Raw genomic sequence first — 210,979 nt, 5'->3', positions numbered from 1 at the left:
GCGCAGGGGAGCGGGCAGCTGGCGGCCTGCGGAGCGTCCCTGCTCCGGGAAGCCAGCGGTGCCGGGGAGAGGGTCACACGGCCGGAATGGGTTGGAACTCCCACTTGCCCTCTTAACCACCAAGTCAATTTCCGATTGCCGAAAAAAGAGGAAAAACAAATCCTTCCTGAACCTACGTTCTAAGGTTTCAAGCTTCTGCTAACTATATTTCCCAAATGGTGCGGGTGCGGGTTTTCCTCCCCAGCCGGAGGTAGTAGGTGTAATTGCACCTTCTGGTGAATCTATAATATCTGGCTGGACTGTGAAGTAATTGGAGAGAAAGGTCCAAGAGCACAGCTACTCCGGGACCTCTCCGAGCGTCGAAAGAGCAGGATCCGCCTGCAAAGTCAAACAGCCAGCAGGACTCTCTGATGGTCAGCAAGGGCTGGCTTTGTGCCCCGTGAGATGGAGAAATCAGAGCTGTGGCTGTTACTCGTCGTTTCAAATAAACGCTATACAATTACCTTTGAATATGAAGCACTGCTGTAGTTAAATTACATTGTATATAGAAGTATGTGAAATTTCTTTTAACTGCAGTTCTAACAGAACAAGAACAACGTCCTAAATAGCTAGTTACCTTTGTCACCATTCATTCTGAAACAGCACAGTGAACACTTAGTTGAGAGATCCTTTTACCGTCGCCGGGCAAAGTAATGTAACAATAGTTAGGGGAGTAGCAGAATGTATCACTGCATTGAAAACCGGAGCTATAAAATCGATGCTCCTTGGGAATAGGGGCATTCAGAGAGAAACGCTTTATTCTGGAAATGGATCTCCAACCTGCTCCCCCCGGGATAATTGCTCATACCGAGGGCGCCATCCTGCGTCGGCGAGCGGGGGGAGCGCCCGCGGCGTGCAGGGATGCTGGCTGGGGAGACATTTCGCCCTTCTTCCTCTTCATCCTGTACGTGCGTGAACAGTTGCCGCTTTGGTGGGTACGTCTACTTTATTAAAACAGCTATTTCTAAGACTGAGAAGAGCATTTTTTGTTAATATTCCATAGTTCCTGCTCCTGCAGCAAATCATTATATGCGATGTTCGCATGGATAAGCCACCAAGCACGATCTGCTCAAATGCAGCCAGGTGTACCTGAGTCACATCATCTACCTCCATGGACAGGCACTGTGACAGGTTCTACTCAACCTTTTCTGCAAACTCAGTGGTACCTACAGAGAGCTGGGACAGTCTATCCTATTGAAAGGACAGACTGTGAAGAGACTTTTTTTTTTTTACACATTTCTGCATCAGAACCAAATAACCTTTTGAATAGACAGACACACACATCACAGCCAATTGCCTCACGGCTATGGTATCCTCGGGGGATTTGGGAGACCTGCCTTCAAATCAGACCCTGCCTGAATCAGACTCAGGAATGTTCACGTTGCTGTCTGATGGCTGAGATGAGGACTATTCTGGTGTTAAGGACTGGACTCTCCTCCTTGGACCTGCTCCACTGTGTATAGCTGAATAAATACTCATCAAGCTAAAAAGAAAAACAGCTTATCACTGTCTGGTTAGGGCCCTCACATGTATTCAACTCCTTGCTCTAAATCCAGCAAAGTAAAGCAAAGATATATGGACTTTGCAAAGACCAGCTGCTTGCTCAGACCAACAAATTATTTATTCCCCGTTCCAGACAACTACAGTTTATTGCCTAAGCCTACTGGTGTATATATACCAGTCAAAACTGGTCTACTACCAGGAAAAGCTTTGGCTCATCTTTAGAAATTCCGGACTGTCTGTAATTAGAATTTCTGACAGAATTCCCATTACAGTTTGACTTACCTGTTTTGCTTTATTGTATAAAACTATATTTCAGAGTGAACCTCATTCAGATAAAAATAGTGAGCTCATTTGGTGACTTTAATTTTCGTTTTCTCAGCCCAAATATTATCTATATACATATTTATGAACTGCAACTTTCTAGAGAAAAACTTGCACAGGAAGTTGTACACAGATTCTTAGTATAAATGTTTCTTTGCTGCAGTTAGAAGTCTTTCTAGGAGGGATAGTAATTTTACTCAGAATTCTAGTACTAGGTATAAACCATTTGGGCAACCGTGTCTCAGAAGTTTTGGGCAGGATTACAAACTTATTGAGCACAGAGCACCTTAGTCTTATGTCTTAACCTGTTTCTTAGTGTTTGCTCGCCATGGAAGTAAGTAGCTTAAAACAGTCTTGACTTCAGGCCTTTGAATCCTTTAGTATGTTATTCAACAGCTTTTAAGATTGGGAAGCACACTCTTTTGTTTAAATAAATATTAATATTGAACTTGAATTTAGAATTGTTAGATATATTTGGAGGTATTGGGAGTTAATTCCAGAAATCTTACTTTTTACTGAAATAAATATAGAAGAGAAAGCAAGAAGTTAAGAGTGTTTCTGTAAAATGTGGTTATTGTTACCTGTACATTTGGATGTACATGCTTGAAAGTATGTTTGTTTTGGTTTGGGGTTTTTTTCCCAGGTAGTAGTTTTAGCTGGTTAGTGAAGACTTGAAGACTGTAACCTATTTTATTTAGAAATATCCCAGCAGTGTTTGTGGAGAGGATAACCCTTTTTAGGAATTAGATATAAACTGATGTTATAAATTACTTAACTACTGTAAAATTTAAATACAGTAAATAATTAAAATACTTCAATTGACCATAGAGTTGAAAAAGTAGTAATGATAAACTTGCATTTATATGTGCTATACTTTCTGTGCTTCTAAGGGGAAAAGTTTTTGATGTGCATAAGGGTTTATTTTTAATCCCCTGAAATAAAAGTTTTTAGGGGTACTTAAAGGTAATGTTGCTATTGAAATCCAGTATCTTTCACTGACTTTGCCTTGTAAATGATCTGAATTCAGACTGCTTACAAATCTCACCATCCCTTGCAGGAGGAGATCTTACAGCATCTCTAGAAATGGCCCCAGGCTATGTATGTTCAATTGTGCCTGCTACATTGCATTTCAGAGGGAGAATGCATATCAAAGTGTACTTTAAGTTGGAAAATGCATGCCTTTTGAGTTGAGCTGTTCTTGATGGCCGTCTAAAACAAAATTCACGGTGGTGCATTTGGCTTCAAGTATGGCTTTGAGGCTACTTCTGCCCAGCAATGCAGTATCGCCAAGAATGTCTTCATTTAAATAAGAAGAGCCTTGCCAAAGGCAGGATGGTAGGTCTGCCTTTTCCAGGACCCCCACAAGCATCTCTGTGTGTTATGCTGATGTGGGGCGTATCCTCACCCAAGCCCCCTTGTGTCTGCAAGACCCTGTGAACCCTGACTACCCGATTATTTTAGTTTTAGATTTAGAAATAAAACTGGAAAACTTAATGTAAGTTTGGCATCCTCCATAATGTCCATGCCAGTTTCCTCCCCGGTGAACATAGATGAGACAGGGCAGAGAGATCAGAGAATATGAATGCAATGAGAGTAACATTTAAATCTTGCTCAAAACATGGGAGGGTTGGACAGTGAGAAGGGTAAAATTAAGTATCTGTTAAACCTGAGATGAGGAGTCTTAGACTCATCAAACTGATTAGGGAAATCCTATAGCAGAATGGATGTTTGCCTCAAATTTTGCAGGTAAATAAGATGAAAAATGAGATAATCCTATCCTCATTAAGATTGAAGTAGAAAGTAAAGAAAAAAAATTCAATAAAGTTCCACATGAGAACAGGAACAATAGTAAACAGAAAAAAAGTTAGATAAATCAGATGAGGGAGTTGTTTTATTTCAGAGTTTTTCGTGCTTTGTCTATTTCCAGCTTTCCAAGTCAAGAGAGAGATACCAGAAAGATTAGGTCAGTAGGCATGTTTAAAGGGAGCACTTCCCAGCTATATGTATTATAGTTTTTCTGTGTATTCTCATTTTGTTATTTTCCTATTTCCAGAGAAAGTTGTTTGTAAGATCTGAACAATCTGTAAAACTTAGAGAGAGCAAAGCTGAGACAAATTATATGATATGTGGAAAATGTGTATGTGGAAAATCTCTATGAAAAAATTTGGCAAATGGTATTCCTCAAAGATTAGCGTACACAGAAATATATAAAAGCTGTGCAGAAAATCATAGCAAATGCATAAGAATTCAGGTATTTTGGTTTTAGAATGAAAAATCTGGAATTAACTCACAGGAAGACCTGGATATTACCATGCAGAACACTGCAGCATTTTGCAGTCTGGCACTCAGCTCCAGGAATGACACTCCTAGTGCAGAATTAGGCATCTTGGTCTCAGGTGCCTGAGTGACTTGTTTAGTTTCTGAATTGAAGGAGAGTAGTGATGAGCATCACAGACTGCTCATTTAGTATCTTCTGAACCATGTGGTGATTCCCCTTTTCTTGATATGCTTTGTATAAAAATGTAGACACAAACACCAATGTCAGAGATTGTAAAATTGGATCATGAAATGAGCAGAGATTTGTTTTGAATGGAAAAAATTGGACTTTCCATATTCCTGGGCTGCATAGGTGGAAAAGATTTATTAAAGATTCTGGAGCATACTGTGCATACTTACAACTTTGTCCAATTTAGGTGGGTTTCTGGCATTCTTTCTACCACACTGTCTTGCAGTAGTTTATAAATGGAAATAACTTTCATACATGCTGTTAAGAAAATGGTTTGAGGAAGAATTGAAAAAAACTCACCTCTCCCCTTGTAACTTTTCTGTGTCCCTCCAAAATGCAAAAACTTACTAAATGCTGTAAGGTGTTATGTTAATGTGGTTAGTAAATGTGTTTCTTTCCTCTTATCTCACAAGTAACTTCACTGTTCTTTTTTTTTTTTACAGGATTATCACAGTATTAACATCTTGTGTTTATGGAAAACAGTGTTCTGCTTTGAAGGAGTTTATTAACGCCTCTTCAAAAAGTCCAGCATTTCCCTTTTCCAACTTATTTAGGATTGGTTGGTTTTGCATGAAGCTGGTCTGTGCAGCACTAAGTGCTCTGACCCTCTTCTATGTGTCTAACCTGGAAGTGATTAGACACTGCAGATCGGAGAGTAGGAAGGAGAACTGCCATATATGCTTGTCCCATTCTTTGCCCAGTTAACTCAAGTTATCTCCTTGTAGGTGCTCTTGAAGTCAAAATCCAGGGCCAGATGAATCTTTTGGTATGACCCAGCAGTTGGTTTTATGTTAAAAGCAATCCTCAACTCTTTCAATACAAATGTAGGAGGAATAGCTTAAAACCACCTGCTATTCCCACTAGTTCCCACTGCAATCCACTGCCATTCACACACATCCAAAAGAATCCACTGCACTGCTGACTTTCACACTGGGGCAGCTCAGGAACATATATATATTGTATTTAGCTGCTCTGCTGTGAGACCAGTGATCTCCCATGAGAGAACAGTTACAAAAAGAAGTCCTAGAAAAGAACAGTTACTGGTCCTCTAGCAACGACCACAGCTATTTGTCAAATGAACCTCGCAAGGCCCTCTGACATTTATACACAGCTTGGGAGAAAGAGCAAATACCATGATGCTTGAGATCTATATAACACCTTCATAGTAATTAGTGCTATGAATCTTCTGTTATTCTTCTAAATATTCTTGAAATACACTCAGTCTTGAATATATTTCTGTTTGTTATTTGGTAAAAGAATTCAGCTACAGTCTAAAGACAAAACTAAAGTAAAGGACTTGAAATAAAAGATCAATAAGTTTTCCAACATCAAAAGTATCTTTTTCACATCTACTGAAAACTCAACTGTGCATTAAAATCACAAACAAAATTTTGTTTCTAAGGAGTGAAAAGAGTACCTTTCTTAGCTATGGGCCTCTGTACTCTGGGCACAATCTATTGAAATATGAACTGGGTTTGGCATACTTCTGTTCCTGCTGTAGCCATTAGGGGATTATTAACATCAATATGCAAGTTATACTGCAAAAGGATAAGATTCAATTTTTCTCAAAAGCTTTCAAGATGCCTAATATGATTAAAGAGACTTGTACAGTCTATGCTATCACTTTTGCATTCTAACATGAAATAACCATAAAACCATCCAGAGATATGAAGATGATGGTGTGGGACTGTTCACAGATGCTTGAGGACAAAGAATGAGCAACTTGAGCCTATGTTTGTACATACACATATTTAAATGATGACCCCAGAACAAAAGAAGCCTCATCACTGCAAACTCTGATATGGATTCACACTGATTCTTGCATCAACCTTCTGCGTTCTTGGAAGGTAACTTCTCCTGACTTCAGTTTTTCTTTTATTCAAAACAAAACAAAATAAGACAAAACAAACAAACCAACAAACAAAATCCAACACCCCCTCTCTCTATTCTCTCCATGCCTGAAACTCAATTGATGGTAATAACTTCGGTGTATTATTTTTGTAGACTTTTTAATTAATAGTACATCAGGAGATTTGTCAGCCAAAATAAAAGTACTCAAAGCAAATGGAGTAACAGCTAAAGAAATCTACAAGCTTGGAGAAAATTCTGGACATTTATTTTTAGCTCATTTCATCCACAGCTGCATCTACACAATTTCACTCACAGATAAGGTTATCTGGCAATAAATAAACTTCTATATAAGTTATTGCATAAGCAGTTTTCTTCATAGATTTAATTATACACTTAACACAACTCTTCCCATACTGATATTCTGTATAAAGTTTGGCTAATAGCCAACTTAACATTGTATTTATGAGGACAATCAGTGGAACACATAAAGAGCACAAACACGGAGATATCCCACCTGCAACTGTGTATCTATGACTTTTTTTCTGCTGTCTTTAAAAGAAGGTCTTAAAGGTTTGCCTGTTTCCCATGCCAGCTACTGCTCATCCTGAGTAGTGCAGAAGTGAAAGTTTAGTATTGTGCTTTACCAGATATTATTGGTGTTTCCCAGCAGATCAAATGAGACTCCAAGGGAGGTATAATTAGGCATTATTTTTTTCATACTTCAAGGTTCTGCATAACTGAGTTTAAATTAATGCAAGATCCCACCTTCACTACAGCTGGTACAAATTTTAAGGCCAAAGTATCTTTTGATAAATGTACAAAAATATAGTATATTTTGTAAAAATGTATTTTACAGCTACTTCCTCCTCTGCAAGGCTGCTTATTCCCCTAGCCTTGGCTCATACTTCCAAAGTATTAGTTTTAAGCATCACCTGTGGGTATAGCCTGTCCTTTCTATTTAAAGTCTAGACACAGGGCATTTCTATTTCTCATCTTCCAAAAGCTGTCCCTGGGCCATTCTCTTTCTCTGTCCCCGGATAGTCTATCTGACTTTCAGAGGTGAGAACTGGGATTCTCTCTGAATAGGCTTGGGGGAGGGTAGAGGGGTAACCTTTGCTCTTGCTCAGCCCCAGAATCTCGGCTTTGCACATGAATGAATACTTTTCTATTGGGGTCTTTCTTTTGGGGGATGAAACAAATTAACTGCGAAAGAGTACCAGGGATTTCACTTTGTGCATTGTCTCTGCAAAGGTTTTCTCTGAGACTCCATGAAAAAAAGAAATTCAGCAGCTTGAAATGCCCAGTGCAAAACTTTCAGAACAAGCAGGGCAGCCCAGCATTTATCATGCTGCACTCTACAGTAAATCACAAAAATCGCTTACACACAAAAATTACTTACTAGCTACATGGTTTCTTACCAAAGATGGGATGTAAAATGCATTCGTGTAATTCTTCTGAAGTACAACTGTAGCTTTGAAGATTGAAAGTTTTCTGTTTCTTTGATCTCTACTCTCTAAGAAGGACAGGACCAGGTGTTTGTAAATTTTTTCTCTTTTTTAATATAAGAATTTGGGGAATTTGCTGAACTATAATGTGCAGAAAAGGATATTTATTTTTATCTTGAGAACAGGACTCAAATGCAGCAACAAAATGCACACACTCTCTATTAAGTATGATTAGATACTATGAATGTTTTTCTCAAAAAAATCCTCATTGTGCTTGTGCTATAAACATGACATATGTCCAAGTAAATGTGCCTGGATGGATGCATTGCTATTGAAGTGTCTTCTGCCCCTTGCTAATTTAGGCTTCTAAGCCTCTCAGAAGTTCTTCCAGTTTTTTTGTCTATGTATTTTACATGAAACACAGGAATTAATCTTGTGTGACTCAGAATGAAAAAAGCTGTAGAAAAGGATACCATTGCTTGTGTTTTCTTGGCTATAAAGTATTTAATATTACACTTATGATCAGCACTACTGACAATAAACTGCCATCTGCAGTGGGATCGACAAAATATCATGGCCATTCTAATTCTGTCTCCCTCTCTGATCCTGGTCGAGGAGAAAGTGAATTCTTCCCCTGAGACCTCTGAGACACATTAAGAATATTAATGGTAAATATGTGCATTATTAGTGGTGTGTGTATTCAATCCAGTGGTTATTACCTCTTAGCTTATTAAAGAACTTCGCACATATAAGAAACAGCTTGCTGTAGATGAGCTGGCAAGGTCTCATGGGCTTATTGACCTCAATATAAATTCATATTAAAAGAATTATAGTATTTTAATCAGATCTACTTACATAGATTTAAATATAGATTTGTTTCATGAAATGTATGTAAGTAAAAATGTAAACTGTACATATGCTGGTATTAGACAGGCAGAGCTACACTTTAAATTAATTATTTTCTATAAAATAATGCTTTGCTGTACTAAAAAAAACCCCACTAAATCTGATCCTGTCTTATGGCTAAAGTACTGTCTTTCAACTCAGATTCCTAGCTTTTCTCATCTTTGTTTTTGGACAGGCTTTTTCTGAAACATTCAGATGGTTTGATAGTAGTGAACTTACAAGCAGCACATATTTGCAATTGAGAAGTCCTTATAGCTGAGAATGGGGAAGGGGCTCTCCTTTTGCTGATTATGCATTAAGATTCAGCTTTTCTGATAGGTGCACAGGCCTTCAAGATCTAGATTACCCAAATTATTTTTTTAAACACAGTCAAATTTAACTTGGACTAATTAACGGTATAGTTGGAAAGTAATTTGCATGAATGATGAACACTGCTTTTTACCCCTTTGAGAAAAGATAAAAGTAATTAAAAGGAACTCCTGTTTTAAAATTCAGGAGGGGTGTGTCTGATATACTTCTTATCCATCTTTATTCCTGTTATTTTACTAAATTAAACATACCTGATTTTTTTTCACAGTACTGGTAATAAGATCAGAATCTCTGTACAAATATTACAACTTTTTCAGAATAGGTAATTTTTATTTCCCAACTTCACACTTGGTCATCAGGCAATCATCCCACATCAGGCAGCATAATACTTTAAACCTCTGAGCTATAAAGTCATAGACTGGCCAGCTGGAAGCAAAATAGGTTTCCCCTTACCCATTGCCAATGCTTCTGGACTCAACCAATTCCCTGAAGAAAAATGACTATATACTTGGCACAGAGCAACTGCTAAATTTAAATTCCTCCTGCCTCTATATACTAAGCTTTCTATTTGATTCAACACTAAACTCCTATGATTTGGCCAGCTTCTATTCAGAAAGGGATCTTAGCCATCAATAAATTTACTGAAAATTATTCTTTGCTTTTCTTTCCTTAATAGTACTAAAAGGAAGTTTCAGTGAAATAGAAAAAGTGGCAGATGCAGCCAACCTAACATGCCATCAACAAAAATTTTGGCTATTACCTGCACCACTCCTGAACTGCTTCATTTCTCTTATGAATTACAGGTGTCTGTAGAAATGTGTGTATTTAACCAGCAAATCTGAACTGAATGCAAATTTTCTAGAAAGGCTTGGAAGAGGAAAGTAATCTGAATAGTCACTTTTATGAAATGGAACTATTTTATTTAGGGTTCTCAGCTATTTCTGGAACTACATAAGATCCATCAAACATCTTACAGAAGATCATTGTACCCTTCTCTTGTGATTCTTTAAAGTGCTACTAAAATGAAGAAGCATTATCTATGTAATTCAGCAGACATTTATTTAATCTACATATTTAAGAGTTCTCTGATATCCATCCTCTAGAGAAAATTTAGTTGCCAGATTAGTATCTTTATCTTAGATTATAAACTAGCCATATGTATTGCAAGCCTGATGGAAACTGGATAGCAGGTGAATAAGTATCAACAACTTTGGTTTAAGAAATCAATACTAAAATGCAACTGTTACAGAAGCAGAAGCATAATTCTCTGATATTGTGAACAGTGAATTCTTACTCTAAAATTACTGTATGTGCAATACATGGACTGAGATTTTAACATCATAGCAAGCAACATAATTTTTTAAAAGTATTTTTTAGTCTACTAAAAGATATGGCAGTGCTTCTATGTATTGAGTAGTATATAAAAACAGTAGCATGCTATTTGTACTTCATTATATATCACCATGCCAAAAGGAGAAAACAACTTTCTAAAAATGATTACATCCTGTCTTATCCTTTAATTATCAATTTTTATTAAAGGAATAGTGATTATAAACAAAAATAATCTACTTTGATATCTAGCTGTCATATGGAATATTAATAGAGCATTGCAATGATTACTTACTGCTTAAGTTCAGTTGAAACAACCTGTCAATAAAAAATGTAATTTTGAACTCTTTTACTATTGTCAGGAAATCACAGGATTTCCTTAGCTATGCAAAAAGCAGGCATAGATCTTTCAAACAAAACATTTTTGTGGGAAAATATAACACTAATTAATATATTAAAAATATTCTCTTTGGTCTGACTAAGCTGAGTTTTGTCTTACAGACAACTGTGTAGTTTGCTAATAATTTGCCAAACACCCATATCTGAAAATATTTTTTCATATAAGCCTGATCCCTGCTGTACACATGCATGTCTACTGGAAAGCTTCACATTAATATTCATTTTGCTTCTTGAGTTCTGAACTGCCACAAGTCAGTTGTTTGAAAGGGTAACACATCAGCTTGAGTTCAATTATTTCAGTATCTTTTTTTTTCTAGGCACTCTTGCTTTTTAGAATTGGCACTGGGTTTGTGTCCCCTCAAGGAATCATGTGCATGTTGACTACCATCCAGATTGTATTTTTTAATAAAAGCAGCTTGAAAACAACCTTGCTAAAATGTCGCAAAGATAACTTTGTTCAGCAGGTATGATAATGCTTCTTTGATGCTGCAGTAATCCAGTGGCACAGTTTCATCCCTGGTACAGCCCCACAGTCAGTCTTATCTCCAGTGGAAAAGAACTTCAGCAGGAATTAATTTGTCTGAGTAAAATAACTCTCTCTTGATTTAAGGTGAAGGCTTACATCTAACTCCTGGTAGTTCTACATGGAGTTAACTGATTTGGTTTAGGACGTTCCTGGCACAGTACAGGAGACTTCTTGTAAGCACTCTTGCTATTGTACATCATTCTGGGACTCTGTCGTCCCCCGATTTACTTTGGTTTGTGTGACTTGGCTTTCTGAGAAGTGCTGCTTCTCTTGCAGTAACTCACAGTTGATGTAGTGATGTAATATTTCATAAAATGAATATCTCTGTTACATTATAAAATTTGAATGCTGCTTCTTGATGAAGAGCAGACACTGACTAACAGTCAAGACACAGTTGTTATTCTCAGCTTCAGTGTTCTTAAACTGTAACCCATACATGAGAGCTTTCTTTCTGAGTTAACAATCCCTTAAATTAGCAGTCCAGAGACTTGCAAATGTTTTTTAAATTCAGCTTTGTTGTTACTGTCCACATCAGTTCTAGCCATAAAGGGAAATTTACATTCAAATTTGTGTTGTTCTTAGAAGAATTCTGCTGGGACCCTCACATATGCAATTATGATATTATTTTTATACCTTTGTCAGTTCTTCAGTATTTTGTCTTCCCAAATAATAGATTACATGCATGTTGCCAGAATCCTGTCATATACAAGGAACTTTGTTCCAGTTACAGAATTTTTGTCAAGCTTGCACTCAGTCAAAGAATGTATTGACTGCGCAGCCTTAGCCTTCATAAGCAAAGAGCATTAAAATTAAGCTCCTGTTTGCAATCAGGGCTTGTCCTGCAGTTAGAGCCATCTGGCAACTACCCAGTAAAGTCTAGATGAATTTTTAATTTCCAAAACAGGTAGGAGAACTATTCTGAACAGACTAACTTTAAAGTCAGCTAGGCTGAACAGTTTCACCTTCCATTATGAAACACACACTGCTCCCTTTCTATTAAGCAACTTCATTCATATTAACCTCAGTCTTTGGATTCTTTCTTTAAATACAACAAATTAATTACCTTGTTTTCTAGTGTTGCAGTTCATTTTTGTAGGACTATAAATAACATGTTGCTGAATCTAATAAAAATACAATTTCCAGTGCAATGAGTTTGACAAAACAAAACCTTTTAAGAGTGAAATAGACACAAATACAGAAAGAAATTATACTGAAATAAAAGCACGCTGCCCATTCAAATAAAAACTTAGATGCAACTGCAATAGGTTATGCATACAGAGTAGCATTGCAAGCTTGTTCTTTGGCAACATTTAATATAAATTAATAACCATAAGAGTTTTACAGTCAGTGCAAATAGTCATAAAATTAATCAGTCTGTTAAATAAAAACAATAGAAGTAGCAAAGAAGAGCTTTTATAACAGATACCAACTTCAAGCACTGTAATTTGTTTCTGTGGATAAGTTAGTGTTTTAGTAAAGATGTGTCTAGATCATGTCACCAAGAATAATTGATTGCCTCATCCCCAATCCAAATTGCCTAGTGTTCTGTTAAAGGAAATAAAACACAACCACTTTATAATCTTAAGGAAACTTGAGCAAACAATTGTTAAGGAAATGAATGGACTAGTTATTTATCAATTAAACTGCAACACTAATCTAGTTAGTTTTTATTTTAAGTCTTTCTGCCTGAAACTATCTCCAGCAACTCATTTAATGCAACCTAAATTAAAACTAGAACAGGAATACCACCAAAATTACATTTGTCTTGGCTAGCTATAATCAAAAGCTCATTTGCAAGCACCTGCAAGCAGCATCTGTTGCCAAATAGAGAAGGCAAGATTATGTTTCATTTGACACAATAAATTTTCTAAAGTACAGAATTTAAAACGTTTGCAGAACAAAGAACTTCTTGTATCCACGACTGATTATAATTACGAGTAGTTCGGCACTGCTGAGGTACCTTGGAATGCTCATTGTTTAACCTGGAAATAATCTACTAAAACATAGTGTATTACCTGAGAATATGAACAAAATAGAGTCTCATTGCCTTAATCACTAGAATGTCATGCTTGGAAATAAGTAGGAGTATTGTGATCAAAACTTTTTGTGCTAAAACAGTTTGAAGCAAAATAAATAAGCAAATAAAGTACAAATGCAATGAGAACAAAACAAACCAAAAACCCCCCAAACAAAAACCCAACCACCCCAAAATGGCAAACAAAGAAACAAAACCAAAACAGAACAAAACAAACACAAACAAAAGAAAGCCCACAAAAAAACAACCAAACAAAAAGCCCCCACACCAAAATAATACAAAACAACATCAACCAAAAAACCCCCCAAACAACAAAAACCAACACAAAAAACCACCCCAGACCAAATCCAGTAAACGAAACTAAAACACTGAAAAAAAAAAACCTTTCAGAAAATACATGGACTCGCTATCTTTTGTGAATACATAACTATGAAAGATAACTTAAAGATTTAAACAGGTACAATACTGCTTGCTATCATATGCTTTTCCTGCATTTATCACATGCTTTCCTTTTTTAAAAAAACTTCAAATACAATGTAAGACACAGAAAATATAGCATTATTTTACCAAAATACTAACGAACGTTCAAGGATTCAAGATAGGCTTATTTTTCCAAGGTTATATTATATGCCTGTAACTACCTACAGCACTCTTCATTAGCATCACCTCCACTCTCTCAAAACCACAAACAAATCTTGTGTATTTCTGCCAAAACTTTACATCCAGAAACTTTTACGCCAAACTCTCAAAATCACATTTTTTTTAATGTAGCAAAATCCAGATAAATATAGCAGTTGCATTTAATGCCACTATCAAAAGGTGAAAATCTGCAGAATAATTTAGTTATTTCTCTAGGAAATCACATCAGTAAGTTTGTCCCAACACAGTGATTTGCAGAGTTGAGTCTGTGAAGGCAGGCATGGTCTGCTCTTCCTTGTAACCTTGTAATACTGCATGCAAGAAGGCGTACATGTTACTAGATGAATTTCCACTCAATATGAAGTTTGCTGTGCTGATGTATTACAAAAAGCAAGAAGAGTCGAGGGCTCTGCACAATATGCACATTCCAGAAGAATCACTATTGTTTAATGAGTAATTTTTTTCCTCTTCATGTAAATGCCAGTCTGATGTCTAGATCACACCAAATCAGAATGGAAAGTTAATGCTCCCTCGGGGTGAGATTTTCTACTGAAACAGTCACAGGGGAAAGCACCACTCTCCAAGGTTTGGCCTCTGATTCAGCAGGTGACTGCTCATCCATGAATTATGCCCTGGATGGTGACACAGTTGTGACTAACATCTTACTCTTAACCATATAAAAACCACCAGCTCCATACTGGGAGAATATGATATGTGTTAGATGGAGAAGTTGCCTGGTTATTTGGTGCAGAGGCAGAGCTGTGAAAGGTTTTAAGCAGTGCCAATATTCCAGGGATACAGGTCTAATCAAATAGACCCAGCCAAGTACAAAACTTCCTTACTAAGTAATGACTGAAATCAAAGAAATCTGTCTTTTTGCAGCTTGTTATCCTGACATCTGTCTTGATCCGCATGGGTTATAACACGAAGATTTAGGTTTACCAAGGAGCCTGATTGTCCCTAGACAGGTATGGCTGAGTAGGGAACTGCTGGTCAACTAAAAGAAAAGAAACAAAGGCACAGGCAGAGTGGCAGGATGACCTTCTTCAGCCTGCTGGCACTGCTCTTCCTATGGCACCCAATGGGATACCATTGGCCTTCTTGGCCACAAGGACGCACTGCCAGCTCATAGATCAGTTTGTCATCTTACTCACACTTGGTAGTTCTCAATGTTCATTTAACATCCTGGCTTTTTTTGATATTAACCTTTGTAGAGTTAAAAATTGACAGTTAAGCTAAAGATAAACAAATCCTAATTTCACAGAATGCACATAGAGCCCCAATATTAGCATTTAACAGAGGTGTTAATTCCAAACCAACAACTGTTACTCAGACATACACAGAGAGAAAAACTTGAGAAATTACTCTTTCAATGTACTTCCCAACCTTCCTGGTTGTTGAAAGTACTGATGAAAGATCTTACTCCCAGCTTTTTTTCATAAAGAAGATCTGTTCTTCATCACTGCCTTGATTTGCTTCAATTTACTTGTTGGGATTTTTTTTAGGAGCTACAGCTTTCAGCTAGCTCTGTTTCAGCCTGAACCAGCTTCTCTTTAAAAAAACTGGCAATGCATTTTAGGCCATGAGAGAAAATGGATTATCTCCTTCTACAGCTTTTCTTCTGCTGTAGTGATTCAATCAACCCTAAGGAAAAAGCACTGCATTGAACTTTTGGGTTCTGAGCATACCCAGGGCCTATGCAGAAAGGCTTCAGAGAACTCAGGAAGATACTGTGGAGCTGCAGGAAAATCTCAGGGAATATCTATGTGTATGTCCTCAAAGTCCAACAATTAGTAGGATGGAGATTCCTGAAACAGCTGACTACCAATTTTCTTTAATAATCACTCACAAATCTGAACTCGACAAGCTTTTTTTGAAAGTTTTTATGTAATCTTACAACATATTTTATAGCAGTGAGTTTCATAATTTAATGTAAAGCTTTATGTGAGGTAGTTTCATTTAAATCTATTCTGGTATTTTACTTGGATGAGATTTGATTTTGGTATGAAAAACAATTAATATTGCATCTTCTTTAGAGCTCTTGTTTATAGATTATCCTATCTCTTTCTCAGTGCTTTGGTTTGGGCTTGGGTTTGGTTTTCGGAGGCGGGTGATATGTGTTGGTATTTTTCTTCTTTTTAAACACAAGAGGCTACTGAGTGTTTAACATTTTTTCTTCTTCTTATCAATGTCAGGACAGAAGAAGTCATCCAGGGTCAATGAAGTATCTGATCAGTATTAATAATAACGTGAAAGCATAGCAGAATACAAAGCATTTAAACACAAATGAAGAAAAAACCCAAACGAGACAACGCTATAAATCAAAGCCAAAAAATGTAGCTATTTGAATTTTCAATTAAAAACATTGTAAGATAAATGTATGGATTAGTCAGATTCTAGAGCTCATGGGTGAATAAGAGAGGTTAAACCACAACAGGAGGGTAGTTATACAAGTAGTATGAAGCAAAAAGAAGTCAATGTTCATGTACAACATACACTGCAGTCTATACCCATGCCCAATCACTCAAAACTAGACAAGATGAATGATTTTTTTGCTTACTACCTCATTAGTCTAAAAAAGGGCAATTATATTGGAACTTATATTAGATTGGTTGCCCTTTCCTTTCCCATGTGTCCTTGCATCATCTTTACAAGTCATCACATCAAATCACATAAACACCATTCTAAAAACCATCACATGAAAACATTCAATGATTATATACAACACTTTATTTTTCCATCAACTGAAAAATCACTAAAGTTCCTACCTCAATAAAAAACTGCAATCTAGTTAATAACAAAGTTTATTTTCCAAAGCTTTAGTCACTACAGATATGCAAGAGTAGTATTTTTGTACTCAATACAATACAATAACAATGGCTACAGAAAAGACTAAGATTACAAAAAATGCCAGCATTGAGTCAGAAGGTAACTCTCAACTGACATAATTTAGAAGCTGTTGAGAGCAACAGAACAGAGACCCATTAAAAACCTTGATAAAGGTCTGAAAAAGTGAAGACAGATACTGTAAGGCAATATAGCATAACACAGTATGGGCAGTTTTGGAAGCATGCAGTGAAAGGTGCAGACTCACCATCTGCTGCACTTTGCACAGAAAGATGTGTCAGCATTCCTAAGTGTTTATCTTGAAGCCAATAAATTTGTTTGCAAAGGCTCCAAGAAACAAGGCATAACACATTCTTGACAGGATACCTCTCTGTTAGTTCCAAATGTTTGCAAGAACATGTACAGGAGGAGTGGTGTTATTCTGAATTTTGCCTCTACAGAATACAAGAAAATACTAAAGGAAATTGAGAAGACTTCAAGCAATCCAAAAAATCTAAACCATAAAAGCAATGCAGAAAGTATGATTTTTAAAAAGGACTGGTTAACATCTTTGTCTATTACATGAACTGGCATCTTAGAAAAGCATCTTTGAGATTTTTAAGCATCTTTAAAAAATCTTCCACAATGCAAATCTTGATATAAAACCAAAGCACAAGAAATGATGGCTGATACTAAGAAAGCTTATTATGAAACCTAAGTATGTTCCAGCCCCGAAGTATGAGTACTGGTGTTGTTTTGTTTTCAAGCGCATGTGTATGTCACACTACTTGTGAAAAGCTTCAAGGCGCAATCTCTTTGGATCTTCTGGGTGTCTCAGGACTATTCCATATCGCAGCAGCAGCTCAATATAAGGTGGCCAAAATGACTCATTGATTGTTACATAAGGTTCATGTGGTGTGGTCATTAATTTGTTTATCAGAATCTGGAAGACCAAAAGGGTAAGATTTAGGAAATTAACAAAACAGCTAGATTTTTATCTCCTTTAACCAAATTTACACAAATTATTGTAATGTAGGCAATATAAGAAATAAAGGACTACAGAAGAAATATAAGAGCTGTTCAAAGTAGAAGTAAAGGACTTCCAACTAACTTCATAACATCTTTTTTGATGTAAAAAATTAGAACCAGAATCCTCCTTTTATCCAGAATAAATATAGACTAAATTCCTTATCTCAATACAGAATTAGTTAATGGAGTTAAAAACAAAATCAATTTTGTAATTCTTTTTCAGTTCATGGAGACCGTGTTCATGGCCTCATGATATTGCTCATGGGGAATATTGCACACATTACAGATTAAATAATCTTACCCATTCCATGGTGCTCTTTCTATTCATCCTAGATGCTTCATCTTTCTACTCAGAGCTTTTAAATGTTATACTTTCCCAATTTCAGTAAGTACAAAATATTGTCTGCTAAAGACAAACTCAAAATCCTTTTACTACCAGATTTTTCTTTTTGTAACTCACTGCTACTAAAAAAAGACCCAAGTAAACAACTGCTCTTCTTTTTCAGAAAATTCTGCAGAATTGTTCTAGTTAATATCTTCTGTACTTCCAATTATGAGAATTTACTCCAAATGCATTATTTTAGACAAATTTTTACTTGTCTTTTCTGACACCTGATATTCCAAAATAGCCTTTATGGCTGTAACTCTTATGTGTATCTAAGAAAACATTTTCAAATTTAACAGGGACTTGAAGTGAGAAGCACACTACTCAACAAAGAAAAACCTTCCAGATTACAAGAGTAAGGGACATTGACACTTTAGGTCAGGATAGTTAAAATTTGAAATTAGTCTGAATTTTTCAAATAGTGTGTTCTTCCAAATGGAAGTCAGACATTACTTGAATATGTTCACATTTTCAGGAGATTAACAATATCAGAAAAAATATGAAGGGCAATTTCAAACCATTAGAAGAACTTTAAAGTTCTTGTTCCATGAGGGCTGTGGCTATTCTAAATTCTGATCTATTTTCAAGCTCTGCCTGATTTGGCATTAAGGGGTATGCTGAGATATGTGAAGCATGTAAAATGATTTTGATCATGTAAAACCTGGGCTTTAAATTAAAGTACAACAATATCATAGTGATCAGATAATAGCATCTTAGTACCAGAAAGTTTTTATCCGTCAAGTTTTGCCTCAAGAAAAGAATTTTTTCCCCAGGGCCATCTTACATATAGATGTTTAGAACTGTCTAAGGAGGAGGAACAGGAGAATTCACTTCAAATGCTACATTTAAGACAAGAAGGAAAATTATGCTTTGCAATTCAAATTTATAAATTGCACCGCAAATAAAAATTCATACTAAGCAATGCTTGCATACTTATAAAATCAATTAGGAATGCATGAATTGGATTAATTGATTTCTTCATATGAGTTAATAATTCTGTAAATACACAAGACTATTGGTCCTTCTGAGGCTACACATTAATCGGTCCTTCTGTAACTGTTAATGTATATTTCAGAAATATTTTTCTTGAAACAGTACAAAATAGAGCATGAAATGGGCCAGGTTTTTTTGTTAAACATAGTATTTGTCTCTCCTAACATGAGCCACTAAGGCGCATAAAACTTCTTTGAACTAAACATTATAAAATCAAGAAATAAGAGACAACCATTCTCCAGCCTAAACTGAACATTATTGCCACACCTCTTGTAAAAATTGGGGGTTTAATTTGATAGGAATTAAAATAGGAAACTGATTTAGATTCATAGAATGGTTTGGGCTGGAACGTACCTTAAAGATCATCTGGTTCCAACCCCCTGCCATGCGCAGGGACACCTTCCACTAGGTCAGGTTGCTCAAAGGTTGCTCAAAGCCCCATCCAACCTGGCTTTGAACACTGCCAGGGATGGGGCATCCACAGCTTCTCTGGGCAACCTGTTTCTGTGCCTCAGCACCCTCGCAGTAAAGAATTTCTTCTCAACAGCTTATCTAAATCTCTCTTAATTTAAAACTATTCCCCCATGTAAAAAGTTGCTCTTTTTATAGGCCCCCTTTCAGTACTAGAAGGCTGCAATGAGGTGTCTCCCTGCAGTCTTCTTGAAGACACAACATTCATAATCATCCTAGATTAACTATATGAATGCCCTATACTGTTATTTATCTTTAAAATAAACACTTTATTATTATTATTATTATTATTATTACTATGATCATCATCATTGTTACATCTGAGTACTTAAAAATTCCTCAAATCTCTACATAGTAGAAACATCTTACCTCTAAAATTTCTTGCATTGTTATCAGTTTCACAGCTGGCTCTGCAGAAGAGTTCTGGAAAGATAACCAGCCCCCCCCAGTCAAATTAACAAAACCCCAAACCAGTCAGGAAAAATGTTAATTGATGAAGTAAAATAATCACACAATTATTTGATTGCATAGTACTCAATAGATGAAAACTTTTACTTAGATTTAGTCCTGACAGAAATACAAGGTAGCACTTAAATCTACGAGTTCAAAATCCTATGCTTCAAATGTAACATTTTTTGAATTATTAAGTGAGATTAATCTAAAGTGATCATAATGTTTCTGTCTGTTTTAATTTAAATAAAACCAAGTAGATCACATTTATAACGTAGTACAGAAGGTTCTGTGAACAAGATTTGTTGGGGAAAAAATATTTTACATGAGCTTTAAATAAATGTTTAGAATACAAATTTGACACAACTCAAGACTTCATTTCATAGTGCTTTAGAGTATTTTTTCATGACTTGACAATGAATACTCATTTGCTTTGCATTCAACTAAAAAATTTATCTTATCAAGGTTAAGAAACAGAACAGTTAAAGACTTTGGGTGGAAAAAAGAGGCAATGATAAAATATCACTAGAAAATTACTTGTTTTCCTTTGTAGCAAGCAAATCAAGCCATTTGTCTATAAAGTGATAGAAATTCCTTTGGCAGCAAAGGATCTGCTTGTACTGTTGCACGGTAAACCTGATTCTTTAATTTTTTGGTTTTATTCTTTTTTCCTATGCACTTCATTTCAACAAAATAAACGAGATAATATACCACTGGCTTTCTCAGCATTGATGTTGGATATGTCAATTTAGGTCCTAAGATATTAACAGGTGTGCAGCACCTTATACAGGCTCCACTTCTGGAACAGAAGAAGAATACAAGCAAAAAAGAAGAATATGTAAAAGGAAAGTCCTGAATCCTTTTTTCCAATCACAGTTTGTAATATTCTCACCTGCAGAGAGTCAGAAGTTTCAGCTTCCATGGAGAGCCTGCTCCACGGAAACTCTGCAAATCCTGGAGCTACGGCCCAATAACATCTATCTATGTGCCTTTATCTTCGTACTCGGCTGAGGAAATAGAATCTACACTATCTGCAAAAAGTTCCTTAGAGCAAACATGAAGGTACTTCACAGCCTCTACTGATGTGTTTCCCTGGTCAAAATTACTACTAATACACTAAGTACCTCTAATCAATTAATGCTTATTAAGTCACTTTAAGCAGGATGCTCAGCATTTCATTATTTAGCCTGAAAGGCATCTTCTTCACCCTTCCAGTCAGACAATTTGCATAAACAATATTCCTCAACCTCTGACTCTTTATATTATTATCTTGGAAAAAAGAGTATTTTTTAATCCTAGATTTAAAATGCAAGATAATTGTCACTACAGTCACTACCTATACTAAAGGTGTTGGGCCATGACAGTGGAAGCCAACCTGAGCTGCTGTGACCCAGTCTTCACTCCCACTCCCAATCTGACATGCATGTGCCAGGTGACAGGAGGCTGGAACCACACCAGTGAGGCTTGGAGCAGTTCAGACTATGCCGCAGCCATGTCCTACAGACATCAACCCTGTACATTTGCCCTCACACAGAACCACTGTGAACACAAGATGCCTCCACAAAGTGAAGCAAAATTACTGATGTGCAGAGTTAAGAGTTCGGTGCCAGACTGTTGAACCAGCCTCACTGCTGATAATAGAAGTGAATAAGGGATTCTCCTGAATCAACATAGCAGCAAATTTAATTGCCAGTGATTACAACGTGTATTTCCGACACTCAGTAAAACAATGTAGACAAAAATGGCTGGCTGTCCTGCCTTCTCAATTATTCACTTAGATGCAGATTAAGGGGGGATCTGTAGTTAAGCCAAGTGATCCAAGTGAGTCAAAAGATATGTCTCGGTTTTGAAAGACAGGTGTCTGCTAAGGAAGGCAGAGGCCCCCCCTTGAAGTGGCAGATATAATCCCTTTTCCCTCCAAGTTATTATATTTTGAAATCAAGGGCCTTTAGGCAAAGATGTGGGAAATAGGAATAACAGTTCTTTACTCTCTCTCTCTATATATATGTATATAACCAGCCAAACAAACAACAACAACTATGGCAGTAACAGCAATCACAAACCCAGTGCCAGCCTTCTCGGCTGTCGGGCCCTTTCCCCTCGGGTGCAGTTCCGCTCGCAGCCGGCAGGGGCGCTGGCGGCTCCCGGTGAGCAGGGCAGGTGCGATGGTTCCCCCGCGGCTGCAGGGGGCGCTCCAGAGCGAGCTCGGGACACACGCGGCACTGGGGGCCTGGGATCCTGGGAAGGGATGGGACAAAGGCTTCACAAACCCCTGGGCAGCTGATCCCGGACTCTCAGGAACAGCAGGCTGGACGGCAGGCTAGAACGGCAGGCTGGAGCGGCAGGACAACGCAAATCCCGGGTGGCAGACGAGATGTATCCAGATGGGAGAACCCCACGGAGGCCCAGGCAGGCAGGGCGAGCAGGGCTACAGCGTAGCGAAAGCTCGAAGCAGCAGCGGAACAGGGCAGCCACAGCTCGGTCTCCAGCAGGGCAGGGAAAGCGGCTTTTGGGGTCCCGGCGTTGTTTCCAGCAGGAAGAAAGAACGGCCAAAAAGAAAGAAGCAGCAGCTCCTTTCTCTGCAGCTTCTCTCTCCGGACGCTCAGAGCGAACTGACCCCACACCCAGGTGTAGACAAAGGAGTAGCCAGGCCCGCCCCACTCCCCTTTTTGTCTTTCTTAAGTACAGCTATTTGTCCCCTAGCAACATGCATATGGGAGAAAATTCCTTTAACAGGAAAAAACTAAGACTAAACTAAAACCCCAACATTATCCACCCGAATTTTTTCCCATACTAACATGTTACATGAAACTTAACTTTTTTAACCATATAAATCTATGCATTACCCAAATTATATACAAATATACATGCTGATACTGATACAAGTACAGAGCCATGGGTAGTTCACCCTAAAACAAGGTCCCCTTGAGGTAAGCATCGGGTCTCTCCATCCTTTTGCATCACCCACCAGGTGCAACAACAACAACCCCACGGATGGGTTTGTCTTTGCTCAAGGCAGACTTTACCCAAACAGTTTTTCCAAGCATACCTCTTATGTGCACCACTGGAACCTTATCTCCATCTGTTGTTTGTAGGGGTTCGGATTGGGCAGGGCCTGCTCGGCTGGTGGAACCTCGGGTGTTAACTAACCAGGTGGCTCTTGCTAAATGCATCTCCCAGTTTTTGAAAGTCCCCCCACCCAGTGCCTTCAAGGTGGTTTTAAGCAATCCATTACACCGCTCAACCTTCCCAGCTGCTGGTGCATGGTAAGGGATGTGGTACACCCACTCAATGCCATGTGCTCTAGCCCAGGTGTTTATAAGGCTGTTCTTGAAATGAGTCCCATTGTCAGACTCGATTCTCTCAGGGGTGCCATGCCTCCAAAGGACTTGCTTTTCCAGGCCCAGGATGGTGTTCCGGGCAGTAGCATGAGGCACAGGGTAGGTCTCCAGCCACCCAGTGGTGGCTTCTACCATTGTGAGCACATAGCGCTTGCCTTGGCGGGTTTGAGGCAGTGTGATGTAATCAATCTGCCAGGCCTCCCCATACTTGTATTTGGACCACTGCCCACACTACCACAGGGGCTTCACCCGCTTGGCCTGCTTGATCGCAGCGCATGTCTCACAATCATGGATAACCTGGGAGATACTGTCCATGGTTAGATCCACCCCTCCGTCTCGTGCCCACTTATAGGTGGCATCTCTGCCCTGATGGCCTGAGGCATCATGGGCCCATCGAGCTAGGAACAGTTCTCCTTTATGTTGCCAATCCAAGTCTATCTGGGACACCTCTATTTTCGCAGCCTGATCTACCTGTTTGTTGTTATGATGTTCTTCATTAGCCCGGCTCTTGGGGATGTGAGCATCTACATGACGGACCTTCACGGATAGCTTCTCTACCCGAGTGGCAATGTCTTTCCACTCTTCAGCAGCCCAGATTGGTTTTCCTCTGCGCTGCCAGTTTGCCTTATTCCACCTTTCCAGCCAACCCCACAGAGCATTGGCTACCATCCATGAATCAGTGTAGAGGTAGAGCTTTGGCCACTTCTCTCTTTCAGCTATGTCCAGAGCTAATTGGACAGCTTTGAGCTCAGCAAATTGGCTCGATCCACCTTCTCCTTCAGCAGCCTGTGCAACTTGTCGTGTGGGGCTCCATACAGCGGCTTTCCATTTCCGGCTAGCGCCTACAATTCTGCAGGAACCATCAGTGAAGAGGGCGTATTGTCTTTCACTCTCTGGTAGCTCATTATATGGTGGGGCTTCTTCGGCACGTGTCACCTGCTCCTCTTCTTCTTCAGAAGATAACCCAAAAGTCTCACCTTCCGATCCCAGGGAGACTTGGGTTTCCAATTCAGGCGCGCTGCATGATGAGGGCGATCCATTTGCTCCAAGTAGCGTCGGTGGCGTGATGCGTGGAAGGAACCTTTCCTTTGAACATCCACCCCAGCACCGGTAGTCGGGGTGCCAGGAGGAGTTGTGCCTCTGTGCCGATTACTTCTGAGGCAGCCTGGACTCCTTCATAAGCTGCCAGGATTTCCTTCTCTGTGGGAGTGTAGTTGGCTTCAGATCCTCTGTAGCTTCGGCTCCAGAATCCCAGTGGTCGGCCCCGAGTCTCACCAGGCACCTTCTGCCAGAGGCTCCAGGACAGACCATTGCTCCCGGCTGCAGAGGAGAGCACGTTCTTCACCTCTGGTCCTGTCCTGACTGGGCCAAGGGCTACGGCGTGAGCAATTTCCTGAAGGCTTGCTGCTGTTCAGGGCCCCAGTGGAAATCGTTCTTCTTGCGGGTAACCAGGTAGAGAGGGCTCACGATCTGGCTGTACTCGGGAATGTGCATCCTCCAGAAACCTATAGCGCCTAGGAAAGCTTGTGTTTCCTTCTTGTTGGTCGGTGGAGACATTGCTGTGATCTTATTGATGACCTCGGTGGGAATCTGACGTTGTCCATCTTGCCACTTTACTCCCAGGAACTGGATCTCTCGGGCAGGTCCCTTGACCTTGCTCTTCTTGATGGCAAAACCAGCTTGCAGGAGAATTTGAATTATTCTCTCTCCTTTCTCAAACACTCCCCCACACAATGATGTCATCAATGTACTGCAGATGTTCTGGAGCCTCACCCTTTTCTAGTGCAGTCTGGATCAGTCCATGACAGATGGTGGGACTGTGCTTCCACCCCTGGGGCAGTCGGTTCCAGGTGTACTGCACGCCCCTCCAGGTGAAGGCAAACTGAGGCCTGCACTCTGCTGCCAGAGGAATGGAGAAGAATGCATTGGCAATGTCAATAGTGGCGTACCACTTTGCTGCTTTGGACTCCAGCTCGTACTGGAGCTCCAACATGTCTGGCACGGCAGCGCTCAACGGTGGAGTCACTTCATTCAGGGCACGATAGTCCACAGTCAATCTCCATTCCCCGTCAGACTTGCGCACAGGCCAGATGGGGCTGTTGAAGGGTGAGTGGGTCTTGCTGACCACCCCTTGACTCTCCAGCTCGCGGATCATCTTGTGGATGGGGATCACAGCATCTCGATTTGTCCGATACTGCCGGCGGTGCACTGTCGAGGTGGCAATTGGTACTCGTTGCTCTTCCACTTTCAGGAGCCCAACTGCAGAAGGATTCTCAGATAGTCCAGGCAGGGTGTTCAATTGCCTAATGCCCTCTGCCTCCACAGCAGCAATCCCAAATGCCCACCTGAGTCCTTTTGGGTCTTTGTAATAGCCATTCCGGAGGAAGTCTATGCCCAGAATACACGGGGCCTCTGGACCAGTCACAATCGGATGCTTTTGCCACTCCTTCCCAGTCAGGCTCACCTCAGCTTCCAAAAGGGTCAACTGCTGTGATCCCCCGGTCATCCCAGCGATGGATACAGGTTCTGCCCCCACATGTCCCGATGGCATTAAAGTACACTGTGCCCCAGTATCAACCAATGCATCATATTTTTGTGGCTCTGATGTGCCAGGCCATCGGATCCACACCGTCCAGAAAACTCGGTTCTCCCGTGCCTCTTCCTGGCTAGAGGCAGGGCCCCTCTAGCCCTGGTTATCATTCTTTCCCTGGGCGTACATGCTCGAGGTACCTTCAAGGGGATCCGACATATCATCCTCCCTTCTGTAATACCTGGCAGCTCGGTCACGGGAGGCTGAGGCTACCTTCACCTTAGCGGAACCCCCTCGGTTAGTGCCTCCCTCCTTGAGTTCACGCACCCGCGCTGCCAGGGCAGAGGTGGGTTTCCCATCCCACCTTCTCATGTCTTCCCCATGCTCACACAGGAAAAACCACAGCTCAGCTCGTGGGGTGTACCCTCTCTCTCTAGCAGGGGGACGACGGGCTCTGACTTGGGGGCCTGTGACTCGCACTGGTGCCACACTGACCCTCCTCATCTCCTCCCTCATCTCCTCCCTCATCTCCTCCCTCATTTCCTTCCTCATCTCCTTCATCTCCTCTTTGAGGTCCTGGACCACAGCAGACATGAGCTTTCAGCGGGCCATTGATCATGCTGTCGTAATGCCTGAGCTTGTTGGCAACAGAGCCCACTGTTTCTCGGGTATTGTCAGCATCAATCGTTGCAATGAAGGTGGTGTATTGCGATGGTCCTAGCCTTGCCAGGTTCCACATCATCTGTCCTGTGCACCTGACCTTATCGGGGTCATTATCATGCTGTCCATCCTTCCCAAAGAGTACCTCTAATATTGCCACCTCTCTTAGCTGTTGGATCCCTTGCTCGAGTGTCTTCCACTGCATTCTATGATGATACTCCTGCATTCTTTCTTTGTGAATGAACCTTTCTCTTACACTCGTTAAGAGCCGCTCCCAGAGAGAGAGAGGCCCTGGCTCCCTCACAAATATCTGGTCCACACCTGGGTCCTGGGTCAACGATCCCAGATACCTTGCCTCACCACTATCCAGTTGCACACTTGTGCCCATAAGGTCCCAAACCCGAAGCAGCCAGGTGGTATAAGGCTCACGCCCCCCTCGCACAATGTCGTTTCGAATAGCACGGAGACTGTCGTGCGACAGGGACTCAGTGATGATTTCTGGCTCTGGCTCTCCTGCTGGTTTTGAGGGCCCTGGTTGCCCATCATCATTAACTGGTCGTACTGATTGGTCTTACACTTCCTCCTTTGCACAGGGGCGACTGCTGCTGGCTGTGGTTGTCCTTGTGGTTCAGCTGAAGCCTGGACGGTTGTAACATCCGTGGGTTCCACTGCTGCACCATCAGACTCACCCTCTTTGGGGCAGGGAGAGGGTTTTTCACTAGCTGAGGAGGTGTATTCCCTTAGCAATTGGCATATCTCCTGGCGCACCTGGCCCATCTCCTTGCGCACCTGGCCCATCTCTTGGCACATCTCCTTGCGCACCTGGCCCATCTCCTGGCATATCTCCTGGCGCACCTGGCCCATCTCCTGGCATATCCCCTGGCACACCTGACCCATCTCTTGGCACATCTCCTGCATCCCTTTTGCCAGTACCCCCACCCAATTTGGGTAGTCCATTTCTGAGGTGGACTGTTGGGCGGTATCAGTCTGTGGGGCAGGATCTCTAGTGTCTGGGGCTGTGGCAGGCTCTGGCTCTGGGGTAGGATCTCTAGTGTCTGGGGCCGTGTCAGGTTCTGGGGCAGGATCAGGCTCTGGGGTAGGAACTCTACTCTCTGGGGCCATGTCAGGTTCTGGGGCAGGATCTCTAGTCTCTGGGGCAGGTGTCCGGGGAGATATCCAAGCCAATCTCAACTTATCCTTGAGTGCTAAATAGAGTAGGCCTATCAGCAGCAGATGGTTAGTACTCAGAGGGAATTTAAACCCTTCGAAAATTGATGGGGTGGGCCCAAACAACTGGTTGAAGGGTTGGGAGAAAACTTCCCCTGGTGTCATTTCCTCACAGAAGGCACCATTTTTAACATAACCCCAAAAACATGCACTCAGTGTGTGATAGCCCTTTATCCACGTGCCCACATTCCGGAGGAAGTTAAAAACCCATGAATTCCTCACCTTCTCGACCCATAACGCAAGCTGGATAACAGCAATGGTAGCCTTAGTCAGAGGACCCATATTCAAGTAAGGAGCTGCAAAGGGGAAGAATATAGCCATGGCCACATGCCACCCGAACCAGGGTAAACTAGACCACACAGTGCTGCCTAACAAGGTTCCTATATCTGGCACACAAAATAAAGTTATCCAGGAACTGTTATTCCTTTTTCACCTCTCTCTCTTAATGCCCTCAGGCCTCACGTTGGGCGCCAAGATCTGTCTCGGTTTTGAAAGACAGGTGTCTGCTAAGGAAGGCAGAGGCCCCCCTTGAAGTGGCAGATATAACCCCTTTTCCCTCCAAGTTATTATATTTTGAAATCAAGGACCTTTAGGCAAAGATGTGGGAAATAGGAATAACAGTTCTTTACTCTCTCTCTCTCTATATATGTATATAACCAGTCAAACAAAACAACAACTATGGCAGTAACAGCAAACACAAACCCAGTCCCAGCCTTCTCGGCTGTCGGGCCCTTTCCCCTCGGGTGCAGTTCCGCTCGCAGCCGGCAGGGGCGCTGGCGGCTCCCGGTGAGCAGGGCAGGTGCGATGGTTCCCCCGCGGCTGCAGGGGGCGCTCCGGAGCGAGCTCGGGGAGCACGCGGCACCAGTGCCCTGGGATCCCGGGGAAGGGATGGAACAAAGGCTTCACAAACCGCTGGGCAGCCGATCCCGGACTCTCAGGAACAGCAGGCTGGAACGGCAGGCTGGAACGGCAGGCTGGAGCGGCAGGCTGGAACGGCAGGCTAGAGCGGCAGGCTAGAACGGCAGGCTGGAGCGGCAGGGACAAACGCAAATCCCGGGTGGCAGACGAGATGTATCCAGATGGGAGAACCCCACGGAGGCCCAGGCAGGCAGGGCGAGCAGGGCTACAGCGTAGCGAAAGCTCGAAGCAGCAGCGGAACAGGGCAGCCACAGCTCGGCCTCCAGCAGGGCAGGGAAAGCGGCTTTTGGGGTCCCGGCGTTGCTTCCAGCAGGAAGAAAGAACGGCCAAAAAGAAAGAAGCAGCAGCTCCTTTCTCTGCAGCTTCTCTCTCCGGACGCTCAGAGCGAACTGACCCCACATCCAGGTGTAGACAAAGGAGTAGCCAGGCCCGCCCCACTCCCCTTTTTGTCTTTCTTAAGTACAGCTATTTGTCCCCTAGCAACATGTATATGGGAGAAAATTCCTTTAACAGGAAAAAACTAAGACTAAACTAAAACCCCAACAAGATATAGAAAAGCTATGAGTTCACAAAGCATGAAAAGAAAGAAAAAAACTGGTCAGAAAACAAACTGTGTTTAAGAGTTCAGGAAATGCATAAATAAAATTTAGGCTAAGGGAAGATAAAACCTTGTGTTGAAATTAATCAGTCTTTTTTTGTTTAAGTGATTGGCGACAGCCAACATGGCGTCATTAAAGACCAACTGCACCCAACAAATTTAGTGGCCTTCTTCAACAGAGTTACAGTGTTTGTGGAAAAGGGAAACTGATATCATCTACTCGGACTTGTGCAAAGCATTTGACACTGTCCCACATGAGATCCTCGTTTCTAAACTGGAGAGACTGAGAGCAAAATGTCATATTTACTAACAGCAGGAAACAAACGCATGGGTATGCAGAAAAAACTAAGATTCAACAAAATAAGATGTTTAAATACTTTGAAAATGGACATCATGTCTTGACATCTCCATTTGATCTTGACATCTCTTTGGTGATGGGTATGAGCTAGTAGTTTTGTTTATAATATTGTTTCTTAGCACGTTGCAAAAAAGATGAATCCAAGTGAAAACAAACATAGAAAATGGGTATTACTACGATACACTAGGGAATTGAAAAATACTATCTTACAGGAGAACAAAAAGGCACTGCTAGTTCAATTAGCAAAACAAAGAAAGAGGGTATGAGATTGCTGCCTATAAATATATCAAGGCCAATAAACACAAGAAAGAAACTGAGCTATTCTAAGGAAAATTCTGGTGTAAGAATACCAGTGGATCTGTGTTAGACATGGATAAATTTAGACTGGAAGCTATGAGACAGTTTCTAACCATAGTACTGACGTACTAGAAGAAAAGACACAGTAGAAACAGTAGTAGAAAAAATTATTTGTTCTAAAATGGAGCTCAACAATAATATTGAAGAAATTATATTATGTAGTTATCTGAAATAACAGGGAACTGGATTAAAGAAATCGTTTCTACTTCTGTAATGTTAAGTGTGCCTGAAATCAAAATCAAGCTCTGCCTTTTTTCATAGCTTTTTTGTATCTATCAAATAGTAATGGTAATAGTTTTATTTTTACTGCACACTTTGAATTTATTATGCAAAATACTCCCTGCCTGCCTATTTTCCCTGAAGTTTTAAGATAATTTTTGACCCAGTTTTCCTGAACAAAATCTGATGGTTAACATTCCAAACTACGCTATAATTATAAACACTTTTCCTTATTGTTCCAAAAACATTTTTAGACAATTAAAATTTGCTTGCCAAGGAAAATAGGAATCTACTTGCCCAGTCAAGTAAAAAAGAAAATTAGTCAATTTGGACTGAACCCCACACCATTTCCAAATTTGGCATAGCTTGCAGTTCAGTAAGAAATACAATACATTGCTATGCATCTCATTGGGTAAAGGATATATGCATTAAGGAAAGAAAATACCCAGCTGGAAACAGCCTTAAATAATATAAAACAACCTAAAAACCAGAAGTGAAACCTAGAGGATCAACTGTAAGAACTATGCTTATTTCAAAATACAACTGCAGATTCAATGGTAGTGACTTTAAACAGATATTGCATCTAATTAAACATAAATTGAACATTTCAAATTTAGTAAGTAAAGAAAAGCCTTACCTTGTTCTTAGTATTTTCACCTGTCTCTGGACAGGGAAAATGTTCATCCAGGAATTCACCCAAAGCACTCAAAAGTTCTTTCTTATAGGTCTTTAATGTCATTATTTTATTTTTCAGTTCATCAAATCCTCTGACTTTCAAACTAATAGTAAAAACATAGCAATAGAACATGGGATCAAATGAAGTAATTAAAAAGTCCTCTATATGTAAAAAAAATCCCCACTTATTATCTCTTATTATAAATTCAACATTTTTAATCACAGGATATAGCAGCATTACTTCCATGTTTCAAATATAGACTACTGAGCAATTATTTGATCTATTAAACAAAACAAGGAATACATATTAAGAGTTTTGTTGCTCATTTGCTCAATATTTAAATTCTTCAATTTATAACTCAAAAATGTAGAAATACCTTTCTGTGGAAGATTGTTCAACTTGGGTATTTTTCTCTTCTTCAGCTTTATTAAGAGTATCTAGCACCTGTTCCTGTTCCTCACACCACTGCTGTTCTCTTTGAAACATGAAAAGTAGGAAATGGCACAAAAGATAAATAGTTTCCCTGGACAGTCAAAAAAAATTGAAAAAAAGCTTACAGCATTCCTAAATCCAAATTATTGTATTACCTTTCCAGATCTTCTTCCAGCTTTTTATTCTTTAACTGAACTGTTAACAGCAGCATTTCAAGATCACTTTTTATTTTCTGCAACTATAAAAAAAGAGAAATTAAACTACTTTTTGCAGGTAGCCCAGTATTTGCTCTGTGTAAGGCTACATCTGTAAATCTGATAAAGAGGGACAAAATCATCTGCAATTTCTTAATAAACATTAAAATCCAGTTTAAAATGCAGGAGCTATTCAAAATGTCACTGTAACCAGTTGCTCATTAGTGTCTTCTTGAAGCTTACAGAGCTTGAAGCAGATTGTGGAGCACACATATGAACTGCTCAGCTGATGAACAACTGATGAGAAAACGTCTACAGCACCAGGGCTCTATTTTCTAAATTACTGCAGCTGCTGGCAAGAAGGAATCCTTACTAACTGTACCAACATAAAATGTGTAGAAAATGAAGATGCTGCAAAGGAAGACAAACTGCATCCATGAACTACATGATCATCAGTGCTAAGGACATATCTGGGACAGGAAATACGTACAAATTAAACTACTGTAGTCATAAGCTATAGGCATTGCTGAATCTAGGGAACAGTGGACTCTCAGTGGGCTGGGTCTTTCATTACAGAATCACAGAATGGGTAAGGCTGTGTTGAGGAACACATTGAGCAGGTAGCTCAGGGTGCAGCTGCAGTGGGAGCTGCAGGTTGAGCTCTGGCAAGAGCCCCTGGAAAGAGGCCATGAACTGCCTACTCTTTGCAGAACAAGGGGCCCGGGGACCTGTGGCCCTGCCAGGTGAGGGGACACTGAGACATGGTTGATGACACCTGGACTTTTCCATGTTTACACTGTGAGGGTATAAAAGCCTTTTGGGTTTGAGGGTATAAAATTCCTTTGTTCTGGGTCCCTCCTCAGAGGCATCCAGCTCAAGCTGTTATTTTGTTATTATGCCATAATTAAATTATTTTAAGGATCAGGATGTGTGAGCCTAAGGGAAGAAGGAGACCTGGAGTTGAGCTGGTAAGGAAACCTGATCCGACTGTGTGAGTGTGGGGTGTGTATCTGCAAATGGGCTTAGTGCCTGACACAGTGGCTCCTGGATTGTTGGACAGGGAAATTTCCTCAACCATTGTGTGGGACCACTGTGGGTCATCTGGTCCAACCTCCCTACTCAAGCAGGGTCACCCAAGAGCACAGGGCACAGGTTGCATCCAGACAGTTCTTGAGAAACTCCACTGAGGGAGACTCCACAACCTCTCTGGGCAACCTGTTCCAGTGCACAGTGAAGAAGCTCTTCCTGATGTTCTTGTGCATCCCATTGACTCTTGTCCTATTGCTTGGCATCACCAAGAAGAGCTTGGATCTATCCTCTTCAGATACTCATTTCAGTTGATGAGGCCCCTGTTAGAGCACTATGTTCTTCTACATAATAAAGTTTCTAACAGTTTCCGCTTTTTCTATTATAAGCCTATGACTTGGATGTATTTTTTCTGCTTCCATACAAAATAGGAGCACTTGAGAATTTAGCTCAAAGAAATAAAAATTCTGAAAATATGCTACAGAAGCAAATATGCTCCATATATACAACATCTGAAAAAAACTGGAATCCTCAAACATCAGACCAACATGCCATATCTATACAGGCAAATCAAAGTGTGTAATCTAACAACTTTTTGATAGTGACTCTTAACAGCAGTTGAGTTTGCTGTTGTGAGTGATACTAGAAAGCATTACACATAGGAATATTCTCAAGTCACATAGCATTCCTGTGTCCCATCAATATAGTGTAATGTTACCTACAAGACATTCTTGATTTGCTCTTTCTTCCAATGGAGGAATTCAACAAACTACTTGAAGTTATTGCCACAGAACTCAATGTCTAAGATAACTGACTTTTCCCTGTAGCACATATTACATAATTTTTTATTATGAAATGCAATATATTATAACTTCTTGTTAAAAAAAATACACACGAGTATCTTAAAGGCAGGTGTCAGAGGATAGGGTCAGGCTCTTCTCAGTGGTGCCAACTGATAGGACAAGGGGCAACAGGCACAAACTAAAATACAGGAAGTTCCGTCTGAAAATTAGGAAAAACTGTTTTACTGGAGGGTGACTGAGCACTGTAACAAGCTGCCCAGAGAGGCTGTGGAGTCTCCTTCTTAGAAGATATTCAAAAGCCACCTCGACACAATCCTGTGAGGCACTCAGGGACAGGGTTTGGATTTGGATGGTTGGACTTGAGGATCTTAGAGGTCTTTTCCAACCTAAACTATTCTATGATTTTGTCTCCAGAGGTCCGTTCCAACTCCAGACATTCTGTGACAGAGTCCACTTAGCAATTAAAATTCAGCCATGGATCATCTTGAAACAATTCTGAGTGGATCTTCTTGCCCAAGCACTTGTGCAATGTTAAATGAAGGTAATCTTGAAAAGTACAGTGTGTAGGCTTCAGCCCTGGAAATGGGCCCTGTTGCATGATGTTAAAGATGATGGCTAAATCTTTGCAAGGCATGGTAATCACTCTCCTTGGCACGAGACTTCTGTCTCCTGGTGGCACCCAGAACAATGGGACTCCAATCCTGAGTGAGGCCTTGGAGCATTAATGTAGCAGGGATGTTGATTATCACACCATTTTTGTTGCGTGCAGATGAGTTTGTGGAGCTACTGTGATTAGATGGCATATCCAGAGGCAAAATACTGTTTTATTGTGCATTACCCACTGACTTGTGCAGTAAGTCAATTTAAACCTCATTCATCACAACTAGGAAATTTTACTAGTTATACTACAGGAAAAAAAAAGCATTAGAACAACAAAAATGGCTGAAGGAAAATACACAGTATTTTAGCAGTAGTCCACCCTAGGAACAGTCACAGGAAAATGCAGTAATTGTATATACTGATTTTCTTTTTTCCCAAAAAAAATTTTATTATCTCTTACAAACAAAAATACTTACCTCTTCTTTTCCTAATTCTAACAGTACATCCGGATTGGTAGAAATTACTGAAAAATAAAATGAATAGGTTATTTTTTGCACTGGATGATAAAGGTTTATTGATACTGAAAAGCAGCCTGGCTAGAGAGAAATCTGTGTACCTTCTAAAAAACATTTTGGCTGTCAGCAGCAGTTTAACCACATGCTGTGGTATCCTGCTGGGTTAACCTACTAACGCTATTCAGCAAGTTAAATTAGACTGAAAAAAGTGCAATGTTAATGCTTGTGTGTCATTTTTTATACTGAACTACCTCCAAGTACACTGGTGTAGGTACATAATGAATGAACACCACATTTCCATATACTTCAAGACAACTGAGCCTGATTTTTTCAGCAGAAGGCATTCAAACAACATTACCAATGTGGGCAATCAAATTATTCCAGTCTTCCAATTCCTTGTTAAACAGCCTCCCAAATGCTTGATCAGGACTACAGAACCTAGTTTTAATAACTTCAGAAGCAAGTCACCATTCTTATTGTTCACAAGAACAGCTATATACAGGGAGATGAAAGGTCCGGCAAGGCCAATACCCTAACTCCAACCCTGAGCAACAGCAATATCTAAGGGAAAGCAAAGCACAATTCAGGAACATAGAAATGTTTCCCCAGAATGCTTCTACAAAATGCAGTGATTTATGACTCATGCATTTTCAGAATAAAAATTGAATTATTGTATTTTACAGCATTCAACAGACTCCAGTCAATTCTCGGATCCATGTCAACTTGCAGCTTCTGCATAAACATGACTTCTTTAAACTATTTCAATACACTAACAGGAGATATATGAAAGCTATTCTAACAGATTTAAATCTTTTTAAGACAGATTTTTTTGTGCAAGTTTGGGCTTGAAATCGCTAATCTTACAAGTAATTATTTAAATAAAAGAATGCCTTTAACAAAAAGAAAACCCTTAACCCTCTCATGACAGCATTAAACATCTCCTAAATACATACAGTTGATTTAATAAATTCAGAAAAGTACTTTCTTTGGTAATGTTATATTACTTAACCTCAACAAATTTTAAGAAGCTTTAGATTAGTAGTTTTAAAAGCACTGTTTGTTTTCAGATGAAAATCAGAAAAACTACTGACTTAAAAATGCACTATATTAAATGCTTCAATAAAATTCCTTTTACTTAGAGAATTACCGTTTCTCCATCTTGACACAAAACTTGAGCTCCCAAATTAAGCTCAAGAGCTGTGGGAGATAGTGGTCTGTGCTTTATTAGAGTAAGCTTTGTTTATTTACATGAATATCCTATCTACATGTGATAAAATTCATTGGTGCACTTTTATTCACATTCATTGGCATATTTGAAAAAACCCATACAATTCTTCCCCCCGCCCCTTCCTCCTGACATGATCTTTATAAGCCCTCCCTTACCAATTATTATCAATTTCTACAATTGCTGTATAATACTTCTTTATTTCTAGATACCTAATCCTGAGCTCATACTTCCCATTCAATGTTCACATTGCGTGAGTATCAGAATAGAAGGCCCTGTCTTCCTGGAAAAGGAATCATTCACCATAATTTAGTGAAGGAACAATGCAGATCTAAAACCTTGGGACAACACACTTATGACAGCTGCTGCTGTAAATTCATGGGTTGCTCATGGGTTGCTCAATCCACTATCAGTTAAATCTTTTTCAGTTGTTTTCACAATCACTACACTCTCAAAAGTCAAACATCAGACAGAATTGCCTAGCGATACACAGTACAATTACTAAGCAAAATACTACCAGATGCTAGGAATGTAAAAGCAACACTATGCACATGTTTATACAGAAACTCATACTAAAATAAAACAAGGTATTTGGCAGAATACTGCTATTTTGCAAAGAAAAACAGAAATTGTGCAGAGACCACAACTGCTTTAAATGGTTTAAAATATGGTTGCTTTCACTTCCTTATTTTGCAAAGGTAAAAGTTAAATTCTATTTTTATAAGCCAAATGCCTTTTAAAAAGTTTTAATTCAGCTGATTTAGCAGACCTAGAGCTACTTAAATAATACCAGAAAGTGGGAGTGAAAAAGAGACTAAAGTAAAAGCTTCACAAAAATAAAATCTGCATCGTGAATTCAAGTCTGTTTGCCAATATTGTGCTCAAAAAAATGTAGAACTACCAAGTTATAACCTCCGAAAATAAGGTTTAAGATTGAAATGCTGACAGGCCCCCATTTACAGGAAATGAACTGGCCACTACTAAAAGCAGAAACCAAAGTAACAAGACAGCCTGACATTCATGCTCCATTAGTAAATTGTATTAAATCAGTATTTCTGCTATTTCTAGTTAGATAAAATCAGACAGTGTTTTCAATTAAGTAATTCCTCCTTCAAAACAAATAGTAGGTAGAAAGAAGCCAAGACAGAGAAATAAGCAAAGTGGACTCCTTCTTTTCATACAAGCACCATAACTATATTCTAATTCTTAGCAGCAACTTTTTTTTCTTCCACTGGAAAGGGAGCCAAAAAAGGCAAAAATTTGGCTGCAACATATTAATTATAAATAGATAATTTCTCTATTACAAAATTAAGATTCTAATAAGAAATATTATCATCTGGGAATAAGTAAAAATGGTTGAACAAAGCAAGTCATCAAGCCAAAAAAATAGGCCAAGGATATTTTTAAGCCAATAGCTTGAAGTTAAATATACATATTTTACTAAGGAAATCTAATAGCCAGGTATTTTACCCAGATAAAAACTAGGTGCTTTCAATTAATTTGCTTTAAACCAGCAGCTTATTCATGAACAGCAGCCAGGAACCAGAATGTCCCAAATTCATTCAATGACATGCCTTTGGTCTACATACCTCAGCAGCATTGGAGGTTGACAGTTCTTGGAGTGAGGCTTACAACACTGAACTATGAATTTATTCTAATAGAGCAAAAATATCTATTTATAAGAAAGAAAAATATTTTTTTTCCCAGCGTCTCTTATTCGATGGTGATATGCAGCAAGTATACAGACTTTGAAAGAATTTGGAGAACTGCCTCTAATGTTGATCTGAAAAGGTACTTCCATTTGGCTAAATGACAAAACATTGGAAATTATCATGTGCTGTCTAAAACACATTCCTCTAATTTTGCAAATACTATAAAACCAAGCCTCTACTGGCATAAAAATACTCAAATGAGTCGATATATTAATTTAAAGATTAACTAGAAGTTGTACTGGACTGACAGGTGCTAACAGGTCCTTGACAGGAGACATAACCGGGAGTACTACCAGAATATTAATGATAGTGTAGTGTGAACCGTTTTAGGAATCACCATATGGGACATCTGAAAACAAAGATTACTTTACTCACACTTAGATCCTGAATACTTTTATTTCCAGTGTCTGGCCACATCAGCCTTGCAAGAGAGTGAAATCAGTCAGCACTGATGCTTATGTACAAAGAGAATTTTGAAGAACTGAGGAATTCATACCTTTTGACTGATAATGCCTAACAAATGTAAGAACTACCACTAGTCTCAGTGGTTTGTGCTTCTCAGGATCAGCAAGCATTCTGGACTCCTGTTGTTCAAAAATTCTAGTGTCTCTTACCACTTTATCTTGACCTGAAATCTCCAATCCCTGTTAATTCAAAATACGTATTTTTCTACAGTATAGTGGGCTTAGCACTAAAAGTCTAAGTTTCAACTAGCACATCATAAAACAACATACCTTTGTAAAATATTAATTTAAAAAAATCAGAGGATGTATGGTTAAAAATACATCTAGGCCAATTACTGTTAGCTTATTAGCAATACTTGCAAAGATGAAAAATGTATCAGTTTCTTAAAAGATAAAATGAAGACAACATTATTTGCCAAAGTAGCTCTGTTCTAAAAAGGAAATACAAATGAAAGATGGAGAAAAAACAATTACACAGAAAAGAATATGAAGGTGGGTAACAATACAATGAACTTCTCTTATTTGGTTAGGAGATCTGCTAATAGTTGCTTTTCCATTCAGCTGACTGATGAATGGTGGTATTAATCATGCATTTCTTTGTGCAGAATCATACAATTAAGTTACAGTGGAATTCACTTTTAATTTCAAGTCGACTTAGAACTGAAGTACAAAAATAATGAAGAAATGAACCATACATGCTGCTTTTTTTAGTAGCATTAAATTTATTTCAATTTTTAAGTAGTTATAAAATGAACGTACAATCAGCAGACATTCAGTATACCCATGGCCTAGATGAAAGAAACTCTGCAGAAGTTTATATAAGCACGCTTTACAGGGAAACAGTTACTTACCTTCAGGATTTCTCGATTGCCACCAAAGATAATCTACTGTTAAAGTCTTCCATCGCAGCATTAACAAGGAAAGCTGTGTAACAAGAAAAGAAACATCTCTTGAAGTGTGTTGAGTTGCATTGGCATAAACTGAGGTAGGACGGGACAGAAATTGAGTTATTAAGTTGATATAGTAGAAAGCAAAAGAGCATCTATTACAACAGAACACTAATTCCTTAAAATATTTTACAGTCATTCGCAGGGATCAAGAAATGTTTCTATTACTTTTTCAAAGGGGAAAATGAGAAAGAGTCAGAGTTGTGAAGGTCCTTCAGAGGAAGGTTCATATAAGTAAAGAAATGCTTTCTAACGTCATCTCTGAACCTCCCCTCGTGTATTTTTGAACCATTCCCACACATAATATCACTGGGTATCAGAGATAAGATACCCCTGAGGAAGCAGGTCACCCCTCAGCTCCTTCCCTACAAAATAGAGACACCCAAAGTCCTCAGCAGTTCCTCATAGGACATGGCCTTCCAGCCCTCTCAACAGCTTTGTTGACCTCCTCTGGATGCACTCAAGGACCTTCACAACCTTCTTAAATTGTGGGGTGCAGAACTGCCCTGAGCACTCCAGGTGAGGCTGCACAGCACTGAATACAGTGGGATAATCCCTCTCTTGTCACTGGCAGTGCCATGCTCAAGCTCCCGGAATGCTGTTTGCCCTCGGAGCTGCCAGGGCACACTGAGGGCTCCCACCGAGCTGCTGTCAACCAGCACCCTCAGATCCCTTCCTGCAGGGCTGCCCAACAGCCACTCCTTTCCTGCTTTATCCTTGTGCCCAGCATCGCTCTCAAGTCCTAGATGCAGAATCCATCATTCATTGTTATTAAATGTCATGCCAATGATGACTGCCCAATGTTCTAAGCCAGCTGGATCCCTCTGCAAGGCTTCTTGTCCCTCAAGAGTGTCAACAGCACTGTCCAGTTTGGAGTCATCAGCCAGCTTGCCCATGGTGGATTCCAGTCCTTCATCCAGATCACTGATAAACCCATGGAACAGAACTGGCCCTAGAACTGCACCCTGAGGAACACCGCTGGTGGCTGGTCACCAGCCAGATGCAGCCCCAGTCACTGCATCCTTCTGAGCTCTGCCCTTCAGCCAGGTCTTCACCCAGCACACTGTGAACCTGCTCATCCCACAGCTGGGCAGATGTCCAGAAGGATGCTGTGAGAGGCAGCGTAACAATGACGTTTAACAAGAAGAAATTATATATGTACTGTTTAGGAAATAGTCCAAATAAGTATTGAAGTTACACCCCCTCCCCTCCCATTTTGCTGCCTATGTTAGTCATTTATTAGTTGCATTTTTCAAAGTTACTAAGAGAAAATCTGTCCTTATCTCGATCCATGTGGCTTCAGTTATATTTCCTCTCCCCTGTCCAGATGAGGAGGGGAGTGTTGAACAGCTAAGGTGGGCACCTGGTGGGCAGATAAGATCAAACCCACCACAGATGCACCTGCGGGAACTGGTAGGTGAAGTGGCAAAGCCACTATCCATCATATTTGAAAAGTCATGGCAGTCTGGTGAAGATCCCACTGACTGGAAAAGGAGACATACAACTGTATTATTAAAAAGAGATAAAGAAAGATCCAGGAACTACAGAGTGGTCATTCTCACATCTGTGCCCAGCAAGATCATGGAGCAGATCCTCCTCAAATTATATTAAGGCAAGTGGAAAATTAAGAGGCAATTGGTGTTAAGCAACAGGACTTGAAGGGCAAACCATGCCTGACAAATTTGGTGGCCTCCTATAACAGGATTACAGCATTGGTGGATAAGGGAAGAGCTACTGATGTCATCTATTTGGGAGTTGTGCAAAGCATTTGACACTGTCTGGAACAACATCCTTGTCACTAAACTGGAGAGACACAAATTTCATGGACAGACCACTCAGTGGGTAAGGAACTGGCTGGATGGTCACACTCAGAGGTGCAGTCAACAGTTCAGCATCCAGGTGGAGATCACTGATGAGTTGCCGTTCCTTAGGCCTTGTTTCTGAGACAGGCACTGTGTAACATCTTTGTCAGGGACATGGACAGAGGGATCAAGGGCACCCTCAGCAAGTTCACTGACAGCACCAGGCTGAGTGGGGCAGTGACACGCTGCAGGGAAGGGATGGCATCCAGAGGGACCTGGACAGGCTTGAGAGCTGGGCTAGTATGAAACTCATGAAGTTCAACAAGACCAAGCACAAGGTTCTGTACCTGGGTCAGGGCAATCCCCAGCATCATTACAGGCTGAGAGCAGCCCTGACAAGAAAGACTTCAGGATCCTGGTGGATGAGAAGTTGGACACGTGCACTTGCAGACCAGAAAGCCAATCATAATCTCTGCATCAAAAGCAGCGTGGCCAGCAGGTCAAGGGAGGGGATTCTGCCCCTCTACTCTAGTAAGACCCCACCTGGAGTGCTGCATCCAGTTCTGGGGTCCCCAACATAAGAAGGATGTGAACTTCCTCAAGTAAGTCTGAAGGAGAACCACAAAGATGACTGCAGGGCTGGAACACCTCTCCTATTAAGACAGGTGAGGAAAATTGAGGTTGTTCAGCTTGGAGAAGGCTCCAGGGAGACCTTATAGAACCTTCCAGTACCTGAATGGAGCCTAAAAGAAAGGAGAGGGACTGTTTACAAGCACATGTAGTGATAGGACAAGGGAAAATGGCCTTAAACTGACAGAGGGCAGGTTTAGATTAGCTATTAGGAAGAAACTCTTTATTGTATAAGCACAGAGACACTGGAACAGATTGCCCAGAGAAGCTGCAGATGCCCCATCCCTAGAAGGGTTCAAAGCCAGGTTGGATGGGGCTTTGAGCAACCTGATCTAGAGGAAGGTGTCCTGCCTATGCCAGAGGGGTTAGAACTAGGAGATGTTTAAGGTCCTTTCTAACTCAAGCCATTCTGTGATTCTATGGTCTTAACAGAAAATTAAGTACTTTTTAAAAAACCACTGTCTTACCTTGGCATCTGATTGTAGCAGTGTGTCTGTTCCTAGAAGCATTAGCTTGCTCTGACACTTGATAGAAAACAAAACACAAAGAAAGTTTGTTTACTCTTCTCTTTTGTAAGAAAAAGCACAAGTCTTAGAAATTTCAACATAACTTTTAAAATATAGGAATAAAAGAATTTTAACTTAGATCCTACCACATCCCTTATACCCTAACCCAGAAGAGCAAATTAAGAAATATTTTGAAATCATAGCACAGTAAAGTAGAACTTAATTAACCAAGAAGTAGAAAAGCAGCAGCTAAAGAAAAATGCATCATTTGAGTAAAAAGGCAAGTTATGAGGGAGAAGTTCATATGGGGAAAGGCATTGAACAGATGAAGAAAGAACATGAGAAACTGGGAAGAAAAAGGGAAACAGGGAAGCTACTGAGAAGTTAACACACTTTCTGCTACTCTTCTGGATCTCCGAGAAGAGCAATCACATTATAGTACACATTTTTAGTTTTAAGTAATTTAGGGCAGTATACTGTAAAATTCAGAAGCAGTCTTATTTTTGGGAGTACACTATATCAGCTCCCATGACTGCAACGGGGTATATATACAGTCTGAAATTCAGGCCACCACGAATATCCAAAGCATAAACAGGAGACACTTGCTAAACTCTCGTTTTTTCCCGTCACCAATTTAACCTGCCTCATGACAAGGCAGGATGTATTCTACTAAACAGCAGAACTACTAAGCAGTACTTTGGAAACCTTGCTGTTAACGTTTGGATACCAGAACACTATACAGGATTTCTCCCACAAAAACTGCTCATGATGACATACAATTATTGGAACATTACATGTAACCATATAACCTAAGAGCTAATTAAAAGACTATTAGTTTAAACCTTTTGCTGAAACATCAGTGCATCCAGGATGGAAAATCAAAGTAATAAAAATCCTACTGTTTTTATCAACTTCCAAAACTAACACATCACTTCCTGTATTATTTTGGGCATGGTGGGAATGAGATACAAGACATCAAATATTTTCAATTAAATTCAAAATAGTAAACATTCAAATTTACCTTCTAATTTGAAAATTTGAAAGAAAGTTCAGGTCCTCTAAAACGGTGCCAAACAAAAGTTCAGAAACTTAAACACAGACTTGCCCGCTACTTGTTACATGCAAACTTACCCGAATACTCAACAAGAAATAAAGTCATGTTAGTCTTTTTGAATCAAATTCTGTAAAATTACTGCACTGTGAGTTGTCTGTACTCTGTTCTACTCTAAATTTGGAAGTACTTTTACTTCAGTTTCTGATATTTTAATACTTTGAACCTACAACTCAGAACTCCAGCAAATAGCATGCAAGTACCGTACAAAATTGAGTGAAGCGATTAAGACCCTGAAATTAAAATTTAGAACATGACTTTTCATCAAACTCAGCAGAATCTTAAAAGAAATAACAGTATTCCCACAGAACTGATAGAAGTTCATGTTTTCTGGGAATGCTGTAAATAAAAATAACCAGCCCTAAAGTGTTATTGTTAGCATACTGCACCATGTATCAGAGAGAAATATTAACCATGACAATGTAACTGTCAGTTTACATAAGCCTATGCAAACATCATTGTCCTCCTCTGCCTCTCTCTCTTCCCTATTCTCTCTCTCCTTTAAGAGCCAAAGTACATGTGAACTGGAATCCCATCTTTTGTGAGACTAAAGACAGAAGGGTCTCAGCATGCTGGTACTACCACAACAGAAGTAAATTGTTTAATTTTCCAAACTTTTAACATATGCTCCAATGCTAACTAACTCATAACATCAGCACATTGACACTACAAGGCATTCTTCACCCCTGCCAGCACTTCTACCTTTGAACTTTCTGAAGATCTTTTTTCTTTTTTTTTTTTTGTTGTTTTTCTTTTGTTTGTTTGGGTTTTTTTTGGTTGGTTTGTTTTCTATTGGTGGGGGTTTTTTTGGGGGGGGGTTGTTTGTTGGTTTGGTTTTATTGAAATGGTTTCTTTGGAGGGATTGGGGCAAGCATCTGGTGAATAAAATAATTCTGTGAAAGGTTTATAATAAATCTGGTCTATCAATTACATTTACATACCTCTTCCATCTGCTTCCAAATACTCTCACATTCCTCCACGAGTTCTTCCTTGTAATTTACAGGACCACCTGCGTTAGCGATTTCTGGTAAACAGACAGCCTATTAACAAGCAAATAGAACAGTTACCATATAGATCTACAATAACTGATATTGGTTACCAAATCGTATCTGCCACTTCAGATCAACTATGTAACAGAATAAACTCCCTTAATCCAAAGCTTTTAGCTAACTCCCCTGTAGCTCTAGAAAGCACCCAGTCATTAAGTAAAATCAGCTAACTATACAACTAAGTAAAATTAGAAGACACTAATAATTTACTTTTAAAACTCAATGACAAGTGCTAAATTTTCTTAACTGCTTTGATTATCTGCAAAGGCTTTTTTTATTTTTCAAGAACTTTAATATAGAAACAATAAGAGACTCTCATATCTACAAAGACACACTCTACCTCCATATATCTGCAGACTTTTTAAGCAGTTACTTCTGCTCTGTCAGTAAATGTACTAATCTATTTCTCCTTCATTTGAATTCAGAATATTTATATTAAGCATCCTCAAAGTTACTAGAAAAACAAACAAAAGAACCTGAAAGATAGGGCATCTGGACAGCCAAAGAAAAATCAACCCAAGTTAAATTAAAAACTTTGAGAAACTGTTGGGTCAGAAACAAACACATACAAATTCAGAAATTGAATCCTAATTATCTCAATTAAGAGATACCTTGTAGGAACCCAGAGTGCCGAGAATATTTCTCTGCCTGTTTTTAAGGGTTTTTACCCCCCTGGACAACACTGGTATAGCTTTAAACCTTGGAAAAAATTACCAACAGTCAGACAACAACTAGAAAATACAGTGGTGTGAATTAGGTGATAGACTACTATGTAAGATTGTCACAGGGTGAAAAATTTAGAGCTTTTAGGCTTCTCTTTACAGTAAATAGATAAGAGTAAAAAATATCAAAATGGAGGATTGTTGTTGTTCTCTAGACCTTCTTCTCCTTCTTCTAATACTCCATATTCTGCAGTAAAAGTAGTTTGGAATGATTGGATAGAAAATTCCACAGTTCCTGTCCGTGTTACTGAATAATTGGTAAGAAAGTGAAAATAATGTATGTTTTTAGTGACTATTAGTTAAAATATCTTTAAAAGGCTGTGTAAATCTTGATAATTGCTCTCTCTCACTCCTACTTTTCCTCCTTCCATGCTGTATCTGGGTCACGCTAGTGGCTCAGTTCCTCTGATAAGACTTAATAAACAACTATCTGGAAGCACTGAAACTACAGAAGACGTCTCGCTTTATCTTTTAAACTCCTTGCAAGGACTTTCAGCAAATTCTCTCCCATCAGGAGAGACTCAATTTATGGCACGGTAAAGTGTCATACCTGAATGACATCAGCAATTAACAGGGGAAAAATAAGAAGGGCCAAAATTTTTTTTTCAAGGGACAACAACAAACAGGCTAGATGTACCAGATGCAGGAAGCCTTTAAAAGTACCTTAGTGGATCACTAAGACCACCAAACAGATTGAGATTAAATTGAAACATTAAAAATAGATAAAGATCTAAAGAAGAATTACACCTCTCCACCTTCTTATTGATGCACAAATTACTAACTCAATCTTTTGTTCTTTTTCAGAACAAAAACACAGAGAAAATTATGTCAAAAACCCAATTTAAAAGGAGTAAAATATTCAGCTAGTACTTCCAAAGTTCAAGTACCTCATAGTAAAGTGGATGAGGAAAGAAAATCAGAATATCTCAGTGAATGCTGGAATTACACAAGAGAACTCAGAGGTAGCCAATACTTCTACTAAGCCTTTCTGGAAAATTAGTTGCATCCATAATTAAAAACGGAACACTACAAAATGTAGGTTACCATAATCTTTTAAGAACTAATGAGCATAGTTTTTGCAAAGGAAAATCATTATCTTCTAAAGAGCCTTGGAATGTCTCCATAATATAAAACAGAAACAGCTCACATAATTTATTAAGACTTCTGAAATGCCTCCAGCAAACACTGCCCAGAAGAAACTAAGAAAGAAACCAAGCATTCTTAGTTTTTCCTCAGACAGAAAACTGTTAAAAGGAGGCAAACAAAGAGGGACTGGGGGGATAGTGGGGAGGCAGAAGAAAAAAAAGGAGGGGGAGAAAAAGAACCCCAGGCTGTGGAAATCTGGAAGGGGTCTTGGAGTGGGATAAAAAACTATTCCCCCTGTGTCCCCTGCAATAATACAGTTCATCACCATGAAAGCATTGTATGAAATAAAACTCTGAAGAGAAAGCCAGAAAAAACTCCATCACACAAAACTGATTACAACAACAACTATTGTTGTTGACTTTAAATTTCCAGATGGATTTCACACATTTTGAAATGTACATATTGTGAGACATGACAGGGCTCTCACAAGCCAAACTAACAGTTTGTAGTCCTTAATGCTGTGCTCTTAACTACCTTACAGAGTATACACGCTCAAGTGTCACTTTCAGATGCTATTTTCTTGTAGCTTGCAGTTTTCCCTATTTCAGTATGGTTAAACTACATTTCTATTTTCATGCCATACATGACAACTGAAGGCTGTTTTAGCATTAATACTAATATCTTCCAGACTACATAATTAGGTAAAAAATACACACAGTCCCAAGTGCAGGCTCTACACTAAGCAAGGCTTTATGAAAAAATCACAGCATCAGTCAGGTTGGAAGGGACCACAGAGGGTCATTTTGTCCAACCTCCCTGCTCAAGCAGAGTCATCCCACAGGACATGGCACAGGATTGTGTACAGATGGTGCTTGAATATCTCCAGTGAGGGAGACTCCACACCTTCTCTGGGCAACCTATTCCAGTGCTCAGTCACTCATTAAAGAAGTTCTTCCTCACGTTCAGGTGGAACTTCTTGTGCATCAGTTTCTGCCCATTGCTTCTCGTCCTATTGCTCAGAAACACCGAAAAGAGCCTGAATCCATCCATTCTCTTGGCACTGTCCCCTCATATACTTATAAACATTAAGAAACCGAAACGCGTCATGCGACCAAGCATAAAACGACCAATTGCGGGACCAAGACGGGAGAGGAGAGGAGACTGACAGCGGGTCTGTGAAAGAGACACGAAGGCACCATGGGAAGCAAAACATAGACAGGGTACAAATAAGATCGCGAAAGCGGTGAGACAGAGAGCTCCCGCGCCCCCGACACGAACCCCTGCAACACAACAGCGGCGGGAGGCCGTGAGGCGGGCAACCCCCGCTCACAGGCGAGGGGTGAACATCGCCCCTTCCCAGCCGGGAAGCCAGAGCCCTCCCTACAAAGGAGCTCCGCGGCCCCAGAGGCCGAGAGCCCCCCCAGGCCCGGGGTATCGAAACGCCAGGATCCCCCCAAGCGCCGGGATCCATCCGGGATTCTCCCGCCGCCCATTCCCGCCCGTTACTACCATGGCCGTTTCCCGCCGTCTGCTCCGCGGCGCCTACGTCACTCGCAGAGCGCCTGGCGCGGCGCGGGGCTGTGACGTCGGCATCATGGCGTCCGCCGAGCCCGAGCGCAAGCGAAAGCAGCAGGAGGTGGTGGCGGGCGGTGGGGACACGGCGATAGCGGAGGAGGAGGATGAGGAGGAACGCTGGGTTGGGCCGCTCCCGGGGGAGGCCGCGCAGGCGAAGAAGAGGAGAGGTAAGGGGAGGAGCGGAGCGCTGCCCCGAATGGGGTCCGGGGCGGTGAGATCGCCTCCAGGCCCCGCCGGGCGGGAGTGGCCACGGGGTGAGAGCAGACCGTATCCTGAATCGGTGTTTCGCATGTAAAATGACCGCGCTGTGAGGGATCCCCTCGGGTGCGGAATTACAGGGCGAGGGTCTCAAGTGCTGAGAAAGTTGTGGCCGTTCAGCCTAGAGAAGAGAAGGTTACTCGGAGAACTCATAGCAACCTTCCAGTGTCTATAGGAGCTTACAAGGAAGCCGGAGAGGGACTCTTCGGCAGGCACTGTAGTGACAGCACAAGGAGTAATGGGTGCAGACAGAGAGGGGAAATTGACGTTAGCTATAGGGAAAATAATACTTTACTGGAAGAGTGGTGAGGTACTGGCGCAGGTTGCTCAGCGATATTTTGGGTGCCCCAACCCTGGCAGTGTTCAAAGCCACGTTGAATAAGGCTTTGAGCAATTTGATCTAGTAGGAGGCGGCTTGGGACTAGATGGTATTTAAGGCTTATTCTAGCTCCTTAACATTCTATGATTCTGTGGCTTTTGCTTCCTCTGGAGGAAACTTTCAGGCTAAGAGCCCTGCTGTGCAGGCTGAAGCTGTGCTGTTTACGGCTGTGGAATTAATCCGTCTTTCAGATCACTGCCCTAAGCTGGATGAGCAGTAGAAGCCTCTAGGCTGTATTTTGGCATGTGGTATTGCTCTGTGCAGCAACTCTTAGCTGTCTGGGTATCACTGTAAAGTAAATATGACTTTGACAACGTTCAGCAGATGTAAACCTGCAGGTTCAGTAAAAAATGCCATTGCCCAGCTGTTAATGAGTAGGATCTAAAAATCAGAGACAAAGCTCAAAATCAGATTATTTTAGGTCAGCCAGTTAAACAATTAAGTAGGTGGGTACCAGCATGGGTACCAGCAGTTAGAATTTAGACTACAAGACTTGTGTGGGACCACAAATCTTGTAAAAACAACAGGGGTACCTGTGGGTTTAGAATGAAATGAGGTTCAGGTGGTCTTCTGTTTTCTGGCAGTAACTTAAAAACTGTTGACTTTGTTTTTTGGGGTTTTTTTACCATTAAGACAATTAAGGTGACAGTTGCTTTAAAAGGAGAGAACTATATGAGTTAAAGCAGCATTTGAGTGGCTTTAGTCCATGGAAAATGTGTAAGTCTCAGTGGAAAGCTAGAGTTAAAAGCCCTTTAATTATGTTTGCACAAAATCCCGCATATTTTTGACTAAAATATGAGTAAGCAATACCAGGATAAGTAAAAGAGAACAGAAACTAGATGTACCTTTATGAAAAAAAATTTCAGATTTTTCTTTTTATTCTGTGTAGTTCTTGAATTTGAACACGTTTATCTTGAAAATCTACCATCAGCTTCGATGTATGAACGCAGTTACATGCACAGAGATGTTATTACACACGTAGCATGTACTAAGTAAGTATTTTTGTTTTCCATTGTATTTCTTCGTCAGGGATGTATTTTTGTATATGCTAACAAGTTTTCATTGTAGACACTTTATAATGGAAAGTTACAATGTGCTGAGGTGGTATGATAAGGGTGGTGGGGGGTTTTTTAAAAGCTATGTGGCTTACCTAGAAGCAAGATAAAAATTGTTTGTATAGACTAAAGGAGGGTCTTAAAATCCTTGTTAAAATGTGCATTTTAAGAATAAGATCGACTGACTGCCTCTGAAAAAGTACCATTCACCAGAACTGCTGAGATCACACACACACAATTAAAATAGGAGTTACATATACATATTCAAAAAGGATAGAGTTATATGTTTTCTTAGTTTAGGCGGTGATTTTTCATAAATTAATCCAAATGCACCAAAATACCTGTTTTTTTCCAGGAGTTATAGTACCTATTCAGACAAACTGTCACAGTAATTTCTTGAGATTTCATTTTCTGTACAGTGTTAATCATAGTGCAAATTAGTGCCCAGTGGGAAAGCGCATAATGTATGTATCTGTTTACTTGTTTTTATTTTTCTGTTATAATTTTAGGACAGATTTTATCATAACAGCCAGTCACGATGGACATGTAAAATTCTGGAAGAAAATAGAAGAAGGGATTGAGTTTGTTAAACACTTCCGAAGTCACCTGGGTGAGAAGTTGCTCTTGCCTCTCTAAAAGACCTCCCTTTTTCCTCCCCCTTGCTCTTTGTTGTTTGAAGAGAGTGCAAATAGAGAGATTTTGGGATTCCTTTAGTGCAGTCAAAGATTAAATGATGTTTACCTATCTTCCATTTATTCCTCTGTCCTGTTATATTTTGCACCTAAGCTCCAGCAGGGATAGGATGAGAATGAAGCATGTGGGACTCTGCTTGTGCGGATCCACTACACCCTTATGCCCTGCCTGTGGGGAGAATATCTGGGACATAAGTGAACAAAGTGCATAACATGGTTCATAAAATCCAGAGAAGTTTAAAAATATGTTGCTTTAAATAAGGGTACCTCAATGCCTTACTTTTTTTTTTTCCCCTGGCAGTATGGAAAAAAAGTGATTATTTTCATCTAGAGTTATTGTAACTGTAGAGTAAATTCTGCATTATTGTTGTAATTATCAGCTGAATTGCAATTAGGAAAAACTTTTTTTTTTAACCCAATTTCCTGAACTAATAAGTACACAAAGCTCTTCAACACTACTAAGGATTAAATAGGCTGGACAGAAAATGAGGTTCTCAATGGTATTAGATATTATGATATGCCTGAAGGAAAAAAGTCCAGTTTGATATGCCACAATGTTACAATAAGGAAAATATTTAATAATAGGTAGAAAAAGTATATTCCTTTTAGAGTTACAAGACATACTAAAGTAGGTTGTTGATCTTAGCTATCAGGTTCTTATTATATACAGAAGCAAAATGTGAGAACAAAATCTACCATGTGAAAATCAGCATTGTGAGAAATTTATGGAAGGCTCAATTGCAGAGTAATTTTCAGTATCATGGGTATAATAGTCTACAGAGTTCTGCTGCTTTTACCCTGTTGAGAGATGCAAGCTGAGGAGCACATGGTGTTTACCCCATCATAGTGTTCTCAGTTTTCTAAAATCAACATTTTGAACTGAACTAATTGCTACTGTAATCTTTTACTTATGTTTATGGTAAATTGTTCATTATCACATACCTGCGTCTAAATACTGATAGGGTATAAAGTATTGTTTTGTGAACTTTTTTTTTTTAAATAATTTTTTATTGAAGTCAGGTTTTAACTGAAAAAGGTGACAAAACAGTTGGGAAACAGGTTTAAACCTCTGTGGGTTCTCCCTGTGTAATACTGAAATTAAGGATGTCCTTTCCCATTTCTTAATAGTATCTCAACTTAATTCACAGGTGTTATTGAGAGTATTGCTGTTAGTTCAGAGGGGGCATTATTCTGTTCCGTTGGAGATGACAAAGCAATGAAGGTGTTTGATGTAGTCAACTTTGACATGATCAACATGCTGAAACTTGGGTAAGTTACTTGCTTCTTGGAAGTGTTCGAGATTTTAAGTGGGGGTTGTTTTGCTAAGAGGTAAGTCAATAACATGAGGTTCTTGAGTTATTCCCCTTCCCCCATGCCCCAGTCAGATGAAGCTGAGTAAATTGCATTGTCTGAAATGATTTCAATGGCTAGGGACCACCTGACTAATAGGAAAAATTACGACTGCAGCAGTAGAAGAGATGAGTAGGAAAGGCGCTTCCCTGCTGTTAATAAATATTATGCAGAAAGATGTGGTGTTTCTTCAAATATTTAGGCATAATTTCTTTCTGTTGTTTGGTACTGAATTTAAAAATTACAGTACACTCATAGTTCCATTAGAGAAGGGATTTGGCCTGTTGTATTGTCTTATTTGTTTTCATGAACACAATTTCCTTCTGCTAGAAGCAATTTTGTTGCTTTCTTCAATCTTGTAGCATTTCTGTCCTTACTCAGTATGTAGCTAAAGGATCTGGGAGAAATAGGAATGGATGTTACTGGAATTGTAACAATACCAGGGAAAAACAATCCCCACACTGTTAAAAGAGCGGATTTGAAAGGCTGGAGGATCAATGAATGCTGCATCATGAACAGTAGAAATACTGATTTCTCCATAAGCCTTTTAGAATTGGAAAACATCTTCTTCATAGTCTACTGTGTACTGGTTAATTTTGAAGCTGAATAGAAGTATAAAGGTAGGGAAAATAGCTTTTACATAGGAACATCTAATAAAAGCTTATGCTATCTGCTTTGCTAGTTGTAGTTTTAGTATCATCCTCCAGATAATGTACTTCACCTATAGAAATTTTTTCCCTCTTGGCTGTCTGTTCTGGAAAAATTCCATTTAGGCTTAATCTTTCGGTTTTGCTGGTATTTTTGACTTAGCAGCCCTGTACTGTTACTACCTAATTGGTAAAATCATAGAAAAAATAAAATAATACTCAAAAAAACAGCCCTGATCGGCAGAGGTTTCCAGTTCTAACTAATCTGTACAGTGTGTTTCTTTTCAAATCCCCGTGCTTTATGGTTCCACCAGTGATCTGGAGAAGTTTGGCTATTCCTGCAGAGATTTCATATTTATTTATTTGATCGTATTCTTTCTAATGAACCAGAGACTGTTTGTTTCTCTTTGCCGACAGACACTGAAAATCCAAATTATTAGTGTCTGTCATAATGTCAGAATATCATCAGTCCTTCAGCATCTGTTAGTTTGATTTGCGAAAGGAGCTAAACCTGAGTTTCCTATGGAGACTGTATAAATATTTTCTTGATGTTTCCTGTTTCATTTGAGTTCTGTTTTTCAGAATCTTTGCTTACAGGCTTTAAAACAGACATAACTTACATTATTGACTGTATCTCTGGCTTGTTTTGTTTGTAGAGTACACTTTTGCAAGTAGCAAATTAGTTCTTTATTAAATGCATTCACAACCCTTATTGAGTATAGGGGGATTGTCTTAATTTTCTTTATATCAGTTCTTGGGGTTTTTGTTGTTTTGTGGGTTTTTTTCTGGCAAGATCTAGTTGAACTTTCCCATAAATGTATGGCAGAGATGCAGTTGTTTTCATTTCTACTGAGTCATTACTCACTTAACAGATGGAAGAGAAATGGTATTGACTCATATAAGTTGAGTACTATTAATGCCACTTGGGCTTTTTGTCTGGATTTCCAGCCTTATTCCTCCTTTTTACCTGCTTGCTACTTTGGCTATCACAGCCTCTTTATAAAACAATATGGAAGCAACAGAAATTGGTAGTTATCCACTGAGTGGTAATGCTTGGTAAAGCTTGTCTATAATATGCTGAATATTAGCAAGATATGTATTAGCAAAACTAGTAAATAAAGTTTAAAATTTACTTCTGATGTTTGATTTCAAGTTTACCGCATAACTTGACTCTTGCCTAATTAAAATCATTCCTTATGTTAATTTTTTTTTTTCTTTCAACTCTTTGTTGCAGCTACCACCCTGGCCAGTGTGAATGGGTATATTGCCCTGGAGATGCCATATCTTCTGTTGCAACATCTGAGAAAAGCACAGGAAAAATATTCATATATGATGGACGAGGAAATAACCAGCCACTTCATGTTTTTGATAAACTCCATATGTCCCCGCTTACTCAGATACGCTTGAACCCTGTCTACAAAGTCGTTGTGTCTTCTGACAAGTCTGGAATGATTGAGTACTGGACTGGTACTCCTCATGAATATAAATTTCCCAAGAATGTGAACTGGGAGTACAAAACAGATACTGATCTATATGAATTTGCTAAATGCAAGGCTTACCCATCCAGTATAAGTTTTTCACCTGATGGCAAGAAAATGGCCACTCTTGGGTCTGACAGAAAAGTTAGAATTTTTCGTTTTCTGACAGGAAAGCTCATGAGAGTCTTTGATGAATCTCTGAGTGTGAGTTTTGTCTTGTTTGTCTTCCTTTGAAATGTTTTCTCTACTTACTTGAATTTGTTTGCCAGCACATTCACCTAAGCTATCATTTATTTCTAAAGGCAAGCTTCCTTCCTATATTTTTCTTGCAAAAAAGGCCTTCTGTGTTCTCTTGCTTGTCTCTTAGATTGCTTTGCCCCAAAACGAATACTTACTGATGTTTGTTACCTACATAGTGAAACAGAGTTGTTGATTTTCATCTGTATTTTCATGCTGCTAGATTACCTGAAAGCAATTATGGAAAATGCCCATTTCAAGTAACATAATACTAATGAATTAAATTTGTCATCTTCTAAGGAATTTGTTAGACAACTATGCACTTTCATATGCCTAAGCATAGTCTTACAACATGCCTATTGTGTCATTAAAATAAAGAGAGTATTACTTGTATTTATTTAAATCCTTCAGTTAAGTTTGAGTGGAGTAATCTCACTTGAATTCGGTGTTTTCTAATCATGTGAATCAGTGTTTTACAGGATAAAAAGTTTAAAATATGTTAATATAGTAGTGCTGGGGTTTTTTTTTGTAGATGTTTACTGAACTTCAGCAGATGAGACAACAACTGCCTGACATGGAGTTTGGCCGACGTATGGCAGTTGAGCGTGAGCTGGAGAAAGTGGATGCAGTAAGACTAATTAATATAATTTTTGATGAAACTGGACACTTCGTTCTCTATGGAACAATGTTGGGCATTAAGGTCATAAATGTAGAAACTAACAGGTAAGTTCCAGTGACACATACTGAGATAAGTTTCTGTTTTAAAGTCTTTATTCAGTCAAATTTGTAGCATATTTAAAGCTTGATATACCTGTGGAGGTGTCTAATCTTTTTGTGTTGTTATTTGAGAGCCTTACATTAGACTGTAGAGAAGGTACTCCCATTCTTTGTAAAGAGTCATTGCAGATTAAAGCTTAGTCAGATGAGGAGAAAACATGGGCAAGCATGTATGTATTAAAAATGTGTAATTAATTAATTAGCCTCTGGCTAACTGGATGAGATAACATTAAGTAAAAGTGGATCATTTAGTTGGGATTTTATTACGTAAAGAGGCTGACTGGTATATTAAGGTAACAATTTTGAATAGAGAAACATCATAAATAATGATTCTAAGTAATCATAAGTAATGATTTTGAGAGGATTTTGGAATTTTGCTTTGGGTCTAACAGAAATGAGACATTCTCTGTGAGCAGCTGACAGTTACACCTCTTTACATCTTGTACTTCAGGTGTATTCGTATCTTGGGAAAACAAGAGAACATCAGAATGATGCAACTGGCTTTGTTCCAAGGAGTAGCAAAGAAACATCGTGCTGCGATCACTATAGAGATGAAGGCATCTGAAAATCCTGTTCTCCAGAATGTTCAGGCAGATCCAACAGTAATCTGCACAGCTTTTAAAAAAAATAGGTTTTACATGGTGTGTGCCGTTTCTATTTAAATAGCTCCATTCTTGTATTGATGTTTTCTCTACATCATTTTTTTTTCTCTCCTTGCGCCTTTCTAGTACTTTTTGTCTTGAGCGGTTGCAAATGCAGCTTATGTAAAGGAGTTCCTTTATATTGCAAGTATATTCTAGAATTTTTATCTTGAACTATCTATACATTACCAAGAAACAGTTGTAATTTTTTCATAAATTTTTATTCCCCTAAGAAGATTATATCCTTTTGTTCTAGTTGAAAAAAAAATTAAGTAAGAACATTTAAAAAACTAACCAGATCTTATAAAGAAACAATAATTAACTGTATGCATAAAAAATACAGTAGAAAAAAATTTCAGACCAGTGTCAGGACTTAAAAACCCTAAGGACATTATAGGCAACAAGAAACGACAGGAGTCATCTTCCTGTTCACAGTTTGGTTTTTAGGTGAGAGAACCAAACAGACAAGCCATATCAGAGTGGTTAGTAACTGATTTGAGAGGTCATAGCCATAGAGGTTAGAGATTGGCCTGTCTGTTATGCCTTAAATTTGCTGGGTTTCTGTAGTCTTATATTAATGCAGTATTGGAATAAGAGGATTTATTTTAAGTATGTAGCACAACTAAATCTTTTGGCATAAAACCTGCCAATTTTGTCTGAGTATAGCAGAATAACCTGGTATACTCCTCCTCTTTTTAAAGAAAAGATGCTGAACGAGTGCGAACTCCTGTTGTAAAGGGGAGAATTTAAAGATAACAGATAATAAAAAATTACTTGGATTTGCATGTAGTTTTACTGGAATTTATGACTGTGGAAATGCTGGTAATACAACATGGAAATGCAAGGATAGACTATGAATTGTCCTTGTACATTTCAAATTGAATTGCGTGTTCAGCGGGTTGAATAATGACATTGATGTGTCGGGTGTATATTTTAAGAGGAAAAAAGAAAAAAGCAGTTAACCTTCTGTTCTTTTGTGCTTCAGTTTACTAAACGTGAACCAGAAGACACGAAGAGTGCAGATTCTGACAGAGATGTATTTAATGAGAAACCTTCTAAAGAAGAGGTCATGGCAGCCACTCAGGCAGAAGGTCCCAAAAGAGTGTCAGACAGTGCCATCATCCACACAAGCATGGGAGATATTCATATCAAGCTTTTTCCTGTTGAGTATGTATTTGCTATTTTTTCTGTTGATTCAGTGTTGTTGCTTTCTTCTGTCCCTTGTGGTTGCAGTATCCAAGACTTACCTTATGCTAGAAATAATTATTTTCTTCCCCTTTTTCTACTGTCTTTATTTCCTGACAGTTTCTTAATACACCAAGGTAGGAATGTGACTCTTGACAAACACAAATAAAGTAGGGTAAAAATAGGACTAAATAATAGTCTGGGGTACAGGAGTTTTTGAAATTGTATTTGGGTTTATTTAGTTATTGGTTCAGGGAGGCTTTTCCTTTCTTAGCTTTTGTTCTTGGACAGGTCACGATAATCTTCTGTATGAGCTCTGTATTTTAAGGCAATGCTGTTTGCATCAATCTTGAAAAAGAATGATAATGTTGGCAGCTGCAGTAGATTTGGCAGCAGATCTGTGCAAGCCAGAAGAATAGTAGTTGCAACTTCCAAATGTGGCCAGTGTACTACAGTTTGTTATTGCAGCTCCTTTAAAAGCAATACAACATCTATACCAGCATATAATACTAGTGTTGTGTATGTCCAAAACCAGACATAGACTTGAAAAGTTTTATGCATGACAATTGCTGAAATCAGTGTGTCATCATCTCTTTGTGATGCAAAAATTGCAAATATTCTGTCATTTAACACCAAATTTATATAATATATTGCTATACATAGAAACCTAAGTCATGCAGATGTACTCCATGCTTCTCCAAAAACAAATTCATGTTTGGTCCTAAGCACAGGTAAAGCAACCTCAGTTCTACTCTGTAGGGCTACCAGACTTTTACTGCAGTCTTCATCAGTGTCTCCAGGCTCTAGTTTCTGGAATTAATAATTATAACATACAAGTTGCAGTAATGGTACAGCTCTTGCCAGCGAGTGACAGGCCAAGCTACATTATTTCTTTTCTTTTTTTTTTTTTAATTGTCATGCTAGTGTGTCATATCTGCACGCACAGTATTGCAAGGTGCTTCACTGCAATGTTTTGTATGCAATTTTAAATTAAATACAGTATTACCAGGGTTGGTTATTGTTAGGTTTGTCCTTGTTGTAGTATTTTTCTCCCAGCTGGGCTTTAACTTAAAATCTCTTTAATGTGATTGAAACTTTAAAGAAGAGCATGTAGGATATGGCTCTGTATGCCCTTAATTCTTTGGTCATTTTATTGTGAAATAAGGTTGTGAATGACTACATACTGCTCAGCAAGAACTGGGACTATAATCTTGTTTATTCCATTAGTTATGCCACTGGTGCCCTTTTTCACAAGGTAGCTTAGAGTGTTACTAAAACCCAAGCTAATGTTCCTTTTCACAGTTAGAGTAGAGTAACTCAAGAGCTGTGGACTCAACTAGGCCATTTTCTCCTTACTGGGAAAATGTGTGTGTGAACCTGTGAGTGTAGATCTTCTCTGGCTACTAATTGTTTTTATAATAGCAGAAGAGCCATTGTAAAAAAATTTCACTTTGGTAATAACTTATCAGAAGTAAAAAATCAAATCACAAAAGTGAAATGATTCGGCCTTTTTATTCATCAACAATAAGATTCCATCTCTTCACCAAACAATGCTGATGAGTAGTTTCAGACAAGGATAACTGATCCTACTGACTGCAAGTTCTATAGTAATAAAACTTTTATTTTTACATTTTTACTTCTTGCATGCAACACTTGATACCTTTGCATGTATATCCCAAAAGAAGTGTAGAGGTAGAAGAATGAACAACTTTCTGCTTATGGAGCAAATACAGTTTACCTACGAAACGAGTAATGCAGGTAGAAAGCTGGGGTCAGTGGTGCCTTGAACCAGGCCTTGGGGAGACAGATTTGGTTTCTGGTTCCCATGGTTTAACCCTAGCCAGCAACTAAGCCCCCCAGAACCACTTGCTCACATCCTCCTTGGTGGAATGGGGGAGCACTGGAAGAGTAAGAGTGAGAATATTTGTGAGTTGAGGTACAGAAAGTTTAAGAGGGAAAGCAAAAGCCATGCACCCAAACAAAGCAAAACAAGGAACATGGACAGGCAGATGTTGTACTATCTCCAAGAAAACAGGGCTCTATCACGTGTAGTGGGTACTTGGGAGGGCAAATCAGCATTACTGTGCATGTCCCCTGCTTTTTCCCTCGGCTTTTATGTGCTGAACAGGATCCTGTATGTGGAATGGAGCATCCCTGTGGTCAGCTGGGTTCAGCTGTCTCAGCCAGGTCCCCTCTCAACCCCTTCTACAGCCCCAGCCTTCTCACTGCTGGGGTGGGATGAAGTACAGAAAAGGCCTCAACAGTGTGTAAGCCCTGCTCAGCTACAGCTAGAACATCCCTGTATAATCAACACTACTGCTGCCTCTGTGTTTAATCACACAGCTTTGTACTGCTCAAGCTTTTTCCTTTCAGCTCTGGGTTTAAGGACATGGAGATTTGTTTTTACCTTATTTGGTGAAATCCCTTCCTACAGAGTGCTGAAACACTGCACAGCACAACAGGGTCTTAGTCCCAGATGAAATCCTTATGGCCTTTTCACCAGACAAATACCATAGCCTGTGTTTTCTGTTACATGATTTTAGGTGCCCCAAAACAGTGGAGAACTTCTGTGTGCACAGCAGGAATGGTTACTACAATGGACACATAATTCACCGTATCATCAAGGTAACTTGCAACATGTTAATCTTGTGTTAATTTAGGTAATGTTTTCTGATGGTCAGTCCTCTGTTAACAGTTCCATTTCCCTTTTGCACACAGGATTGTTGGAGTGGCTTTAGAGTTCCCTGTAAAGTCTGAACAACTCTAAGCAGCTTTAGTACTTACTGAAGTGGTAGTAGTTGTTCTGCAGTTGATAAGGTGGCAGAAAACTGAAAATTGAAAGATCAGTTCAGCTATTCTGCTTGTGAATTAAAACTTTGCTTCATGTCAGAAGGCCTTTCTTGTAAGGCTTCTTATTTCTGTTGCACCAGAATCAAGTGATAGAGCCTAAGAATTTGCAAAAGGTAGAGTTAGTCAGGTTTCTGTCCTTCACTTGCAGGAGTAGTGAGTAAACTTGATTTTTCACAAGTACTTGATAGACACTTAAAAAAGCCTTAAATGTTTTCTTTCTTACACACCACTTTTAACACATTTTGTTGTAAGGTTTGCGGTAAGTTTGAAAAAATGGCATCTAGCATATAAAACTTCTGGTTATTTATTCTGTGCAATGATGTGATAATGTATCATTTCTGTGCAGGGTTTCATGATTCAGACTGGTGACCCAACTGGTACAGGAATGGGAGGTGAAAGTATTTGGGGAGGAGAATTCGAAGATGAGTTTCATTCAACTTTACGACATGACAGACCATACACACTCAGCATGGCTAATGCAGGGCCAAATACCAATGGATCCCAGTTTTTTATAACAGTAGTGCCAACCGTAAGTAATATTAAAAGCTCAATTTAAGGCCTGAGAGGCTACCTAGATATTAAAAAATCAAGTTTTTTTCTCATGGAAAAAGGAACACATTAGTACTTATTTTGCAAATAAATGATGCACAAAATGTGTACTGTGTAGGCTTCACTGAGCCTGTCTGTTAAGAGACAGAAATACTTCTTTATCACTTGTGATCAAGAGGCCTTATGCCTTTAAATGGAGTGAGGGTGGTATAAAATTCCTAGGCATGTTTGCAGTTATGTATTATTAGAGTATCTTATATTAATAATAGTGGTTTAAACTTGATGGAAACCTAGGTATTGCTTAGATTGATTGGGGTTTGGATATGGTGCCAGCATGTCTCCCTAATATTGCCTAATTGTAGTTATACAAAGCCAGTGTTCAGGTTTGAAAATTTCATTTGATCTGTGTGTAATTTCAGAACCAACAATGGAAATTTTGGTATGTGAATCTAAGAGATAAAAACCAAATCCTTAAAGGTAACACTTAAAACCACTGAATTCTTATAGCACGTCAAAGCCATGTGTCCTTTTTCTAAAAAAACACCATAGTTCTGAGGTTTATTAAGTTGTATCAGGGCCTGTATTCAAATTGGGCATACTATATGAATATTGAATTAGGTGTTATTCTGTACTGGCGCTTAAAATTGCTCTGTGAAAATACCATGAAATAAGACTGAAAATAACATTTCTGTGAACTGAGAATACACTTTAAAATAAACTATACCATGCAACTGCACTGGTAGAATGTGATCTCTGTAGTACTTTAAGAAAGCAGTTGAAAAAGTAAGTTCAAATGCATTTGAGTATGTGTTAGCTGCATTCTAATATTTACTTGCATGCTAATATTTACACGGTGTTACCTTCCATAGTCTGGACATATGAAATATATCCATCTACAGTACTCTCTTTTGTTTTGGTACCTAATCTACATGCTGCTTTCTATTTTAATATGCTTTTTTCTCCTTCTGTGCTCTCAAACAGCCATGGCTTGACAACAAGCACAGTGTGTTTGGACGGGTGACTAAAGGAATGGAAGTTGTTCAGAGAATCTCAAATGTCAAAGTCAATCCCAAAACCGACAAACCCTATGAGGATATCAGCATCATTAATATAACAGTGAAGTAAGGCAGGCATTGAAGGTTCCAGCTCAAGCAGAAAAAACCTGAGCATGTTGGACCCAGAAATGGACTTAGGAAACATTTTTGATAGCTCCTAGATACAGTAAGTACCAGGACAGAGCGATCACCAGTTCTACTATTTTTAATGTACCTAAAGTGCCCTAATTCTGTATTTCTGGTAACTTTGTATTTTAAAGTAAAAACATCTGCATGTTTCTTAGAAAGTGTACTGTCTTTCTTGCATCTCTTCTTTGCAAAATTAAAGATAAAAACCCCCACGATGTCCCATGATAGTGTTTGTAACGTTTTCACATTTACTTGCATCTTCCATATTTGATTAATGTTTCACAATACTGAAATCTTTGACAAAGGAAAAGGTCAGAAATACTAAGTTGAGTAAACTTCTCAATCCTTTGTACATATATCAAAAATTAGATTAAGTTTTGATACTGTTTGCTATGAAAAGCAAACAGTGTAATCTACCTCTGTTCTTTAAAAATTGTTGTGTAGATGTTTTCTATGTCCAAGAGCAACGATCAGCTCTTAAAATGCCAATGTATAAAGTCCTCTGCAATTTGTTTGGTATTTCCAGTGATTTCTTTCTTTCAGTGTTTGCTTTCTTTTTATTTTAGCCTAGTGAGTCTTTTTTTCTGGCTTAATTTTTTAGCCAAAGTCCTACAAACATTACTGCTTCTACTGAAATACTTAATTTATTTTAAACTGTGATAATCATCTGAGCTAAGCTTTGTGTCAGCTGTTCCTGACAGAGTTACAGAACAGAATCATAGCATCATTAAGGGTGAAGAAACCTGATAAGGTCGGTAAGTCCAGGCATTGACCCAGCACCACCACCATCTTCACCATTAAACCATGTCTCCACATATCCATATGTTTTTTGAACACTTCCAGAGATGGTGACTCCACCACTTCTCTGGGCACTCTCTTCCAATACCTGACCCCATTTCAGTGAAGAAGGTTTTCCTAATGTCCAGTGGTAATCTGAGGCCATTTCCTCTTGTCCTGTCATTAGTTAGCTGGGAGACCAACCCCCACCTGGCTACTGCCTCCTTTCAGGCAGTTGTAGAGAGTAAAAGGTCTCCCCTGAGCCTCCTTTTCTCCTCAGCTGCTCCTCTCAGGACTTGTGCTCCAGACCCTTCCCCAGCGCCCTTCTCTGAACTTGCTCCAGCACCTCAGTGTCCTTCTTGAATTGAGAGGCCCAGAACTGGACACAGCACTCGAGGTGTGGCCTCACCAGTGCCCAGTACAGGGGCACAGTCCCTGCCCTGGTCCTGCTGGCCACACCATTGCTGATCCAGGCCAGGATGCCATTTGCCCTCTTGGCCACCTGGGCACACCCTGGCTCATGTTCAGTTGCTGTCACCAGCACGCCCAGGCCCCTTTCCACTGGGAAATGTCCAACCACTCTGCCCCATCCTGTGGTGCTGTCTGGGGTTGTTGTGACCCAAGAGCAGGACCCGGCACTGGGCCTTGTTGAACCTCACACCATCGGCCTCAGCCCATGATCCAGCCTGTCCAGATCCCTCTGCAGAGCCTTCCTGCCCTCCAGCAGATCAGCACTCCCACCCAGCTTGGTGCTGTGCACAAACTTAACTGAGGGTGCACCTGATCATCAATAAAGGTATTAAACAGTGCTGGTTCCAATACTGAGCCCTGCAAAACACCACCTGTGAGCAGCCACCAGCTGGATGTAACTCCATTCACCACCACTCTCAGGGCCCAGCCATTCAGAGTTTTTAAGCCATGAACTGTGCACCCAGCCAAGCCATGAGTGGCCAGTTTCTCTGCGTGAATTCTGTGGGAGAGAGTGTCAAAGGCTTTAGTAAAGTCCAAGCAGACAACATCCACAGGCTTTTCTCATCCACTAAGAGTGGCACACTGCCATAGAAAGAGATCAGGTTGGTGTCATGCTTTAGCTCCATCAAGGTCAAGCAGGACCTGCATTTCACAAAACCATGCTGGCTTAGGCCCCAAACCCTGATTATTTTGCACATGATGGCACTTAGGATGAACTGCTCCATGACCTTCCCTGGCACCAAGGTTAGGCTGACCTGTAGTTTCCTAGATTCATCTTCAGACCCGTCCTGTAGATAGGTGTTACAGTTGCCAACTTGTAGTCACCTCCCCAGTCAGCCAGGACTGTTGGTAAATGATTTAGTAGTGTCTTGGTGTCTTAAAATGAAGGCATTCAGTACTCAGCCTTTTTTAAACCTTTGTCACTGTTTCCCCCTGCATGCAATAAAGGATGGAGATTCCCACTGGCCCTCAGTTTGTTGCTGAGGTATTTGCAAAAACATTTTTTATTGTCTTTTTCACCAGTAGTCAGACCAAGTTCTAGCTGGGCTTTGGCCCTTCTGATTTTCCTCCTGCATAACCTCACAGCATCCTTTTAGTCCTGCTGAGTTTTGCCTGCCCCTTCTTCCAGAGGTTATAAAATCTCTCTCCACCTGTTCCAACAAAAGCTCTCTCTTGAGCCAGGCTGACCTCCTTGCCCTCATTTTTCAACACCTGGGGAGACACTGCTCCTGCACCTCTGGGATTTCCTTCTGCCTTCCTGGACTCCATTGCCCTTAAGGACTACCTCCTAAAGGACTCTCTCAACTAGTTTCCTAAACAGGCCCTACTCTGCCCTCTGAAAGTCCAAGGTGGCAGAGCTGCTGACCCCTGTCCTTACTTCTCCAAGAAGGAAAATCTCATTTTGTGATCACTTTGCCCAAGACAGCCTCCAAACATCACATCACTCACCCATCCTTCTCTGTTTACAAACAGCACGTTCTCACTGAAAGCTCCAACAACTCCTGAAGCTGTTGTGAATCTGGCTTGAAAGGGTCCTGTTACTATGCTAAACTATGTTTACTCTACAAACACTAACACTGATCATGCCTGCTTTATGTTCACATAACACCACTGCACTCATAGAAGACTTGGGAGTTTACCATTCTGGTAACTTCATTTATGAATTGAGATATGATGCATGATAATCAAATTCATTCCCTCTGAAGTTGCTGCTACCACAAGGAAGTTTATCTTTAGTGAGATAAAGGATCAGTTAGAAAAATTCTGTAGGATGTTAAATGTAGCACACCTCTATTCTGAGATGACCTTAAAAAAAATGAAAACAAAAAGACAAGATAATTAAAATTAGTTCTCAAGCTTTTACATACTTTTATTGAAAAGAAATTATTTTCTGGGCAATGCAAATTGCAGCAGCTCACAAATTGTTTCTACTAAAAGAGCCCTTTCTTTAAAGGAATCTTTACGTAACATCCACATCTACTCAACACTCTTGGAACTAGACCCTCATGGTCCACAATTTTGAAGGTAGAATACAGAATCAGTGATAAAACATGACTTTTCAGTTAGCCTAGACATACTATTTTTGAGATGAAGTTCTATAAAGAAAGCCACAACACAGTCACCGGATGTTGCATTTACTCAATTTCAAAATTACGTCAAAATCCTTTGAAAAGTTATTCAGTCTTTCCAAACGGTTAGCAATGCTTTAGTGAGTTCTAGTTGAGGAAATATTCCAATTACATATTGCATAAGTCAGTACACTAAAAACTAAAGTTCAGTAAAACCAATGAAACAAGCTCAAATTTATAATTGAAGCAGTTTATATGTTGTATTAATGTATAATATCAATAAACCTCTTCGTGTACTCTTTACACTGGAAAGTTCACAGACGAATGCAACACTTCCACATTTACTTCAAGTCATCTTAAATAAATTCAATTTTAAAACACTTTCATGGTAGCATTCCATGTGTCACAAGCAATCACTTGTACTCAAAAATATGCGTAAGTGAGAATTGTTCCTCTGCCCTCAAATTTAATGTTACATAAAATACAAACTAGTCACCTTGAACATTTTGAAGTAGAACCATACTGAGCAGCATATGTAACTGAAGCCTAAGCCAGCTAAAATAAAACTAGATCGGGATTTTTCTAAAGAATGCATGTCGTCTGTTAAAAATATTACAGGAAAAGGTATCTACCATACTTAGCAGAACTTGTTCATATTTCAAAAAGAGCTGTGAAGGGACAGTCAGCCCTAACTAGGTGAGGGGTTGCTCTGCAGAACAGGCTAAGGAGATGCTCAAGTCACAGCCACCAACAGTGTATTGCGCAAGAAGTTACAGCCTGGGAAGGATGAACAATTTTAAGTTTGGTACATGCAAAAACCCCACCTTTCGCTCTATTATAAACAATTTCCAAATTTATCAGGTTATCTAAAGAAAGAGTATACCCTGTACCTCAGTACCTATATACATGTGTAGGCATTAAAGACCACTTCACAAACACTGAACGACTTTAAAGCTTAGTGTTCCTTCAGGTATTATTCAAGTTTTCAGACTTGCTGAATCTGAAGCTGCATTTAACATAACTTAATGAAATTTAGGTTATAAGAATACTACAAATGTCATTATGAGGAAGTAGTTACATTAACTGCTTCCTCTAGAAGAAAAGTGCAAATGTACTAAATTATTTGTTTATACATTCTTGGCTTTACCTAAGGTATGTAGTAGGAAAACAGCATAAAATTCCTAATAATACAATGAAAGCAAAGCCACAGATAAAGGGGTACACTTTCTTTGCTAGGTGAGGTTCAGAGCTCTCACAGGTAAACACTTTTCAGTGTGGCAAAAACATCTCCACATCTGTGAAACAACACTGTTCACTTGCACTATCTAGTTCTTCTGATTCACCTCTACTCCAATAAGAACAGTCATGATACAGAGTTCTGATCTACTGCTCACACTTGTTGTAGGTCCTCTACCAACACGAAGAGGATCCATGGCACAGCTTCTTCAATTGGCAGTGGCCATGGACTTAAAGAGAAGGGCAGAAGATTCTGGTGTGCATACCAGACACATAAAATTGTTCGCAGAGTTGCATGTCCAGTAGAAAAAGAGATCACTAAGTCATTGCAACCTTCTCTAAATTTAAACAGCACTACACCCGTATTTCATGGGTTTGTGAACGAGTAATCTTCAAAAATAGAGGCATTGTTGACAGTTTCATGTAGAAGATAAAGTAAAAATTGAGAATCTAATTATGGAAGGTTTGTATCACATTTTACCATCTACCCTTCTAAAGTAAGACTTATAATTAGTGTACACTGGTTTTACATTGCGTTATTGAATACTTTAAGGCCATTACCTTAATCTGGAAGCAGGACTTCTACATAAAAGCACATAGCTGGATATTATACCACACTACTTCTTTAAGAAGTTTTTTTTTTAAATTTAATTTGACTTCTTGAGGAGTAAACTTAATCTCTAAAGGCAGATTTTGTCCCCAAGTATGCACAAAACACTTTCTCCTCAGTATCACTGTAGTATGTCCATAAATAATTCAGCATGAAAAACCCAACTAACCCCTGCCCCCAAAACATAAAACAAGTTGCTAAACAATGACACAGCCCCTTCACTCTGCAACACTTTTCTCCATTCTGAGTTTTCTTTGTGCAGTTATGCTGTGTTCCTGTAACAAACAAGGAGGGTAATAAATAATAAGGGAAGCATTTTCTTTACATGGTGTAGCTGCATTTAAGTTTCAATGTCATCTTTAGATCTATGGATTCTTTAGATATTAAAGAGTAGCACCATTTATTTCTAATAGAGCTGACTATTACTAATAAACTTGAGATGGATTTTGAAACAGCTTAATGGGAAAGTATTTCTAAACCATTCAGAATTTTTGTAACACCAATTAACTACTGTAACCTCATTATAATTATTATATGAAATCCAATGCATATTTTATCAGGGAAAAAATTTAAATTGTAACAATATCACCAAAAGGAATTTCAAGGCATCCTTGTAACACTCTTCCATTCCCACTACATGTAAATGTATCAAGTTTCAAAAACACTATAATGACACAAGTATAGTGAACCAATTATACTATCTAGGACAAAGGTTTGTATTTTTCTGTAACCACCAACTTAATATTTAAGTCCCCTTCTCAGAGGGAAGACCTGGTGACAACACCCTAAATCGTGCAAACAAAACAAAACCATGAACTACAACATTAAATTCCAGCTGACGCAAAGTTAAGCCACATCCAGGACACCAGCAGCCACTAGCTGCCTTGAAAGCCAGTCCAATCCATCATAAAGTCCTGTACCACTTCGGGCATCACAACCTTGAATATACCAGCTACGGCCACAGCAGAGTTTGTGGAGACTCAACAGCTCTGTGATTTCTTCCACTGACAGAGCACCTGCTACATCCTGCAACAGAATCAAATACAAAGACTCAATTATTCTTCTGTATGTTTGAAGCCATTTTATTGGCTTAGACTGAAACTACAGATCACATAAAGGCTCTTCAAACACAAAAGAGAAATCAAACGGCTAAGCATTTACTACTTGTTACCATAAAAAACCCCTGGTTGTTCAGTCTACTAAGCACTCTTAGCACCAACATTTGATCAGCATTACACATAAGGAAAACATCTACATTTCATGCTTTCCACATTAGCACTCCCTACCAACAACAGTGGGTTCAGAAGGTTGGAATTTGATAGACAAGCTGAGGAAAAGAGTAAAACCAAATCACAAGTACCTGTTTATTAGCAAAGATCAAGAGCAAGGCATCCCGCAATTCCTTCTCTGTTAACAATTTTGCAAGTTCACTGTATGCTTCACTGACCCTGTCTCTGTGACTGCTATCAACAACAAACACCACCGCTATGAAAGAAGAAGAGAAATGTTTTACCCACATTCAAATACAAACTCTGAAAAATTAGCTTTCAACTTACACAATTCCTTTTTTCTAGAAGCTTCTTAAGTGAAGTTTCTCAGCAGTATGCAACTTCAATTTTAAATCCAGGATGACTGAGAAATTCCTTACATACTTTTATATTTTAAATAGAAATCTAGAATTCATCCTAAAATAGGGAAAAAAATATCTGATTTTTTTTCCTAGTCTAATATAAAGGCCATGACATTTTAACTACTTTGGTCTAAAACCAGATTTACTATGTGTGGATTAAGCATCTCAGTTTAAACCATTTCTTGATCCATTTATACTCCATTAACTCCCATATGACTGTTTCAGTTCCCCTTAATGGGCTGTAATACTCACAGGTTCAGCCAAATCAGCATAGCTTGCTTCAACTACAGACTACACAATCCAGAGAAGATGGCCATGGACCCAACACAGCAGCATTAGATTTTACTATCCACTAGAGAGAGTTAATAAGATGCCAGAAAGACTGGAAAGTCAAGGGGGCAGAGCCAGAGGACAGAATTTAAAATCAAGGATTTTGCAATGAAAAAACCCCAACACCAAAACTAAATAAAACCGACTACAGTTATTTACCAGGGTAACTGTCTAGCTTTCTGTCCAACATAAAATCCCTCAAGGCAGGCATGATTCCACACTACTTTACACAGTATGTTTTAAGCGGATAACAGAAATCCCAAAATACAATTTTTAGGAGTTTGAAAAGATGAATAATTTAAGATGTTAAAGTTTGCATTTAAGGCTGAAATAATGTACAAAGAGCACATGAGCTGGTCTTTGTAATTCCTAAGTATTTCAAGTAATTGTCAATTAATTAATCAAGAGGAACTTCTTTCTGAACTGGAAAAAACCTATGGAGGATTTAAAAAAGGACAACATGAATTTTTAAGTTGGCACTATATATATCAATGTTTTCAGAATCAGTAATCTAGTCTATAATCAGATACTACACTGCAATACCAAGTCAAAAGTTACAGAACTTTGTAGAATTTTTTAAGTTGCTACCTAAAGGCTCCTAAAAGCTGAGTATTTTCAAGTGCTATTTGTATTTCATACCTGGCAAGTACCGCTTCTCACTATGCAGACTTTGGAACACTGTACCTTGTCTGTTGTCAGCTAGAACCAATTTAACAGAGGTTCTAATTTTGTTTGGCTCCATGAACTGTCTGATGGATTTATGGAGAATGCATCTTTATCATGCAGTAGACACTATGACCAACTGGATTAAAATTTATTAGCTCATGAACCTAACAGCTGTACTTTGCATTAGATGAACAACTTTCTACTGTCATAAATTATTTCTATTAATAATCTTTCTGGCTCTGAAACACAAGCTAGAAGACAAAATGCAGTTGAAGAGTTGTATCAGTATTACCTTGCGTATTGAGATAATAATGTTTCCACAAAGGCCTCAATTTGTGTTTTCCTCCTACATCCCAAATAGTAAACTTTAAATTCTTGTATTCTACTGTTTCAACGTTAAAACCTGGAATAAAAATATTTAAGTTTTACAGTCCTACTCTGTATGAACATAAAATAACCAAAATCAGTAGATAAATCATACATTCGGGAAAGTCATTACATTTAAATTGTAGCTACTAACCTATTGTTGGAATTGGCTGCATGAATTCATCTTGCTTTAACTTAAACAAAATAGTTGTTTTGCCAGCTCCATCTAATCCTAAAGTAACAACCCGAATTTCCATTTTTGGTCCAATATGTACCCTGTTGTCCTGGAAGAAACAGCATACATAAAACAACAGCAAATCTAGGAAATTCAATCTAGAAAACCCTTATGTTTAAAACACATATTTTATCACCATTTCTAAAATGATTAAATGGATGATCTCCAAAAGTACAAGGCACAATCATCAATCACTTCCAGCAATAAAAGAAACAAAAAATATCCAATACGCTGTAGTTCATGAACCTGTAACTTCTACCTGAGTCTTCTACATGTCTTTTAGAAAGTCAGCCAGTTTCATTATAGTATGTCTGTATTTGATAAAATTTCAATTCTTTCATCGTTCTTGGCTGAAACCATGTGAGGAATTGTTTGTGGCAATTAATTAGAATTCTCTGTAATTACTGCTTCACGGAATAATGAGCATTTGCAAAAGAGGTTTCCCTGGCCCTAGCAGCTCTGGTCTCTGGTGAATGGGAAAGAGACTGGCAGAAGTGAAAATTTTGTATTTCCATGTTAATGCAACTATACTGAAGTTACAAAATAAATTATTTTGAAGATTTAATTTCTTAAGTCAACAAGAACTGACATAGAATCCCCATGGAAGCATTCATTTCCTTACAGTAAATGCTTCAACAACTACCGTTGAGTCCTCATTTTTGTCTCAGCAGCAATAGATCCTCTTCCTCTTTCACCCATTCAGAACCACAAAAAATCATATATCAAAGTACTTCTTGTTCCTTGAGTTTCAAACTTATTTACTTGCCTATGAGAAACTATCTTCAATAATAAATACCATATATATACACAACAAATAGAAGTACCGTTATCAAACTTTGAATAATTTCATTCCTTTCAAAGAAAGTGGTACTGAAATTATATTGAAGCAATAAAACTCAAACCTACTTAGAAGATGAACCACGTCTAAGCTAAGCTCTCAGTGAATATGAAGCAACTGCAAAACAACTGACCGTTTAATGAACTGAAAGAAATATTTAACATTATAAACTGAAAGTTATAATAGTAGTATTACATTTAAAATAGGTGAGGAATTGTCAGGAAATAATCAGGTATGTTTCCAAAGAAAGGTGTTTCTAGAACTCACAAATGCTATCCAACATATTAAAAAGCAAAAAGTTACTGATGTGGTCAATGTCAAATGAACATTTCTCGCCCTAATTATAACAGCACAGTGGTTTGTTGCTCTAATACCACATTGCACTCATGCTGTGATAAGACACTGTGGCTCAAACTGATACTGAATTGCTTCAACTTGTTGCAACAGATACAGCATCATAATGTACATACGTTATTCCTGCTTTATTTTAAATTAGATTTGGGACATCATAAAGTCAATAGCTGTACTTCCATGAGATTAAGAATACCTTTGTAAAAGTCACAGGTATGCTAGCATCCAGCTGTACATGATCTGCAAGTTCTGTAAACTGTTGCTGCTGTTTCTGTAATGTCTCTAGCAATCTTGTAATTTCCTGTTTGGCCAACACTACTCTGCAGTCATCCTAAACAGACAAAAAAAACCAGAAGTATGCCTTTCCTTTAGCAATTTACTTTAAAAAACCCCAAATAAAATATAGATATGTTTGCTAGAAAGAAGACATTTTAAACAGATACTCTACTTCAATAAACTAACATTTACAAAATAGATTTATTTTAAATTGCAATACAAATATGAGTATCTTAACATTTTTCCTTAACACTAATAGAAACTAAACAGTTCTGCAGGTTAAAGATAAAAAACAACAAACTTTCTTTACAAGCCATACAAATTATGAGAAATTATGAGAAACAATAACAATGTAACACAAAGAATATTTATCTTTTTCCTATATGATTCCAACAGATGGAATAGAGCAAGTACTTTGCAGTATACAGCAACACACTTAAGAGGAAAATATTAGTATCCACCCATTCATAATCAGAACATTTGTATAGCTAAATCTGACTAAGCAACAAAACACAAGCTCTAAACAAATCTGGAAAGAAGAAGTACAAAGAACACATTCATGAAGTAGCTTCTCACACTTGGTTTACTATTTGCTACACATACTATTTACTTTTTCCTATAATTAAACTGAATGAATAAGGGATCAGTCAGATACTCTCGCACAGCCACTTTCTTCATACATTTAAGATGTTGAATTACCCATGTTACAAGCGCTACTAGAAGAGATTTAATCCCAAAACATTTTCTCCTACCAGCCATGTATGACTACCAGCTTCAAACATCTATACTTGTAATTGCAACTGCAAAATCCTTCCGATAAATTCTGTAGGGTTTTTTTTTTGCTTCAGTCTTGTCTTGTCCTTCCACTAAACTCACAAATACCAGAACTTACTCCAGAAAAGTCATGCCACAGGGTTTCCAGCAACTGGAGGAGTCTACACTTTTGTACTGATTATCTTTGTCTAACACTCCCTTGCAATGAATACTTAAATCTCATGTTATATCATGATTGTTTTAATCTTTTAAGAAAATAATGCAGAGTACCATCTACCCTGGTTTTTTGTAGTCTAAACTTAATTTGTAGCTCCATGTATATTGCCATACACTGCAGCTCATTTGCCAGCCTACCTGTTGTAAAGTCTTTTCACAGTGAAGGCAAGCCGTTGAAACCTGTGACAGGAGAATGGTCATGTCTTCTTGCTGTTGCCTTAGCCAAATCAACTTCTCTCTCACGTGAGCATCAACAACACTTAGAGCCATTTCCTCCTGACGACAAAGGGTTTCATGAAGATCAGAAAAATAGGCTCGGACACATGAGCGAGCATTCTCTGCAGTTCCTGGTACCTAGAGTGTTGCAGCAAGAAGATCCAAGAGATTAAGGACACCAGTTGACTCCAGAATCACATCTTAGATTTTATTCCAGATTCTAATTTATTTTCGCATCTGCTTGGCTACATCACAGTTCAAGTCCCAGCTAGGGCTGGTAAGACTTTCTGTATAATACCAAGACCATTCAAGAAGTTACTCCTATAATCAAGTAGCTCGTTTGCATGTATAGACACCTTACTAAAAAAGACCAGGGAAAACAGTAGTACCATACCACCTGAGAGCATACACAATCTGTACACTAGCAGTTATACAACTTTTCCCACTGCCGCCATATTTTCATGTAGCCTAAAAACACTGTAACACACAAGTTCCCACCTATCTGCTGAACTAAGCCACAATACTGACTTGCTAGATAAAAGAACTTTAAGTCTTGTTCTAGAAAACCTGTGCATAATTTTCAAAGAAATTCCTTATCCTAGTTATTACCAAAAAGCAAATAATCTATGCACGTGAGGGAAATAAAAATTTTTAAAAAGCATACATGTTCAGTATGGGCCATTCCAACTCCATCTTCAACTATTTGTTCTCCTCCTTCTATATGCTGAACAATTCCAACTAGTTTTCTGGAATAATCTGAGATTTCTTCTGTGAAAGTTCTTATACAGTGAGCCATGTCTAAAATGGATGCACGAATCTGGTTTGCTTCTGGTTCTAAGATGGAGTGCTATTAATTAAAAGCAACATATTAAATATCAATCATAACTATCTTCCTTAATAATCTTTTCTATTTTACTACATATTTAATATACATGTGCAAGTATATGGGCATATATTCACATATATATATACAGGAAAGCCAAATAAGAACTTAAAACCATCTTGCAATTTAAATATACAATCAGGACTTAGAAATTATGCTGAAACCAACTCAGACATCTAGCAATTACACAAGTAAACAAAAACTTGCCTGTTTATCATAATTTATTATAAAAAAAGAAGGATGGTTAGATTGCACCAGTGATGTGATGTGTACATAGTGTCTGCATTATGAAAACAGCTTTTAAAACTGATGGCTCAATATTATGAGAAGTTCAGAAAAGCAGCAGATAAAGGGACTGTCCTTCATATATATACACACATTAGTAACTCACTGAGTTCTAAGTTTTTTTGTTCATCTTACCATGGCAACTATCTGACATGAAGGGAAAATGAAAGAATGGGATGAAGACACATCAAGAGTCTACCCTCCTTTCTTGACAACCTTTTGTACTTTAATTGGATAAATAATTATGCAAGCCACCCCACGGCATGACTAGAAATTAATTACTAGCAGTACCTTATGACCTTGATGCTTCCCATACTCTTTGCAGACACAACACATGAGAGGACTCGCCTGACAGCCCTCTTCTAAACAAACAAACTCAATGGCATGCACTTGGTGTTGGGAGCACATCGTCTTCTCATGAGGCTTATCAGCAAGAGGTACACGCCTGTGCTTCGCTAGAGTCTTAGTAGAATGAGTAAGCTGGGAACAGTCTGCACACAGGTGAGTGGCACAAACAGTGCAATACACAGATGCAACATGGGCTTCATCTTCATCGCAACGAATGATACTCTAACAACAAAAAACAGGCAAAACTGAAGTAGTTAACACATAATCCAAATAACGGAGGAAAAATCAGAAGACTTGTCAACAATGTAAGATTTCTTTAAAAGTTATACACTAATAAATATTTGGACTACTCTGAAACTTCATTTCAAGTTTTCAATAAACTTATAAAAAACAAAAGGTTATAGTGTTCAGTGATTTTATAAATCCAAGCTTCAGTGCAAGTTGTAAAGTTTTGGAGGAGAAAATAAATCTGGCTCCAGGAATTTCCTCCAAAGCAGTCATTACAGAACAGAGAAGTGGTTACAGAAAACCAGAATACCAATGGTCAAATAAACACTTAGGAAAGTTATCTACATCTAGAATGGTACTGCAAGATATTTTGCACACCAGCTGTTAATACTGAGATGATAAAAGCAGCTAGTTTTGGTAATGAAGTACTACATGATATAATAAAATGACTAAAAGGCAACTACTGACAAGAAGAGCTGAAGTCTTTAGGATGAATTCCTAAAGAGTTTTAGAAAACTGTGCTTATACCACTGTAACTAAAATATCAAAATGAGTAACCTTTTCTAAAAATCCTAAAGGCATTAAAAAAAAAGGGGGAAATAGTATGCATACTTACTAATACCTGTTTATTTTCTGCTTAAATTAGCATTTAATTATGAAGCAATTAACTGAAGCCTTAGTACTAGATACTAGAAGAAATGAATAGTATTATTGGTGAAATTACATTTGGCAAAGAACTGATTTTCATTTTTTTTCCTTTTTAGAGATACCTTCTAGCAAACATAACAATTTTTTTTGTCTTTTGTTTAAAACTCAGTACCTCTCCAGAGAGACCAATGCCTTCTTCAGCTGTCCCATACTGCCCAGCAGGTCCATTCTGCAACCGTTCCAAGAGTTCCAACAAAGCAAAGTTCTTTTTCAATCCCCAGACACCAGAATCTCCTATTTTTGACAAAGAGTTAAACAAAGTGGAGGAGAGGAACACAAATCTCAACATATAATTTTGAGAAATTATACAAACTACAGTTGAGGTTCTGACAAACATTAAGACCACATCAACTACATTAATATTAACAAAGTGAGATACAACTAACATTTTTTCTGCAAGCTCACTCCATCCTCTTCCTTCCTTTGATCATTGAGCTATTTAATACTTATGCACATTTTCCCTACTTAAAAGATGCCAAGATTATTAAAAATTTAGAGAAACTCAGTAAAAATAGTTGTAAATTAATTTGCAATAGCTAACAACTAAAGAATACATGGAACACACAAACACTGTGTACCATAATAATTATTATTTTCAGAGGTACAGTGAACATTTCTACTGTACTAATGGAAGCCATGAAGAATTCCCTACTGACAAACCTTATTCCCTGAATCACAAAATGCAACACCTATTGCAGCATTCCAGCAAAACCTGAGTTAAAACAATATTCATAAAGAAAACCCAATGTACTACACTATTTGATAAAAAGGAAGATCACTCATACTCCATAGAGCAAAGCAGAAATCCATGTCTACTCCTCTATGATCCTGATTTTGTAGAAGTTAACATGAAGCAATGACATGAGAACCAAAATCAGAACTGCATCCCAATAACTGCTGCTAAAGGTATCTGTATAGGCCACATGGCATATGAGAGAATCTTAGTGGTTGCTTCTTCAAGGAATTATCATCCCTTGACTTTTTTTCAGCATAATTGTCATAAACTTAATGACATTTTCTCTCTTGCAAGGAAAAGGTGGCTCAAGAGATCAAGCATCATCTCTGAGCACTGAATCATTACTTTTTAGCCATAGCAAAATCACGAAATTGTTGCAGTTGGGAGGGTCCTCTTGACATCACTTTGCCAAAGTCACCTAGAGCTGGTAGCCCAGGACCACTCCCAGGCATCTTTTGAAGATCTCTAAGGACAGAGATGCTATCACCTCTCTGGGCAACCTGTGGCATAGCTTTCTTACTCTTACAGTCAAAATTGTTTCCTTATATGCAGACAAAATTTCTGTGTTTCAGTTTGTGCACACTACACACCAGCTATCTATATGAACGAATGAAAACAGTACTCCCACATGTTTTCCCAGAGAGCCCAGACTACTTGAATTGTAGAGTTGTCCCATGTTGTTTTCCTGAATTATGCTGCCCTGTGGCAGTCTGGTAGGAGTATGTACCCTTCATCCTTCTGGAATTCAGTGTCATCTCGCTGATCCTTTACAGACAGTAAGTCTTCTGTCTTCAATATGGAGATTTATCAAACACTCCATAGATTTTGATTTATCGTTTAGAGTGAAAGTGCAGTTCTAAATGACCAGACAGACAACATCTACGTAGCTACGGGAAATATCCAGTTAGTAACCACAATGGATACCTCACTGCTTTATGTAGCTTCCAGTTTAACTTCATTAAACTTTCTTCCATAGTCCATCTTCCTCACAGTTTAAATTATAGCCCATAATACTCTATTTTGAATTTGGCCACTGAGAAGTTATGTGCCTGAAAGATTACAGGCAATAAATGGATGCTACTGTTTTCCTCTAGCTATAAATGGGAGCATTTTTTAACTATCTTCCAACATCCTCAACAGGTATAAAACAACACTGATAACCTGTTTAAAAAAATGTGCTTACAGTAAAGACCATGCATTTGCTGCTTTCATAAATGGGCCTATGAAAGCACTGGTTAGTAACTCTGAAGTTAGGTATAAAGCAAGGAGTCAGCACTTTTAAAATCAGTGACCTCTGCAGTTATCAGTTCCACGGTGGAAGCCTTCTCTGCTACAGAGAAGCATTACGTTGCCAACACCCAATCTAAGATCAGTGCACTTCACAATATAAGTTGAAAACAAACTAACAAAATATTTTAACTTTTATTTACCACAGATCTTGAAGGAGTTTACAGAAGGTATGTTTTGTCCCTCCACAATTACACTAAGCATCAGCAAGTCATCTGCCTTGATATTTTCTAACTTCAGAGCTTAGTAATTTTTTAGCTTGAGCACCCCTAGCAAGATCACTGTTTAACACAGAGCAAAGAAGAGTCACCTCTTATTACAAGCTGAAGAAATACAGAGCACTATATCCACTTCTAGAATATAATTTACATCAAAACAGTTGGTAACAGAATCTGGATTTGCTCAATATGTATCTAGACAGACTAACTCTCAGAAAACAAAGCACTGAAAAGTGGCTATGTGGTTCCCTTCTACAGCGTTTAGCGCTTTCCCACAGCAATCTGACTGTGCACAACCTTCAGGTTCTACAGCATACAAATACATTAACAACACACCAATGTAATGACTGCTGATACTAACACGGACCTCCTATTTTCAGATTATGCACTAATCCAGATAGCCATTTATAGCCCAGTATAAATGGATGCACACGCACCAAAAGGGTAAACCTACTTAAGGAAGAGACTATAGCTCCTAGTCTTTAAGCAATCATTGTCTAAGCCTTTAAGGCAAATACTGGGTAAGGCTGAGAGAGAAAGAAGCTACTCAATCACTACAGAGTTTCTTATAGAAGTCTTTTCTTTCACATGTTTTAATATTTATTTAAAAAACCCTGGACACCTTGTATCTGATTTTAATCACGTTAGCTCTGTTCCATGTCTAGCAGTGAAGGGAAAGTCAAAACAGAGCTAATTTACTGAATTGTAAGCAACAAGATCAGAAAAGATAAGTCTGTAGCTATCTGAATTTATTTTCTGGTTCATAACTCTACGCTGTCATGAGAAACAAATTTATGCTTCTCTTACATTCTTTCTATTATGTATCATGACACTTGCTCATACAAGCACTAGCAATTGTATAACATGCCCATCTTGGTCACAGATAAAAAACAAGCAAAGCTTACATGCTAATTTTAATCTAGTAAAACAGAATTTATAACCAGCAAGCATCCTGTAAAACATAGAATCACGACATAATCCTGAGTTGGAAGGGACCCACAAGGATCACTGAGTCCAACTCCTAGCCCTGCACAAGCCATTCCCAATAACCACATTGTACGCCCCAGAGCATACTCCAAATACTTCTTGAACCCTGGCAGATTTGGTGCTGTGACCACTTCCCTGGGGAGCCTCTTCGAGTGCCCAACATTGGGTGAAGAAACTTTTCCTGATGTCCAACCTAAATCTTCCCTGACACAAGTTCAGGCCATTCCCTCAGTCCTGTCACCGCTCACCAGAGATAAGAGATCAATGTTTGTCCCTCCTCTTCCCCTCACGAAGCAGTTGTAACTGCAGTGAGGTCTGCCCTCAGTCTCCTCCAGGCTGAACAGACCAAGTGACCTCAGCTGCTCCTCATAAGGCTTCCCCTCAAGGCCCTTCACCATCTTCATGCCCCCCCCTTGGACACTCTCTAGTACTGTCCTTCTTATCCTGTGGCACCCAAAGCTGCCCCCAGCACTGGAGGTGAGGCTGCCCCAGTGCAGAGCAGAGCAGGACAATCCCCTCCCTTGCCCGGCTGGCGATGCTGTGCCTGATGCCCCCAGGCCCTCCTGCCTGCCAGGGCACTGCTGACTTGCATTCAACTTGCCATCCACCAGGACCCCCAGCTTCCTTTCCATGGCACTGCTCTCCAGTCTCTCATTCCCCAGTTTGTCTGTACATCCAGGGTTGCTCCATCCCAGGTGCAGAATCTGGCACTTTACCCTGTGGAATGTCACATGGTTGGTGATTGCCCAGTCCTCTAATTTGCCAAGGTCTCTCTGCAGGACTTCTCTGCCCTCGAGGGAGTCAACAGCTCCTCCCAGTTTTGCATCATCTGGGAACTTCATATAGCTCCCAATCAGGCACCCAAGTCACCTATGAAGATGTTGAAGAGCACAGGGCCAAGGATGGAGCCCTAGGGAACCCCTCCAGTGACAGGTCCCTGTTGCAGTGGGGATACTGCACCACGCATATATCAAACCAGGAGTCCCGTGGAAAGGAAATATATATGGACAGACAGATTCTTGATAGCTGTTTCAGAGATGTTTATTTCTCCAGCCGCATGGCCGGAGCTCTGCTCAGGAACTGTTCCAGTCACGGGACCAAGGGTCCTTCTGCCCGCGCAGGGAACACAAACCAACCCATGGGAACGAGGCTGAGCAGGGGCAGGGAAACCCCGTGTCTGTGCCCTCAGGGCCCCTCTCCCAGGGCTACACGGCGGGGGAGGGACCCCAACACCTCACCCGTTTTATTTTAATAAAAGGAGAATGAAAACAACTGGATAAACATAACAAGAACAGTTTTAAGACAAAACAAGCCACCCTCCTGAGTCTTTAAATGTCCAATCAGATTCTGTGGAACATCTTAGGGCTGACAGAAGGGAGACAGGACTCTCTGAGCATGCTTTGTGGGGAAACTGAGGCAGGAGAGGGTTTAACTTCTTCCCTCCCCCTTTTCATCCCCCACTCGGCATTGGAAAGGGATTTTGGGGGAAACAATTGGCAAAAGCATGGTTTTGTGAGGGAAACCATGGGTGAAAAAACGGATTGGGAATACACTGGGGGTAACAGGACATAGGGTAAAAGGGAAAGGTGGGATTAGGAAAGGGAAACTGTAGGGGGGGCTTACAATGGAGATATTGTCTAACATGACTACGATTTTTTGCATATATACTGCCTTTTACAGGAACACCATCAGGCCCAGTGACCTGCGATGCTTGTAACCCTTTTCTCCCTAGAACAATTTTGAATTCCACGACTTCTCCATCTCCCAAGCTTGGGATGCATTTTTCAGGGTTATTCTTTTTAATAGCAGTTCTATGCACGAATATGTCTTGCTGGTTGTCACACCTTGTTATAAAACCATAATTTTGCTTAACATTATACCATTTTACTATCCCTAAGGTCTTAGTTACTATGATCTTCTCCTTTTTCCGAGTGGCTGCTGTTTTCTGTCTCGCTGCGTCTTTGCTCTCTCTTTCGGTCGCTCCCGTGTTGGAATTGTCGGGGCTGCTGGTGCCTGCGCGCTCTTCCCGGGGTCGCGTTCGGGGCCGCGCGGGCCGGGCCGGGCCGCGCCGCTCAGTTCTCCGTGCGTCGCCTCCTCTGGTCGCAGCTTCGCTGCCGATGCCGGGCGCTGCACCCACGTCTCGGCCGGGCCCCCGAGCGACGACTCCCCCGTGCCCTGCTCCAGCGCGTGTTTCGGCTGGGCGCGGCTCCGCTCCACCGCCACTGCCGCCCGCCGCCGCCCGCGCGCCGCCCCTCTCGGCCGGGCGTTCACGGGGCTCGCTCCACCACGCGCTGCGCGGGACCGGGCAGGCACCGCCGGGCCCCGCCGCTCCCGCCGCGCCTCGCTCCGCCACCGACACTGCGGCTCGCGTGGCTCCGCCCGCGCGCGGGAACTGCCTCGCTGCTGCTCGGAGGGCGCTCGGTGCACGTGGCCTGGGCCGCACGGTCCCTGCACCAGGCTTCCCTTCGCCAGGACACAGCTGACATTGTTCAACAGTCTCGGTAACTAAATAATATTCACGAAAATATTCTTCCATCGGCATATATTTTGACTCCAGTATTAACTGTGTCCAAACGGTTTTCCAAAAGCCCTTGGTAAGAATTAAATCCCAAGAAACATAGAAAAAGTTCTTAAACAACCATGCCAGGAAGTGTTTCAGTTCTTTCTGAGCTTGAATCAAGCTAAAATTTACAAATCGTTGTTCAAGAATCATTTTAAGTTTAAGATAAATGTCCATATGCGGCTCTGAGAGCCAAGAGTCTTCCCACCGTTCCTCCATAGTTTAGATACGGAATAGCAAAGCAAAACCAAGAAGAGGAATCCAAAGTTTCCAGGGTTTACTCACACAAATCAGTCGCTTAGGGATCGGGGATCGTTCTGCTCTCCATTCTCCACCATTTGTTGCAGTGGGGATACTGCAACACGCATATATCAAACCAGGAGTCCCGTGGAAAGGAAATATATATGGACAGACAGATTCTTGATAGCTGTTTCAGAGATGTTTATTTCTCCAGCCGCATGGCCGGAGCTCTGCTCAGGAACTGTTCCAGTCACGGGACCAAGGGTCCTTCTGCCCGCGCAGGGAACACAAACCAACCCATGGGAACGAGGCTGAGCAGGGGCAGGGAAACCCCGTGTCTGTGCCCTCAGGGCCCCTCTCCCAGGGCTACACGGCGGGGGAGGGACCCCAACAGGTCCCCAGTCTGATGCCACCCCATTCACTGTAACCCTTTGTGCCTCACCCATGAGGCTGTTGCTCACCCAACATATTATGTGTTTATCCAGCTGTGAGCTGGACATTTTGTTCAGCAGGACACTGTAAAAGACAGTATTGAAAGTTTTATTGAAATCCAAAAAGATCACATCAACTGGCTTCCCTTGATCAGCTAGGTGGGCTACCTTGTCATAAGCATGCATTCTCATAAAAAAGTCATGTCTCATTTCACTGGTATTTATCATGAAGTTTACATATTTGCAAAAAGGGGACTTTGCTCCTTTTTACTCTAAATTTACCTATAAGATTTTTATGTACTTGACCTACACATTTTCAACACATCTGACCAAGTGTTTATCTTGTATTTAAAATCACTAAAACATGAGTTGTATAAATACATCAATTTAATCATTTGGACTTTACCTCAAATTCTGCTTCAATCACAAATGTAAAAAAGAGTCTAGTGATCTCATCCTTGTGCCTACAAAGCATGTTTGTGCCCATTACAAAAATCATTACACATTCTGATTGTCATCTCAAAAGAAGAGTAAGACATGAATAGCAGGAAACGTGTCAGCCAGGAGCAAGATAGTGACAGAGTGAAGATATTAAGACTGACTCCAGCAAACAATATAAGTATCAATTTCAAAGCATGAATCTTGACTGCAGAAGTATTATAAATAATGAAAGGGATAAAGGAACAACTTTTGTCTAAATGTATAAACAGATTTGAGAGAATGGTTAACTGGATTTTCTTGCACAGTATTTTTAAGTTTCATCTTGGCACTCAGACACTAGCAAAGGCATGTGTAAATGTAAGCAACACCAATCAGCATGAAGAATGCTATCACCTGCAAATCTATGTGAAAAAGTCTTAATCATAGAAAATAATTTCAGCTCTGTAGTAAGAGAGAAACTCCAAAGCTGCAACATAAGCACATTTTTCCTAAAAATTCCCTGGCCCGCATATTTATTTAAAAAAAAAAAACCCAGAACCCAACAGAAACAAACAGACACACCAACCCCAAAAACAAACAAACAAAACCAACCAAAAAACCAAAACCAACCAACCAACCAAAAAACCCCAAACAAAAACAAACAAAAAACCCAAAAAAACCCCCTAGTAATCCAACATAGGAAAAGAGAAAGCAGTTTGCAAGAAATTATTTGTCTTTTCTTCCAAACCAAACATACTCTGAGGAAAAGCTTTAAGAGCAGCCTCTTTTTCTACAGACACCATTTATTGGATTTTTCCCCATATAAACTGTCTGAATCAACAATCTCCAGAACCTACGATTTAAAAATTTTGAAAATCAAATGAACTTTTCCACTGCACCTTTTTGGTTAAAGAACGTTAATCCAATTGAAGACAACACTTCACATACCTTCAACATGTACATTTAAAATTCTCCATTAGAAGATTAATCACAGGCAAATTCATCAAAGAATTCTTAAATACCCAACAAAAATCAATGTTTTGTCTATTCTGCAATGCAGAATGATTTGGCAAGCTTTAGTCCTATCTGTTCACTACAAAATATTTTCTCTTGTAATAAGATTTTATGAACTATTAGAAAATTTTGCTAAGCATGTAAACAACGTTTCAATTTTCAGTTGTAGAACACGTATTTCCAAAAATCCTGATTCACAAAGTACTTCTAACCCAGCCCTCACATACAGTTACATACAGAAAGAAGAGACAGCCTTGTAAATTTAAACCAAGAATTCAGTTCCAAAAAATACAGCTACATCTATCCATATACAGATCCCAAAGTATTTATTTCAGAAAGTTCCCAAGATTACTTAGGAAACTTGGAAGAATATAATATTAAGTGCTTTACTAATAAGAGCAAAGGAAAAAAAGTAACCATAGGTTAAATAACCAACTAAAAGTCTCCATAAAATCCATAGTTACTGACTAAGAAACTGTGTTCAGCACAGGTAGCTTTATGTCCTAATTTTACAGCTTTTCTTTCAATAGAATTTCCTCTTGGCAGTGGTCCTATAATCAAAATTTAGGTACTAAACAGCTCTCTGATACTAGAGAGGATTATTTCATTAAATTAATTATAAGGTAGAATGGCAATAGGGTGAACATGGAGCTTGCTTTCTCATATCTTCAAATGGAGGGGAGAGAAGTATGAAAAGTTCCCCTGGGCCCCATGTTGTCCCTCCCAGCTCCTAAGCTCTAGAAAAAAATAGAACTACAAGTGCAGCAAATTTAACCAATAGCAGCAACTACTAGGTGATTAGAGCAAGGTCACAAATGTACAGATGTCTCAAAGAGGAGCCATGACGAGCTTCACTCCACAAAACATCCTGGTTTTATATCCTAGAAGCAATATTATTTCTCAAGGCTGTTGGATATGGAAAGATTAAAAGTAGCTATGACCTCCCCCTGCCTCAGATCACCAGGCAGAACATTTTTATTCACAGAAGTACTTTTACTTTCAAGCTGTTTTGCTAAGATTTTCTACCTATTACTTTTGTGAGCAACTGTTGATCACAGTGCATTCCTCTTTCTAGTGTTAGCCAGCAGGATGTAAGTCTATTATACTCAATATAAAAAGAACCTGAAGCTTTTTATCCCTCTTCCTAACTGCAGGAGACTTGGAGGTTTAATAACATTTCACTGCATTCAGAAAGCTCCTCAGAAAGATGAAAAAAAAAAATCTGTACATGTTTTTGTAAAGCTTCATTTTCACCAAACATGAAACACACCAAAAAATATGATAGGATGCTTTCAGATGCCTGGGAAAAATTGCACAATAAAAACTAAGAAGCAACAAGTATCCTATCACAATAAAAAAAAGCAGTGCTCTTAGACAAAAATGTTTCGTAACAACAGGACTGAGCATTGTGCTCTAACATTCTCTCTCCAAAAGCATAGTTTAAGAAATCTTGTGCAGCTGTGCAGTCATAGGTAAGAAGTCAAAAAAACCATTACTCTTTTAACCGCTCTCCTAGATCGGCAATCATTCATGATGCTCATACTTTACCACCTCCCTCTTTCAAATGAGATTGATATTTCTTTTCCTGATTCCTATCTCCACAAAAACATCCTGCAGAGTGCCTTAATATTCCTTGCAGCTTGGTCTACAATTTAGGAGATTCTTGTACTGCAAAATCAAGTGAATTTGATACTTAAACTTTTTTTTTATGGTTTACCAGATTAGAGATTTCCTTTTCTAAAGATTCTCCTTTCAACAGTTTTTCTTTTTTTCCTCCAGTGCTATTCAAAGCTGCTGGAGCCAGTTCTATTAACAAGTTCTTTTTGTTACAGGTTCCTCTGATAACTTGTCTTCTCTGTATCCCCATGTTGACTAGGTAATTCTTATTCTGAAGAAATTATGTGCCTGTGCCATCTTTTGCCTAAAAAAAAACTTCCACTGAAAGAAAAAAAGCTGCATCTTATTCTTTCAAATACCATGTGCAGACACTCTTAGAGTAGGGAAATTCCTGTTAATAGCCTGCTGCTACCAATTATTGCATGTATAGAAGTAACTAACATAGTAAAAACCAGGTTTGCTATCACTGATCCTTCCCCCTAGGTCACTTCATCATGAATTCAGACAAATATGTCTGTCAAAAAAGCTATTTAATTGCATAGGTTTAGTGTTTAGGACAATAGGAAACTAATACTCATTCAGGAGCCCTTAGAAACATTAGAGTTGTCCCTTTGTAAATATAAGTGTACAAAAAGACTTCAAGGTATAAAGTGCACAAGCCAAGACTCAAGAACATAGAGGCAAAATATTTCCTTTCTTTTCCTAAGATAACTACTTTACTAGTGTTTAACACTGGTATGAACTTCTATAAATGAAAAGGAACACTGCACATTCATTACTTGGAAATACTACCACTAAGTGCAGCACTAAAAATCTATGTCTAGCATTATCTTCTAGATATCCTTGACTGAGAGGTTTCAAGAATGTCAAACTTGTATTTTCTTACCTAGTTCAGTAACTTGTCGATCAAAAGGACAACGAACTGCTCTGCCGTGAAGGGGAAGCCGGGTAAGACAGTCATGGCAGACAGTATGGCCGCACAAAAGCAGCCGGGGAACTTTGTCCCCTTGCAAAGAAAATACATCTTCACAGACTCCACACTCAAGAACCTGTAAGTCAAAAAAGACCACATTTGGTTTTGAGCTAAATAAAAAGCAGACTTCATGCAGTAAGCCATATGACAGTTTATTTTACAGAAATTCATGCAATCACAGCACATAAGCTGAGTCAGTAATTCTGCTTTATGCACACAACTAACGATCATGCTACCGATTTTTTTAAAAGGAAATAAATAATTAGACACAAACAGAATATTTTAATTCCTCAGCATCGTGCCTGATCACCACTAGTTCCTGCCCACTTCATTTAACACACCGCCACAAGACAAGCCTACTGGTCAAGAGGCACAACCAGCAGAAACATCCTCGCAGGAAAAGAGGCGAGCAAGACCCTGCCAGAGCAGAGTGTTGGCTCCTGCAGTTTCCCCTCGCAGCTGATGCTCATAAACACGTCAGTCATACCAAGTGAGCCACTTAGCAAGCTACAAACGCAGCACCAAGCTAGTGGGAGCAAACAGCTGCGGACCGGAACATCTCAAGCTATTACCGAAAAGCAAAACTGATGGTCATTCAGAAAGAAAAAAATCCCCAAACCAATCCATAAGCCAGGACCCCAGGGGATACTTCCTGTACTACAGGCCTCCCACGCCCCGTCCTCGGTCGGCACCACTCGCCCCGCCACAGGGGCTGGGCCGAGCCGCTACCTCACCTTCACCGTAGCGCCCGCCGGGCCGCGACCGCCAGCCCCAGGCCCGCGGCCACCCTCCGGCCCGGCCCCGGCCTTGTTTATAGCCAGGGCCGCCATCTCGGGGAGGGCGGAGCAGCGTGGCTCCGCAGGAAGGAGAGGGGAACCGCCGCCGCCTCAGGCACCACCCCGGCGGGTGCAGGCGCCGCTCCGCAGGACTGCAAAACTACAGAACCGCAGAACTACGACTTCCATCGTGCTCCGCCGCGGCGCTGGCAGGTGGAGGAGGCGGTGCTGCGCCCGAGCCGCCCGCGGAGCCCTGGGGGCTGTAGTCCCGCCCGCCGCGTTGCAGTCTGGGACGGCCGTGCCCGTTGCCGCCGCACTCTGCGTGGCTCCTCCCGCTGCGCCGGCCATCCCGCGCGGTAACGGCCATGGATGTCAACCAGCCCAAGCAGGAGCATTTGCTGGCTCTGAAAGGTACCGACAGCGCGGCCCCGCCGGTTCCCGCCCGCCCGGCCCTGATCCGGTGGGGAAACAGGGTGTCTGATCGGCAGCCGAGGGTGTTTCTTCCCCCAGTTTAGGACGTGAAGCAGGGAGCGGCCCAGCGCTCGGGGCCCGCGGCGAGAGGTGCCGGAGGGCTAAGGGAGCGGTGGGGGCTGTTCTACCATGCCCCACACACCGCAGGATGTGCACCTGGCGTGAGGGGCTCAAGCGCGGCTGCCCGGCTGTGTCGGTGCTTTGCACAAGGCTTCAGTTACAAGAAAATGTTTAGCTAAAATTCCTTTGCTGCCTCTTTTGTTTGTTTGTTTTTCAGGGCGAGAGGACACAGTCTTAAACTGCGTCAGGGGAGGTTTAGGTTGTGCGCTAGGAGGGATTCCTTCACAGGAAGGGTGATTAGACATTGGCATGGGCTGCCCAGGGGGGTGGTGGAGTCACCGTCCTGGAAAGTGTTTGAGGAAAGACTGGACGTGGCACTTGATGCCATGGTCTATTTGACAAGGTGGTGTTCGGTCTTACGTTGGATTCCATGATCTCAGACGTCTTTCCCAACCAAATTCATTCCGTGATTTCCTTTTGGATGGTTTTTGCCCTTTTCACCTCATGCTAAATGTGCAACTACGAGGCTTACCTCTTTGATTCAGGGATCGCAAATAGTGAAAATACAGCTGTGTACAATTGTGCATACAGTTGCATGCCTCCAAAATTAATGTAGAAATCAAGAGAGCCCTGTGAAGAAACGTTATCATTTCTGAATCATAAATGCTGCTAGTTATGTACACGTAATGAGGAGCTGGTTAGAATCTCAGCTCTGCAAGCATTCTAGATCAGTGAGGCCGCCCAGATGGATAAAATACTTCAGGTATGAGTAATTTCAGAGACCATCTTCTCATTTTAAAACTCTCCTGGACAAAGTTTTTAATGGTGTCTGCATGTGATAGTAAAATCTGTTAACCATAATTCAAAGCTCAACAAGCTCTTTTCAAATACATAAACATAAAGTCAAAAGCCTGAGAACATGAAACATCGTCAGCTGACAAGTGCATTTTGATAGTAATTAATTCGAAGCAAAAAGCTTTATGGTGGATCGTTTTGCTTTTATAAGAAACCAGTGCAATCCTTGGGTTTGTTTTGAATTTGATGCAGTGTCCAGGCCATAGATTTTGCCGAAGTGGGGAAGGTGTGAGGATTTATTTGCATTGTGACTGTATTAAACAAAATCTTGACAGTGGCAATTCTAGATTTTACTATTTTAATATCATTGTATGTTACTGCTCTCCATCAGGGAGCCTTAAATGATTGCAAATTTCTTGCAGAGGCAAGGGAAGGGGGAGAAGGGTAGGAAATAGGAGAGCAACACTGTGCCTAACATTTCATAACAGTGTTTGTAGTTCTTCCTTCACCATGCCCATGTCTTTTAATATAATCTTTGAAAGTATAAAGCATTTGAGGACTTAATAAGTTGTTTAGTTATTCCAAAAGTCTAATAAATTAAGAAGTTATCAGTTCCTTAAGGATTAAAGCATAGTTGCGTGTTGTGCTTGGAGGCTTTGAGGCTAAAACTGGATGTGTAGTTCTGATACAAAATGGAAACAGGCAGCTTTAATTTGCCTAGAGCACTTCCCTTTTAACTTTTTACTTTAAAAACTACTGTATTAGTCAGTACTATTTCAGGAAGGGTTTCTGTAACACGTGTGTTTTTTAGTTTTCTAGTAGAATGTGCCCTGGCTTAAAATACTGATACGTAGGAGGAGAACTTAAAAAAAAATTGTCTGCTAAATTTGAGAAAATAGGCAGTAGTAGTTGTGGGTCTTTAAATATGCATCACAACAATATAACAAGAATAGTGATGGATGGCAGGTATGAGATGGTGACAGTAAAAGCATTCTCTTGGAAAGGGACTCTTTTGAGTAAACAGTGTGCATGTGGATAATGTTCAGTGTACTGAAGTTACACTGGTAATGATGGAATACAGCCACTAATGTTCAGCCTAGATAAAATAGAACGTTCTGATATATATCTCACGTATTTTTATTCCCTGTTTCTTTCTTGAAAAATATCCTAGCAATGTTTGTCTTAATATGGTAGTATCTTATTATTTTATAATACTTCTGCTTTAGGTCCTGTTTTCCACTGATCTTTGCGTCATGGGGCAAGGAAATTCTTGTAAAAAAGGTGTTTCAGTCTAGATATGAGAATCCTAATCAAGAGACTGTTTTCCTAAGAGTCACTGGATTCCTACTGTTGAAGCATGGAAGTGGTCTTGCACTATCGACCACATCAGAGGGATCTAATAAAACTGCAGAAATTTGCAGAAGCAGCAGTGAAGGAGTTTCCCATTCGCCAATTACCAAGATTTGCACCCTGGTTTCCAAGTGATTTACACAGACTTCCCCTCAAACCAAAAAAGCAAGCACCTGTTATTTCTTGTGAGGAAGTGGAAGAATTGAAACAACTTTCTACACCTTCAGAATATGTTACAGGATCTCCTGATTATGACTGCACAAAAAATCTCCTTGAGTTTCACTCTAGCATGAAACATGGTCCAACTTTAATCCAAGCACAGGCTGTTCACAGAGCAATTAACTTGGACTATCAAGGAGAACCACCACCTAATGGAAAACAAAAATTGAAAAGGTCTTGGAGTGTCTCTCTCCCTAGTGCTAAACTCAAAGAAAAGATTCGTCCTTTATCTCAAGAACTGCAAAATAATTTGGAAAGACTAAAGCTGCATGCATTTTGTAGAGCAAAGTGGACAATTGAACAGTCTATTTGTAAAAACCAGAATTTGGAGGACATATGGATAAAATTGAATAGACTCATTAAACAGAATGAATTGCCATCTTGCAATGCTACTATCCAAAGATCTGTGGGACAGATATGGATTTTCTGTGATATATTATACTGTGAATATGTTAGAAATATTCTTAGGGAAAAGCTAAGCCTTACAGATAAAATGAATTTGCTTGTACATAAATATGGAATTATATTTAGTTTATAACTTTAGATATAGTTTAATAATAAAATTACTGTCTGAAATAGTAGAGTTTTTAAGCAGTTAAGTATATATAGACTTTAGAACAGCTGATAAATTAACGGTAAGAAAACTATTTGTATTACTTTGCTACAGTCTTCTAACCATAATGATATATTTTAATTTTGTTTTGCCTCAAGACTTATGGTTCTGTTAAGATTAGTAAGTTTCTGTTTGGCTTAGTACTGCATTTTATGGCTTTTCTCTACCTTGCTGGTCTAAAGGAAAATATTTAAGTGAAAATTCCAGACTATTCCAGATAATAAAATTTATGCTTTCAATTAAGCAAAGTATGTCCTCTCTGCTTCTTTGGAATTAGGAGAAGGAAAAATGTTTTTAAGTGTGTTGTAATAATTGTTATCATAGTTGTAATTGACGTTAAGACTTTCAAGATCTGATTATTTCCTGAAAGTAGTGTTTGAATTTTTTTAGTGAAGGCATATCCCTCCCATGAAATACAAACTTACTTTATGTGGCATATATCCACTGTCTTAGCAATGATAGCTATATTTTCACAGAAATATTAATGATAGCTTCAGTGGAAGCTGTGGGGTGAAAAATAATGAACAACTTAATAATTGCTCGTTTACACCTTGATAATAAGATTTTTTTTTTCCTGGTGTTTCTGTTCTTTTGTCTCTATATTTAAGAACAAGAAAACACTAGCTTCCAGCTAAAAGTGAGGAAAATAAGAAGTGAGACTTGTATCTGAAACCTCTTGTTTGTTGTCTTTGAGAATTTGAATGCCTTTTATGGTCATAAAAGGCTGAGTTCAGCATGACTTTTTTTCTCTTGAAAGAATGAAGTGTTCCAAGGTCATGCTGTCCCTGCTCAATTGAGTGTTTGGAGGGTCAGTAGAGAAGTTAAACTGGGATCAATATAATTGCAAGGGTATGCATTTGCACTCCTACTAATTCTAGATCTGCTGTAGCTGGTGGTCAGGGTCTGTAGCATCTGGAAAAAGGGGAAAACAAGTGTTTAATATTTGTAGATTGATGTAACTGGCATTAATGACAATCTAACAAAGTGCACATAAGCATAACAGAGATCCCTCCATGTAAAAACAAAGTAAATGCCCATTAGACTTATATTTTTATGACATCCTTGTGTTGAATAATTATATTTTATTATAGGCATTACATTTTCTTTTTTTTTTTTTAGATTAAAATTGCTCCATTTGAGTCATTGACATGTATTTTTAAGCTTTGACTGAATTTTGAGACATTCATAAATGTCTTACGTTGATGTTTGGGGTGTATGTGACATTTAATGTGACCGCTTAGCAAAACTGATGCAAAATGCTTTCTAGAGCAACTGAGGGTTGTTATTAGTTTTAAAGCCAACTTTTCACTGACATGATATTTCTGAGCTTAACATTAATAGTAATAAAATTTATTTGTGCATGAGCATTTTGGAAGATAAGATGAAGTAAAATGCAGTGTGATTTGAATTCTATTTAATGTATTTTTTGTCTAGGATCTTAGAAGAGATGATATCTTTTCTAACGTGTTAGTAGTCGTAATAAATATGATAACATAGCTAACATCGTTTGTTTTGACTTCATTCTGTGATGTATTTATTTTCTGAGACATGACGTAACTCTTTCTTTAGAAACAGTCAGCAAATACTAGTTTGTACAGGCTTAATGTAAATTTGGATAAAATTAGGTAATGCCAATAATACACTGTATTAATTTGATATACTGACAAAAGAGCTAAACAAATATTTTACTAAAAAGAGCAATTATTGTCACTGTAGCTGCCAGCTTTCTGCTACTTTGGGTTGGCTTATATGTGAATAATGGTAGGTGCACTGCTAGCTGTGGGCACCTCAGCTGGTAACTGTCTTGTTATAATGAGTGAACACCACTTTTGGTTGCTCTACAGGATTACTGCAGTCTTGGTTAGCACCAGTGTAGAAGCTGAAATCCGGGCTTTCATTTTGTTCTGTTCGAGGAATGCTTAATTCATAAGCACGTATAATTCAGTATATTTTCTTCTTCATTTTCAATGTTGAATGTGGTTCACTATTCACTCTATTTTGCTTATCTTGGGTTTTGTGTAATATACCTCATGGTTCTAAGTCTTCAAAGGTCCTGGTTTTTCAACTTTTCACTGTAACAAAGGGAATATATTGTCTTTTTTTCTTGTGAAAAGTGAGAATTGTTTGTGTCAATGCTTATTTGCATAGGTCTGCTGTATGGTAGTGTAAGTTCTTGTGAACCAATACAGCCCACTGTACCGAAATATATATTAAAGTAATTGAATACTTTACACCAGTGGAAACAGTGAGTGCTGTCTGGACATATTAGCTGTACAAAAGTACAATAAAAATAAACCCACCATACATGTGTCCGTGTAAGGGTGTTGGTTAACTTGTTGCAATCAAGAGAAATCCTTTCAGTTTATTTTTTAGTTTTAGTTGGTTTTATGTTTGTTAAGTTTCAAAGAAAAAAAACGGTTTTTACATATTCATATTAACACCTAAGATTACAAATGCTCAATTTTGTTTCATATGAATCCTTCATGATAAGCTATATACAAGTTTAGGGCCTTTGGTTAATTTGAAGAGGGAGAAATTCTTTGAAGAAGTAGCATTTAAGTCTGTCATATAAGTAAAAATAATGTAATTTTGTGTGTGAGTTAAAATAGCCTTTGAAAGTACCACTTACTTAGAGATTTTTTAATAGCAAAATCTCAATGATTTTGATTTTGTCAGTATGAGTAAAATAGTTTTGTTGTAAGTATATTCGAGAGGTTTTTGTGATGGTTTTGCTGGTTTGAGTTTAAAGTTTGTGACTTACAGAAAAAGCAGTGGTATAAATAATGTAGGCTTTTAGTCTTGTAACTCTACCTTGTGTATGTGTTATAGGTTAAGGTGTTAATGCAATTTCTTTTAGGCTGGTGTTTGACTGAAAGGGTCTGTGTGAGTCATCATATCCCATTCTAGATCAAAACGGATCACAGGACAGGCACTTAACCTGGAGAAGTCCACAAATAGATGAAACTGGTACACTCCTGGAGATCACAAAGCACTTAATGCTGTAGCAGGTGTAAGACCTTTAGCACATCAAGTTGAAAGCAGTAGATTAGTAGGTTAGTTCACCAGAGGTAGAAAGTAAGAGGGAGCAATGGCATTACCAGTGTTCTTGGATCTCAGAATAGCAGGGAGTTTTTCTTATATTGTAAAAGGCCATGTGATCCTTTTTCAGGCTAAGATTTAATTGGTGGTTGTGGTTTGTTGGGGCTTTTTTTTTTGTGGAAGAAGAGCAAGGCAAAATTATACTTGGAACAAACAATTTAAAATGCTTGTTTGATTGACCTATGGTTTGTTTTTTGATTTTTGCAGTGATGAGGCTAACCAAACCTACCTTATTCACTAATATTCCGGTGACTTGTGAAGAAAGAGATTTGCCAGGTAAGTCTTTTCTACTGACTGATTATTATGTATGTATTACCACATTTAAGCATTGTGGCCATCTAACACTTAGGTGTTAGAGGAGTCATGACCTCCAATAGACTCTAATCTGAAAAAACAGTGTATTTTAGATTTGGCAATAACTGAAAGAAAGTAGCAAGGTGCACTCTATAGCTCTTGACCTATATCTTTGAAAGATTGGTGATAATACTCAAGCACGTGACCTCAAAGTCTGAGCCATTGACATACACAGTGAGAGGCAGTTCTGTGAGAGAAATGTGTAAGTGGAGAAAGATTAGCATTATTGTGGTTTTTTTATCTGGAGAAATGGCTCTGGTAATTAGAACCAGCACATAAATAAATGTTCTATAGAAAAACAATATTGCAAGAATCACCGGTTTTGAGTTATGTTATGCTTGGTATGCCATCATAAATTGGAAATCCCTGGGTCGTCTCCCAGAAATAGTTGAAGTCTAGAAGTCAAACATAAGAGAGTCAAAGGAAAGACTCAACAAGAAGGGTTGTAGTTGTATGGAAATACAAAGCAAGCAGGGGAAGAAAGTAAGTGAGGTTGATTAGTTCTGTTGTGTAATGTGGTTTAGATGGATAGAATTTCTCTTAAAATTCAATGTTAATTTGGGAAATGCCTTTGGGATTGTGCCCTTCAGTATGTATATACTGAATAAATTATTGGACACAAGTGCCTGTAAGTTAAGTTATATCTTATAGGCAGGCCTATGGATGTATATTTCATCCCTAAACAAGTTTATTGTAAAAGAAATATATCTAAAATAAAATACATCCGAGTCAGTGATTAAATGTCTAACTTAAATGTAGACAAACCTTTAGACCTAGCAAATATTTAATTAATAGCACCTTGATATTTTTACAGGTAATCTATTTAACCAGCTCATGAAAGATGATCCTTCTACTGTAAAGGGTGCAGAAACTTTGATGTTAGGAGAAATGCTGACTTTGCCTCAAAATTTTGGGTAAGAATGAATGATTGTAACTGTAATATGCGAGGTTTAGGATTCATTTGGTTTAGGATTCATACTTCTCTTTCTATTTGAATACCATTGTTCTGCAATGAGATGTTCAGTCATTTTAAAAATAATATCTGGCTTGATTTAGAAATACATATATGTATGCTTCCTGATGTTTCTTGTCTGTAGCCTGATTGAACCTAATAAGGATTGAAAGTTGAAAGAGATTTGCAGCTGTGGGTGAATTTCTAAGGTAATACACTACTATAAACCACATCTTACACTAGTAGAGTTTACTACTGTGATTTTTGTGCGTACTGAAAGCCATCTTCTTACTCCTCTCAGATTTTTACCTAAAAGAAATTCTGATTTGTTTATTTTCTTTTAAAGCTGTTTGTCTTAGAAGGATGACTTTAGAAGTATGGGTGAGCAGATTCCAGTTTTCTTCTAGGATTTGATCTGGCAACTGTGTGTGTGTGTGAACTTAGAAGTGTTTCAGTGAAATGTTCTGGTTTTTTAATAACAGTTACTGAAACTATTTTGTTTTCTTTTTTTTTTTTTTTTTCTGAAATACAGAAATATATTTCTGGGAGAGACTTTTTCCAGTTATATTAGTGTGCACAACGATAGCAATCAAGTTGTCAAGGACATACTGGTGAAGGTATGTGAGTAGAAATCCACTTACAAAAGATTTATAAAAAAATACAATATGTAGATTCTATTTTCTGACAATATACTGTATCTTTGATGCTAATACATAGACTTTAGGAAATACATGTCACTTTTTCCAATCCAGAAAATATACCTGGAAATTGGAAGGAGTAAGACATGAAAATAGAAATGATTATAGAAATCTTCAAAGATTAAAATGAAAAACTAGGATTGTATCAAAAAATGGACTTACTACAGAATCATGGAGTTTATGTTGGAAAAGACCTCTAAGATCAACAGGTGCAATTATTAACCCAACACTGCGAAGTCCACTGCTAAACTGTGTCCCTAAGTTCCACATCTACACAGTCCCCTGCAGGGATGGTGGCTCAACCACTTCCCTAGGCAGCCTGTTCAATGCTTGACAGCCCTTTTGGTAAAGAAATTGTTCCTGCTGTCCAATTGAAACCTCCCCATGTGCAACTTTAGGCCATTTCCTCTTGTTCGTATTGTTACTTGTGAGAAAAGACCGACTCACACCTGGCTACAGCCTCCTTTCAGGTAATTGCAGAAAGCTATGAAGTCCCTCTTTGCTGCAATGGGGAAACTGCAACACGCGTATCAATCAACAAGGCCCGTGTCAAGAAATATATATGGATCGATTCTTGATAGATGTTTCAGAGATGTTTATTTCTCCAGCCGCATGGCCGGGGCTCTGCCGAGGAACTGCTCAATCACGGGACCCGAGGGTCCTTCTGCCCGCGCAGGGAAACACAAACCAACCAGTGGGGAACGAGGCTGAGCAGGGCCAGGGAAACCCCGTGTCTGTGCCCTCAGGGCCCCTCTCCCAGGACCACATGGCAGGGGGGAAGGGACCCCAACACCTCTTCCGAGCCTTTTTTTCCTGGCTAAACACCCCCACCTCCATTGACCTTCTCTGGACATGCACCCTTGTATTTAAAGTTTCTCTGAAGAACTGGTGTAGCAAAACTTCCACAGCTAAAAAAATGGAGTTATATTGACTTACCTTCACTTTCAATGAGGTCTTCAAAGCAGTTTCCTGTAAAGTGTACACTGATCTGTATATTGTATGAGTTATTTTCTAGTGAACTGGCTTTTTGCGTTTACTGCTGAACAAAGAAAACACTGAGCGTAGAAATTTCAGAAGTCATTGTGGAACTCAATGTGAAAAGTAAATAGAGATTTTGTAAGCTGTATGGTGAAGGACTGGACTATTTATATGTTTTAGAACTTGTCTTTAGATTTGTAAGTCATCTCAATATATGTCACAGAAGGTGTCTGAGTCAAGAATATCACAGAATATTCTGAATTGGAAGGGACCCACAAGGATCAGTGAGTCTAACTCTTAAGTCAGTAGCCCATGTGGGGATCGGACCCGTGGCCTTGGTGTTGTGACCCCTGTGTTCTGACCAGCTAAGCTCTTACAGTATGTATGAAAGCATGTAGAGTACAAAATGCTCAGTGAAACCTAGAACTTTATAGCATAAGTTACTTTTCCTTAGATTGTGTTGAACAGCTGTAGTTCGAATCAATGCTTTGTTTTTCTGTGTCCAGGCTGATCTTCAGACAAGTTCTCAGCGTTTGAACCTTTCAGCTTCTAGTGCTGCAGTGGCAGAGCTTAAACCTGACTGTTGCATTGATGATGTGATCCATCATGAAGTAAAGGAGATAGGAACACACATGTAAAATTTTAAATTTTTCTACTATTAAATGAGCTTAAATGAAACTGCAGTACATGCATGCTATTCTGCTTTTGATACAGTACGAGATTTAAAGTAACACAACTTTTTTTTTTCCCCCCAATTGTTTCTTTTTCAGCTTAGTTTGTGCAGTAAGTTATACTACACAGACTGGAGAGAAGATGTACTTCAGAAAGTTCTTCAAATTTCAGGTATTTCATGAAGTATTTTACTCTGCTTTTAGTAAGTGTGTGAGTCTGGAAAACCCATTTTAAAACATTTGATACTTCAAAAGCATTTTTACATACCAAAAATCTGTTCATTTTTAAAAGTGAACCATTAAAAGCCACTGCTTCAAACTTCACACAAACTGGTGGTTTCTAATAACCACACAGTTAAACATCTCAGAACTAATAAATATTGCATCTAATAATTTCTATTAATTTATTGAGAAAATAAATCTACTCTTAAAAAGTCCCTTTTTATAGCAGACAGCTCTATGACTATTTTTAAACACAACAAGTATTGGTCATTCTAGCTTCGATACATCTAACCATTATATTGTAACCATTATATTCTAAAAATCTGATTTTTCTTTTAGTGTGTGTAACCTTATTAAACTGGAATTAAGTAGTTTGGTTTTTAAGGAATTTAAGTAAAGAAGTCTAATGTATTGTGTGTAATACCCACAGAAGTAATTGACAGAATAAACCTTTTGTTCCATCGCACAATTCAAGACTTGCAATAAGAGTGACTGAGGAAAGCAGGAAGCAGCTCTGATTTGCGGACTGATTCTGGCAAGAAAGAGTCTGTTTACTCTGTATTTCATGGATGTTTAATTTTTTAGAGAAATATATTGGGACTTGGATATTGGTGGACTAATCCTCATGGAATGGAGGATTACATGACACTCTTTACTGAATACATTTTTAGATACTCTGAGTGTCTGGTAATACCCGGAGCGTTATGTAGTTTCGTCCTAAAGCTGTGTCAGGGAGATTTAGGTTGGATATCAGGAAAAAGTTCCTCACCCAGAGGGTGGTTGGACAGGCTCCCCAGGGAAGTGGTCACAGCACCAAGCCTGACAGAGTTCATGAAGCATTTGGATAATGCTCTTAGGCACATACTCCTGGGGGTTGGACTTGATGGTCCTTGTGGTCATCTTCCTACTCAGGATATTCTGTAATACTATGGGGTGATTGCATTTTGCTGTTTTCTAGTATTCTGTCTAGATACTTCAGAAAAAAGAATTTCAGTCTTTAGAAGGTTAAATTTCCATGCATTACAAAGAACACTTGAGTGCTGTTAGTACTTGCGGGCCTTGAAATACCAGGTATTGATTAGTCAAGGGTGTTTACTGACAATCCTGGGGAAAATGGTTCCATATAAGTTTTTGTGTTACCCTCTCTCTGAAACTAGCATCTCTGTAGAGTTTCTTCATCTTTAGTGAAGCTAATTTTTATCTTTGTGTGCTTTGTCTTGCGCTCCTTGTGAAACTGCTTCCCTTTCCATTTCTCCATTGTTTTCCTCTTTTCAGTGTTCTGTTTCTCTGTCCCCTCTAGGCTTTCTCTGATTGCTTACACATGCATGTGCAAGCTTCAGATCTCATCTTCTCTCTGTTCCCTAATGTTGTTCTTGTCAGAGCTTTGTACAAAATGCTGGTTTGTCTTCTTTAGATTTTGTATGCAAACTTATTTGTGCACTTTTTTCAGGGTTCTGCATGCATGGCGTAATTGCCATGCTTTTTAACTGAACCCAGCACAAGCAACTGAATTGTGAAAATAGTTGAAGCCAGCTATCTCTGAAATGTGAAGCCCTTCATTCAAAGAAGGAAGCATAAGAACTTCTCAGAAAGCATCTATACACTTCCACACCTATAAATACTCTCTGATTCATTATGAGAAAAGAACTGCACTGAGAATTTTGGCTGTTAGTTTTTAAATTTGATGTGGAGACACCAGTAGAAAATCTGAGAACAAACAAAAAGAAGTGTTACAGAAAACTGAACTATGTCTTTACAGTGAGAATTGATGGCTCCTAGTGATTGAGATGTCACCAACAATTTTATAACAAAAAAAACCTACTCTTGCAGATTCTCAGATTTTTCAGTTACATTTTCTAGAATCTTTTAAGTTGAACTGCTGTTTTAATCAGCTTCTTTTTTAAATCATTATATGTAGTTTTATACTGATTGATAGTGTCTTTCTGTTCCAAAACTTTCTCTAAGTAATTAACAGCATTATGTTTAAATGGAGAAGGAATGTCTTCCTAGGGTTTGGTGGTTGTTTGGTTTTGAGGGGTGGTTTGTGAATATCACAATAATTTTTTGTATTTTACTGGAATGCCAGTTGAGGTTTACTGCAATGAATGGAAAGACTTTGTTTATCAGAAGAGAGAGAAAAAATTCAGCATGTAGGAAAATTTATAAGAAGCTCACTGAAGAAAAATATTTGGCAGAAAAAATCCTCTCTCAACCAACAAAGGCTTAAATTAAAATTTTTAATTCTTTTTTTTGACTAGAGAGAGAGAGATAGTTATGAATACTTGAAAGAATTGAACTTTATGTCTGTTAAAATGCAGAAATCTCCGTGAGGACAACTTTTTGATGTTGAAGTCTTTGGTGCTAAAAAATTTGTTGACAACTTGGAACATTAGCGATCTCTCAGGATGCAGTGTACTTATAGGCAATCAAAAAAAGTTTCCCTGTGTAATTGGAAACAAGTGTCTTCAGAAACAGAATTTAAATTTGTTTCCCTACAAGTATGATAAAATATTTCATTCAGTTACATTACTTTATATACGTTTCATATTTGAAGATGTTAACTGCAGTGGCTTTATGCACAAAATTCAAGCACTTACGAACCAACACTTTGTAGTTTATCGTATAACACTTCATATTTTACAACATTGAGTTGGGTTTTTTTGCTGATTGAATATCAAGATTAATGTATTTATTTATTTATTTATTTTGTGTATTATGATTTTTCTTAATTTCTTGAAACCAGCTGCATTTTCAAGAAGGAAGTGAAGGCTAATAAAGCTAAACACATGGACAGTTCTCTGTTTCATTTATGTTTAGAGAAGCCCTCAGTAACTTTTGCTGCAGAGCTCTGAAAGACTTGTAAATGTTAGAAATGTTACATGTTGCTCACAGTTGAAAGCAAATGCAGACCGCTGCAGGACCCAGTATGGATATATTATTTATTTAAAGGCACAGATCTACCTAGAGCACCGGATTTGGGCAGTTTCATAAGAGGCCACTGCTTAGGTGGAGAGCTACTTGTTTTCAATATGAGGAAACTGCTTAGTAGGGAAGCATTCAAGTGTGCACAAGTAAGAAGCAGCACGGATATGTTCTTGAGTTGATTCTGTCATATATTCTGTCATGCACCTGCTATGTCTAAGATCAAAAAGAAAACCAATACTTTTTAGTAAAAGACCCTAGCAGTCTTTCCTGAAGTTGTCTGGTAAACCAGTTGTCAATCTGTCTTTTTTCCCATTTCATTCAGGTTCTTAAACCACTAGATGTGAAAACCAAATTCTACAATGCGGAGGTGAGAACTGTGTGTATTCAGGTTTGTTTTGGTGTGCTGGGTTTGTTACTTAGATTAAATTCAAAGTGCTTTGTAAGTGCACCTTTCTGAGAAAGGTGATCTGTTCTAAAGGGGAAAATGGTAGTAGATATATATGGTTTAGTTTAAAAATAGATAGGCAATTTTGATGAAAGGGAAAAAGAGATGTCAGGGCCTTCATGTAATTGACTAACAATTTTGCATATATTCCAATTTCTCATTAACTCAAATACTTTCAGTTATTGCTTGTATATTTTGGCTGATAGAGTACTTACTGTAAAGGAGATTAATTGTTCATAAAGGAGATGACAATTTATCAGAGTGGGGAAAATTTAAATTTAGATTGCTTAAATTTAAATTTCCCTTATTTAACTATGACCCTTCAGTTCAGTAATTTAAGTTTTACATTTGTGACAGTTATACACAGTGCTTCTAAACTTAATGACCTTATATATGCCCTGCATATTTATTTGGACAAAATTACATGTCAGCCTTTGCTATTTATGGGAAGAATTTGGTACACATCTGTAGGCCACAGGCTTCAAACCATACATTGACCAGGTGTGAGATACCTGAGCAGGATTGGAGCATAAACGCATAGCACTGGTTGAGTCCTTTATAGAACTGCTGTTATCTATAAGTGGGAATGTCTGGAAATGTCTGCTGCTGTAATTTAAAAATGAAAATAACTCTAAGAAATGAGGTAATCTCTCTGGAAGCAAAATAAATATCTTATTTAGCATGTGGATTATGTTATTGTTTCAGATATAAAGTATGTGATAGGGAAAAGAGGGACAGATATCTTAAATGTTGCGGTCTCTTTGTACTTCATGTGTAAATTTCGTGATTAATTATCAAACACTTGATAATTAATGGAAATTGAAACCTCTCTAAGGGAATTCCGGGCAAACTTTTTACATGGATAAAATATACTCTTTTTTTTTTTTTCCCAAAATTGTTATACTGACCAGTCTTGATACGGGTCTTAATTAACTCAGTTAGCCACCAAACTGATATAGTAGCACTCCTATCTGATTTCTGAAAGTACGTAAAGTGTTACTATGTCTTGTGACCATAGAATTCAAGTAACTTTTAAAAACCTAGAAACAAGTCTCTGGTTAGATGTTGTGTGTGATACTACATTGCTGTGAAAGCACCAAGAAATTAATCCTGACTATTATCCTTGAGAGCAGGGGAGAAAAGAATGGTATGTGTCAGTTATTAGTTAACTAAAGATCTCTAAAGGTTGACTAACCAGTTAAACTGTTATCATTAATATTATGGATGTGATGTTGTCTGTTCATAATGCCTGTTACTAAAATTATTTTCTATTAATATTCTAATGCTAATCAATAATTTAATTTCTTCTAAGACAAGGAATGATGCTGAATCTTTATCTTCTTGCTTATTGCTTATATTGCAGTATGGCGTTGATGGAGTTGATCACTGAAATTTATGCATAGAACACATGCTCTGTTGCCCTAGCCTGCTGCAATCCTGGGATTGAATTACTCTCTCACTGACTTTAATGTGCCTTGAAAAAGGCTCTGTAAAAGGTTCTGTTCCTGCACGCATGCACAGGGAGGCAGACAACAAAGTTTGCAATTAAAGTTGGGTCTTTGGATTGATGGATATTGAAAAAAGAGCTTTTCTTGATGATATTATGCCAAATTTTCTTACACCTTGCAACATGGTAGCTTTGCTAGAACACATTACCACATTATTTTTGAGACATTATATATGCAGAGACCTCAAATTATCTGTAAGGTGACAAGGACTGTTTTTCCATTTCATATACAACCCATTGCATGGATTTAAATTCAGGACAAACTTTAAACTTGCTCAAAAACTAATTACCTTTTTTTTTTTTTTTGAGTCAGTTTGTTCTACCATATCTTGTCTGTGACTTGTGTGCCTTAAGCTCTACTTTGGATTGGTTCTGAAGCAAAGCTAGTAAATCATGTAACCATACTAGCTATAAGTTATTAGAAATGTAGTTGTCATCTTTGTTTGCATCCATTTTTTATTTATGTTTCTGTCTTACTAATGCTATCTTGTTTAAATGGTGCAAAAAAATGCAGAAATGCATTTTGTTTGGAAGTTAGCCTCCTTTTTCTTTAACATTTAACCCTAATTTCTCTAATGTGTTCTTTTTTTTATTTTCCCATTAGAGTGACCTCAGTTCTGTGGTAATTTTTATTTATTTTTTTATAAATATGTATGCTTTTTTAATTGCTTAACTGTCTCTGTGCTTGTTATTGACATTCTTTACAAACATAATGGAAAAGCAATGTTTGTTCTGCATATCATAAACTGATGTTTTCTCATCTCTATATGTGCAGCTAATCATTAAATGGTTAGCTCTTTCTTTAATACCCATTGTTGAAACTAGAACTTGATAGTTACAGATTCTTGCTTCCAATAGAATACCTCACCAAAATTTTATTAGATCTATTATTTGAAAAGAGAAGTTACTTCTTTCTAAAATTTTTCTCTTCTGACCCATGGAAATGTAGGTTTCACTACAGCACTGTTTGTGTAAGCTGTGACAGAACTTTTCACAGCTGGTTGGTGGAGACAGTGGGTTTGAGGAGAGAGCAGCAGTTGGATGTTCTTCCTTCCTTTGGCTAGCTGGAACTGCACTTCACAATTTTAACTGCATGTAACAGTTGATTGAGTTACTACGTTTCTTCTGCAGTCTGATTTCACTTTAAGGCGTGTCTTGTATTAAAATAAACTGCATATTTTGGAAAGGTTTTTTTTTTGAAACCATGTAATATTAAACCAAATTAGAAATAACACAAAACTAACTTGCTTTTTCATTATGCTGCTTGTTTTTACTTTTTCCTTTCAAATTAGCATTTTAAAACTTCTGCCTATGGTTGCCGCTTTGAAAACTACTAAAATTTGGGTAAATGGACACTTTGAGCAATGGATTTATGGGATATAAATGGTATCAAATTAAGTGACAGTTAGGTAGTATGATTACTGAGAACCATGTTTTAGTTGGGGTTATTTCCAGTTCCTGCAAGCCTGAGATGTCTCTGTAACCCATTGAGGTTGCACAGTTTTCATTACTATATATATGGTGCTTTGTATTTAATGTGTTTATAAGACAATACAAAAAGTTACACAACCATTCTTTATTTCTCCTTCTAACAATTTTTTGAGACTAAACATGTTTTGGCTATTTTGTCCCACTTTTATTTTGTAATTTACAAGCAGGACTTCATTTGTATAAAGAATCATTTATTTACACTGATCAAAAAGAAGCTGTAAGTTTTGTTCCACCTTCCTCACAAAAGTACTTTCTTAAAATTTATCATATCAAAATACTCAAACTGCTTCAATCTGAATCTGTAGAATAGACTATTTCAGTTGGAAGGGACCTACAAGAATTATTTAGTCCAATGGTCTGAATCAGTAACTCTTTTGTAAATGCAAATGTGGTATCCCCCTTTTTTTAATTGGCACTCCTTTAATTGTGGTTTTCACTTTTCTGGGAGCTCATATCTCTAATAGACTGAGTCTTCCATAATTTTTCTATCCTGAGATTATTCTAGAGAGGCAAAGTGACTTCACTGGTCTGCAATTCCACAAAAAAAGTGAGTCAAAAACATCTCTAGTTTCATGGTTTTTCATCTTCTGGAGTTTAACAGTCTATAGCTTTCATTTCTGTACTAGAATTGGTCCTTCAATACCATCTTCACGCATTAGCTTGAGATGTTCTGAAGGTAGAGCACAGTTAAATTGTTGGACACGTACAATATTGGTAACCTTTGGCATGGTGGAGCTGAGTGAGAGAAGGGGCTGGATTTTACATTTTAACTAGAATGCTAGTATTTAATAATAAAATCTCAGAGCATGTACCCGAACTATTTTACTTCAGTTAAAGAAAAACACACACATTTAATTTTTTTATACAGCTTGATGCGCTAGTAATCTGGCATGGCATGTTGTTGTGCACTGCAATTCCTTACCATTTATTCCATTTTTTAAATAATTTGGATAAAAGATTGATGCTATTAAGTTGATTAAAGTCTTGGGAAGTGGTGATTTGATACATTACAAATAAACAGTAGCTAGAACATAGCAAAATTATCCCACATCCATTGTTTGGCAAGATACCTGTTGACTAACACTTTTGCTCCTATTGTTACTGGGATTAAGGTTTTTTCTTGCATTAATTAATTTGATTTGCAGGCATGAACTAAACATGTGTGACTTTTTTTTAACAATAGGACTGCCTAGTCTTTTTAATAACACTAATCATATTTTCATGAACTTGCACTTTCCATTTTTTTCAGACAGATGAAGTGTTTCTGGAAGCTCAAATTCAGAATATCACTACCTCTCCAATGTTTATGGAGAAGGTTTCATTAGAACCATCTATGATGTACAATGTTGCAGAACTGAACACAGTTGACACAGCAGGGGAAAGGTATGTTCAGATTCAGAACATTTGACTTTGAAACTCTTTGTATTAATATTTCATGAGATACAAGTATTAGTCAGCTGTCTGTAATGGGAGGATCGTACGTCTTCGCTTGAATAAAAAGATCAAATTCCTATTATGTATTCAACTGGAAAATTTGTTTGTTTTCTTTTCATAGAAACTATTCTTAAAAATCTATAATTCTACCTAATAAAGAAATATCCAGCTTAATCCTCAAATAATTTGTAACAATGAGGACATGGTAACATGAAAGCATACTATTTTTTCAGTATCTCCTATATAAAATTTAACCCAGATCTGGTTTTGGCCTGATCTCTGTGTACATACTTAGCCTTACAGAACCCATCTGACTAATCCTTGCTTCCTATCAGTAAAGTAACTGTTTTCAGTTCTTCTGATAATGATCTAGCAAGGCACCAGTCAAGGTGAATCAGTGGTACACCCTTATGGGGTCTTAGAATATAAAAATTTTTCATGCTGAAATAAATTAAATTTCATTTAGTTAAACACCTAATACCAGAATAATTTACTCCTGTGGATACAAGAGCTTGTGAAGTCAACTTTGGCTGTTTGTGCTATGTAGTTGCTTGGGTTTTTGGAGGTGACGTTTGAGTGCTTCAGCAGTAAGGGCTGAAGTGAAAATTCTGTCTTCTCCTTGCCTGTTGAAGGATTCACCTGCAGCATAATGAAGCCTTGTTCTTACCAAAGTGTTTGCATCCACTGTAATAGTTTTCCTGCTGAACAGGAATCTTAGTTTCATGACATTGAGATTTACTCTGAGGGAAGAACAATAGCAGAAGAAAAATTACCAGCATTTTTGTTTAAATACTAAGATGCCAGATAATAAATTATAATGTAGGAGAGTGGACTTCTATCTTATTTCTGTCTGGCTGAGAAGAACAGGTTTTTTTATTTCTCCATGGTTTCCATGTTGCTACATAAATTCTAGAGTTGTTTCCTGTTGTGAAAACAGAAAAATACTCTGTGTGTTTTACCATTAACATACTATGCATACACATGCAGTGAGAGTGGTGGGGGATGGGGAAAAAAGGTTGGGTTCTTAAGTCTTCTTCATAATAACTGTTTAAATTAAGACCCAGTGTTTTTTCCTTTCAGTGAGTCTACTTTTGGCGCAAGAACTTATTTACAACCTATGGATACACGTCAATACTTATACTGTCTGAAACCAAAGCAAGAATTTGCAGAGAAAGCTGGAGTAATAAAAGGCGTAACAGTGATTGGTAAACTAGACATTGTATGGAAAACTAATCTGGGTGAACGAGGAAGGCTGCAAACTAGCCAGCTCCAAAGAATGGTAAGTTTAACTTGTGTGTTAACTTGGCATTAATTTTTAAGGAAACTCAATGAACAATTTCATAATGACTTGAAAAAGTGTGAGCTGCTTACTTTTGAGCCTCATTTTTTATTCACACTTTTCTGTATGTATTAGAGAGTTATTTCCTATATTTCTTCAGTGAAGTGTGGATAAGTTAATGGACTGAGCACTTTAATTGTCAGTATCCAGTAACCCATGTTGCAAAATACATTAACTGCTTGAATACCATTTGGCAACAAACCGACAAAAGAACCTCTTTAAATATGCCAACTCTTGACACAGAAATTGCTCCCAAGTTCATACAGACATTTTAGCTTGGAGTGACATTTTTTTATGCATAAAATTATTTATCTTTCACGTCCACAGTTTTGATTGAGTCTGTCTGTTCTGGTTGATTCATAAATTGTTCTTGAATTTTAAGTTGTAATTACTGTCTTGCTTAAGTCAGCTCCACAGCCATCTATACTAATGCCTAAACCTGACTTGCATCTTCTCACTTGAGGATGGTGAGAGAGATATGGAAGAGTAGTTAAAAAAAACTTTGACAATTGAATCTCAATCGAAGTTTACAGAGCTTATGATTGAGTCTCTGCCTCTGTCTTTCCCCCAGTCCCATCTTCTAGAACATTGAGCAGTTCTGTAGGGAAATCACATTGACTTGGAACTAGGCAAGCAAAGTTAGATCCTGGAAATTCACAGAAAAGTCACTAAAAAGTCACCAAGTCACTGAAATATCTCTTGATTTTTAATTGAGGTGTTGAGAATGTGCATAACCCCATCAAATTAGAAACTGCCCTTTTCTAAACTTAGTTACTCCTGTTATTTTGAAACCTGTTGCTTACTTTTAACAATAAACTGTTTCATTTTCAACTGACCTTTCCTATAATTTCTCTTTAGAGACATTTCTTTTCCTTCCCTAAATCAATATTGTCTCACTCTGCATCCCTTGTTGAACCTCTGAGAATTGCATGTGAAGCACGCATTTCAACGCTCCAAGACAGTTTTGGTCATGCATCATTTTGTGCCTTGTGATTAACAGAAAAACATTAACTATTTTGTGTAGTTTGAGCAACATCTGTCCTTAGAAAAGCAGTTGGGGTTTTTTCCTCTCTGCATTGCAGTGCAACTCCCTCTTTTCTTCTCCTTATCTTTTAAGTGCTATCAGATTATTTAGTTTCTAGATGTCACCCTTAATCATTTTCCTCCTAATCCATTTGCCATCACTGATGTTGTTGATCATAACCATTGTTTCCCACCCCGTCCCAGAATTTTACCTGTACTGAGTCCCTCAGTCATTGTTTCAGTTTAGATCAGAAATGCACCTTTGAAATGAGTACCCACATAGCATAATTTGTGGTTTTAGTTGGTTTTTTGGTTGGATTTTGTTTGGCTTGGGTTTTTGGGGTTTTCTTTTTTAATGTGGCTTGGTCTTGGGATTCACAACTACAGTCTCTACAGTCTACAGGGAGGCAATAAATCAGGCAGGTGCATGTCTACAGTATGCCAAAGGTCCTCCACCTGCTCACAGGCATTCAGCACAGGACCAGAATAGAACCAATTCGAAGTTAAAGAACATTATTCTTGAGTAGCACAAGTGGGAAATTGTCTAGTTGATTCCATAATCTGAGCAATTACCTCAGTTATGGATAAAACCTATGTTACTCCTCTTGGTGTTACTTTAGCACCTTTACCTCTAACCATCAGTTCTTGGAGGTATCCCATTTTTGAGTTCAACAGGTATGGTGCAATATAGGCCTCATCTGCTCTGATCCTGTTTTGATTTGGCCAGTTGATGCTAAGTTTATTTTCTAAAATACTGGTTTTATTGTGGGTTTGTGTTTGTTGGGTTTTTTTTCTTAATGTATCTCTGGTAAAAGAAGAGCCTAATGTTAATTAACCCTGTTGTTTAGGGATGTGAGTGTAATTTTTACAGTAAATTCCTCCTTGTCACCAAAAACAGCTGAATATATTTGCATTTTTCCAGTGCTGAATAGTTAATTCTCTTTCTTGCAAGGTTCTAAATGTATGTTGTTTGATTAATCTAAGCCTGCATTGGTTTGACATCCCTTTGCTTACTCTTAATGTCCAATTTAATATGCTTTCTAAAATGTCATCTGTCATTAGTCTATAGCAAAAACTCTGTGTGACTAAAACCTGTTCCCAGCCTGTCAGTCATTGACTTTCTGGACCTCTTTGGGAAATCTTTCAATCATGCTGTAAATACAACTTTCAGTACATCATCCGCAGAATTGGAACATGTACAATAACTGAGCCTTGGCAGGCAGGACAAATTTTTCCCTGTTTTTCCCTCATGATCTATCACTTGTGGGGATTGCAAATCTAAACATGCTTTTTCATCTGCAAGTTCCTATTTTGAATCAGCCCTGCTTGGTAGTAACTAAGATATTTATTATAAGTTTATTACTAGAGCATATGAAATGTATTTGGCTCATGGATAATTGCCAAGTATTCCTATCATGTGACTTTATAACTGATGACAATTAATTATTTTGCCAGAGGCATAGAGGACTGAAATGGCAGTTTCTGTTGTTTCTTAGGATGTGGAATAGTGGTGGGTTTATCAGGGAAGTTTTACTGATGTTGTCCACACAGATCTGTTATCTGTCTAACAGAGGTCTTAGATTAAAGCTGATCTTCTCAGGAACTGTATATGGCTATTCAAACCTTAAGGGTGTAAACTATCTTGAAAAAATGTAATAATAAAGATCATCCTTATCTGATGAACTGTTAAACCTATAAAGAAGGTGGTCATCAGCTGAAGATGGAGAACTGCTGTGATTTCCATACTAATCAAAAGCACAGTCTGTCGTCTTTCTTCAGATTTCTCTTATTCCAAGCTTCTTCCAGGAAATTAAAACTTTAGCAAAAACTTCAACTTCCTTATCCGACATCTAAGAATATACATTCTTGCTCCTTTCCAGGCTCCTGGTTATGGCGATGTAAGGCTTTCACTGGAGACAATACCAGACACTGTAAATTTGGAAGAACCTTTTGACATTACATGTAAAATAACAAATTGCAGGTAACAATGTCATGTGATTCATGTACTTTTTCCTGAGTGGGTGAGTTGTGGCTGGTTTTGTTTCATGTTTCAGTACTTCCTCCTGAAACTACTTAAACCTGGTCTTTACTATGATTTGTAGCAACATAAAACTACTTGAAATGCCAAGATTAAAAAAAAAACCCCACAAAGAAACAACTACGACTTAAAAACTTCTATCATGATCTGTTAGGAGATACCCATAAATCTGTAGAGGAATTCCATGGATCTGTCTGCAGTATTATTTAAGATTGCACCTCATATCACAACTCATCTTAGGGTTGCAAGAGTGACTTCATTAAATGAAGTAATTCTAAATAGAAGTTGAGGCCAGGGACTAAAGCATGTATCTGGCCTGCAGATACTTCTCATGAAAAGCTCATAGTCCACCCAAAATGTAAGTACTATTATGTTATCCAGTGTTGCTAAACCCATGACAGGATGCTTGGGTCAAATAGCTCTCTGCAGCTGAATTATCACAATAAATACTGCTTGCCGCCTTATAATTATTTATGAGTCTTGATTAATAGTAACATGAATAATAATCAAGCTTTTACATGTCTGCAATTTTGAATGCTTAAAAAAGCCCACAGGTTTATTCTTGGTTTTCGATTTCCTCTAGCAGTGAAAGGACTATGGATCTGGTTTTAGAAATGTGCAATACTAATTCCATCCACTGGTGTGGAGTTTCAGGAAGGCAACTTGGGAAGCTGCACCCAAGCTCATCCCTCCATCTTGCACTTACATTGTTGTCATCAGTGCAGGGATTGCAGGTAAGTTATTAGCACAGTTTTGTTGTTATGTAGCTGTTTGATAACAGTAACTGTTCTTTCTAATAACAACTTTTATAAATATTTTCTCCTTCTAGAGTGTCTCTGGCCTAAGACTTACAGACACGTTTTTGAAGAGAACATACGAGTATGATGATATTGCACAAGTCTGTGTAGTTTCTTCAGAAGTCAAGCAAAGCTGAAGAAAAAAATTCTGTAGTTCTGGTGGGCTCGTTTTTTTTTTTTGACCAACTTCTTGATGATTTTGCCGTCCAATTGTATTGAGTACAAACAAAACTAAATCCCTATATAGCTGTAAATGTAATAATGATTATTTAATTTCTCTGAGCATTTCTTGAATGTTTTAAAATCTTTTAAAAGATGCATATGCATTTTATCTACTAAAAATAAAACCTTTGAAAAAAGTGTAGTTCTAGCAAATTATATTGCATTTACATCAACTCAGGACAGGGGAATGAGATTGATAAGAAATAGTAGCATTTTTTACTTATTTTTCTTAATTTTTTTAAAGTATTTAAACCCTTTTAAAATCATGGTTCTGACAAAACTGCTTCAGTTTAAAGGAACTGACCTTTTACAGACAAGTTCCTGGAACTGAAATCCCTAAAAGAGATAATGTGGGATACCTGCCATGGCAGTGTATTTGCATGGTACATGTATAGCCATAGGAAACAAAACCGGCCAAAGGCATGAGGTGAAAGAGTGTTGGCACTGTTGAGGCATGAGGAGCTAGGAAGTGCAGTATAAGCCAAAGACTGTGTTGGTTGTGGCTCACTATTTGAAGAGGAAGCAATATAGCAAATGTGTCCCAATTATCTGTAGTCAAGCGTTGTGCATCCCTGCACTACACGGCGTGCTGTTAGCAGGCATGTTATTTCCCAATCAGTAGGAAATTGAAAACTAAAACAGCAGAACTCAGGTAGTTTTTTATTGTTAAAATAAAATTATTCTTTCCATCCCACAGGCATTTAAATAGATGTTTAAGAAAAAGAAGGAAAAAAAAACCCCTGCGTTGCTGCCTTAGATCAAGTTCTCTAAAGCATATACAGAAAGAAGTTTAGATCTGGTCAAGCACTACAATGTGCTTTTCCCTAGCTTTGTTTTGACAAAAACTGGAAACATTTTTGGCAGAAATATCTGTGATCACCCAGAGGCAGCCATTTAATAAATAAAATGGTGACTGTCTTTCCAAGTTTAACACTAGGTAAACTAGTGTTAAAGACTCTAATCAGCAGCTTGTATTTCTCAGCTACCATGTTGGCAACTTCAGTTAGTTTTGACAGTATTTTACTTAAGGCTTTCCTATGTATAAGATCTTAAAGTGTAGAATTCAACATTAAAATACTGGATAAATTTAGGACCAGCTTTGTATATTGAGGGACTATGTCCATACAGGAAACAATAAATTGGAAATGTATCCTGCCTAAGTGATAAAATTCAACCAGCATGAACAGGTATTTTAAAGAATGCAGTTTACCTGTTCCCTGAGATACCTAAAAAATTAAACCAGAAAACCACAACTATACAGACAAAAAAGTATGTAACTTTATTTATAATATATCTTCAAGTTAAACTACACAAATTGAAGGAGATGTAACCACATGGCAATAAGAGGTAGGAGAGATACAGAAATAGTAGACAGGTTGCATTATGCCAGTATAACTTGCTCTAGCCATGAAACAGTCTACTCAAAGTTACAGAGCTAGTTCTATCTCAGTATGCATGAGTGATTTTACTTTGCACTTGTTACAAAACCAAGAGTGCAACTGAAGGGATTTCTAAGCTGAATAATTCATTAGGTGTCTTTATGATCATAGAAGAATATACTCCCATGCAAACAGGTTACAGGAGTTTACAATTGATTGCAAAATATTTTCTTACCTAACAAATTATCATACTTACACACTGATGGAACAGTAATGATACAAAACCAATTAGGTGTAAATGCGGATTTGCTCAGTTGAACAATAAACTGCAATTGATCTTAAATTAAAGCAATATTTACAGGGATTGTGGTTTACCACTTTATCTAGCAGAATGCAAAACTTTAGCGCAAGATACAGTGCAGTTACTACGCAGGGAAAGATTCCTTCCACACCCTGTGATTAAGACATACTGCATGACTGAAACAATCTAGGCAATTCAAGGAAAAACAGAATTTAGCATAAATGATCTCTCTGTTCCTGGTTTCAGTGGAAAAGCATGTAATGACAGCTCCTGTTACTGGTTTCACTGTTTTTTGTTTAGGCTATAAAGCCCTTTCTGTTAATACACAAGAAACAGAGAATGTTTACTAGTAAAGTATTGTGCCAGTCAGTTGTAGGACATTCCTGAAGGCTTAGCTAATGCTGTTAATGTTTTAATATATACTCTGTATTATCTGAAGTAAAACCTAAACACAAAAATATTGTAGCATGTGAAATGAAAGTTAGAACTCTATGAAGATGATGTCAAGAGTAGTTTTCAGATAACTAACCGATGCTTTGTTTCATTTAACCTTGGAGATTGTTCTCCCATAAATCCAGTAAGCTATGGAGCTTGTACTTGACAATACAACTTCTTCTGCCCTCTTTGGATATTAATATATTTTGTAGTTCTTAAGGAACTCTCATGAAATTCTTGACACTCTGTCTTACAGCAGAAAAGTAACTGACTGCATGAGGATTGCTGTTGCAAAGTGAGAATAATTTGAGTTTGTAGAGAGATATTGGCAGAGCTGTCCAGTCCACCATGGATTTTTTAGTTCCCCCTATAAAAGTTAGTGAAAAACACTTTGAGCAGTTAAAGATATGAAAGAGAGAATTAAAAGGAACTGTGAAGTTTAATAGGATACGTACTAGGTGCAATGCTTCTCTCCCAACACAACACACTATTCCAAGTAATACCTGTACACTTTTGGTAGCCCACCCACAGCCTCCATAAATCTTTCTTCTAAACGGCATTCCTGTCCTACTCAACAATGTAATTGAACTTAAGTAACAGTTTTCTTGAATGGATTAGATTCAGGATCTGAGCTACCTCTGAAAAAGGATCCCTTTAGGGATTCTCTTTCTTGTCATCAGATGTTGAGTCAGAAGCTGTTACTTCAAAATATATTTAATGTCAAGCTTAAGTATCTCTACAGCCTCAAGAAAGCAACTACACCAACTTAAAGAGAGAGTTTTAAAAAGCATTTTAACGCTGTACAAAGGCAAGCTATTCAATAAAGTATGAAATATCTTTAAATTGTTTATCTATTAAGCTTTACCTCTTTATTCAATAGAGGGTAATATGGATTTCCTAGATTTGTGTATTCTCCAATTCCTTTCATTTCTCGTTGGATCCAACTGCATTTTTCTCTCTGGTTTAGTAGGGTAAGGTTCATACCATAGATGCACAACTATAATTTATTATTATCATTATTTAACCCCAAATTTTGCATTTGCTGGAAAAGCTCTTTTATGAGCACAAGCTCTGTTGGATATAAAGTCTGAGTTTCAGGAGTTCCTGGGTATTTCTCCATTTGGGAAACTATCATTACTCTTCCACATACCTCCTTCAGACCAACTGGCCATTGTCTAAGAAATCAAAGCCAGTTCCTCAAATTTATTTAGATATACCAAGAGGAAAGTGTGTTGTGAACCTCCCTGGGCTAAGAACAAGTGTACTTTGTATCAGAAAGCAGTGTGCAACAGTAAGCAGAGTAAAAAAAGTTAACATACTAGACATAGAGAAGAGCAGCAGTCTTGAAAGAGTAATATTAACTGAGCAAGAAACAAATACTATAGAGTGGAAAAATCTTTAACTTGACTATATAACCATCATATTAGATAGATATGTGTAATTAAACTTTAAAAAAAATCCCCAATTGTTTAAGCCAGTGATTTATCACACAAGAATAGAAAAAGAATCCTTCTAAGGCAGTTCTTTTTTAAAATTTTCAGTACTAGTTATTTGTACAGTCACAGGCTCAGTTTTAGCTTATTACAGTTAAGAATTTTAAGTTTATATTAAATACTGCATACATACGGAATGTAATACAGCTTGCCATGCCTAGGAACATAGTGCCATAATTCTGACCTCCAGGGCTACCATCATGATGTGAGGGTATACATGGCAGTAGAAAAGCCTAGAACTTCTTTCCTTTCCCAAGCCAAATTCCATTTTGATTTCTTTGCATTATCCTACACAGGCTTATTGTCTTCTTTTTCTCTACAATCTGTGGTACTCCTTCATATGCAATCATTTCCCTCTCTCCTGCCCAATGAAGTTGAAAAATATTTCCTGTTACTCATGAAGGCCCCTCCCCAGGCTTAAAGAAACAGACTTCTCAAGCATGAGTTTTTAGTACACTATACTCCAACACTACTTAATGCTCATTATAAAAGGGCACATCAGATGGGCCTATTGGTTCAATATTTCAGTATTTCAATACTGTTTAAGGGAGTACAGCCATCATGACTCTCACCATATGAGTAACATGTCTTTTACACTTGCATTTTAGAAGTAGCTGTTAGGCAAGATCAGCACACTCCCCACCCAGTAGCCCCGGAGGTCAATCTGATGCACATACTGAAATGACTTGGACTTGGGGATTTTAATAAACCACCTATTCAGTGTATTAATTTTCAGAGGAGTAACTATACATAAACGCTATGTTCCAAGTTATGTGCAAGAGATCTGTTTACCAGATTTATTCTTGTTTGCAAACACACACAAAGAATTGTCTGTCTTCTATTCAAGCAGAAGAGTTACAATGGTGCTTTTGCTACTAACTATGGTATGCATTTTGGGGTTATACATCATTCCAATTCATATGACTCCGTGAAGTCAGGAATGTTCTTCAGTGCTGCCACTCAAATATCTGCTCCGGATATGATTTCTCAGTTGCTCTATGAGCTCAGGATTCTGCTGCTGTATCTGCTGTGCAAACTGCTGCCCCCTGTGTTGAACAGTTTTAAGTGAAATCAGCAAATGAAAGTAGCATTTGTAAGAAAACAGGATATGCCAACACAGCTGAAAGGTGCATTACATTAAAATTAAGATTAAAGATATCTTGATTTACCATTTTAAGGTTTTTGCAGTATTATGACTTTATCTGGTTAAGGTGTCTCCAAACAGGATCATCATCATAAATTTATTTTCATTCTTTAGTACTATTACTTCTACTTGGTAACATGGAGGAGAAAAGTATCACCTTACAAAATATGTTACCTTTTATGGTAAAATAACACATCTGCTCCAGTGATTTATTCCCTTCTTTTTGAGAGGATCCACTCTAACTGTTTAAAGTAACTACTCTTAAGAGTTTATGTGCAACCTTATGTTAATGGCTCGAGAAATACAGTGTGCAGCTGCCAACTTGTACTTGTGAACAAGATGTCATTAGTAGAAGGCAAGCATACTATCAAATTTTTAGATCTTGCGTGATTGAAGTAATAAACAGATCCATCTCTGTAACAGCTGTAGCTTAAGAGTTAAATTAATAGGTGAGACTAATTCCATGTAAAAGATAAGTGTAACACTTGTTTACTAATAAAAAACAAGTAAGTAAAAAATATGACTTCACAAGAAGCCTAGCTTGTCCTCTCTGTTACTTCTACATCTTGTGCAAATAGCAAACTATCAAGACTCCTTCAATCCCCAGTGCAGACTGAAGGAAAGCCACATTGTCATAGATGTCTGTGTAGTAAACTTTTTTTGTGAAAACAGCCCTAGATTTTTGCAGTGATACATTTCTGTCTGTTATGTAAATTATAAATTACTTTTGCCCTGAAGAGGTGAAACTTAAAAAATAGTTTGAGATTTGCTAGAATGCTGAAATAAAGTAAAATTGTATGCCCTTTAAGAGATCTTGGCATATAAGCAAATGGCATGTTTTTATGCAGACCCTTCCAGATGGATATCATCATTATACAATAAAAGCCTTGCGTCCTGGTTTTTGTAAAGGTATTCTTCATTATACTGAGTTCCCTGAAACATTCCTCATCTAAATGGAGGGATGCCAGAGCAGAAATTGGTTTGACCTGTGCTAAGTAAATCTGTAGCTTTCCTAACAATTTCTGAGATATCTGGTAGTAAATTTATCCACACAGTTTGAAAACACATGTAGGAGTACTTAAAGATTTAAAGGAATGTGTTTAGTAAGTGGCATTAGAAAATAACAACGTATGAGAACCAGGAAGTGAAGCTGAGCACATGGCAGTTCAATCAATCCAATTGATGGAAATGTATGGAGCAAACAAACAAGGTCCTGGAAAATAAGTCTTCGAGTTCTCGGTTTTAGTAACAAACAGTGGGAATAGGCCACAGTATAATTCACTTGACACTGTACCCTTTTAAATAGATATTGCACAGTTATCCTACTACAAATGTGACAGTTATAACTATTACTTACGCATGGATCAGACTGGACAAATCTGATAGGCCACCAACCCCAGCAGCAGGGCCACCAATGGCATTTGACATCATCCCTGACATCCTGGAACAGTTAGCACAGTGTTGGTATTGGGTGTCTAGGGACCTTTACTGTAAGCAATAAACCCCAGTTCTTTTTTGAATTGCTGAGAGGAACTAGAGTTGCAGGGAGAAGAAACTACACTTTTACAGTAAGCAAAACTAAAATTACATTTTCAGTAATATATCTACATTTCAAAAATATAGGTATAAGTACTATACATCTTATTAACTCAAACTTCTAAAGATACTTGTTTTAATGGTACCCCATTTTAATACTTACAGTTGTTGAATTTGAGGATTTTGCATTAAGCTTGCTGCCTAGAATAAACAACATACAGCTGAAGTTATAAAACATTTACTACTTGGGTATCACTGAGAAAAACTAGGGAGAAAACCCCCACATGCTGTATTCTGTTTTATTACAAAATTAAGTTTACATGCACAGCAAAAAGAATACAGCAATGTATTTAATGGAAATGAAGCTGATAAAGTTTATTATGTGTTAAAGAAAAAATAATGGTTACAGATTCAGACATGAAAAATATGATGAGCCATTGAACATAAAAAACCCAGTACCAGAAAACAAAACAAACAAAACATTCAAGAATTGCAAGGACAAATGTTTTCTACTGGACTTTTTGGACAAAAGTCTGTATTTTGTTGCTTCTCAGCCTGGATGAATTAGTTTTGCAACTGTTATTAGTACCAGGCATTAACAGTTAAGATTATGGCCACAAAATATTTCGGAGTAAACCGGAATGTGGACTTACTTTGTAGAATGGTTTTGTGGTAACGCATATCTTCTCTGGTAACTGCATATCTTCTTATTTTGTAGTAAGCATGAGGCTATTTAAATTTCTCATTCATTAAGATACCTCTAAAATTACATTGAATTTACCATAGTGTGAGGGTGTCTATGGACTGATACTATAGAAAAAACCATGTGATTTTTCAACATTAGTAATGTAATTCCTACAGAAATCAGTGTCTGTATGAATACACCACCAGTAGACAAAACACAGTATGTGGTTCTTAACTCCCTTATTAAAGGTATTACAAAAATCAGATATATCCAATATTCATTCTATTGATCAATATATCACCATATATAGATAACTCAAAGGTAAATCAACTTTTTTCTCTAGTTAATAGTTAGTTATAAAATGTCACATGGACGTCAGTTCTGTCTTTAATACAGAGTTAGTTTCTTCCATCAGTAATAAGCCTTATTTAGTTTAGGGGCCCAAAATGGAGGCTACAAGCAATTTTCTCAAGGTCAGCCAGTGAGGCAATTTTTTCACTTTAACAACAAAACAAGTAACTACACCTTGGGAAAATAACTCATTTATTCCTGGATAAATGCCCTCTGTTCTATCTACTTGACCAGGCATCTTCTGGAAACAATGCAAAACGATCCTTTCCCAAAAGGCAGGTCCATACATCATTGATTCTGAACAGACACAGGTTGTCTTGAGTACGTCATGTGGCCAGTGAAGTGGTACACAGTTCCAGTGCTATTTAATCATGAGTGCCATCAGAGAACTTGCTCCCTCTTTCCTAGCCTACTGTCTCTATTATTTGGACCATGTTATCAAACCAGATGTATGGATCTCTTTTGACTGCAGCGCACTTCCACACAAAAGCACTGGCTGAAATGTGCTATTGCAATACCAAAAGGCATGTACAGTTTTAACTGCTTTCTTAAAGAAAATAAGTTTGGGGTTTGTTTTTATGGTTTTTTTTTTTCATTTCTTTTTCTCCAAATTCCATTCTACAAAGTTAATTAATTCCATTTAGCTGAGAAAGCCATGCAGGAAAAAAAAGAATACTGAGGGAGAAATACACAATTTGTTATTGTATTGAACATAAAAGAATGCACTATAATAATGCACTATTTATATTAATTTTTGAACTCTTAAGGTTATTGGGGATAATTTGAAAGAGTAAGAATAGAAAGGTCTCTTGGGTAGTTCTCCCAAAGGAGAGTTACTTTAGTCCTTGTATCATTGTTAACTGCTCTGTGGAGAATTGAAGAAATTTTCATCATGCTGTTGACAAGACCTTTACTGTCATACCATACATAAAAACAGCATAGCTAATCTATGTGTGTTGTTTTCTATAAGTAACAGAGAATCAACTGGAAATAAGACAGGCATTATTGGAGATACATGCTTCACTTCTTGTTTTGAGTGTAAAATGATGTAGGAAAGTTGCAATTCAGTGTAATAAAACCATTGCTATAATAATAATAATAATAATAATAATTAAAATTGCTCATGTTATTGAACAACAGTTGTTCTTAAAAGTTCAGTTTTTAAAACCTTGAAATATACTCACCATACTAATGAAGGCAGGATTGTTTATCAAGCTTGCCATGTCAAAACTCAGTCCAGTTCCAGTCTACAAACAAATTGCAATTGAAGCTAAGTTTCCTACAAAATCCCAGTTAAAACTATCGTAAAGAAATAGATACAGAGCAAACTTACAGGACTGGACACATCTCTTAGTTTCTGTTCTGCTATTTTCAAATTTGACTTGTAAGAGTCATTCTCTGGATCAAGATCCAGTGCTTTTTGATAACTGGTAACCGCTTCTTTGTATTTATTCACTGAGGTCAGAGCCAACCTAATGCGAAATAAAGAAATCCTGGTTAGAACATAAATGATCATCAAAAGCTAATGATACATCTTCTGTTCTAAGTAAAACAGTATCTCACAACTGATTTTTAGCTTGACCTTAATTAAAACAGGTTTTGCTATTGTGGTACTACTGCTTAGTGTAAGCACTTGTTTTTGCAGAAAAGGGGATGCCTCAAGAACTCATCTTGCATCATCTGTCTCACATATATGCAAGTTTAATTAAAAACTCCTTGGTATCATCAAGTGAGACTTTGTATTTTAAGAGCACAAGCTGGATTCAGCATGTGTAACTTTTTGCATAAGCTCTAAGTGTTTTTTTCCAGTTCTTTTGACCCAAGACATTATTTAGAAACTTACATGGCTAAGTAGGGCAAAGGTACTCTTAATATGAATAATGCAATGTTAAGAAATTGGACCTACAAATACATTATTTATTTTTATAAATTAAAAACCATGTACTTTTATATATAATAATTATTGTATTAAAATTTGAACATAGAAGATCTTTGGTAATTATATTGTTGTCTTTACACATTTTTATATAAAATATTACTAATAATAATAAAATATTTAACTAATAATTTAATATTACTATAATAATAATGTACAAGTTTCAGCATAATGGATTTTTATCTCAGGATCAATACAAAGGTTCTCCTTTCAGAGACAGGGTCATCTTCAGAAAATTCCTACACTTTCAGAACAAGAATATCAGCTGAATAAAACAAGCTGGCTCCACATATTTCAGAAAATCTATGGTGATGTACACATGGGTCTTCAGTGTTTACTCAGATTTCTATTAGCTTACCCCATTCTTCCATATGCTTTGCTGTACTTTGGATCTATTGCTATGGCACTCTCACAGTCCTTTATTGCTTCCCTGAAGTTGTTGAGCTTACTTTGAGCAGCAGCCCTAAGAGAAAGATGGTAAGGAAATGAGAGCTTTGTCAAAAAACCCAACCAACCAACCCACAAACCAAACCAAAGAAAACCCCAAAACAAAACCAAAAAAACCAACCAAACCCCAAGCTTAGATATTCACATGTTTGTGACTTATTTAATCTTGGTGACTTTTCATTCGCTATTTAGGCAATGCTTCACTTTCTTTAATGAAGTAGGACAAGCAAATGTTATGGGTTAAGTACGTGCATAGGTGCATTGCTGGGCTTCGGTTTTGGAGAACATGCACATCTCTGAGGACACAAAGGACAAATAATTCTAAGGAACTGTCTAAGATCTAGCATATGACTGTGCACAAAATAAATCATAAAACCTATTACAAGAAGTGAAACCGTCAAGTAGTAGTTTATATAAAATCATTGTTAATGGGGAAATATTTTATACAATTGGTGTTTCCCAGCAAGAAGTATCGTTGCACAGCCATTCAGAGGAATGCTGTGATTCTCCCTGCTCAGTTTTTTAAAAGTCAACTCATGCTTGTATGTAAAGCATGAGAACATTTCTCAATAACCTCTGAATTACTAAATTACAATTGCATCTCTATATTGGAGAAATATTAAATGTTGCAGATATTAATACAATAAGAGTAAAGACTTAGCCAAATTAAAAAGGACATTGAAACACAGTAAATCAAAACTTCACCAGTTTGAAACGTCTCAAACCACTCTAACTTATTCTTCCTTGGTTAAAAGAAATAGTAGACATTACAATGTTTTCATTGCATAAAGCATTTCTCTTTTTTATTAAGAATCCTTTCTCCTGTGATTACCTCCAAATTGCCTGAGTTTTTCTGACTTTGATTAAAATGTCTTCTGAATGGGACTACTTATGTATTTTAGGCTGTTTAACAGTTGTCCAACTCCACAGATGCCAGTGAAGATTTATACATAAAAGCTGGGGGCAATGCTTGTTCTCGCATGTGTTTGAACAGAAAATGTTTTTCCATGTTCACAAGAAGATTTATATGACCAGTTAAAATTCTGAGAGCATATCAGACCTCTCTTTTTTGCACTGCTGTGAATACAAAACAATCCGACTGAACGCAGTATGTCCCCGTGGCTCCTAAACAAGCTTAAGATAAGAATAAGGTGTACTTATTCAAACACCCTATCATCCACAAAACTCCAAACAACTCCTGTTTTCTTTTAAATAATTACATACAATACTGTACTAACTGACATCAAGACATTTGGTTCTCACAAATGTGGTATGTGATGATGCAACACAAAAATTATTTCTGCTCTTGCTAATTACACCTTTGACATTTAAGCCCCTTCTACTGAGGAAACTTCCAGTGATTTTGGGAAGCTTTTGAATCTGTCTGATATTTCCACTTTATACCTAAAGTTACTCATGTGATCAGTTTTCACAAGGAATATAGATGATTTACACTTTGAACTGCCATCTTAAATATGTAAAATGTTAGCAAAGTGCATATTTCCTTTATACTTGGCTTTAAACACTGAATCTTTCATTTGTATTTATCACAAACTAGACTCTAAAGCAATGGATGCAGAGCTCCAAAAATAGCATAATCCAGTGGGTACAGTGCCACAAGGCCAGATTGACAGCAATTAATATATCCTATATCCTTAAATTAATAATGGAGGCACTCTAGAGGCAGGCTCATTCCAGTAGGGCCCACAGTCAAGACTGCCTTTGCTCTTGGGCTGGTCATCCAGGCAGTGTTCCACAAGAGCGGACAACTGTGACTAGGTTAACATGCCCTTCCAAGCTTATCTGATGCCAAATCACTATGTCTTCATGATGGTAAAGAACAGATTAGATAACAAAATTGTAACAGCAGCACTGTTATTTTTCAACAGGTCACACATAAAAATACTGAGTATTTACAAAACGCTTGAAATCTCCAAAATGGTATTCCCACATTGATGATTTTTTTTTTGCCAGAGATAGTTAGTACTACGGGAGATAGAGAGAGCAGCTGAGTCACTGGAACACCAGAGAAAAAGGCTTTTACTACTCTCAGCAGGCTGGAAATCACAGCCTATGTTATGATTTCATATAGACAACCTGACACACAGTACCCGGTCTGAAGAGTTGTAAGTAATTTTAAAGCCCATGTCACACCTTTAACTCATACAGATATGCTGAATGAGCTCACTTTCACTCAAATTTTACAAATCTAACAATAGATTTCTGAATAGTGGGGTTTCTAGCCTTGTGTTACTTCGACCTGCAACACAATTTATCTTTAAAATACTGTTAAAGTCCAGGAATGAAAGGTGTGTATCATTTTGGTTTTACCTGTTGCAATAATAGACTGCATTGTTTGGATCCAGTTCTATAGCCTTAGTGTAACAATCCACTGCAGCACCATAATTTTCTTCCTTCATATGATTATTACCTGAAATAAATAATAAAAAGCTCTTAAGTAGTTAGATGACACAGTATGTAGTTAGATGAGAGCTCTTTATGAAAGAAATAGAGCAGCTACCTTACAGTATCTATATAAGTGACTTATGACTGCACTTTCTTGAGATACATTCTTTTAAACAGAAATGTCATGGAATAATGCAAATAAAAATATCTACTATGTCTCTGAAGTTTATTATGTACATTGCAGTACATCATAGAAACCTTCCTCTTCTCATCTTGGTATTTCAGACTTTCCAGCTAGTTTCTGCTGTTAAGCAAAGATCACTTCACTGAGAAGTGTCATTGTAATTGCAGTTCCACTCTAGTATGGATTCATCAGTCTTAACTATCTTTGCAAGCCCAGTATGTTAATTTTTTTATCTCATTTTCTTATATGTCCCAACAACTTCCTTGTAACTATCTACATAACACAAAAAAATCAAACAGAAGTAAAAGTAAGCACATAAGCTGCATTTTTGTGATACTACATAATTAATTCATTAAGATAATGAAATGTATAGCATAAGCAATCTAAAAGGATTCAGAGGTAAAATTTCTCACCAAGGAAGCTTAGAACTTCTACTCTCTAACAAATTTTAACATTTCATATGTTTTACATCCAGTGGAAAAAACCCCAGAAACATTTATGTAACTTCTCTATGGACAGAAAATTCTGGACTAAGATCTTTCAAAGCAAAAGACACCTTACACATTCTTTTGTCCCCAACACAAGGCAATCCTGGTAGTTCTGATGACACAGTAGTAAAAAACCCTAGTTCAGAGTGCCCAAACTTGTCTGTGGCCCTGATACTATCAATTTTTGGCCAGCCAGATCCTACAGAAGCCTTGACTTCCTAGAAACACTAAGAAATTGTCAGGAAAATTATAGACTTCCACTGACTTCTTGTACTTTGGCCAAATATTTTAACCTTCTCCTAAAATAAACAAGTCAAGGGATAGGTCAATAAGTTATTACTGATGTAGGTAACTGCGTAAGCAAAGGCTAGAAAAGTTCAGTCAGCACAACAGTTTGACAGAAAGCAAGACTGTGGAGCAAGTCCTCTGTGCTTACACTAAATGAAACAACTATACTTGCATTTATTTGTGAGCACGGAGAGCTTAATGAACAAAACCAGATTTAAGTAACAAAATATCATCAAAGTAGTACAAAATCACATCGTCTTAATAGTGCTATACTAGACTGCAATTACAGTCAGCAATCCTTTCCAGTGAGAAGTCAAGCAAACTGTACTTGCATGTATACCTTCAAAATACACAGAGAACGTAACTATCTTTCTTGTTTCTAGAGGCCCACTGTCTATGCAGCTTTCCTTTGTTCTAAGGTAAAGATCTGTACACTGAATTATGTTGTCAGACAAAATAGCCTTGCAAGTTAGCTGCACTCAGCAAGATTGCAGCAGTCAGTGTTCCTTTAAAACAAAAATTCCATCAATGACTGTCAATGTTAGAATTTCTGATACTGGTCTGAAGATGATCCAGGGTGCAAGGCTAAGTTGGAGATAGTATCAGTGCATACCCTTCTTGTTATCTCTCTCTCCAGCTGCAACCTTGCTAAAGGAAAACAGAAAAATAGCTAGATCTACTAATTTTGCTGAGATATGGAAAAGCAACTATTCTTAGTATCATAAAAAATCCTTAAGACAAAAAAAATTACACAAATTGTTATACTTTTGAATGTGTGTCCTCTATACTGAGAATACTACCTATTGTTATAATTATACTGTGGTAATAAAAGACAGATCTTTTTAGGCCACCATTACACTATAGAAACCTGCACATAATCTGTGCTCTTATACTAAGCCAAAGTGTCAAGTGATATACAAGGTTAGGCAAGTAAATTCAAGTATTTAGTAGTCTGAAGGGTATATTACTTCCTGGTTCTATAAGGACCAAGAAATAAAATTCAGCTCCTTGATTTTGTTTTGCCATTCATTAGCCAATTTCTACAAATATTAGCGCTGGTTTGAGACCATAGGAGGAGCAGGCTGGTGGCCACAAAGGTGACGGATGTTATTCCATTGGTAAGGACATACAGACAGAAATGAGGAAATCACAGTTACAGAATTTATAGAATAGATATTAAAGAAGATACAGTTCAAGTAGACTTCCCCAAGTTACCCAATTTATTTCCTAACTTGGGCTAGTAAATACTCATAACTGAAAAGCATGATAGTGGTGATGGATTATATGTGTGTGAGTATGTGAAGGATCAAAACAACAGAGAAAGCAGGACACTAGGTTTTAATTTTATTATAGGAAATTACCAGAGGCATCTCAAGCAGTTCAAAACTGCTTACTAATGCCCCTGACAGCTGACATTTGAAATGGTCCTTTGTTAAAGTTTAGACCCTTTCAATTTTTTTCAGTAGAGCTGTGGAATTACTTTGGTAAAACCACATGAAGACTAACACATAGACTGAGAAAATGAAATTAGTGTGTGCTATTTCACAAACTCTTGTGGGATAAAAGATAGCAAGACTGAAGTCACAGATTTAAAACAGCTGTGACCCCACACCTGCAAAGTGCTGGCTATTCCTACAGTTCAATAACCATACTGAGACCTAGAGGTATTCTTCACTTTCCATGAGTTGGCAGTAACAGCAAAATGAAAAGCCAGCATGCACAGCAGGTAGGTTACAACTGACTAACAAATTTTCACCTGTGACCTAACCATGTTTGAGCTCTCATCCTCAGAATTAAAGAGCTAATGAGCAACTCCAACAATTAGGAAAGCTTACTTTCAGAGCCAGTAGTGGGCTGCATTTATGATTACAGATGATCAATTTTAAGACAAGCGAGACATGGAACTCATTTTGAAAAACAGTAGGACTTTTTCCACATTATTATGGAAATTTTAAGATGATTACATTTGCCTTGCAAGTAGAAGTTTACTTATTTTTCCTATAAAACTCAACTACCTGAAAATCTAACAGGTCATAAACAATGTAATTCATAAGGCATCAATCCATAACAATTCGTAACAGTCATCAGTGCTACATGCTTTTTTCTATTCCCCTCCCCTTCTTTTTGAGGGGAAATATATGGCTTGCTTGTTAGGAAGCATTAGTGACTTCTATGGTACAGCTGCTTTTCCTTACAGAACAGCAATAACAGCTGCCAAAGGGAAAATAAACAACTGGCTTGTCTGCAATTTTTATAAAGCACACAAATAATTTCACATATGTGAAATATTAACCCCAGTAAGTTCACAAGAATTTTTCCATTGGCTTCCGCTGGGTCAGTTTTTTACAAATGTTTGACATCATATAACCATTTCAATAAAAGTTGAAACTTGTATAACAATTCCATGTACAAACAGCCAAACAACAGCTGTTTGTTCTTTAAAGCTTCTGCTACTTAGGAATGTTTCCACCTTTACATGTTATCCCTTAGATTTTAAGCAACCTCTAGAGACAGGAAGAGAATAAACATTTTTTTCTTTGCTCCTGGATGGAACAAATCACCTAGCCCTCTTATGACATAGCAGTCACCAGAGAATGTATAAACTGAAGTTTTTTGTGGGGTGCTTGGTACCCAGCTGCTATACTATCACTACCCACAATAATGCAAAAATGTAATAAGAGCGTAAGACAAGTTATTTTTACTTTTATTACAAACCTTCATCCTTCAGTTGGTCAGCCTTTACAACACCCTCTGGTAAAGAACGTGAGAGAGGCAGCATGTCATTCTGTATGGAAAAAAACCCCAAGATTTTTTCCTTTAATATATAAGCCCTGATTTTATCAAAAACTTTCAGAAAGAACTGAGAAGCATCAGCAAACTATGAATGACCTCAGGCACATCAGGCATTTAACTCTGGGAATTGCAAAATGCTTAAATGAAGAATAAAAAACTTAAAGTGAGAATGAGGCATCCACTCTTCAGTAATTTTCTATATAGAATTTTCCTTGTCTAGCTGAAATTAATTCCTCCCACTGCCCCCAAAGATTCTCATTATGCTAGCTTTTATGGAAATTTAGCTTTTTTCATATTTTCCTTAAGTTTTCACATCATTTTGACCTACACAGCTCTTTAATATTGTGTATACAATAGGAAACCTTAGCACATATTGGCAGAGTAACTCTAGAATCTAAAGTAAATTCTTACCTTTTGAATAGAATTAGTGAACATTTCTATCAAATGCTGTGAGGATGCAAGATGAGTATCTTCCAGGGTAATCTTAAACACAGTCTCCAGACACTGAATTGCAACTTACAGGAAAAAAAATTAACCATATAAGTCACCAGTTTCTCAATAGAAGCATAACTTCACTGATTTATTTATAAAGCTGTGACTCACTTCCTTATTCAGCTAGTAAAAGCAGCTCTTTGGAACATACCAAAAAATAAAGAGAGGCTACCTGATCCCCACAGAATTAGCTTGCTGAAGAAGATCTAAGATATACACAATCCACATATAGTTTAACCATTATATTTAAAACTTAGTTTCAATTCTTTCAGCCTTTTATTCTTAATATAAAACTATAGTGATTTAACAAAAGCACCACACCTCATAGTACAACTATGCACGTCCATATGTCACATACCCCACCTCAAAGCACACAACTGGCATATATTTGTGTGCCACAACAGCTGGAAGAAAATGGCTCATCTTTACTGTACAGAATAAAGGCAAGATACTTATTACACTTATCTTTTCTTTGGAACCAAATATATTTATTTGAAGATACTTTATTAACAAAATCCTGCATTAATCACAAAAGTTTATCCTATAAAACAAATATCTGCAGTATCCCTTCACATGTTCTGTGCGTAAGGATTAAATGGCCCTCCAAAACCTGCAATAATGCAAATACACTCACAGTAAGCCTAAAAACGTAGAGCTGTATCCCCAGCTGAAGTTCTAAATATGCTCATATTTTTAGACAAAAGAAGATCAGTAGCCATTACTATATACAATTCTGTATATATACATACCTATACATACACACAGTTACACTACTGCAAATGATATAATTATTTTCCTTATAATCTTAAGAACCTAGTACAATGTTTATATTAACATGTATCATCTAAATATTTTAGACTGAAAACTGAGGAGGAACAAAGAAGGATCATTGTAAACCCTAGTTTGAACAGAAAAATGGCTGTTTTAACTTAAACTATAGACAACCAGCAGTATCTGAATTCAAATTAAGTATTAGTAAAAGCAGATTCTTAGTATTTAAACTTACCTTCAATCCAATGTTAACCTAATCAATATAATTTGAATTACTTGCATTGCAATGAAACTGAACACTGATCCAAAATTAGAAAAATAAAATTACTGAAGGTTAGCAACAGTAAGGCCAGTTTTTATCTTCTATGTCACAGCAGGCAGGAAAGGGGGGGAAATAGATTTGTAAAATAGTAAAACCTAGAAAATGTAATTAAAAAAAAATTTATAACATACAATAGAAATTTCTTACAAACAGTATAGCATGACACAAAGTAAAAGTTGATAACATGTAACAATTGGATACACTGCTAAATATGCAGACAAGTTGCTCCTATAATCTATAAATCAATTTACCAGGTTCTAAATGACCCAGTAAGAGCACTGAAGGATTGGGGCTAAACTCTTTTGTCCCCTGCTATGTGAAAAACTTAATTCTTGTAAACACAGATTACACTGAATTTTGAATTATATATATTAATAGTACTTATTACCAAGCTGATTATAAAATCAGTGGAATTACACATCTTTTTTCCTTATATGACTTAACAGGAAGCCACTTGCAATAGTTTACATACTAATGTTCCCTGCCAGTTTAACTAAAGACATTCCCTTTTCTGAATGCCTCACCTCATTTGTAGTTTTGCATAAATTTAAAATACAGCCCCATCCCTTATCTTTCTCAAGGCATCAAATCTATGACACCGATGATATAGAAGAGTTTTGCAAAATGCAGCAGTGCACATTATGTGTACACAAAGTAATTCTGACTAGAACATTGTTACTACTCAGCATTTTCATCAAATAATTAGTTGGTGCAGTGAATTCCCATATTTCTCCTTTAAATGGAAAATGGAATATATAATCCTTCTATCTATCACAGATAAAATTAGGACCTTTTATAGGATCAATGAATAGGTTAAAATAACCACTGGCTAAATGCAAGCCAACAACAGAAACCCACATAGAAATAAACACTGACAAAACAGAAACATTTTCAAATCAGAAGATGTAATAAGTTGTGACAAGATCAGCAACTACCCTGTTTTAATGCTACATGAAAACCTGACTCCAGTAAACTCAAAGGGGTGGAAACTTGTTTTTTGCCTGAAAAATTTTGCAGAAGGCCAGACTGCCAGCACCTTGCTATCCCATTTATCAAAGTGAGGCACTGTCAAATGCTGCAAGCTCAGTATTATTGGGGAGAGACTTGATGCACCATGTCAGCTATTCATCTAAGATTTTTCCTATGTCTGATTTCAAAGGCCAAAGTTATCTCTTCTCCCAATTAGCTCTACCATGATCCACCTAGGTGGTGGCTGAACCTTCAAGTGACCACCTTGCAAACCAGTACAGATGCCCACCTCCCTGTTGGAACAGCTGGGGCTCACACAAACACCCACTGTCTGACAATACCGGCACCTGGGCTATGCTGGAGCACAGCTCTGTATCCCCAGTGCCACATAGCTCCATGATTTTTTGCTCTCCAAACACAAGTTTGCATCACCAAGCAACACAAAAGCATCACAGCCAACACGCAGACTATGGATCACTGAATAATGAGCATTAATTGGGCTGCTGAGGCCTCCTTAGTACTTGCTATCATCTTGCTTCATGTTACACATAACCTTACCCAAGTCAAGTATTACATGCATCCACTGCCTTCCTGTTTTGGAAACACTGCCTTAGAGAAATTAGTTGTGGTACATCAATCATAGAAGTAAGAAGAAAATCACAGCCTTGTGCATGTTGTAGAGAGTTTTTCCTTTAATCCCACAGAAACAGGTGCTAGAGAAAAGAAGATAGAAAGAGAGCGACAGAGAGAAAAAAACCCCACCCTGTAAACAGGAAAGAGAAGTAACTGCAATTTAAACACAGTCTAAAATACAACTTGGAAGAAGGGATCTTCTCTTTTGTATGTAGTTCATACAAAAGAGTTGAGCACTAACCACTGGGGACCTGTAACACTGCTCTGGAAGCTAAGGGAATATATTTCTCTGGTATACCTTCCAATTACTCTTCTTTCTCAAAATAAGGCATTTTTATTCATCAAGCAAGTACAAAATTCCTAAAGGAAATTTACACTCTCATTGACATTACTATATAATTCAAACATGCAGAATGCAGGTTATCATCAAGTATGAATACATCCTAGACTTGCATTTTATAAAGGCTCAATTTTTTTTGTAATGTTCTATGTCTTTTGTTATTTTATGGGAAAAGGGAACTGTTTGAATTACTTCTTGGCACAGTCAATCATACAGTGTTTTATCTTTTCACAGATACCAAATAGGCACATAAGGTACCAACAAAAACTACCAGTCAATTCTTTTCATCCTTTATGTCTCCACCTAACATTAAACACTTCAGTGAGTAAGACTTGGGCTATTGCTACTCTACATGCACCAAAGATATTTTGCACAACTAAAATGAGGCTATTTTTCAGAATGCCCGCCTCTTATCCTCTAACACATAGCATATGGTCCCATGCTTGTGGCAGAGCAGAGATCTAAAATTAGGATTTCAGATCTGTATTAAAATGGTAAATTTTGCATTAGCATTTAAGCACAACTGAGGTTTTGTAATATTTTTTATTTGGAAAACTGAACCTTAAAATTCATTCTTTCCTATACACATTGGCTAAGGCTGCTCCAAGACATGTTACCAGGTAAATTTTCAACCATTACCCAATGTTTATCAGTTTCATTACAAAACCAAAAGTAAATCTCTTCATCTCTCATTATATATGATTTCCAAAAGCATTGTTTTCTTTCATCAGATGAACATCATCATAATCTGACACAGGTTAAATTTGTTGGTGGCTGCCGCTTTTCAAATGTACAAAATGCTCCAGATTCTGACGTAAAACCAAATATTTTGGCTTTTATTCATTTGGGACTATCCTTTGAATATAATGACACAAAGCTTTCTTTCTTGTTTACTTTGGTGAGTAACTACACTGGATAACCAACAGATAATAGAAGGAAGCACACTCCAAATTTATCTTTTCATTTATGCCTCTGAGAAACAGGACTTGCTTTGCATCTCAGCAAAGTCTCTCCATGCTTAAGATTTCACAGAACTCAGTGATCAACTGCACTGCTGGTCCTAGACTTCTCCCTCCAAATTCCTCCTCTGGCAGATGGTCAGAATCAAAGACTGCTTGAAACAGTAGAAAGATCTTTTTAAAAGATGCTATGAAAAACTTACTGCAGTATTAAAACTTTATTCTTCTCTCAATTCCACATTCTGATACCACCTGGCATGAAGTCTCCAGGAATGAGGGAAAAGGAATAGGAGCAGTATGAAGGAAAACATCAAATACTACGAGGTTACAAAGACAATCTATTTATCTGTCTGTAGCTATGTCTACAGACAGATGAACTTGGATGTATAATAGAAGCTATACCATACTGAAAATATTCACTACCACATACTCTTTGGAGCCAGTACTGAAGTGAAAAAGAAATGCAAAGCATTTATCTTATTTTCCGTATTCTTAGGATGTCTTTTCCCTCACAAGTAACATAGAATCCTTGCAAGTAGGAAACAGTTCTTCTCATAAACGAAAACCAATATAGTAACTGTTTTACTTCCTCTGTAACCAGCAGAGCTAGTAACAGATATGAAATGCAGAAAGAAACCAAACATAAAAGAGAGAAAGAAGCAGCAGAAATTTGTGGGACACATACACAAGTCATTACCAGTGTCTGCATTATAGCACTGCTTAACTTAGAATCATAGGTTCAGGCTGGGGAAGAACTCTGCCACTGATGTGATTTAAAGTACCTGTTGCTCAAATTAAGGCACTACACATTTGTAGCTTTATAATACTTTTTAAATGACAGACGTCTCTAAATTAATAATCTCAGAAACATTAAGATCATGATCTTATTTGCAGATAATATTTGGTGGCAGTTTCATTTACGTCACTCCAGTTACCTTCTGTCATATTATACATAAAGAATTTAACACCTGTGTAGGTATTATATACATATACACATACAAACACACATATATATGTATATATACATATAAATAAATATATATGAAAGCACCTTTGTTGCTTACCTTCCAAGCTTTCTTGTTCATCTGGAGTGAAAGTATCCATCTGACTCTGCTCTCTCAAGAAATGGATGACTGCATAAACCAAGCGCTTGACTGATGACATGTTGAAATTGATTTTCTGTTATGTCTTAAAAACAACAGAATCTCTTACTTCAGAAAAATTAATTCCTACAGTATTGCAACTTCCTAGTAACCTCAGTAAGAAGTATACATAATACATAAAACCTTATCATTCACCAGAAAGCCCAGTAGCACGATACCTTGAAAAAAGTGGTGAAATTGCATGGATTAGGGGAAACTGCTACAATCATCTCTTCTAACTATCAAAAAACCCACATATTTGCTCCAATTCATTCCTGGAGGAAAGTTCACCAAGGCTGAAATAATTAGCAACTTATTTGTCATTTATAGGGCTTTTTTAATGGTTTGCACTTTATTTCTAAGACATATTGCAAGGAGCACATGCTTAAGTCAAAATCAATTAAAAAGCTACTGTATAACTGTAATGACATAAAGAAACACACTTCAGTACAAGTTGTTTTATGATATGACATGGTGTTATCCTTTGATAGAAGATGTTCTATGGTCTGATACGGTGTTATCCTTTGATAAAAGATGTTCTGTGGCGTTATCCTTCAATAGATGTTCTATGGTGTGACACACACAGTGTTATCCTTTGATAAAAGATGTTCTACGGTGTGACACACATGGTGTTATCCCTCAATAAAAGATGGTCTGTGGTGTTATCCTTCAATGGATGTTCCATGGTGTGACACATACAGTGTTATCCTTTGATAAAAGATGTTCTACGGTGTGACATACATGGTGTTATCCTTTCATAAAAGATGTTCTCTGGTGTAACACTTTATTATCCTTTAATAAAAGGTGTTCTATGGTGTGACACGGTGTTACCATTTCATAAAAGGTGTTCTATGGTGGGACACACTGTTATCCTTTCATAAAAGGTGTTCTATGGTGTGACAGGCTGCTCTGAGCAGTTTATTGTCACTTTGGACAAAGAAATGGAACACTGTGACCTCAGTGCATACTTGTGATTAGTGACACTACTGGCTCAGTCTGATTTCCATTCAGCATCAACTGGAAGTTACATAACTTGGAGGACAATTTTAGTTACAACTTTCTAAGTTGTTTTTCGTTAAACCATTTTGATTTAAAAGGGCACAACCTTATCCAGTTCTCCAAGCAAAGCAGGTTTAAAATATAGCATGAGTGGCAAGATCAGGACCAGCTCTCGCTACGTTATTTTCTCTCCAAAACCCTCGAGCAAACCGGTGTGCGGCCAAACCCACACCAGGCAAATCCAATCGCGGAGACGGGGAAAGCCGGGAACGCCACCGGCCGGGGATGCACAGCCGGGGACACCGGGGTGCTCTATCCGCCCCCCACGAGGGACGGAGCGGGTCCCACCGGCCGGGGATGCACAGCCGGGGACACCGGGGTCCTCTATCCGCCCCCCAGGAGGGACGGAGCGGGTCCCACCGGCCGGGGATGCACAGCCGGGGACACCGGGGTGCTCTATCCGCCCCCCAGGAGGGACGGAGCGGGTCCCACTGGCGGGGGATGCACAGACGCGAGCACTGGGGTCCCCTATCCGCCTCTCATGAGGAACAGCGTGGGACCCACCGGCCGGGCCGCCCTCCCTCCCCACGCCCACCTGCCGGTCCCTCCCAGGCCCGGGTCCACTCGCTCGGGCCCCAAGGACAACTCTGCACCACCCGCGGCGCGGGCCCCTCCCGGCACCGCACGGACCGCGGCCACACCGCCCGGGGCCCGATCCGCCCCACCGCCCCCGAGCTCCGCGGACCGGGGACTGCGGGGAGGCAGCGCGCAGCCTCCCCATCATCCCCGCAGAGCTGCGCTCGCCCAGGGGAGGGGGCATCGCCCTTACCGTGCGAGATGCGGCGAGTCCGCGCTGCCACCAGCGACGCGGGGGCGTGAGGAGGCGGCGGAAGCGGATGCGCAGGACCGCGGCGGAGCGGGGCTGAGCGCTGCGCCCGCGGGCGGCGAGAGAGCGACGCGGGAGCAAAGCCAGTTCTCCCTCCTCTCCTGCCTCCTCCTCTTCTCTGCCGCCTGTCCTTCCTCCTCCGGTCTTTTCTCCTCCTTTTCTCCTCCTCCTCCTCCTCCCCCTCCTTCGCCACCGCCCCCCGTGCCGCCCCTATGCTGTCGCTGTGCGCGGGCGCGGTTCGCAGGTAGGCGCGCAGGGCAGGTGGTGGCGCAGCAGGGCCCGGGACGGGGGCGGTCTCCGGTGTGGGGGTGGGTGAGGGCGAGGGCGGGGGCCGCCCGTCCGGACGGGAAGCCGGGGGAGCCCGGAGCCGCCCGCGGCTGACGGGAGGTTTTCGTCCCTCGCTCGAGGAGCCGGGCCTGACCCCCCTGGCCGAGGGGGAGCTGCCGCAGGGGTACGGGGCGCGCTCCGAGGGGCCAGGCAGAGAGTGGGGCCGGAAATCTGACTGCCTGTGGGGTTTATTGCCTCAGTTCCTGGCGCGTTTCCCGCAGCCTGCCCTCCCTGCCGTAAGCTCCGTTATGTACGGCTTCCAGGTGGGCAGGGTGGGCGAGGCGAGGTCTCCTTTTGGTACTCTTTACACTGGGTGTCAGACTCACTGCAGGGGAAATGGGCAGGAACACAATGGATTGAGGGATACGGCTGTAGCCGCGGGGCTCTGCAGCAGGGGGTATGTGAAGCGAGACCGGCAGCGTGCTTATAGCACCCTTCTAAAAAGGTGTGTCACTACTACACGTTGTAGGACAGGTGAGACAGGTACCCGTATACTGTCGAAAGGTTTTAAAATAGGGGATTACTTCTTTTCTCCGTAATGAACACTAGGTATAAATGGACCTCAGAGAACGGGTGTAAGAGATGGCTGGTAGTCAATTCTAGGTGGACTAGACAAATGAGCATAATTGCTTTTATTTTGGCCTCTTAATTTTTCTGAAGGGCTACATTTGATAGGAAGCACTGAAGTAGTAGGAGGGTCGCGTTGTGGTAAAGAGAATGGAGCTGAATTGCAGCACGAAATGAAAAAGATGGTTGCCTCACATGGTCTTTTGAGAAATGATAGTCGTGTGCTTGGTGCACAAAGTGTACAGTTTTTGTCCTATTTCACAGCCTTTGTTCATGTCAAATTAGGATTGAGGGGTATTAGCATATAAAAAATAAGAATCAGAATATTTTTTTTCCTAAGGCTCATGCTGCTGTTGAAAATTAAGTAATTTATTTTCTGGTGCTAAATAAAGTGCACATCTATTTTCTTTTCCTAATTGACAGTTGCATTCCTTTTTTTTGGTTGACTGTCTGTCTTACAGATTTTTCTATTAAAAAGAAGGAAAGCATGGAAAGGATTTTTTGTTTTTTCTTTAGATAAAAGGTTTATCTTTGATTGCAGTTTGCATTTGGACAATGAAGATACCTCCTTCTTAAGTAAAAATTAGTAGAATGGGGAATGGTCACTGCACTTCATTAACTGTGATTTTTTTTTTCCAAGTCATCATTTCAGTGTGCCCAAATAACTGTTTCATAAAAGAGAGTATTCTTGAACATGTCATAGTGACCTCTTAACTTTCAAAAGTTAATGAGTTGGTCACAGAAATCTTGAATAGGTTCCGTCCCAGCTTCTATTTTTCCTGAGGGCATCTTAACATGAGATAAAAATGACAGTTCTTAGCAAGTGTCAAGTATTACACCTTACATTATATAAAATGATGTTAAGGTTTGATTCTTTTGGTTAAAGTAGGCAGCTTTGCAGAAGGAGGCTTTTTCCAATTAATTTTTTTTCCCCATTCAGTTTCAAAAGATTCAGATATTTAGATTTAATTCAATAAAATACACGGAAAATAAGCCAGCTAGATTAATTCAGTAAGCACGGAAGTCTGTTTACTTTATGAGGATATTCTTTTATATGAAAAAAATAAAAGAAGACACACTGATTTAAATAATTGCAGTGTCCTAAAATAATTTTCTTGGATTCATGAATTCTGGGGTGTTTCTTTGAAAATCTTCAAAATTAGGTTTTGAATACGAAAATCAATGTACATGAGTGAGACAGGTACCAACATACTGTATACAAGTATCAATATAATGAAAGAAAGTGGAAAGAAACTCTGAGCACTGGCATTTGTCTTGCTGAGGAAGAAAACCAGCAAGAAACTGAGGTTGGGAAGAGGCAGAAGGAATGACACTGGGGGGCAAAGAATGGGAAGAACTTTTATAGTAATTTTCTTATTTCATGCTAATAACAGTAGTGTGTGTGTTTGCTTTCATTGAAGTATCAGGTCAGGTCCAACACCTCAGAAATGGCAAAGGCCAGACAAGACATTTGGGACACTTTTGCCTTTTCCTATGATCTGTAGACTGCATATTCTGTGTATTCCCTCTGTGTATTGCAGTTTCCTGTGGTCAAAAGCAAGAGCTACCACCTTTCTAACCACAGCAGGGTCCTGAAGAGCAGTTTATCTATTAGACAGAGTTTGCAGAACAAAATTATTTCCTGGGCTGAGTGAGACAAAGCTGTTGAACTGGGAAGCATTTTGTGGACTTTATTTTACCCATGGAGCACTAGTTAGACCACACTAAGCAGTGCAGTTAATGTATTTTGAGGACATACATATTCTGTCGTTCTCGCTATAAAGTAGGAAATGCCTGGCTTAGAAAGATTTTTTAAAAATAGTTTGGGTTAGTTCAAAAGTCTAACCTCTGTTCAGCAGGAGTTGGGATGAGGTACCTCAGAAGTTATGTAAGATAATATGTACATTCAGTACTATCTTTTCAGAACAGTCTAGGAATTAGGACTTACTAACACAAAACCATTTTTTTCATATCATCTTGTATAAAAATCTGCCCAGTGATACCTTTTTATATTGAAACTGTCTCCTAAAACTCTCTTGCTTTTTATGTTGAAAGTTACAGGTTAAAAATTGATCCTTGTTTGTTCTCTCCATCCTTTTCGTGATCATTTAGATCTCTGAAGTACTTCCTTGCTTGTGCTTTTTTCTGGGCTTTTTTTTTTTTTGTCCACTCCAAAGAATCCCAGTCTAGTTGGTATTTGTACTTTGAATGGAGTCCATTGCTTGATGCAGCTGGCTGTTTCTAAGTCATCATTATTTCTAAGTCATCATGACTTGGTAGAACACAAAAAGGTTTTGGCAAGTGGGAGAAGACGACAGAGTTCAACTGTTGGGAGGATCAGAAATCCATGTAGCATGCATGTGCTTCATACATGCGGTATTATGAATCTCTGTGTTTTGTTCTATTCCAACTCTACTAAATCCTGTTATTTCCTTCTTTGCAGTTGCTTCTTGGTTGATGTTTCTGTTGAACTGTTTTGTCTCCAGAAGGATTAAATGTCTCACGGCTCGTCCTGTGTATGTAAAGTCAGAAGTGTGTGTCATTTATTAAGACTGAAATTCACTTTGTTAGTGGTTTTAAACTTTCCTGTGTTGTGACATCCTTTTTCATCTTTTTGTGGCTGCCTTTAGTACACTGCATTATCACGAGTAAATAATCATAAGTAAATTTTGTCACTTCATTAATCCCAGCTTTTTGTAGATGATGTATAAAGACATGAAAGAATGTGGAGCCCTGCAGGATTCCACAAGTTGCATAGCTTCATTCAGAAAAATAAGCAGCCATTTTTAACAGCCTAGTTTTAAAAACCATTTACCTGCAAGAGGATCTACCTTCTCATCTCATAGGCATGGTTTCTTTAGGATCTTTTGGTCAATAGTCTGTGGAAATAAAATATTAACTGAACTGTAGATTTGTGAGTCTGAATTTTTGTCTGAGGAGGACACTTTTTCAGTAAATGTTAATCTGTGTTTAGATTAGGGAAGGTTAGGGGAGGGTGGTGGTAATTACACTTATTTCTGCGCAAAGTATTGCTAGGCACATGTGTTTTTCATACCATCTCTAAGAGAAGTTCTGTCTTTAACATACACTTTTTATTTCTACAGTGGAATGTTAAATAAGCAAAGTTCTTTGCTGTATTAATTGTGGTGGAACAGTATTTCACATAACCTGTAACCAGTGTGCGAAGCACAGTGTGACTAAATCACTTTTCACTCAAAAGCCAGAGAGGAAAGCAGTCTTCATTTCCTTTTCTAATCTGTGGTGTTGAGCAGGCTGTTTGAGATTTTGCAAGCACTGAAATGAACATGGTTATGTTCATAATGCGCTGTCTTCCCAAGAAGAACACTGATTTAAAATGGTAAGCAAGTGAGTAAGGTAGAATAGGTCATCATCTGCTATGAAGACAGAGAGTTTTGCAATTAACTAGTGATGCCAAGACAACATTTCTCATTGCTTTGACTGTATGAGACAAGATTAGCAAGAAATCAAAGCATATGTCCATGGAAGAGGCTGAACTGATTAGCACTGGGTGTAAATCTGAGAAAGTTTGCGAACTCCCAGTATTTTTCTTTGTCCTGCAGTACCAGTTCTTTTTCAGATAGAGTCAACAAGTTGTTTCTCATGCATTGGCCAATTGCATTCAAGTACTGAGCTATCCTGGGAGTGTGTTGTTTGCACTAAACAGCCTGCGCTTCACCTGCTGTTTATTGCTGGCGTGATGGAAATACGATATATGCTTATGCAGCAGCACCTGAGAGAGCTGTAGGACCTTAAAAACAATTTTTTTCCCACTGTGTTTCCAGAGTTCACTTGACAATAGAACAAAACAATAAGACAACCTCAATGAATGCCTTGTGCCTCTGACTCTGTATAGTAAAATTACCGTCTGCATGCAAGTGTTGATAAGCATTTCCTAAAATCCTGCAAGCAAGTTACTGTGATGGAGTTTTGCTGTGACACACAATGGATACAGTTCACAGAATGCTGTGAAACCTAAATTAGTAGTACTAGTAATTTGTGATTTGGGGTTTTTGGGTATGTTGTGGTTTTGGTTGGTTGGTTGGTTGGTTGGTTTTGTGCTGGTTTTTTCCCCTAGAACTGTGGATACCATAATTTTAGAGATCAGACACTCCACAGAAGCCATACCCTAGCATTTCTGTGTGTTCCATTGCAGACTACTGTGTGAAAATCACTTCCTTATATGAAAGTTAATCAGACCAGTTTCCAAATTCCTTTTGTTTAAAGACTGTTGGAGGGAACTGGGGGGAAGGGGAGAAGAAATAGGTAAGTTGTATCATGTTTGAGCACACTGGTTTGGGTTCATACTTAAGGTCTGGGCTTTTTGTTAGCTGCCACGGAGCACCTTTTCAGTTAGTTTTCTGATGTTAATTCTATTGGAAAACCATTAAACATTTGTTGTCAGATAGTAAGGTCATGAGCACTGAGGGTAATGAATGTATCAATAAATATTTTTAAATGTTTGCATGACTCGTAGGTTTTTTTTTACTTGCTCATTTAAATTGGAAGAGCTAAAAGTATAGTTAATGTGGACAGTACAGTAAACTAAGTTTCAATAAATTTTCTTTTCTGAAAGGTGTAGTGACAAAATTAAGGTTTAATGTCAAAATCTGCTAGATTTTCTGTTTCTTCAAATGCAGCTTAAAAAATCAGTTTCTAATGGCAGTTATGGAGCTTTAAATTGGGAAGTACTAAATATGCTATCCTTTTGCTACAGTAAGATATGCCTGTGCCAAACACAGTTATGGCACAGAGCCAAATACTTTTCCAAGGAAAATGGCCCAGGAATTCAAGGCATGTTCCATATACTGTTAAGAGCCAAACAGATGAGAGGACTGAGAAGTGAAATGGAAAAAGGACTTCAGATGTGTTTGTCTGGCAGGAAAAAGTTATGATTTGTATTGAAGGGTTATAGTTTCATTCCTTTGGCTCAGCTGAAATAATATTGCCCTGTGATTATCTTTGATCCATTTAACTCTGGTGGTTCTGTCTTGGATTTTTTTTCCATTCTTGCTTTTATCTTGTGCTACTCAGTTCTCTTTTGGTTGATATTGTCCTTGCTTTACTGTAAGATACACAGTTACTTCTTGTCTGAAGTTGTGAGTCAAAACTGAAAGCAGTATGAAAGTATATTTAAAATTCAAGCAAAAACTAAGGATTTCTAAATAATACAAATATTTTAGCCCATTATATTCTTCTTAAAGCCTATCCTGTGAAACAGACCAACTGTAATGTGCATTTAATTAGATGGTGCTGAATACTCATTGTGATTTGGTTTTGAAATCCTTTTTATATTTGCTTTAATGTTTTAAAAAACTCCATTTCATGTGAGGCTTGACTGTTAAAAACTTTGCTTAAACAATGCCTGTCTGCTGTCATTTGCACGTTTGGTAGCACTTGCGTCTGACTTCCAGGGAACTGCTGATGTATGGCATATTACTCGGGTACCAAATAGCTTGTCCTGTCAGTTTTGTCATTAAGCATATCATTTAAATGCTGTCCGTTTTTATATTGCCTTAATAGGGTGTGTCTAGTTTTTTGTTTTGTTTTTCGTTTTGGTGAGGCCGCTAGATGGAGTCAAAACATTGAGCCCCTGTAGATATTGATTGCAGGTAACCAGTGGGTATGGTCTTCACGTACACAGTGCTGCTTTCCAGCATGCAGCACTGCTTCTCCTGCATCCTGGAAGACCAGGAAGTGTTGTTTAGCTAAGATATGCTGTTTCAAAAAATAGACCAAAATGTTGCTCTTGAATTTAAACTCTAGCATTTTTAATACTGTATGTTACTGATTGAAAGAGTTGTTGATGGCATTAGAGTGATTTGGAAATCTGCTCTTACTTATATCCATAAGAATGTTCTCTGAAGGTATACATAAAGCCCAGCAAGAAAAACTTAATTGTATTTATTTGAATGACAGTGTTTAAAAACTCAATAACTAAATTATCTGAATCTGCACACACACACCCCCACACACAGACCCCTCTGTCTTTCTTTTTAAAATCTTGGCTCTCACTTCATTTCTGAAGCTGTTATCTCAGGTCTTTTGTCAGGAGAGAATATAGTTTTCCATCCTGCATGAATCCAATATACCCTGATTCTTGTGTGGCTACAACTGTCAAATCTGTTTGCAAGTACAATAAATTGGTCTGTATATATTTTTCCCAGAAATATATTAGTTCATTTACTCTACTCTGTAAAATTGTACTTGTTGTTGTGACTAATACTGTTTAGGTGAAGTTTAATTTGAAAACTGAAAGTGCCGTTAAAGAGTTTTGGGTGGAATTACAACTATCAAGTTGTAATCAGACTTAAATGAGACAGCAGGCTTAAATCTTGACTGTATTATATAGTGCCTGTCAGTAGCAGGAATGTGTTGTGGACAAGCTTGCAGGTTTTTGTCTGTATTTTCTAAAGCTGGTGCTATGCCTCCCTGCTGCTTCTTCACAGATTGTGGCTTTCTTGTTTTATTTTAATAGTGTTAATGGAACATGCCAACAAAAGACTGCTTGGCACATATTTCAGTCACAGAAAATGTTTCTAAGCAAAACCAGATTTACACAAATGTTTAATATGTTTAAGATACTGCACAAGTTAGAAATCAAGTCTGTAAGTTCAGTTGCACTGTTTGTCTTTGCAGCAGTTATGTTGGCCACTGATTGGTGTAATAGAGTATTATAAAGGTTCTTCCCTCTTCTAAAATCGAATCAAATTTATATTTTCCAGAAGCAGCAAGTAATCAAATTGTAGATTTGCTGGTAAAAGAAATTACTTGGCCTTCTGCAATTATTGCAATCTGCAACTTAGAAGCTTTGCTTTATTCTTTAAAATCTTCTTTTAGAAGTAGCTACTAAGCTTTGAAGTGTTATCAACTTACACTGCTTTGGTAGAAAAGACCATTCTTACTGCTTTTGGGATTGGCAGATTAATACCATAGTTTGTGAAAACAGCTGTGTGTCTAATAATCTCTGTTATAGCTGGAAGTCCAAATGAAACCTTGCGTGCCTTTCCTCCTGATGTTCTCCTAAATGGACAAAGCACTGCAAAAATGCATAAAATATTTCAGTCTGCCCTGTATGTCATTCCACTGACATTATTAGGTGCCATAGGACTCACCCCAGAAAAAGGCCAGTGCAAGTTGCCAACAGAGGCCAGTTAGATATTTATTGTAAAAATGCAATATAAGTAAAGGTATGTTAATTTTGAAGGATCTCACAGAAACACAGGGACTGGAAGGGCATTTGGGGTGATCAAATCTAGTCCCATGCTACCTTAGGTAACCAAGTAACTTAATACCTTTTACAAGCTGGTCAAGCACCATGTTATAAATAGGGTGTTTTCACTTGCTGGGATTTATTGGGCGTCTCTTTCAGAATCTCACTGCCCTGATGCTTGCAAATGTCTGTTGCAATTCTAGCTTTCATGTATTCCTGACCAATTTATTCTGATTTGTTCTTAGGCCTGTATTGCCTCTTAGCATCAATAGCTCTTTTTACTTTAGGGCATTTAAATGACATGCTTAATGACAGAAATCATCTTGAGACTCTTTTTGCTAGACTAAATTCATGCATTTCATATGTGTTTCTAGCAGTAGTGCAAGTTTATGTTGCTATTGACACTCTTTATCCTTTGTTTAGGCCAACACAGCTGTTTTGAAGTCACTTATCAGATGGGTGATGGAACTGGTCTGTTGGTAAAAAGCTGTCCCCCCTGGATGTTTTTGGTCCACTTTATTTTTCACCTGTATGCTGTCCTGCATCTTTTCTAAGTATGACCCTAGCAACAGTTGTGCTGATGCCATTGATGGAGTGGGGTACAGGGCAGAAAGAAGCAACCGATGGAGGAACACTGACAGAGGTGTCTTAAGGCAATACTGTTGCTGGACGAACCTTATACTTAACCCAGGCTTGTTTAGATCCCTCTAGTGTTCTACACTGCACCAGAGAAAACTGAGAGTGATAGCTGAAACAGTTTAGGCATTAGCAACATCCTGCTTCAAACAGAATCAAATTCTGATTGCTCAGTCCAAGCAGTAGTTGGCTGTTCTGTAATGTTGCTGCTGTTACCAAAAGCAAGCCTAAAATATAATTGTGCCTGCTTAGTTCAGTGTTTGAAGAAAACTCTTTGCTGTTCTTTTGGTTCCTAGCATTATTAATAGAACTTATATTCCAGTTATATATCTGGGAAGTTAAAGCTTCCCTCGGTGATACAATTTAATATTTTCTCTCTAATAGCGTGACAAATGTAACTGCAGAGTATTTTTGAACTTCATGCTATTTTAGCTACATGCTTCTTTCTTGTTTCTTTGTGGTCTGTTTATGACCTTGGCGTTGTTTCTTTGTTTTCTTTTTGAACAAAGTTACTGAATTACCATTTTTATTGCAGTCTGATACATAGAGTTTTGGGAATATATTTATTTATAGTTTTATGTAGATGAATAATTCAAAACATTAGGCCATGAAAGAAATGGCCAGGATTTCACCTGTGCAAATATATTTACTTGCACAGTTTTTTATTAAGCTGATGTCAGTTAATTTGGCTCTTAGTACAGTCTGAGTGACTGGTAGGAAGGTAGCAATACATGTCTGTAAATGATTATATGAAGAATTATGTGTAGCAACTGATTTTACATTAAATGTTATGTTACAGTTTTTGAAGGCCCACCATCTCATTTGGTCAGTTAGAAAAACTTTCTAATATGTACTGCCTTTTTTAATCTACATAAATGAGTGCATCTTCCTATCAGGAGAAGCAACCAAGGTATCAGCATTTCAAAACTGGGGAGTTCTGTTTTCCTGTTTCTAACAGGTAGACAACAACTTGTTGGCATTTATGGCAATAATTTATACAGCTCTCAAATTCATAGGTATGTATTTTAATTAAACTAGCCAATATACTAAGAAAATCAGATGGCATCTTTTTTTAGTATTTAAAAGTAGTGTTCTGCAGTAATCTGAGACCCTACATCCCAATTCATGAACTCAGTCCAACTTTAGTTATTAATAGATCTTGTTGGACAGTCTGAAATTGATGTAATATGTTGCTGCTGTGACTGTTTCAGTGTTTGTTTTGGATGATATGTAGTTGGTCGGTGGTAGGGCTGTATTGTCTACATTTCTAGGTGAAGATACTGAATGACCAGAAGCTATAGGTTCCCTTTTAAAAAGAGTAGCTACTTTGTATCCTTCACTTTAGCATACTTTTATGTTGTTCAGGCTGTTGTTTTCTTTTGACTCCCCTTTACTTTTATTTTGACTTTAATTTGAAACGTTGTGTAGTCTTTCTGATGTTCTGGGGTGTGGGTGGTGTGGGGTAGAGTTCAGAACCTTGAACAAATTTCTGGAGAGCTTCCCCTTTAGCTCCCAAGAGGTTGTATCAGACCTGTACTAGCAGTGTGTGAAAAACTAGACACAGGGCAGTCCACCGAGAATCTGTTCATGACTTACTGAAGTACTGTTCTTTAATGGATTTGTAGATTCAGGGTGGAGTTCAGTAGATTTTGGGGATGAGAAACTGATGCATTCTGAAAATGTTAATATTTAAGCTTTTGCTGTCATGAGAGCAGCTTCATTTATCCTAAATTTCTATTTGGAATTCAAAATTTCAGTAGTCCAGTGGAGAAGTTACTAAAGCATTGGTGCCAGAACTCAGTTGGTATCAGAGAAAGAGACCAGAGGTGGAACAAATGTTTTTTATTCACACTTCCTTTTCAAAGTGAAATTACCGATATTCTGGAGATTGATGTGTCTGTATGCTACTAAAGAGAAAAGTAAACAACTTGCCTACGCTGGAATGGGAAGATTTGATGAATCTGTGGTAACAAGGAAAATAAAGTTTCAACATAAAGCGTAGATAGAAATGTTGTCTTTTGGTTTTGTCTTGCATCAAGTAATTTTGGTTAGGCTATTTCTAGAGAAATTATATTATAGAATTGGAAGACTTTTGACAAAAAGTCTTGCCTTCCTTGAAACAGAAGCCGTGCATGCAGCCCTTCTCAGTTTGTTGACATTTCACTCTTCTGCTTTGTTATTCCTTCAGGCTAAAACTGCCTGTCCTTTATGCATTCTCCATGCCCTGCATTGTATGCCAAAACCTCTCTGTGCACTTACACATACCAGACAGGTTTTACAATAAAATCAATACAGGTACAGTGGCTAGTGTTAAGGGAAAATGTTACTTAATGTAAAGTAGTGTTAAGTAAACATCCTTTATTAGCAAGATCTCTATGTATTTCTTTAGTTATGGTTGAAAATTTTAAGTGGTCATTATTACCATAACATCATGTGCTTTTTTAAATTTATAATTTTTTTTTTTAATTATGTGGCTGAAATAGGAAGACAGATAGGAAGTCCCTGGCAGCCAGGGTTCCTCCTGTGGTAGTAAACCCTGCAGCAGGTTTTACTACTTAAATGCTAGCTGTCTTTTAATTACCATCAAGTTACTATTTTCCTCAAGAAAGGACTTCATATGTAACTGAGCTATTAATATAGTCACTGGTTGGACATCTTGTTGGCTGTGTAGGTTTCTATTAGTCCCACTTCAGTCAGTTGCCTGATTCTGTATTCTTCTCCTTCATACAATCAAGTTGAATGTTGGTTTGACAGGGTGGAAAGGTAGAAACCCATATTTCTGAAGCCAGTTTCAGTCTTAATATATTTGTACTCATTTCTCCAAGCCACTTTTTTTCTGAATGCTGCCAAGAAAATTAGGAAAAGGCAACCATTGATTGCTCAGCACGCTAAGATCAGTGTGAATGTAAGCTTTTTTGCTAGCTGAAAGAAGCTGAAATACAGTTGGTTAGAACTACAGTTGATAGATTATTAATACATAAATCATAGTAAAGGAACGTACCTCTTCAGGTAAAAGAGTGAAACTATCTATTTAAAATCTACAACAATTAAAGGAATAAATTTGCAAGTGAGTAACAACTAGGAGGTTTCCTCCCATGCTGATTATCCTGTAGAAATATAAAATTATTTGCTATAATGAATATGATCAAGTGGTATTTTTTATATGTCTTATTTTGTGCAAGTTTGCAGTTCTTTTCTTTGTCATCTGCAAATCATGATGTGGGTTTTATTCCTCGCTTCAAAAATGTTAATACTGTCTACTTCTGTAGAGTTCCAGTAAGTGCAATGCTGTTTTCCTTAGAGGGTTGAGTCGTAATTTAATTTGCATGGTTTTGTCAATACAAAAGTTTCTGGCCCTATTTGCTCTTATTCATACTCTAAATGGAAAAGGTAGAAGGCAGATTTTTTTTTAAAATTAGATTTAATTGATAAAGATAACATCTCTAAAAAGCACTTTGTTCTTCCTTCTAAAAATATTTCTGATGCTGGATTTTTGATGTTTACTATAAACTGTCTCTTGAACTGGAATCTTGTTATGCAGAGATCATTTTTGTTCTTTCAGGTCCATTGGGCCACAGCTTGTGTTGAGAATGACATTAGGAGCAGAAATTACGAGCCAGCTCAAGGCTTCTTCATACATAGCATCAGGACGAAACCTTTTGAGATGGGACCTGTCACCAGAGGAAATTAGAACAAGAACAGAAGAACTAATCAGGAAAACAAAGCATGTATATGACAGTGTCGGGATGCTTGAAACTGAAGAGGTAACACATGAAAATACCATACGGCCTTTGGCAGATATAGAAGTGGAATATGCAGGTTAGTGTGTGTTCTCTGTAATTCTTTGCATAAACCATTCCATTTGCACGTAAGGAAACATTGAGAAAAGGTAGTAGTTGCTTACAATTTTGATCCCTGCTGTTCAGGTGTCGAATGTGTAGAGGCCTCTCAAGAGTTCTGATAATCTTTCAGGTCCTCTCAGAGAACTGCATTAGTCACCTGTTTCAGTTTTGCATGTGATCCTTCACCCAGGTACATTTCCAACTGTGTGCAGCTGCCAGGGGACACTGCAGGAGTGTAGACTGCAGTGTCTGTGGTATGTGTAGAGCATTAAACGTGGTAAGCAGTATTTTTTTCGGACACTGCGGAATCTGACACAAGCAAGTTGAATGGAGTAATGGAAAGGTTGATAAACTGGTAGTGGAGAAAATGTGATGGTTGAGAATGAGGAATTTTTGAATGTGTTATTGAAAGAAGACTTTTTTACTTGCTCACTTTTAAACTGTGGCCTCTGAGGCCTTGAAGAATCCAGGGAGAGGTTGGTCATGCAGTCACATCTAGATTGTTCTGAATGAATTGTCATGCCATACCAATATGTGGGTGGGGTTTAATGGTCAAACACAGGTAATTCAGTTAATTTGTTAATAATTGTCAGAGGAGATGGGTAAAATACAAACTGCATATTGGGCATCTTTGTTTAGAAAAACCTTTCAGATGGTGGCTGCATTGCTTATAAAACAGTGAGTGTAACAGATGTCAAGTTCTTTTACATGCTTTAAAAAAATCTACTGTAGCCACAGATGTGCTAGAAACAGCCACCTTGGCTTGGAGCAAAATCTTTGCCTAGCAGAAAAGAGCAGCCTGCAGCTCAAATGATTGTACTGTAATATTCGTGTGGATTTCACATTACTTGAAATTGCAGTTTAGGCTCATCCAGTGAATTGGCTGGAATTTATGCTGCCATACTCAGAAAGACAGTAATCTTCATTCAAAAAGCTTGCTGCCAGATTCAGTTTTAATTCTACTGATGTTCCAATATACCATATTTTCACCAAGGCACAGAACTCTCTTCCTTACATTAAAATAGAATGAAAATCTATGTTTGACTCAGAAAATAGTGGCCATCAGCTTCTCAGCATAGCCACAAAGACTTCATGAAAGATGTACTTTTTTCACTACATCCTATGCAGTAGTGGGTCACATTTAAGCTTTTAACGCTGATCTTCAAAGCTGTGAAATTATTATGACCTGCTGTGAAACAGCCCATGGCACAGGGATGCATTACCACAGCAAGACTACCATTAGGACCTTGGAATTTAAGGCCTGTGTATCCTTTTCACATAAAAGACCTACCCCGGTAACTGGAACTTATTATCCAAAAAGACAGAGATGACAACAGACCTTAAATTTCACTTGGAAGCTGCCAAAACTCACTTTATCATTTTGAAACATCTTGGCAGAAGGTCAGGAGGTGAAGGGGAAAGTTTCCTATGGGCTTAAAGAAGAACCACATGCCCATGTTTGCATTTCTGAAACTGTCTTGGAGCTTGATAAAATGACTGCACATCACTTAAAATTACAAAGCTTTAAATCAGGCTAATATGTTGTTACTCTAAGATCTGCTTCTGGAAAGGTGGATGGTAGAGACATTATAATTTGATTTTTAATTAAGCAAATTCATTTCTATTTTAGGATTTCTATTAAATGTCATTGTAAAATGTGATATACCTTTAATAGGCAAGGATTTACTTAATCTCAAAAGTATGTTCTAAAAAATTAATATTACTCAGCTTCCAATCTCTTAGAAGTTCAGAATGCGTGGACAGCAGCTTCTCTCTTTGCCATGTTGTTTCTCCTTAAATACAGAAGAGTACAGTACATGGGGATTTGACACTGTGCTCATAACAATGTAAAAATAACTTCAGGACAGATGGGCATGTTTGAAAGATTCAGAGCTTCTGACTTTAAATGCTAACATGGAAGCATCTGTGCCAGCTACAAAACGTCAGTCTTCACTTACATGACTTTTGGAAGATGAACCATTTCTAATGTATTTATATACTTATCAGCTGATTTTGTAGAAGATGATGAGATAATTAGGCTTGGGGTTTAGAAATCTTCTGTAAAATGTTTGTTACAATGGTATGTGGTTTTGTCCTTTCACCTATTCAGTTTTACATTACCTGTAATTGCTTCATTTGCTGTATGTGTCAGGTTGCTTTGAATACTTTTTTCTTATGTCTTCTATAAATGTCAGAAGAGGGAAGTTCTTTATCCTTAAAGCGTGTCTATCCTTCTGTATTCATTGCCTTTTATGTAAACAGTGGAAAGAAGCATGTTGGATTTTCCCCAGCATGTCTCCCCTGACAAAGAGATACGCTTAGCAAGTACAGAAGCTGACAAAAAACTGTCAAATTTTGATGTGGAGATGAGCATGAGAGAAGATGTGTTTCAGAAGATTGTTTATTTACAGGTAAATAACATTATGTCAGCATAACTTGTGAAATGCATCTACATGTATCTAAAATTAATTGGTATACACAATGCTTTTTAAGATGACTTTGTGTTTCTTCTATGTCTGTGCCACTCAAATCTTTCCAGTGGGACACGGCTGTACAACACAGAACAGTGTGTCATGCTGTTCGTACTCTTTGCCTCTCATATCTAGATCTCTGTATCCTTCTCTCTCCATTGCAATAGCTTTGACTTTTGTCTAGTCTTCCAATGAACTGGTACAGGGAAGCTAAACTAACAGAAGGAAAGCTATTAGGAAAAGAGTTTTTTGGTTTCTACTGGCTGAGCTACCTGACTTTGTTGCAAGAGGGAACGAAGAAAAGAGGCAATATAGCACTCTACTTATTTTGGCTTATACTGCTTTTGAATTTGTGTCCAAAGTTATCCTTTATTGAAAAAGTTGAGAATTTTAAGTTTAAAAGTTGTTTTAAGCTATGAAGATTAATGAGAACGTATGAATGGGTTTGACCTCCAAAATTACTGCTTTTGACCTGCTAGTTATAGACAACTACAGTGTATCCTCTTCTTCAGCCTCAAAATAAAACTAAGTTAAAAGATGCATTTACTGTTGAACTAGTTTCTATCCCTTTTGTGTTCCTGTTTAGCTTCTCTTGTAATTGAGCACCTATATGTATCTCCTAGTCTTCATTTGTACTGTTTATTTTGTAGCACAAATAGAAAGAATATTTGGTTTTGTTCAAATATGTCTAGTGACATTTAGTAATAATTTTCTAAAAAGTGCAATATAAGGGTAATGCAAGGAAGCTATCTAATGTGATAACCAAAAAATATATATTTTTCTGTGCTTTAGCTGTGAATTTTTCCTCTCAACCCCACTGATTTTTAATCTTCTTGTAATTCTCATAAGGTATTTGAGCCCTGTTTCCTGGAGTCATCATTTGTGCTTTTTGCAGGCTTGACTGGGAATTAAAATAATGCTTGCAGAACCTTACTAAAGTGCCTTCCATTACCATTGTCTTCTTTTGCTGTGTTTTCCAGGGAAATTTTCAAGTGTTCTCCTGTAGCTGGGTATTCTTGTTACATGTTTGTGGAAGTATGTAATAGCCCCATTTTGAGTACATTGTGTTGTGTGTTGGGCAGATAGTGCCTTGTGTTGGTATTTTCCCCCATGTACTTTATGTTGATTTTTTTTCTTTTTCCCCTGCTCTATTGCTAGTAATTAAATGGCTTGATTTGTATATATTACCTACTGTCATTTTCCCCACCTTCCACTATAGAATACACTGATACACTGAGGACTAATCTAACATATCTCTGTATCTATTTTTAATTTACAGGAGTATCTGACAGTAGGTAGTGAAAATTGATTGCTGTTATTCACTACTATTATTTCTTTAAATTTTTTTTTTTCCTTTGGTGTTTTCCTACTTCATTTTCCCTTGCAGCAATCTTTGACCTTTGTAACAGTTAGAATTTTTGCTTAAGTCTCCATTTAATTTTTTTAGAGATTTTTCTTAACTGCAGCATGCAAGCATATTTTAGTATTAGTTTGCAGAGATGCAACCTCTGAGCATATATCAACTTCATAATAACTGTAAAGTAGTAAGAGTTCTGCTCTAGAACAAATGTGAAATTTCCAGTAGTCCCAGACTGGTCAAATATTGCTATTTCCATATCATTAAGTTCTTATTAATTTTTGCTAAATTTCTAATGCCTTCTCCTCTTAGAAACCCTCAGTTAAAAAGTTGGGCTCCAGGAACACATGAAGAAAGAACTTCCCACAAACAGAATTCAGATTTCTGCTGAAATTATTTTGTCAGTTCAAATGAAGTGGTAAACAGTTGGATTAAATCAGGTTTTTCATGGCCTCACTGGGGATTTAATAATTCAAGTAGATTAATTCAGTTTCATGATCCTGCATGGGGCCAGATTAAAATGGAGTGAGGAGGATGAGATCCCTCACACTTCATGTTATTTATAACACAGTCTGCTAAGAGATGAGCAAATTTGCTTGACCTCAGTGACATGCTGAATGCTTTAGCTCTTTAACTTTTCTAACTTAACAATAGTACTCTTTCTAAATTATGCTTAATTTAAGAGCTGTTGGTGAAGGAAAATAATTGAGGTTTTTATATTTAATTTAAGAAAATATTAGAATAATGGAGTCACTTCCTTTTCCCCATTAGGGGGAAAAAAATTCTGCATAAAATTAGGTTGTTGAATATGCTCCAGATCTTATTCTTTGAAAAACTTGTATTTTGAGGTCTGAAACTTGGAATAAAGGTGAATTTGGTAGTGAAACTATCATTTTAAATTTTGTTACTCCTAACATCTGCACATGCTGACTAGTAGAGGCATGCTTAAGAATGTTGCCAGTCTTCTCCACCCACGGGCCCTCAGGAAACAGCCTGATGTAAACAGCTGCTGCAGGTTTTGTTCATGGAATTCTAAGTAGGTTTTGTTTCTTACTCTGTCTTCCAAAAAAAGTATGAAATGGTATATAAAATCATCAACTATGATGATTCTAAAAGTTCTGGAAAGTTCCAAAGCTTCATGTGTGTAGTATGTTCAAGATGATGGTCCCTGTGGGTGCCTTCCAACTCAAAATACTCTGTGATCCTGTTTTATTTGTTGTCACTGGTAGCTTGGTTCTGAAGAAGACATATATGCCCAAATTTCATGCCATCTGATAATCTTAAGTGACACTTCTAATCTTTTGGGGTGTTTTTTTCAATTCCTCTGACTTTTACGGTATAGTGTTACCTTATAGCACTGATTTTCTTCAACTATGTAAAAGAAAGTTATCTCTACAGAAGAAGCTTAAGTGCACTGTACTGTAAACTGAAAGGGCTTGCCATTATGACAGCGTGCAAATGTGCTGAGACACTTGGTAAAAGAAAATGATTTTTAAAACATTCTACATGAATGTAAGAATACTATTGTGTAAGGTACCTGTTTTTGGGAAGTTCTTCACACTAAAATCCAGGATGTTTCCTTTTTTAATATGACAGTGTTCTAAGGAACAGCTCTGTTCAAACCCTTCTAATGCTTGGTATGTTTCTTACAATGTGTTATAAATTCAATTATTCTATACTGTCATTTCAGCAAACCTGTGATCTTGAAAATGTAAAGCCTGAAACAAAGCGATATCTAGAGAAATCTGTTCAAGTGGGGAGAAGAAATGGACTCCATCTTCCTAAAGAAGTGCAGAAAGTAAATATGGACTATTTGTTTATAAAGCAAAGGTTACAAACTGTTGAAGGGATAAATTTATGGTTGGTTAGCTGTACTAAGCATATATTTGAACTTCATGCTTTTGGACCTGCTGAATTACTGCTCTCAACTGTTCTTACTTCCAGATCCATCCTTTAAAAACCTTCAATTTGAAGGTTTTTAAACTAATCTGATAAGACACCTATGGTACACAGTGGATAGAGGTGGTATGCATCACCTCATAACCTTGAGAGTAAAAGAAGCCTAGCTGAAAAAGTTTTGTTATATATTATGATTATAGAGAATGCCTAAATTAGATTTCTGGGGAAGAGACCTCTCAAAAAAATGTTACTAGTGAGCCTGCACTTTTATTCAAAAGTATGTATAACTGTTGCAAAAACACAGCTAGTTTCAGTTAACTGATGTTGTTAAATCTACCCAAGATTTTAGCCTTTAGCCTGAAAAAAAAAATCACAGTAGGTTAAAGGAGAAAACAAGCTGCTCTGAGAATTTTTCTTCGTTAAGGGAGAACTGACTTAGAAAGCAATTGTCACTTCAGGAAAACAGGAAGTAAAATTGTCAGCATCTGAGATGCTGTGGCATCGCACCCTTAAGAGGAAGGGAGCAGCCAAGATTCATATAGGTGCTTATGGTTGAAACGAACAACAAAATCAGAGGGTCTGCAAAAAACTTTTATTAGTAAATTATGTACTTGGTGTGGGAATTGGTACATTAGTCCCTGACCTAGTATAAGCACATGGGAGTGGGTTTTGGATAAAAGGGTGTGAATCTTTTTGGATAAAAAGAGTGAAAGGGAAAAGACATATAAATGAATTAAAGAGGGGAAGAGAGAAAGAAGAAACGGAGAAAGAGAGATCAGCATTCATGCCTCCAGCATCAATCCAGCTGACTAGGTGTCCAGAGTCCTGGAGGTGCTGCCTGGGCTTGGGTGGGGATACTGTTTTATAGACAAGCTTTCCTTGCCCTGGAGAAAAGTTTTGCATGTTCTGCGTAAATTAGTCATCATGCACAGTCTGTTGTTTAGACTCTTCTAGAAATGGGTCAGAGGGCTGTGGGGGCCTTTGGTGGTCTTATTCCCCCTCTCTGCATTCCAGGCCTGTTGCTCCACCTCATTCCTGTGTTTGTGCTGTACTGAGTTGTGCTTATCTCCAGGAGGTAGATCAAGGACGTTTGTCCCAGAAAAGTGCTGTCCTACCTCCTTATGGCCCCTTGTCCAGTCACATCTTGTTCTTTCTCACAGCGTGTTACTGCCAACAGTCCTTGGCTGTTGTTACCTGCAGTCCTTGGTTGGTGCCACAGCTATCCTGCTGGTGGTGTTTGAGACAAACACATTAGCCTCTTATCTTCTGGGATTCTGCAGATGCCAACATAGTTATCCTCAAATTCTGAGTGATATTTCTGACTTTATTGTGACCTTTATTTCTGACTGTTGAATAGACTTAATCCTTTGTAGAAAACAATCATTCTTCATCCACATCCTTCAGCTAGTGAGAACAGTTTGATGTGCATTTTCATAGCTTAGGAGTTACTGATGCCTCTAAAGGTATTTTGAAATTCCTTGGGAGACAATAGTTGAATTATATTTAGGTTAAAAATTGGCTAATGGTAGTCTTTGCCAAGTTTTATATTTGGTGTGCATTCTGTTACTGAGAACTACTATGTTTACGTGTTACTGTCAAGTTCAAATAGAAACTTGCCATGAGATATATTAGAAAATGTTTCAGAAATGTGAATATCAGGGTTTTAAAAAAGGTTTTGGAACGGCCTTGTGTTGTGAGAGCAGCCTCTTCTTTCTGTACAATTCCAAAGCGGTGTTTTTGAGTAGGTTACATGTTTTTTTACTCCCTTCATTCTCATTGATTTTAGTGGATATTTTTACACTTAAAATTGTAATTTAGCTTTTCAAATAAAAGAAAATAATTGAATGTTAGCACATGAAACTATTTAGTGAATGCGTTCAATCTGTTCAGTCCCCTCTAATCTGAGTTTAAAATGTTCAAGTGACAGCCCTTTGCAACAATATTGCTCTGGACCAAAAGAAACATAAAAGGAAGACTGACAGGCTGTGAAGTATGATGCTACCTGCAGTGTGTTATTTGCTCAGTCCTGGTATTTACTGTTGGTTAGTAGAGAGCCTATCTGAAAAAAATGAAATGTTACTCATGTGGAGGATAAAAATTGCCAACTTTGATGTTTGTTTTTCCACTAAGTTCAGTTTATACCTGATACAGGAAATAAAGACAATGAAGAAAAAATTGAATGAGCTGTGTATAGACTTTAACAAAAACTTGAATGAGGAAAACACATTTCTTGTATTTTCTAAGGAAGAACTTGGTGAGTAGGATGCTTTCTGTTTCTGTTTTTTCAACCTTCCAGTTTTATTGGAGTAACTGACTTTTGCCCAATGAGTGATGGTTAGATCAAGTGAAATTCTGACTGTTTCACAGTCTTTTCTGTTTCCTTTTTAGTCCTTCTCCAGAACCAATTTCGGGTTATCTTTTGCAGGTGTTCATGATGTCTTCATGTATTTGTGCTTCCTGAGCTGTTTGCCTTGCATCAAGTTAGCATGTTGGTCCTACTTTCTTTAGCATAACTTTATTCTGTACCTTTTTTCAGTTATCATCAAGCAATCCCCTGTGTAATTACTGGAAAAGCTTTTTTAGTCCTGCAGTAAAGTTTAACTAATTCAGTAATTTAAACCAAGCTAGGGAAATCATGTGACAGAGAATTTGGGGATTCATTATCTGAAGGGCATCACATAAAATGTGCTCTAATAACAGAGATTTATAGATGTAATTTAGTTTTTATCTGGTAGTCATACATGTATTTCTCTTTTGCTCTCAGGTGTTTCCAAATTTTGTTTTGCTTGGTGGAATTTGTAAAAGTTTTAGCAAATTGTTGTAAAAAAGGAGGTGTATTTCTGTGGAGATGTCTGATGTCAAAGTGGACTGCAGCAAAACAAATGCAGCAGTCTCACAAAAACAGGGGGGAGTAGATAATTTTGGTAAACATTGTTTATTAAATTGTATTCTATAGATGGCCTTCCTGATGACTTTATTAACAGTTTAGAGAAGACTGAGAAAGACAAATATAAAGTTACTTTAAAATATCCCCACTATTTTCCTATTATGAAGAAGTGCTGCATTTCAGAAACCAGGAGAAAAATGGAATCTGCCTTTAACTCGAGATGCAAAGAGGTATGTTGAGTATTGACTGTTCTACAGTGCTGTGACAGAGTTGAAAAAGGGAGGTAAACATTCAAATGTTATATTTGAGTTTTGCACGTTGTAGAGTATTTTGGAATCAAAACTTATCAGTGTGATTTTTGACAGTGCCTTGCTCCAATTTGTTATGATGTCCTGAGACCTTAGAAATTGATGATCTGCCTCTGTGTATGTGTAATTGTATGTATCTTAATATTCAAGGGGTTCTGTTAATACAAGTGGGATTTCAATCTTTTGTGAAGTTTCCCTACAGTGTTCTGCAGATGCTTACTGACACTTTCCTCACAGAAAAGGATGTCTGATTGTGGCTTCTGTATACACGCACAACTAGACAGGTACAAAATAAAAAAAGCATTGAAAGGATAGAGGATATGTCATTCAGACAATTGTACCAGCCATGCATTAGAGAACAATAGTAGAGTTGAGCTTTTGTGCTTGAAATGCTTGGAAATGTGATGAGTACAAGATAAGATAAAATGGCACCAGGTACTGAACACTTTGCAAGTCAACACACATAAAGAGATTTAATGATAAAACTGTGTGACAATCTTCAAATCTAGTGTTTGATTTTTTTTTTCCCCTGACAAATCTCACTTTTCCAGAACTAGAGATTTACACAATTACATTTTCAGCTTCTCGAGGATTCCTAAACATATTTAGGTGAAGGTTTGGGGTTTTCTGTTTCAGATCTTTCTCTGACTGCTGTTATCAGAGTGGCAAAAGAGGGAAATTTGCAAACAAACTTTGGCGCAATAGATTAGCAATCTGTCTTCACCACTTACAAGCAATTAAGCCTGCTCTCAGCAATTTCCTTATTATCTTTCACATGTAAGTGATTGATAAAGGAAATAAACTCTTCACAACCTAAAAGAAAATGCTGTATATTTTGATTAATTTAGAAAGATAAGTTATAATAAGGAGCTACCTGCAGTCAAATGCTGAGAAAAAAACTGTTCCAAGAATCTAGCTAAACTTAGGTTATTTTATATTTTAACCTTTAAGTGTTTAATTTGAAATGTTTTCTTTTCATAGGATTACAGATATTACTGAGATAATTGTTTTGATAAAATGTGTTTTCTGGTTTCATTTTACAAATTTGCCTGCTTTCTTTTTTAGGAGAACACAAAAATTCTGCAGCAATTGCTCCCACTAAGGGCAAAAGTAGCAGAGCTTCTTGGTTATAATACACATGCCAACTTTGTCCTGGAAGTAAACACTGCGAAGAGCACAGATAACGTAACAACCTTCTTAGGTTTGTTCATATTTATAAGTAATACTTGTATATTTAATGTAGTAACATGTCTCTTCAGCCAAGATGAATTTAAATACATAACTAGGTCATAGTGTCCATGAGGTTTAGCTGGAAAAGGAACTCTGATGTCTCTGTTCTGGCATATATATATTTTAGGGCAAAGGTATACTAATGCAGTTGTTCCAAATCAGGAAGCACAAGGTAAATTCTGAGAAAAACTGCTTTGTGAAAGCCAGTATAAGCAAGTGGTTAAGTCTTTCTCTGCCCCAAAATGCAGTTACCCTAATTTAGAACCAGAGTAACATGTGCAGCTTAAGCAATTTTATCAGTTCAAGAGGCTGCATCAGAATTGCAGCTTTTTGTTCCCAATTTCTTGTGCATCTGTAGCCTTGGTGTCTTCTTCTGATACAGTATAATGAAATGCATTAAGTATAATGAAAGATTACTGTATGTGATGATGCAATTTCCATGAGCTGAATAAAAAAATTTTTTCTGGAGTGATGGATTAAATCTGGAATTCAAAATCCCTGAAATGGAATTTGATCTGAAAACAGAGGTATCTTGAAAATTTTAAACATAGTAGTTTATGAATTAATTTAGAGTCATCTTGTTCATGTCAGCGGACTCTTGGACATGGAGTTAACCTCTACTTTCTGAAATTATGTAGCTCCACAGAATAGTATGTCTTCCTTCATTACTGTGTCCTAACACCACTCAGGACATGTATGATGTGTCATACAAATAACCCACCTAAATAAATTAATGCAAAAATAAGGTATGTTTATTGGTAGTGGATTTTTGTGTTTATGCTTCAGTAAAAGATTCAAATGCCCCCCTTTCTGAACATATAATTCTGTTGCATTTCTCTTGAAATGCTCCTTCATGAGATCAGATCCATATTTGGCAATAATAATTATCAGTATACTTGAAAATTACCTAATACTTTTGATTTATTATTAAATGTTAGATATTTTAAGTGTACTTGAAGTATTTTAGACTTTCTTTATCCATTATATTTTTGTAATACTGTGGGGTTTTTGTTTATTTTGAAGCTGACACACATAATTTAGCATCGACTTTTACAGCTTGAGATCAGATACTTTTCATAAATATCATGCTTCGTAGTAATTCTCACAGAGGGAGAATGTACTTTAGATTAATTGTCACTTTTAATTTAGTTCTTTTGATATATCCTCAGCTACAAGCATGACAGTATATTTTGCTCTACTTTGTTCCTATCTATTAATGTTTTAAATCAAATGTGCATAAGGTGATCTTACGTCTAGGAAGAAGAGCATTCTCTCCTGTGATATATTCTGAATTTAGCACAGTACAAGCTGCAAACAGTACTTAAATCATGTAAATGCATTTAACGCCTTACAGCCTTCCTAGAAACAGGAGTGGCAATTCCTAAATTTTACACTCTAGGTATCAACAATGATCATTAATGTGAATTCTTAATGAAGAAAAAAGTTTCTGATAAACCAGAAATAGTTACAAGAGAAAAAGTACAGTATGTTTCAGTAAGCCTAAATATTTTAATTCAATATGTCTGCTTCATGAAGGCTATATTGGAAAAATTTTGAATCATAATATCCAAGGGCTAGTCTGGAAGCCAGCCATCCTACAGGCAAGAATTCTTGAGTCTCTTGGTTTTTTTTGGAGGACTTTAGCTAGAAGTATTGAATTCTGTGTTGTACTTCCTTCCACTAACTAATAGTAGTTGTAGTCTGGCTGTTGCTGAAGAAATGTATGAGGAATACTGAGATTACATGAGGTAAAATTAAAGGATTCAAGTGTAAGTGTCTAGTGTTACTTTTTATTTATGATGTCTTGGAAAAAGTCTTAATTTACCAAAACCCTTCACACCACTCCTAGACCTACATGGAATACTGTATCATTTACAGCATGCCTGCAACTAAGACTTCTTAGGACAAGAAAACAGATGTTCCTTGGTGTTGGTCAATGAATGGAAAACATCCAGTACTGGAGTATGTGCTTGAAGTGTTGAGTGTATTTCATAGGAATACACATTATAGTAAGGAACATGAAAGTTGACTCCAAGGCAATCTTTCTTTCAGATGATTTGAGTAAAAAGCTAAAGCCATTGGTTGAGGAAGAAACACGATTCATTCTAGATCTGAAGAAAAAGGAATGTAAAGAAAGAAACTTTGATTATGATGGAAGAATCAATGCATGGGATCTTCATTATTATATGAACAAAACTGAAGAGCTGAAGTACTCCATAGATCAAGAAAAACTGAAGGAATACTTCCCAATTGAGGCTGTTACAGAAGGCTTACTGAATATTTACCAGAAGCTGCTGGGGCTTGAATTTGAGCAAATAGAAGGTGCTCATGTCTGGCACGGTAGTGTTACTCTTTATACAGTAAAGGATAAATCAACAGGAGAAATGCTAGGGCAGTTCTATTTGGATCTTTACCCCAGGTAACTATGACTTAGTGTTTTGCTTACATGTTTAAAATGGAATTTGTCTTAATAGGTTGCTGCTTGTTTGGTTAAAATTAAATGCATTTGGAAGTAAATATTTGTTCCACTGACAAGATTATTAGTGTGTTTCATTAAGTTGTCCTCTGGACTGTGTTCAGATATTTTTCTGCTTTTTTTTTTTTAAGTACTTCCATATTTCTTGCTTATATTCATTTTATGAAGCATTGCTACTTCACTCATATTTTTGGTAGTACTGCTCTCTAGTCAATTGTCCATAATATTTTGCATCTACACGCTTTTCTTCCTAACCTACTACGGCGTTTTAAGTTTCATTTCTGCTGAACTGTTACTCCAGCTTGCTCAGATCAATTCTATTTCTGTCTGCCAAGAGTTCCTAGTTTCTCCCAGTTCCTCTTTACTCTTGATGTGTATTTTCTACCCTGTTGTCCAGACTGCTGAATCAAATAGATCAATACGAAAAATTGATTCCTGTTGAGCACACATTCAGATTTACTTCCTTGTTGATCTCTGTAGCTCTCCATCTCTCTTTGTAGCTGTTTACAGCATCATCTGTGTTTTGTCAAAGATTAGGAGACTGGACTGGTTTCACAGGATTTATTCTAAGCTAGTCCTTTTTGGCTATTTGTTGCTGGCTTTTTGTTTGCTTCGGTGTAGGGTTTTTTACGTTAGTATTTAGCGTTTTATAAATTTGCTGATATTCTTTTTTAATATAAGTTGATTGAAGGTTTTCTGGCCTAAGAAAATTAGGTTACTCAATATATGTAGTAGTACAGAAACTGTTCTTTTTACTCTATCTATTCATACAATATCTAACATAACTATCTCCTTCATCTGTTCACCTGCTTCCACCTTTATATGTATCAGTTGAATTGCTGAAGGTATGTGTTAGTAAGACTTCTCTGACTTAATCTGAGTAGTTAACTGAATAGTTTAGGGCAAAAATGTCAAAATAATTTTCCTTTAAACTCTTGTATCACAGTGAAAATGCAGTGTACTGTATTCTTTTGTCTCCTGCAGTAAAAAAAAAAATTGCAACAGAGAACAGAACCTAGTCCTTCCTGTTGCAGTAGCAGTTTAAAACAATTGACATTGAAATACATATACTTTCAGCATTTCAGTAAAAAACAGATTCTTGTAAATGCTGCTGGGAATCTTGAACTTGTGATTTCAGTATGAGAGTAGAAGGGCCTTTTTTTCCCCTTATGCTCTTAACTTACTGAGTCTTAGAAGCCATGAAAAGATGTACATTTTTTGTGTAGAGACACTGACTGACTGTCCCTGTTCTTGAATAGGCTTTGCCATTCTGGTGAGCAGGGCTGTGGTTTGAAGGTAGTGTCTGATATATTTTCTTATACAGAGAGGGAAAGTATGGGCATGCAGCCTGCTTTGGTCTACAACCTGGCTGTCTCCTCTCCGATGGCAGCAGATTGATGTCTGTAGCTGCTCTGGTAACCAACTTCACAAAGCCAGCATCGGATCGGCCATCGCTGCTGCGGCATGATGAAGTAAAGACTTACTTCCATGAATTTGGTCATGTAATGCATCAGATATGTGCACAGGTTAGTGATGTTTCTATTCCAGTGTAAGACTTACTTCTTTCTCCGCTGTCTCAAAGCAAGGTATAGGTCTGTTTTGGTGGTTTCTAATTTTAGTAAAGCGCATATTCAGAGTTCTGGTTATTTTTTAAAGCATCAGGTTGTTTTTTGTTTTAATATTGATTTAAAACTGAAGCAATAAATACATCTTCTTATGAAAAACATTTTTGTAGGAACATGTACTTTTGCATTTGCATCATGCAGGAGTCTATTCACTCATCACAGGTAAGGTGAAGAAGATGCTCAGTCATGGCTTTGTTCAGAGGACTTTTTATTACTTCTTGTTTCATACTATGTATTAGAAACAAAAACAGGTTGCTGTGCCTAGGAATGAAAATAATTTCTGAGGCTAGATGACCTCCAGCATTTTGGCATTTAGTACATTGAGACCTATCCGTCTTGACACCACAAGCATAAAACAGGTCTTGCCTGAGCTGTTTTGTTTTCTCCTATCTAACAGGTTAGGTTTATTGCAGTGACCAGAAAGAACTGAAGGTAGTTTCAGATTTTCCATCAGGATACTAAAAAAGTTGTAAACTTGCTGTTTTCATTTTTACTTACATGTAAAATTGATACTGCCAAATGATACATTTATTATTAGCCTAATGAAAATTTTATATTTCAGAAAGACATGAGTGTCAGTATTCACACACCAAAAAATTCACATAGTTATCTACAAATTCAGATTTTGTGTAGCACTTCCTTTATCTTCTGTATAAGCAAATACAAAATAATAAAATCAAGGAAGAAGTGACCCACATTAGATTTTTTGACCATGATCCTAGAGACTGGGACTGCAGAATAAAGAAACAACATAATCACAGAAATCCATATATTAAATACAGAGTTAATAAATAGGTAGACTTGCTTAGATACTTTTTAATCATCTTAAAGGTAAAAATATAGTTATTATTTATCATCTTCACCCTGTAATAGGTGTTTCTGATATCAAAAATTGAAGAATAAAACCTAGACAGTATAGAAGCTATATATAAATGAAGCACAATTGGCATTGTTATAAAATGGTACAAAACTGACTGCAACATTTGGACAACCAGTGAGGATGTGCCTGGGTGTTTTGGAGTCCCTTCAGGGCAGCTGAAGCCAGCAATTCCAATGCATATGTACTTCAGTTGCTATGGAATTGCACACAGATCAGAGAGGCCTGCTTTCCAGTTGTTTCTTGCACTGCTCTGGTGTTTTCTGTGTGCCCAGCTGCCATGCTGACTTCTTCTGTATTGTATGTAAATAGTTATTTGCATGTGTGGAAACTCACTAGTCCCACATAAGAACATCCTGTCCTCTGGAATTTGTGTGTACAAAGCACTGTCTTGTTTCATATGATGATTTGTTTAAGCATGTTAAGACTTGACAATTAAATGCTGTGCAAGGATGAGACTGGGAGGGAATTTGTGAGCTGCTGGTAAAGGTCTGATTAAGTAATGTACTGGAAAAGTGACATATACTGTTGGAGAGTGAGATCAGGGCAGGGAGGGAATTTGTTTAAGTTGTTCAGGAAGGAGAGCTCTTGAAGTAACTTCAAACCAAATTGTCTTGATGTTTTTTGTTAGTGTGGTGCACTTGGATATGGGTAAATGAAGGTATCTGAAGGTCACTTGCTTTTTGCTCTAGCCACTTCTATCACCATTTCTTCCCTGAAGCTGATGCTTCCTAGCTGTTCTTCAGAGCTGCTATTCAGCAAGGATAGTAAGAAGGGCCAGCCTGTTACAACTGTGGATTTGGGCAGCCTGCAGGAATAAACAAAAACCAAAGTTTTACTCCTTTTGTGTTGTTCTTCTGAAGACGTGAGAGGAAGACACATGCATGTTGACACAGATGTCAGTTCAAGGTTATGTCCTGTATTATACCTGCTTTTTTTGGTAACCCTGCAAGAAAGTAAGTTCAAAAGTGTGTAATCCTGTGAGCATCTATTTTCCACTGGAGGGTGGACTGTAAGAATATCAACATCTCGTAGAGAGGACAACAGAGAATTCTTTTTCTTTTAGCACATAAATGTTTTGTTAGTATGTTGATGAGAAGGAAAAGAAAATAAAATTGACCTGGCAAGAGGAGGAGGACTTACTACATGACAAGGGTGGAGTGATGATAGGAAGGCTCTACAGAGGGATCTGAGCAGACCAGTTGCATAAGGTTCAACAAGGCCCAGTGCTGGCTCCTGCCCTTGGGTCACAACAACCCCAGGCAGCTCCACAGGCTGGGGCAGAGTGGCTGGAAAGGGCCCAGTGGAAAAGGACCTGGGAATGCTGGTCAGCAGCAGCTGAACATCAGCCAGGGTGTGCCCAGGTGGCCAAGAGGGCAAATGGCATCCTGGCCTGGATCAGCAATGGTGTGGCCAGCCGGACCAGGGCAGGGACTGTGCCCCTGTACTGGGCACTGGTGAGGCCACACCTCAAGTGCTGTGTTCAGTTCTGGGCCCTCAGTTCAGGAAGGACATTGAGGTGCTGGAGCGAGTCCAGAGAAAGGGAACAGAGGTGGGAAGGGATTTGGAGGACAAGTCCTGTGAGGAGCAGCTGAGGGAGCTGGGGGTGTTTATCCTGGAGAAAAGGAGGCTCAGGGGGGACTTTATCGCTCTTTACAACTGCCTGAAAGGAAGCTGTAGCCAGATGGGGGCCAGCTTCTTCTCCCAGGCAATCAATGACAGGAAATGGCTTAAGTTGCACCTGGGGAGGTTTAGATTGGATATTAGTCAAAATTTTTTTCACTGAAAGAGTTGTAAAGCTTTGAAATCATCTACCCAGGGAAATGGTGGAGTCAGCAGCCCTGGGAGCATTCAAAAACTGTGTGGATATGGTACTTGAGGACATAGGTTAATAGCTTAATTGTAGGAACCCAGAGTGCAGAGAATATTTCTCTGCCTGTTTTTAAGGGTTCTTACCCCCCTGAACAACACTGTTTCAACTGCCAACCTTGGAAAAAATTACCAACGATCAGACAAGAACTAGAAAATACAGTGGTGTGAATCAGATGATAGACTACTATGTAAGATTGCCACAGGGTAAGAAATTTTAGAGGTTTTGGGCTTCTCTTTGTAGTAAATAGATAAGAGTAAAAAATATCAAAATGGAGGATTGTTGTTGTTCTCTAAACCTTCTTCTCCTTCTTCTACTACTCCATGTTCTGCAGTAAAAGTAGTTCGGAATGATTGGATAGAAAATTCCGCAGTTCCTAGTTGTGTTACTGAATAATTGGTAGGAAAGTGAAAATAATGTACGTTTTTTGTAACCATTGGTTAAATTATCTTTAAAAGGCCGTGTAAATCTTGATAATTTGACTTCTCTCCTGCTTTCTGTGCTCTATGCTGTACCTGGGTCACGCTAGTGGCTCTGTTCCTCTGATAAGACTTAATAAACAACTATCTGGTGGCATTGAAACTCCAGGAAAAGTGTCCGTTTATCTTTGAAACTCCTTGCAAGGACTTTTAGAAAATTCTCTCCCATCACGAGGGATTTGACTTATGGCATGGTTCAGTGACTTAATGGTGAATGTGGTTGTGATGCTGGGTTGGTGGTTGTACTTGATAATCTTAAAAGTATTTTCTGACCTTTATGATGCTATGATTCTATGAGACCAAATAATTTCTGTGTATTTGAACAACATTTGAACAATTTCAGAGGTGACTTCTTAGAAATATTTGGATTTGGAGTATATTTTAGTGAGGATTCTTAACTGTACAAACTTTTCTTCAAAATTAATATTGGCGGAGCTTTTAAAGCATGAAGTTATTGCCGATACTGAAATAAAAAAAAAGTTCTAATGTGCTTGGCTTTCAGAAAAAATATTCTTTTATCAAAGTGTCAGATTTGAAACTTTTAATGAATAAGGTTGCTAGGATTTATTTATTTAAGTCCATCTATTACTGGCTAAAAAAATTGTGCTGTATGTTAACCACATATATTACAAATGATGACAAATAGGGCAAAGCTTAATAGAATAAGTTTGTTAAGTAAAGTCTATGTATCAGGTGTGGTAGACTGCAATGCAATAAACTTTTTAAGTGCATAGTTAGAGTTTATTATTTTACTTTGGTGTAATACAACAAAAATCTATAATAATTTCCAAATTATATCATTGTCACAAGACAGCATAAAAACATTTGTATTGCTGTCATAACCTAAAAGGTAAAAATCAATAATACTAAAAAAATGGAAGTACTGTTCTACACCAGTAGATAATGTAGTATTTAACTACTGAGTAGTCTACTTTATTCCTTTATAATAGTGTTATGTCTGCTTTTTTTCCTCCTTTCTTTAAATTTCATTTTTAAATTATTGCTATTATTATTATTGGTCCGTTCAAATTATTCCTTTTGCTGTGATTTAAACTGAAATGTTGAAATTGGAAGTGTTATATTCTGCTAAAAATCTTGGCTTCTATTTTAGCTTTATTCAATGGCTTCTTTTTTCTTCTAGACTGATTTTGCGAGGTTTAGTGGAACCAATGTGGAAACAGACTTTGTAGAGGTACCTTCACAAATGTTTGAGAATTGGGTGTGGGAAAAAGAGCCACTACAACAAATGTCAAGACATTATAAAGATGCAACCCATGTTGGAGACATACTCCTTGAGAAACTTGCTGCCTCTAGACTTGCTAACACAGGTATCTCTCTGCCTTTTTTTCCCCACAGTATATGTATAAAAGTATATAGTTTTAAAAGCTGACAAACGTAACAAGCCTATTAAATTTCTTCTGTGTGTACACTTACCACTGTCTTTCTGGGTTTATTTGCATGGGTACCCCCACTAATAAAGGCTATGATGACAGAACTCTTTGCAGAAACAGTAGCAGCTCTGATTTTCCAGGCCACCTACATGACTAAAATACCTTTCCTCTCCATGTAAATTTTTTTACCTACCAGCTTTGCTCGTTTAAAATTGGTGGTGTTTCTGGGGGGTGGAGGAGGGTAGTCTGTTGTGGTCTGGTGTGGTTTTTGTGGGGTTCTTTATCTTATTTATACTCCAGAATAGGCACTCTGCTTGAATACAGTGTATCTATATGTATCGTCTACATTTGATTTGCATGCGACACTTGACAGATATGAAAGTTATTTGCAAATTTACTGAACAGACGTAACATATCCCAGACAGGACTGTTGTAGACCTTCTACGTATCTCCATTAACATTGTAATCTCACGTCATTACCTATCATGTCATTATTATTCTATCACTCCCACCTCTTTATTCTTATAATCAGAGCTTCCTATTTATGGTACAAATTCATCATTAAGCTACTCCTGCTTATTTCATACTCCTTTCCTATCCTGAACAAGAAGTCTTTGTGCTTGTGGTTTGTACAGACTCTAGCTGCATAAGAATTTTGTCTGAGTAAAGGTTCATATCTTGTAGCCCCTTAAAAAAAGCTTACAGCAGCTGCAGCAGCAGTTCTTGGTGTAAACTTCTTCGAAGTGTCTTAGAGTAGATAACTGAGTAGGCCCTGAATAAAATGGTATATGGTAAATGAAGATAGCTGAAAACATTTTAAATACTAAAATTTGCTTTTAAAATATCTGCTTTATTTTAGTTTTGATCTATGAGGAAAGTAATATTCAAAAAGACGGAGCTTAGCATGATAATTCCTTTATTAAAGCTATGCCTCTCAACTCTTTGTAGGCGGAGTAAATCAGATGGAAGTGATGTAACTCCAGAGTTCTAATAATTTAGTATGCATGTTGAGATCTTTGAAGGAAAGATGCAAATAAAACTCCAGCTATTTTGATGCTGGTTAATTGTAGGTTACGGGCGGGTTCGGTCAGGACGGACGGTGACGGGAGATCTCTATAGGCAGGTCTTGGGACACAGTCGGTTTATTGCAAAAGACGTGGGTATAGGGGCACTGCTCAGAGCTGCCAGACTCAGCTCTGAGCAGGCCCAAGAGAGCAAGAGAGTAAGTGGGTGAGAGAGAGAGAGAGAGAGTGTAAGAGCAAGAGTAGAAGTGGAAGTAGAAGTAAGGAAAGGAATGTCTGAAGTCCTGGTTACAATACAATAAATCATCTTCTGTACTGAATATTCTAATTGTCACTAACCAATCTAATACAAGATACAAATCCTATAGTATTTACATACAGCCTATAAGAGTTCTTATATTACCATAGAGTGTTACATCTTAACTTCTAAAAACTACTCTTTGGACCCCTTCTGCTGAGCTAGTAGGGTCTGCTCTGACCCTTGGACCTGCCTGCAAGCAGAGGGTATTGTTCCATCAAGAGGGGATTATCTTCAGTCGGCCATACCATTGTTTTCCAGTTGTTCAGTAACTAAGACTTGGTATTTCAAAAGTGGCTTTCATTTCGATGTTGCCTGTAGTTTTCATATTCACAAAATCTTTTGTCAGGCAATCATATTTATAAGGCTTTCCTGTTTCATCTTCCCCAACAGTTAATTAAATGTTTTTACCCAATTAGGCCTTCTAACCCTCCGTCAGATTGTTTTGAGCAAAGTTGACCAGGCACTGCATACAAAGCTGTCTGTTGACCCATCAGATGAATATGCAAAATACTGTATGGAGATTCTAGGAATTCCTGCCACCCCAGGTATGTCAGTATAAAGCTTTTGTACAGCATGTCCAGATGGTTCAATTTAACATGCTTTTCTTTCTCAGTAATGCTTGGCATACAAAAAACTGAGTTGTTTGTGGAATAATCTACTTTATGAAGCTGAAATAATTATTTTGAAACTTAGGATGATCTTAATGATCTCTTCTGAAGGAAGATTAAGGTAAATATAAAACCTAGCCTTTTGCAGGATATATTTTAGAGTGATATGACATGAATTCCACTTTAGATGTTCTGTCACATCTGTGTTGGATGTACAAGTAGCCTAAAATGGCAAATTGAATTTCCTTTGTTTTCAACAGAGTATGTTCAATACTTTGAGACATACTCAGACCCTTTATGTTAAAAGTTTCAAAGTAGTTGATATAAATTCCTTATTAATTTATTGTTGAACTGCTGTATACATCAACGAAATAATGGATTTCAGTAACTTGATGTTAATCTGCTTTTCAAGGAACAAACATGCCGGCTACTTTTGGACATTTGGCAGGTGGTTATGATGGTCAATATTACGGATACCTGTGGAGTGAAGTGTTTTCCATGGATATCTTTTATAGCTGCTTTAAGCAAGAAGGAATAATGAATCCAAAGGTAGGTGATGAATACTTTTTGATAAACACTTCTGTTGCACTTTGTCTCTGAAACTACATTTACTGCCATCGTGATCCATAAGTATAATGTCTCAAGTACTACTTCTGTACCTGTCAAGTTCAGATCAACAACAAAAAAAGGTGTAAAGGTAACTTTAAGAAAATCATCTTAAAATTTCCAAGAGCACTTGGATTTTAATACAGTGTCTTGGTATGAAAGACAGGTGTCTGCCAAGGAAGGCAGGAGCCTCCCTTGGAATGGAAGGAAAAAAATTGCAACCCCCTTCCCTCCGAATTATTATAATTTTGAAATTAAGGGGCTTTCAGGCAAAGATATGAGGAACAGGAATAACAGTTCTTTACTATTATATATCTATATGTGTATAACAAGGCAAACAAACAACAATAACTCTGGCAGTAACAGCGAACAATCACAAACCCAGTCCCAGCCTTCTCGGCTGTCAGACCCTTTCCCCTCGGGTGCAGTTCCGCTCGCAGCCGGCAGGGGCGCTGGCGGCTCCCGGTGAGCAGGGCAGGTGCGATGGTTCCCCCGCGGCTGCAGGGGGCGCTCCGGAGCGAGCTCGGGGAGCACGCGGCACTGGCGGCCTGGGATCCCGGGAAGGGATGGAACAAAGGCTTCACAAACCCCTGGGCAGCCGATCCCAGTGTCCGGCCGGACCCTCGGGAACAGCAGGCTGGAACAGCAGGGACAAGCACAAATCCTGGGTGGCAGACGAGATGTATCCAAACTCAGGAGCTGTGGTGGGAACCCCCGGAGGTCTGGGCAGGCAGGGCGCGGTGGGGGCTACCGAGTAGCAAAGGCTCGAAGCAATGGCGGGGACAGGGCAGCCGCAGCCTGGCTCCCAGGGGGGCAGGGAAAAACGGACTTGGGAATTCCGGGGTCTCTCCGGTAGGAGGAAGGCAGCCGAAGAAGCAGCCTCTCTCTCTGTCCAAACTCTGGGAACTGACTGCCCACAAACCCAAGTGAAAAAGAGTAGTCAGATGCACCCCACCGCTGTGGCCAGGTCTTTTGTTTTTCCTAAGCACCTAGTAATTCATCCTCCTGGCAACATGTATGGGGAAAATTCCTTTAAGAGAAAAAGAAAGCTGGAGGATAACTAAAACCCCAACATACAGTTATTAAATCATCATATATTTAATACTGTAGTACTTTTAAGATACTGTGTTGCCTTGTCTAATGCCTTCTGCTGTAATTTTAGACTGACAAAACATTCCTCCGTTGCAAAAGCAGATGCATATTCATTATGCTGTGAAACCTGTATGATAGTAGTGATCTGTTTCTTTTACATTTCCATTACATTTTAGGTATGTCAACTCTGTGGTCCTTTTATGTAGTTACTATTTAGAAAATTGGATTTATTTTGAGCTTTCTGTCACAGCATAGAATAATGTGAAAATTGTTTCATCTTCAGTTTAAATCCCAAGTCCCTTTTGAAGTCCAAATCATTAAGAGGTTCTAGATTTACTGGGTCTTTTTTCCCTAGAGTAATTCTCCAGCCTCTTCTGCCTCCAGCAGAAAAAAAGGTTAAATAGTAATGTGGTTAGTAGTCCTGCCAATTCTGGCAACGTTTCTCAGAGATTATAGGATTATAGTATTAGTTGAGGTGCTGCAGATGAGATAGGTGAGTTCTATCATAGGAAAGACCTTTTGGTTTTCCTGATCCTCTTAACTCTGTTCTTGATTCAGCTGCCAGCAGTAGTTCTTCCTTTAGATAGAAGTATAAGAGAGAAATAAAGGAGAGAGTAGAAAATGCATGACTGTCCTTTTCCTCACCTGGAATTTGCCTTCTTTCCTCCCTGTACTTACTACAGCAACCAGAACTTCTAGAACTGTCCATCCCTCTAGAGGATGGAGATAGTAAACACCTCTCTGGACAAAGAGAGGAGTCCAAAGAATACATGTGGTAGGACTGTGAAACTAAGGCAGTGGTTAGGCCAACAACACCCAAAAGGGGTTTTATGGAGAAAGCAGCCAACTTCACCGTTTGAGAGAAGAAGTGACATAGGGTTTGGAGGTAAAGATTAATTGTGAAGGGATAGGGATTCATTACAGGTACATATGAGAATAAGCATACCTGCTTTTTCACTGGGAATCTCATCACTCATAAATAAGAGCAGTAGAGAAGAAGTGTCAAGTTAAATGAGTAAATAAAATAACTTTTAATGAAATGTTGTTCACGGATCTTAAAAATGGTATTTCAGGAGGGGTGAGACATGCTGTCTTTTATAACTTTGGGGAAGATGTTTAATGATGCTGGTGCCAAAACTGGGGAACTTCGTGTCAGGTTTTTGTTCTGACATGCCCACATCCCTCCAGTGCTATCACACTTTTGTTCTGTCAGTTTTACTCTTTTTTCTCAAAACTCTATTTTGAGTGACTGTATGGTCAAAGCCCTAAGCTATAGTTTGGCAGAATTGGTCTGTTACCTTTACTTCTCCTGAGGGATGCCTTGTATTCTAATTTTTTGTGAGAATTTTTGTTTTCTTTGCCTGTGTATGGGAGGCTTTGAAAAGAAATTAATTATGGTAAAAGTGAATATTTTTGTGGAACAGCTGGAAGACAACTAATGCCTCTTTTATTGTGAGGCCTGTTATCCAGGCCAAAAAATGAAGAAGAAAAGTGATTATTTATGCGTGTCACTTACTCTCTGGCATATGTGCACACAAACACTTTGTGTGAATGCTGATATAATTTCAGGGGTAGCTGTGGAGATTTTTTCCCCTCCCTCTTCAATGCTATCTTTTCAAATTAGTTCTCTTTTAACCCAAATAATTGTGATAGCATCCCACAGGATGGGACAAACCATTTTTTATAAATGAATACTAGATAGCAGTATGTTTTTTGTAGTTACTCGTACTTCATTATATCTAGACTTAGACTAGTCTTCAGAACAGCAGAAAAGGGAAATGGTTAAGGTATTATGACTAGGGCTTATAGAAATTTGGCTTACTTTTTCCTGTTTGAATAAAAGCTCTCCTTCTGTTTTGAGCAACTATTATACAGCCTAATTTCAGAGACTGGATCTATAAAATTCTTCAACAAACAATTAACTCTAACTTAATTGGTAGACAGACACTCCTCAATTCTTGCACTTTATCTGAAATAAGATCAGGTCTCCCTAGAACTGAGCAGTATTCTGACTCTGAAAGGACAACAGCAAAGACTCAAATCTACTCAAATAATACTTTTAAGCTAGAAGGAACAATATATTAATTTGCTGATGATGCTCAGGAAACTAACAAAAATAGTGAAGTGTGATCAGTGCTTCAGTGATTTTAAAAAAAATTATTATTTATTTTTATTTTATTTTAGATTTTTCCAGCTGTAATTCAGACAATGGAAATGGTAGTTCAATTAAGTCATGGAAGTCCATCACTTAAAAACACCTTTCCTTGTTTTTACAGTACAGTCATGAGGAAGCAATGTGGTCCTGTTGAGTTGTGGGGGAAGTGTGTATGTGTATATACGCTGACTAAAAGGAAGAACATTGTCTTCAATATCAGAAGCATTTGGGACATCTACATGCAAAATAACATTTTCTCATTTGTAGTCATGTCTCAGAATCCCAGAGTTTTTCATATATATATGTTCCTTAAAATACAACTTCTTTTTAAGAAACTCCTCATTACTTGTTTTCTCAGAAACTTCATTCATTTTTTAAAAGAAATCCATTCTTTCTGGAGCAATAATGTTTCTTCCTGAAATTAAAACCTGAGTTAAGTCTCATCTTCTTTAAGATACTTTAATAGGTGAGTTAGATGTGTTTGTATGTATGATATATACAACTATGTATATTATATAGGTGTATGTGCCATGCCATTCCACAATGCTATACCTGTCTTATCTCTGACGTATCATGTCTGTTATCTAAACAGAGATTAAAGAAAGAGAAATCATCAGTTAGAGAAAGGATGTTGGGTTCCCTCTTCCTGCCTGTCAGACGCAAGGGCAGTCCTTCACTGAGGATTTTGAGGAGGTTGTGTGCTTGTTATACTTTATAGACAAGTTGTGATTGTACCTTGAAAACCAGTGTAAAACCACAAGAAAAATAATTTCTTTACAATTGGTCGAATTTCTGCTCGTCTGAGTTCTTCCAGCAGATCTAAATTATACTTGTCATATATCCTGGTATATCATAATTTGGTATTAGGAAAATCTGGAAGGAGAAACGTTGTTTTATCATGAGTATATTTTTCAATATGCAACAAATACAGAAAAAGAGGCAGTTGGCAAGATAAGAAGTACTAACATTCTGCTTTACCTTCTATCAGGCTGGGATGAAATACAGAAACCTCATTTTGAAACCTGGAGGATCTTTGGATGGAATGGATATGCTACAAAATTTCTTGGAGCGTAAACCAAGCCAGAGAGCTTTCCTGTTGAGTAAGGGATTATGTGTTCCATAAAGTTATGATTCCTTTGTAATGGCATATAAGCATGGAACAAGCTGGAAATGTCAGTGTATTTCACATTTTAACTATGTATCACTCTAGGGAAACTGGGTCATTTTTTGATGATTTTTTAAATTGTATAAATAAAAATGTGACTTTTACAAAAAGATTTCGTAGGACTACAAAATTCAAAATATCAGGGAAATAATTCTGAGATGTGCAGAAGCTGAGGAATTTGGATGGTAATTTTTTTTAATTGTTATGAAATAATACTAATTAATACTAATCAGTATGAGGAGTTAATGCCATGTTTCTCTTTTTAGAGATGCACTTGAATTATGTCTTGTGAATGAATTTTAAAACTGAAGGGGATAAAAAGAACACTGCCAGCAATAAAGGAAACAGATTAATTCTTATTCTCTATTCTCTATTCTCTATTGTATTGATGGCTCACCAGGGTCTCTGATGAACAGGAAGTGTGTTTGATTATGTCATTGTCTGAGTTCAGTCCACTACCTGACAAATTTCAAGACTGAGAACCTGCCCCAGATAGCTTTACAGCAGAGATGTTTGTGTGATACTTTAAAACTTAATTCTGATGCATGTTAAATTTTTGTACCATTTATATACCTTTAAAGTATAACTAAAAATCAGCCAAAACCTATGACTTTTTCAGTTATTCCACCACTCTTTCTGTTGATGATCACAAATCAGTTCTTTGTTTTCCAAATTACATCTACCCTGGCATTGAAATACTGTACTTGAGCAATAATAGTGGCTTCAGTTGGTGTTAAGTATTTTGAGGTACAAATAGGGAAGGAAGGAAGGAAATAAGATATCCCTGGTGGGAATGATAAAAGTCAATTAAAAGTTTTCCTGTTCCTTTCCAGTGTGGCATGGAGAGATGGTACAAATAAGTGCAATAGACTTAATGATTTCAGCTGTGGGAGTGTGAAAGTAATCGAGGAATTATTCTGCAGTTTTTCTGCAAGATCAGGAAAAATTAGTCCTACAAGCCAACTCTACACCATCCAAATAAAGCTGCTAATCCAAGTGCACTTTTCTTGTCTTAGGTATCATATCTTACTGTGGTTTTACTATTACAGCATGTATATGAACAACTTTTTAATTTTTTTACTAGCCAATACATTTTAGACATTTGAACCACAGTTGTAAACGTGGTAGGGGTTTATATTTTTTTGTTCAACAGTGAGATAAGAAAATGTGCCTGGTCAACTCAAAAGACTTTTTTCAGCGAAAGAGAACTGATGTCATTCACTTTGGGTCAAATCTGTCAATTTGTTTTAGGGGAAGAAATCTGACAATTGGGAGTATTCTCACAATTTGTGAGTATTTCTCAAAGTGAGAAGTTTTATTTTTTTCCTTTTTTTTCTTGTAGAGCATTGAAACTAGGGAGTTAAAAATGAGCTTAATTAGTTTCTGAAATGGAAAATTTGAACGGACTTATCTTTGAACTGCACCAGTTAGATGTGAGGATTCATAACTATTTGTAGCCAAAACAGATAAACTCTGCAGTCTGCCAGACCACACAATTAAGTCAAATCTGACTCTTATAGTCAGTCACAATTTTAGGCCACAGTTCTGCTGCATCATGAAAAGGCAATAGATGGAAATCACATATATGCAAACATCTTGAACAGTATTCAGCATGGCCAGACAAGATTATCCCAAAACCTGTGAATTTTGCCTAGATTGATTTCCCTCACATTCTTTTGCTTACAGTATTTCACTGTCTTTTTATATGTTTAAAATTCTTGTGATTCTGTCTTAGCAACATGTTTTTTTTTTTCACATTGTAATAATAGCTCCTAAGAATGAAAACACTGTAAAAAATATACTAAGTGATACTTTCTCCAAATGAATCTGCAAATCTAAGCAATGGAATCTTTATTGAGAAGCAAAATGCAGTTTTTATTTTACAGTTGGTAGGCAGATTTCCACATGAGGGAGACCTTTCTCTGCATAAATCTGCAGTCTTGGATCAAGGTAGATAGTTGTAAGTACAGTAATTATAGACAAAAAATATGTGATGATAAAAACTCGTGGTGATTTAAAAGCTAGATTTAGGACAGTACTGATGGTATGACAATTTAATTGAATTTTTAATTTTCTTACTCTTTAGCGTGTGTGCTTGTGTGTTGTACAATGTAGACTAGGCAAGATACTGAAGTGCAGGAGAATGTCTGCTGTTACGTGTGTGTGAAAATGCCTGCGTGATTGTACATTATGTTAGCAGCAAATGGATATCCATGTGTGTGGGGAGAAAAAAACTAAACCATGTTGTAACCACAAATGAAAGTGTTATGTTCTACATCTGTTCCAAAAGAATAGGATTTGCTGTTCCTTCATCAGGCAATAATTAAGTCAGATCAGCCTATGGCTAAAACTACACTCAACACAGAAGACTAATGGGTATGTTCTGAAGTGCTTATGAAAATCTTAATGTGGTAACATATCAAACTTATCTGCTAAGTTTTGTATTGGCTTCTTGGAGCCTTCTGAATTAAATCAGGATTGGATTAAATGACTTTTTTTCTTCCAACTAAAAATTATTCTATGATTCTATGAAATTGATGTTCACATTTTTTATTGTAAATACCTGATCTTGGAATGGAAAAGTAACCTGGGGAAAGACATCTTTTCTGTTTCTGCACCTGCCTATAATAGGCATGAAACTTCATATAGGACACTATACACGAAACTTTTTCTGACACTGTTCTAAGGCTGTGACATGGAGTCCCCCAATAAAACAATGAATACTTCTTCTGCTTTGGAAACATGAGTTGATGACCTTGACACCACCAGAAACCTTCACGTATATGAAACCATGGCAAAACATAGGTATCTGACAAGCCCAGCCTATTCTAGAGTTGCTAGACCCAGGCTTCCACTGAAAATTTCAGAACTATAAAAGCCTGAGTTTATTCCAATCCAACTTTAAGTACTCACTGTAATAAACAAGAAAGTAATTTGTAGTTTTTGTCCGTAACCAGCTGCCTTTTAAAGTTAATGTTGTATCTTCTTAGAATTTCACTGTGTTTAGGGTTATTATTTTCTTGTATTGAAATTCAGATTGGACTTTGGCTTCACAACAAAAGCTTCAAAGGAAAGGGAGAGGGTAAAATCAGAGACTCAGGAGACAGTGCCTATTGTCCACTGAGCAAGTGGATGACAAGCAATGGCTTTCTCTTTCTGTTCCTTCACTGTAAAGGGTAGAATGGTTTGAGCATGTGGCTGGGTCACGAGATGGCTAGGTGATGGCCTTAGCAGCCCCTGCTGCCTAGTTGTCTGACATAGGTCCAACATGTAGGCTCTTTCTGGATTGTCTGCAAGTCATGTGGTCAAACCTGAGTGGTAAAAACTGTCTGAATAAGAGGTTTAAACTTTGCTCTGTGAGATATGGTGGCTATTGGTTGTTACTCTTCCCTCTGAAAAAGTGAAATTAAATCCAAATACCTTTGGAGGTAATGCAAGATAGTTGAGTTAAATGGAGATTCCTGGAGGGGTTTTCTGGAAGCATAAGAGCTGTTTGCATGATAAGCGATTACTCATAGGGATTAGAGAGGCTAAATATCAGGTGGTTAGAGGAAAAGGAAGGAAAGCAGGTAGGTAGAAGGATGAAGTTGGAGAAGGGTATTTTGACAATAGTTGTAGAAGGGTTGAAATGGATGTCAGAGGCAGATAGCAGGAAAAGACTAACTTGATGTATAGTGATTTGTGAAAGGCTATTTAAATGCTTCTCATCATTATATGAATTAGAAACAAGACATGCTTTTCTATGAATAAATTTCTGTTCTTGCAGGCCAGAGAACGTGAGACTACGCACTGGCTTGTTACTTGAGAACTTGACTTCTTCCTGACATCTGGAGATTAATTTTTTGTTTCACCACTATCTTCTTCATTAATATATTTTAAGTAATAGATTCTCATAGTGGAAGGAAAGAAATTTTTGGGGAAGTTCAGTTTGTGGGGCGTGTGCTGGAAATCCTATATAACTAATCATCACTGGCCTGTTTAAAAAGTGTAGATGATATTAAAGATGTGGTCCCAAACAGCAGTCAATCTATTTTAGACCTATTAGGATAGATAAAGACAAATTAAGTAAATTAACTGGAAGTAAGTGGTTGCCTAGAAACCAAGAATCGTGACCTAATTTTATTCAGTATTGATTAACAGAGAATAAACTCAACCAATACTTGCTTGCTCTATACTCCTGATGAATTGAAAAGGTTAAAAATATCAGTGTTAAGAGAATCAAGAAATAAAATTATTGGAAAAAAAAATTTAATTGTGATTGAAAAGTTGTATGTCTTTGAGATTCAATTGGCCAAAATCCCAAAATTTCACAACTTAAAAATCTTTGTGAAAAATTCTGACTAAGAACCACTCTGCTCACCAGTAAAAACAGCAATTAAAAATAAACAAAACAGAAGCGTGTGGTCAGAAGTAGGAAATAGTTATAAAATGAGGAATTGTAAAGTGTTAAAAATTATAAAGAAGGTTAAGACTGTCAAGGCAAAGAAAAATGGATGAAAGTATTACAGCAAATAATATGTGTAACTTAATATGTTAAGAACAAATAAATAACACTTGTGTTACAGACCCTTCAGTGGATGGAAATGCTCATATGGCAGATGATAACCAAGACAATTTTTAATTCAGTTCTTCTTCTGCATTTACAAAGAAGCAATGTGATGTAAGCATGTCATATGAGAACAATGGGGTACTTTCCAGTCTATTGAGGAGCATATTAAGCAATACCTACTAAGAATAGTCACTGTGGCATGAGTAGGGTTGGATAACTTGTACCCTACAAACAAACAACAATTAGTGGTGAGGGGGTTTTTCCCAGTGCTGTTAATTTTGGGCATGTGTCATTGTGCCAGAACACTGCTAATGAGTTTTAGTCTTCAAAAACCAAATAGGTGACTATTGATCACATAGCTTGAAATCCAGCTTCAGCAAAACAACAGGAAGGCATAAATATGGTTTTGTTGCTGAAGAATTAACAGTGAATATAATTTATAGAGTGCAAATGATTTTATGAAAAACAAGTTTTTTCAGACAAGCCTGATGTAATCATTTACAGCCATTACAAGCCTGTTGAGGGTGATTGCAGAGAGATTTATGTAAGGAGTATTTGATTTAGCTGCATATTTTCATTTAAAATAACGCTTTATGATATCAATAGAGGATATATAAGATGGATTAAGAACAGCTAACTGTTGAGAGTATTTGTTGGCGTAGAATTACCACTGAACAGGATACAGTGATCCAAGTGCTTCAGGCATCACACAGGACTATAAAAATGTAAAATAATAATATAAAATCAGTGGTGATAGAATTTGTAAGGAATTGACAAAAAAAGAAATCACAATGAATTCTTTAGATTGAAAGCTTTTGGAATTCAGATGTACCATGGGCAAAGGAACATGTAGTATGCCTGTAGCAACTAGAATGTAGGTTAAAACTAAAGCTTGGAAGACTGTATTCTGTAAATTCCTGACTTCTGGAAGTATCTAGAGGCTAGTTACAGTAGCCAGTTCAATCAGAATTGTTTGGAGACTGTAGCAAGAAATGGTTAGGCAGTCTCATGATGGATGAGCTCAAAAATATAAGAGCAAGTTACTAATGCTAGTTCTGTATACCATAGGAGTCAAATGGGCACAGCAATTGCACAGAATTTTGGTGTCCTGATTTTTAACTGGGGCTAGTAGGGATTGTTATTCCAAATAAACACAGGTGGTTTTATTTCTAGAGTAAAGTTAAGCTGTGGAACTCCTTACCAAGGATATTGTAGAGGTGATAGTTCTGTGTGAGTTCAAAATAAAACAGCACAATTCAGTCTTAGAAGAGAAGCCAGTGGAGGGTATTTAAAAACATTAAACCCTTTTCATCCTTAGGAAAGACCCTGCAAAGTAGGGGGTCTTTCCTAGTAAGAAGAGTATCCAAGATATTAACATGTATTGCAGCTCTATTAACATTTCTTTTAGGCATCTGCTTTTAGCCGCTGCTAGAGATAGGATACTGTACCAAATCAATGTGCTGCTTTATCTAGTATAGAAACTGGAGAAAGAGCAGAAGATTACTTACACTCTAGGTATTGCCGTCAGATACTAAAGACTCTTTAGTAGGAGAATGTCAGCCAGAAGCTGAGGCCAATCATTTCAAAGAGAAAATAACCATGTTTTTAACACTGAAGACGAATCCCTACTTTGTGAGCAGTTTATCCCAATAGTTAGTCCGTTCTTAATGTCTTCAAATCAAGACAAATGAAACCTCTTCTAGGAGATACATGTTCACCAAACACGTTTTAGATTTCATTCACAGTGACTGGATGAAACAAAATGGCTGGTAATACACAAATCAGATTGATTTAATATTTCCTTTTAAAACTCTACAATTCCATAAACCATATCTTAGCAAAAACATTTGTTGCATGTTTATGCAGGGAGGAGGTGTAAAACTACCGAATGTAATTCAATGCCAGAAACTTCTTGCCTTCTAAACCACTAATGGAAAGTTAAGCAAACATTTTAACCTGAAATAATTTTCTTTAACTGCATAATTGTAGGATATACAAACTTTACAAGAAAAATGAGCAGACAGATGATTTTCTACATGATAGAAGATAAACTCATCCTTCGATTTCTTGTTAAAGAAGGCAGTGTTTTTCTTTGTAGAAACTGAGTATTACTCCAAAGTTATTGTTACCAATAGGATTTTTGAGTAGCCAAAGTTATTTTTTCTTCTGTTATCCCCTTTGAATGTCCACACTTCAGTTAGGCTGATTTCTTGAAATGACTTCTTTTTTACAGAGCTGGTATCTTCTGATTGGTCTCACTGTCAGGCCCAAAACTTATCCTCTCCCTCTCCCTTTCCTCTCCACTGAAGTATTACTGTCTTCAGGAATTTAGTCAACACATTAGCTGAGATGTATAGCCTAAACTCGGGAGTAGCACTTAGCAAAGAACTGAGCAATTTGTATTTCTCCTTTTATTAAATTCTTTATTTGATAAGAACTAGTCATGGTTCAGCATCCAAGACAAGTTACTACCAAAATCTGGCAAAAGATCAGAAATCTAGTCAGAGTTTTATGGCCATGTAATGTATAGCATGTTACAAATATAGTTAGTCACAGAAAGCTTTTATAAGGACTTATTGATTCTATAAACATGAGAAAGTTTTGGCCTAAAGCATTAATGAGAAATGTCTCAAAGCACACATTATGTTTTGAGAGGTTACATCAAGAGGAATACATTTTATTCACCTTGGTAAATTTTTAAAAGTGTGGGTTTGTATTTTAAGATTAGTCAAGAAGTAAGACTTTAATCCTATTGAAAATTCAGAATTAAGGCCCATAAACATGACAGGGCTTAAATCAGCTATCTGTAAAATATTAGTTAATATAGTGCAATTAATAGCCTCTTATGTTGAAGTTTAATTTTTATAAAAAAACCCACACATTCTCCATGATAAGACGTATCGTAGAGATGATAAGAAAAATCGTCAGAAGTTGAGAGGTGTTATAGGTAAGCTATCTGTATACATATTCACATTATGATTATGTTTTTGCCCAAGTGTGTTTATGCCTTATCTATTTCTACAGGAGCAGAGTAATTCTCTTTCCTGTCAAACATGGTAAACCCTGGATAAGCCCAGCCATAGGCTTCTTCACCATTTCTAATGGAACTTAGTGCACAAGGGAAAGATTGAGTAAGCATGGATCTGCATAAAGACAAAAACCTGAAGATATCTGACTTACTGGCAAATCAGCTTCTTTTTTCCTTCATTTTGTTTTCTTTATGCACTTTGTTCTGCTGGAGACATGCAGCAGTACCCCTTAACCTGAAGAAGGAACTTCTGGTCTAGGATGGCTTTTTAGAACTTAACCACATTAGTTGTTGGTAAAAGTGTGGGTTAAGTCTGATGTGGCTGGCTTTCTTTTCTCTCTCATTCCTTAGGAATAACATTGGGTTTGCTTGACTTCTTACAGAAATTGATTAAATCACAAATTAGTTTCATTTTAGCCCTTCTCTCATGTCATCAGGTATCCAGTGTGATCAATTCTCAGTAGAGCTGCACCTAGAAACCTGCATGCCTTGAAGACAAGAGAAGTAAGATAGAAATAGATTCTGTTTACTCTGAATAGAAAAAAACCATGCTATCTTTCTATTCAGACTAAAAGAAAAAACTTAAGGGGAGGGGTGTGATACTCACATGGTAACACATAAATTTAGTGTACAAGAGTAAATTTAATGTGGTTAAGAAATGATATGTTAGAAAAGTGGTTGTTCCCCCAAATATGTGTGAAAATGAAATTCAGGACCCCTTATGAGAGGTATGATCTGTAAAGAAGAAACAAAGAAACAGACAACAAAACCCCACCTTCAGCCTTTACAGAAGACTGGTAGTGATCACTGAGACAACACAGAGAGCTGTCTAATGAATTCCAAGACTTATCTAGGATCACAGGAAAAGAGGTTTTCACTACAGGGAAAAATTTATCTGCATATCAGAGAAAAATGTAGTTAGTTCAGTCATGTAACTGTGTCTCATGGTCTTTCTCCTGGACAGAAGGAGATATACTATGAAACCATTCATAGATTTCAAGGCAGAAAAGTTAGTCTCAAGTGGAAGATCCTACCTGGGTTCTTCAAAAGCATGTCTAAAGCCTGAGCATTATAAATTCTCAAATTCTAGTAATTTCCCAGGTTGGAATGGCAGGAATTACATTTGCTAATCATATATTATCTTCTTAATGGGTGAATACCCACTGAGAACTACAAGGGCATTGTTGGGATGTGCAGAGGGTTTGGTTTGAATAGCAAAAGCTCAGCTTTAATTGAAATTGGCCAGAGATGTTAAAAACCATAAGTAAGCCTTCTTCAGGTACATAAACAGCAAGCAGAAACAGAAGGAAGATACTGGCCTGCTATTAAACAAGAGAGATGAATCACTCACCAACAGGTCTGAAAAGGTAGAGGTTCTCAACAGTTTCCTCACCAGCACTGCTGGGCCACAGGTGTCGGGAACAAAAATCCAGGCTGATGCAAACACAGGCCTGCTGTCAGTAAAGGCAGAGTTGATGTGTGAGCTGTTACTGGAGCTTGACCCCTATGACTCAATGGGAAGATACCCCCCCGAGGGGTCAAGAGAGCTGGATCATGTCATTGTGAGGACACTCCATAATCTTTGGGAAGTTGTAGACATCAAGGAATGTCCCAGAAGACTAGAAGAAGACTCATGTCACCCCCCATCTACAAGAACAGCTTAAAGGAGGATCCAGGAAGATATGGACTCATCCATCTTACTTCAGCCCCTGGGAAAATTAAGGAACGAATCCTCCTGGGGTCTTATCATGTGTTAGATGAAGCACATGACTGGGAAAAGCCAGCATAGATTCACCCAGGGCAAATTGTGCTTGACAGACCTGGTTGCCCTCTATAACACAGTTGATGTTGGGTGAGTGGTGGATGTTGCTTGCCTGGATTTCTCCAAGGCTCTCAGTCTTGCTTCCCACAGCCTCCTCCTGGAGAAGCTGCTGTGTTATGGCCTAGACAAGGGGTCCGTATGGTGGGTGGGGACCTGGCTGACCCACAGCACCCAGGGGAGTGGTCAATCACTCCTCTTCAAACCTGTCACAAGTGGGGTCCCCAGGGATTGATATTGGGCCCACCAATGTTTACTTTCCAAAGTGATCTAGAAGATGGGATCAAGTGTATCCTGGTGAAATTCTGAGGAAGTGGATACTTGGGAATGGAGAGCCACCCTGCAGAAAGACCTGGATAAGCCGGAATAGTGGGCTAATGAGAACATTGTGAAGTTCAGCAGGAAAAGAGTAAGGTTTTGCACCCAGGAAAGCATGATCCAGGAGCACAGCACAGGCTGGGATCTACCCAGCTTGGGAGCAGCTCTTTTGGAAAGGGTCTGGGGCACCTGGTGGACTCAGCTCCATCTGAGGGACCAGTGTGCTCCTGCAGCACACAAAGGGAGCAAGATCCTGGTGGCTCCAACAAGGGCTTCACCAGCAGAGATGAATTCCTTATCCCACCCCACACAGCGCATGTCAGGCCACACCTGGAATACTGTGTTCAGTTTTGGCCCCTGGTGTACAAAACAGATGTGGACAGGCTGGAGAGGATCCAGAGAAGAGCCACAAAGAAAATCACAGGACTGGGAAGTCTGGCATGTGAGGAATGGCTGAGGGAATGGGGTTTGTTCACCCTTGAGGGCCTTGAAGGTTTAGGGGAGACCTTATCCCCTTGTTCCAGTATTTAAAGGGTGGCTACAGAGAAGATGGAGATTTATGAGGAATCACATGGGGAAGAGGAGGAATAATGTGTACAAATTATTGCTGGAGGCATTCCAACTGGACACAACAGGAAAATTTTTCTCAATGATAACAACTGCAGTTGGAATATCTCCTCGGGGAAGTGTGGATTCTGCAAATTTGGCCATTTTTAAGATCCAGCTGGACACGGTGCTGGGTTGCCTTGTCTAGATCATGCTTTTGCAAAGAAATGTTGGACCAGATGATCCTTGATGTCCCCTTCCAGTCTGGTATTCTATGATTCTTAAGTATACTGAGATTAGAAGATAACTGACAAGGCTCCAAGTCACAGATTGTTTCTGCAGCAGAAGGGGTGCCCTTTCTTCTTGGTTTGGAGTAGGTGACAGGGTAGCTTTGTGTTTTTGATTTTTTTTGCTTTTGACATTCCACACCCAAAAGCGGAGACTGCTACTAACTGTCTCAAAACAAAAAGAGAAAAAGAGACAGTTCAAGCTGCTTTGCGTGCTTTCTGGGCTGGAAAAACCTCAGAGAGTAGAAATTCTGCTTGCCTGATAACATGTATTTGATTAATTTGGGCTCAGTTCTCTTACTCAGCACATTGGGAAGCTGCACAGATGTGATTCCTTAGGCCACTGTAGAATGCTTTTCCAAATAAAACCCTAATATGTATGTTAGAGTAGCATTTGTTTAGTTATCAACAAAGTTCCTGAAATAGTAAAAATTATTATTGAAACATTTTTATTAGTGTTGCTGGCCCACACCTGTAGCAAAAATGGTGCTTCTCTAGATTATTTGCTTATGATAATGAAGATGTTTATGTTGCTAATACAATTTTTCTGTGCAACATTACTTAAAATAGAAAGTGGCATCAAAAGTATAAAAATACTGCTGACTTCATTAAAAAGAAGGAACTTTCAGTTTGTGCAGAAGTGCTATGTTAGGAAGATAGAATTTAACATAAAAATAAAAGATAAATTTAGGTGTCAGCAGAATTGGAAATTTCAGAAGCAAAATTTTAGATGCAAGAGAATAAATCTCTCAATCATTTCCACTGCTGAATGTCTCACTAAGAATTTTATCTCAGAGCCTAGCAGCTAACTTGTATGATGTTACCTAATTATGAGGCATTACATATTTTATATTGGCTTTTTGTTTTCTGATATGTGCTAGATATCCTCAGAAGAGAAATTATAGCTAAGGAAGGTTCTTCCATTTTTTTTATAAAACAAGATATTACTTTATTTATGAAATATTGCTGTATGTCATAAAATTAAAAATCAACAACGTATCTAAGACAATAAGATACTTAATTTTCTTTCATAGACTTAATGAAGAAGAACTACCTTAGTTTTAAAGGAAGGACAAGAGAATATAATTTTCTTCTTGATATTTAATTAGATTTGGCTGTTGCACAGTTTTATCAATAATTGGATAGTACTATGAGTTCAGGCTAGTGATTTCTGAAACAGATCTGAAAGTGTTTGAAAACTTTCTGTACGTGACTTGAAAATTGATACTTCAGTGTAAGCAACAGCACCCCTTGGAATAGTGCATGATTTTTTGATATATCTTTAGTGCATAATAACATTTCTGTGCTCACTTTTAATCAGATTGTCATGAGAGAACCTTAACCAATCCTACATTGCAAATACAGGTTGAGCGTGAAGGTTACAAGTCCCCTCCCCTCTTTTCCTATGTCCTGGTTATGCTTTGTGGTCTGGTAGCAGTTTCAACCTCTGTAAGCCCTCTGTACCTGTGTTGTGGCCACTTTCACCTTGAAATGTTCTGTGTTTGTAAGTGCTTCTTTTATTCTGCTAGCAGAAAAGGAAGGAGTGAATCTAAAAAACCACTTGATTTTTCCCCAAGCACAAAGTGTAAGTCCTATATGTATAATCTGTGTTTATTAACAGCATTTTATAGCTATAATTTTACATGTTAAAATACAGAGTCCAGGGTTAGTTATTTAAAATTATTTAGTTATTTAAGTTGATTTTTCTGAGACTGAGGAGCTATTGAGCTCAATGAGAGCCATTGTTGAAGGAGCTGAAAAATCTATGGTACTATGGTAACCTGCCTAACAGCTGAAAATTTTTGTCCTCCTCTTACTGACCATTTTTCGTCTAAAGCATTTTACAGAATAACAGATACAGATTTACAGGATAACAAGGATAAGAATATCTCTCTCTACATATAAAAAAGTGAGATCTAGAGAAGGTGAGTATTTTGGCAACTATTAAACAGTCTTAGAGGTTTGAAAAAGTAAGCATGGATTCCTTATGCTGTAGTTATTGCAGATTATATTATCTCTGTTTAGAGAATCAATATTCAAGTGCAGTAAATAATTTAAGGGGGGGGGGGGGAGGGAGGTGGGAGGGAATAATATTCAGCCAGAAAAGTAGAAGATCTTTGGAATGATTACAGGATATTTGAATATGAACAGGGAGAGATCAGTAAAGTGATGATAAAATTTCCCTTCAGTGGAAGAACTTTATAGCTATAACTTTTCACCAGAAAACACAAATTTGAATACATTGTTTATTATATGCACAAAAATATAAAATTAAAGTTATTATATCAAAACTATCGTACAAAGAAGCATATAAAGTACTAGAGCAATTTTCATATGCCAAAAGCAATGATATTCAAGGGGTTTTTTTGCTGACCTGTGCAATTTAAGTGACCAAAATGCACAAAAGGAATTACTATGAAAATAATTTTGCATGCTCTCTCAACACACATACCAACCGTCAATCCGTACTTGAACAAATGCTCTGATGATTAAAGATTAAAGGTAAATAAATTCTAACTCTTTTTTGGCACTGAATTTTCTTATAACACAAAAGGTGATGAGCTTGGGTAAAGACAGCTGTGGCCCTGTATGCTGAGCATTTCAGTCAGTAATGCCATTAGTTTGACTGATCTTAGGTGCTGGTGCTGTTGTGGTTGCCAGTGAGGGACTATATTGTCAGTCTTGGGGGAAAAAGAAAGAAGTCCCTGACAAGGAGAGAAATATTATCTGTTTTAAATATATTTCACAAGGACAGAATTAGTAACCTACACTAGGAAACAAAGGGCACAAAGTACATTTTGGTTTTAATTATACATTCACAGTCCGCTGAGACTTTATTTCCACTAAAGGAAGTAATGGGATACTATCTACATAATCTTTTCTCCAGCACAGATTTACGTGCTACAACTTACTGTAACTCACAATCTACAGTTTGTGTCTTAGGTTTAAGATCTAGAAAAATTGTTCAGTCAGTTCCATTGCGGACTGTTCCTTCTTAATTAATAACAGAGAGCTCCCTCCAACTTCCTTATTTGCTTACAGGAAATTCACCACTGAGGGCACAAGAGGGATGAGCTGCACTTCCACCGTTCTGGTTTATCTTGCTGTGGCCTGAGTGGGTTAGCTGCTGTTATTATAGTCTGCCCAACTTCACTTCTGTGTTTGTGGCCGGAAGAGAACTCTTGCTTGGGATAAAATGGCTTGTTTGCAGTTGAGCCTACCCTAAGCCGTGGCAGGTTCAAGCATTTCAGGGGGATTTCAGAGATTTTCAGCTGTACAGCTGCAGCAAGTTTTTACTGAACTGCATGTTCTTAGAGGTATATAATCAGGGTAAATATAAGTGTATCTTCATGAGAAGAGCTGAAAGGATATTTCAAAACAAAATGTTTCTCTGCCATGTTTCAATCTTACTCTGAAGCATGGCTATCAGAGGTTTTTAATTATTGATATAATATGTATAATACTTAGCTTTGTTTTCAGAGCCAGCCAAAATAATTCAGCTGAAATTTTCCTCACCAGAATCAGCCTGGGGAATATATTCAGCATGGAGAGCTTCAGCTCAAACTGTTAGAGTTTGGCAAATTTAAAAGAAATTGCAACAGGTTATTATAATAGGAATTTTTTGGCAACCTAAATTGCAGACAGGTCTACAAGCCCAAACTACAGTTTACCACATGTAGAAAGTAACCTCTAAGTATAAGATGAGAGTTCATAAAAGTAGGTGAGAGTTTCTTGGAATGGTTTATCAAACTTGGTACTGGTTAAAATGTTTTAGTATTTTTAATTAGAGTTTTGGACTTCAACAGCATGATTTTTTTTCTTCAACATTTATTTCATCAGATGTCTTTGTGTAATTTAGATCATGGGCTGTCCTTAAGACTTGACTGAAATATTAATGGAGAAAATTATTTTTTCCTTCATTGAGATTCTTACAGACATATTCCGTTCCATAAAAATAACCTATTTTCTTACAGAATGGTCAGATTTAGAGTTCAGTTTTACTCTAACATGCATAAGATGTGTTTTCAGATGGCTTTTGGACGGAAATGAATCTTTAGCAGGGATTCCCTGATACAGGTTTACTAAAAGCCGGTGGAGCTTTGTTAAGTGAGCTGTCTAGGTCAGCTTGCATTAACAGAATAAGTGAACTCTGGGGTTCACCAGGTATTTAAATGTCTGCTATTGTAACTTTTTGTATAACTTTAAAAAGAGAAAATATCCATGTGGAAGGGATAGATTTATTTCTGCCATCCTATTATTTAATCAGTATGTGTTGTACTACCTCTGTGTTCTCATTTAGACCTGAAATCTCATACTGTGGGAAGTAAGGGAAAAGCAAGGCAGTTATTTCAAACAATGGTATATTCAAAGATTGGCATCAAAGCCAGAACTGTGAGTTCTGGTGAGAACTACTGACAAGGCTGTTGATGCCAATGGAATAGGCTAGATATCCATGTGGCTGCTTCTCTGTGCCTAACACTTGGAGATGTGGATAAAAGGGATGTCAGGCTGACATGCAAATGTAGATGTCACAGACTAAGAAGGGAGCAAAGGGCAGGAGAGTAACTTGCCAATTGACAACAACGTGTATGTGCTTCACTGGAAAATGTGTTGAAACTAAAAGCAAGATTGTGTGGGTAGTAATTGTAGGAGTAAATGAGAAGGTGACTGTAATCTTCAGCTTCAGCATTAATTCTTCCTTGATAGTGAAATCTGACATCCTCGTATTTTAACTTTTGAGAGGGAACATGGAAAGATATCACCAAGAGAATGAACTAGAGTAAATGAGGTTTTGGTAAGAAAACTGTGTGTTTATAAACAGGATGTAACTAACAGATTGAAGTTCGAAAAAGTTATTGCTGTGGGACGATGGAGGTAGGGAATACAACTTGATTGAAACACTTGTTTTATTTTCAGATATATAAAAAGATCTTTAATCTTATTTATCTTGGTGTAATATAATACATGAAAAAATCTTCTCCAGTTGTTCCAGGGACACTGAACCATAACAGCTCTGGGTTGTCCAGTGTGATTAAAGTAAGGTAGAAATAGTTCTATTCCTGCTGCCAAAAATCTTACTGAGATTTATTGATGGAATTTGTGGTGCCAAGAATGCCATGCCAAGTGCTCTGCTGGAGGAAAGCAAGAAGCCTCACTTGAGTTGTTTCATAGAATGGTTTCCCAGGTTGGCCACAGCACATAAAAAATAAATTAATTCTGAAATTTTTTCTTTTTTTTTTTTTACTCCCTCACTAAGTTTGTACCTCTTTACATATTTTTCTGATAGATGCATATTTTTAATTTCTTCTGCAGTTCTTCCTATTTCATACGATACATAGTTATACTGTTAATTAAAGCAAAGTCTTTGTATGCTTTCCTTGGTGCATGTAATCATGAATTTTCAAGTACACTTTTATTCTAGAGCAAGCTCCATGACTTAGTTGTCTAGTTTTACATGATAAGGAGATCTATAGTTTAATGGTATATTTTCAAAAATCAGATTTTGGTTAGCCTGTCATTTGCAACTGTATTTTAGTACCACCAGTATAGTTGCTATATAGATTATTTATTTCAGACAGAGACCCTAAAATTATGAATAGTTACACATCTGTATTGCCATTGCATTAGTTATTCCCAAAGTATCACTGAAACTATGATTCTACCATGCTTCAGAAATACGGAGATGTTAATAAGCCACAATTATGAAAGATTGCTATTAGCTGCTCACAGTATAAATATTTCTTCATGATGCTGACATGTGGGTGCCTGTAAAAGATGAGTGCTCCACTCTGCTTTTCAGCATGCACACACAAAGATTTCCCAGATATATCTGAAGAGCCAGCTCATTTTTTCAGTGTAAGCAATAGTAATAGCCTTCCAGTCTGTCACACTATGTACAAATATTTGTGCTGTGACTTGAGAAATTACTCTTGCAGCTTTTCCTGTTGGTTTGGCTGAACTGAACAATGCATTTTTGGGAGTGAGGCAGGATAGCAGGTGCCAGAGGCATGATCCCACTCCCATCTTAGTCAGTAAGAATTTTACTACAGAAACTGAGGCTGGGTAAGGCCTTTTGTGTGAAAAAAGTTCAGTCCTGGTAAGTAGCTTCTTATCTTATAGTTAAGAAAGCAGCTCATAAAGATGCTGCATATCAGAAGTTATTTATAAATACAGGTTAATAATATGAAAGCCAGACATGCAAATCTGGATTTTTTTTTCAAATCTTCAAGAGAACATTTCAATCTGTGAGCTCAGACTTCCTATGCCTCAAACATCTCTATTGCAAAAGAAGGTAGCGCATCCTGAACAGAATGCAATGCAAATGCTACTGCACTTCCCAGTGAGCTAAATGGAATGTTTAATGGCAATTTGGGCAATCCTGCAGCACTGTGCTATGTAGACAGTCCTGACAGAGCCGCAGATCCCATAGGGAAAAGAAGAAAGGAGGTGGTCATGTAATTGAAGACTATATCATAAAGCACAGTCACCAGTGGGTGTAATTATGGTTGAACATAATTATGCACCTCCTAACCTTATGTACCTTAATTATAGCACCTCCTAACTCTTTGCATGCTTGCCTTGAAACTCAGTCTGGTGTAACTGTGCTGACCCATGAAACACACCATGGTTGTATCAACTGTGACCCTCTTACAGCTAAAGACAGTCAGTTGACTAATACAAGCATCAGTGGGTTTTCTCTATCTATTTAACTTTTTTAAGCTAGTTAGTGAAGAAATTTGGCAGTAGACTGTGAAGAAAGTAAAGCTGTTACTGAGGGCTTTGGCTGCTTTATTTTCCTGGGGAGTGAGAGCTGTTTGAGAGGCCTCTTGGTAGCAGCTGGGGAGCCTAGGAATCTTGGAAGCATCTTGGAGCATCTGGAAGAGACAGCATCATTTTGGAAATTGTCCAAACTGTGTGTTGGAGCAAAACACAGTGCCTAGCAGCTACAGTACCTCCTGACAGAGTCACATGGAGTGACAGTTTTCTCCACACCGGTGATCTTCATCACTCTTGCACCTACCTACCTCTCTTTCTGGGAAAAAGCCTCAGACTTCTCTGAAATGAGCCATGATTAAATGTGTGTCTTTCACATGCACAAATGTCTCAAGGGTGCTCTATTGTAGGAAAGCTGTCCAGCCAGTTAGGTCTATGTAGTCTTAGGGAAAGCAGAGAAGGGTTCCACCCACAGCAATATTTTGCCCTTAATGGAAGAACTTGGCCTAACTTCACACTCATTCGAAAGCGTTTAACAGCAGTAGGCAGGGAGACAGACTATGACAAATGCATCTGGGTGATAGAATCTTTTGTCTCAATGGTATTTTGTTGAAGAATAACAGTAACTGTGGATCTCAGTGTCTTTAAAAAAACTCCTGCACTGAATAAGTAGGAGAAAATTACTTGATGTCTTAAAGGGTCCTGAAAACCCATATGCATGAGAAATAGCTGTACAACACATAGCCTAAAGCAACACACTTCCCTCTCCACCCCGTACCCCCCTATATTTAGCTAACAAAGTGAAAGTTCACTGTGCTACCTTACATCACTGTTGATGGGGATGGGAGGGACAAAGACACTTTATTTGCTCTGCTGTGCAGTGACTAGGCTGTGCGATAACACTTAAGTAACAGGACACTCCAAAGGGAAGAGATTGGAGTGTATGAACACACTAACAAATAGGACTTGCACAAAAGACATCCCCAGGGACACAGCTTCATTTCACAGGTTCTGCCTGGAGCTTGGCTCTGCTGCCCAGCCCTGACCAAAGGCAGCCTGAAAGAACAGTATGGGATGAACAGAGGTAATCAGTATATATTTTTTTTTAATTACAAATATGTGTTTAGGGACTGTCAAGATCCACTAGTAAGCCAATAAATCTACAAAAATATACTTACTATCTTGCCCTAACTTTCTTCAGGGTGTTCATCAGCTCCTTCTGAAAGCGCATCTTTTTCTGCTAAATAACCACAGCCAAAACCTTTCAGGCCAAATGTTAATGTTGTTAGAAGCAGTGATTATTATGCAAGGAGTCGCTTCACTGGTCACTGAAGGTGAGTTCTGTATTCAACCTGAATACAAGCAGACTATTGTGGAAGAAGTGAAGAAGCATAAAACTGTACCAAATTCCAAAATTCCATTCTGACCCTCCGTAGTTAAAAATGTTGCTGGAAAAACTGAGGGACCTTCGAAGGCTCTTGCCATGTTGTAGAAACCAGTGCAGATCACGGTATACTAACTGATGCACTCACTTCCTGGGTGAAAGATTCGTGCATGGGGACTGGGTAGCACTGCTCTGACGAGCATTTCTTTGTCTGTATTTCATTCAGACAGTGGTACTTAGATTTCCCCATGAGTTTTCTTTCTATGACCTCAAATTTTGTTCCTATAATGTCTTCTTTCCCCTCCCCCTCTTCTGCAAATTTCATTGAGCCATCTCTGGGAGCTTCTCTTCATGATAGTGCCCTTTCTCTTGATGCTGAATTAATTAAGGATGAAACTGGAACAGTGACTCATAGCAAAGAAGCAGAGTTCCTTATTAGTAATAAGCAAAGAAGGCCACAGGAACCCACTGCTTCCCGGCTCCAACAATGCCTTCCTTTTATGTGTCATTCCCACAATGATCATGTTAACTGATGCCTCTTTAGACACTAATTGTTATATTGATGAGTCTGAATTGGATGGTTTCACTATTTGGTAGCTTTTGAGGAGGCGATCTCCAAAAAGGTTAAAGTGCTAATTATATTGGTAATTACTTTAAAGCTCTTACTCTACTTTTGCCAGTGTCCATTCCCATGGTAACAGGAGCAGGTACAGCAGCATTCAGCCAAGCAGCACTCAGAGCTCTTGGCTATGTCAGCAGTGGCTGAGGTTGGAAGTGTACTATACAAATTGTGCATACAGATTTTCCAAGATTCCATAGATTTCTTTGCCACAGACCTAACCTAAAATACCAAAAAAGCTATTCCAAAATTTGGTTTCTTTTTTTATGAGCTTTGTCCTTTTTTTAAAGCTTTGATTTTACCCTTAGGTGAGCTGGCAGGTCTTCTAGAGGCTGGTCTGCAGCCAGAGTCCTCAAGGGAAATTCTGTCTGACTCAGCAACTGTCTTTTCCTGCAGCCTCCTGGGCTGAGAACAACAGCTTTGCCACTTCCTGACTCTTGGGCCTAGTCTACTAGGCAAATTTTGAGAAGGAAATTCCCACCAGTGCTTTGAGCGTGTCTGAAATTGTAAATGGACTGCCTTTAGAATGGTTTATGTCACTGACTTAACAGTCAGTATTAAACTTGTTTAGGCTGCCATCAGCTGCAGGAACTTCCTAGATACTGAGACTCTTAGTGTGTAATTGCAGCATTTTCCTGAATGTTGTAAATGCAAATTATTAACATTTTCTTTATGAAGCAGCAGAGATTCCAGGGAATTCATTGTGCTCAGCAAAGCCAAGTATGACATTTCTGTCCCCTGGAGTGAAAGTTCTAAAGCGATCTGAGTGGAGTTGTGAGCAAGAGAAAATCATAAGGTATCCTGCTTTTTGTCTCAGTGAGCTTCTGAGCTCAAAACCACCTCCAACAAAAGCACTTCAACAGTGCTCTTCAACAAGTCACTTCAAGAGAGAGTGTTTGGCTTTACAGACAGGCTCCTCCACAGGATGTTTTAAATTACATCATAATTCAATAAGGATCATAAAGATTCTGTAGTATAAATTCCTTTCCTGTGGAATATTTTGGAAATATTAACAGCCAGAAATATTTTTTTCTGGTATTAGCACTGATATATTTTAAAAGAAAATTCTTTGTTAGCTAATATATTTATTTTGGCTAAATAAAGTTTATTCTGCATTTCACAGTAAATTTCACTTCTAAGCAAATCTGCTGTTTACAGTGAGAGTATACCTATCCTGCTTACTTAAATAAGAACAATAGGGAAATCAGAGATAAATAATATATGGTGCCTTAAGATTTAAGGACAAACTGGATGATCATCAATTTTGAAAATCAGGGCACTTTATTTATTTATATCCAAATATAGTATGTTAAATATTTGCATTTGTTTTAGTTATTTCCTTTTATTCTTGGTGTAGCTGTGAAGACACAGGATCAGTTCTCTAATTTTACATACCTGAAGTAAGTGAGAGTTAATATTTGGGCATGTTTTATCTTCCCTAATTTCAAGCAAGGAGAGACTAATTTTAGTTCATAGGACTTTTCCATGCTAAGAGATACCTTGTAAGTTATACTTTTCTCTACTTGGCAAGGGTCTTAATGTGCTAGCTAATTTTAGTTCATAGGACTTTTCCATGCTAAGAGATACCTTGTAAGTTATACTTTTCTCTACTTGGCACGGGTCTTAATGTGCTAGCAAACAAAAAAATTCCAATTGATGGGTCTGCCTGAAGAAGGGAAAGGGAAAGGAAAAGGAAATGGAAAAGGAAAAGGAAAGGAAAGGTTTTTTTGAGAAAAAAGGTTGTTTTATGGCTAGCAAACTTGAGAGCAGGGGAACAAAAAGGATTGTTGATAATGACATTCATATAATGCTGCTGTTATTTTACTGACAAGTGACATAGTTACTAACCACAATTAGTCCCTGTATTGGGGTGGTGAACATGGTGGTGCTGGGTTCACAGTTGGACTCTATGAGCCTTAGAGATTCTGTGTTTTCCTTGAACCTACTTACTTACACAAACAAACCATGTTATTGAGTATCAGAGTTTGATAGAGTGTTTACACAAAGGCAACAGTGTGAGACTTCTTGTGTTGTCCTCTTGTCCTCATTTGGCTTATGATTATTTTAGATGTCCTCATACCTGGGGTCAAAGGCCCAACATGTTTCTCCTGTGTTTCTTGTGTGGTTGCACATTAGCTACAAATTACTTTGTCATGTGCAACATGTCTATCAGACAAATATTCCAACCCCATAGGAGTTGGAATGAAGCAGAGGAGGTATCTCATTCACTTGTCTCTGTCATAATGCTTTAAAAACAACTGGGAAGAGAACCATGGGAAAACTGATTCTTTATAATCTCCTCTGCCTCTGAGCAGCCAGCTACAGAGCCTGATGTCCCATCTCCCAAAAAACTCAGAGTCCTCTGCAGCTGGAAAACAAACAGGCTAAATGAGAGCATATGATGTTGTTTTGCATCCTGCCAAAGAGATGGCTATCACACTAATTTTCCTCGTGGAGAAATTTAGTAGGTGAACCAGGGATAGAATACTCATAAATGTCTACAAATGAAATAGCAGAGTTAAGGATATTTACTCAAATTGTTTTACACAGAAGTAACAATGATCTGAAACTGAAAAACTGAACGAAAAGCTGTTCTGAATATCCAATTGCATACTCCGCTCATCTCCAATTGTGTTCTGCAAAGCAGGCAAACAACTGGCATTTGGAAATGGGGAATCTAGCACAGCAAGCCTGCAGACTGCTGGGTCAGAGAAAAGGATGGTTGATCTGGTTTGTTGGACACTTAAAATTTACATGCAGAATATCTAATGATTTGACTACTTCATTCCAAGTGCCATTTGTATTTGAAAGTAAAACTCTTGTGAAGCAGAACTAGAGGAGACAGAAGGGAAAAAGCAGGAGGGAGAGTAAAGAGAATTGTGTGAACAGCGAATCTGGGTGTGCTTTAGTGAAGAGGAAAACCTGGAGAGGGTGGGAGAAGTACCATTTGCACATGATGCAAATGGCTCAGACTGGTGCTTTGGAGAACCATTTCTATAAGCTGGCACTCATGTTTAAGTCCACTTTGCAGAAGCGAAGTGATAAATTCTCTCTATTAGAGAGAGAATCCTGCTCTAGTCACACTGCAGCTTGTTTCCCACTGAAACGTGCTTCCCATGTTTGGATTTGTCTTCATTCGTACCTTCAGTAATGGGGCCTTGGGCTGTGCTGTGCTGACAACAAAACCATTCACCTGGGCTGCTCCTGACCTTGAGTTTGTCCCCATATACTTTTATTTATTCCCTTGACGTGTCCTTGGCTATGTGGCTTTTTGCACTTTTTAGTGGAAGCTGTGCAAGCACCTGTTCTTATTGGCAGGCTGAATTGGCAAAATGTTTCTCATAGGCATGAGGGTGACTTACAGGGAAGAAAACAACAAAACACAAGCATATTGTGCCCTTCGCTACCCCTGAGCAATGAAGCGCAGCATCAGAAGCTTTTGTAAGGCAGGTGGCATGCCAAAGTCCACACAGGGGCCGTGCCAACCCTGGGAGTTTTGAATGGCTAAAGAAAACATGTATGATCACTTTTGCTGTTCTTCTGGTAAGCTATTACCATAGTGTTTAGATGTCACAAGCCTTCAAGAGTAGAAACTTATCCGGTTTATCAAGCTGAACTGCCTTTTAAATTGATTTATCTCCTCTTGTTCCCCTGCCAGGTGTAAGCAGTTTGTGGTTTCCCTGGGGCCCTCAGCAGCAAGGAGAGGAGCAGCATGGCAACTCCGCTGCTGGCCAGCAGTTGTGGGGGACTCGCTCCTCAGATCCCAGAAGCAGAAGGTTCAGTTTAGTCCCCATGCTGCCAGTCACGCTCCGCTGGTCACTGACACCAGAGAGCCCCGCAGACCGAGCACCGCTGTAGTCCTGTGCTGGGTGACCCAGCTGCATTTGTTAGCCACATTTCCTGCGGCGGCTTAGCAGATATTGACACACAACTAACAACAGCTCAGTGACTTTGACAGGTTTCCTCCCACACTGCAGCACCTATGATTTGTATTAAAATGGTGTACCAAGTGCGTCAAATACTAAATAAGGGAGGTTCCCTCTCCCAGGTTGTGTACCATCCAAAGCTGGAGGGATTGCTGCAGTCCTGCCGCCCGTGGTCTGTGGCAGACCAGGATAGAGTTCAGAGCTTCTAAATCCTAGATTAGCAAATTAACAAGATTATCCTTTCACTCTGAAAACGGGATTGAGAGAGATTTTGATAACACCCAAAAACTATTTACATTAAATTGCCTGGAACTGTAATACATTTACATTTCATGCTTAAGAAAAAAAAAAAACCAACCTACCCAAAACTCTGGTGGTAAAGTGTAAAAGTGCAATCTTGATCATACAGATACAGGCACTTGTCAGTTGCAAGGCTGTTTGAAAGTTATGCTACTGATATGTCTTTTATTTTTAATAGCTCCCGTGACATTATGAATGCTTTCATAGTGAAAATAAGTTGTTCCATGAAAGAGCAGATGTCCTAGTACTTAAACACATGCTGCTGCCATGCCTTAGTCTTCTGCTTAATGGCATTAGAAGCAGCAGTTTGTCCTGATCGACAGCTCTGCTGATATCCTAGATGCCATGGAGAGCCAGAACAGGTGGGTCTCCCATAAAAAAGAGTTTTTATGGGCCAGGTTTTGTACAAAGTGCTGGGTGTATGCAGTTCCGCAGAGCAACTTCCTGCATTGGGTACATAGGCTTCTCTCCACATTTGTATTATAAACCCTTTTCTGACATTTATGATATGTCTATATGAAGAATTGTGTTACACCCAAGCAATATAGCTGTAGCCAAGAAAAAGTGATGAGTTGTCTAAGGGAAAGAAAAAGTCACAGACAAATCTTAAATTTAAAATATATTTTTGGTACAGAAGCCTGTAAATCCAAAGGTGCCTTCAGCTGATCTCTTACAAAAATTCAACTACACACTTTCCCTAGATTCTCTTGCAGCAGAGGCAGACCTCTTCTATTCCTTCCTCTTCACACCTTTTCCAACACACAAATTCCCTTCTTCTTTACAATATTGCCACCTGCAGCCTCCGTGTTTTCTGGGGTCTTTTGAGGATGAAAACACAGAGTGCCCCTCTGTGACCAGGTTCTTGCAGGTGTAACAACATTGCAGCAGATACAGCCTGTGCATGTCTGTGAGTGGTGTGAGGGTGCCCACAGGCCAGGTGGGATGGGGCCTTGAGCAACCTGATCCAGTGGGTGGTATCTCTACCCACAGCAGGGGAGTTGAAACTAGATAATCTTTAAGATTGCTTCCAACCCAAGCCATTCTATGATACTAGGGCCTGGCCTGCATTGGGCTCCTTCGCACACACCTCGGCCAAACCATGGCAGCACTTCAGTGCAATGACAGAGGTGTCAGGGCACCCAGACTGCTCCTCTCCTCACCGCAGAACGTGGTGGGTGGTCACTGTTAGCATCACACAGCAGCGTACCCTTCTGTGTGTGTGTGTGTGTGACTCATATACCCACCAAGAGGCTACTTACGTACCCTCTGTGGAGGCAAAAACTATGTCCAGCCATGTCCCCTGTCACGGGGCTGGATGTGCACTCTGCATTTTGTGGGAGTTATGAAGGGTTTCATCATGTCAGCTTTAAATTCAGTACATATCATGGAAGGAGCTCTGTCCCTGTGTCCCTTCAGTGTCCCCCTTAAAAGGCTTCCATTGTTCTGAGCTGGTGCCAGAGTGCTTCATCTCAGCTCCAGACACCAGTTTCTGAGTACAATTGTGGCTGTGCCCAGAAGTTGCCAGGACTGCCTAGTGTGGCCTCGAGGAGAGAGGGGAGAAAAGATCACCTAATTGTAGATGTGTTTGCTTGAAACTTGTGTGTTAAGAACACGAGCAGTGGAAAAACTACCATTAACGTGCTTCCAGAACTGAATCTGTGTCCTCCCATCAGTATGTGTCACAATGAGAAAGAAAATCCATGCTATCCAGTAAAATAATAATAATAACAACAACAGCAAAAATAACAGTAATACATCTTAGCCCAATTCCATGGGATTTTATTGTTTTATCATTTAGTTTATTGTTATGATCTGCATTTCCAGCAAAACTCAGGCAGGCCGTGATAATGAGGGAAAGCAGAGCTGTACTGATGGCAAATGGCCAACTCCCAGTGTTGCCATATTCCCAAAGCAAGGAACTTCCACTTTCCCACTGAAATCAATTTTTAGTTGTTTAAATACACATTTTTATTGTATTATTCCTTTAATTTTTCCTGAGGTTTATAATTTGTATGAAATCCACTGAAGTCGGAAATATGCAATACCCAGACTGTCTTAGGAATGTCCATGCTCCAGGAAGGGATTTTACAGATTTAGAAATCAGCACATTGCTGCACACATTGCATGGTCTGGCTGCAGCCAAGCAGCTGTGGAACATCAGCCTTCCCCTCGGGCTGTTCCACGCCTCTGCCACTGTCTGTTGGCCAACAAGAATAAATGTCACTTGTGTGCTGTGCTGCAGCCCACGCCTTAGTCAGGGCCAAAGTGCAAACCTGGGTCAGGAACAGGCAGCATATGCCTGTTGCTTTCCTTATCCTGTGAGGCTGGAGGCCCTGACTGTGGCATCACTGGGTCCGTCCTGCTGGGACCCTGCTCCCACTCCATCACAGGAGCACAGCTTACCCAGGGTACCACAGCTGTCTTCCTCCAGGTCTGGGGTCGAGAGGCTCCTCTTGCCACTATAGTGCTCTCTATCTGAACTGTGTCTGCACTGGATAGTTGAAAAGTTTCTTTTTTTCCCCCCCACAGGCTGTTTTAGCTTTGAAAACTGAATTTACAGAGAAAAGAGTATGCAGATTCTGCTACTGTAGCCAAGTCTTCATGCCAAATTTTGTGATATAGCATACATACTTTCAAAGTCTTGCCTTATTTTTCCTCATTATAAATTATTTGCGGGGGGAGGCTTTGATTCTGCATGACTGGATAAACTGTTGGCATGAAATTTCTTTCCTTCTTTTCCAAACTACTGTTGTACATGGAGTTGACACTGAATCTTAAATCACCCTACACACTCCTCTGACAATTTTGTATTGTGTTTTGGTCTAAACATGCCTTAATGTCACTCTTTTTCTGCTTTCATTTCAGTTGTTAAATTCTTTTGCCTGGAAAATGCCACATGAACACTGGGGAGAAACACCTGAGTTATTTGAAAGATAAAAGTGGTTTGAAATGGAAGATTTTTAGAGCTGAACACATATGCCAGGACCAAAGTTCAGTGGGAATTTAATAAGATACTATTTTTAACTATCAAACTGAAATTAGTTAATATATATTTCTGAAAATACTAGTACATGGATATACCATCAGTTTTCCCAATAAAGATTGTCTAGAAACTGTGGTTAACAAACAATACTGTAGGATTGTTACAAATAAGCAGAACCCTAAAAATACATATTTACCAGCTTAACTTTGAAAGATTTGCATCCTCCTGAGTATTTTAGAAAAACAAAACATCAGTGGGCCTAAGAGTTCTGTGAACTTAACAAAATCTTACAGCCACTTCAGTTCAGACCATTTAAATTGAATATTTAGACTACTCTGTTTATTTGATTTGCTGTTTGCTTATTGAATGCTCATTTTTAGTGCACCCCTTCCATAAGGTTTTTTTCTCCTCAAAAGCAACAAAATACACTAGTGACATGTATAATATGGTTAGAACAGGGTTAGTGATCCTGAGTGTTCATCATTTTCTTTTGCTGGATCTCTTGGCCTCTGCAAAAGTCTGCAATTTTTTCTATGAGGTTAAGTGTAGCATCATTGGTGGAGGTAATGGTGGAAGCAATACAATCCCACTTAGCAGTTAATCAAGCAGAAGAATGGTTTTGGAAGAAAAACAATTACCAGTGTTCAAAGACAGAGGAGTAATAAAAGTAATGGTGATCTACCTTAGTGCTGCAGTCCTTCCTGAACTGAAGCCAGGAGAAGTAGTAAACCACTGATACGTATTTTTCCAGCAAAAAAATACTTGAGTTTATTTGTAGGCGAGCTTTCAGATTTCTAATGAAGCTGATTGACCAAGAAAAAGACTATTGTATCTCTTTTAAATCTGCAATAATGCCACAGTGTAAAAATGCTATTCCTTAAAGCATTTTCTAAAAGCAATGCATGAATGAATACTGCACAGGCATCACAGATTTGGAACAGAACTGGGGCTGTTTATTGTAATCATAAAACCTGGTTTCCTGTGTCCTAAACAATTTTTAAAAATCAAGATATCAAATTCCTTATTATTACAAAAAAACCCCAACCAAACAAAAAGCCCTAAAACCCAACCAAACAAAAAAAAGCCCTTACTTGTTCTGGTTGCTTTCTTCAGCTGACCAAAAAATGAATTTCTGTTCTTAACATATTACCTAAGTTGCATTAGGATAGATGCTGTAGAACTGTATTTTAGCCAATGTGAAAGAATTATCTTTTCATTTCTTCAAGTAAAACATTGCTTAAATGGTAGGTGCATCCAGAAAAATATTCTACTGGAGAAAATAGTACTGGATCTTGGGTAAAAAAAATTAAAACCAATTTGAATGGAATTACATAATTAATTGCCTCCACTTCTTTTAGTATATCAATTAGCACCCCTAACATCTGAATGATTAGCCTGTTTCACAGTCAAAATCCATGGCATGAAAGAACTCTAAGCAAATGTAATTATACTTTCACTGTATTACACTTGGCTTTATTATACTAAAAAAGCACATTCCTCCGTTCCAGTCTTGTGATCTAAATGTCCATTTTCAGTGAGAGATCTAAACAAGTATACCTCTTTTCAACTGTTAATAGAGTTTAGAGATTCTTATTCTTTATTGCATACATGCCTATTACTATCATTCTTAATTTAGTTTGAGGTCTAAGTCAGCAGGAAATTCCCAGCCCTAACAGGTGCTGCTCAGAGTCTCAGGATTCTCAGAAGCACAGTTTAAATGAGAAAACCCAACATACTGTTACTGAAAAAAACCTTAATGCTGGAAAATATGAGATCAAAGAATTTAAATTTCATGCTGCATATATAAAACTTCAGTTAATGTTACTTTAAGGCATGCTGATTTTGAGTTTTCTGGTTGAAGACTAATGTAATGTTCATAACAGAACATTTATTTTGCAACTGAAAACATTTTTAACTGAGATCTTGGAAAATATGAGCATCTTCTAATGATTTTACACTGGTCAGAGAGAAGGCTACTCTATCACTTTTCCCATATGAAGCTATATACATTGGCAAGTTAGTTCTTTCTTAATGAATCTGCCATTTTTAGAACTTCTTTCGGGAACATTTTTATGAGAAAGAAATGTAGACTTACATGGAAAGTCTGTCTTCAATCTTTGGTCTATTGTATTTACTGGAATTGGTAGCTTTTAAACTTCTGCCTTTGCCTCTCTTCCCCTGTGCTGTCAAACTGCTGCAGGGCACTAACAATTTTCTATGATCACTTGACATATGTAAAACTGTCTTTCACTTTTTGTTAAGTGACAGCCTGTGCTGTAGATAAACAGAACATTGACCTCACACAACAGTGTCATTAGAAATGCTGTGTTTGTACTCAAACTAATTTTGTTCATTCTGTATATAGATACAAGGTCCGTCTTGTGTTTCTTTAGTATGGGACATCCCATCTGGAAAATAATGGTATGTATTGTAGAAAACAAAAAGGGGACAGGTTATATTTAAGTGTGGTTAAATCAAGCTCATTTTATCACTGCTGGGTTTACTTTATCCTTTCGTAGCTGTGTGACTTGTCCGCTCTTTTAATATTTTTATCAGCAAAGTTTAATAAGTAGTGGTGAATGTCGAAGCAGAGTATTCATAGAAGATGGATATATGTTGGCTATATAGCAGCCTTCTTCAGAAAGATACTGTTCTTTAAAAATGGTCAGCTTCAATATATATGAAAATGTTTCTTAAAAAACAAAACACAAAAGAAACTACAAACAAACAAAAATCATCAACAAAAAAAGGGTATTTGCACAGTATTTTTTTGTTTAAAATGCCTAGTGAATAAATGCCACTAAAACGCCTAGTGAATAAATGCCACTCTCTATATATAATACTTTCTCTGTTTAAAATGTGTGTAATCTAGATAGCAAAGATCACATGACCTGAAACTCCATTTTTTATTATTCAGTAAAGAAAATTGAAAAAAGTGTGTAAAACATTCAAAATTACAAATATGTACATATACTGACATAATGTTTAGTACTTCAGTTATATAAAAGGCTGCAAGTTACATAAAAAAACAGTTGTGTGCAATATGATTCATTTGGATGCCTCAACATATTTCACACGTGACTAATTAATTTCAAGCATTAGAGAACAACTAAAATATATCCCACTTTAATTTTTTAACCTGGGCACTGGGTGAATATTATATCTGAGTATATCTTATTAAGTACAAGCAAAATATCCTTAATTTAGATGGGTCATGTTCACTGTTTGTACTGCCACAGTGGATTTTTCCTGTATCTGTGATGAGAATTCTCAAGTGGGATCAATTAAGAGAGTCCTAGGGCCTCCATTGTAACTGTACTTTCTGTGAGTAACACATCCAGCTCATGGCAGAGGAAGTATTTAGGAATCTTACTTCCCCTAAAATAAATGGAATTAAATGCCAAAATACGTTTATTGGCTCTAGGTTCTAGCCTTTTATTCAAAAGTCTCTAATTCATTTCAGTCTTTAATCCTCAAGTGGCTGTAAACAACCACAAGGCTCTGGTAGAGCATTGTAAGGCTGAAAACAGAAAAGTACTGAAATCCAGTTTAAATATTTGCCTGAAGTTCCAAAGACCTGATGTTATGTATTTATTGATTTCATTAAGTGGAGTATGATATTTGTGTAGGTTTGCAGTTTTCTTTTTGGAATGGCATGCTGGGCCAAAAGGAGGTATTTTACTGCCTACATCTTCTGTCCTCTCCTTACCCTTCCCTCCTCTCTATCCCTCCACTTACTAGTCTCCCTCTCCTTTGTAGTGATCTTCACCACAGACTTAATGACTTCTTCCTTTTCCCAATCCTTTGGTTTTCTTCACCTCATTTTCCATCAGACTTCATCACTCTTCAGTAAAGTCCTAGGAGAAAAAAGCAAGTTACCCTGAAGAGAGAGATGGATGATGAAGGAGTTGATGAAGGGGTGATGTGACTATTGCACTGTGATAAGAAAACATGGACATGGCAGCTTTATGCCTAACATGGTGCTCACCCCAGCTGCATTTCCCTGCTTATACTGCTGAATGAGAATGCCCATGTTTTCCCAGACATATATGACTATACTAATTTTGAAAATTAGTTCACCTCCTTCAGCTTCCCTGTTCTCCCAAGACTAAGACCACTGAATATCCTTCTGTTCTATTTGATAATATTTATTTTCATTTATATCCTTCATTTCTTCACAGTTGTACATTAACTTGAGAGTACATAGTAACTGCTCACATCCCTTTTCTCTGTAGTGACCAACGGGTATTACTTTTTAAGTATTATTCCTCACGTTTCTCAATGTCAGCAGCTTCTCCCTACACTGTAGCCTTCTTAGTCAAATCTGTGCTTATATTTCTTTCCTAAAGGATCACTCCTACAGTTTTCAGAGTGCTGATTCTTCCATTACAAGAAAACTAACATTTGCATTTCCGGAAGCCTGTATGTACAGGTAGCATGACTGGAATTTGCCAGGACTTTTATCTACTTCACACACAAGAAAATAAAACAACTGTTGGGACACCTGCATGATATTTCGATGTGGTAAAACTGGCCTCTTCTCCACTCACTCCACAGTGGGACTGGACTTACCTATTCCCAAGGCAGCACTCTTCTTCACGGGAGACCAAAATACCTCTGTTTATCACTCTGCTTTTCACCCGTCAAAGGCTGGTCATTCTCTGAATGACAGCTGAACTACTTCATTCAGCTCCAGGAAGGTCTTCAGTATTCTTTAGCAGCTAAACAGTCTCCTTTTATTGCAGTCCCATAAATAGGAGAGAGAAGGTAGCACTGGCTCTGGGTGATTTCCCTCTTTATGCAATCATTATAGAAAGAAAGGATTCATAGGACATTGTCTATATGTAGTGAAACCGAAGCAGTCTAACCTTTTCTAGAAGCATAGTCACTGCTTTCAATGTTGAAATAAGGAACAAGACAGCTGTGAAATAATAATTTTGGCATCTTAAATTCAGTTTTTATTCCCCTAAGAAATGCTTTCTTTCCAGTGAAGTTTGGTTATTCAAAATTTCAGTAGCTAACAGTGGTTCATGCCTCTTCTTCTAGTGGTAAGGGATGATGGCAGAGAACTTTCACACATTTGCTGCCACTTTTTCCTTCTAAGCTCAAGTGGTTGAGAGGGAGAGGAGGAAGGAGAAGATGTGTAGGGTGGGGGAGGAGAGCAAGGAAAAGAAAGGAATGTTTTCCACTGAACATCGGAAAGTGACTAAACTATTGCATTTGCTGAGACATCATTATTTTTAACTAGCTCTTGAAACTTCTAGCATGGTCATACAAATGAAGGTAAATGAACTGAGCATTTAGGGAAAGAAGAGATCTGCAGAGTGCAGCTGGTTATTAGCAGCATAGGAGTTTTAAATGCCTACAAGTAACACTGCAAGTCATACTCCCTCACCTGAGAACTGCAAGACTGCTACCTCTTCCGTAACTTTTCACATTAATGGCATATTAACCAGGAAAAACAAGGAGATTTACTGGCTGATGTTTCCTTCTCAGGATTGCCAGCACAAGTAGTCCATAAGATGGGCAAATTGAACACCTGTCCTGCTCCCCCTTGCATGTATCCAGTCAAGACACTCAGCCACTCAGGCAAAATGGTCCTGGCTTTTATGTGAGCCTTGTTGACAACATCATGTATCAGCCTCAGAGTCCTCACTGTGTTCCCTGGTATCAGCACTGCCTACAGCAAACTGACATTGGTATGTCTTTCCTTGATAAAACCCAGTCAGGCTTCTCCTAATGTAAGCAGCTAAAAGGAGAATTGCTGGTAATCTGTTTTTGATCTCTGGAAGTGCATTATGATATTTTATTTGGCATGGCAATAGAGCAGCACAGGACATGTGCCCTGAGCTGCCTATGGCAGCCAGAGATGGTGGTCTTCATTTCAACAACATCTAAGCTCCTTCCACTGTATGAGGAGGGTGTTGTGAGGGTCTGTAAGTGCCCTCTGAAGCTCTGGATTTGATTTCTGCAGAACAAGGAGGTGAAAAGGAGTTGCTGCGCTGTGTTGGGAGCCTGCAATGTTGTAATGAGGAAGTGAAGTTCAGGGGCAAGTAGGGCCTTTCTTACCTTCCTAATCATTCCAGCATATTCTCAGCTCTGGAAAGGCAGGAAGGCAGTAGCTCAGTAAAACATTATGTGTACCTCATATAATAAGCTTCAGATGGGTATGTAGGCTTTACCTTATCTCAACAGTGAGTACATACTAAAACTGTATCACATGGAATTCAAGTGTTTCAGTGTACACAGAGTTGGTGTACTTTTCTGATTCAGTGTAAACAAGCCCTTAGGCAATGGATCTAGAGACAGGTGTGTAGCATCTTATTTCAATTAGCAATATCAGTGAAGGCAATAAGCTTACTCCTATGAAAAGTATCTCTGCATTTGAAAAGGCAGATCCTTATAGTTTAGATCTCTGTGACAGCAGCACATTACCTGACCTTCTGGCACATCACTTACTTTTTCTAGACATATGTGTGGTTTACATTGCTTTTGTGTCTGTATATTTTTATTGACATTTATCTGTCTTAAAATGAAAGAGAAATCTATGCCATAAGAATTTTACACTGTAAGGGTGAATGCTTTCACTTCAATATTTGTGCACATACATATACATTAACATACATATATATATATACACACACATACATAAATATATGTAAATGCCACATATTGATTTATATACATATACATCTCGTAATATTTCAGATTTAGGCCTTTGTGGATCAATTATATGTGTGTGTGTTTGTATATATACACACAGAGAACTCTATTTGTTTTATGATCCTATTAACACATAAAGACATGGCTGAACTACAGACAAAATAGCTTATATAGTAGAAATAGATATGTGATGGAAAAGAACACAACCACACCCTGGAAATTTCCCATTTCTTCAGAGTATGCATAAGAAAATATCCGCATAGTTCTAAAATGCTGAACAGCCTGACAAGAACAGTGCCATTTACATTTGAGTGTCTTAAAAAGCAGTTTATGAATATTCACATATTAGAGGATTTCTCTCCCAAAGGTCTCTTGGTTGTGCAGGGGCTTAATCCAAGATGGTTTCTATCAAAGATAAAGAAAGAACTTCAAACCAAAACAATTGTTTCTCTCATTTAATATAATGTTGATACACCTAAATTGGTAGTTTTCAGATGAAGGTGCCTACTAATCATAAAGAACTGTGGAAATCAGTAGGGGAGAGCAACCAAAGCTTGAAAATATTTTAAAATGTGTCCTTCATACCAGTAATGGCAGCATGTTCATGAACTACTCATGGGAAAGTGTTTTAAAGAACTGTGCCACTAAACCTCACCTGAACTTCTCCACAGATTTCCACTGCTAAATTAAGAATTTATTGTCTTTCCTGTACTAGAAGATAAACATCACCTTTCTAGATAACATGGGTGGCAAAAAGTGACAATGCAAAATACTTTGTAGAGGAATCCACAAATCAACAAACTCTTCAGAAAATTAGCCACTATAAGAGGCACACTAGAAAAAAAGTCTCTGAACTGCCTTGCAAGGAGCAGGCCTTGCATTCGAATTAACCTCCCAAATACCACCTATCAATCTAATGCAAAATGGAAGCCCTCATTGATAAAATGTTCCTGTCTATTGCATAATACTCAATGCCGGTATATATACAAAAAATTGTTAGATAATTAGCATTTACTAAAACACGTCCTTGAAGACTTCTTCTTTCCCATATCTCTTTTTAAACAATGGTTCCAGTATTAAACTCACAATCCAAAGCAGACTTGTACTGACAAACACTTGTAAGAATGAAACCTTGCTGGCACAGCCAAGCAATACTGACGTATTTAACATAATTGATACCAGTGCCCAAAAGAACCATTCATTTCCATGGGTTTTCTTCACACACTCTTTAAAATTGTGATATATTACACTAAGTATCACACATCCTCATGAGAATTACATGCATGAAACTAATCAACCATTATTCACTACAATGAACTGACACAGATAACAGATCATACACAAAACACAGCAAAGGGTAGGAGAATATTTATTTCATTTAAAAAATAGTCCATCTCTTGCAGAGAGCAGGGGCTAACAGGGGACCTACAAGTCAGGTTTAAAAAATAATCCTGGCAACTACATTCTTAATGGAGACAGTAGCAATATTATTTTTAAATCTGACAGTTTTCTTGCTGATTCATCCTCCGTACATCCATGTTAGCAGCACCAGTGGTTTAACTGAAATAATTTTATTATACTAAAACAAATACATCCCACTTGTATTTAGTTTGGGTTTTCCTCCTTCTCAGTTCTCTTTAATGATGTCAGTCAAGTCAAAAACTTTGTTTTCTCCATTTCTATCAGTTGATCTAATTAAAGGTATCACCTCTTCTACAGACCTTGTCTAATTTATATCCCACAGTGTCAAATTCATTTAAGGTCTCTGTCACCTGAACTGTGTGTCTGTTTAATCTGAATGTCTGCTGTTTAATCACAACACTTAGAAATATGTTTGTGGAAATTGGTTGAGTTGATGCTGTCATGATGCTCAGATGTAACCTCTGCTACATTAATAATGGCATGGTTAATCAGAAGCTACAAATTTTCACCTCAGTTTAACAAAGTAAAATATTTAAAATATTTTTTTCTAGAAATAGAAATAATTATGCCTCTAAAGTGCACTTCTCAAAGTACTTGGTAAAGCCAAGTTCTCTTTAGCATTTTTGCTTGTTTGCAGGAATAGAAATGAGTTAATAGACAACTTTTTCACTTTTGTGGCCTGAAAAGTCACTATTTCCTTATTGATGTAGAATAATACTGTAAAATATACATGTCATATAAAGATGCAAAAAAATACCCTTTGATGGAGGAAAACAGTAAATGAAACCTGTGAATTAAAAATACATTAAAATTTTATTGTTTGCATCTACCATGGCTTGGAGCATAGGACAGATATAAGTGAAAAAATACCTATTTTAGATTTTAAAAAGATACTTTGATACCATTCTTGTCAAAGGAAAATTAAAAATATCTATAATGTTTCAATAAGGTTTTCAGTTATACTAGTGATACAACTGCAATTTTTGATATTTTGTGTGTTCAAAGGGGAAGGGATAAAATACTTGAAAAAGGAGAACATTTTAGCACTTAGAACTATGTCATTTACATCTATTGTGTGAGGAGAAAAAGGGCAAAAAAAAAGTAAAAAAGGAGAACTGAAGACTTCATAAAGGAAAGAAATGGGGAAGACAAAATCATTCTTTTTTAATTGAACTTAGAATTGAATTTCAGATGTAATGAAAGAAATCTGCAATTGCTCAAACACATTCTGAAAAAAGTAATTATTTTCCCCAAAATGAAATAATCTTTTATCATGAAGCATATTTTGCAGATGGAGAACAATCAAAAGGATTTTTTTTAAACGCTCCTAAAAATGTTCCATGGTGGCTTTTCTAGAAATCAAAAACTCTTTTCTTAAGGTACAATCTGTGAGTTTAACCTGCCTAGAGACAGGGTAGTTCATCTCACTGGAGTTTCAATCTCCTTGCTTCAAAACGATTTACCGTGTGATTCCAAACATGGTAGTTCATATGAAATTCAATTTGAAATATCATTGAACCAATACTGAAGCCAAGAATTCACACATTGTTAGCATTTATTTTTACATGACTGACATTATTCACAGAAAAGGACAAGTGAAAGGTAAAAAATTTATGTGTCCATACACACAACAGTGCTGCTAAAGACTACTAAGAGATTTGTATTGTCAGCATTAGCACCTTCTAAGAAAAATTAATTGTCAAAATAGAGGTAAGCCATAAAATGTGAAATAAATGCAGTTCATCCTACAATTAGAGAAATCTGGTTTTATTTAATGGTTGTTTGATGATGGGTCCTATAGAGCTAGCATAACTGATTTGCTGTAGGAAAGTATTCCAGATCTGACTAGAAGTTGGTACAGCACTCTTTTAGGATTTCTATTTGGACACAAACATCCTCAACAGCATTAATTTTTACCCTTCTAGGATCCAAGAACTTAGCAAAGGCAGTCCAAAACTACCATCACTGCATAGGCAACATACTGAGCACGTGGCTTATTTTAGGTAACTTTAGAGTTGGCTCTTTCTGCCAACTTCATGTGTAACTCTTTGTCGTAACCTTGTAAGCAAAGGATTTGTGGTTATGATCCAGAGATGTCAGTGTCCTTACACAGTATGGCTTCATTTTCATTCCTTTCTCTTTGTTTTCACTAGCACAGGATTTATGTTGTGGCATCAGCTGTCAAAACAGACCCTTAGGCTAAGAGGCTGCAGCATAGCTTAAAATCAGTGTTAAGGGGCCTGTCCAGGAGCACAGCAGTCCAAATCAGGCAAGAGTAAAAGTACCTTAACACCACCTTTTTGTCTTTTCTCCTCCATGCAAAATGCTCCTCCATGTCCCAAGTGTTCCTCAGAATTCACCAGCTCTCCCATGGTAACTAAGGAAGACAAATACAAACAAAAAGTCACAATAAAATGTTTAAAAATAACTCTAAAACATTCCTAACCATTTCTAGAACACAGCATATACAAAATAGGTTGTGGTGTTACCAAGGTTTTCTATTGGTACTTGCATAATATTACAAAACTTAGTCACACAAGGCATTTACATTCATCACTTTGATTTTACTATTTGAGAAACAAAGCACCCAAATAGAGAGAAAACTTAGCTGTACGGTGTATTTAGCCAGTGTAAATTTGGGATTGTATTGAAGTTAGACTGAACAGAGGTTGTTTACTTAGCTTCTCTTTAAATATAGCAGATATGCATTGTGCATTTAGAAGTTATAGCAACACACTTCTAAGACTTAATTGCTACTGAATTATACCAGTTTTGTGTTAATTTCACCAAGATAAATGTGGTGTTGTCCACTTGTGAACCACATAAATTCAGAAAATGTTACAGTAAGACATTTTGGCAAATTTAAATTATGGAATATTTAAAATAAACTTCAATATGTACTTGTTAAAGTAAAGATTACTTATTGCCTCTCTGTCTTTCAGGCGGTCATTACTACCACTAATTATTATTTAATATTTATATTGCAATCATGCCCAGAAGTCCCACTTCAAATCAATTTGAAATCCACCATTCAAGTCAATACCTGAGCATTTAATAAGCAGAAGCTCTTACCCCAGAGGCCTTTCAATCTATTTCCTGGAAAAGTGGAAACATGCGATCATAATGAACAACAGTAGTAAGAATAGGGAAAAGGAGCAATTAAACCCTGTTACTCAGAAGAAACTATGTAGTAATTGTTGAGGCCACTTAACTCCGGAAAGACACAAGCATACTGGTGGCTGTTTCACCAAATGTTCTTTTGATTTAGCTGCATGTTGCCGCAGTATTTACTAGTGCTCCTGTTCAAATATAAAAATAGAAATTAAAATGAGGGGAGTTTGGGCTTGATGTCCAGCATGAAAGTGTGTATAAAGGATTTGTTTAAATGTTCAGTGGGATCAGATGCATAGTCTCACTTGAAAGACTCATTATGTAACTCTGTATTTTGTACTTTGTGCGCTTAATCTGTAATTATCTGGTAACTGGGATACCAACTCTGGGAATTAATGTTGCTGGGGACTCTGTTGGAGCTGTAATCTAAATACTGTCTTGATATTTATAGCACTTTTAGATCCCTGGGATAACTCCTGCTATTTTCTTAATTTGTATAGATAGTTGTATCTTGTCTGTGCAAAATGTAGTTGTGATCCAGCTAGTTGTAGTTTCAGCAGACATTGGCTACGCTTTTATTTTTGATGGCTAAAACTGTAAGTGAAACAACATCATACATTGCAACTAACATTAACAACTATGGGAGATTCACCATCAGAGCAACAGCTACTATAAGTTCTCACACCCATCTATTACTCTGCTGCATTAATAAATGCATTAGGCAATTTGCTGTAAACATTTCCAAAGAATATTTTCACATTAAAAAAGTTATGATAATTTACTTTAAAAAGTGCCCTGAAGAGTTCATGATGGAGGGCATCAGTTACAGAGAGCTAGTCGCATTAATTATGGTAAGGACATTATTTGGACAGGAATGATCAATCATTTGCAAGAGATTAAAAAAAATTAGTAATTTTATTATAGCACCAGTGTAGGGCACCAGAGTAGGGCACTGTAGTGAGAAATTCTAAATCTGTTGCCAGCGGGGGTTAAGTTCTCTTGCTTGGCCTTAGACCAAACCTGACTCTTAAAGAAAATCGCTTTTCTGAACAAGAAGAAATAGAAGTGATTTAATGTTTTGGGAAATATCTATATATACACATTTAAATCTCTTTTCTATAAACTCTGACGACTACATTTTATTTAATTTAATTATTTAAATTTAGGCATAGATGCAATCCCCAAGGTAGGGTTGTATGTTCTTTGAAGATGGAGAAAAGTAAAGAAACAGTAAGTGAATATTATTATCCTAGTAGGAATGCATGGTTATTTTCTGTACCTAGATACAAACTAGATACATGAACATACAATTCCCACATATGGGCAAGAAGTTTAAAATAAATAACAGGATTGTTAAACACAGTGGACTTTTATAAAAATGGGATCATCTGTATGTTTTGTTGCTAAAGATTAAACCCTTCATGCAAAGCCCTACAAGAAACTGGATGAAGCAAACAATAATGCTGAACAGGAAATATCAATTGGAGTCACTTTCAAGGACTGGTAGGGGTATAAAGGACTTTTCACGTCTAGTCGTATGTTAAAATCAGGGGCAGGTCAATACTAACATGACATACCATTTTCCTCTGTTGTTCAATATCATGGCATTTTTTAGCATTTTGCCAATTTCTCAGTAAACAGATTATCATAATAAAACACTATTCCGTCTTGGTTGGTGGCAGTCCTAGTAAGAGTAGCCAGGGATTAAATGAGCGTGAAAACAAAACTACCTCTGTCCTTAGATTTGGTCTCTGCTGAGCACAATTAAGGAGCATAAGGTGAGCAGCGTGTACAAATCCACCCTGCTGTCAACTTCATGTGCTGTGTTGTGGCTGAGCAGAACTCCAGGCTCCAGGACTGTTAAAATGGCATATTGCATACACAATAGGTTATCAAATAGCCATTTCAAACAATCCAGGAAATTAAACAGAAACTCACTGTTTCTGTTTGGATCACAACTGTACTTCTGCAATCCAAACCCAACCGATAGCAAAGCCGTGTGACCTGTGCACTGCCTGCTTTTCAAACCTGTATTTGTACATGACTCTGTCAGTCAACACACATTTTCAGTACCTTTGTATTGTATTGACAGTGTTGAAATAGTTGGAAGAGAAACTACAGCAGTGTTCCAGGGTTTGCGTGAAACAGTGTGACAATATGTGCAGCATTATTTTAATTGTTGTTGTTTGCATCCAAGTTTAATGTAGCATACCCAAACACCAAAGCGTGGGTGGAGGCTGTCAGTTTTTCCCCTTGGGTGTGTTCCTTCCCTCAGACCCTGGTAACTCCGAGTCAGGTAGCACAAGGTGCGATGGAGCAGGGATGGGATGGCCACGAAGGCGCAACGGCCAGCGCCTGATGGCGTGAGCCGGCGCCTCAGCGCTTTTCTACAGAGGGTGTGCAACCATTAAATTAGGAAGCTCAGTTGCTAACGAGGAAACTTCTGTCATTCAGGACTGAATTTGCCTGTGCGAGTGACGCTCCCCTCCAGACGACAAACTAGGACA

The 210,979-nt window shown here is 38.1% G+C and overlaps 8 protein-coding genes across 16 annotated transcripts; 4 read left to right on the top strand and 4 right to left on the bottom strand.

Moving 5' to 3' along the window:
- Positions 1 to 16,515: 16,515 nt before the first annotated feature.
- On the bottom strand, positions 16,516 to 47,276 carry CENPK (centromere protein K). Its single transcript, XM_039566998.1, has 10 exons — positions 47,180 to 47,276; positions 43,755 to 43,853; positions 41,664 to 41,720; positions 38,669 to 38,741; positions 34,378 to 34,424; positions 31,434 to 31,516; positions 31,223 to 31,321; positions 30,808 to 30,949; positions 19,882 to 19,935; positions 16,516 to 17,577 (listed from the first exon to the last, which is right to left on the bottom strand). The coding sequence occupies exons 1-10, from the start codon at positions 47,180 to 47,182 to the stop codon at positions 17,419 to 17,421; spliced, it is 816 nt and encodes a 271-aa protein (XP_039422932.1). The 5' UTR covers positions 47,183 to 47,276; the 3' UTR covers positions 16,516 to 17,418.
- Positions 25,633 to 28,272, bottom strand: LOC120411499 (coiled-coil domain-containing protein 86-like). Of its 2 annotated transcripts, none has more exons than XM_039566996.1 (2): positions 27,316 to 28,272; positions 25,633 to 27,261 (listed from the first exon to the last, which is right to left on the bottom strand). In XM_039566996.1, exons 1-2 carry the CDS (start codon positions 28,039 to 28,041, stop codon positions 26,827 to 26,829), a joined length of 1,161 nt encoding a protein of 386 aa, XP_039422930.1. In that variant the 5' UTR covers positions 28,042 to 28,272; the 3' UTR covers positions 25,633 to 26,826. The 2 variants fall into 2 exon arrangements, with proteins under 2 accessions (XP_039422930.1, XP_039422931.1); XM_039566997.1 differs by having other exon boundaries at positions 27,349 to 28,272.
- On the top strand, positions 47,246 to 61,039 carry PPWD1 (peptidylprolyl isomerase domain and WD repeat containing 1). The gene is made up of 11 exons (XM_039566995.1): positions 47,246 to 47,412; positions 48,772 to 48,874; positions 49,447 to 49,547; positions 50,778 to 50,898; positions 52,861 to 53,308; positions 53,874 to 54,064; positions 54,570 to 54,759; positions 55,745 to 55,926; positions 58,488 to 58,569; positions 59,141 to 59,323; positions 60,325 to 61,039. Exons 1-11 carry the CDS (start codon positions 47,265 to 47,267, stop codon positions 60,466 to 60,468), a joined length of 1,893 nt encoding a protein of 630 aa, XP_039422929.1. The 5' UTR covers positions 47,246 to 47,264; the 3' UTR covers positions 60,469 to 61,039.
- Positions 61,040 to 63,614: 2,575 nt separating this feature from the next.
- On the bottom strand, positions 63,615 to 85,455 carry TRIM23 (tripartite motif containing 23). 2 transcript variants are annotated; one of them, XM_010395329.3, is made up of 11 exons: positions 85,258 to 85,455; positions 84,437 to 84,599; positions 74,153 to 74,274; positions 73,048 to 73,326; positions 72,253 to 72,435; positions 71,511 to 71,726; positions 70,303 to 70,437; positions 68,837 to 68,966; positions 68,609 to 68,719; positions 67,051 to 67,175; positions 63,615 to 66,716 (listed from the first exon to the last, which is right to left on the bottom strand). In XM_010395329.3, the coding sequence occupies exons 1-11, from the start codon at positions 85,351 to 85,353 to the stop codon at positions 66,537 to 66,539; spliced, it is 1,740 nt and encodes a 579-aa protein (XP_010393631.1). In that variant the 5' UTR covers positions 85,354 to 85,455; the 3' UTR covers positions 63,615 to 66,536. The 2 variants fall into 2 exon arrangements, with proteins under 2 accessions (XP_010393631.1, XP_010393632.1); XM_010395330.3 differs by lacking the exon at positions 73,048 to 73,326.
- A 128-nt stretch (positions 85,456 to 85,583) lies between these two features.
- On the top strand, positions 85,584 to 111,965 carry TRAPPC13 (trafficking protein particle complex subunit 13). Of its 4 annotated transcripts, none has more exons than XM_010395335.4 (13): positions 85,584 to 85,710; positions 92,114 to 92,182; positions 93,075 to 93,174; positions 93,745 to 93,829; positions 95,395 to 95,522; positions 95,659 to 95,731; positions 99,029 to 99,073; positions 101,263 to 101,280; positions 103,399 to 103,532; positions 104,664 to 104,862; positions 107,826 to 107,926; positions 108,570 to 108,717; positions 108,813 to 111,965. In XM_010395335.4, the coding sequence occupies exons 1-13, from the start codon at positions 85,665 to 85,667 to the stop codon at positions 108,915 to 108,917; spliced, it is 1,251 nt and encodes a 416-aa protein (XP_010393637.1). In that variant the 5' UTR covers positions 85,584 to 85,664; the 3' UTR covers positions 108,918 to 111,965. The 4 variants fall into 4 exon arrangements, with proteins under 4 accessions (XP_010393637.1, XP_010393636.1, XP_010393640.1 ...); XM_010395334.4 differs by having other exon boundaries at positions 108,567 to 108,717; XM_010395338.4 differs by lacking the exon at positions 101,263 to 101,280 and having other exon boundaries at positions 85,585 to 85,710; positions 108,813 to 109,139.
- SHLD3 (shieldin complex subunit 3) lies at positions 85,615 to 90,308 on the top strand. Its single transcript, XM_039566637.1, has 2 exons — positions 85,615 to 85,710; positions 87,852 to 90,308. Exon 2 carries the CDS (start codon positions 87,983 to 87,985, stop codon positions 88,730 to 88,732), a length of 750 nt encoding a protein of 249 aa, XP_039422571.1. The 5' UTR covers positions 85,615 to 85,710; positions 87,852 to 87,982; the 3' UTR covers positions 88,733 to 90,308.
- Positions 110,259 to 132,456, bottom strand: SGTB (small glutamine rich tetratricopeptide repeat co-chaperone beta). Of its 2 annotated transcripts, XM_039566635.1 has the most exons (11): positions 132,325 to 132,456; positions 130,419 to 130,542; positions 125,280 to 125,383; positions 124,791 to 124,860; positions 121,041 to 121,140; positions 118,621 to 118,725; positions 117,660 to 117,798; positions 117,511 to 117,573; positions 115,454 to 115,491; positions 115,112 to 115,195; positions 110,259 to 113,656 (listed from the first exon to the last, which is right to left on the bottom strand). In XM_039566635.1, the coding sequence occupies exons 2-11, from the start codon at positions 130,516 to 130,518 to the stop codon at positions 113,545 to 113,547; spliced, it is 915 nt and encodes a 304-aa protein (XP_039422569.1). In that variant the 5' UTR covers positions 130,519 to 130,542; positions 132,325 to 132,456; the 3' UTR covers positions 110,259 to 113,544. The 2 variants fall into 2 exon arrangements, with proteins under 2 accessions (XP_039422569.1, XP_039422570.1); XM_039566636.1 differs by lacking the exon at positions 117,511 to 117,573 and having other exon boundaries at positions 132,325 to 132,431.
- Positions 132,454 to 171,410, top strand: NLN (neurolysin). Of its 3 annotated transcripts, XR_005603791.1 has the most exons (14): positions 133,775 to 135,791; positions 144,705 to 144,961; positions 147,247 to 147,395; positions 150,503 to 150,610; positions 152,863 to 152,965; positions 153,668 to 153,828; positions 154,972 to 155,107; positions 157,189 to 157,555; positions 158,937 to 159,138; positions 163,605 to 163,791; positions 165,594 to 165,722; positions 166,198 to 166,334; positions 169,997 to 170,104; positions 170,627 to 170,696. XR_005603791.1 is itself a non-coding variant. In XM_039566633.1 (13 exons), the coding sequence occupies exons 1-13, from the start codon at positions 132,594 to 132,596 to the stop codon at positions 170,759 to 170,761; spliced, it is 2,103 nt and encodes a 700-aa protein (XP_039422567.1). In that variant the 5' UTR covers positions 132,454 to 132,593; the 3' UTR covers positions 170,762 to 170,907. The 3 variants fall into 3 exon arrangements, 2 of the variants coding, with proteins under 2 accessions (XP_039422567.1, XP_010393641.1); XM_039566633.1 differs by lacking the exons at positions 133,775 to 135,791; positions 169,997 to 170,104 and adding an exon at positions 132,454 to 132,625 and having other exon boundaries at positions 170,627 to 170,907; XM_010395339.4 differs by lacking the exon at positions 169,997 to 170,104 and having other exon boundaries at positions 133,776 to 135,791; positions 170,627 to 171,410.
- Positions 171,411 to 210,979: the final 39,569 nt, after the last annotated feature.

This window comes from Corvus cornix, chromosome Z (assembly GCF_000738735.6).
Source record: "Corvus cornix cornix isolate S_Up_H32 chromosome Z, ASM73873v5, whole genome shotgun sequence".
NCBI lineage: Eukaryota > Metazoa > Chordata > Aves > Passeriformes > Corvidae > Corvus > Corvus cornix.
Note: the sequence above shows the minus strand (reverse complement) of the source record. Positions and strands in the feature narration are given on the sequence as shown.

What these genes read in the sequence shown, in the direction of transcription:
- TRAPPC13 (XM_010395334.4), top strand. Translation starts at nt 85,665, where the DNA reads ATGGATGTCAACCAGCCCAAGCAGGAGCATTTGCTGGCTCTGAAAG. An exon ending in TCAAGGACATACTGGTGAAG is followed by an intron (nt 93,830 to 95,394) that starts GTATGTGAGTAG and finishes TTCTGTGTCCAG; the next exon opens with GCTGATCTTCAGACAAGTTC. An exon ending in AAGGAGATAGGAACACACAT is followed by an intron (nt 95,523 to 95,658) that starts GTAAAATTTTAA and finishes TTTCTTTTTCAG; the next exon opens with CTTAGTTTGTGCAGTAAGTT.
- TRIM23 (XM_010395329.3), bottom strand. Translation starts at nt 85,353, where the DNA reads ATGGCGGCCCTGGCTATAAACAAGGCCGGGGCCGGGCCGGAGGGTGGC. An exon ending in GCATTGGTCTCTCTGGAGAG is followed by an intron (nt 73,327 to 74,152) that starts GTACTGAGTTTT and finishes TTTTGTTGTTAG; the next exon opens with AGTATCATTCGTTGCGATGA. An exon ending in TTATTATCTCAATACGCAAG is followed by an intron (nt 67,176 to 68,608) that starts GTAATACTGATA and finishes CTTCTTTCATAG; the next exon opens with CGGTGGTGTTTGTTGTTGAT.
- SHLD3 (XM_039566637.1), top strand. Translation starts at nt 87,983, where the DNA reads ATGGAAGTGGTCTTGCACTATCGACCACATCAGAGGGATCTAATAAAA.
- SGTB (XM_039566635.1), bottom strand. Translation starts at nt 130,518, where the DNA reads ATGTCATCAGTCAAGCGCTTGGTTTATGCAGTCATCCATTTCTTGAGA. An exon ending in TAAGAGATGTGTCCAGTCCT is followed by an intron (nt 117,574 to 117,659) that starts GTAAGTTTGCTC and finishes ATTTGTTTGTAG; the next exon opens with ACTGGAACTGGACTGAGTTT. An exon ending in AATCCTCAAATTCAACAACT is followed by an intron (nt 115,196 to 115,453) that starts GTAAGTATTAAA and finishes TAACTGTTCCAG; the next exon opens with GATGTCAGGGATGATGTCAA.
- LOC120411499 (XM_039566996.1), bottom strand. Translation starts at nt 28,041, where the DNA reads ATGGCTATATTCTTCCCCTTTGCAGCTCCTTACTTGAATATGGGTCCT. An exon ending in TATGCCAGGAGATGGGCCAG is followed by an intron (nt 27,262 to 27,315) that starts GTGCGCAAGGAG and finishes GAGATGGGCCAG; the next exon opens with GTGCGCCAGGAGATATGCCA.
- NLN (XM_010395339.4), top strand. Translation starts at nt 135,733, where the DNA reads ATGTTTCTGTTGAACTGTTTTGTCTCCAGAAGGATTAAATGTCTCACG. An exon ending in TGTCTCACGGCTCGTCCTGT is followed by an intron (nt 135,792 to 144,704) that starts GTATGTAAAGTC and finishes TTGTTCTTTCAG; the next exon opens with GTCCATTGGGCCACAGCTTG. An exon ending in CTCTAGACTTGCTAACACAG is followed by an intron (nt 163,792 to 165,593) that starts GTATCTCTCTGC and finishes TTACCCAATTAG; the next exon opens with GCCTTCTAACCCTCCGTCAG.
- PPWD1 (XM_039566995.1), top strand. Translation starts at nt 47,265, where the DNA reads ATGGCGTCCGCCGAGCCCGAGCGCAAGCGAAAGCAGCAGGAGGTGGTG. An exon ending in ATAAATGTAGAAACTAACAG is followed by an intron (nt 54,065 to 54,569) that starts GTAAGTTCCAGT and finishes CTTGTACTTCAG; the next exon opens with GTGTATTCGTATCTTGGGAA. An exon ending in TAATTCACCGTATCATCAAG is followed by an intron (nt 58,570 to 59,140) that starts GTAACTTGCAAC and finishes ATTTCTGTGCAG; the next exon opens with GGTTTCATGATTCAGACTGG.
- CENPK (XM_039566998.1), bottom strand. An exon ending in TGCTACAATCAGATGCCAAG is followed by an intron (nt 38,742 to 41,663) that starts GTAAGACAGTGG and finishes CTTGTTACACAG; the next exon opens with CTTTCCTTGTTAATGCTGCG. An exon ending in GCAATCGAGAAATCCTGAAG is followed by an intron (nt 34,425 to 38,668) that starts GTAAGTAACTGT and finishes TTTATTTTTCAG; the next exon opens with TAATTTCTACCAATCCGGAT.